The sequence below is a fragment of the Geotrypetes seraphini genome, chromosome 9, assembly GCF_902459505.1.
Source record: "Geotrypetes seraphini chromosome 9, aGeoSer1.1, whole genome shotgun sequence".
NCBI lineage: Eukaryota > Metazoa > Chordata > Amphibia > Gymnophiona > Dermophiidae > Geotrypetes > Geotrypetes seraphini.
The window spans coordinates 145,561,098-145,765,440 of NC_047092.1; the positions used below are offsets into that span (position 1 = coordinate 145,561,098).

The 204,343-nt window shown below is 42.5% G+C and overlaps 2 protein-coding genes across 8 annotated transcripts in view; both read right to left on the reverse strand.

Annotated features, from left to right (window-relative positions):
• Nucleotides 1-5,241: 5,241 nt before the first annotated feature.
• On the reverse strand, nucleotides 5,242-136,800 carry FAM124B (family with sequence similarity 124 member B). Of its 7 annotated transcripts, XR_004540652.1 has the most exons (6): nucleotides 136,525-136,800; nucleotides 42,504-43,222; nucleotides 26,936-28,962; nucleotides 12,112-12,345; nucleotides 5,951-6,509; nucleotides 5,242-5,402 (listed from the first exon to the last, which is right to left on the reverse strand). XR_004540652.1 is itself a non-coding variant. In XM_033958754.1 (5 exons), exons 1-5 carry the CDS (start codon nucleotides 136,785-136,787, stop codon nucleotides 6,459-6,461), a joined length of 3,294 nt encoding a protein of 1,097 aa, XP_033814645.1. In that variant the 5' UTR covers nucleotides 136,788-136,800; the 3' UTR covers nucleotides 5,242-6,458. The 7 variants fall into 7 exon arrangements, 6 of the variants coding, with proteins under 6 accessions (XP_033814645.1, XP_033814646.1, XP_033814650.1 ...); XM_033958754.1 differs by having other exon boundaries at nucleotides 5,242-6,509; XM_033958755.1 differs by lacking the exon at nucleotides 136,525-136,800 and adding an exon at nucleotides 99,281-99,451 and having other exon boundaries at nucleotides 5,242-6,509.
• A 22,206-nt stretch (nucleotides 136,801-159,006) lies between these two features.
• CUL3 (cullin 3) overlaps nucleotides 159,007-204,343 on the reverse strand; it is a 215,332-nt gene continuing 169,995 nt past the window's right edge. Inside the window, exons 15-16 of the mRNA XM_033959756.1 lie at nucleotides 161,158-161,303; nucleotides 159,007-160,828 (exon numbers count right to left, since the gene is read on the reverse strand). Of these exons, the coding sequence (XP_033815647.1) occupies nucleotides 160,697-160,828; nucleotides 161,158-161,303 (278 nt within the window). The 3' untranslated portion in view covers nucleotides 159,007-160,696. The remainder of the gene's footprint in view (nucleotides 160,829-161,157; nucleotides 161,304-204,343) is intronic.

Consider the following 204,343-nt stretch of genomic DNA (forward strand, 5'->3'; position numbering starts at 1 on the left):
TTGTGGACCTCCCCTCCTTTTTCTTTCTAGAAGGGTCTGGTGGTGACCTGCTTCCTGTTCTAGCTTTCACCTCTGATCAGTGTGGCAGCCGATACTGCTCTGTACTCCTTTCTTGCCAGGTGCAGTAGCTGTGTTAGCCAAAGATCCTCTTCACCCTTGCTCAAAAGGTGCAGTGGCCAGGGAAGAACCAAAGTCAAGGAAACTCCCTCTTGGCTTGGCATATACAGCAGCACAGTTTCTCTTCAAGACCCTTTATATTACCACTGAATAGATATTGGAGATAGTCAGAACTACACCTGGATATTCAGTGCCAACATCCAGACAGTGGCAGATGCTAAATATCTTGGCATAACTTTAACACTAAGGTCGGTGCGTAAACACTAACCATGAAGCCGAGTTTCAATTTTGCCCTGTGTGTTTGTGTCCATGCATATTAGTGCTTTGGTCTAGCCATGTCTTCACTCACGAGAGCTTCCAGAGGGAAGAGGGGCAATGAGTACACTGAGGAGCAAAAAGGCATACTGATTTGTCCAAGGTTTTGCAGAGAGAAGTTTTGAATTCCTATCCAAGTCCTTTGCTTGCTCTTTAGCACAATTATTTTTACTTCTAGACCCAAATACTATCGACAGAAAAAAAGTACTTTGGAAAATAGATGGGTGAGGGGAGATAGGATTGAAGTCTACAAAATCCTGAGTGGTGTAGAACAGGAGGTACAAATGAATCGATTTTTTTTTTTACTCCATCAAAAATTACAAACACTATTAAGACAGTCAATGAAGTTTCAGGGAAATATTTTTAAAACCAAAAGGAGGAAATATTTTTTCACTCAGATAATAGTTAAGCTTTGGAACGCATTGCCAGATGATGTGGTAAGAAGGGTTAATGTAGCTGTTTAAAAAAAAAAAAAATGTTTGGTCAAGTTCCTGGAGGAAAAGGCCATAGACAAACATGGGGGAAGCCACTGCTTACCCTGGATTGGTAGCACAAAAAATAAAGTCACCACATACAGTAATATGCTTAGTAAAGTTAATTTTTACTTAGAACTCTGCTCAGAGACATGAAGGCTGATTACTCGGCCTCACCTACCAATCATTGCAGTGTTCAAAAAGAAAGTTTTTTATCTTCAATACTTTTTTTAAATGCGCTAGCTTAACTGCTATGCTAGAAATGATAATGTTTTCATATCTTATGAACTGTACCAAAAGTACTTATCTTTAAACAGTGACTGGTTCCGACGTGCACGTTTCGTTTGCTGCGTCAGGGAACCGACAATAACAGCTGAGTTTTAAAGCTGGTAGTGAAGTCACATTAAATTACAGAACTAGATATCTCAAAAAGGTATATCTTCTTGGTTGTTTGAAACAACCAAGAAGATATACCTTTTTGAGATATCTAGTTCTGTAATTTAATGTGACTTCACTACCAGCTTTAAAACTCAGCTGTTATTGTCGGTTCCCTGACGCAGCAAACGAAACGTGCACGTCGGAACCAGTCACTGTTTAAAGATAAGTACTTTTGGTACAGTTCATAAGATATGAAAACATTATCATTTCTAGCATAGCAGTTAAGCTAGCGCATTTAAAAAAAGTATTGAAGATAAAAAACTTTCTTTTTGAACACTGCAATGATTGGTAGGTGAGGCCGAGTAATCAGCCTTCATGTCTCTGAGCAGAGTTCTAAGTAAAAATTAACTTTACTAAGCATATTACTGTATGTGGTGACTTTATTTTTTGTGCTATCGATTTCTTGAGTCACTCAAGTAACCCTCATTGTGCAAGAGTTACCCCTGCACATTTTTGTTTTGACTTACCCTGGATTGGTAGCATGGAATGTTGCTACTATTTGGGTTTTTTGCCAGGTACTTGTGATCTGTATTGGCCACTGTGAAGATGGACTATTGGCCTGACCCAGTAAGGCTATTCTTATGTTCCTATTTACCTGCATATAGTATATATGTAAACTGATTTGATTGTACCCACAGAATGACAGTATATCAAATCCATGATCCTTTATACTTTGCTAAACCAAAAACTCATATTCAATGTACAACAGTACAACCATACATCTCTCATGTGCTGGCCCACTACTTGTTTATTAGGGATGGGCTGTCAGTTACAATGACATATTCCATGCCACTGCATGTTGTTAAACAACATTGAGCAGAAAAAAAAAAAAAATCACAACGTATTGCATTTTTGTTCACTGATAATAATGTGCCCTCATTGCAAATAGATCAAAAACAAAAACAAACTCCAAAAAACCTGCCAAAGAAACTTAATAAGATACCAGAAAAAGAGAGGCAGTAAAGATCAATCGGTCCTCAAAGAGACTGCTCACTGATCAAACACTTGTGAACACACAAATGGTGAGACTCCGAAGAGTAGTTAATATAATATAATTTAATTTAGTGAAGGAGTGCCCTCAGTGTGATAAAGCAGCGAAGGGAGCAATACTCCTACGCTCACATCACGAGACAAGGACAACCAGTCCCTGCCCCCACACCATCAAGGGGTACTTCCAAGGTGTGTGACATAAATCAATAAGTGCAAAAAATAAAGCACAAAGCAACAAACACAAGTGAGGTCAATCAACAGTCTCTTAGAGAACCTCCCCCAGAAAACTCCCACAAGAATCAAAAACGCCGACTTAGCTGGAGATAGGTGGTGAAACGGTCTCCCAAAAGCAAGAAGATCCGCAGGAAAACAAGGTCAACCAGGCATGGTTTCTGGAACAAAAACTCCCTTCCTCAGGAACCAGAATAACTAAACTCTGAAGACCATCGAGTCGGCTGGGGGAGGGCGGAGAGTGTGTGTTCACAAGTGTTTGATCAGTGAGCAGTCTCTTTGAGGACCGATTGATCTTTACTGCCTCTCTTTTTCTGGTATCTCATTGCAAATAGAGCATGCATGCTTGAACCATTGGAGTATGCAACTTTGCTTCTGAAATTAAAAAAATAAAATAAAATGAAGTGTAACCAAAAGCAAAACAGAATACACAATGTTACACTCAGCATGGGGAATGAAATGAATATTTTGGGGCTGCTCATACCTATTGAGCATCCCAAGCAGGCAAATGGAATAAATGTTTAACTAACTTTTTTTTTTTTTTTTAAATCTCAAACGCTCTTTCCTACCAAACTTTTAGGAAGTCAATCAAAACTTATATCTTTGACAAATTTCTCTGACTCCATTTCTGTCATGATGTACTTCTAAAACGCTTCCAGGAAAAATGTTATTAATCTTACCATGTTAATGTAATTTTGAAAGTTTTTTGTAATATCGCTGTCTGTATACAGTCTCTTCCTCTGTAAACCGCACTGAACTGTTTGTGGTATTGCGGTATATAAAAATAAAGTTATTATTATTATTGCTTATAAGGTTGCTTTTGTAGAATGACACATGCTACAGAATCTGAAAGTTTAAATGCCTTGGTTTAATTGAAATCATTATCACATTCCCGCAGACTTGCACAAAGGCAAGGTTTGGAAGAATGGCATACATGTTGGACTTTGAAGGACAACAGCAGTGATGGACTGTGAGTTTATCCGCACCATTCCTTTGCTGCAGAACCAGAAGGAAAAGTGTTGGCAGAACAGTTTGCATTGCATTTAAGTAATCGCTGGACTGCGTCTGCGGTTTTTGTTTTTAATAATCGTTTTTGAAGGTTGGCGTGACTCTTCGATGGGAGCTTCAGTGCATACTGTCGTACAGATCTGAAATAGAATGTAATGGGAAATCAGTGTAGAGGGCAAATAAAAATGAATGCTAGATATTTATTTGTTCAATCAAATAGTTAAGAGAAGTGAGTGCTTCAAAATACAATGGCCTAAAAGTTTTCAATGGCAAATACAGTGGCACCTCGGAATCCAAATGCCCCAGAACTCGAGCAACTTGGAAACCAAACTTTTTTAAATTAAATTTTGCCCCAGAATCTGAACGCTGCTTTGGAATCCGAACGTACGGGAACTGCAAGCCTTGCTCAGCCCAAAGCTTCCCCTCTGACGCAGTTTCCTGTTTCCTCCTGGGTGGTTTGCGTCAGAGGGAAGCTTTGGGCTGAGTAACGCTTGCAGTTGCCGTTGCCGATCTTGCTGTTTATGCTGGTGGGGGCTCGATTTTGCTGCCTATGCAGGTGGGGAGCCCGATCTTGCTGCCTATGCAGGTGGGGGGCCCGATCTTGCTACCTATGCCGGTGAAGGGCCCGATCTTGCTGTCTCTGCCAGGGGGACCCGATCTTGCTTTGAAAATCTGAGTTTGTGGGTCCAAGGAATGGATTAATCCAGTTTCTATTATTTTCAATGGGGATAACTGTCTTGGAACTCGAACTAGGTTCTGAAATGGATTAAGTTTGGATTCCAAGGTACCACTGTAGTTCTATACTGCCCTTTTTTCAAATCATTATTTACAACCAACAGCACCAAAAGGTTGTGGGAATGTGTGGTGCAGTGGTTAGAGCTACAGCCTTGGCACCCTGAAGTTGTGGGTTCAAATCCCACACTGCTCCTTGTGACCCTGGGCAAGTCACTTAATCCCCATTGCCCCAGGTACATTAGATAGAATGGAAGCCCACCAGGACAGTTTGGGAAAAATGCTGAGTACCTGAATAATTTGTAATCCACATAGAATTGTAGGATATGCAGAATATAAATTATTTTAAAAAAAAAGACAGTATAGTTTTATTTATTTGCTTGCAAGGATTAATAATTCTAAACAAGATATTTGTTTTCTGAATGAGCCTCAATTCATGCTTACTAAGACACTGTTTACTAGACAAGATGAAACATAGAAAAGCTTTGCTTGTTTTCAGTCTAGGAAATGAGAGAGGTTTTTGGATCTGGCTTTACTTATTCCTCTATTGTCTCTTACTCCATTAGAACAGAATGCTTGGTTTGACTCTCATGCAAGGTATCCAACGCTATCAATTCAAACCTTCAGACTGCTGTTCTCATTCTTTAACTTGGACATACAGTAGCAATTCTATATACTGTAGAGTTCCTATATATACTATAGTGTCTAGAGGCGGCCCAATTAGTCTATTCTATTAAAAAAAAGGGCACCAATGAATCTTGGATTCTAGAGATGCACACATAAAATAGTTATAAGTGTGTGCTCCGTCCATGCTCCACCCAGACCCACCCATGCAAATTGTGTGTGCTCCGCCCATGCTCCACCCAGACCCACCTACTGCAAATTGTGCCCTATCAAATATGAGGATTGACAATTAAGTTCATGAACTTGCCTCCGTGCGCTTACGTTGACAGCACTCTACAAACAACTCTGTAAGGTTTCATAACCTTGATATATCAGGATCTCACAGCTGTTTTCCTGTCGACGTGTGCCAGTATCTTGCTGAGTGGCGTTCACTATTGTAGCGTATTTTTGCACACCACTGCGAGAATGTTGGAGCTTGAATTAGAGCAATGAACAAACATAAAATTTCTTGTTAAACTTGGCAAGAGTGGAAGTGAAATCAGGGACATGTTAGTCCAAGTTTATGGGGATAATGCCATGAAGAAAACAGCAGTGCACAAGTGGATTAAACGTTTTTCTGAGGGGAGAGAAAGCGCTACTGATGAAGAAAGGTCAGGGTGGCCAGTAATGAGCGGAACTGATGAAACCATTGCAAAAATTCATCAAATTGTGTGTCAAAATCATCGGCTGACTATGAGAAGCATAGCAGACCAAGTGAACATCGATAAAAACAGGAAAATTTTCCCATGAGAAAGGTGTGTGCAAAAATGGTCTCAAAGGAGCTCACCAATGAACAAAAAAGCAAAGGAGAGCTGAAGTTTGCCAAGACCTTTTGAAGAGGCAAGACAATGTTTTGGGGCGTGTTGATGAAACATGGATGTACAAATACAACTCTGAAACAAAGTGTCAAAGTGTACAATGGAAGTCAGCCAACCAAAAAAGTTTCGACAGTCCAAATCAAGAGTCAAAATGATGTTGCTAACCTTTTTTTTGTATCAGAGGGATTGTTCATTATGAATTTGTACCAACTGGACAAAAGTTAACCAAGTTTACTATCTGGAAGTGCTGAAAAGAATACGTGAAAAAGTTAGACAAAAACGACCTGAATCTTTCGTCAACAACTCATGGTTCTTGCATCATGACAATGCACCAGCTCACACGGCACTGTCTGAGGTGGTTTTTACCCAAAAGATATATCAGGAATAATACTTCCTTTAACCCAGGTGTATTGAGTTACAAACAGAGTCAATTTAAATACACCGGGAAATCAAACACTTATACATCTATAAAGGTTACTAATTAGTGCTCAGAGAACCATTTTTAATAAGAGACCGTTGGGTGAGCAAAATTTGCCCACTACTAAAACGGCTCTTTTCTCAATCACTGCAATAAATGTGCCTTTAAGATGTTCAAAAACAGGTCTTCTTCTCATATGCAAAAACTTGCTTTATAACTTCAAATAAATGATAAACAGACTTAACTTTAGGTGCTTCAGAGAACCCTCTCCATAACAGGCATTTTTTGCTCCTGCACACACCGTATCTAGAACATAAAGTAAATAAATACCAATAAAATGCATAACGATTTACAACAATACTACTCAAGACAAAACTCATGGCACACTCTGACAACAGACCTGTTCCTGTTACACTTCCTCTACTATCAAGTTGCCGACACCCTAAACTCCTCCCCTTTTATACGTCAGTGAATAGTCAGTGATGTACACCTTCTAGAGACCTCCCATACATTCTCGGATGGCTATAAAAGGCCTTCAGCCCCTCCCACTGCATCCCAAGATACATTGGGAGGGTGTATCCCCGTCAATTGCAGCACATGACCCTATAGGCAGGAGGAAGTAAGCTTTCCTCCTACTGTTTGCTCTTCCGAAGGTTTTTTTGGGGGGGAGTTCTGGGGATGTGGGGGAGGGGCAGGAATGTTGGGGGGATATGGGGTGACAGAGATATCAGGGGATGTCGTGGAAGGTATGGGATATCAGGGGGATGTAGGAGATATCACGGGGATGTCGGGATGTCAGGGGGAGGGGTATAGGGCTCTGTGATCCTGCCAGGATGAATCCCCATCAGCTGAGCTGCCAGGAAACTCCTAAACTGACTCAGCTGATGGGGATTCCTTCTGCCGCGATCAGACATGGTAGTTTGTGGGTATGTCTACAAAACTTGCTTTTGTACATTTTTTGTGTAGATGTTTTTATTCTTGAAAATGGGCAAAAAGGTAGACGTCCTTAAAGACTATACTTATACCTTGCTCATTTTCAAAAATAAAAGATAGACGTTTGGCAGCTTTGAAAATGGACATTTTTCCTGCTGGATTTGTGGACTTAGACACATTTTTGACTATGCCCCTCCATGGGCTCCTTAAGAGCTTACTGATCTGCTCAAGCATGTGGAGGTTGCGACCCAGTTCCTGAGACGGTATGAACACGATCTGAGTATTCTGGAAAGAATTGTCACCAGCGACGAGACATGGGTGCATCACTGCGACCCAGCATGCAAAAGACAAAGCATGATGAAGTAAGGAAGTGGTGCTCACCTGGCTTTGGAAGCAGCCAAAAAACTTATTCTCTGCAGGAATGCAGAAGCTAGTTGAATGATACCAAGAAATCCACATGCCAGCCCCTATGGTTGAACTCCAAGATTCAAATTGGCAGTTATAAAATCATCTGAAAGCACTGGACGCAGGCAGGTATACGCACGTTGGATGATGTGATATCGAATGGAAAGATGCTTGAGTTTTCACGGCTGCAACAATCATTTGGTATTTCAAAGTCTCAAACATTTAAATGGTTGCAGTTGAAGCAGGCTATTCATAAGGGGTTCCCTGAATGGCAGTATAGTTTGCCATTCCTGTGCTTCCAGATAGACTTCCTAAGTCATCAGGCTGCCCAGTAGTATAAATTAATATCTGATTTTTTGAATAAAAAATCAAAAACTTGTTTTAGAGACATTTGGAGTATTGAGACAAAGCAGCAAATTTCTGCATCTCAATGGCCACGAATTTGGAATTGGAGGATGAGATGTACAGCATCAGCATCTATGAGACAGACTTGTTTTTTCTTATTGCATAGATATTTTTGAACTCTGGTTAGGTTGCATCGGTTGGATAGTTTGAAATCTAACAGATGCTGGCATTATCATCTTGACATAGGGATGTTAGATCATTTGCTTTATTATTGTCTTTTGATACTCAACTTCTGGAAAACCATTTGGGGGACAAATTATTTTGATATTGGAAGTCCCACTATCAATATCATATGATATAATATTATTTGAAACGACATTGTTCACTAAGAAACCTATAAATGCAAATAAGAACAAATTGCTTCTTATCATGACAGGAGTGGCCATGCAGATGATAATGAAAAATTGTGATAACTTGAATTATAGTTTATGGTGGGAGTCCGTTTGTCAAATTTATAAGTTTGAAAACATTTTTTTCTTTACAGGGGGGTCATCATAGTAAATTTAAGGAAATATGGGACCCATTAACATAATATTGCAAGTTATGATATTGTAATAATAATTCCCTTTGGTTTATGAAAGATTGGTATACATATCCAGGAGGGGAGGGGGGGTGGGGGAGAGGGAGGGCGGGAGGTGGGATTTAATAACTGTATAGTATTTGATTGAATCAAAGTGCAGTTTGATATATTACTTGTTTGTTTAGCTGTTTGCACTATGAGCTCCTTTTATCAAGGTGCGCTACGGGGGTTAGCGCGTCGGACATTTCATCACATGCTAACACCCGTGGCAAGCCAAAATACTAACGCCTCGTCAATGGAGATGTTAGCGGCTAGCGCAGCAGGCAGTTTAACGCACAGTATTCCGCGTGTTAAACCTCCTACCGCACCTTGAAAAAAGGAGCCCTATGTATTTGATTTTAAAATGAATAAAGAATTTATTTTAAAAAAGATACCAAAAAATATGTCGTCTTGCACAGGGGCTATGTGGAAAAGTGATATATTCAATTGCTCACAGTTAGTATGCCTTTTGCCTTTTTGATTTACCCTCATATATCCTTGTTTACTTCAGAACATACCAAGTCAAGGAAATTGTAATATGGTGCAATGATATGTAGAATTGATGGCAATCGTAGTTCATTGTTCAGACTGTGGAGATCATTAATTTTGCCTTGCAGTCTGACCAATGTACCCAGATGCCAAATATAAGGACTGTTGCAGAACGGGACTTAGGGGTGATCATCAGTGAAGACATGAAGACTGCCAATCAAGTGGAGCGGGCTTCATCTAAGGCTAGGCAGATCATAGGATGTATACGTAGGAGTTTCGTCAGCCGTAAGCCTGAAGTCATTATGCCGTTGTATAGATCCATGGTGAGGCCCCATCTGGAATATTGCATGCAATTCTGGAGGCCTCATTACCGCAAGGATGTACTGAGGCTTGAGTCAGTCCAGCGAATGGCCACCCGGATGGTCTCGGGACTCAAGGATCTCCCGTACGAGGAACGGCTGGATAAATTGCGGCTATACTCACTCGAGGAACGCAGAGAGAGGGGAAATATGATTGAGACGTTCAAGTAACTTACGGGCCGTATCGAGGTAGAAGAGGATATCTTCTTTTTCAAAGGTCCGACGGCGACAAGAGGACATCCATGGAAAATCAGGGGGGGGGGGAATTGCACGGTGACACCAGGAAATACTTTTTCACCGAAAGAGTGGTTGATCGCTGGAATAGACTTCCACTTCAGGTGATCGAGGCAAGCAGCATGCCTGATTTTAAGAAGAAATGGGATCGTCACGTGGGATCTCTGCACAGAGTTACATAGGGGAGGGTCATTGGGGTGGGCAGAATGGATGGGCCGCGGCCCTTATCTGCCGTCTTTTTCTATGTTTCTATATGGATATTATGGCACAGTATTTTTCAGAGAAAATGACTACGATTCGCTCTTCCTTTTTTCAGCCCTCATCTGATGCTTCTGATACTTGTTTCTGTTTGGTTAAAGTTGACATTATCCCAGTGGATAGGCTCTGGGGCAGTTTCTCACATGTCTCTGAGTCTACTATTATTCCACTCTTAAATAAGTTTAGCCTATCTTCCTGTTCTCGTGATCCTTTTCCTTCATTTGTTTTCACGAATTCTCCTTCCAAAGCTGTGAGCTGGGCTACATCTTTCGCCAATTATTTTCTGGATCAGGGATTTTTTTTCATTAACTAGGGTCTGATTGTACTATCACTTTTATTAAAATCTCCACCTTTGGACCCACTCTTCCATCTAGCTATCATCTGATTGCAAATATTCTTATTTTGACCAAACATTGGGAGTCTGTAGTTTCTAAACAACTTTCGGGCTACACAGAGAAATTCTCTGTTTTACAACCTTTTTAACATGGCTTCTGTCCTAGACATAGTACACAGACTTTGCTCTTGTCATTAATTTCCAAAGTACATGGTCTGATTAGTAAAGGAAAACTGGCTATTTGCCTGCAGTTCAACATATCTGGATCACAACATTCTATTAGCACTTCTATCTTACATTGGTTTGGGAGGTAAAGTATTGATTTCAGATTTTCTGACACTTAGAAAATGCATGGTAATATCTCTTCTTTCTGGTCCCCTGATTGTGGTGTCCTGCAGGGATCTCCCTTGTCATTGCTGCTCTTTAAAATCTAAATGAGCTCTTTGAAGTCATTATGCTTGGACACTGGTGAATTTCTTTTTTCTTATGCCGATGATATTTTCATTCTTCATGAAGTTCTCCCAAAACAGAAAATAAAATTATTTTTGCTACCTTTTGTTGTCTGGTCATTATTCAAATCACGATCTCAGATCCTGTTCACGGGGACCACACTGCTGTATGTTCATGCCCATCGCCAAGGACTTCATGAGCTTGGACACGGAACTTTGGAATTTTCTGTGCAGCCTCATGCACGAGTTCTCGCCGGTCTACAGCGCCGGGAGGACCAGGCAAACCCGAGCGGCGATGGCAGCCGGGAGGACCAGGCGAACCTGGGAGGACCAGGCAAATCCAAGCAGCGACGGTAGCCGGGAAGACCAGCCAAAACCCATGTGGCAATGGAAGGCGTTTGTGAAGAGCAGCAGCAGCGGTGATGACACTGGCAGCAGTAGATAGCATAACCATACCAGCCCCGGCTCCCGCAGTCGCTGCCCCGTTCCTGCACCTGGGCAAGACCCTGGAGGAAATCTAGAGAGCATCCACCCCCACCCTCACCAGCTTCCCCATCATTCATGTGAAGGACGACTCGTCGGAGCAGTACGTGAGTCGATTGGGTAGAAAAAATGTGTACCGGGAGCCGATTGGGTAAAAAAAATATCTACTAGCGGGCCAGCTTAAGTACAAATTTGTTATTGTCTTGCGGGCCAAATATTATTACACCACGGCCAGAGTTTGACACACCTGCCCTTACAGATCCCATGTGCCTGTCCCATGTTTTCTTAAATTCAGACATTTCTACTGGGAAACTATTCCACGCATTTACCACCCTTTCTGTCAAAAAGTATTTCGTTAGATTACTCCTGAGCCTATCACCTCTTAACTTTGTCCCATGTCCTCTCATTCTCGAGTTTCTTTTCAATTGAAAGAGACTCGCCTCATGCATATTTATACCACATAGATATTTAAACTAAACCCTTAATTTCCTCTAGATCCCAATTCAAGTTTCAAGTTTTATTTAAAATTTGATACAAACGCTTATCAAAAATTTCTACACGGTATACAATATTAAAAGGGGAACATAGAAACATACATATCAAAATCACACGTAGATAGACCAGACTTGACTAACCCATAAACTTGAGGTAAAACAGGGGAGAACTACAAAATGTATAGGACAGGAAACAATTATGGTCTGAACAAAGGGAAGGGCTAAGGAGAAGATGGAAGAATTAAGATAAAAGGATTTTGATGTTAGGTAAGAGAATGCCTGAGGTGGTGTTAGATAGTGAGTGATGGGTGATGAATAAGGCTCTTCCTTCCTACCCCCTTCTTCCAAACTCAGTGGCATCCTCAAACTCAGTTGATGGTGGAATGAAGCACCTAACCTAAGAAATGAACTGAGGTAGTCTATGTGGCAGTGTCCAATACTTTCATGTAGCCACTGGGCTAATTCTTATTTATTTCATTCTCTCAGAAACATATAGATAGATCTACCTTATATGGCTCACTCCATGCTCCTGGTCCAGCTTTATTCACAGCACGCACCCTGAACAAATATTCTGAATTTGTGTTGAGGTCTGTCGCCTTAAAGAAATCTTGCCTGATGCCCGAGAAGAGTCCCGACTGTCCTCGAGGTATAGAGGTATTTTTATCACAGGAAACAATCTCTTGCATCTGCACTTCATAAAATTTCACCACCATCTCTTGGACAATGAGTGCCCAAAAAATCTGAAAAGACAATACAGATATTTAATGGCAACACAAGGAAAGACATTTGTTTTCTCTAAATATGGAAGGATACGATCTTATTTTCATCTCTTAATATTATACATCATAATATTTCAAGCCACATTAGCATTTCAGAAGGAAGATCTAAGGCAATCTTGCCGTATCCAGTGGCTGCTGTTGATTAGACCTTGAGTTAAGCTCAAACTATAGTACTTTGGCTTTAGTTTAATAGTTCATTTGCTTTCTATACTGCCTATTCTTAGGCACAACAAAGTGGTTTACTATTCAATATATGAATATATTAAAAAGAAAAACCAATTGCAGTAGACATGTAAGGAAAGATCCAAATGAATTATAACAGATCAGACTCAAATTAAGGTGTCTTTTTACTAAGTTGCAGTATGCTTTAGTGGATGCTTACTACAGTTAAAATGGCTTACTGTGGGATGTGCTCAGATGTCCTGTGATAAATTCAGGGATTAATTTATAGGTTAAAAAGGAAGTGGAACTGTGAAGCTGGGCGAGGGCACAGGTGGGCCTAGGGTTACCAGAGGTCCGGATTTCCTAAGACATGTCCTCCTTTTGAAAAACTTCCCGACAAAATCACGTCGAGAAGAGGCATCCACGCATGTGCGGATGCAATGCGGTGACATCACTTGTCGCATCTGCGCATGCACAGATGTCGTCTGGGGGCAGGGCTGGGGGTGGAAGTGGATGGTCCGGAGGCATTGCCATGAGTCTGGATTTTCCTGTAGGAACCCTAGGTGGGCCAGGGGTGGCAATAACAGGAAAAGAGGGACTAAATTAAGGAGTAAAGTGGCTGTTCTCTGCTCTGCTCCAGGCCCACTCTACCCACTCCTGCTACATGCAGGTTTCCGGAAAGAGAAGTACTGGAGCAAACATCTCTGCTGCTCTGGAGTCTGTAAAGAAGTGGTGGAGCTGCGTTCCAGACTGTTCCCCCAGAAATTAAGCTCTGATTAAGTTTAGATTTGCACACGCAAACTGCATGCTATTTTTTTTTCCACAGAGAGGGCATGCTTGAGGTAGAGAGAATGGGTGCTTCTGTGCTGATTAGGTATCATAGCCAAATTACCATGTGCTAAATCAGTGGTTCTTAAACCTGTTTCCTGGGGGACCCCCCAGCCAGTCAAGTTTTCAATATATTCCTAATGAATATGCATATAATAGAGGTAACAGTCATGCAAATCTGCCTCATGCATATTCATTAGGAATACCTTCAAAACCCAACTGGCTGGGTGTCCCCATGGATAGGTTTAAGAACCACTGTGCTAAATGATTAGTATGTAAGCCCTCGGGCCATGATTCTGTAAACTGTGTCTAACTCCTAGGCACCGTTTTGTGTGATTGTCAATCAACCACTAGACGCCATTTATAGAATTCACCTAGTGGCACCTCAATATTCTTAGGCACTGCTAGGCATTAAAATCCTTACGCATGCTCCATTTAGGCCAGAGATATCTTGGCCTAAATGAGTGCACCTAAGGTAAGTGCCTACCGGCACCTAACTCAATCCACATCCAAACCTCACCCTGAATCTTCCCCTAACCACACTTACTTGCCGTATAGGTGCTGGTAGGTGCCTTGATGTAGACACCTACCTCGAAATGGTGTACCTGCAAGGTAGAATGCCACAATTAAAATATGTGCTGGGATTTGAGCCCATGACCTCTGGAAGATACGCACAGGGCTTTTACCCATTGAGCCACAGCTGCTTCCTTTCAGTTATGGGAGTTCCTACCATGACAGCTTAGTGATCCTAGCCATGTGAAGGTGAAAAAACCTAAGATCATAGCTTAGCAGATCCCTAAGCTATCATATCAGATGTGAGGAAGAAAAACATTAGTGAAAGCTGCTGTGGCTCAATGGGTAAAAACCCTATTCCCATCTTCCAGGGGTTTAAATCCCAGCACATATTTTAATTGTGACATTCTACCTCACAATGAGGTCAGCATTGTGCAGCTGCACACCTCTATTTGCAATGAAGTAGAAGCCATGCTAAGGTTTGTATCTGGGTTTTTTTCTGTTTTTAAGTTTTTGCAAATGAAGTTGTGTATGCAATCTATATTTTTTTCATGTGCTTTCAAGAATGAGTTGATTGGAGCATTGTTTAGTCAAAAAAAAGGGTAGCTTTTTAGCAAGAAACGTAAAGCTGAGTTTTTCATGTGTTATGCTTCAGTTAAAGGATCTTTTCCTCTAATTAGCAAATAGCATTGCTGTTTGTCCACAAAAATAGAATGGTTTGCATGCAATATATATGTTTTGATGTGCCTGTTTATGTGGTGCCTTATTAAATGTATTTTGAGCTTAATAAAGCAAAAATAAAAACCCAGAAAGCTATTTAGCAGATTATATTAAGGACATCCAAACTGTGCCTAAGTTCTGTCCATAGAACTCAGGTCTATCTGAAGCCCAAACTATGCTCAAAAGTAGACCTGTTTTCCATTCGTCTACAATGTAGGCATGAGATGGACACCCTAGGTCACTCAGTGTTATGCAAATGAATTGAAGGATGCCCAAATTGAAGCCTCGCCCAGAACACACCCACGCCTATTCCTTTAGGCATGAGTTTTCCCAATGGGCGTCCATGAAATTGGGGAGCCCAAGCCCTCTTGCCCCGCGGTACCCCCGACCTCCTCAACACTATCGGGGCAGGAGGGAGCCCAAGCCCTCCTGCCCCGCGATCCCCAAACCCCCCTGGGCCGAATCCGTTGGGGCCAGGAGGGAGCCCAAGCCCTCCTGGCCCGGCGATCTCCCCCCTCCCCCCTACCACACAATCCGGACAGGAGGGAGCCCAAGCCCTCCTGGCCCGTGATCCCCTCTAACCCCCATCCCCCCTATAATACAGGCAGGAGGGATCCCAGGCCCTCCTGCCCTCGACGCAACCCCCCAATGATCGCCACCCTGAACCCCCGATTGGCCCCCACCTGCTGACCCATGACCCCCTGCCGACCCCCACCCCCCTTCCCCGTACCTCAAAAAATGTTGGCCAGCCAGCGCAGGAATGGGGCCGGATTGGCCCAGCGGCTCAAACCCCGCCCACAGGTGGGGCCTGAGGTGCCTGGGCCAACCAGTATAGGCACAGGAGCCTTAGGCCCCTCCTGTGGGCCTGGCCTTAGGCACATGGACCCAACCCGGCCCATGTGCTTAAGGCCCCACCCACAGGAGGAGCCTAAGGCTCCCAGGCCTATTCTGGTTGGGCCTGTGGGTGGGATTTGAGCCACTTGGGCTAATCCAGCCCCATTCCTGTGCTGGCTGGCCTGCCGGATGGGCGGGCTTGGAACCCGTCCGTCCGGACATTTTTTGAGGTACAGGGAAGGGGGGGGGTCAAGGGGTCAGCATGGGGGTCGTGGATCGGCGGGGGGGCCGATTGGAGGTTAGGGGGCGGTTGGGGGGGGTTGTGTCGAGGGCAGGAGGGCCATGCGATCCCTCCTGCCCGTATTATAGTGGGGGGTGGGGGTTAGAGGGGGGTCGCGGGCCAGGAGGGCTTGGGCTCCCTCCTGGCCGGATCGTGTGGTGGGGGAGGGGGGGAGATCACTGGGCAGGAAGGCTTGGGCTCCCTCCTGGCCGGATCATGTGGTGGGGTGAGGGGGGAGATCACCAGGCCAGGAGGGATTAGGCTCCCTCCTGGCCCCAATGGATTCAGACCGGGGGGCTTGGGGATCTTCAGTGATATTTTTCCCTTGGAAAAAGGACTTAAAAGAACAATTTTCATCTCAGATATTATTAAATAATATCCCCCTTCAACATGTAGATAAAACAAAAATATTGGGAGTAACCTTGGACCAAGAACTAAATTATCATAATCAAATTAGTACAGTTGTCAAAAACTGTTTCAATAAACTGCGACTTATTAGATCAATTGCAAAAGTTCTCAAACCAGAAGCACTTAATATTCTCATCCACTCTCTGATTATTTCTAGGCTAGACTATTGTAACTCTTTATACTGTGGAATAACTCATAAAGAAATAAGAAGATTACAAATAATACAAAATACAGCCATTAAAATTATAACAAACTCAAAGAAATATGACCATGTTACTCCGCTTTTACAAGATGCACACTGGTTACCAATTATACATAGAATTACATTTAAAATTGCATTACTAACATTTAAAATCCAACAAGTACACGTGCCATTATTTCTAGATAGACTAATAATCCCTTATTCTTCGTTAAGGACGCTAAGATCAACACAACAAAATTTACTAACTATCCCTTCATTAAAAATAATTGGGACAAGAAGAACAACTATATTTTCAGTACAAGCACCTCAACTGTGGAATAATCTACCTATCTATTTACGTAACGAAACATCACTAGACAAATTTAAACATGGTTTGAAAACCATTCTTTATAGAGATGCATTCAATACATAAATAGATAATGATAATAAACACAATATTTATCCTTTAGGAATCAAACATGCAAAACTTTTTTTTTGTTATTTGTTTTTTTTTCTTTTCTCTCTTTCTCTCTTTCTTTCCTTCATCATTTTTCTCACCTACCCTACCCTTATGTATAAACCTTAATTGTTAAAAAAAAAAATTTATTTTTTTTTTAAATTGTAATTCCATTTTTTCTTTACCCACTTGTTTGTTTGTATTAATAATACATAATGATTAGTTTGTATAATTTTGTCTTATTTGTATTTGTATTTGTCACCCCAGTTTTTTTTTTATTGTACATTTCAATTATGTAATACGCATTGAAATATTTGATATTGCATAAAATCAAAATTTAATAAAACTTGGAAACTTGCCCTGATTGTTGGGGGGTGTGACAAACCCATAGCCAGCTTTGTCCCTGTAATGGATAAAAGCAAAGCACGGTCCCTGGTCAGGAGAGCTGACCAGGTTAAAAGTAAGGATAGGGAATTGGCTGACTACCCCTCAGACAGTGAGGTAGAGCAGGAAAGGTATGAGCCTAAGAATATCCAACAGAGAGTGCCATATCAGAATAAGTTCATCAGAAAGCCTGATAGGACTTTTACTGAGAAATGGAGACCTAGTCATAGAAGAAGATGATGAAACATAGAAACATAGAAGATGACGGCAGAAAAGGGCTACAGCCCATCAAATCTGCCCACTCTGCTTACCCACCCCCGTCTATGCCATAATGACCCAATTTCCTTATCTTGACCCTCGTAGGGATCCCACATGGGTATCCCATTTATTCTTAAAGTCTGGCACGCTGTCTGCCTCGATCACCTGCACTGGAAGCTTGTTCCAATGATCAACCACTCTCTCTGTGAAGAAATACTTTCTGGTGTCGCCATGAAATTTTCTGCCCCTGAGTTTGAGCGGGTGCCCTCTTGTGGCCGAGGGTCCCTTGAGAAAGAAAATATCATCTTCCACTTCGACACGTCCCGTGAGGTACTTAAATGTTTCGATCATGTCTCCCCTCTCCCTACGTTCCTCGAGAGTGTAGAGCTGCAATTTGTTCAGTCTCTCTTCGTACGAGAGACCCTTGAGCCCCGAGATCATCCTGGTGGCCATCCGTTGAACCGATTCAATTCTGCGCACATCTTTACTGTAATGTGGCCTCCAGAATTGCACACAGTACTCCAGATGAGGTCTCACCATGGCCCTGTACAACGGCATTATGACTTCAGGCTTTCGGCTGACGAAACTTCTATTGATACAACCCAATATCTGCCTTGCCTTAGATGAAGCCTTCTCCACTTGATTGGCAGTTTTCATGTCTGCACTGATGATTACTCCTAAATCTCATTCTGCTGAAGTCCTAGTTAAAGTTTCTCCGTTCAAGAAGTACATCCTGCATGGATTTCCGCTTCCGAGGTGCATGACCTTACATTTCTTAGCATTGAAGCCTAGCTGCCAGGTTGAGGACCAACTTTCCAATGTAAGCAGGTCCTGCGCCATATAATTCTGTAAACTGCATTCACTTACTATATTACATAGTTTGGCGTCATCGGCGAATAGTGTTATTTTACCTTGAAGCCCTTGAGTCAGATCCCCTATGAATATGTTAAAAAGGAGTGGACCCAGGACCGAGCCCTGCGGCACTCCACTGGTCACCTCCGATGTTTTAGAGAGGGTACCATTAACCACCACCCTCTGAAGTCTGCCACTCAGCCAATCATTGACCCATGCAGTTAGTGTCTCTCCTAACCCCATCGATTCCATCTTGCTTAGAAGCCTGCGGTGTGGGACACTGTCAAAAGCTTTACTGAAGTCCAGGTACACAACGTCCAAAGACTCTCCCAAGTCCTGCAAGGTATGCACATTATCAGACTAGGAGAAACCAGAGTTATTTCCCTAGGGATTTCCTGCCCAATCCCCTGCTCCTAGGAGAGAGGGGTGGGGCTATGACACACGTAAAAGCAGAGCAATGAATCACAGAGAGGAAAGCAGGAACGGAGGGGAAGCTGAGGAGCCCAGGCAAAGGCACGACCAGCAGTATAGCAAAGCAGCAGATGAGGAGAGAAGTCTCTCTCCTCAACTCTACAATAGCAAGGACATAGAGATGGCAGAGGACTTCCCAAGCCTGACCCCAGCTGCTGCTGAGAAAGCTGAGGCAATTGACACCACAGAGCTGCCTCTGGAAGCTGACTATATTCCAGAGGGAATGGAAGTTGGTCCATAAGGGGAAGTGAAGCAAAGCTGTGCTTGTGTGCTGGCTCTCTGTAACCTGAGCCCAGCTGGCCTTGATTAGAGAGAGAAGGAAAACCTCTCTGTTTCACTTTAGGATTGCCCGGAGGTCAGTGTTTGCTTAAAGAACTGTATTGTTGATAGTGTGAAGCCTCAGTAAAGCTCACAGCTTATCTGATACCCTGCTGTGCTCCAAGGCTGGGAAGCTCAGCTGATGCTAATGAGCCTAGGAGTCTGCTCTGAAAACTAGGCACTTACCCAGCAAGATTAGCTGGGAAGCTTGGAACTTTATTGCTAAAGTTTGGAAGTTATTTTCATGGCATTTCTGTTTATTTGAACCCTGGTGAAGAGGACTATCTTTAAAGCAGAGAAAGTCCAGGGAACTGCAATTGTATGCCATACTTGAACTTTAAGCCATTCTGACAATTCTGACAACTGTATGGTATTTTTACTTTATGCTTAAGTTTTGCATTCCATGAGGGTGGCTGATAGTATTCAGACCCCCTGGTTTAATAAAGCCTAGGAACAAGTTTTTGAACAGACTTAAATTGTGTCGTCTCCTTTTTGGCAAGCATATCTCAGTGTGGCCTGGCAGACTAGGCAGGAGCCTAGGTCTGTTTTACCTGAAAAGCCTTCCTCTTTCCTGGAGAAGCCACGCCGACAGGTCAGGATTCGGCACAGCTAAACCGCCTGCCGGTGAAAGCAGGAGATAGCTGTGTGACAGGAGGAAGGGTGGATCGCGGCAGGAGAGATGAGCTATCTCTCCTGCCGCGTTCATTGCTGTAGGGGGGTAGGCAGGTTGCTGGGGCCACTGAGCTAATCGCAGCAGCCACGATCAGCTCAGCAGCCCCTTTTCGGAACTTATACCTGTTTTGATTTGGTCTAAGTCAAAACGTATAAGTGCTGACTAAGCAACCTGCTTAATGTTTTGGTTATACCTGCTGCACGCCTAGGTCTAGGTTGGCCCACCTCCCGCCCACCGCCCACCCTTCCCCCTCCTCTAAAAATGCCTATTTTCTCTCTGTGCGTTTAGAGGCAGGGGAAAGGCCTAAGCTGGTTTTAGATACGTCTAAAACCAGCTTTGATTATGGATGCTTGGACGATCAGGCTTTTTGATTGTCCAAATAGCTATTTAGGCCACTTTTTAGACGTTTGTTTGTTTTTTATTATGAGCCCCATGCTATATATTACAAAAAACCTAAACTAATGTGAAGGACCATTTTCGATAGGATGTCTAAGTCCAATTTTAAGTAGCCTGGTGGGTGGGTTAATGAGCGTACTCTGGCCCATAAGACACTCCAACCACATTTATGGTGGAAAGTGTGAGGCCAATAAAACCTAGAAAAATCCTATTATACTGCCATATAAGTGCCACATGCAGTCATAAGGGCTATTGGGACAGTTTTAGAGGGATCACCAAAAATAATAAGGGGGTTATGGTGAGATGTATATCCAGCACCCTTTATGCGAAGTTCACAGCAGTACTCTCTAAGGTGCCCCACTGCTCTATTGGGATGTCTATGTGTCCAGTGCATTACAATGCTGGCATGTACCTTTATGTGAAGTTCACAGCAGTTACATAAGAACATAAGAATAGCCTTACTGAGCCAGACCAATGGTCCATCCAGCCCAGGATCCCATCTTCACAGAGGCTAACCCGTCACAAGTACCTGGCAAAAAACCCAAATAGTAGCAGCATTCCATGCCACGTGGCTTCCCCTATGTCTGTCTCAACAGCAGACTATGGATTTTTCCTTCAGGAATTTGTCCAAACAATTTTTTTTTAAACCAGCTACATTAACCACTCTCACCATATCCTCTGGCAATGCATTCCAGAGCTTAACTATTCTTTGAGTGAAAAAATATTTCCTCCTATTGCTTTAAAAGTATTATTCTGTAACTTCATCGAGTGTCCCCCTAGTCTTTGTAAATCTTGATGCAGTGAAAAATAGATCCACTTGTACCTGTTCTACACCACTCAGGATTTTGAAGACTTCAAGCTGTCTCTTTTCCAAGCTGAAGAACCCTAACCTTTTTAGTCTTTCTTCACAGGAGAGGAGTTCCATCCCCTTTATCATCCTGGTCGCTCTTTGAACCTTTTCTAGTGCTGCTATATCTTTTTTGTGATAAGGAGACCAGAACTGAACGCAATACTCAAGATGAAGTCGCAACATTGAGCGATACAGAAGCATTATAACATTCTTAGTCTTGTTTACCATCCCTTTTCTAATCATTCCTAGCATCTTGTTTGCTTTTTTGGCCGCCGCCACACATTGAGCAGAAGGTTTTAGTGTATTGTCCATGATGACTCCCAGATCTTTTTCTTGAGCGCTGACCCCCAAGATGGACCCTAGCATCCGGTAACTATGATTTGGATTATTCTTCCCAATGTGCATCACTTTGCATTTGTCTACATTAAATTTCATCTGCCATTTGGATGCCCAGTCTTCCAATTTCCTACGGTCTTCCTGCAGTTTTTCACAGTCTGCATGCGTTTTAACAACTTTGAGCAGTTTAGTATCATCTGCAAATTTAATCACCTCACTTGTAGTTCCAATTTCTAGATCATTTATAAATAAGTTAAATAGCACCAATCCCAGTACAGATCCGTGCGGCACACCACTAGTCACCCTCTTCCATTGAGAAAAATGCCATTTAAGCCTATTCTTTGTTTTTTGTCTGATAACCAGTTCTTGATCCACAACTGAACTTTGCCTCCTATCCCATGACTCTTTAATTTTCTCAGGAGCATCTCATAACGAACGTTGTCAAAAGCCTTCTGGAAATCTAGATACACTACATCAACCAGCTCGCCTTTATCCACATGTTTATTCACACCTTCAAAGAAGTCAAGAAAATTGGTGAGGCACGACCTCCCTCGGCTGAAAGCATACTGACTCTGTCTCATTAAATCATGTTTGTCTACATGTTCCACAATTTTATTTACCTACACTGAGGTAGTTCCCTTTAAGGTGCCCCACTGCTCTATTGGGATGTCTAGGTGACTAATCTATTACAATGCTGGCATGTGCCTCCCATGTTTGAATGGTCTAGATTTGGACATTTTCAACCTGGTTGTTTCTGTGGCCTCACCCTTTCATACTGGTAGGAAATGGACTATATATTTAGCAGTGTTAGCAGGAATCACTGGGCAGAGTAGATAAGATAACAAGTTTTTCCATTGTGGAGGGCCATTTTCAATATGACGCCTAAGTCTGACATCTAGAAATTTGGTTTCGAAAATAGCGACTTGAATGTTTTTGGCAAGAAAAACGTTCACGTGCCACTTTATGCCATTTTTGGGATGTCTTTCTGCCTTGAAAATGAGCCCAATTGTCTACTAACTTATCATGAAGTAGATACATTTAAATCAATCTGTAAATTCAATCGATTGTTGTAATTTAAACATGCATATGATCAACTCTGGAACCTTTTAAAAAAAATCAACATTACATTGGCCACCCTCCAGGCTTCAAGTACCATACTTTATATTAGTCTCTACCAATGTTTCCTCTAAGGACCGAGTTCATGTGAGCAAAAACTTTTTTTCCGTGAGCATAGGACTAAATAGATGTGAGCAAAAATTTTCTGTTACATTACCCTGATGGTAATATACACACTGTGGGCTCCTTTTACAAAGGTGCGCCAGCGATTTTAGCGCATGCACCAGATTAGGAGGTGGTAGTGGCTAGCGCACATGGCAATTTAGCGCGCGCTATTCCGCGCGTTAAGGCCCTAGCATGGCTTTGTAATAAGAGCCCTGTCTGTAACAAATTAAGAATTACAAATATAAATTTAAAAATTGTCAATAAGGTGATATTTTATTGAAAGGACTTAAAACATTTCTCATTAAGCTCTCAGAGGCCAACACCTCATTTCCCATGTCAAGACATTAGCTGTTCTGACCTGAGAAAGGAGATTTTGGTCTCTGACAGTTGGTCAAAATGTATTACAATTAGTCCAATGAAAATATATCATCTATTTTCCATTTATATTTATTAACCTATAAATATGGGTAACATGCAACTTTATTCTGAATTAAAAATAAAATTATTTTTTCTACCTTTGTTTTCTGGCCATTTACATCTCTGGTTTCTGCTTTCCACCGACTTAAGTCTCTTGCCAGAATTTTTCTCTTCTCCTTTTCCTTTCGGCTTTCTTCAATTTATTTTCTACCTCTGTCCAAATTTAACGCATTCTTACTATCTAGTCGTTCCCTCTTTTGTAAGGTCTACCAGCAGCTTTCCATCTCTTTCCCACACCTTGGCTCTTCTATTTTACTTTCCCTTATTCCCAGTCTTTCACTAACTCTATCCTCTTTCTCTTCCCATCTATACAGTGTTTACCCCCTTTATCTGCCCTTTCTTTCTCTTTCCTTCATTAGCTCCCTCCTTTCTGTCTCTCTCCCCAAATATCTGCTCATTTCTCTCTCCTCTTCCATCCAGCATCTGCCCCCTTCTATACAGCATCTGCCTCCTCTCTCCTACTTTCCTTCCAGCATTTCCACACTCTCTCTTCCCCTCCATCTGATCATCATCCTCTGTCTCTTCCACCATCAAAACAATTTGCCCCCTCTCTCCTTTTTCACTTCCCCCTTCCATCATCTCCCTCCCGACTCTTCTCTTTTCCATTCAGGCTTCTGTCTTCCTTCCATTTCCATCCAGCATCACCCCTCTCTCCCCTTCCATCAATATTTCCCTTTTTTTTCTATCTCTCCCCTTCCATACAAGATCTGCCCCCTTTCTTCCCCTCACCTTCCATCCAGCATCTCCTCTTTCACTTCCCCTATTCCATCATCTCCCTCCTTTCTGTACCCCATCCCCCATCACCCAACTGCACTCTCTCCCCATTCTATCTAGAATCTGTCTTCCCACTTCTATACAAAATCTTCCCCCTCTCTCTCCCCCACCCCTTTCCACCAGTGTCTGCCCACACCCCATTTTCACTAGTATTTACCCTCTCTCTCCCACCCACCGCACATCCACTGGCTTCTGCCTCCTATTTCTCCCACAAACCATTACCCCCACTCTACCAGTATCTGCTCCCACCCCATTGCCACAAATATCTGCTCTCTCTCCCACCCACCCTACATCCACCAGAGTTTGACCCCTCTCTCTCTGCCATCCAATATCCACCAGCATCTGCCCCCTAGCATCCCCACCACTGCTATTGCTTTTCCATAGCAGCAGCAGCAAACTGAAACAGACCAGCTGCGGGACCTTCCTGTACATATCCTTGGCTGTCGGCTCTGCCCTGGAAGAAGAAGTGACATCAAAGAGGGTGGGTTGGCAGCCTTGGGTATGTAGGAGAAGGTCCTGCTGCTGGACTGTTTTAGTTTGCCGCTGCTGCTACTTCATAGGGGCATCAGCAGCAGCAGTAGAAGGAGGTGTTGGTCCCGACCTCATCGTCTGTACAGTGAGGCTGAACAGCTGCACATTCTCCTGCTAAAAGGTATATTGCTGCACACCCACTTAGATTAGAGGGAACATTGGGCTCTATCATTTGTCCCGGCACCAATGTCAAACTCACCGGTCTGTAATTTCCCAGATCACTTCTAGAAGCCTTTATAAAATCGGCGTTACATTGGCCACCCTCTAGTTTTCGAGTACTGTTAGATTTTTTAAAATAATTTACAAATCACTAACAAAAGCTCTGCAAGTTCATTTTTCAATTCTATCAGTACTGGCATAGGCCACAATGGAAGTCCAGAAAAAAAGGGGAGGGGGGGAACAGCCCTATTTCTGTAACCCATAGTTTGGAAATCACTGGTGCAGAAATTTAAGAGAGAGAGTTTTTTTCTAAGCAAATACTATTTCTGGTACATACTAGATCCCTTCTCTTGCAAAGGAAAGGGCATCTGATATTTTGGGACTTTGATTTCAATAATATTTCATAATGAATTTATACAAGTCCCCTAGCTTTGATTTAAGGGTTCTGTTTTTGCACAGTCACTAGTCTGAGTTAAATGAGGTAAATATCATATGGTCTTTATTGGCAGCACAAGCTAAACCTCTTAGCATGTATATTTTCTGCAGAAATCATTGGAAATAGATGGGCCCTGAAGCAAATAACCAGCATTAGTGACGTTAGAAAGTGTTAAATATTAGTAAATGGTTCTCTATATAAGCCTTTGTGTAATACTCTAATGTAGAAATATATAGGTGGGAAAAAAATGTTTTGTTTAGTTTCCTATGCTTGTTTTTGGAGTATTTTATATTTTTTTTTAATTTCTGTTTCAGGTCAATTTTAGTATACCTGTGCAGGCCCATTTCAGAAAGAACATAGAAAGCGAAGAGGGTCCCATCTCTTCTGAAAGTGCGCACACTCTTTCCAAAAGAATTTCACACCAATAATGATATTTTTCTCCCCCTCCCATACATAAATACAAATTCTGATCAAAATGAAAATTCCTATGAACAACATGGGAAACTTAACAAAAATGAGCATTTTTGGACATACTCCTATTGCCCAGTAATAGCCGTCAACATGAGGCCTGTGAGCAACTGAATATTCACAAGGACCTGCCTCCTCCTCCTCTTTTTGGAATGAGATCCCATGCAGAGTACTGGGGTCTGTGAGCACACACTGATACACAGGGCCCTGTGATGAGTGCTGTTACCACTCCCACTGCTGCTACTGCCTCATATTTTGGATAAAGGGGGTGGTGGGTAGGATTGGATGAGACAAGGGAGGGGAATGGAGGTCTGTTATTTTGTTTTCATCATCTTGGGTTACTGATAAAATTGAAAAAATGAACTTGCAGAGAGCTTTTGTTAGTGATTTGTAAATTATTTTTAAAATCCAGCATGGTACTCAAAAACTGGAGGGTGGCCGATGTAACGCAGATTTTAAAAAGGGTTCTAGAGGTGATCTGGGAAATTACTGATCGGTGAGTTTGACATTGGTGCCAGGAAAAATGGTAGAGACCAATGTTCCCTCTAAGCTAAGTGGGTATGTACTTTTTAGCAGGAGACCGTGCGGCTGTGCAGCCCCACTGTGCAGACGATGAGGTTGGGACCAACCCTGCCGCTATTTCTTTCCCTATGAATGGACAGCAAACATGTTTGAGTAGTTTTAAGACAATGTTGAAGAAATACCTCTTCTGTAAGGACTTGATTTATTGTTTTTTTGACGTGAGGCGCTGATAGCCTTTGTGTAATTTTAGGAGGCTTTACATTATCACTATTATGTTTTATTCATGTTCGATTTGTTATACTGTATGTGGTTCTGTTTGTGTATGTACTCTATTGTGACCTGCCTTGGGAAAGGCGGGCTATAAATAAATGAATACAAATACATGCATTTTGGAGGGTTAAAAACAGGATCATATTAGATAAAAGTCTGAGAAGTACGCTGACTCCTATTTCCTCTGGTGGTTAGTTTAAAACCTTCCTGATAGACAATGACATACACCACCGCTGTCTCTATGTCATATGGGTTATTTCCCAATAAACACAATATGAGTGTGGATATGACTTATTGCCACTAGAGTCGAGAATGGCACGGGAACAATTATTCCCCATCCCCGCAGGAATTCAATTTTCCTGTCCCTTCTCCAAGAGTTTTGGTGCTGTCCCTGTCCTTGCCCTATTCCTGTAAGCTCCGCCTTAACTGCACAAGCCTCGAACACTTATGATTTTAAAGGGTTTGAGGCTTGTGCAGATGAGGGCGGAGCTTGCAGGAATGGGACAGGGACAGGAAAAGAACTTGCCGGGACAGGATGGAAAAATGAGTTCCCTCGGAGATGTGTCCCCGTGTCATTCTCTACACCATAGATCTTTACTCCATAGCTCCTTGCCCCTTTTTTCTGCAGGTCAGAAAACATATATTTGTAACTGCATATCTGCTTCTATATCTATCCCTGAATTTAAGATGTTTTGAATTTTATATACTAGTGACTTTATTTAGTAACAAGTATTATTAGATCAATCATAGACTGAAAGAGCCAGTATCATACCTTAACAGATTTACCATCAGTCATATGCTCATATATTATAGGTTTGCCAGGTGCACTCAGTACGCTTGAAGGATTTTCCTTTACAAAACTCCGGCTCGGATTCTGTTCTGAAAAGCAGTTTAAGGAAGCTATGGAGCTTGATTGTTTTCCAATTGTCACCTGACTTGTCATACAATTGCTCCGATGGGATCCATCCTTTTGCCTCTGTGGCCTGAAGCAGAGATCTATTTGGTTTGGCATTGGTAAGCTTCTGTCTTGATTATCTGTGCAGTCAGCATCTATATTTGGAGGACTATAAACAGCAGTAGAGATGGAAATTGGTGTATGGTGAACAGCTGTGTTTGGAGGAGGACTATAAACAATAGTAGTGGAAATTGGTGTATAGTGATCAGCAGTGTTTGAAGGAGGACTATAGGTAGCATTAGAGGTGGAAATTGGTGTACGGTGAACAGCTATGTTTGGAGGAGGACTATAGACAGCACTAGAGGTGGAAATTGGTGTATGGTGATCAGCTGTGTTTGGAAGAGGATTATACACAACAGTAGAGGTGGAAATTGGTGTATGGTAAATAGCTGTGCTTGGAGGAGGACTATAGACAGAACTAGAGGTGGAAATTGGTGTATGGTGATCAGCTGTGTTTGGAGGAGGACTATAGACAGCACTAGAGGTGGAAATTGGTGTATGGTGATCAGCTGTGTTTGGAGGATTATACACAACAGTAGAGGTGGAAATTGGTGTATGGTGAACAGCTGTGTTTGGAGGAGGACTATAGACAGCACTAGAGGTGGCAATTGGTATATGGTGATCAGCTGTGTTTGGAGGAGGACTATAGACAGCCCTAGAGGTGGAAATTGGTGTCTGGTGATCAGATGTGTTTGGAGGAGGACTATAGACAGCACTAGAGGTGGAAATTGGTGTCTGGTGATCAGATGTGTTTGGAGGAGGACTATAGACAGCCCTAGAGGTGGAAATTGGTGTCTGGTGATCAGATGTGTTTGGAGGAGGACTATAGACAGCCCTAGAGGTGGAATTTGGTATGTGATCAGCAGCTGTGTTTGGAGAAGGACGATAGATATCATTTGAGGTGGAACTTGATATGTGATTAGCAGTTGTGTTTGAAGGAGGTCTATGGACAACAGTATAGGTGGAAATTGGTATGTGGTGAGGAGCTGTGTTTGGAGGAGAACTATGGACAGTATTAGTGGTGGAAAATAGTACGGACTTTGGCTTGTCTTGTGCCCAATATATTCGATTTTCGTCTACTGAGATATCACACTGAATGCTTTTGTTTTCAGAAGGATGGACTCCTTTCTTGTTAAATAAGCTTGAGAGAGCAGAAGGGCTAAGTGGAACTCTCGAAGATCTGTGGCATAGTATTGCTGCTTGTTCTACAACAGCTGGAGTTCGGTCCTCCTTACAAATAAAAACTTGATGTGAGGGACGGATATCATCCTTCTGCCTACTGTCTTTGTTTTTATCTACTGGATAAAGATCTTTCCTGAGAAGTTTGCTAGAAGAAATATCCTTTTCCTTGCCGATGAAGGGTAGCATTTCATCGGATGAAACTAAATAGGGATTGGGTTGTTTGATTATTAAATGGAGATTGCTAATTTGTGCTCTAACAGGAGCAAAGTCTAATTGAAAATCCTTGAGGGGATTGATGAGCAGAAAATCAGTAGGCTCCATAATACTGGCCATAGTTTTCTTAATACGATTTTTAATTGGCTTACACATCTGGAGAAATACCGTGGGGTTTGACTGTCGTAAAGCCTCTGTGAGAAAGTAGTCCAACCCTTCCATCTGCTGAACAGAAGCCGATGCTGAGTCAATAAAGTGCTCTATATCAGATTGTTTTTTCAGCTTTTCATTTCTAATACAGTCTATGATTTGGGCCTGCTGTTGTTGGATATCTTGATACAAATTTAGGAATTGTTTAAAGAGCTGTTGCTCCATTTCTGTTGTATTTTCATCCAGTTCAACCTTCAATCCATTGAGTCTCAGAAGGCTCCTCTCAAACCTTTCTTTCGCTGAAACACAGTAAAATATAATTTACTAATGAGAATTTTGTGCTAAAACTTAAAAAAAAAAAATTGCTGGCTTTCTGAGAAACAGAGAGAAAAAGGAGACTTTATAGGCTTTGTTCAAAAAAGGACTTTTTCCCATTCTAAGCATAATGGAAAAAAAAAAAATCTAAATAAGCTACCTCTCCAATAAAATGGCTGCTCAGATAGATAGGGACAAAAACAGATTCCTCCTGTGTACTTATTGAGATCAATGTACTAATGCATAAAATACTGTTTGTACTATGTGGAAAACAGTGGGCACAGATTTTTTTCCCCCAGAAATTTAAATGCATGCAAAACATTACAGATTTCCTAGGGCATCAGGCCGCCAAGTGGTATAAATTAATATCAGAATATTTGAATAAGAAACCAAAAACGAGCCTAAGAGATATTTGGAGCATTGAGGTAAAGCAAGAGATTTCTGCTATTCAATGGCCATGGATTTGGTCTTGGAGGATGAGATGTACGGAATCAGCAACTATAAGACAAACATGGTTTTTTCTGTTATATAGGATTTTTTGGACCCCTGTTCATTTGCAAAAATTAGATAGTTCAAAGTCTAATGGATGCTGGCATTGTCATCTTGAAATTGGGACACTAGATCACCTGTTGTATTATTGCTTCTTAATACTCGGCTTCTGGAAGTCGATATGGGTTACGATTAATAAGATACTGGATACTTCCATTCCAATGTCATATGGTATTGTTCTATTCTGAACTATATTACAAACCAAGTCTCCAATTTCTGCAGCTAAGAATAGATTACTTCTTGTTATGACTGGGATTGCTATGCAGATGATCACAAAAAATTGGAAGAATTGGGATAGACTGAATCATATCTTTTGGTGGGAATCCCTATGCTTATTCTATCGATATGAACGTATAAATTTGGAACTAATTGGTCATCGTAAAAACTTTAATGAGATTTGGGGCCCATTAGTAAATTTTGTAACAACCAATCACTAATACAAGCCTTCCATTTTTAATAGAGTTTTATGCATATCCGAGATGGGCGGGAGGTTGGGGGGAAGTTATTTTTATTACTATTTGTTAGTTAAAAGTGCTGTTTTATTGTACCAATTGTTGTATTTTCTAATGCACTTTATGTATGTTTTAGAATGAATAAAGAATTTAAAATAAATGCATGCGAAACATTGAAATAAGAAATTCTGAAAAAACAACCTTGTATCTCATAAATGACTAATTATCTTTTTACACAAATACTAAATATAAACTTCTCCACCAAAATACTCTAAGTAACCACTATGAACACTCTCTCATAGCAGAGATGGAAAAAACCTCAGATCATGGAGTGCTAGCAACAATGGCTCTACCACACACACATCACAGGCATAAAAAAACCTTCAATGCTCCTTATGAAATATTGTAACACCCTTGTACCCAGTGGCATAGTAAGGGGGTGGGGTGGGGGGAGGAGGAAGACCGCGCTGGGCAACATCTTGGTAGGGGCACCAAACCTCTCCTCCTCTCCACTCCCCCAGCTTCAATCTCTTGCTCGCGTCAACATTAGAGCTCTCCTCTGACATTACTTATGGGTCCTGCAATTAGGAAGTGATGTCAGAGGGATGGCCAACGTTGGTGTGGGCAGCACATTAGAGATGCTGCTCATGCAGAAGTAGCACTTGCATGGTAAATGCCTGAAGCACTACTCTGTAAAGGTGCATGTATGTGCTATAACATATAACTGCAATGGGGTGTGCACGCGGGTGAAGCATAGAAGACGACCTAGATCCTTCTGTTTCTTCTCATTATCACCCAATTGCTAACATACCTATACTGACAAAAATGTTAGAATCAATTGTAGCTAGTTAACTTACTGACTACCTAGATAAATTCTCCCTTCTCCAGCCATTTCAACATGGATTCCGTTACAATTTTAGTACCGAAACCCTATTGATCTCTCTCATTTCTAAAATCCAACAAATTCAATCCCAAAATAAATATTCCATCTTTCTCCAAGTTGATCTGTCTGCAGCATTTGATGTGGTTCATCACGATATCCTTCTTCAGCTGCTTTCAGATATAGGTCTCCACCAAGTAGTCCTGGACTGGTTCTCTAGATTTATTTTCTGCCGTTCCTATTCAGTGAACCTTGAAGGTAATACATCTGCTTCATGGCAACCTTCTTGTGGAGCTCCTCAAGGCTTTCCGCTTTCACCAATATTATTTAACCTCTATATGACCACTCTTAATATTTTTAAGTTGTCTACTTGTGAAACCTTACTCACGTATGCTGATGGCATTTTTATCCTGATAAGAGATAGATCCAGATACTTTGTATCTCAAAACTTTGTATCTCAAAACTTCTAATGTGGGCCCAGTCTGTTCAGATGAAATTGAATGCGTCTAAGACAAAACTGTTGTGGCTCGGCCTAAAATTGGATTGTCTCCCTAGTTCTGTAGTACTGGCTTCTGGATCCTCCCTACAAATTGAGTTTTCTACTAAGATCCTAGGAGTCCTCCTCGACTAATCACTTTCCTTCAAGGATCAAATCAATTCTGTGATTAAGAAATGCTTTTTCAACTTACGCATGTTAAGGAAGGTCAGACACCTTTTTCATCAACACCATTTTTCCATCTTGGTTCAGTCGATTATTTTATCTCACCTTGACTATTGTAATGCCCTTTACCTCACTATTACAAAAACCTCTTTCTAGACTACAATTGGTCCAGAATACAGCTGCTAGATTGATTTTCGGGAAATGCAAGTTTGAGCATGTGATCCCACAGCTTTATAATCTCCACTGGCTCCCAGTATATTTTAGAATCCAGTTTAAATGTGCCTGTGTCACTTTTTAAAATCCTCTGTGGTATTTTTACTCCCCTAGTTCCTTTATCTTGGAACTCTTATAGATTCTCTTTTGCAAGGGGTGATCAACAATTCAAGCTGTCCTGTCCATCTAGTAAAGGCATTAAAAGAATCAAGACTCTTGGTCAATCTCTGTCTTTTAAGTTTACTCAACTTTGGAACGACCTTCCACTTCGCTTAAGAAGTTCTGGTTCCCTTCCCTTTTTTTGTAAGTCTCTGAAAACCATTCTGTTTACTAAACATTTTGGAAACTAATCTTTCTTGATAATTCTCTATATGCCCTTATTGGCCTAACTTAATCATTGTAAACCGAGTCGAGCTTTCCTGAAGTCTCGGTATACAAAACTAAGCATTAGATTAGATTAGGGCTCCCAGTTTTATGCATATCGTAATGAATACTGTCAGTTAAATGTGATATATAGGCCTCCTTCCCAGACAGAAGTGGGTAGGAGGTTTTTTTTATATAATTCTTTATTCATTTTATAACTTACATCAAGTACATCAAAATTGGTATTAATTTTGGGAGTGGACAGAGATTTAATAGAAAACTTTCAAAATGTAGATGTAAAAGTACTACTACTAGGTGATTTTAATATGCCAGATGACTGAGCCCAGGCTTGAAGTTTGGAGATACAAAGATTTACTTTAGATACTAGATCAGTAATATCCGGATCTATCTCTATCAGTATGAAGATATCATCCGCATAAGTGAATAAAGTTTCCCAAGTTGACAGCTTAAAGATGTTCAAGGTGGCCATATAAAGATTGAATAAGATTGGAGAGAGTGGAGAACCCTGAGGAACCCCACAAGGAGACTGCCAAGAGTTGGAAATATTACCTTCAAAGTTTGCTGAATAGGAACGATACAAAAGAAATTTAGAAAAGAAATCCAAAACTACCTGATGGAGGTCTGTGTCTGAAAGTAACTGAAGAAGGGTATCATGATGAACTATATCAAACACTGCAGATAGATCAAACTGAAGTAGAATAGAACATTTATTTTGGAGACGAATTTGTTGAATTTTTGAAAGAAGAGAAATCAGTAGGGTTTCAGTGGTAAAATTAGAACGAAACCCACGTTGGAATGACTGAAGTAAAGAAAATTTCTCTGGATAGTAAGTTGACTGGCTACAATTGATTCTTGTCAATAGATGTATATTAACAATTGGTCGATAATGAGAAGGAATTTTGGGATCTAAGTCTACTTTTTTTAGAAGAGGAATAAGTGTTATTTGTCCCATAGAATGCGAAAAGTAATCATTTTCCAAAGAAAAATTCAGTAAAGCAGTTAGCCACGTTATAGCTTGAGGAGAAATATTAAGAAATAAATAAGATGGAAAAGGGTCCAATGAACATTTACACTTTCTCATCCTTTCACACAGTCTAGAAACTTGAAGTTCAGATACTGGAGTGAAAGAATGCCAATAGCGATCAGCTGGTATTTCCTCTATTGTAAGGGCAACAAACTAAATTGCAAGGAAAGTTAGTATAAGCAAGAGGAAAAGAAGGCCACTTTGTTTCTCATAAGTAGTAGTAGTAGTGACGTACCACGGGGGTGGTTTTTACAGGTTGTAGCCTATAGAGAGTGCTCCAAAGGCCAGCTTCATGATTGGGAACTTCTTCCTTTTCCAGAAGAGGCAGCCATCACAACTTGCTGCTCTGTCAACATCAGACCCTCCTCTCTGCTGGGTCCTGCCTATGAAAGCTGGAAGTAAGCAGGACTGGCAGAGAGGAAGGCCCAATGCCAACACGAGCAAAGATTTGTGGAGGCTGCACTGCCATTGGGGAGTGGGGTAACAAAGAAAGAGGGAGGGAGGTACCCATCGGGGAAGGGGTGAAGGAAAGAAATGCTGGGGTAGGGAGAGAGAGGGAGGGAGAAGGAAAATCAGGGAAGGGAGAAAGAGAGATGCCAGACCATGGGGAGAAGGGAAATAAAGGAAGGAAGTAGGGAGAGGGAGAGATGCCAGGGCATGGGTGGCAGGGAAAGGAAAGAGACAGAGATGCTAGACTAGGGGGAAAGGAGGGAGCGTGTGGGGGAGATGGAAGGAAAAGAAAGTAGTGAGATGCCAGGGAATGGGGGGAGATAAGGAAAGAAGACAGAGATGTAAGACCATGGGGTGGGAAGGAAGGAAGGAAAGGAGAAGAGAGAGATGCCAGAGTATGAGGGAGAGGATGGAAATAGAGAGAAAAAAATAGAGAGAGGGTGAAGCTGAAATGATTCATATATAAAGGAGAGAAGGGGTACAGGATACACAATATATGGAAGAGGCATAGAAAGAGGGAATATACCATATGGAAGGAGGAGATGGCGGACAGTAGATGAATGGCAGAAGATTGACAGTAGATGGAAGAGAGAAAAAGGGTGCACAGTGGATGAAAAGAACAGAGAGAGAGAAGGACAGTGGATGGAAGGGGCAAAGAAAAAGGGCAGGTGCTGCATGGAAGGAAGAGAGTGGACAGATGCTGGATGGAAAGAAGAGAGTGGAGACAATTAAAGCAGAAATGAGAAAAGGTAGAAAAAAGATTTTTTTGTTGGTTTAGAATAAAGTAGTATTGTGACTGTATTGATAAACATTTATAAATAGGAAATGGAAATAAGGTAATCTTTATACTGGACTAATTTTAATTACTTTTTTACTAACTTTCAGAGACCAAAAGCCCCTTCCTCAGTTCAGAGTAGCATACTGTAACAGCAGTATACTGTACTGACTTGAGGAAGAAGGTTTGGCCTCTGAAAGCTAATTGAAAAATGGATTAGTCCAATAAAATGTTATTTTCTTATTTTCTGTTTGTTAATTTGTAAAGTGATGATTGCTATTCCTCAGTTTTTTCAAATTTACATCTGCTATCTTAATATTTTGCACAGTATTTTGCACAATATTAGGAGACGGACTTTAATCTAATGGGAGAGTACCTGAAGAAAGAGCAGTTAGGATGGGAGGACATAAGAGAAGTGGAAAGACAGTGGTCTAAGCTGAAAGGAGCGATAAAAATGGCTACAGACCTTTATGTGAAGAAAATCAATAAAAACAAGAGAAAAAGGAAGCAGATATGGTTCTCCAACCTAGTGGCTGAGAAAATAAAGGCGAAAGAGTTGGCATTCGTAAAATATAAAAAAAAAAAACAAGAAGAGGAGAGCAGAAAGGACTACAGGGTGAAACTGAAAGAAGCCAAGAGAGAGATACGTCTGGCGAAAGCACAGGCAGAAGAACAAATGGCTAAAAATGTAAAAAAGGGAGACAAAATTTTTTTCAGATATATTAGTGAAAGGAGGAAGATGAAAAATGGAATTGCTAGGCTAAAAGATGCTAGGAAACAATATGTGGAGAGTGATGAGGAGAAAGCAAATGTGCTAAACAAATACTTCTATTCTGTGTTCACAGAAGAAAATCCTGGAGAAGGACCAAGATTGTCTGGCAAAGTTACACGAGAAAATGGAGTAGATTCTGCACCGTTCACGGAGGAGGGTGTTTATGAGCAACTTGAAAAACTGAAGGTGGACAAAGCGATGGGACCAGAAGGGATCCATCCCAGGATACTAAGGGAGCTCAGAGAGGTTCTGGCGAGTCCTATTAAAGACTTGTTCAACAAATCTCTGAAGACGGGAGTGATTCCTGGGGATTGGAGGAGAGCGGATGTGGTCCTTATTCATAAAAGTGGTCACAGGGATGAAGCAGGAAACTACAGGCCGGTGAGTCTTACTTCAGTTGTTGGAAAAATAATGGAAATGTTGCTGAAAGAAAGGATAGTGTGCTTCCTTGAATCTAATGGGTTACAGGATCCGAGGCAACATGGCTTTACAAAAGGTAAATCGTGCCAAACGAACCTGATTGAATTTTTTGATTGGGTGACCAGAAAGCTGGATCGAGGACATATGCTAGATGTAATTTACTTAGATTTCAGCAAAGCCTTTGATACAGTTCCTCATAAGAGGCTGTTGAACAAACTTGAAGGGCTGAAGTTAGGACCCAAAGTGGTGAACTGGGTCAGAAACTGGCTGTCGGACAGACGCCAGAGGATGGTGGTTAATGGAAGTCGCTCGAAGGAAGGAAAGATGAGTAGTGGAGTCCCTCAGGGTTCGGTGCTGGGGCCAATCCTGTTGAATATGTTTGTGACATTGCTGAAGGATTAGAAGGAAAAGTGTGCCTTTTTGCAGTTGATACCAAGATTTGTAACAGAGTAGACACCGAAGAGGGAGTGGAAAATATGAAAAAGGATCTGCAAAAGTTAGAGGAATGGTCTAATGCCTGGCAACTAAAATTCAATGCAAAGAAATGCACAGTAATGCATTTGGGGATTAATAATAGGAAGGAACCGTATATGCTGGGAGGAGAGAAGCTGATATACACGGATGGGGAGAGGGACCTTGGGGTGATAGTGTCCGAAGATCTAAAGGCAAAAAAACAGTATGACAAGGCAGTGGCTGCTGCCAGAAGGATGCTGGGCTGTATAAAGAGAGGCATAGTCAGTAGAAGGAAGAAGGTGTTGATGTCCCTGTACCGGTCATTTGTAGGCCCCACTTGGAGTATTATGTTCAGTTTTGGAGACCGTATCTGGCGAATGACGTAAGAAGACTTGAGGTGGTTCAGAGGAGGGCGACGAAAATGATAGGAGGCTTGCGCCAGAAGACGTATGAGGAGAGACTGGAAGCCCTGAATATGTATACCCTAGAGCACAGGTGTCAAAGTCGGTCCTCGAGGGCCGGAATCCAGTCGGGTTTTCAGGATTTCCCCAATGAATATGCATGAGATCTATGTGCATGCACTGCTTTCAATGCATATTCATTGGGGAAATCCTGAAAACCCGACTGGATTACGGCCCTCGAGGAGGGACTTTGACACCCCTGCCCTAGAGGAAAGGAGAGACAGAGGAGATATGATTCAGACGTTCAAATACTTGAAGGGTATTAACATAAAACAAAATCTTTTCCAGAGAAAGGAAAATGGTAAAACCAGAGGACATAATTTGAGGTTGAGCGGTGGTAGATTCAGGGGCAATGTTAGGAAATTCTTCTTTACGGAGAGGGTAGTGGATGCCTGGAATGCGCTCCTGAGAGAGATGGTGGAGAGTAAAACTGTGACTGAGTTCAAAGAAGCGTGGGATGAACACAGAGGATTTAGAATCAGAAAATAGTATTAAATATTGAACTAAGGCCAGTACTGGGCAGACTTGCACGGTCTGTGTCTGTATATGGCCATTTGGTGGAGGATGGGCTGGGGAGGGCTTCAATGACTGGGAGGGTATAGATGGGTTGGAGTAAGTCTTAACAGAGATTTCGGCAGTTGGAACCTAAGCACAGTACTGGGTAAAGCTTTGGATTCTTGCCCAGAAATAGCTAAGAAGAAAAAATTAAAAAAATTAAATTGAATCAGGTTGGGCAGACTGGATGGACCATTTGGGTCTTTATCTGCCGTCATCTATTATGTTACTATGAGATAAGTGTCATTGTTTCTGTTGTGTTGCATTGTATACAGAGTCTGGCTTCTTGGCAGTTCAGTTTACCTTTTGTCTACATATTTCTATCTTTAGTTTGTGATTACTTATTCCATACTGAGTGAAGGTGTATCTGTGTTCTTTGTGTATGAAAAGGACATAGTTTTCTGTTAGCACTGACCAGAATTGATCTTTACTATTCTGGCTTGTTTAGTTTTATAATGGATATATTGACGTTCTAGTGCTCAGTGCAGTGTTTATGATGCTGCCTTTTCCTAGGTGCACCCTTGTTGTGTTACTTGTGGATTATTACTAAAAATAATTTTTTTTATATAGAGGAGTGGATGCTAAAAATAATTGGCCCTGGGTGTCAAATATACTAGGTATGCTACTGAATAGCTGAGAAGGTAAGGAAAAAGAAGTTAGTTTTTTTTTTTTTTTAGTTCAATCATCTTTATTAGTATTTGAAATATACAATCTAAGGGCAAGGATATCATATGTTGGATACAATAGTAGTGATATACATAAAATGGACATCTATGCCCCAGTACATAACAGAAGAAATAGTATTACAAAAATAAAACACATAACTATAACCAGAAAACCTGGCCAGACGTGAGATCAAATCATAGTAAATATATTGAACACAATATAATCAATCTGAAATTTTTATATATCTTAGTATAATGGAGTCTTAGCATTAAATAATATTATAATGTAATCATAATACATCAACAGGACTTTACCACCACAATAGGATCAGCCATAAGTTGCGATAAGAGTCATCCTTACTAACTGGAAAGATTTCTCAAATGTGAACCATGTTGAATGGTGGAATAATGTTTGCTTATATGCTAAATATGAAAGAATAGCAGCTGAGCGGAGAGGTTCCCTGTCTAAATTTGAGGAGATGTGGGCACCATTGCTTCTATATACGGAGAAGTTAGTTTATATAAACTACAAAAGATCGCAGAAAAAAGACAAGGCAAAAATATCTGGAAAAGTTATGAGAGGTTGGTCAAGTAGTCAGAAAGCAAAGATGCAAACAGAAGAAAAAATAGCCAACACTGTAAAACAAGGGGACAGACAAGACTTTTTTTTTTTAAGATATATTTGTGATAGGAGGAAGTGCAAAAGTAGCATTGTGAGACTCAAATGTGAAGAGAAGAAATATGTAGAAGCTGATAAAAAATAAGGCTGAATTGCTCAACAAATATTTCTGTTCTGTGTTCACAGCTGAAGCACCGGGAGCAGGACCACAGAAGACAAACACAAATAGGGATGGAGGTGTGGTAGACCCTGAACGATTTTCAGAGGATTGTGTTTGTGAGGAGCTAACTAAACTACAGGTGTACAAAGCAATGGGGCCAGATGGTATACATCGAAGGGCAGGGCTGCCATCAGAAATTTCTGGGCCCCTTACTGAGCAATCCTATTGGGCCCCCCACGCACCCCTTCCCCCCCGACCCCCCCCCTTCTTCCATGGGCCAAATACACACATACTTTTCTCTGTCGCCGCACTCTTTGACCAAAAGATTTGTAAGCCTGCAACCACGACAAGGTAGACTCTTTCAGCAGGGCCCTAACCTAACCTAAACTAAACTAATCTATACCTATCTATTCTAAACTAACATATGTCTAATACTGAACTAATAACAAACTAACAAACATCTGCATAATAAATAACTAATAAATAATAGTGCTAGTAGCTATAATTCACTTTTGAATGTAAAATCTCAGTTAAGGATTTCTTTTGACCTTTGTAGGCCAGAAGTAGATCACAATTGCACAATATTTTTTGTAACAAGTATTAAATGTGTTTTTATAAATACTGTAAGCTTAATAAATATATCAGAAAAAACTACACATCTGAGTGCATATCTGAACATACACATCTGTATGATCCCATCCTCCTCAGCTTGCCTATAGCTGCATCATGCATGTTAAAAATGTATGATATGTTGATATGTGCACCTTCCTTCCTTCCCATCCATCCTCCTCAGCCTGTCCTTACACATCCACAGCTGCATGTTAATGATGATGTATATGTTATGATGATAAATAAGTGCATATGAGCACATCATTAACATGCAGCTATGGATGAATATAAAAAAGAAACAATATTCTGTACAATTGTCAATTTATAAATCAGCGTCTTCTCCCCACTCTCTCTTCCCCATTTCCCTTCGGCGTCCTCAGCCCACTCTCTCTCTACTTTCTTTCAGCGCACGCACATAAAAACAAGCAAGTAATTTATATCATTTTCATTCTATTCATTCATAGAAATTAAAGTCTAAATAATGCCAGTCACATAACAAAACATGATTTTACAAAAATAATTCCCTGCACATTCAAGCCTGCAAGGATTACTAGATGTCTTTCAGCAGCTCCCCTCCCTCCCTCCCCCTTACCTTTGTGGCCAAGTCAAAATGATCTACCAACAATAAAATTTTTTAAAACACAAAGCACGCTGTACGCAGAGAAAATGTTAATTATCATTTATATTCCGCGGGTTTTCAAAGAGGTCAAGGCAGATGACTTTATGCAATATCACCTCAGTAACAACTATACAAAAATAGACAAATATTCCCCCTCCCTTTTTACTAAAACGCCTAGGTACGCCACTGGGATTGGCACTGGTCTGCGGACCGGCGGTTTAAGAACTGTGGCCTAGGACCCTGGGGGAGCCCGGGCCCCCTGTCAGCTCTGGGCCCCTGAATGCAGGACTGGTAGTACTGCCCTGATGGCGGCCCTGGATGGCCTTGTCCCCACACCTTCACTGGCTGACCTTTTCAATGCTTCTCTAAAGTCTGGAGTGGTACCGGAGGACTGAAGAAGACCGGATGTGGTCCCTCTCCACAAAATTGAAGTAAGGAAGAGGTAGGGAACTACAGGCCTATAGTCTGACTTCTGTGGTAAGTAATAACTTGCTGTGCATCACTTTAAGCACACTATGAATATGGAATTTATAAATGTGCTTATATAAAAATTCCATTTGTTCCAAGGCTGGCTCCTAGAATTGTGGGCTAGCTCCTAGATCCTAAGAAACTTTATCAAGCCCTGTCTTAATTTTGTATGTATGTATTTTGGAACCCACTTAGGTTTAGGCGAGCTACAAGCTTTTAAAAATAAATAAATAAATGAATATACATATGTAGATGTCAATATTCTGCTTAAGAGCTATTCTGTAAATATCCACTTATCTTACAAGGAGGTTGTATATATGGGTGGGGCATAAACAGAGTCCCCATTTACCAAATATTGGGTTACACCAGATATTGGCAACTCCGGTCCTCGATGGCCGGAATCCAATCAGATTTTCAGGATTTCTCCAATGAATATGCATTGAAAGCAGTGCATGCAAATAGATCTCATGCATATTCATTGGAGAAATCCTGAAAACCCGATTGGATTCCGGCCCTCAAGGACCGGAGCTGCCCATGTCTGGGTTACACACATCCCTGCTGTATTTAGACCAGGAGTGTCAAAGTCCTTCCTCGAGGGCCGAAATCCAGTTGGGTTTTCAGGATTTCCCCAAAGAATATGCATGAGATCTATTAGCATGCAATGAAAGCAGTGCATACAACTAGATCTCATGCATATTCCTTGGGGAAATCCTGAAAACCCGACTGGATTGCGGCCCTCGAGGAGGGACTCTGACACCTATGAATTAGGCACCCAGGTAAATGGATAAAGTAAGTGCCGATACCTAGATGTTGGACATGCCAATGCTAGGTTACACTTCTACTCTACAATAGAACCCAGTCACCTAGATTCTTTTATAAAATAGGCTTCTACCATGTGGCATTTAATCAGAGGCACCTACTTCTAGAATTAACCTCCTTAGTTCAGGGCCTAGGTACTTGCCTTTCCTCTTCACAGCAATCACCAGCCTGAACCTGCTCTTCCTCCTGTCACTGTTGCCACAATGAGCCAAGATCTGCTCATCCTCCCCTTACTGCTGCCACTGCCGTCCCATCTCTTGCTACCAAGCTACAGCACCAAGTTCAGGCATCCACTTATTCACTTTGTTGCTGGGTACCCGCCATTAACTCAGGCTTCCCCATCTTGTGTTATAATCATCTCTCTTCATAAGTTTGAGGAGACTGGGCTAGATGAACCAATTGGTTTGACCCAGTGTGGCTGTGCTTGTGTACTCTCCCTGTCCCCCAGCCCCTCCCTGTTGATCATTAAGACAAGCCTTTTCCTGCTCTGCTGATGCACAGGAACCCGTTTTGAAAAGTGGACTAGAAGAAGGTGGAAGGAAATTCTTCAATGGTGGGAGTTAATAAGGGAGGGTAAGTCTGATGAGGGAGAAAACAGGCTTATTTGGAGGGGTGGGGGGCAAGGAAGGAGAGAGATGAGGGTAATTCTGGAGGGAATGAAGGAGCCTGGCAGAGGTAAGCCTGAGAATGTAAAAGAGACGGGATATGGTGGCATGATTGAAGCATGATTGAACTGGGGAGTTGGAAGTGATGAATGACAGAATCTGGCAAGGAGACAGTGCAGGAAATGTGCTTTAATATGAGCTATGTTAGGATTCTTCTGTAAATTATAAGTGGCATCATAAGACTAATAAATACAATACATTACACAATAAATGAACTGGAAGTTGAAATGAACAGAAAGAAACTGTGGTGCAGAAAATGAGCTGTGAGCTAATGAGCTGTGGCTGGTCTGCTCTGTTATGACAGAGCAAGAGTTCAGCTTCTAAAGATAATTTAAAGAAAAAGCAAAACACTTTAATGCACTACACCAGTTTTCTGATATCCCCCCCCCCCCCCCATTTCCTCTTTTTCACAGAGGTCTGATTTTTGACTTAACCATGTTCAATAAAGATTCCTTTCCACAGGCACAGAATAGGGAAAAGTTCTACCAGCAGATGCGGTAGAGAACAACTGCATTAGTGGATTTTTAAGCATGCTTGGAATGGATAGGGGGGAGGGGGAGTCAGGAAGACAATGGCAGAAAAAGGATTGAGAGCTTATAAAAAAAATGCAGTTGGGATGGGGAACTGCTATTGGGTTGCATATGAGAATTTATGTGCTCACCTACCAGAGTGGAAGAACCTCAGTTCTGCAGACTGGATGGCCCAATTTGGTCTTTATCTGCCATCATCTATTACGTTACTAAATTTCCTTAATACCCACTGCAGAACACTAAAAATGAAACCAAATTTATGGGGAGGGAGGAGGGCCTAGACTGATTTCTGAGAACTGCTCTACTTCTTAACGTAACCAACCTCTATGAAAGTTGGCCACCATTGTAAGTATTTCCTTGGATTCACTTTGGAAGGCATCCTGAATGCAGCGGGTGAAATGCGTTTCATGTGTGCTGTTGTAGCAGTCCTCACACAGCAGAATATTGTCTGTTACACAATAGAGGATGACATCCTTCTCTGGATGAAGGTAACATTTCAAATGGTGGCCAGTTTCAATGGCAGCATCGCCTAGCGTATGGGATGTGAAGGCCTTATTGCTATGGATGGTGTCAAGACATTCTTTGCAGTAATTTAAGTTGCAGGTGATGCATTTTTTGATGGAGCTGCGCTTGAATTTCCGGTCACAGAGATGGCAGAACAATTTGCTTTCATGAGGAATTATATCCATGGAATTCAGTTTTGCTGCATCAAACTTTTGTTTTTGCTGAGCGACAATAATCTGCATGAGATAATTCTCTGGGAATTTGATCTCTGTGGGACTGTCGAAGTGGAATTCAGACTTGCAGATTGGGCATTTGACAGAAACATTACCTTTCCGGTCCATTTTCATTTTGCTCTTCATCTTCTGCACGCAGTTTTCACATACCGTATCATCACATGGCAACAAGATAGGGTTCAGAAAAATTTTTTTACATCCAAAGCAAACCAGCTCTGGATACACAGGTCCAAAAAATTCCTCAAAGTCTCTACAGTTTGCAAAGGCCGGTGTTTCCCCATTCTTTCTAAAATTCAAATTCTTTCTGAAAACCAAAGACACACAACATCGTCAGAACACAAACTGTAATAAAGATGCAAATGATTTTCTCACAACTTTAACAGAAATGGACAACCAGAACTGGCAGATCTTATTTAATAAAATGAATTTTATAATGTTCTCAGTTTAAAATGAAAACGGTTTCATTTATTGTTAAATTGTATTTCTTTCTATCTCCATGGGTATAGTCAAATCTTAAACTTTCTCTAAAACTGAAACCAGAGTTTATTGGAATTTTTTTTTTTAAATGTTGAAATGACACTGCTTGCTGATTTTTTTTTTTTTTTTTAGTTTATAACATTTTATTGAAGAAATCCAATAAATATACAATAATAAAATACAATAAAATAATCATTACATATTAAATTTACCGTATTAACATTCCATCACGTCATTCATTTCTTCAAAATAAATTTTCAAATTTCCTATTACAACTATCAATACATTCCCCCTTTTACCTTCCACCCTTCCCTTCCCCCTCCCCCCCATTATTTATATATAACTTTTTATTGAAGAAATATATAATTTAAAAAAATAAAATAATCATTACAATTAAATTTACCATATCAACTTCCAACATATGTCCATCATTCCTTCAAAATAAATTTTTCAAATTACCTATTACATCACTTAATACATTCCCTTAGTTTCCAATCCCCTTACCCTCTTTTTCCCCTTATTTCCCCCTATTGTTTTAATTTTATTACAATATTATAATAAATGATTAAACATAAATACAGTTCAATGAATTTCACACATATTAATATCATCCCTCCTATTTCCCCCTACCCTAGAATAAAAGGTGACATCAAATATCAATAATAAAAATGCATAAACATTTATATTGTTTCAATGTAAAATATTAAGAATCATACTTCTTGCTTTTGAGGATAATTTTTGTAAATAAGGATCCCAAATTTTAAAAAATAAACGAGTTCTTCTAGGAAATTTATGAACCTCCCAAACCTCAAATAAAATTAAACAATTAAATTGCTGATTTTAAAAGAAAAGGGCTCTGTACTTATAGTGGTTGTAATAGGAGCACTATTTCAATTTTGGGCATCCCTAAACCAGCATTTAGATATCCATAGTGCATAGGCATCCAACTATTGATTCTGCAATGCTGGGTTACAGCTGTCCAAACCTGATGAATGTCCATATAGCAAGGGGGCGTATTTTCAAGTTTTATTTTGATTTGATAAAACACTTATTCACATTTACTAAGCGAGTTACAATAGAATAAAAATAAACATACATTTAGACATACTATTTAAAATTTAAAAATAATGGGTTGGACTGACTAACTTACAGACTAGTTGATATACAAAGAATGGAGGGATAAAGTTACAAATCAGTGCTTTAAAGTAGAAAAAAGAACCATAAATGGAAAAAAAAAAACATTAGGGAGGGAGCAGTATAATCCTGGAGGGTAACTACTTTACAATTTGAATATAATTTAAAGATTAAGAGCATCTTTAAAGAGAAAGCTTTTAAAGTTATTTTTAAAATGGCTGAGAGATCGTTTTCCTCTCTTATATATTGAGGCAAAGTGTTCCAGAGTTGCAGGGCCATCACCGAAAACATATCATGGCTTCTGGTTCCGATGACTTTCAAGGAAGGGACTACTATGAGCTTTTGGATTGTAGATCGGAGAGAGCGTGGTGTATTATAAGAAATAAGCATTCTATTAATAAATTGTGGTTCATTGATGGACAGAGTTTTAAATACTAAAAGTAATATTTTAAAGGAGATACGGTGGTTAATTGGGTGTGTTTTGGTGGAACTAAGGACTGGCTGATACATGGACATCCATGTCCTAGCCATTCCCTAATTTGGAAGGGGAGCAAATGTCTACGTACACAAACAGAATGCCCAGGTCACGGAAAGATTCTCAGATTAAGCAACACTTCATTGGAGGGAATCAGGGGGTCACTTCCATAATCCTCACATAGTTTCTGCTTTCACCCAAAATGAAACCAGTTTAAAAAACTAAGGGCTCCTTTTATCAAGCCGCGCTAGTGGGGTTAACGCGCGTGACATTTCATCATGCATTAACCCCCCGCGCTGGCCTAAAAACTAATGCCTGCTCAAGGGAGGCGTTAGCGGCTAGCGCAGCCGGTAGTTTAGCATGCTGTATTACGTGCGTTAAACCGCTAGCGCGGCCTGATAAAAGGAGCCCTAAGCAATGTCTCAGCTCTGGAAATAATAGACATTCATGGTATTAAAAGGCTGATATGAACAATCATATCCTTGCACATGAATGTTTTTGTGGCCATTTTGGAATATGGCTGTTTATGTTGCTGTCCAAATTCTGGTTCTGCTACAACCCTAGTCTGAACATTCTAATTTTTAAAATGGTTCTTGATTCTGGGCAAACTCAGTTGCCATCTGCACCTCACAGACTTGGACGTTCTTATTTGGACTTGGACAAAATGCTATTCTACATGCTTTATAAGATGTATTAATTTTTCCAATATGGAACATTAAACTTACTAGAGCAATGGTTTCCATCTGCAAGCTTATGCAACTCTTTTTAAATTATTGATAAATAAATTTAATATCTCATGCAATAATGTTGCTTTAAATTGAATACAGAAGGAACACCACAAGTAAATTATAAAGTGTAATAAGGAAAAACAGAAACAAAAGCTCACTATTGATAGTATTAAGCAGGATGTACCCATACCCCAATACATGAGACACCCTTTGCCTAGGATACCTGAAGAAAGACACCAATATAGATAAATAAAAGATGTAGCTGAAAGAAATGTTTTAAGATTACAGTAAAATGATTATTGCTTGGTTTAATATTACTGAGATGGATTTGCATGCACTGCCTCCTTGAGATGCAAATCTATCTCATATATATTTCTTGTGGATATGCGGAGAACCTGACCTGCCTGTGGCTCTCGAGAGCTGGAATTGCCTATCCCTGATCTAGATACAACCCCCTAAATTGCTGACAGGAGCAAAATTAATTGTGCATGATTAACTAAGTCATTATAGAGTTGCTAATGATAGGGAAAGTTACTAATGAAGACTGACAAGAAATCATATGACCAATGAACCAAATATGTCAAAATGCAGTCAAATGCAAATCATAGTTACCAGATGCTAGGGTCCAACTTGGGGGTTAGCACCCAAGAAAAAGATCTGGGTGTCATTGTAGACAATACAATGAAGTCTTCCATCCAATGTGCAGTGGCAGCCAAAAAAACCCAAACAAACAAGATGCTAGGAATATATTAAAAAAGGGATGATAGAATGTTATAGTGCCTCTGTATCGCTCCATGGTGCAACCACACCTGGAGTATTGTGTTCAGTTCTGGCCACTTTATCTCAGGAAAGATATAGCGGAACTAGAAAAGATTCAAAGAAGAGCGACCAAGATGATCAAGAGGATGAAACTTCTCTCATATGAGGAAAGACTAAAAAGGTTAGGGCTCCTCAGCTTGGAAAAAAGATGGCTGAGGAGAGATTTGACTGAAGTCTACAAAATCCTGAGTGGTTTAGAACGAGTACGAGTGGATCAATTTTTTACTCCATCAAAAATTACAAAGACTAGGAGACACTCGATGAAGTTACAGGGAAATTTGTTTAAAACCAATAGGAGGAAATATTTTTCATTCAGAGAATAGTTAAGCTCTGGAGCGAGTTTCCAGAGGTTGTGGTAAGAATGGTTAACATAGTTGGTTTTAAGAAAGGTTTGGACAATTTTCTGAAGAAAAAGTCCACAGTCTGTTATTGAGACAGACATGGGGGAAGCCACTATTTACCCTGGATCGGTAGCATGGAATCTTGCTACTGTTTGGGCTTTTGCAAGGTACTAGTAACCTGGATTGGCCACTGAGGCCAGGCTGCTGGGGTTGGTAGCTTAGAATGTTGCCACTTTTTGGAGTTTTGCCTGGATTGGCCACCGTGATGACAGGCTACTGGGCTAGAGGGGCTACTGGTCTGACCCAGTAAGGCTGTTCTCATGTTCTATTTATTTATTTGGTTTTATTCTCTCCAATGAGCTCAGGATGAGTTACAGATGACAGGTTACAATTTCACATACTCCCGAAAGAGATGGTGGAGGAAACTACCATTCTAAGATTTAAGGGAAAATTGGACACACATCTTCTTGCAGGACACATTGAGGGATACGAGTGACTAATGTATGCACCAGGGTATGCCTGGCTGAGCCTCCGCGTGTGCGGATCACCGGACTGGATGGACCCCAGGTCTGATCCGGTGCAGGCATTTCTTATGTTCTTATGTTTATAATACAATGTAAACAGCTTAACTCTACATATATCTATACAGAGGGTCTAGTTCCAAAATTCATTTCTTATTTTTCTAATCATTGGGTCTTAATGAAGTAATTATATTGTAATTGGAAGATGTACTAACTTACGTATGAATAATAATAAATGAAATGATGTCATGATGCTAATAAAAATGTCCTCTCACCTGTGGTTTGGGGAGATTCTTGGGTTAGATTCTGCCAGTTAGTAGACCACTAATATCTCCCATTAAGGCCTTGATGTTTTAAACTTCAATTTGTTTCTGGTTGTTATTCCTTGGCATCCCCCAGAGAAGGAAAGAATGGGCTGAGTAAGTAATCTGTCCATGTAGCTATTCAGAGCAAACAGTTGGTGGCATGACTTAGAACCCACTCTGACATACGTCAACAGATATATATTCAAGTAGGGCCAAGGTTTGTAGTTGTTCAAAGGAACATGATAACGGATGCTGTGGATGGACAGACTGGATGGGCTTTTGACCTTTATCTACAATCATGTTTCTATGATGATAAGGAAAAAGGAACTACTGAAGCTACAGGATATATTAAGAGAAGCCATGGGTTGGGGTGGCTTGACTGATCAGGTCAATATTAGAGTCATGACAGGGGAACTCTCATGCCCATCCCTAGATGGTATCAAATGATTGAGAGTATTAATAGAGTAAAGTTTCCCCTAAATGAAATGTTTTCCATGGAGAAACTGTTACAGTCCAAGTGCCGTGCAAGAGATAGGAGAAATTCTGGCTAGTGCAGGAGACAGCACAAGTCAGAATTGAGAGAGATTTATGTTTAAGTGCTAGTTGGAGGAAGGCAATGTGGTTAGAGAAAAAAAGAGAGCATAAGCCAGAAAAAGTGTATTCAGCTCAGTTTAAAGATCTGGCCAGAGGTTTCAATGCATAGTACCGTATTTTCGCGGATATAACGCGCACCATTGTAAAACGCGCACAGGGGTATAGCGCGCAGAAATCACGATGATATGTACAAAAACTTTTCTATACCGCGCTCAGGCATATAACGCGCATGCTGCCCGACTCTCCTTTCGCCCGCCCTGACTTTCCGTGCGCTGTCCCGACTCTCCGTTCACCCCCCCTGACTTCCGTGCACTGTCCTCCCTTGAAGTCCTGTCCCCCCTTGAAGGTCTGTCCCCATCCTGAAAGCCTGATGCCCCCCCCCGACGTCCGATACATCCCCCCCCCCGGCAGGACCACTCGCACCCTCACCCCGAAGGACCGCCGACTCCCCAACAATATCGGGCCAGGAGGGAGCCCAAACCCTCCTGGCCACGGCGACCCCCTAACCCCACCCCGCACTACATTACGGGCAGGAGGGATCCCAGGCCCTCCTGCCCTCGACGCAAACCCCCTCCCCCCAACGACCGCCCCCCCCCCAAGAACCTCCGCCCGTCCCCCAGCCGACCCGCGACCCCCCTGGCCGACCCCCACGACACCCCCACCCGCCTTCCCCGTACCTTTGTGTAGTTGGGCCAGAAGGGAGCCCAAACCCTCCTGGCCACGGCGACCCCCTAACCCCACCCCGCACTACATTACGGGCAGGAGGGATCCCAGGCCCTCCTGCCCTCGACGCAAACCCCCCTCCCCCCCAGCCGACCCGCGACCCCCCTGGCCGACCCCCACGACCCCCCGACCCCCCTTCCCCGTACCTTTGGAAGTTGGCCGGACAGACAGGAGCCAAACCCGCCTGTCCGGCAGGCAGCCAACGAAGGAATGAGGCCGGATTGGCCCATCCGTCCTAAAGCTCCGCCTACTGGTGGGGCCTAAGGCGCGTGGGCCAATCAGAATAGGCCCTGGAGCCTTAGGTCCCACCTGGGGGCGCGGCCTGAGACACATGGTCGGGTTTGGCCCATGTGCCTCAGGCCGCGCCCCCAGGTGGGACCTAAGGCTCCAGGGCCTATTCTGATTGGCCCACGCGCCTTAGGCCCCACCAGTAGGCGGAGCTTTAGGACGGATGGGCCAATCCGGCCTCATTCCTTCGTTGGCTGCCTGCCGGACAGGCGGGTTTGGCTCCCGTCTGTCCGGCCAACTTCCAAAGGTACGGGGAAGGGGGGTGGGGGGGTCGTGGGGGTCGGCCAGGGGGGTCGCGGGTCGGCTGGGGGGGAGGGGGGTTTGCGTCGAGGGCAGGAGGGCCTGGGATCCCTCCTGCCCGTAATGTAGTGCGGGGTGGGGTTAGGGGGTCGCCGTGGCCAGGAGGGTTTGGGCTCCCTTCTGGCCCAACTACACAAAGGTACGGGGAAGGCGGGTGGGGGTGTCGTGGGGGTCGGCCAGGGGGGTCGCGGGTCGGCTGGGGGACGGGCGGAGGTTCTTGGGGGGGGGCGGTGATTGGAGGGAGGGGGGTTTGCGTCGAGGGCAGGAGGGCCTGGGATCCCTCCTGCCCGTAATGTAGTGCGGGGTGGGGTTAGGGGGTCGCCGTGGCCAGGAGGGTTTGGGCTCCCTCCTGGCCCGATATTGTTGGGGAGTCGGCGGTCCTTCGGGGTGAGGGTGCGAGTGGTCCTGCCGGGGGGGGATGTATCGGACGTCGGGGAGTCGGCCGGGCAAGAGGGCTTGGGCTCCCTCTTGCTCCGATCGTGGATGCGGGTGCGGGTGGGAGCGCGTGCGAGCGGTCGTTCGGGGTGGGGGTGCGAGCGGTCCTGCTGGGGGGGTGAATCGGGCGTCGGGCGGGGTGGGAACTATGTTTAAAAACTTTTGTATACCGCGCTCAGGCATATAACGCGCGAGGGGTATGCGCGGTACGTAAAATCACGTATAACGCGCGCGTTATATCCGCGAAAATACGGTAGTAGTGAAAATCAGAACAGACTTTAAGGGAATCCTGGAGGATTCCCATCTAATGGGTATCTGTGAACAGAGGCTCCAGGATTAAAATCCCCTGATAGTAACAACATCTTTGACTACTCAACTTAAATTGTCAGATCACAAGTCTCCCCTTCCTGCTTGTAGTCATATTAGCAGGCAAAACTACAGGCTGACAAGCCCATTCTCTGAGGCTCAGATGCACTAAAGTCAGCAATCATCGCTAAACTAGTTTTGACTGCTGTAATGATGATTGCATTTGCCGACCCGATGCACAAAACAGCTCACCGCATGTTTTTTCTCTCAATCTCCCATTTTCCGATCCAGCCATGCAAATTAGCTAAAAGCCCATGCAAACTAGCCAAGTGATTGAAGAACTAATATCGCTTGGCTATGCACAAAAAAACCCAGGGGTTTTAGCAATCCAAAAAAAGTGACTGGTCAAGACACACACATATCTGTCTCATTTAAAAAAAAAAAGAAAAAAGTCTCCCCCGCTGATGACAACTCTCCCCCGCTGATGACAACACCCCCAATGCACTGGGAACTGATCCCCCACCCCCACCGCGGCAGTGAAAATGGTAGAAGAGATGCCCACTCCCTCCTGCCAATGGAGGCCCCTGAACCATTCCCTACCCTCCCCCTTCCCCCACCCTCCAATAAAGGCAGGAGGGATGCCCACTCCCTACTGCCACCAGATGCTCCCCCAAATCCCCCCGGTACCTTTTTCAGAAGTTGGAAGTAGGAGGGAAGCACGGTCCCTCCAGCTTCAAGGCTAAGCCCCATCCAAAATGGTGGACCTTCCCTCCTCAGTGCATCATGTGATGCACAAAGAGGGGCCCAAGGCCCTGATTGGCTCAGACGCCTTAGGTATCTGAGCCAATCAGTGCCAATCAGTGATCCAATCAGTATACAGAGAGAGAGGCCTATAGCCCTGATTGGCTCAGATGCTAAAGGGAGAGGCCTTAGACATCTGAGCCAATCAGGACCTTTGGCCCCTCCCCATGCATCACATGGGATGCATAGGGAGGAGTCTAAGCTCTGATTGGCTCAGATACCTTGAGAGGGGCCTTAGGCATCTAATCCAATCAGGGCCTTGGGCCCCTCCCCATGCATCACATGATGCACCGAGGAGGGAAAGCCTGCTTTCAACTTTTTTTTTTTTTTAATTAGGATTTTTATATACAGCCTATCAAGGTTATCTAAGCGGTTTTACAATCAGGTACTCAAGCATTTTCCCTATCTGTCCCGGTGGGCTCACAACTTATCTAACGTACCTGGGGCTATCTAACTTCTGAAAAAGGGCGGGGCTAGGGTAGGATTAGGGGCAGGACTGGGGCATAATGGGGCGGGGATGGGTGGGCTTGGGGGGCGGGTCTAGGGTGTCCAGATTTTACGAATGTATAATCTGACAACCCTAACCTTGACCCCCTCCCAAATAACAACTCCCCTGCCTGAAAGAGCCCTATGACAATCCCCAGCCTCGAAGACCCTCCGTTACCCAAAGAACCCTCCTACCTTCAACCCTATGCCTACCTTAAGAGTATTATAATGCTGCTTTAAGAATATAATGCAGAAATATGCATTCCTTACAAATTGCTTCCTATCCCAGAAAAAAATACCCTTAGGTTTCAATTATTTGAGAGAAGAATATAATTGTTCTATTACACTGTCAGATGACTATTATGATGATAAGTGCTTTTGGAATTGTAAACATAAATAAAAACATTGTTTGCTTCATGTCTTCCTCCAAAAATACAAGCAGAAAAAAGTGAATACAAAAGGATAGTCTTCTTTAGGAACACACAATTCATATTGGAGAATCCCATGAAACGGATTACAGCTCTGCTTGACATAGCCAGTGTTTTGACACATAAACAATATGGTTTGTAAACTGTGCCGAGCTCTATAATTATGGAGAGGATGCGGTATATAAATTTAAGGTTTAGTTTAGTTTAGTCTTCATCAGGATTTGTTATAAATCCTCTCAAATGCGTAGAAGTGTTTTTTTGTATCCTGCTGCTCTGGTGAATCATGCAGTTTGTGGATTACTGCCTACTGTTTGCCAATTTCACACCTTTGAGAGGATTCATAATGACTCCTGATGAAGGCACATTATTTATGTGTCGAAACACTGGCCATGCCGAGCCGAGCCGAGCTATAATCTGTTTCATGTGATTCTCCAATAAAGATTGTGTGCTCCTAAGGGAGGACTATCCTTTCATCCTCACTTTTTCTGCTTGTGCATGTACTGTGTGGGGTATGGCTTTTCTGTTTCCTTTTGGTGCCTCCAGAAATTAACATAAAGCTACAGAGCAATTTTAGGTGCCTCAGTGCTGGATGATGAAAACCCCAATATAGCTTCAAATATGCAAATGGTCTGGATTCTACTTTCATTTATTATATCTTATGTCCATTGAAAAGACGCCTCAGCCCCACCACTCCACCGCTGTAAAAGTTTTTTATACTGCGGGAAGCATAGTGTGGTGCCACTTTGGCTCCCTTGGTTGCCTCCCTTTATATGGCAAGATTTGAGGAAATCTGGGTTTATGCCTCTACATGGTATCCCTATATTTGTTTTTGGGGCAGATTTTTAGACAACATTTTTTTCATTTGGAAAAATACTAGACAAGAATTGGATTTTTCTCTTCAACATCTAAATTCAGTCGACCCCAATATCAAATTTACTATGATATTTCATCAAACTAAAATCGATTTTTTGGACATCTCTGTCCAAGTACAGGAGGGTAGAATTAATACAACTCTTTACAGGAAGCCAGTTACTCGAAACACTACACTTCACTATAGTAGTTTTCATCCGTTTAAATTGAGATATAATTTACCTATAGGGCAGTTTTTACGGATTCGCAGGGTTTGTTCTTCTGTTAAAGAATATAAAGTGCAGGCTAACAAGCTGGCAGATAGATTGCGGGACAGGGGTTACCCGGAAAGATCGATTAAACAGGCATATATAAGGGGCAAGTATGCCCAAAGAGATCTTCTTTTGCAGGAACCTAAAAATTCTCCCCAGAGAGATAGCAACCAATTGACATATATCTTGCCTTTTTCTAAGCAACGACAGCTGTGGTAGGCATGTTAAGGAAACATTGGCACATTGTCCAAATACACAAATCTTTGGAAAGTTTTCCTTTGGTAGCATACTCCTGGGGGATGTCACTAGGACAACGGTGTAATTTCCAAAGATATGGGATAAGACACAAAGTGGTGGGGGGACACCACTGGATTTGTGGCAGATGCCAGTGGTGCCCATCCGCCATTCAAGGTGACAGCTGGCAGGTTCCAGGCAGGGAATTGGTCTTGAGATCTAGAGGTAACACAGACTGCAATTCACAGGGAGTCGTTTATGCGATAGCCTGTCCCTGTGACCTTATCTATATAGGTCGGACTAACCGGAAAGTAAAGACGTGACTCACAGAGCACAAGTCCCGCATATTGAATAAGGTAGCTCAGGCTCCCTTAGTAGAACATTGGTTTAAACATAAACATGCCATAGACGATCTGAGATGGCGTGTTATAAACAGGATTATGGGGACAGACGGTGAGGTTGATCATAGACAGTTAAATGAGAGTGAACAGAGATACATTTTTAAGGTGGACACTATTGAACCCCGCGGGTTGAACAGCGGGATTGAATGGGGATCTATGATGTAATGAATGTAAGGGTTGGACCAATGAGCTGCAGGGGGGCGGATACTTTTGGTTTTGAGAGGGAGGATTTAAATCGGGTGCGAAGGATGCCGGCGCCATCTTTTGCTCACATTAAGATTGGAGTCGGATGACGGCGGCGACCTTGGTAAGCTAGACATTCTTATACGATATTTCAAGTTTGCAAACATGTTCAGGGAGGGGGCTAGGCACAACTGTATGTTTATAGCTTCGTTTCTGTATTTTCTAGGGAGACCCTTGATAAAGCACTGATTTTGTGCGAAACATGTTGGGTCTGACTCCCAGGTTTGGCTGAGATAAGTATTACCATAATTTAAAAGTTTGAAATGAAGACACATGCAAGAATTTTATAAAATTATTTAAGAATTTAAGAATTAAAAATAAACAAAAAACTAAAAATAACAAAATAAGGGTTGAAGTAGACAGCCAATGATGAAGCACCACACTATGCTTCCCGCAGTATAAAAAACTTTTACAGCGGTGGAGTGGTGGGGCTGAGGCGTCTTTTCAATGGACATAAGATATAATAAATGAAAGTAGAATCCAGACCATTTGCATATTTGAAGCTATATTGGGGATTTAAAGGCTGGATTGAAACCATATTATTACAATTGGCCACTTGGTTATTAGGCTTTAGGATGATGAAAACCAGCATCTTGGAACTCAGATACCATTACAGAATACTAGTATAACCTAGGATTGGTGTACCTTACATTTACAAGCCTCCAGTTTGTATCCGGCGAGTAGCCACTAGCCACCTGGTCAATTCCCACCTGGTCAGTTCCCACCCACCAATTAATTGCCTCCTGGATAATTGCCACTGTGAACTATTCCCACTGATGCCAGGTTTATTACCTTTTTTGACCGTCACTGTTTTTCTTGCATCTTTATAACAACCAATTGGAGGAGCCGCATTGGGGCGTTCTCCTCCATCGCTGACTGGAGTTGTGTCAGAAAAGCTGATTGGAGCTGTGTCAGAGAGTCGGTTGCTGATTGGAGCAGGGTCGGTGTTCACATCAGCTTTATAAATTATTGTGGGGATTCAGCAGTGGGGTGGTGGTGAGTGGGAACTGGGAAGGTGCTGCACGTGCATTCAACAGTCCCAAAGGCTTTTACAACAGAATGCTGGGAAATGCCTTCACTATGATTCTGCCAGATAACATCTCCCAGTGTGAAAATATGTCATCTTTGTCCTCAGAGACATGATTTTGTATGGAATAAATTGTGAATATATACATTTTATATGCTGATACAGAAGTGTTTGATTTCTAAAAATATATATATTTTTGGTTTATAGAAGTTTACTTTGTAAACTTTTCCCTGATCCCTCAGATAAGTTTCCCCATACATGTGCAGCTTCCAAGTATTAGGGTTAGGGGGAGACCCCAAGAATGCATAGCCTCTGAGTATTAGGGTTAGGGGAAGACACCGAATATGTGCAGCCTCTGAGTGTTAGGTTAGAGGGAGACCCTGAGTATGCAAAGCTTCCGAATGTTAGGATAAGATCCAAGCTCGGGTATTGAAGAAGCGGTTTCAACAACGAGGATACCCGAAACATGTAATACGACGAGCATATACGCGTGCTAAATATGCACATAGACATCTACTCTTGCAATATAAACAAAATCCTGAAGATGATAACCTGTTGGTATGTGTTCAACAATTCTCCCACCTGGCTTATGACATTAAGAACATTGTTCTTAAACATTGGCACATCATTAGATTGATCATGGGGAATGAATATGGCCCGCCCACTTTTGCGTTTAAAAGAGCAAAAAATTTGGGGGAACTCATTGGTCATCACAAACATAAACAAAATGAACCCTCTGTAATCAATGGTCACTATAGATGTGACCAATGTCAATGGTGCGAGTATGCATTGGTAGGGGAAACTTGGTCTCATCCCTATACTGGCCAGGTTTATACAGCTAAAACGAGAACTAACTGTAAGACTGATCATGTGATTTATATGATCATTTGCCCTTGTCCAAAAATTTATATAGGTCGTACCAGCCGGCCTATGCACATTCGACTTAATGAACATAAGTCACGTGTCAACACTGGAGTCGAGACTGCTCCTTTGGTCCGTCATTGGTCTTTAATGAAACATAAAATCACTGATTTAAAATGGCGTATTATTGATACGGTTCATGTTGGGTGGGAGGGAGGAAATTATGAACACAATTTAAACATTAAGGAATTGCGATGGATGTTTAAGCTTAACACTATGTATCCTCATGGCTTAAATCTAACTAGTGATTGGCTTACAGCGAGCATATGACTTTGTCATTAGACATCTGTGATATACAAGCTAAAGAGTTGTGGGTGTGTCTGTGGTATACAAGTTAAAGAGCTGTGGGTGTGAAGTGTATTGGCCAGTTTTGAGTCACATGACCCAGGGGTTTAGATTATTAGCTCCCATTTTGCCGGTGTGTTCTCACTTCCGGCTCACAAATCATGGATTTAGCATTCAGCTAAGATAGTACACTGCTCTGGTAAGCTTTGTGGCGTTTTTAAATTTTTAACACTGCTGGGTTCTTAAACTTTAAACTTTAAGCTAATACAATGTTTTGCTCTTCACAGTGTTCTCCTTCCCCGACCCTGATGAAATAATGAAACGCGTCGGTGGGGATTGAGCCAGACCCAGTTTACATATATAAAAAAAAGCTAAGTATCAGCTACATTTGCTACTATTATAGTATTAAGCACAAGCACTTTATAACTTAAAAAGAAAACCATAAAATAATATATTGAAAAACCGCATAATATAAAGGTTCCTATGAGGACAGCTACCATACGTTAAAATCGTGTGGCACTCTGAGGAACTTTAAGCGAAGAAAATGGTGGCTAACTTAAGTTAAGTTTTGTTTATAGATACGATATTTTGTGCACTTTTTTGTTTTGATTTTTAAGTCTGATTTGGACATTTCCCGCTAAGCATTCAAACATCCATTTTTGAAAGCTGAACCACTACATGTCGCCAAATTTTTTTTTTTTTTTTAAATCGCCTACTTGGACGTCTAGGCTGGTAGGACATCAGACTCTTAGGGTGCCCTATCTTTATGCCCCATTGTCAATCAAGAAATGGCCAAGTTGAAAATGTTCAAATCCAGACTATTTGGATGTGAGAGTGGCCATTATTATGATGGAATAGCTACAGAGACATGCCAACAGAGCAGTAGGGCACCTTAGAGGGGGTACTGTTGTGAACTTCACATAAAGAGTGCCCGAAGTACATCTCACCATATACCCCTTATAATTAAAGGCGAGTCTTCCAAAACTTCCCCAAAACCTATTAGACCCACCCTGTCTACCACATCAATAGCCCTCATGACTGCAAGTCATCTATATGGCTGTAGGGTTTTGATGGTTTTAGTGGGCTCACACTTTCTACCATGATTTGTTAAGGGTGGCTTATGGACCTGGGTCTTCTTCTCTATGGTTCACTAGCCCATCCACCAGGTTACTTAAGACATCTGTGTGATGCTCTACTAGGTTTTCCCATACCAATTACTGCTGTTTTAGAGACAGGTATATTTTCATTCATTCAGATTTTTGTGGATTGGGAGGGAGTTAGTAAGCATTGGGGAAGTGTGTGTGTCATACCTTAATGTATCCAGTGGTCATCTGATCAGTTTGGGCACCTTTGTGGCACTTAAGACGTTTCTAAAACAGGTCTAGCTCCGAATGTCTGTTCTGTCCAGAATGTTTTGGGAAAGTTTCGATTAAAGCCGCAAGACGTCCAAATTAAGCCCGCCCAAAACACATCCATAACAGACCTCCCAACACACCCCCTGGAACTCTGGAGGCAAAGCAGATGAAATGTCTTGTCAACGTCCAGGAAAATGGTTTTGATTATTATCGCCACTTGTCAAGCAATGTCCAACGTAATAATAACCTTGGTACTCCCAATCTTTGACTACTACAATGCAATCCTGCTGAGCATTCCGAAGTATATGATTAGGCAGATTCAAATGGTACATAAAGCAGCAGCAAGATTTCTGCTGTGAAAATTGAGGCACATGAGTGCCACCCCACTACTGAAAGAGTTAACTGGCTCCTGATTGAAAGCAGGGTGAAATTCAAGATCTTGTTGCAGACACGCAAAATCATTCATCTCTCAGAACCACAATATCTAGCGGCCAGATTACAATACCATGCACCAGCACATGCCCTGCACTCGATGAAACCGTCCACCTGTTGAAAATACCCTCCTTCAGAGACATCAAATACAAAAGCATTAGGACAAAAATGTTCTCAGTGATGGCTCCAAGGTGGTGGAACTCCCAAAGGAATTAAATCTAGAAAAGGACACCAGAAAGTTCAAGAAAAGGATAAAGACAATCCTCTTCACAGACTACTTTAACTAATAAAACAACATAGAGGAGATAGCTGGCTAGTCCCCATTAGGAACACAACATAGAACACAATACAGGTATTATGTGTGCAAATAAGTAGGATTTAGTATGAAAATAGTACATAATACCAGTATTATATGTGTAACTCTGTATTATTAATTACCACTCAATTAAACTTGTGAAACTCACTCTCCACTTAAATAAAAAGCACTGTCGCACAAATTCTTCTTTGCACCTTCACAGGATATTAAGAGATTAACAGGGTTCTCAAGTGCTCACAGCCATGGACCTGAATTATTTTTCAAAACCAATGGCTGATACCGTGAGCTATCATCGGTCCCGTTTATTTTCTCTGTATCTCTGATTCGTGCTTTTAATTATATTTTTTTATTATTTTATTTTGTTTTATTTTGCCCTTCCCTCTTAGGCTATATTATCTCTCTTTTTATTCTCCTTACTTATTAATTACTCATAAAATATATAAATATGACATTAATGTTTTGCCATTCCATCCAATTCAGGATCACTTAGCTTTTTTTCTGTTCTCCTTTATTCAACTTGAAGTTGAATAAAAGGAAGTTGAATAAAGGAGAACAGAAAAAAAGCTAAGTGATCCTGAATTGGATGGAATGGCAAAACATTAATGTCATATTTATATATTTTATGAGTAATTTATAAGTAAGGAGAATAAAAAGAGAGATAATATAGCCTAAGAGGGAAGGGCAAAATAAAACAAAATAAAATAATAAAAAAATATAATTAAAAGCACGAATCAGAGATACAGAGAAAATAAACGGGACCGATGATAGCTCACGGTATCAGCCATTGGTTTTGAAAAATAATTCAGGACCATGGCTGTGAGCACTTGAGAACCCTGTTAATCTCTTAATATCCTGTGAAGGTGCAAAGAAGAATTTGTGCGACAGTGCTTTTTATTTAAGTGGAGAGTAACTCTGTATTATAACACCTTTACAGAAGCTCATGTATTTGTAACAACATTACAGAAGCTCACGTAAACTGCTCTGAATTGATTCCCCAGTCATTAGTAGCGGTATAGAAGCGTTCAATAAACATAAGCACTTGAACATCCTGGCGATTAGGACATCCAAGTACCCTTAGGCAGTTTCGTGGGTTTTTTTTACGTCTTTGTTGTTTATGCTCCCTATAAATGTGTCAGGGACACGCATAACTTACATTATTGTGACGTATTTAAAGTGGGAAATATGCCTTTGTCCTGCCCATGTTCTGTCCATATTTGCATTTAAGCGCTGCCACTTATGCTCACCTTTACAGAATAATGCTTAGGCACTCTGCTGAGACTTTCACAGGTAAGTGTGCACTTATTTGTGTAGGGGGTCAATATTCAAAACAAAAAGACAATCCAATCAAACTGCAGTGAAAAGGTCAAATGACCAAAACAAGGAGAACATAAGAATAGCCTTACTGGGTCAGACCAATGATCCATCAAGCCCAGTAGCCTGTTCTCACGGTAGCCAATCCAGGTCCCTAGTACCTGGCCAAAATCCAAAGAGCATTCCAGCATCTCAAAGAATAGCAAGATTCTGGATCCCCAATGAGAGCAACATTCCAGAGCTGAGATTGTGATGTCTTAATGCCTCATTCCACAGTGCCTCAGAGCCAAAACTCATCAGTGATGTTACAATGGTCAATCCAAGTCACAAGTACCTAGCAAAAACCCAAATAGTAGCAACATTCCATGCCACCGATCCAGGGCAAGCAGTGGCTTCCTCCATGTCTTCCTCAATAACAGACTATATGAACTTAAGAGAAAAACTGCAGAAACTGCAGAAACGATGTACAAGGTATAAAAGTCTTATCTTTATTGGAAAAAAATGCAATGTGGCATTCCAAACAAATGGCTCTCTTGTGTGAGTACACAGGACCCAACATGGTTCGTGTTTCGGAAAACACTCCTTTCTCAGGGGTCTGGGATGTAATGGTACATGAATGCAGGGAACCTTATAAAAACAAGTGTTCCTTATAAAAGCTACCGACGTAGAGCTCCTGTCCAGCTGCAACTCGAAAGACTTGCAGAAAACAAAAAAATTCAACAGGGTTTAACTGGATCCTGCCCAGTTAAACATTACTGAGCTAGCAAGTCCAATGATATTCAGCAATATTTAATCGCATGGTGCCGCAAAATATCACTGCTAACCGGCCATCCCCTGATTGGCTAGGTTAGGGGCAGACTAGGGCTATGCTTAGGGTGGAGCAGCAACTTAGCCAGATAACTGAAGTATTCAGTTTGCTAACCGGCTAAATAAATGTACAAACAGCTGTCGTAACTTTAACCCCCCCCCCCCCTTTTTATCAATCTACGCTAGAGGGTTTTAGTGTGGGCTGGCAAGGTAACTGCTCTGATGTCCATAGGAATTTTATGAGCATTGGAGCATTTATCGCACCAGCCCTTGCTAAAAAAAAAAAACCCAAACTCTAGCGCAGTTTGATAAAAGGGGGTTAACCAGTGCCCGATATTGAATATCTGGAGTTAGGTCAGCCTCTGACTGCGAACTGCTTATAAGCTGTTTACCACCATGGGTTGAATATTATCCCCCTAAGTTCTAGTGTTCTGTACTTTTATGCTTACAATGACCACATAAATGAAGGCGCCTAGTAACAGAATTGCCATTTTAGGGCTTCTTTAAGAAAGCCACGCTAGCAGGTGCCACGTGGCAAACACTCCAATGTCCATTAATTCCCTATGGGCGTTGGAGCGATTATCGCAGCAGCAGCCACTAGCACAGCTTTGTAAAAGTAGGGGGGGGGGTTAATGTCTTAAAAATCCATACCCAGCATCTTTGTTTTCTTTAGTTTTTCTGCTTGATATATATTTTGATTTCTCTTCCTCTTGCACGTCATTCTTTTTGTCATTGCTACTGTCGTAGTCTTTCTCTTTTTCATCCTCTTTTTCTTTCTCTTGTTCTTTCTTTTGTACTTCCTCTTGTACTTCCTCTTGTACTGTCTCTTGTACTTTCTCTTGTGCTTTCTCTTGTTCTTTCTCTTGTTCTTTCTCTTGTCCTTTCTCTTTCCCCTTCACTTTGAATTGCTCTTTCAGCCTTTCTTTTTCTTTTCTGTATTCCTCTTTCAGTTTCTCTATTTCTTTTTCTCTATTGCTGTCTCTCTCTTTCAGTTTCTCACTGCTTTTATCTTTCTCTTTCTCTTTCCCTTTCTCTTTCTCTTTCCCTTTCTCTGTGTCTTTCCTTATCAGTCTTCCACTTTCTTTTTTTGCTGATTTTTTAAAGAAAGACATTTTGAGAGTGTGGCAATGCCTGGCTTTGTAAGTTGTCCTCCTGCATTTGGACTGTAATGATAATTCAACTGAACGCTGGCATATTCAGGAAAATCTGTAGTCCCCACCCCTATATCCTATGTGCCTTAAGATTACTCCATTAAATGATAAAATAGTAGCCTGCTTGCTCTTTAACAATGCAAGCATGACACTTCACCTGCAAGTACTGCAGTACTAAGACGATGTCACAATAGTATTATGATGCTATTGCGTGGCCAGTGTTCATTTATAAGTAAGGTAGGTATATCAATTAATAGGATTGCCTTTGAGCATTTAATTCTATTGTTCAATTAGAATGAGGTGCATATTCAGAAAACCAGACATGCTAGGTTTGCTGCCAAGATTGGATTCAGAAACATTCAGTTAAACCACAAAAATGATAAAGCACCTTAGAATTGGACTTTAGTATTAATGTTATGACTACTCCATTTGCTAGTGGCTAATTTCAGGACATAAACTTTACAAAGTAGTATGTTTAAAAGTCAGTAACGTATAAAAGTTTGTGTATTTATGTATGATAGTTTATGTATTTTCTTCCTAGGAATATCAACTAATTGGTTATAATTCCATGGCTCGTGTTAGAACTATAGGACTCAGCTACGGGAAATGAAGAGGTATCTTTTATATTATTTTCCACTGCTACCCTGGTTGTTATGCAAAATCCCTAATGAAACCGCCATTGTGTAGATGCGTCATTACCTGACTCATTTTCTTAATGACTTCTGTATAGGGATGTGCATTCATTAGCATGCATTTATTTCATTGGTCCTCAGCAGTGACTCTGTTCACATGGTGAACTCCCTGAGACTCACTTGCCTCTTCATCAGCCACTTTATATTCTTTTTAATTCTATCTTATGAGTCATATACGTAAAATACTAAATACTGTAGTTAGTTTTCTAGCCCATTCTCTCCAAGAGCTCAGAACGGGTTACAGTGAGAAATTCACAAAGTTTCGAGGCATATAATGGGGTACATTCACATTGTACTGCCCTAAGACTAAGGTGTACGAATAGGGTATACTCACATTACACAGGCCTAGGGACTAAGGGTACATTCACATTTTACTAGAGATAGAGGTAAGGGATATAGCTGTGTTTTCATAGTATATTGGCGGCACGATGTGTTGTACTTGACATGTACTACTAAATAAATTATTACCAACTATTTTAACTTCTTACTTCTTATGTAAATAAAAAAACTTTAATTCTTTATTATTTTAAATAGTTAAAAAGTATATGTTACCATATATTATTATAAGTGCTCAGTCTTGTATATCCTACATGGAAACCAAAGTAAGTTAACACAGGACCATCATTGCGCTTATATGTCCTATTTTAATATGCTGTTATTATCTCAAAAAAGCAATCCCTCACTTTATCTGTTGTAATTCACTATAACTAGTGGTATAAAGTGGTCAGTCTTTAAATCAAAGAATAGGAAATATAGCACTTATCTTAGTTATAGTCGAAAGTCCAGGTGTTGGTACCACGTTCTAATTTTTTGAAAAAGTTTTCTTCTTGATTGGTGAAATAAAAGTGACTCTGTCATTCAAATTAAAGTGCAATAGTGCCGTGCTGCTCCTCTACCCAGTCCTGAGTTTCGCCCCGTTGGCTTCATCAGGAGGAGTGAACTACTGTGAAAATATGCATAATTAAAATCTATGTAAAACTACCCAATCCTATAAATAACACTTATATTTCTCTTCTTACTCTAACGTTATCTAAATAAAATCAAACATCGTATTATCATTGTCTCTTAATGCAAACTTAAGTCGGCAACCTTCGGGGTTAAAGAGAAACATTTTCGGGACATGACAGAGCACCGATTTTCAATCTCTTTTCAATAACCTGCCTGTAATGTGTCCCCATAATCAAAATTTTTCTTACTCTTTTGTGCCTTAATGGTTGTCAATTCCGTCACACGCCTTCATGTTGGCGTTCTTTCTTCTCGATTATATCTTCTATTAACCGATACAAAATGGCGGGTGCTAGTTACAGACGCAGGTTATATTACTGAACGTGAAATCTCATTGGATAACTTTTCTGTGTCTTAACGTTTGAAATGAAGATTCCTGATTCGTTGATGCGCTTGTGGGAGGGATCTTAATCTAAACCCATTGAATGTCTGTGTTTAAACCTCCTGGTTCTAATGTACCCCATTGATAAATAAAGCGCTGTTCCTTTCGTAAGAGGTGCATACTTATTTCACCCACCTCAAATTTTTGTATATGCAACAGAACTGTGACCTTTAGTTCTTCTTCTGTATGTTTATTGTTGATCCAATGTGCAGTTAAAGGTGCCTGCATTTTCTCCGTACGGATACAGCTTAAGTGTACTGCTACTCGGATTTTAATTTTGCGTTTTGTATGTCCAATATAGTATAATCCACAGGGACATACAATGGAGTATATAACTGCTTGCGTATTGCAGTCTGTTTTACCTCTGATGTAAAAGTTTTTCTTTGTTCTTGGTATTATCAATGACTGAGTTTGATATACATTAATACAGTATTTGCAGCAATCACATGCTCGATGTCCCCCATTTTCCTCATTTATATTTTGTATATTCCTTCTACATTTGTTCTGTTTTATTTCACCTAGATTTTTTCCCCTTGTATAAGCAAACTTCGGATATTCTTGAAGTTGGGGAAATATCGATAAAATCGACCAGTGTCTTTGAATGATCTTTCTTCATGCTCTTGACTATTTTGAGTAAGGTAATACACATACCGTCTTTATTCTGATTTTGATTATGATGTTTACTTATATACCATTCAGAGTGATGATTAGCTGCTCTTTTATAAGCTGTTTTAACTACTGTCTTTGGGTACCCTCTTTGGAGAAATTTGTTACTCATTATTTGTGCTTGATTTTTATATTCTTCTCGAGAAGAACAAATTCTTCTGATTCTCAAAAATTGCCCTGTAGATATACTGTTACGTAATGGTTGTGGGTGATGGCTTGAATAATGTAATATTGTGTTTCTATCAGAAATTTTGCGATATATCGTTGTTTCAAATGCAGTTTTATTTTTAGTTATGTTAATATCCAAAAAAGATATTGTATGGAACTGAATTGAAAAAGTAAACTGTATATTCTTATCAAAAGTATTCATCTCCAACAGGAACATTTGCAAATCTTTATATGTGCCTTCCCAAAAAAATATTACATCGTCTATGAATCTTTTCCATAGACTGATGTGATGAAAAAATCTGGAAGTGTAAATATAATCGTTTTCAAATTTTGACATATACAAGCATGCTATAGTGGGCGCTACTGTGGCCCCCATCGCCACTCCTTTAGTTTGAAGAAATATCTTATCTTCATAAGTGAAATAGTTATTATTAATAACTTGTTTTATCATTGAATTTAATAAGCTTTTTCTCTCTCCCCCGATAAAGTATCATCTAAGGATAGATGGTAATCCACTATATCCAAAGCTTTTTCTTGAGGAATATTAGTATATAGCGATACAACATCTGCTGTTACCATAATAATTTTATCTACTTTTTCATATTTCATTTGATTTAATTGTTGAATAAAATGCATAGAATCCAGTATGTAAGATTGAATTTGGTTTACCTGATGTTTCAAGTGTTTCTAGGGATTTATGTATTTTTGGAATGAAGTATATTTATGGCATTACTGGATGTTGTTGGTATAATTGCTTGTATTCACTATGAGTAATAATATCCTCATATTTTGCTTTTGATAGCATATCTTCTATTTCTCTTTTTAAACTCTCTGTAGGATCATAAAATATTTTACTATAAAAGTCATTTTTGGATGGTTGGTTCATTGCTTCTAAATGATAATCTGTTCGATTAAGAATTACTATCCCTCCTCCCTTGTCTGCTCTTGTTATGATGATATTATTATCTTGAGACTTTGTAATATTTTATTCTGTTTCAAAGAGAAATTGTAATATGTTCGATTTTCATTTTTTTCTTGTATCTCTAGTTCTTTCATAACTACTCGTTCAAAAGCTATCAAAGATGGATCCGGGGAAGTCGGAGGTATCCATGTGGATTTTTATTTATCATATCTAAATTTAATATTGATATCCTCTGATTGTTCTTGAAAATACATTTTTAATCTTAAAGTACGAAAAAATCTTTGTGATTTCACTCTGGTGTCATGCCCATCATATGTTGTGGTGGGGACAAAAGATAGGCCCAATTGTAAAATTTGTTCTTCTTCTTTAGAAATTTGTCTATTAGATAAATTGAATATACCCGTCATTTGCGCACTCCCTTCTTGGTCTAAGCTTGTCTGGGTTCCTGAGTTGACGTTGATTCTATTTGTACAGTTGAAAGAGGTAAAGGTAGTCTTAAAAAAGAATCTGATAATGTATTCCCTGTTGTCATGATTATATTAGATTTAGTTGGGACTAGTTCTTCCGTCGAAGATTCACTAGATGTTAGATGGAAGGCTACCTCTTTTCCTTTCAATCTGTTAGGTCTACTCGTTTTATTCTTATCCATCCAGGGGTAAACATATCCCCTTGTATAATCATGTTCATCCCTTTTATATTTTTTGATATTCCTTTGATCTGTTCGGTAAATATCCATGTTTTGACTGTGTTCTATATATCGTTGATTAAATTCTTCTGTTGTATTTATTTGTTCCATATTTTCTAGTTTCTCTTTTAACTCTTTTTGTTGATCTTCTATTATAGGTTTTAAAGCATCTATAGTTAGCAGCATCTAATCTAAAGAGCATTGAGATATGATAGTGTTCCATCTAGATACATATTCAAAGTTATCTAAAAATCTGGGTGCTCGCCTGATTCTCAATCCTCTAGGCACTCTTTGTATATGACAGTATTCCGTAAGGGCTGCTGAATGTAATTGCGCTCGAATGAGTGCTTTATGTAAAGAATTTATTTCTTCCTAAGTGTGGGGTAATATTGGAGTATTATTATCAAATAATCTTTCTCCCGCCATAAGTGTTTGTATCCTTTCCTCCGACAGTCCTGATTTTGTCTCCCATCCTAAAGATGCTATTACTCCTCATTAGTTGTCAAACCTATTCTTGTAGGAGTTCAAAAAAATATACTAAGTTGGTATTTCAATATACTACTAAATAAATTATTACCAACTATTTTAACTTCTTACTTCTTATGTAAATAGAAAACTTTAATTCTTTATTATTTTAAATAATTAAAAAGTATATGTTACCATATATTATTATAAGTGCTCAGTCTTGTATCTCAAAAAAGCAATCCCTCACTTTATCTGTTGTAATTCACTATAACTAGTGGTATAAAGTGGTCAGTCTTTAAATCAAAGAATAGGAAATATAGCACTTATCTTAGTTATAGTATTCAATCTAGCATATATAAATGCCATCTTGTTGAATTAGAGGGGTGTTTCTTGGCGGGGGGAGTGGGGTTGGAATATTTGGGACAAGAATTAAGTTGACAGTAGTATACTCTCTCCCCTTAGCTGGAGATATGGGGCTAGAGAGACCTTGAGCTGATGGGAGGTACTCTTAGGGAACGGTGCCCCATAGTCGGTAATGTGGTTTAGTGGGCAATTTAAGTGTATATATCTCTATATATATATCTAATATAATAAAACGGTAAGCCGCGCATGCGCACTTCCTATGCGTGCACCGGTTTTCCGTGAGCTGTAGCGACCCATAGGAAGTGCACATGCGCGGCTTATGGTTCTGTTTTTCGGTCTGTATTGGGTTTAGTGCCCCCAATCTCATGGCATAGCAACGGTGGGCTTGGTTGGGCAGAGACTTCCCCATTTTAGGCTCTGAGCAACCCAGCAGTAGTGCACTTTTGCTGTAGCTGGCAGGGATTTCCAAGTCCTGCCAGTTGAAGACCTCCTCCAAAAGTGGCCAGAGATCCCTGCTGCCAAACTTAAAGTCGGCATCAGCATTCTTGAGCTGCTGATATTGGCACCAAGCTCTTGCTTGAGATCTTGATGTCAGCAGCTTGAGAATGTCAAAACAGGTATAAGTGCCGAAAAGGGGCCGCTGAGCTGATCGTGGCTGTTGTAATCAGCTCAGTAGCCCCAGCAACCTGCCGACCCCCTACAGCAATGATCGCGGCAGGAGAGATGGCTCATCTCCCCTGCCGCAATCTACCCTTCCCCCCCCTTGCCCCTGCAGCACCCTGACTCCCCGATTACGTTCGGGGCAAGAGAGAGCCCAAGCCCTCTTGCCCCTGTGGCATCCCGACTACGTTTGGGGCAAGAGGGAGCCCAAGCCCTCTTGCCCCGCAATCCCTAAACCTGCCCCCCCCCCCCCGCCGAGTCCGATGAGGCCAGGAGGGAGCCCAAGCCCTCCTGGCCCTGCGATCTCCAACCCCCCTCCCCCTCATGATCCGGCCAGGAGGGAGCCCAAGCCCTCCTGGCCCAGCGACACCCCCTAACTCCCACCCCCCACTAAAATACGGGCGGGAGGGATCCCAGACCCTCCTGCCCTCGACGCAACCCCCCAATGACCGTCTCCCCCGAACTTTCGATCGCCCCCCCGCCGAACCATGACCCCCCGCCAACCCCACGATCACCTCACCCCCCTCCCCATACCCTAAAATTGTTGGTCGGACGGACGGGTGCCAATCCAGTCCGTCCGACAGGCCAGCCATCTCTGGAATGGCTGGCCTTAGGGCCTGATTGGCCCAGGCAGCTCAAACCCCACCCACAGGTGGGGCTTGAGGTGCCTGGGCCAACCGGAATCGGCCCATTCCGGAGATGGCTGGCCTGTCTGACGGACGGGGTTGGCACCCGTCCGTCCGACCAACAATTTTAAGGTACGGGGAGGAGGATAGGGGGTGGCACGTCAGCTGGGGGGGCGATTGGGGGTTCAGGGGGGCTGGTTGTGGGGGGTTGTATCGAGGGCAGGAGGGCCTGGGATCCCTCCTGCCCGTATTTTAGTGGGGGGTGGAGGTTGAGGGGTGTCGCCAGGCCAGGAGGGCTTGGGCTCCCTCCTTGCCCCATCAGACTCGGCAGGGTGGGTGGGCTTGGGGATCGTGGAGCAAGAGGGCTTGGGGTCCCTCTTGCCCCGAATGTAATCAGGGAGTCGGGGTGCCGCAGGGGCAAAAGGGCTTGGGCTCCCTCTTGCCCTGAACGTAATTGGGGAGTCAGGGTGCCGCGGGCCAGGAAGGCCTGGGCTCCTTCCTTCCCGGATCATTGTAGGGGGGGGGGATTCTGTAACCGGTGTTGTTTTTGACAGACACCTTTTACAGAATCCAGCTTTTAGGTGAAGGACTGGCTCCTCCTTCGCCTAAAAGCTCTTGTTTTGGGCGTTTGGGAGTTAGGCTTTTTTTAGGTTGATGATATGGGGTTAGTGTAGACGTAGTGTTGGTCTGGGCGTTAAAACAGCTGAACGTAGAGGTAGGCCATTATCAAAAAAAACCTATTTTGGATGGTTTTTTTTGATAATGGACATTTTCATTGCTTCTAATTTCAACGTTTAAGACCTTAGGCCAAAAGAAGACTTAGACGTTTTTTTTTATTATGCCCTCCACGTGTGCAAGTGGGAGCCCCACCCATATGTATGCTTACTTTGCATTTACCCACTATGCCACTTACATGTGTCATTACAGAATAGCACATAGATGCCCTATTAACACTTTCACAGTTAAGTGAACATTTACGTACATACCGTATTTCCCTGAAAATAAGACAGGGTCTTATATTAATTTGTGTTCCAAAAAATGCACTAGGGCTTATTTTCGAGGAATTTCTTTTTTTTCTTTTAATGTACAACAATCATCTCTCCTTTTTTCTCCTCCACCCAAATTCTTCTTTTTTTCTTTCTCTCCCCTCTCCCTCGATGTGTAGCATCTTTCCTCGCTTCTTACCTATCCCCTTGAGAAGTAGCTTCCGAGGGCTCCAAAAATAGCAGCAGCACTCTGAACGGACTGCTTCACAGCCTTCCCCACTGGGGCCGAGCCTTCCCTCTGCAGCGTCTTTCTATCCCTCCCTCCCATCCCTCTGTGCAGCAGAACCCTACGGACCCTCCCACCATGAGCCTGAAATACCTCCACTCCACAAGAATCCAAAAGAGCAGCATAGGGAAGGCCCTGGCAGGGAAGGCAGCGAAGCAGCCCATTCAGAGCGCTGCCGCTGTTTTTGGAGGCCTCAGGAGCTGCTGCATAAGGGGATGGTTGAAAGGCAAGGAAAGATGCTGCACTTGGGAGGAGGCTGGGGGGAGAGAGAAAAGAAAGAAGAAGAATTTCAGTGGAGGAGAGGAAGGGAGAGATGATTGGCAAATCGGGCAGCACTAGTGTCAGGGATGGAGTCGGGAGTGTCGGGGTGGCTTCAGGGATCAATCTTAACTAGGGCTTATTTTGGGGGTAGGGCTTATATTAGGAGCATCTTTAAAAATCATGCTAGGGCTTATTTTCGGGGTAGGGCTTATTTTCGAGGAAACAGGGTAGGATCAGATTTTATATATGGTGCCAAAAAATCAGTGCTGACTATAATGGCGAATAGCATGATTTTATATAAGGCACACACCATAGAATTGCGGTTAGCGTCAGTAATGTTTAGGTGTATCCATTTAGGCCAAAGAAATCCAGGTCTAAATAACCACCTCTAAGTTCTGCATGGATCGTGCATATTCTATATCAGTGCGCATAACCTTTAAGAACACCCATGATCCACCCATTCTCCTCCCCTGGCCGCACCTTCTTTTGATATTTGCACACTGGAACTGATGTGTGCATAACTTCGAATTAGTGCCAATCAGCGTCAGTTATGAGGTGTAAATTGCCAATTATTGGCAGCAATTGTTCTTGCTAAATAATTAAGTTGTGATTGCAAATTGATTGAGCACACTGATTGGCATGCATAACTTATGGCACTATGGGTAGATTCACTAACCTGCCCGAATCGGAACAATCTGTTTCTGATTTGGGCAGGTCCGACAAATTTACTAACCTAAAATATGCAGATGGGGGCCATCGGAGGAATGCCCCCATCTGCCTGAACGGATAGCGCATGTGCGATCCGTGCGCATGCCCAGACCCGTCCGAGATGCGACTTTTTAAAAAAACTTTTAAATTTTGCGAACCCGTGGGTTTAACCCGCTTTGGGTTAAAACCACAGGCTTTCACAGGCAGTCGGGGCAGGCATGCTCGGGGCCCGACTCTCCTGCTCCTATGCTGCGGCAGCCTCTTCCCTCCTTCCCTTCAGTGCAAGCCCGCAGGTTTAAAGCTGGCACTGCACTGTGGCGTGCAGCCCTACTTTAAAACCACGGGCTTGCACTGCGGGGAATGGCGGCAGAGAGCAGGAGAGTCAGGGCGAGCAGGCAGGAGAGATCGGGGCAGGCAGGCAGGGGGTTCAGGTTCGGCGCAGGCAGGAAGGGGGTTCGGGGCAGGCAGACAGGCGTGTTCGGGGCTGCAGGAGATGGAACTGACAGGTTAGAAAGCAGGGCGGCACAAGTCAGGCAGTCGCAAAGGGCTTCAGCGACTGGTCCTCAGCAGTCGATTTTTACGAGCCCAGTCGGATCGAAAAAAAAGTTTAGTGAATCGTATCCCTGTCTAGTTTGCATGCAGTTCCCCTCATTTGTATGCACGCACCAGAATCGGATCGCTACACAGGTTAATGAATAAGGCAGGAGGGAAATCTGGTAGCAAAGGGCTCGCAAACCAATCGGTACACGATCAGTTTGCTTAGTGAATCTAGCCCTATATACAGAATTTGGAGGATACTGTTAGTATTTTACAAACTAACATATGCAAGGGGCACCTACATGCAGACACCCAGTTATAGAACTGCCCATAAAGTGCGTAGTGTATATGTGAACAGTATAAGTGGTGGAGAGTAAAACTAGGACTAAAATGAAAGACAGCCTGGCTTAGGAGAAATAACTATAATGACGAAGTTATGATAAGCCAAAGCACTTCTTGGAAAGGAAAATACTACAACCAACAAGAAAAGCACTTTACCTTTTGCAAGGGAACACGTTTATATTAGTCCTTGTCACATCACTTCATGTGGGTGCACTATTCACTTTCTATCCTTTCATTTATATTTTTGAGTGTCATTTTTTTAAAATTGTTATCTCTTCTTTCCCAAAGGACCCTTGACGAAGGCAAAGTTTAGCCGAAACACAGATCATGTTGCGTCTGGAACATATTCCTAAACTAAACCTTAGGTTTGTATACCGCACCATCTCCGCATGCGCAGAGCTCGGTACGGTTTACAGAGGTTAAGAGGAAAGGAATTACAAAGAAGGGATATAGGAGAGGGACTGAGAGGATAGAGAGGGGCAGGGTACTAGAGAACGGGAGGAGATTAGATTTTTGAGAAGAGCCAAGTTTTCAAGCGTTTACGGAAGGATTGGAAGGAGCTAGAATTTCTGAGCGGGGATGAGAGGTTGTTCCAGAGTTCAGTGGTTCTAAAGGGGAGGGATGTTCCAAGTTTTCCTGCGCGGGATATACCTTTTATAGAAGGGAAAGATAGTTTCAGTTTTTGGGAGGATCTAGAAGAGAGCGGGTTTGATGAATTCCAGAAGAGTGGGATAACGGGAGGAAGGACGCCATGTAGAATCTTGAAGGCTAAGCAGGCACATTTATAGAGGACTCTGGAGTATACTGGGAGCCAGTGAAGCTTGGAGAGGAGTGGGGAAACATGATCAAACTTGCCTTTTGCGAAAATAAGCTTGGCAGCAGCGTTCTGAATTAGCTGAAGTCTATGGAGGTTTTTCTTAGTTAGGCTTATATAGATGGAGTTGCAGTAGTCTAGTCTAGAGAGGATGGTGGATTGGACGAGGATGGCGAAATGAGAATGATGAAAGCAAGATCTTACTTTTCTTAACATATGGAGGCTAAAGAAGCATTTTTTTACCAGGGAGTTGAGGTGATCGTTAAAGGAGAGAGAGGAGTCTAAGGTGATGCCTAGGACTTTGCTTGAAAACTCAAGATGAAGAGTGGGGCCGGAAGGTAGAGGGATGGAGGTGGGTAAATGATCTGAAATTGGGCCGAGCCAAAGGAGTTTGGTTTTGGACTCATTCAGTTTCATTTGTACAGATTGGGCCCAGGATTGGAGGTTCGTAATACATGTGGAGATGTTCTCAGCGAGGTTCGAGAGGTTCGCGTCGGTTTTGAGGAGGATGAGGATGTCGTCAGCATAGGAGTAGAGAGTTTCTAGGGGGGATAGATGAAGGAGTTTCAGAGAGGACATGTAGATGTTGAAAAGAATAGGAGAGAGGGGTGAGCCTTGCGGGACTCCACATTTCGGCTTCCAGGCGGGGGATGAGGAACCGTTTGTGTTTACGGTGTAGGAGCGGAAGCGTAGGAATTTCGAGAACCAATCAAGGACTGTGGAGCTTATGCCTATTTCGGAGAGTTGGAAGATAAGGATGTCGTGGTGAACGACATCAAAGGCTGCGGAGAGGTCGAATTGAAGAAGAACAGCGAATTTGTTTCGAGAATGGAGTTGTTGCACCTTAGAGATTAGTGAGACCAAGAGGGATTCGGTGCTGAAGTTGGGTCTGAAGCCGAATTGGTGGGGTAGGAGGATAGAGAAACGTTCTAGGTAGGATGAGAGTTGGGTGGATATGATGGATTCTAATAACTTGGTTAGGAGAGGGATATTTGCTAGAGGACGGTAGTTAGATGGAATGGTGGGATCAAGGTCGGCCTTTTTCAGTAGAGGGGACAATGAAATGTGTCCCATGTCGGGGGAGAAAAGGCCCGATGTTAGGGCAGAGTTTATGAGGTCGGTGAGGGAAGCGATGGCCTGTGTAGGGATATTCTCGAATAGATAGGAGGGGAAAGGATCCAAAATGCACTTGCAAGTTTTTAGTTTGTGGCAGAGTTTGGAGACTTGTGATTCAGAGACAGGCTCGAAGGCGGTCCAGGATCTGTCGGCAGGAATGGGGGTGGATACAGGTGAGGTAGGATTGAGATCAATAGAGGTCAGGGAATTGTAGGAGACTGTGGGAGGGAAGGAGCATCTTAGAGTGGTAACCTTTTCATTAAAGAAATTTGCAAGGGCATCGGCTGATAGGGATGGTGGAAGCGAAGGTGGGTCTTTTTTTGTAGTTAGGGAGCGCCAGATGTTGAACAGCGCACTGATCTGGTTGTTAGATCTAGAGATCTTGTCTCCAAAGAAATTTTTCCTGGCTTTTTTTAGTGTTGAATTGTAAAATTTAATGTTAGCCCTCCAGGTCTGTCTATCAGAGGGGGATTTAGATTTTTTCCATTTGCGCTCCAAAGCGCGACATTTCTGTTTCAATTCTCTGTGAAGAGGTAGGTACCAGGGGGCCTTTCGGGGGTAGGAGATGGTTTTGGTGGTTAATGGAGCAAGGGAGTGGTAGGTGGACTCGGAGAAGGCGGTCCAGTTGTGCCAATGTGATTCGGGGTCTATAGGTCTAGGGTTGGAGGAGAGTTTGTTGAGGAGTTTGGACCAGAATAGGTTGCTCGAGGCTTTTTTTGCGGTAGGTTATGGAATGAGAGGAGTGGGGTGGGGAGTCAAGATGTGACATGAAGACGGGGAGACAGGTAGTCCCTAGGAAATGATCTGACCAGGGGACTTGTTCCCAGCGAGTGTCGTCGGTTGAGGTTTTGAAGGCGGTAAGATCAATGAAGGTGGTGAAGTCTAGGGTATGTCCTTTTTCATGGATTGGGGATGGGGTGGGTGAGGGAAAACCTAGAGAGGTAAGGAAGTTGTTGAATTCAGATGTATCATTGTTATTTGTGTCGTCGAGGTGGAGATTGATATCACCAACGATCAGAAGTCTTTGGAATTTAAGGAAGGCATTTGTTATGGTCTCATAGACGAGATTGGAAGATTTGGTCCAAGGGGTGGGTGGTCGGTATAGTATTAGGATGCCCAATGGGTGGGTGCGGAGTTCGTCAGTGACTGAGGCAAGCAAATATTCTAGAGAAGCATGGGTGCCCGTCTCAAGGAGCTGGACGTCGAAGAAAGATTTGTAGAGGAGTGCCAGACCACCTCCTTTTCGGTTGGGTCTGGGGGAGAAGAGGCCTTGGTAGCCATGGGGGAGGAGTTCATTTTGAGTGAATAGGTCGTCTTTGGCGATCCATGATTCTGTGATGCACAGGAATCCAGGGTCGAGCTCGTCTAGAAGGTCTTTCAAGATTTGGGTCTTATTGCATGCGGATCTGGCATTGCAGTAAAGTGTCGGGACTGGGGTGAGAGAGTCTGGGACAGTGTTGCGAAGATTGGCAGGGGGCAGGGGCTTTAGAGAGTCTTGGTTGGCTTTTCGGTGGTTTTTCTTGGGAGGGGAGTTTCTGGTGCGTATCAGTGTGGGGATTCTGAGTCCGGGGCAGATGGTATTGGTGGGGTCAAGTAGGTTGGGGGAGGGAGGTTTCAGACAGAGGGAAGGGTAGAGAGGTGAGCAGAGTAGGAGGAGAAGGATCCAGAAGGATGGATTCATGGTAGGGTGGTTGGTGTGTGAGAGTCTGCAGTAAGGGGGAGTAGAGTTGGTTGAGGAAGGAGCAGGGGAACTTAAATTAAGCTGACTACGTACGAGCCGAGAGAAGGGAGGTGAGGCTTTTTTTTTTTTTTTTAGGACTAAAGGGGGCTGTATCAGTGAGGACAGTTAGCGGCTAAGCGCATTCCATGTGGTGCCTGGAGCGGAGAGGCTTGGGGCAGTAAATGGGTAACAGGGGGGTTGCACGGTTAAGGTATGTGTGTAGCCCAGGGTGTACTAGGGGAACTGGGGCAACTGAAAAAGTGAGAGACTGGTAAAAAAAACCTTTGGCAGAGAGTACAGTTTGGAGCAGAACTGAGCAAAAAAAGCAAAAAAGGTTGGCATCAAAACATGAGAGAATACAATAGTAAAATATGGTGCAGAAACAGGGGTATAAACAGTGGTAAACTTTGACAATGGGCAGAGACCGGGTTGGGTACGGGGAGCTGAGAGTCTGGGGGCCCTCAGTGGACCTTGATAGGCCAAGGAGGGGGGAGGGTGGTGAGGAGAGGCAGAGAGGAGCCCAAGTTGCAGGGGCTTTGGCAGCTCTTGGGTGGACTGTGGGGGCAGAGTTTCTAGTGAAGAGCAGGTCCGCACACTTCTGCACGAGTGGCGTCGGGTGGAGGAAGGAGGAACAAGATGGCAGAAACTTCCTCCTTCCTCTGCCTAGGAAGTCGCTGGGGGGAGAGGCTTTCGGTGGCCCTCAAGGGCTGAAGAAGAAAAATCCGACTCAAAAGTCGGGCTGCGTCGGCGATCCCCGGTGGCTGGAGAGGCAGGGGCTCTAAGAGAGAGCAAAGTCCTCCTGCTTGCAGTTGCAATCAGTTGCATGTGGTCTACGCATTATCTTGTCCAACACTCGGATTATTGTGCTTTTAACTCTTATGTTTTTATATATTTGGACACTTTATTTTTATACATTTTTAAATAAACATTTCCTGCAACATCCAGAGACGATTGCGCCACCCTGTTTGTTTTGGATTTTCCCATCTGAGTGTGGAACATAGGTCTTTCTTCTTTTTGGTTTTGCATTACAGGCTTTATGCATCAAAATTAACATTTTGAATTTGATACGATAGCCAATGATGCTGAATGAAAAGTGATGCAACATGGTCAAAGTGTTTTGCCTGGTTATGTACCCAAATGGCGATAATTTGGCTAGATTGGAGATAGCAGAGAAAAGATTGTGGAAGTCCTGGGTAGATGGAATTACACTTCTCTCTCTGTATTCGCTGTGATAGGGAATTAACAGAACTGCAAATACAGAAAAACCGCAAACAACTTTTTCATATGTTATTTGCTGTTTTCTATTAAAATCCATCATGAATATGGTGAAACCGCGAATAACATGATGGGAGACCTGGCCTGTTCCTGAAGGAGAGGCAAAACACGGCGAAGAAAGTGCCAGTAATTGGCGATTTTCCCTGTAAACGCTTGGAATCAGCGATTTCTCTATACAAGCTGATGTAATTGGGGGAGAGGAGCTAGCAAGCTAAAAACTGCGACTAATCGAAACTGCGATTGCTGAAACCACGAATACAGAGGGAGAAGTGTACAATAAAAAAGACAAAAGATAATGATGGCATATAAAATGGTCATTTGTGATGCTATATCTAAATAGAAGTGAACTGTGCAGGACTGCCATAAAAAGAAGAATGAGGTCTTTCGTAGATGGGTGATCTGGGGCTCAAAGGAAAGTTATCTGTCAAGAACACCTAGATATTTAAATTGGCGGACTAGTCATATTTGAGTGCCTTGGAGCACATGCGTGGAGGCCCTTCGGCCGCGCCCCTGAACCTATCACTTTGCTGGCGGGGGATCCTGGAGGAGGAGAGGTACAGGGAGAGGAGGAGAGATGCTGGCGAAGAGGAGAGTCATCCTACAGGATGTGCCATAATATCATGGGCTCCATGACAGACATAGGCCGGTGTCCGATGATAAAAAGTAAAAACGCATTACAGGATTGACTGAAAAAAATGTGTAGCGGCAAAGAAAGTTTTGTGAGATAAGGCTGGCTGTTTCTTATATCAAAATCTCTGCATATTTTCTTCTATTCCATTATCCTCAAGCTACTCTATAATATATTGTTGCACTCCATATGGTTCATAACATAAGGAACAGCTTGGTACATATGTGAGTTTATAGCACATTTTTTCTCTATGCTTTTTTGCACATTGCACGATCCTACTCGACACTACTTCACAGTTGTGATGGTGCAATGAAGTATTACACCACTCACTTAATATTAGTGCACTCTACACCTAGTTTTGATTCCTGGATTTTAGGATCACTTATCACGGGAGCATTAACACACCATTCTTGGTCTTAATTTACATGATCATGCCATATATTTTATGCACTTACACCACTTGTTGTACTCCTTTATTCATTTTATTTCACTTGTCACAAGACACATATAGCATGGACACATATAGCATGTCACAATCAAAGCATGGACCGTGTTGGGTCTTGGTTTCTTATATAAGTGACAAAACACAAAAACAAATATTCAAAATTCCACTATCCAAAATTCAAAACATAAGATGGAATTAAAACTCAAGTTAAACATAACTTATTTGGGAAAATGTAAATATCTTAATCAAAAATACAATAAAAATTAAGTCATCTGTAGAAGGGAGGCAGGACCTCAGACTGTATCATTGTGTCTTATGCCAGCCAATGGCCGTTCAGCCAGTACAATTTATGGTTATAGTCATTGGTCCTCCTCCTCCACCTTTACTACATGTGCAACATTCAACAATGTCTTAAATATTGTGCAAAAACAGCAATTTATCTATAAATTGATGGTAAACATAAACATTGAAAAATTCCTGTATATACAAAAAGCCACTTATCTGCATGGCAAGGGCACTGATTCTAATATAAGTGAACCAATTTCTGGAAAATTACGGTTTATTAGCTCAAATAAATTTCCTGTATCGTGTACATCAATCCTGCAGTTTCTTTTTTGGATTTTATTATATGTTAAAGATAAAGCCGCACAATTGAAGATCTACAGGGTAAGGAAGAGGCACTGTGGGTCAAACTGGAAAAAGGGAATAGAAAATATATTTACATTGGTGTGATATACAGGTCTCCTTCACAGATGGAAGTGGACAGAGATTTAATAGAAGACATTCAAAATATAGCTGTAAAAGGTGAAGTACTACTAATAGATTTTAATATGTTAGATGTTGATTGGGGTATCCCCATTGTGGGATCTTCTAGAAGTAGGGAGATCTGGATTCTTTACAAGAGCTGTTCTAGCAATTGGTAATGGAACCAACGTGGGATGGGGCCATACTGGACTTAGTGCTTACAAATGGGGAAAGTATTTATTATGTTATAGTGGGTGATCATTTGGCATCCAGTGATCACCACATGGTGTGGTTTAATATTAAGACAGGTGTAGATGGGGGGGAGGGGGGGGTCAATGTTCCATTTAAGGACCAAGTTCATATGAGAAAAACCTTTTTTCATGAGCAAAGGACTGAGCTGATGTGAGCAAAAATTTCCCGTTGTATAACCTTGATACTATTATACCCATTCTCCCAGATTCTCCAACTGGCGCTGATCGCGGATCTCCCTGCTGGTTCAGCTGATCGTGGCAGGGGAATCCCCAATCAGCTGAGCAGGCAAGAGTCCCCGAAACCATAGCTTCGGAAAGCCCTGCTAGATCAGTTTATCAGGGATTCCACTGCTATGATCAGCTGAACCAGCAGGGAGATCCCCATTTCATCTTTCTCTCCCTCCAATCCCCCAGCACTCCTCCTGCAGCACCCAACACCCCACATATGCCTGACATCCCTCCACACCCCTCTCAACATCCCCACACCTCTCTCCCTGTACCTTAGGGTGAAACATCGACAGGAGGGGCTGCCTCTTTAAAATGGTGGCCCTTCCCCCTCCCAGTGCACTGGGAGGAGCCTAAAGCTCTAAACCAATCAGGGCTGCCTTTCTGCTTTCTTCAATTTATTTTTCTACTTCTATATCCAGATTTAAGTCACTTTTACTATCTTGTCAAATTCCCTCCTTTTTACGGACTATTGGCAGCTTTCCATCTCTTTCCCTCACCCTGGATCTTCTATTTTACTTCCCCTTATTCCTAGTCTTTATCTAATTCTGCCCCCTATATCTGCCCTTTCTTTCCCATTCAATCATTATCTCCCTTGTTTGTCACCCCCCTTCTATACAGCATCTGCTTCCTTTCTCCTCTTTCCATCCAGCATCTCCACACTCTATCCCCCCTTCCATCAGTATCTCTCTCCTCTGTCTATTTCTACTTCCATACAGCCTGCCTCCTGTCTCCCCTTTCACTTTACCCTTCCATCATCTGTCTCTCCCCCTCTTCCATCCAGGCTCCTGTCTTTCTTTTTCTATGCAGCTTATTCTCCCTCCCCTTGCCATCCAGTATCTCCCCGTCCATCAATATTTCCCTACTCTTTGTACCTCTCTCCCTCCATACATGATCACCCTATATATTATATGCACTTACACCTAAACCATTTCTATCAGCTTTTGCCCCCTCTCTCCTCTCACCTCACTTCAACTAGTGTCTACCCCCTCTCTTCCCCACCCTACCAGCATCTGTCCCACTCCTTTTCTACTAGTATTTGCCCTCTCTCCCACCCATCTCACCAGCTTCCCCCCTCTCTCTCTCCCCCCCCCTCTCCCACCAGCACACAATTCTCTCTATGTCACAACTCCAATCCTGGTAATTCCTTCCTGCCTTACCTCTCAGTATGGTCCAGCTTCACTTCTTCCTTCCATCCCCTCCTCTGTGGCTTACCATTAAGCCAGTCTTCGGCTCTGCACCCAGTGGCAGCCCTGCTGGAAAGCTGCCTGTGGCCTGCACTGGGCCTTTCCCTCAGAAAGGAATGGGCCAAGATTAGGTGGAAGATCTGGTGCAGGCAGCTTTTCAGTAGAGCTGCCACTGGCTGCTGGAACAAAGACTAGCTTAGGCCGTGGGGGAGGAATGTGGGGGGTATCGAGCCGTGATGCGGGGCAGAGGAACAGAAGGCAGGAAGAAAGTTGACTGCAATAGGTTTTCTTACCTGGGCTTGGCTATCGCAGTGAATTCTTGAGGGGAGGTCATGGCCGAGGCTCATTACCAGAAAAATGGGGCCTTGGATGAGCTTGATGGTGAGCAGCAAGCATCAACTGGTACGCTGCAGTGAAGCAAGCTGCATTGGCTGTGCAGCCACACAGCTTAGAGGAAACATTGATTTAGATGCTAAAGTTATATAATGAGGGTGGAGTGAGTGATATATTCTGTTTGAGAAATAGTGCAAAATTCACACGTAAAAGTATCCAGACTATCAGCCATAAGGATCAATAAAATAACTGCCCCCATAAGTGATTTCTGCAGCTGTACCTCACATATCAAGCTCCTCTAGAAACCTGTATTAGCAATACTTTCACTATTTTATGATATAAATCGATTCATGCAGTTTGGGTTATGATTTAGATCATCATACCGTAGAGGGTGGAGCTTGGCTCGCTAGAAAATGGATGCGTGATTCCAGTGCTCTCCCTCTCCCAGTACTATAAAGTACTTTTTGATGAGCTTTGAAATTTTTTCTCACCTTTAATTCCTGAGCCTAATACTTTTAAGATCCTATCATGTCATCTGGAAGGCAAACAAGGCTAGAAACAGTGTTTGCTGCTACCGGAACTGCCAAGAGATCAAAACCAGACCCCCTCCCCCACCAACACCGTCCCCCCGAGGTCCCGCTCCCTAAAGATGCAGTGGAGCCAATTGAGCAGGTACTAAAAGACCTAAAATCCATTAAGGATGTGCTACAAGAAATCACAGCTCAATTGGGGGGAGTTAAGGAACAAATATCTAATTTAACTCAGCAGATGACACTGTAATGCCCGTACAGAACTGTAGAGCAAAAAATGTCAGAGGCTGAGGATTCTCTCTTGCAATGTCGGGCTGATCACCAATTAATAGCCGTCTCTCTCAAGATCTGGAGTAGACGAATGTGACGGTGTTATTTGGAACTCCTTTAATACCCATGAGTCCAATTAATGCAAGTAAGAATAGATTACTTCTTATCATGACAGGAGTTGCTATGTAGCTAATTACGAAAAACTGGAAAAATTGGGATACAGTAAATCATAATTTTTGGTGGGAAACCTTGTGCCAATTTTATAGGTTTGAACAAATGAACTTGATACAATTGGGACACTATAATAAATTCAAGGAGATTTGGGGGTCCATTAGCGAAATTTTGCAAGAATTGATCATTAGTATTAGCCTTTGATTTCTGAATAAGTTTCAAACACATCCAGGGTGGGTGGGAGGGAGGGGGTGATATGTACTTATCTTATTATTTGATAGTTATAAGTGCTGTCTATTGTACCAACTGTTTGTTATTCTGTTGCACTTTGTGTTGTTTTTTAAAAAATGAATAAAGAATTGGAATAAAAAATCATCATACCGTAGATAGTATGGTCCCAGAGATCGGAAAGCAATTTCTGAATCTGTAGTAAGTTACTGCTTCCAAAAGAACTGAGGACAACATCATTACAGGGAAGGATTCAGATGTATACAGTGTTCGAGTTATGATTTATTATACGTAGGTTTTGCATAAAGTTGGGCAGATGATTTTGAGTGCAAATTGCAGATCCATGTGCAAGCTAATTAGACGATAACAATTACTGTACAAACTAGCATTTAATTGGCAGTAATTAGGAATTACATGTGGATGTGCCCTACACCTTATTCTATAACAAGTACACCTGAATTTCATAGCACTTAACTCCAAAGGGGGTGTGGCCATGGGTGAAGCATGGGTGAGTCAGAGGTGTTTCAGAATAATGTTCTAAAATACCTGCATTTATACAACTAACTGCTATCAGCTGGGCACGAACATTTATACCAGTCTTTGGCAGGCAGAAATGATCATGCCCAAAGTTAAGTATAAAGGACCAGATTCTATAACAATGACTGAAGTTAGGCACCTAACTTAATTATTTAAAAAGCTTAAATTGGCACTGATAAGCAATCAGCATCTCATAATTAAATTAAATTAGAACTAAAGTGGTATTTAGGCCACGAAAACCCTGACATAAATAGGGAGCACCTAAGGTGCTTACAAGCACCTACATCCACTTTAGACACCACTAGGCGTAATTCTATAAATAGTGCCTAACTTAAGACAGACGTGCACTATGTGCCACATTTATAGAATTGGGGCCAAAATGTGCAATAAGTTACTATTCTCTAGCGCACACCTTTTCAACACTTATCTTTGGGCACCACTTAAGGAATCTAGCCCAAAGAGCAAAATTTTCCTTTTAAATCATCTTTTCTAAAACTCAGCCAATACCTTCACATGCAAGTAATTTCTGTAATGAGAATATTGTATTAAAGCCATATACCTAGTAGTGTCCATCTGTTAAATCAAATATTTTATATATATATTTTTTGCAGATTCTTCAGAAATGCCTCCACCAGCCTGGTTGGTTCAAAGACTGAGTCGGGATGGTACGCGGTGATAATGAAGAGGGGGGCTGCTCTTGAAAAAGCGTAATGCAAAACATTCCCTTCCCGGAATGGATGAGTAATCAAACCAAAAGTTAAAGCTGACAGCAAAACAGCTTAAAAGCTAAGTGGAGTTTATATATAAAAAAAATTGAATGCTTTGTAGCATCTTATTTTATGTAAAAAAAAAAACTGGACAAAAGGAATATCTTATGCACATGAAGCACTTTTATATATACACAAAATTTTATTCAAAAAAAAGCAGATTAAATGATGATATTAATTCCTAAGAAGGATTCACACAGCCGTGTTTTTTAAGCACAACCAAGCTGGTGGAGGCATTTCTGAAGAATCTGCAAAAATATATATATCTATAATAATTAAACCCTAAGCGCGCATGCGCACTCCTATCTGCGTGTTCCTTGATCTGTATGTCCGTGGCAGGTAGGACAGCGCATACGCGCTTCGACTCCCCCCTTCACTCACTGTAAGGCAGTTTGTCGTACACACGCCCAGCGCACCTGAACCCTCGTTGACCCTCCTGTCGTGAGACAACCACAAACCTCCTGGCTCCAGCAGCGTCCACAGCACTCTAAACACGCTGCTTCGCAGCCTTTTGCCCTAATTTCCTCTGCCGTGTCTCTGTCTCTGATGATGTCATCAGGGACGCGGAAGAGACGCTACTGGTGCCGGAGGTTTGTAGGTCATCTCGTGGTGGGAGGGTCGGATGGGAGGGTCAGTGGGGTTGGCTGCACGGCGGTGGTAGTGGCGGGGGAAGGAGATGAAAACATGCTGCTCAGGGGGATGGGAGAGAGGGAGGGAGGCAGGCTGGCTTTGGGGGGGTGGGGGTGGGAAAAAGTCTGGAAGACAGTGAGGGGGACATAGGAAGGGGCACTGAGGGCACTAAGGACATAGGAGGCAATGAGGGCACTAAGGACACAGGACAGAGACACTGGGGGCACTAAGGACACAGGAAGAAGGCACTGGGGGCACTAAGGAAATGGGAAGGAGGCACTGGGGGTACTATGGACACAGGACGGAGGCACTGGAGAGTACTATGGACACAGGACGGAGGCACTGGGGAGTACTATGGACATAGGAAGGGGCACTAAGGACATAGGAAAGGGCACTAAGGACATAGGCATTGAGGGCACTGAGGACATAGGAAGGGGCACTAAGGACATAGGAAGGAGGCACTGAGGGCACTAAGGACATAGGAAGGAGGCACTGAAGGCACTAAGGACATAGGATGGGACACTAAGGACATAGGAAGGAGGCACTGAGGGCACTAAGGACATAGGATGGGACACTATGGACATAGGAAGGGGGCCATGGAGAGACAGGCAGGCATGGTGCAACAAAGAAATACAGGCAGGCAGGCCAGGGAGACAGAAAGAAAGACAGACAGACAGAGGGCCAGGGAGAGACACAGACAGACTGACAGACAGATAGCGTCCAAGGAGAGAGAGACAAAGAAAAAAAACCAAAAACAGACAGACAGACTTGTCTAACACCCGTTAATGTAACGGGCTTAAACACTAGTATATTTATATTTCTTCACATTAGTAGGTCTTTGATTAGGAATTAGTTTTTGTTTGTTTTCATGCACATCCAGGGAAGGGGGGATTATTTCTGTCTTCATTTTGTTCTTTGGGTATTTGTACTTGGGATGGGTGGGTGAATGGGAGGATATCATTAATTGGATAAGGTTTTTGTGATAATCCATGTTTTTGTGTTTTATTGAATAATCTTTGGGTGGGAGAAAATGGTTGGTTATGAATATGTGTAAGCTGAATGTGCTTTTATTGTATTATTATATGTTACATTTTATGTATTGCACTATTGAATTTTTAAAAATCAATAAAGAATTACAAACCCCCCCCCCAAAAAAAAAAAAAAGATGGACACTACTAGGTATATAGTATTGATAATTTAGTGGTGATTTATTTAATGAATACAGCTATAAAGATTGTATTAAAGCAGCATATCAAAATTTTGAAAAACTGATGGACCTTGCATATGTTCAAAATGCAAACTACGGATAACGTTCACATTTTTTTCTTAGATTTGACTTTTTATAGAATTATAAAGTCATGGGTGAAGATAGCCAGCAACATTTCAACTGCTGCAGAATGCAGTTATAACAATAATAATATAAATATTTATATTCCATCCCAACCTTATAAGTTCTAGGCAGATCTCAAAAGATAACAACTAGACATTCCTAGGACAGACATTTACAATATGATAAAAAAAAAAAACTTCATCAATTATGCTGATTAAACACTGTTAATGATCAATTTTTTACTCCATCAAAAATTACAAAGACTATAACTTCAAATGTCCCGTTGGGCTCCTTTTACTAAGCTGCGATAGCGGTTTTAGCGCGCGCTAGACTTGAACGCCAGCATTGAGTTGGCGTTAGTTCTAGCCACATAGCACGCGCTAAAATCTTGCGTGTGCTAAAAACGCTATCGCAGCTTAGTAAAAGGAGCCCTAGGAAACATTTGAAGTTACAGGGAAGTGCTTTTAAAACCAAAGGAGGAAATAGCTTTTTCACTCAGAGAATAGTAAAGCTCTGGAATGCATTACTACTACTACTACTACTTATACGGCTTTCCCGCAGAGGAGAGAATCCTGCATTCACCGTGGGCCTCATCTGGGGCAGCCTCCTTGGAGCGGCTGGGGCACGGGCAGTGTGTCTGGGAGGGAATGCATGGATGGGAGAACATCGCAGGGGAGGAGACATAGGCATCCTGGGACTGTCTGCCAAGTCTCTTCCCTGAAGAAGCCCTTTCTGGAAACGTCAATCGCTCCTCCTAAACTTACTTGCTCCACTTCATCACTGACGCTGAAACCGTGGATTGAAGACAAAGTTTTATTTTATTTTTCTTTCCAGCTTATGATTTATCTTTAATCTTATCTATTGTTTTGCCTTTTGTCTTTGTTTTGCTCTATTTCTATCATTTAAATTTCTCCAGAATTCTACTGTTCAACGGCTCCCCCTTCTGCTTCTATTCCTTTCTCTCCTCTCTTCTACCTTCCAAAGTATTTAGATCAATGCTGTCTTGTTAAAATGTTTATTTTATTTTTATTTTTCCTCTAACTCTACTTTTCACTTCTCTATTACCCTCCAGGTACTTTAGTTAGATTGTGAGCCTTCGGGACAGTAAGGGAATTTTTCAAGTACCTTTCTTATTTCTAATCTTAATGTATATTTTCTGTAAACCGCTTAACAGGGGTGTCAAAGTCCCTCCTCGAGGGCCGTAATCCAGTCGGGTTTTCAGGATTTCCCCAATGAATCTGCATTGAAAGCAGTGCATGCACATAGATCTCATGCATATTCATTGGGGAAATCCTGAAAACCCGACTGGATTCCGGCCCTCGAGGACCGACTTTGACACCTGTGGCTTAGAACCTAACGGATGTAGCGGTATATAAGAAATAAATTACATTACATTATTTCTATAGAGCTACTAGAGAAATGTAGCGCTGTATATCAAAACATAGACAGTCCCTGCTCATAAGAGCTTACAATTTAGGGCTCCTTTTACTAAGGTGCGCTAGGGCTTTAACGTGCGGGATAGCGCGCGCGCTACATTAATGCCAGCATTGACCTTAATGCCAGCATTGAGCTGGCGTTAGTTCTAGAAGCGTAGCGCGCGGTAATTTCCTGCGTGCGCTAAAAACGCTAGCGCACCTTAGTAAAAGGAGCCCTTAGTCAAGAAAGACAAACTGGACAAGAAGGTGCATAGTGCTCAGGTGGGGGAATTACAGAGGCAATGGGAAGACAAATATTGATGCTTAGCAGGTAGGGGAAGTGCAGAGGGAATGAAAGGACAGATATTGGTGCTTAGCAGGTGGGTTGGAGTTTGGAATTGAAAACAGTTTCAGAGAAGTGGGCTTTGAGTCTGGATTTGAACACTGCCAGACATGGAGCTTGACATACCAAGTCAAGCAGTTTGTTCCAGGCATATGGAGCAGCAAAGTAGAAAGGATGGAGTCTAGAGTTGGTTGTAGAGGAGAAGGGTACAGATAAGAGATTTTTAGAGATTTACCCGATGAGTGGTGTGCCAGGGGGGAATGTAGAGAGAGGAGAGATACTGAGGAGTTGCAGAGCAAATACAATTATAGGTCATTAAGAGAAGTTTGAACTGTATTGCGGAAACGGATAAGGGGAAGGGCAATGAAGTGACTTGAGGAAAGGGGTAATGTGGACATAGTGACAAAGGTGGAATATGAGGCATGCAGCAGAGGTTTGAACATATTTACAGGGAGAGAGATGGTTTAGCGGAAGGCCAGTGAGAAGCAGGTTGCAGTAGTCTAGGTGAGAGGTGATGAGGGTATGGATGAGGGTCTTAGCAGTATGCTTAGAAAGGGTCTGGTTTTAGCAATATTGTAGAGAAACAAACATGTTTTGGAAGTCTGTTGGATATGTGAAGAGACGGAGAGAGAGGAGTCAAAGATTGCCCCAAGGTTGCGAGCCGATGAGACAGGGAGGATGAGGGCGTTGTTCACAGAAGAAGAGGAGAGATGGGTTTAGGTGGAAAGATAATGATGTGGATGTAGTAAGAGGATATGGTGAGAGCGGTTAAAGTAGCTGGTTTTAAAAAGGTTTGGACAAGTTCCTGGAGGAACAGTTCATAGCCTGCTACTGAGACAGACATGGGAAAAGCCACTTTTTGCCCTGGATCAGTAGCATGAAATGTTGCCATTAATTAGGCTTTTGCCAGGTACTTGTGACCTGGATTGGCCACCGTGAAGATGGGATACTGGGCTACATGGACAACTGGTATGACCTAGTATGACTATTCTTATGTTCTTAATTAGTGGATAACCCACACAACAGTAAATTGTAGATGACCATAAGAAATGGTAGAAATAAAACAGTATAATGAAAAAAGACAGTTGAAGACCTATGCACTAAACTACAATGCATCTATGGCCAAAGTGCATAAAAACCTCATTTTCCAGTGCTCTACTTAATTTTTTAATACAACAATAAAGATTACATTCTAGCGGCAGTCTCTAATTTTTTTCCTGAAAATGCTAGCCGAGGCAGCATTTAATAACAAAGGAAAGTCAATAAGGGGGAAAGATATACAGTATACAGATAGCCTCAGTTTCAAAGCATTTGAAGTCTTAGTTTTAAAAATAAGTCTGAGGGCAGGTTTACCTTCAATTCATATAAAAAATTCTTCCTCCTCTTCCTTTCCATTACTGAGATGTTTCTGTGATATCCCCGATAGGTACAACTCTGCCTTCTCAGATTTCACAGCTATTAAAGGCTGATGGACACTCTCCTCAGGGGAAAAGTTGATTTTTGCACCAGAAATAGCTGACAAATAATTTTGTGGCCTGAAGTGAGAAGGAAGGTTATACTGTAAATCCCTTGAAAACCTACTGAAAGATGACAGAATGTAACCGGAGTTTACCACTGTAAATCCTGTGTCAACGTTGGTCTCTGCTTCCTGGGACTGAACACTGTATTCTTGGCTAGAGATTCTGGACTGAGATGGTACTTTCGGTTCTGAAAACACTGCTGGGCTGTTGCATTGTGATGAACAATAGGAACCACTTTGGAGTGTGCTGCAAGGGCTTCCGGAAGCCAAGCTTTCACTCAGATCTGAAGTTTCACCAGAAATATCCTGACATCTGTCACCTGGGCGCTGTAATGGCAGCGGCTCTTTCATGTTCTTGCCTGTTGCTTTCTTATTTGGAGCTGTGTTTTGGCATGAGTATGCTAAGTTGTGCAGGTCCTTTTCTTCAGGTTGACAGGAAAGAAAAACTTGCCTGACGATTGAGCTGCCTGGAACCTGTTCACATAAAAATAAGAAAATATGATCACCGTTGCTTTATATATAAACTTTATTAATCCTTTTTCTACTTTCCAGAGGTGAACTTGTAGATTAAACAACCACAGGTTGCTAATATTAGAATTGTGTCATGTTTTAAGCATCAAGTTACCTAAGATTTATAAGGACAATAGAATTATATTCTTCACATGGCATACATTAAAATTTATTAATAATCTAATACCTATTCATCAATTCTTGTGGCTGAACTCCAAGATTCAAATTGGCGAGTCTAAGATCCTGTGGAAATGGGAAAATGCTTGATTTTTCACGACTGCAACAATCATTCGGCATTATAAAATGTCAAACATTTAAATGGTTGCAGTTGAAGCAGGCCATTCAGAAGGGGTTCCCTGACTGGCGAAATTTAAATATTCAGCATAGCTTACCGGGCCTGTGCTTCCAGACAGATTTGCTAGGGCATCAGGCAGCCAAGTGGTATAAATTAATATCTGAATATTTGAACAAGAAGCCCAAAACTAGTCTGAAAGGCATTTGGAGCACTGAGATAAAGCAAGAGATTTCTGCTACTCAATGGCCACGGATTTGGACTTGGAGGATGAGATGTACAGCGTCAGCATCTTTGAGACAAACCTGGTTTTTTCTGTTATATAGGATTTTCTGGACCCCTGTTCGTTTGCAAAAGTTAGATAGTTCAAAGCAGGGCTGTGGAGTCGGAGTCGAGGAGTCGGAGTCGGAGGAAATTTCGGGTACCTGGAGTCGGAGTCAGAAGTACAAAACACTGAGGAGTCGGAGTCGGAACATTTATCTACCGACTCCATTTTTTAACTTGGCATACCAATCACGAGCGATTCTTTCAGCTATAGCACCCACTATATACACAGCACAAATGTTGCGAGCAGCTTCTGCGGCCTTAGAACCTTGATTAAAAGCAAAAAGAAGGTGGTGTCAAAAATGCTCATTTCTCTCAACTTGACATTCCATTTTAATGATCTAAAATTAACCAGTGCTGTGGAGTTGGAGTCGGAGTCGAGGAGTCGGAGTCGGAGGAAATTTCGGGTACCTGGAGTCGGAGTCTGAAGTACAAAAAACTGAGGAGTCGGAGTCGGAACATTTATCTACCGACTCCACAGCCCTGGTTCAAAGTCTAATAGATGCTGGCACTGTCATCTTGATATAGGGACACTGGATCATTTGATATTCTATTGTCTATTGATACTTAGATTTTGGAGATCCATATGGGGTCAAATCAATATGACATTGGAAACTTCACTAACATTGCCATACGACATAGGGCTCCTTTTACAAAGGTGCGTTAGGGCCTTAACGCGCGGAATAGTGCACCTTAGTAAAAGAAGTCCCTTGTGTTGTTTGGAACTTCTTAATACCCAAGAGTCCAATTGAAATAAGATTAGATTACTTCTTATCATGACAGGAGTTGCTATACAGCTAATCACGAAAAACTGGAAAAATTGGGATAGGTTAAATTATAACTTTTGGTGGGAAACCTTATGAACGTATGAAATCGTTACAATTGGGACACCATAATAAATTCAAAAAGGTTTGGGATCCACTAACAAAATTTTGTAAGAATTGATTATTAGTATTACCCTTTGATTTCTGAATGAAGGTTATACACATCCAGGAAGGGGGGTGGGGTGATATGTACTTATCTTGCTATTTGACTGTAATGGGTGCTGTTTATTGTACTAATTATTTGTAAATTTATTGCACTTTGTGTTGGCATATAAAATGAATAAAGAATTGGAAAAAAATACACAAACAACCACAGGTTAGCTGTATTTAAGTGTCATTATTGTGAAACTGAGGCCCTCTTTTACTAAGGTGTACTAACTGATTAGCGCACACTAAATGCTAACACGTGCATGTTAGTCTATGGATGCGTTAGCGTTTAGCGCGCGCTAATTGGTTAGCGCATCATAGTAAAAGAGGAGGTGAGTTGAATTTATTGGCTCCTTAAAAACAAGGATGAAGCGTATAAACAGATAATATACCCCTATTATAATCCGCCTGATATTCAGTGCTGGGAACAGCTCCTGCTGGTTAAGTGCTAATATTCAGACAAAGTTTTAGATGTTGCAGAATCTGTTGTATGTTGAGGTGATTGTCTTTATAGCAGACGTGTGTGATCAGGCTTAAATTAGGGAAGGGGTAAAACGGGACCTTAAGGACCTCACGGATCTAAAACCGCACGTCCTTAAAAATCCGAGGTCCGTGCATTGACAAGTCTGCCTTCGCTTTCCCTGCAGCTCGTCTCAGGCCCCCGGCTCCCTCGCGGACCTCACGGATCTGAACTGCATGTCACATCCTTAAAAATCCGAGGTCCGCGCCACTTTTGAGATCCCTGCCACTTTTAGTCTCTGGCTCTGACAGAGCTCTATGAAAATTTAACTCTGACGGATCCTAATGCTTTTCCCTCTTTATGCTAGGATCTGTCAGAGTTAAATTGTCATAGAGCTCTGTCAGAGCCAGAGACTAAAAGTAGCAGGGATCTCAAAAGTGGCGTGGACCTCGGATTTTTAAGGATGTGACGTGCAGTTCAGATCCATGAGGTCAGCGAGGGAGCCGGGGGCCTGAGCTGAGCTGCAGGGAAAGCGAAGGCGGACTTGTCAATGCACGGACCTCTGATTTTTAAGGACGTGCGGTTTTAGATCCGCGAGGTGCGTAAGGTCCGTGAGGTCCGCGTTTTACCCCTTCCCCTTAAATTATGAGATATTGCCAGATAAGTGATCTTTAAATACAGTTGAATTGTTTCCATAGATGTATATGTGGTTTAGTGTCACGTGCTTGAAATAACTGAGTCTAAGATATGTAATGTCATCCATGATCAAGAAATCCATTTTTATGTGCACATGAAGGCATTGCTTGTCATAAAAGTAGCCAGCAGCCCTTTTCATGAGCTTCAGTCTCTTCACCATCATTTCAAATTAATACATTGAAAGCACTGTGAGAAAAATTTCACTCGACCTTCAATTTCACTTACTGGGGTGATACATGTCACAATTCTGGATGAACCACCCTTGGCATTTCTGAATTCTGATTCAGTATATTCCTTTCCTCCATTATTTCCTTGTCAAGCAATTGTTTTTACCCTTCCTCCCTCTATGCCTTCAAACCAGGGTGGATTAAAAAAAAAATCAATGATTTAAAAAAAATCTTATTTTTTTAAAATAAAATGCTTTTTGAGGAAAAATCTATCTAAAGATAGTTTTCTATTTAAGATACATTATAGTAGGATTTAGTATGAATTATAGTACACGATACTGAACTGCTACAACTCTAAGAGAATGTAGACGACTAGAAAGAAAATGGAGAAAATCTAACTCGGATCATACAAATCCGCCTGGAAAAAAAATCAACAAACAATACAAATCACAATTAAAGGACAAGAGAAAAACAAACTACACCAACCTAATAGGCACTGAAGCCCAAGACACCAAAAAACTATTCCAAATTCTAAAAAACCTAACTGACACCAAACTCTACCTGACCACTAACAATACCCCTCCCCCCTCAGCCACTCTATTAACAGAACACTTCCCCAATTCTCAAAGACCCTAAAGGACCAATAGACCAAACATCCTACTACAGACCCATTGCCTCTATTCCACTCTATGTCAAAATATTAGAAGGACTAGTTGCCAAATTCCTCACCAATTACCTAGAAAACCAAAACATACTCCATCCCACGCAGACTGACTTCAGAACCAACTTCAGCACGGAAACACTACTAGGATCCCTCTTAGACACAGCCAGACAACATCTCAGCACAGGAAAAAAAATGATGCTCATACAACTAGACCTGACCGTTGCATTCGACCTGGTGGATCATAACATCCTACTACAAATCCTAGATACAATAGGTATCACAGATAAAGTATACTCGTGGTTTGAAGGATTCCTAAAATCAAGAACCTATAGAAGAAAATCAGACAAAGAAAAATCTGAACCTTGGTCAAACCCCTGCGGCATTCCCCAAGGATCCCCTCTATCTCCCACACTCTTCAACCTCTATATAGCCTCCCTCAGCACCCACCTGGACAAACAAGGCATAACCTCCTACAGCTATGCAGATGACATCACCATTCTTGTACCTTTCGATCAACCAAAACTCTCCATGACAGACACAATACACCAAACACTAAAATCAGTAGCGACTTGGATGAAAGATCACAAACTAAATTCAAAACTAAATTCATCCTCCTCGAAAACAATAAAATACCAACCATAACCAACATTGAAATCAACGCAATCAACTACCCAATACAACCCACTCTAAAATTACTAGGAATAACAATCGACAGATGCTGCACCATGCAGCCGCAAATCAATAAAACAATACAAAAATCATTCTCAGTCATGAGAAACTTAAGACAAGTTAGGAAATTCTTCGAGAAAACACAATTCCAGCTCATAGTACAGTCCCTAATACTAGACCTACTAGACTACTCTATCTCCCCTGCCCTGCAACAATAACAAAACAACTACAAACAATCCAAAACACAGCACTGAGACTCATCTACTCATTGAAGAAACATGACCACATTACAGAAGCATATCTCAAATCGCATTGGCTTCCAATCCCAGCAAGAATACAATTTAAATTCTACTGTCTGCTATTTAAGACTTTATACAGAGACAGCCTAAACTACCTGAACAACCGCCTCATCCACAACACCTCAACCAGACATAGGAAAACTCACACCCCATTCTCATACCCCCCAATTAAGGAGGTCAAATAGAAAAAACTAAATGATGGCCTCCTAGCCATTCAAGCAGCCAAACTAGACAATCAAATCGCCAATCTACTGACGGCATCCCTAGACTACAAAACTTTTAGAAAATAAATAAAGACCATACTCTTCAAGAAATCCCTGAAAAAGAAATAACACCGCAAGTTTCAAATATCGCCTCTCACTAAAGCCACCTACTCAAAACAACTAGCCATACTCATTTCTTACTATCTTTGAAAATGGCCAGATATCTTTTTGGTAAGATCTTTTTGTAATACATCCTTGATAATTCTTTTGTAATCCGCCATAATACGTAGGATGATTAACTATGATATAAATGTGCACATATACATAGGATAATTGATTATGGTATAAATGTGTCTGTATTGAAAACCATCTAAAAAAAACAAATGCTAACTCTATTGTAACACTTTTACAGAAGCTCATGTATTTTAACACCATTACAGAAGCTCATGTAAACCACTTTGAATTGACTCCCCAGTCATTAGTAGCGGTATAGAAGCTTTCAATAAACATAATCAAAATATTATTCATCATGAAATAAGGATTCGTTTTTAATTATATAGCATGAAGCAGTATATTCATGCAATGTTTAAATCTTTTAGTAAGTCTTGATGGTGGAGTAATGTTCACGATGATTCTGTTGTATTTGCTTGTATAATAACAATAGAAGAAGGGAATGTCGCTTGCAGAAACAATTGATACCTCATTAAATGCACATACAGCAGAATATTTCTAGGAAGTAGCCGCAAAAGTTTTAATAAAATTTGAGCAAAAATTCAAATGCCCTAGTATGCAGTTGAGTCACAGATAATGCTGTAAATGTATCCAAGATAAGAAAAAATTTAGAAGCGCATGAAGAGAATACCAAGCTAATAACATATGGCTGCAGTGCTTATTTGCTGCACCTCCTAGCCAAAGACTTCAGTATCTCAGAAATAAAGACTAATGTCGTTGAAATTGCTAAATACTTCCGTAACAATCATTTTTCAGCAGCAGCTCTGAAAAGAATGGGTGGAATCAAGCTAACGCTCCCACAAGATGTTAGAACTCTGTAATGAACTGTTTTGAGCCGCATACAAAGAACTGGCCTATTATGATGACATCCATTTGTAAATATTAAGATTATACCAGCAAGAATGAATCTGTAGAAAACTATGATTTAAATCAGGTCTTTCTGACTAGTAATTTAAATCAAATCCACCCTGCTTCCAATTATACTGTGCAGCTAAAGAGCTCTCAGTTTGAGCAACCTGAGGTTCACATAGTTTCTAATCTATAAAATAGCAAAATCAACAAACTCTCTGAGGGTTGGGGGAAAAATATGTGTGTGAGAGAAAGGGGCAGATATTATATGAAACAGAGAAAGAAAAGGGCAGATGGGTAGCAGGCATGTACTAGAGTAGAGAGAGAAGGAGACCAAGTGACTGAAGGCCTCTATAGAGGCGTAGGCATCATCTACTGACACTACTTAAATTCAGTTGCCTTAAAGACCTATATATTTACTGGTCTGCATTATTTAATTTTCTTTGTCATCTAATACCTTTTATTAAATTTAGATATTAATATATGTGTTATCTGCATTTACTTTGCTGAATGTTGTCAGACAATTAAGGACTCAGGCCCCACCCTGACCCGGTCCCACTAACTTTAGCCTCCCAAAACAGCTGCCTCCCAAAACTGGCTGCCTATGACTGGGGTGATTATATCTGATGATCTTGTGATGGCCAAATATGCAGGAAAGTGTGTGATGAAGTGATTTTCAATGGAGTGGGAGAAGAAAGCATCCTTAAGTAGCTAGATGGCGAAACGCTGATTGATGTCAGTGCAGTGAATCCTCCCTGAGATAAGTAACTCAGTTTGGTCAATGCTTTAATACCGTTTGCATATAACTGATTAATACACAGATTACTTGCATTGCATAAGGCTATTTAATAAGTTGTAGTTGGAATTCAGGAGGTTTTTTTATGCCAATGACGTATTTCTGACCGAGTATAAACTGCCAATTTCTTTGCCAAACCTTGGTGGGCAGTGGAGGGGCTCCGAGGCTTTTTCCTCCAATTTTAATGACAATTGTTTTTGTTGATGGCCTTCTGCATACGCAACACACTGTAGATCTAAAAACTACAAGAATCGTATCTGAAGCTTGGATATATCTTTGAGGAATTAGAATAAAGACCACTCATTCATCATTTGCTTTTTAGTAAGTGTGTTTATAGTTTGATTTTTTGATTACTATTGTTCTTAAGTTTAATATTCAAATATGTCGAAAGGCCAGAATAATATTTAGGTGCATAGGGAAAGGAACAACCAGCAGGAAAAAGAGGTACAAGTGGTGTCTCATTTGGATTTGGAGACTGTACCTTCAAAAAGTAGAAACAGAATGAGTCAGTCCAGAGTGCGGCTACTAAAATGGTCAGTGATCTTCATCATAAATAATATGGAATCAGACTTAAAGCTCTCATACTTTGAAATAAAGCAGCAGAGGAGAGATATGACAGACACATTTAAATACCTCCATGACAAATAGACAAATCTTGAAAATGAAGGGACAAATTTAGAAATGGCCCAGAAGGATAGGCAAATGTTGGCTGAATATAATTGCAGTTTATATTTGCAACATTATCATTTGCAATAATATTCATAAAATGATTGCACTGAGATTAATTATCATCTCTTAAGTTAAAAAAACAAATTTTTGAAAACTAGTGCCTTCATAACTAAATTTCCCTTGACAAACTAAAGCACACATTAGTGTATTATCAAATTTTCAGAAAATGAAAACATATAAGCCTTAAAAGCAAACATGCACTTCTATTAAACAAACAGAACAAAACACTATTCTGCTTTAAAAGTAGACCTGACACAGCAAATACTCCGACTCATGAATCCCTGCCCCTTCCTCTATCATCACTTATGAGTCATTATTTAATGTGAGCCTACTTGCAGAGAGTGATGGGATTCCTGATAAGAAAACTTGTCTATTTCTGGGTTGCATCTTCTGGATCACACCATTCATTTCTGGGTTTAACTAAATGGCTTTAAGGAATTCCAACTGCAGACAGACCGATGCTGTCATCTTTTCTTTATGGGCAGAATTATAAATATGTGTTTATTCATGCTTTGGGATAAAACCAGTGCTGCCTCAGGGTGCCATAAAGACATCTGACAGCCCAAGAATGCTAAAAGACATATATTATTTGAAATGATTTCTGAGAAAATGTGGGTTTTAGTTCACATAATTGAGAGATGTGGAAAAAAAATTTATGTCCAACCCACATGGGACAGAACCAAATACTGTATGCCCAAGTTGGCACATTTTTACAGCATGAAGAAAATGCAGGATGCGAAATATTTCCAGACACTCAATTATTTATGAGTCTCTAAAGCACCATAGAAAAAAAGCCAGGGTTTTATATAAACAAAGGGTAAACATATGTCTCTTCTTGATGATAAAGAAAATACAATACATAAGAACATAAGCACATAAGCAGTGCCTCCGCCGGGTCAGACCATAGGTCCATCACGCCCAGCAGTCCGCTCCCGCGGCGGCCCAAACAGGTCATGACCTGACTAAATCACCAGAAGGGGCCCCCATGCCACCTTGGTTTCCTGATGAGTCCTATCTTCCCATCGAAGTCCTAGCCCTCCGGTCTTGCACATGCACGACCTGGTTGGGTTTCAGAAACAGAGAGAATAATGGCAGATAAAGCCCATATGGCATACTCTTTTCAGTCTGCTCGTCTACACCAGCTCTACAATCCTTTCCTCTCCATCGCACATTCTCTGTATATGTCCCATGCTTCTTCAAGTCCAATACTGTCCTCATCTCCTGCACCTCCACTGGGAGGCTGTTCTATCCCACCACATTTCTTTTCCCTTCATCCTATGACCCTGTTGTTCCAGAACTTGCTTTCAGCATAAAGTGGCATGTCTCTTATGCATTTATAACATGGAGTAATATTTTTATTATCTTTCTTAGAGAGGAGAGTGTGGCTCACTTGTAGAGCTGCTGCCTCTGCACTCTTAGTGAGATCAAAATCCTAGTGCTGCTCTATGTGACCCTGACTTTAGTAACAGTAAGAGGCGGTCGGAGCACACCACGAGGGATTTACTGCACCCACCAGCGCCCCAGCTGCCCTCTCCTGCCTTTTGACAGGCGAAAAAAAACACGTATTTGCGGTTTTTAAAAATTCGCAGGTGTCCCTGGAATGGAACCCCTGCAAATTTTGGGGGAGTACTGTATCTACTGTACCTGAATGTAAAATCACCTTGACCTACTAGAGAAAAAGGTGTGAAATACAGGGGGTTGGTATTCAAAGCAATTTTACTGTTTCAGTTAAGCAATTAACTGTTTCAGGGCTAAACAGTCATTTTCAGCAGCAGTAAACTGGTGAGTGTTGCTGAAAATGATGAGTTAGTATCTAAGTCAAACCTGACTATTTTGAGGGCATTCCTGCGGCAGAGTCGGTACTTGGCGGTTAAGTGCCAATGTTCTGCACTTAAATGACCAAGATCACCACATAAAGGTCAGTCATATCTTTATGTGGTGCTCCATAGCTGGCTCTGGAAACCAAGAAATTCAATGCCAGAGGCTGGACATTTATTTATTCAATTTTCAAGGGAGCTCAGAATGGTTTACATGAATTTATTCAGACACTCAAGCATTTTTCCCTGCTTGTTCCAACAGGCTCACAATCTATCTAACGTACCTGGGGCAATGGGGGGGATTAAGTGACTTGCCCAGGGTCACAAGGAGCAACATGAGTTTGAACCCACAACCTCAGGATGCTGAGGCTGTAGCTTTAACCACTGTGCCATACTCTCCCCCAGCATGGAATATCTGGGCATAAAGCCGGTGGCGGTCAGCAAAATGCTGAGTGTTGCCTGCTGAATATTGGGCCCCCAGATCTTTATGTCTAACTCCCATATGCTTTAGGACAAAGACCATTTGCCATTTTATTAGCCAACCTCTGCACTGACTCCATCCCACTTATATCTTTGTGCAGGTGCAGTCTCCAGATTTGCACTTGGACTCCAGATGAGATCTCACCAGAGACTTCTGCTGGCCATTCTTCTCCCTATGCACCCAAGCAACCTTCTTGTTTTTGCTATCACCTTTTCTCCTTGTTTGGCCACCTTGGGATCAGATAGGATATCCCCAGATTCTGGTATTCTTTCATACACCAAAGTATATAATCTCCTATACTGTACCACTAACTACCTTGGGTTCTTATAGACCTAATAAATGACCAGGTTTGGGGTTTTTTTTTTGTAGCATTAAACCTTATCTGCCATACTCTGGACTATTTCTCAATTGTTGTTAGGTCCTTCCTTGTGTTATTGTCTACATTTTCCAGGTTGCAGAGTTTGGTATCATCCACAAAGAAGCAAACCTTTTCCTGTCTCTCTGCAATATCACTTAGAAAAAAATACTGGAAAGAACCAGATCAAGCACACTAATGGTAATGCCCGGTTCATAGACAAGTCGGCGAAAGACAAAGGCGCGCGCCGACAACTGAGCACAAGACGGAGGCGCGCGCCGACAACTGAGCACAAGATGGAGGTGCGCGCCGAAGAAAATTACAGTTTTTAGGGGCTCCGACGGGGGGGTTTTGTTGGGGAGCCCCCCCAGTTTACTTAATAGAGATCGCGCCGGCGTTGTGGGGGGTTTGGGGGGTTGTAACCCTCCACATTTTACTGTAAACTTCACTTTTTCCCTAAAAACAGGGAAAAAGTGAAGTTTTTAGTAAAATATGGGGGGTTACAACCCCCCACACCCCCCACAACGCCCCCACAACACGGCGCGATCTCTATTAAGTAAAGTGGGGATTCCCCCCACGCCCCCCCGTCAGAGCCGTAAAAACAGTAATTTTCTGCGGCGCGCACCTCCGCGCTGCGCTCAATTGTCTGCGCGTACCTTTGTCCCGGCGCGCTTTTGACCTGACACCGTAATGCCCCTATCCTCATGGTGAACTCTATTTGTTGCCTCCAACTCAACCAGTTTCCAACCCAGTCACTTGAGGGTACAAACCAAGGGTGCTTAGTTTGCTTATAAAAGTCACCTAGAAAAAACATTTATGTGAATGTGGGGAAGATGATCACCAGAACTGTACCTGAAGCAGAATTTTGTTTCCATCATAGTCTTGAGTTTGCCATCGTGTGTTGCTGATGGGAATACACTGATTAGGTAAAAGAGGCACGAGCTGACCAATTTCTTGCACCCTGAACTGCAGTACAGATGATTCCTTCAGCTCCACAGGTACTCCAGGAGGCAATTGTTTTAAGGAGAACTGCACAGAAACACTTTCCGTTGAATACAGCACAAAAAAGCAGAAGTTACTTTTCTGCACAGTTGCTTCCTTCTGTAAGATCATTTCATACAGTCTGACCGCATCCTCATAGTTGTCAAAATGACAATACAGGGTCACACGCAGGATTTCAGTGCCATAATGAACCTGCCTTATACCCCAAACCGGCATATGGGCATCCAGACTATAAAAGTCCTGACTGGCAAGCATGTAGGAACAAAATCTTCCACTGGAATTTTCAGTGTGGTGGTATTGCCATGGGGGATGCTGGAAAAAATGAACCATCTGGACAATTCGCTCTTCACCCAAGTCTTCATGGAGAAAGAGCAGAACCGACATCCCCGGAAAACCAGACCTCTTTTTGTGATATTTTTCGTAGTACTTAAATGAACGAACCCGTGCAGATACAAGAAAAAGTTGAATACCTGGACAAATCCAATGCACAAGTTGATCAATTGTTCTCTGTAGAAGTGATAAATCTCCAGAACTAGCAAGAAGATGAACAGTCATGTTCAAGGACTCCCCTCTTTCATCCATTGTAAAGTCACCTGAAAAAATATTTTGTTAAAAAAGTCACATTAAAGGATACATTAAAAAATGTTTTTAAAGCTAAAAAAATAATAATAATAATCAAGAAAATTGCATGCATTTGCACAGTTTTATTTCTTAACATCTTGTGTTACATTTAATCCTTTGGCCTCAGTGATATTCCCACTTGCAGGTAAGATGCTAACATGCACCAAATGAAGGCCAGTGCAGTTTAGTGATGAGAATGGAAGTCACAGTTAACGCCACAAGGGCATTTTTCAGAAAATGGAAAGCAGGAATCAGTTTGTCCATTTCATGATCAAGAAGGGGTAAAAAGAATGCACAAGAAGCACAAGGTAATAGTAGAAAAACTAATGTTTCTTTTCTTCAAGAAGATGGTGGGGATCATACCCAAATCAGAAGCCTCCTCTGATCGGGATGTTCTAGAACAGTGTTTCTTAACTGGGTCCTGGAGTATCCCCTTGTCAGTTAGGTTTTCAAGATATTCACAATGAATATGCATGAAAGAAATTTGCATATAATGTACGCAGTGCGTGCAAATTAAGTTTATGCAAATTCAATGTGGATATCCCGAAAACCTGACTGGCAAGGGGGTACGCCAGGACCGAGCTGAGGGTCACTGTTCTAGAACAACTAACGTGTATAACTGTAAGTCTAAAAGATGTAATAGATCAAACTGACAAAGTCAAGAACAACAAATCACAAGGACGAGATGGAATTCACGCTAGAGTTCTGAAAGAGCTCAAACATGAAACTGCTATCTTGTTACTAGTAATCTACAGTATAATCCATCATGCAAAATGGCCACAAAATCTGAGTTTGGAGGGTGGTCAATGTAAAACCAGTTTTAGGAAGGGCTCAAGATAAGCTCTAGGGAGTTATAGATTTGCAAGGCTAGACAAAATGGTTAAAGCTAGATTAAATTACTGACTGTATTTCAGATACAGATTAATAGGAATGAGTCGGCATGGGTTCAGCAAAGGTAAGTCTTACCTTACCAATTTAATAGATTTATTTAAGGCATAAAATAACATGTTGGTTGATATGTGTATTTAGATTTCAAAAGATATTTGACTAAAGTCATTCATGTGAGACTCCTCAAAAAAATTAATGAGTCATGGGATAGCAGAGGAGCCAAATTAACACTATACTGGACCCTATGCAAACATATTTTTTCACCTCTCCAAAAGTAGCAGGGAAAAGTGCATAGCTCAGCTATGGAAATGATAGCATTATAGTTTGTGAGTGAGCATGGGGACTATGCAAGCTCATGCTTTGAATGGAGTGGCTTAATGGTTAGAGCTGGAGAGCTACCAAGTTACCAGTTCCAGGAGGGAAATTCTGAGCCAGTCCTGGATTTCTGCAACTCTATCCTGGTACATTATGGAACCTGATGCGTTGATTTTAGTTGGTGGTTTCAGGATTACATATAAAATACTGAATTGTGATGTAAGTTCAAAAACAGATCTAGCCAGTCTACCTACTGGAAATAGGTAACTTGACAGCTTTGCAGCAGTGGGCTAACAACCAGGAAAGCTAGGCAAGTCATTTTAACTTTCTATGCTATGGCCTCTGGTGCAAATCAGATTTCAAGGGTGGACTGCCTGAAAGAGTGAGATTTAAGGGCAATGTATCCAAGCTATAAATTTACATTGTTTTATGTGTGAAAAAAACTCCACAAATAGAAGAAGCAAAATAAAATATTTAGCTTTTTTTGATGCTTCTGAAAGGATATAGGCAGAATGGAAGCAGTTGTTAGGAATTATTCAAAGGATTTTGCCCAAGTAATTTAATAATTAACAGGATAAATTCCCTGGGCTAAAAACTTCCCTTCAATTAGTTATGTGAACAGGAACATTTGTACCAGTGAACTTCTCCATTCCAGCCCAGATTTTCAAAGAGAAGCTTTATTTATATGAGACTGCCCTCTCCATTTACAAGTACATGCACTGTATCTCTCTTTTCTAGTGCTGTTCTAATGTTCAAGTGCTCATTTTTGTCTCGTCAACTCGAGCGTACATCTTAGTAAGTACTCTGTCAGGATTTTATTTTATTTTAGTTTTAAAATGTGTTAGAATATGGTTAAATTTTGCACATAGCACATAGTTTTTGCACATACTGTTTAAATTTCATACACAGCGTCTAGTCCTTTCGTTTATTTATTTATTTATTGATATTTAAGATTATATAAGACAATTTTAGTCATTAACATTTATTTATTTATGTATTTTAGAACTCTGACCCCTGAAGAAGCCTAATGGTGAAACGGGTCCCCGTAGGGTTTTGAGCACTTCTACAAATTTAAAGATAAGTTATTATTTGAATATTTTGAGCACTTTCATCAAAAAACTGGTACTCGATGATTGATACCTTCACCTGTAATATTGGCATTTGAAATCTTTAATGATTTGCCATTCAGGTGTCTGAGAGTACAGTTAAGATCTATTGTCTTATATTTTTTCATACAAGTCTATATTTTGCATTGGATCAAGTGCTCATTCAGGCAGCACCCCACCTCCTATAAAGTCTAGCGAACTTCACGTAAAATTCTGGTATTTTCTGCCAGTTCTTTTCCTCAATTGACAGCTGACCCTTCACTTTCTCCCATTCTTTAGCCCTACTCCTTTGCAATAATCTTCTCCTCTCCCTCACCCCCACAACACTCACTGGTTCCACTGATTCTCTCCAAAGATCCTGCACAAAGCTCAGATTCTCCTTCAGCAGAGGTTCCCAAGCGGTTACATGGCACCACAAGTCTCTCGCCCTCCTTCCACCGCTGCTGCCATCGTTGTCATCTTCTCTCCCCTAGTCCCTGGACTAGCAGCAACAGCTCATCATGTGCTTTTACTTCCCCCACACATATGTCAGTAGCGTTAGTGTAGCGATTCTGTCAGGCAGCCTCGGGGCCTCTGCCAGGTCGGGCTTGCCTCTGAGGAAAGAGGACGTTGCATCATTGGAGATGGAGCTGGCTTAGCAAAGGCCCCAAGGTTGCCTGATGGAATTGCTACACTGACGCTACCTACAGCTGTGTGGGAAAAGTAAAAGCACATGGTGAGCTGCTGCTGCTGGGGAAGGGAAAAGGCGAGATAGAGGTGCTGCTGGACTTGGAGAGGAAGGGCAAGGTGCTGTTGGACCTGGGTGGGAGACAGAGAGATGAGGTGCTGCTGGACATGGGGGGAGGGGATAGGTACTGCTGGACTGGGAGAATGGAGAGATGCTGCTGGACCTGGAGGAAAAGGGGAGGAGAGAGTGCTGCTGGATCTGGGTGATGGTGAGAAATGAAAGGGAGAGGTGCTCCTGGACATGATTGGGGGGGGATAAGAGAAGGGAGATATGCTGCTGGACATGGAGAGGGAAGGAAGAGGTACTGCTGAACAAGGGGAGGGGGAAGGGAGAGGTGCTGCTGGACCTGAGTGGTGGTGGGAGATGAAAGGGAGAGGTGCTGCTGGACCTAGATGATGTATGGGGGGAGGAGAGAAGAAGAAGTACCGCTAGATTGGGGCAGAAAAGAGAGACGGAAAGGTGCTGCTGGACTCAGAGTGGAAGAAGAAAAGGTGCTTACGAACTGGGGGAGGGCAGTGAGAAAGAGACTGGATTGGGGGAGGATGAGGGTACATTGGACTCAATGAGGAAAAGATGCAGATCGCAGGGGGAGAGAAAGGAATTGAGAGAAAGACAAGCATGTCACATGGTGGGAGGTATAGGCAGAAAAAAATAGAGAAGTGATTCACAGAGATGCTAAACATGGAAGGAGGATAGGGATAGAGGCACACATGAAGAATGCTGGATGGAGGGAATGGGGACACAGAATGGCAATACTGATTACAATGGTACAAAACGACAAGGACATAAAGGGTAGATGCTGGACAGAATAGGTAAGAATACAGAGAAGGAAGGGGGTCATGAAGATATGTCAAATCGACAGAGCACCCTACAAAGATAGAGGGGAAAACCAGAGAAAACCCCAACAGACACTATGACCAAGCAAATGGAAAAATAAAGTACTCAGACAACATTCTGAATTTATTAATTGTAATGTTTCTGTATAGAAATCTTGCAACAGTCCCATTGTTCTGTTTTCTCACTAGGCATTGTACAAGTATTTTAGGACCTGGTGTAATATTTATGGTAAATTTAGCCACAAATAAGGTTGTGCTCTTTGAGTCCTGGGAGTTAGAGCTGCTATGATACTGTAAGGTTCCAACTCATCTTTTTTGCACAAGTTTGTGCATAGTCTTTTGCAGTGGCAGCATTGTGTACTGTCGTTCCAGAGGTGATATCAAAACTTTTTAACATAGTTCGTTATAACATCAAAGAGAGTTTTAGACATTTTGCAGTAACTGTTATGTGTTGAGGTGCAAGAACAGCCTGTTGATCTTGTAACTCCCAATCCAATGAGACATAAAACTATTGCTACAACTTATTATTTTTAAAGCGCTAATAAACAGCGCTGAACATAAAAAAAATCAAGAAGAAATAGTGCAGAAATAATGTACTTGATGTCGAGTCTTTTATTTCAAACAATAGATTGTATGGAGGAGCCAAGATTCGGAAAAGTGCGTGAATACCTTAGCGCGCTGCCTATCAGCCATCCACCGATATGCAGCGTGCTAAGGTATTCATGCTTTTTTCCAAGTCTCCATACGCTCTTGTGGCCCATAAAGGAACTATTTGGAAAGGACCCCTGAGGAAGATGCGTTGATCAATACATGGTCTTCTTTACCCAATGTGTGGTGGACACCTGGAATGCGCTTCCAGAGAGCGTAATAGGGCAGAGTATGGTACTGGGGTTCAAGAAAGGATTGGACAATTTCCTGCTGGAAAAGGGGATAGAGGGGTATAGATAGAGGATTACTGCACAGGTCCTGGACCTGTTGAGCCGCCGCATGAGCGGACTACTGGGCACGATGGACCTCAGGTCTGACCCAGCAGAGGCATTGCTTATGTTCTTGTTCCTTTATCTAAAAGGTGGACCACACTAGAACTATGTTTATTGTTTGAAATAAAAGACTTTACATCAAGTACATCGTTTCTCCAGTATTACTTCTTGGTTTTTTGTTGTTTGATGCACACTGTAGTCCTGTTGAATTCTTTTCTTTGTGCTGAACATCAAAACATAGAAGAGATAGTCCCTGCTCAAAAGAGTTTGCAATCCAGTCATGACAAACAAACTGGACAAGAAGATGCATCTATACACAGTACTCAGGTGAGGGAATTACGGAGAGAATAATATGACAAATATTGGTGCTTAGCAGGTGGGTTGGAGTTTGGAATTCAAAGCAGCTTCAAAAATGTAGGGTTTGAGTCTGGATTTGAATGTTAGAGATGGTGTTCCAGGCATATGGTGCAGCAAAGTAGATAAGATGGAGTCTGGAGTTGGGTGTAGAGAAGGGTACAGATAAGAGAAACTTATCTGATGAGCGGTGTGCCTGGGAAGGGGGGAGGAGTGTGGGGAGAGAGGAGAGATGCTGAGGAGCTGCGGAGTGAATACCCCTGTAGGTCATTAAGAGGAGTCTGAACTGTAAACGGAAACTGATAGGGAGCCAATGAAGTGACTTGAGGAGAGGGGTAATGTGGATATAGTGACAATGGAGGAATATGAGTCTCTCTGAGAGAGAAGGGCAGAGTGTCTGAGGGCAAGTGGAATGTGTGTGTGTGAGAGTTTCATTTTCCCAGACAAAAGATAAAACTGTTTTGGTCACTAATAGTAACTTTTTAAGCAGGCCCTATCTAAGTGTCATTCTTCATTTTCACTCAGTTTGTAAGAATGATATACCACCTTTCAAGAAGAGGCTAGTTTTATGTGAGACTAAAATATAGCAAATCATGCAAAGTATGCCTTAGTCTATACACCAGTTCCAGTGACCTGTATTTGTTATTTATGTTACCTAGTTAATTACTATTTAGCAATAAAATGCCAATTTCAAAATCCCTGCTGCTCGGAGCTCGGGGATACTTGGCTTGAAGGAGTTAGGAAACACTATCTTTACATCTCAGTCCCTTCTTTTTGTGACTAGATGCCTTTCAACTGTCTGGATCCTACCACAGCCTTTGCACTGTAATAGGAGAGCCTTGAAGAGATCTGTGGTGGGCTAAACTCTGAAAAATATCCACACACTTAGTCATCCTTCTGGCTTTGAGAGAGATCATTTACAAATTTTTAGAATCCTGAAAAAAATCCAGACAGTTGGCAATTTTGTCAAGTTTGCAGATGACACAAAGCTATGCCGGACAATCAGGTCACAAAAAGACAGCGAGGAACTTCAGAGAGATTTGAAGCAACTTGAGAGATGGGCAGAAAATTGGCAGATGAGTTTTAATGTGGAAAAATGCAAAGTGATGCACCTGGGCAGAAAAAACAAGGAGCATGAGTATAAACTGTTAGGTATAACATTGGGGAAGAGCGAACAAGAAAAAGACTTAGGGGTACTGATAGACAGGACCCTAAAGCCGTCGGCTCAATGCGCAGCGGCGGCAAAGAAAGCTAACAGGATGTTAGGCATGATAAAGAAAGGAATCACGAGTAGATCAAGGGAGGTCATAATGCCGCTTTATAGAGCAATGGTCAGACCACACTTGGAATACTGTGTCCAACACTGGTCTCCATACCTGAAGAAGGATATAACACTGCTGGAGAAGGTGCAGAGGCGAGCGACGAAGCTAGTAGAAGGTATGGAGAACTTGAGCTACAAGGATCGCCTCAGAAAACTGGGATTATTCACCCTTGAGAAGAGAAGACTGAGAGGGGATCTGATAGAGACTTTTAAATTGCTAAAGGAATCGACAAAATGGAGCAAGCTCACTCACCAGCAGGGGGAAAGGATGGAGAGCAAGAAATAGCCTTATTCACATTGGCGAATGTGACCCAGACTCGGACCAGAGGTCATGGCCTAAAGCTGAGAGGGGACACGGCCAGGACAAATGTCAGAAAGTTCTGCTTCACACAGCGAGTGGTGAACGCCTGGAACTCTCTCCCGAAAGAGATGGTGGAGGAAACTACCATTCTAGGATTTAAGGGAAAATTGGGCGCACATCTTCTTGCAGGACACATTGAGGGATACGAGTGACTAATGTATGCGTCAGGGTACGCCTGGCTGAGCCTCCGCGTGTGCGGATCACCGGACTGGATGGACCGCAGGTCTGATCCGGTGCAGGCATTTCTTATGTTCTAATTCTAGTCTCCTGAATCCTGAGCATATCTGACAGAACCCTCATAATATTTGGCCCAAGGCATGTGCCTAGTTTGCCCACGCCCTAACCGGTTCTGGATAGAAGGCCAAGCCCTTCTTTGGATTAGAAACTGGCTAAAAGATAGAAAACAGAGACCAGGACCAAATGTAAATGGTCAGCAGTAGAATGCCCCAAGGAGCTGTTCTGGGACCTGTGTAGTTTAACATATTCATAAATGATCTGGCGATAGGAGCAATAAGTAATGTGGTCAAATTTATGACTGACAAAAAAAAATTATTCAAAGTGGTTACAATTGGAAGAAGATTTTGAGATGCATATAGAGAAAAATAATTCTAGAAGTATATGCAAAATTCTGGTTCTGAGTTAGGAGTGTTATTATGGATCACAGACTGAAATATTTAGCCCAGTATATACGCAAATAGAATGTTATGGAATATTTAAAAGGATGGCGATCAAACCGGAGATGATCACTGTGCCTCTGTGCAGGTCCCTGTTGCGGTGGCACCTCAAACAGTGGTTCTCAACCAGTATTGTCAGGACACACTGGTGTGTCACCGAAAGCTGGGAGGTCATTAAAAATTTGACACCACGTTTGGGCTTTCCTTAATGTGTGTGTGGTGGGTTGGGGAGAGCTGAGAACCAGGAAGTCAAATACTTAATCTTCATAACTAGCCCACACTTCGGTCATCATTCCCAACTGGAAATGTTGCAGGCCCATGGTGCACTGCTCTCCTTCATCTGTAAGTCTCTTGCATCATTGTCAGCAGCAGTAAAATGATATATAGGGGTTTCTCTTTGTTCAGCTGTGAATTGTAGTGCTCAGTGTGTCCAACATGTGTATAGTAGTAAAGGGGGGCAAACCACCCAGGTGCCGACTTAGGGTATTGGCACTTTTCCTCTTCGACCCTCCCCGTACTTCTAATTCTTTGCTGGAGCAAGCATCTCCAACTTGCTGCTTGGCCAGCTCAGCTCTCTCTCTCTGAAGTTACTTCTGGGTCACAGGCCGTTACTCATGCCAGCAAAGAATTACAGAAATATGGCGGGGGGGGGGGGGGGGGAGAGAAGGCATGCATATGCACAGTGGGAGGGTGTGGGCCCTCCTACCCTCCCTATGCCACTGCATGTGAGCATAATCTTTTAGGTGTGTCACAACAGATGAAAGGTTAAGAACCACTGAACTTGAGTACTGAATGCAGTTCCGGTCACTGCATCTTTAAAACAAAACGATATAGTGGATCTAGGAAAGGTTCCAAGAAATTCAACAAAAATAATAAAGGGAATCGAGCACCTCCCTTATGAAGTGGGACCAAAATAGGTTAAGGCTCTTCAGCATGGAGAAAGGACCACTGAAAGGGAACATGACAGGTGTCATGGTTGTATAGGAAACTTTTCAATCCCACAAGAGCTAGAGGACACTAGAAATTTATGACCCAACAAATGGAAAACAAATCACAGATTTTTTTTCCACACAACACATGGAAGGGCATTTTCGATAAACCGAAATGCAATACAGAGATGTGCATTTCCAATGACTTGCATATTCCAATTAATAAAATTAGAATGAAAATTTTTTTTTCTACCTTTGTTGTCTGAGTAGTAGACTATGGACTTTTTCTCCAGGAACTTGTCCAAACCTTTTTTAAACCTAGCTACGCTAATCACCATTACAACATCCTTTGGAACGCATTCCATTTAAAACATTCAAAATAAAATGCTTTTTTTTCTACCTTTGTGGTCTGGACTTTTTATTTTTCCATCATGCTGGTTTTAGTTACTCTTTTCTCCTGTCCTGTAGTCTGCTAATTCTTCTTCAAGCAGCTCCATTTGTCTTTTCTCCTCTGTCCTCGTATTCCCTCATTACACCTGACTCTGGCATATTTTTGCCTCTTTCTCACCCTTTACTTTTCAGCTACCTATCAAATTTCCATCTTCTTTCATCCATTAGCGCTTCCATTCCCCATCTCACTCCTTCCTCAATGCTCTATTCCCTTTCATCTTTAATTTACTCCCCATTTCCATATTTCTACCCTCTGTAGTCACTATCCTCTCATTCATTTCCTTGCCACTCCTCCTGGCCTCTCCAACAGGGTTTCACCATTCCCAGCATCTTCCTCCCATCACCCTTCTAGCCCAGCATCTGGTCCCTCTTCCCTTCTCTGCCCTCCTAACCTGGCATCTCCTGTCCATTCTCTCTTCCCTCCTGTCCTCTCTCATCCCTCAATCTCAATGTCCAGTATCTATCCTGCTCCTCGATCCAACATCTCTCTCTTTTTCCCTTCTCCACCTGCTGTGTATCTCTCCCTCCCTCACATACACCCCAATACCCAATATCTCTCTTTCTCCCTCCCTTGTTCCCTAGGTACAACATCTCTCTTCCTCCCCCATGCAGCATTCTCCCCCTTTCTCTGCCATTATTGACCCCCCCATGATCCTCCACTCCCCTATGCCCATTTCTCTCTCTCTTGTTCCCATCCCCTTATGTCCATTTCTCTCTCTCTCACCACTCTCATCCGTCCAACAATTTTCCTTCCTCTCCAGCCCTAGTCCATTTCTCCCTCTCCCTCCCTCCTTCCTGCAACAAATTTCCTTTCTTCCGTCCTCCCCAATCCCTCACAACTAACATGCATTGCTCTCTCTTGCTTCAACAGGTTAATAGCAGCAATTAACACACTCTGCCTGCTGCTAACCTGGAAGCTTCTCCTTTGTTACATCCCGCCCGGACAGAAACAGGAAGTTCTGACAGAGAGCGGGACACAGCAGAGAGGCAGCAAAGGAGAGGCTTCCGGGTTAACAACAGGCAGCATGTATGAATTACTGCCACTAACCCATTGACGCAAGAGAGAGGATAGTTGGGAGATGCAGGGACCATGGATGCTCAGCCTGTTCCCCAATGCAGGACACAAATTAAATGCAGGGGTGGCGGCAATGACAGTAGTGGTTCCACCAGGTAGTTGAGGAGGAAAGAAAGAGGGAGACCCGCATGGCACCGCATACCTGTACCATGTATTGAGAATCTCTATTCTATAATAATCAAGCACAAAAGGCACCTAACTTTTCCCAGTAATAGAATGAACAGGACAGTGGCAGAAAATCCATGACTGAATCAACCTGTCTTGACAAAAAAAAAAAAATATGAAGCTAGATGGCATCTCTTAGGACCACTTTTTCAGTTGTAATATTCAATTTACATCTGTGATCAAAACCAAAATAAATTAGCTCCTTCTCTCATAGGCCAAGTTAAGGCTTTGTTTGTTCATTCCTCTTCTGGCATTCTCAGCTTTGAAACCTATTTCCTTCCTATAAAAAAAGATGCTGATCCATTTTCTGATTTGTGGAAGAATAAATTGGAAGTTGATGAGCATTATCAGGAGAAAAAGGAGAGGCCTTAGTAATAGGCAACAAATAATGCAATGCTTTTTTGGAAGTTAAAGTTCCTGTTGGCCTTACGAAATGAATAGTCAGGATTTGTAGCAAATTTAACAGGAAGAACTACTACTTCCTCTTTTTGTTCATCCCATCCTGGGTACATGCTGTAATTCTCTTAGAAGTCCCTTTTGGCTATTTCAGCTTTACAATAACACAAACAGCTGCTTTTCAATGTTTAATGCTTGTCCCACAGAACCTTTGACCACTGGATCTTAGGGTTGAAACCTCATAATTGAAGTGTAGAGAGCAAGTAAAAGCATGGTGTTTCCTTTCAATGAATTGTTAGCTTGCAGGTATAGAGAGATTTGTACTATGCTCTTGCTATATTTATTAGCTTTATGAATTATCTCATGGATTTGTGTTAAATTCTAATAAAAATAACTGAAACCTAAGTATAATTTTTACTTAATACAAAACCACTGAACAGGGACAGCTTAACAGATTGTGGTACCCTGATCCAACTTCCTTCAGCAACCCTGTCCCCTTAAACTCACACCCCACCCCCACCCCTACTGATCCTGCTCATCTTCTGGTATCAGCAGGTGAAAAGAGGCAGCCAATGACCAGCCTCTGGGTTTCCCCTCTATCAGCCCTGCCTCCACTTATGCAATCTCTTGTGGGCAGAACATTCATTGGCTGAAGAATATATCCAGGGGCTGGCCCCAGGCTGCCTCTTTTCATGTTGCTACTCCCAGCAGGTTTGTAGGACAGGCAGGTTAAGGAGAAGAGTGGGCAAGGGAAAGATGCTGGAGCATAGATGGGGGGGGGGGGGGGTGGATAGAGGTAGACTGAAGATGGTGAACCTGCTCGGAAGGGAGGAACAGAAATGCTTAACCATTGAACTAGTGGCTTGGGATTTTGGTGCCCTTTATGGTCAGTACCCTGAGTCAGTGCCTCATCTGGCCCATTGGTTGAGCTGGCCTTGCCACTAAAGGACTTTGGTGGCAATTCTATAAAAAGGTGCCTCATTTTAGGTGTTATAAAGAGATGCAATTAGTGCCAATTCTGTAATGGCTTAAGGGCATCCCTATGCTGTTATGAATATTAATGCAAAGCTACAATGGCACACAAAAAGGTAGGCACACCTACTTGTGACAGGTCAATGGTTGACATAAGTGCAACATGCAATGCGTGCAACTGATTATATTCTACAAGTTGCACAAGTTCAACGGCAGGGATGGTTAAGATGGGCTGGAGTAAACTTTGATGGAGACTCCAGTAGATAGAACCTAAGCACACTACCAGGCAAGACTTTGGGTTTCTGGCCCAGAAATATCTAAGAAAAAGGACCATTTAAAATTAATTTATGGAGCATGTATGGTTGGGCAGATTGGATGGACAATTCAGGTCTTTATCTGCCATCATTTATTATGTTACTTGTTGCTTGGTGACACACCCATGCTCTGGCCATGTATATGCCCCAGACAGTTGTGTGTGAAGCGATTTGGATTAGAGAATGACCCCCGCCAGAGACCCCCCAGGAAAGAGACTTGAGAGTACTGGTCGACAAGTAGATGAAGCCATCCGCGCAATGCACGGCAGCGGCAAAAAGGGCAAACAGAATGCTGGGAATGATTAAGAAGGGGATCATGAACAGATCGGAGAAGGTTATCATGCTGCTGTACTAGGCCATGGTATGCCCTCACCTGGAATACTGCATCCAGCACTGGTCGCCGTACTTGAAGAAGGACATGGTACTACTCGAAAGGGTCCAGTGAAGAGCGACTAAAATGGTTAAGGGGTTGGAGGAGTTGCCGTACAGTGAGAGATTAGAGAAGCTGGGCCTATTTTCCCTTGAAAAGAGGAGACAGAGGGGACATGATCGAAATATTCAAGATAATGAAGGGAATAGACTTAGTAGAGAGAACGAGAGGGCTCTCTCTAAAATTAAAAGGGGATAGATTCCGTACAAACGTAAGGAAGCTCTTCTTCACCCAGAGAGTGGTAGAGAACTGGAACGCTCTTCCGGAGTCTGTTATAGGGGAAAACACCCTCCAGAGATTCAAGACAAGGTTGGACATGGCTGAACCAGAACGAACGCAGGCAGGGTTAGTCTCGGTTAGGGCACTGGTCTTTGACCTGGGGGCCGCTGCGTGAGCGGACTGCTGGGCGCGATGGACCACTGGTCTGACCCAGCAGCACCAAATTCTTATGTTCTTAGGGACAAATTTGTCCCTGTCCCCGCAGGAACTCAATTTTTCCGTTTCATCCCCGCAAGTTTTGTCCCTGTCCCATTCCTGTAAGCTCTGCCTTAACCGAAGAAGCCTCGAACACTTATGATTTTAAAGTGTTTGAAGCTTGTGCAGACGAGGATGGAACTTGCAGGAATGGGGCAGGGACAGCTAAAGAACTTGCCGGGATGGGACGTGAAAATGAGTTCCCGTGGGTATGGGGAAACATGTGTCCCCGTGTCATTCTCTACTTTAGATGCACTGTTTATAGAATAATGCCTAGCACTTATGCATGTAATTGCCAATTTTTAACACCCACTACTCTTTAAACTAAGCACACCACTGGTATCTAAATTTAGATGCCAACCTATTGAACTGCTATCTGCTATTGAACTCCAACCTGTTATCAGGTTGAATAAATAGAAAAATAAATGACTAAGAAAAGCTGTGGAAAACAGCAGAAATCTGTTGCTCTTTGAATTTCATTTATTATAGTTGAAAATCCCTGGAGAAGTGAGGCTGTAAAACTGGTATCTTTAAACAGTAATCATTTCTTAATGCATTTTAGTACAAAATTTTAAAAATACAGTAGACTTAGCGCACATTTTAATGCAGGACGCAGGACTTTCCCCCCATGCTGACCATTTTTAACATGGCCCAATAGTAGGGCTTTTTTTCTTTTTGCAGGTCCTGAGCTAATTCTTCCATTAGCGTACGAAACCTGCAACATATTAATGTGGGAACACTTATTGTCTCCTACTTAACCCTCCCTTTTAATAGACTGCTGTAGAGGTTTCTACTGCGGCCTGGAGCACTAAATGCTCTGATATTCATAGAATTCCTATGAGCATCGGAGCATTTAGTGCCCTAGGCCGTGATAGTAACCTCTACCACGGCTTAGTAAAAGTGTGTGTGTGTGTGTGTGTGGGGGGGGGGGGTTAGTGACTTTCTTCTAGCAGAAAGTATCAAATTGAACAGTGAAAAACGTTTCTCCACATCTCTGGAATTGCAGACGGCACTCGTACAACTGAAGGTCAGGCTATATTGTGAACAACGCCCCCCCCCCCCTCCCTTTCACCAGAGATACCTGTTATGGTCAGCATTTTACAAAACAGGTCTCTAAGCAGAAATGCATAATTCCCTTCTAGTTCATTCTGTTGGGGGAGGTTCCTGTATTGATATAATTTTTCATCATTGTGATTAATAACTTTTCTAATCCCAATCCCAACACAAAAGGATTTAAAAGCAAAATCCCCTCCCCCAGCTGCCACCACCTCAGAGAATAAAGTAGAAAAAAAATTCTAATTCTGTAGCTCTGATTATTAAAACCCTAATCACAACCACTACTCCTACAGATTGACAGAAGAGCCTGCTGTAGACATCTGCCTCCACTATTTCTACCCACCCCTAGCTGTACACAATCAGTTTTCACAATTCTTTTTTGATTCTGATACAAAATAAAAAAAGGTCTATAGTCCAGAGCTTGTGTGTTAGGTATCAGTCTATATCAAGGACTGAGAGGCAAAAATGTTGAAATCACCCCAAACCTAAAATACTTACGCTGAGTTTCTGATTAACTATTTACTTCATCACAAAAAAGGTGACATGGTGTTCTGCCACTGGAAGATTCATACTAACTCATGTGTTTAATGTTATTCTCACTCCATAGAACTTTAATGCTACAGTCATTTCCTGCTATGGTGTGTAAACAAGGCATTATGTGCAATGCAGTCTCCTGCATGCTGCAGCCACTCTTGCTTACCTGTATAAGCTTCACTGCCACTGGTCTTTTCTCCTAAGAACCCCTCTCTTTTCCTCCCATCTAAGCTTGAGTCCTTTGTCTCACTGCTATTTCCTGATTACTTCTGCAACCTTTGCTTTGATAGGTCTGCAAAGGTTATGACCTCTTCCTGCTACATGATGCCAAGCTCTGTCCCTATTGGTCTCTTCTCTTCCCGGATGCTAGGGTCCACCTTGGGGATTAGCGTCCAAGAAAAGGATCTGGGTATCATCGTAGACAATACAATGAATAAATCTAACTATTGAGTACATCTACTATATTTATTCAGACTTCAGAAAATTAGAAGGGCTTCCTGCATGCGCGTTTCAACATAGTTCTGTCATTTTTAAAGTTACAGTTTTGTATTGACGTAGTATTACTACTACTCTATTGCGTTGGTCCATGGTGACATTGTCACTACCAGTTCAAGAGTTTGAACTGGCAACCCCATCGCCATAGGGGTCACGCCCGATAGCTGTGCAATACCAGCCACGGGTGGGCCACTTCGTCCAGGTTCCCAAGCCTCGCATTTGGTTTCTTTGTCAAGGTTCCAAAGCCTTTTGTTGGTATCTTTCTGGTTCCAAAGCCAATGATTAGGGTGTCTTATCCTAGGTTCCCAAGCCTAAATTGGGTATCTTATATGGTTCCCAAGCCGAAGTGAAGTCCACTTTGTTGGCATCGATTAGTTGGCATCCATTTTAAACTGAATTAATAATAATGTGGATCTGAAAAAGAAAACAAGTTGTAATTTGTGATCTGCATGCAACAAAATTATCACCTCAATTTCTAGTTAGGAATAATCATTAATTAAGAACACTATAATTGTACCCAAAGCTTGAGTAAAAATAAACAGGGGAAAACAGTGTGAAAAGTGACATAATTGTAAGTTGAAACGTAGGCCGTTGCCATGGTGACATCTCCCAACTTTGTCCCCCTTTTTCGGGCATTGTTAACCTGCGTTGAAAAATGAAGTTCACTTTTCTAAGGGGTTTGAAATATGCTCTTTCTAATGAGACTGATTTGAAAGAGTTTCTAAAAGGTATTTTTCTGTAAAAGCAGGCTGAAAATACCCTATTTTTGGCCTTTTTACACAAATTAGCAACTTTACACTTAATTTGTAAACTAATGGAAAGAGCTTGGAGGTTGAAACTGTACTTTTGAAAACAACATTGTACTGAGACATTATGCGCCAAATTTCGCATTTATTACTCAATTATTGTGGGAGCTAAGTAATGTCAAACTTTGACTTTTTTTGGAGCACTAATTTTTTCTGCCAAGTTTACTGTAATTCAGTCATTCACTCAGTGCTCGACAAAAATTATTATTGGTAGCACTGAATAGAGCTCCAAAAGTTGTGCAGGGTAGCTAAGTTTCAGTTTTTTTGGAAACATAGCTCGTGAGATATTGTGTCTCAAAGTTGTCAGAATGTCACTGTCGTACTGTATGTCATTGCAGTATGGGGTCAAACAAATGGCTATATCTCCACGAATATTCCACAGGCGAAACTAAAACTTTACCAAAGTTCGTTTGAGACATGGTGGACTCTGCATATGAAGTTTCATCAAAATCCGTGATGGTCATGCAGGGAGCCCTTGATCACTTGACATGGAATAACCCACTGGCAGGACTTAAAATAATCCACACCAAGTACATTTAGCTACCTGCAAGTTGTACTTTGAGACCCAAAGCAAACAGTGCTTCTCTCTATTACTCCTCCCAGGGGAAGAAAACTCCAGAACTTTGTAAGGTTAAAGCTCAATGGGACTAGAACTTCCCTCATATATGTGCAACCCTGGTCTCACTCATACTCTTTTGGGCACCAGCTAGTTCTTCGGGTCATGTACCTGTGACGAGGGAATACAAAACAATGTTCAAGCATTCGAGCTGGGAGTAGGCAAAAGGATATCTTTCCCTGGGTTCCTATCACTCCATGTAGTCTTTCATTTAACATAAGAACAGCTTTACTGGATCAGACCAAAGGTCCATCAAGCCCAGTAGCCTGTTCTCACAGTGGCCAATCCAGGTCACTAGTACCTGGCTAAAACCCAAAAAGTAGCAACATTCCATGCTACCGATCCAGGGCAAGCAGTGGCTTACCCCATGTATTTCTCAAAAACAGACTATGGACTTTTCCTCCAGGAAATTGTCCAAGCTGAGACTGATGAAAAGTTAATAACTTGAACTTTACTTGTAGATTTGACTTGCAATTTCAGACTTACAAACTATTTAGAGTTTCTTTAATCCAATCTTTAGTCACAGTTCCAGTTCAAAGACAGTTCAGAGATTCCCTCATCGTGTTCCCCAATTCTTTCAGGTCTAGTGGTGTGCCACTCTGTGTCCCACCCTTGCTCAGATCGGGACCACTCTATCTTCCTGCCAAGCTGAAACAATCCACTGAGGCTTTATTGTAAGCAGAGTCACTCACTCATTAACCTGCAGAGGGTATCCACACAGTCTGTCTCTGTCCCCTTCTGGGTAACAACTCTTGGGTGTGGATGAAATTCCTCTGCTTTAACTATTGGTGAGCCGCTCCAGGTCTCACCCACTTCCCTCAGCCCGGGACCACTCTTCTTCCCCACCAAGCTGAAATAATCTACTGTTTGCTTTGCTAGCAAACCCACACAGACTCTCACCCCACAGGCTGTCAGCACCTCCAGGAGTCTTTGTCAGTACTAACCAAAAGCTCTGCTCCCCCTTGGCACAAACCTTCTATACACAACTCTCCCTTCCCTCCCATGTCAGGGTCCTCCAACTCCACCCACTACTATTCTCTACACACACTCTCTCACACTCAGCGACTCCCAGAGGCATATCCTGCCTCCTGCTCTGTAGTAGAGGCATTCCTCTGGTGGTGGGGTGGGGGGGGGAAGGGAACAAATGAAAGACAGATTTCTTTTAAACTAGCTAACTAGCTTGGTTTCTGTGTGCAGAAGTATAGACAAAACAGATGTTTCACTGAAAATGGATTCACATCATTTACACCATATGGCATAAACAACCACATTGTACAGAAAACATGAGGGAGCCTGTGTGTGTGTCGGGGAAGGGGGAGGACTGGAAGAAAACATGATCAAAAAACTTAAGAAGGAAAAATTAGGACTTACCTGATAATTTTCTTTCCATTAGTCCTTCACACTATTCCAGACCAGTGGAATAGTCTTGTCCATCGACCAGCAGGTGGAGATAGAACACCATCCAGGGTGTCTACTCTATTGCAGATTTTGGTATCATCCTTAAAGAGGCAAATCTTATCTGACAGCCCTACAGGCTGGTCGAGGTAGGAGGGAGTGAGCTTCACTCCTGCTGATGCTTAGGTCCAATTGTGTGGGTCAGTGATTGATATGAATTACAGGACTGGAGGCACCATGGATTCAATAGGTGTAGGTCCTGTCAGACAAATCTGATCAATTTCTTTAACTGGGTGACCAGAGAATTGGATAGAGAATGTGTGCTAGATGTGGTGCATTTAGATTTTAGCAAAGCCTTTGACAATGTTCCACACAGACGTCTGATAAATAAACTGAGTGCCCTTGGGATGGGTCCCAAAGTGACGGGCAGGGTCAGGAACTGGTTGAATGGAAGGCAACAGAGGGTAGTGATCAATGGAGATCACTGTGAGGGAAGGGATGTTACCAGTGGTGTGCCTCAAGGTTCTGTTCTTGGGCCTGTTCTTTTTAACATTTTTATAAACGATATTGCTAAAGGGTTGTCGGATAAGATTTGCCTCTTTGCAGATGATATCAAAATCTGCAATACAGTAGACACGTTGGATGGTGTGAATAACATGAAGAAAGACCTGGTGAAGCTTGAAGAATGGTCTGAGATTTGGCAGCTAAAATTTAAAGCTAAGAAATGCAAGGTCAGGCATTTGGGCTGCAAAAACCTGAGGGAATGGTACAGTTTAGGGAGTGAAGAACTTTTGTGCACAACAGAAGAGCAGGACTTGGGTGTTATTGTATGTGATGATCTTAAGGAGGCCAAAGAGGTTGAAAAGGTGACGGCAAAAGCTAGAAAAATGCTAGGTTGCATAGGGAGAGGTATGGCCAATAGGAAAAAGGAGGTATTGATGTCTCTGTATAAGACTCTGGTGAGACCTCATTTAGAATATTGTGGACAATTCTGGAGGCCGCACCTTCAAAAAGAAATAAAAGGATGGAGTTGGTCCAGAGGAAGGCTACTAAAATGGTGTGTGGTCTTTATGATAAGGCGTATGGAGACAGACTTAAAGATCTCAATCTGTATACAGTGAAACCTTGGTTTACGAGCATAATTCGTTCCAGAAGCATGCTCGTAAACCAAATTGCTCGTATATCAAAGCAAGTTTCCCCATAGGAAGTAAGGGAAACTGCTTTGATTGGTTCCACCTCCTCCCCCCCCACGAGGCTACCGGCGCTGCTCCATTCTCCCCCCCCCTTGAGGAATCCGACGCTGTTCCATACCCCTCCCCGCGATCCAGCTTCCCCCTCTCCCGAGCAGTCAATGACACCCTTTACCCGACTTGGCACCAGTGCTGGTGCCCGAAGATCCTCCCTCTTCTGGCGCAGCTGGGCGGTGCGTCGGAGATCCTCCTTCTTCTGGTCTGGGCTGGGCTGGACTGGCTTTGAGCATTTGCGCATGCTCAAAGCCTTCTGGTCTCGCTCTCTCCGAGATTGAGAGCGAGACCAGAAGGCTTTGAGCATGCGCAAATGCTCAAAGCCAGTCCAGCCCAGCCCAGACCAGAAGAAGGAGGATCTCCAACGCACCGCCCAGCCCAGGCCGCGCCAGAAGAGGGAGGATCTTCGGCCACCGGCACTAATGCCAAGTCGGGTAAAGGGTGTCATTGACTGCTCGGGGGGGGGGGGGAAGTAGGATCGCGGTGGAGGGGGGACAACGTGAGCGGGGGGGATGCCGGATCGCGGGGGAGGGGCGCTCGTACAGCGAGGCGAGCTCGGTTTACGAGGCACCAAGTTTGCGAATGTTTTGCTCGTCTTGCAAAACACTCGCAAACTGGTGCACTCGTAAACCAAGGTACCACTGTACTTTAGAGGAAAGGCAGGAGAGGGGAGATATGATAGAGACGTTTAAATACCTATATAATATAAATGTGCATGAGTCAAGTCTTTTTCATTTGAAAGGAAACTGCAATGAGAAGGCATAGGATGAAGTTAAGAGATGATAGGCTCCGGAGTAATCTGAGGAAATACTTTTTTACGGAAAGGATGGTAGATGCGTGGAATAGTCTCCCAGAAGATGTGTTGGAAACAGAGACTGTGTCGGAATTCAAGAGGTCTTAGGACAGGTACGTGTGATCTCTCAGAGAGAGAAAAAGATAATGGTTACTGTGGATGGGCCGACTAGATGGGCATTTGGCCTTTATCTACCATCATGTTTCTTGAAACCAGTAGAAGGCTTTGACATCAAGGGAAAAACTGCCGACGCGAGATCGAGGGAAACAATTTTTCCTCCAATGGTCGAGTAAATTCACGACTGAAAAAGAATCGATGCTGCTGCCTGGAAAATCGGCTGAAGGAGGGCTGAAGGCCTGAAAATGAAACAGTAAAAACTTTGAACAAAACTATGAAAAAATAAAGTAATATCAAAGAAACAAAAATTAATGAAGAAAATTGATAAGGGAAGGCACAAAAGAGGGAAAAAAGAATGCAATTGGAGAGACTCCGACAACACATGTCTTCTTAGCTCCACGGAAAACTAAAACTGATGGTCCTGCGAGCCAACATCAGGCAGGAAGGCATTTGTGTATGCGAGGTATGGGCAATCTTGAACCTTCTATGAAGTTAAAGTGACAGTAACAGTACACTTTTGCACTGTCAATATTGGGCTCTGTGGATGATGTCACCCATCTGTAAGAATATGCTGCCTGCTTGACCTGGGATAAAAAACACATACAACATATGTCAACAGTCAGGCATGATTCCCAATAGGCTTTGTAAAGAGCACAGTAAAACATAAAGTAACCTGACATTCATCTGCTATGAATGCTACATGCTCTGTTTTGCTGATCTCAGCATAATTCTCACCTCTTCCCAATGTGTCACAGTTATATATTGTACAGTAATGAAAGTTAAAGCAGTCAAAATATTTTGAGTCTGAAACAGACACCGAATTACATCACACCCCTTCACCATCCAACTTCATGAGATCTGAAATCAACTTTACCAAGGCTCTCTACAGCCTCTCTGTCTGTATCTACAATGGATCATTTTTTTTCCTACAACTGAGAACTAAATAATTTATTTCTAATGAGGAAACTAAAACCTCCAAGAGTACTATCAAGGAAAGAAGACTAAAGTGGCCGTACAAGGATACAACTTTACTCTTAAACCAATTAGCATGCAATACATTTTCCAGGTATTTCAGCTTTCATACCCATCACCAAGCAAAAATAAGCAAATTAAATAAAATTCCTCCTCAAGACTAGATTGCAAGTCAGCCTAAGACACCAATGTACTAAAATACACTGTTTGCACATGCATTTAACTTGCATTAGTTCTAAGTTCATATTGTTTCAACAGTGTTTGCTATCAGTGGCTTTAATGTATATTACAGTAGACTTTCTGTTAAGTGGAACTCAATTAACCAGAACTTTTAAGCAACCAGAACAAAAACAAAATCAAAGAAACACTGTAATACTTTAAATAAAAATGATAATAAAATCAATTCTGGTGAAAATTTAAGTGTAAACTTGGCATGCCACACCTGAGTATGCCCACGCATTGTCTACCACATGTCTGGTAGTTTGTCTGGGACAGTTTATGGTATGGCATAGTGTGAAGTATAGTATTAGTTAGGCCTATTTTTAATAGCAACTCTCAAGCAACCAGAAACTACATTTATCCGGCATCTATCAATCCCCCATTGGTGCTGGTTAACTGAGAGTCTACTGTATTTTGCAATCATGAATTTCAGCCCCAAATCTATATAAAACATGTAATGTGATAAATAATTATGCAGATTAGCTCATTACCTATGAAAGCACAGTAAGTGTTAAAAACAAAACACCATCATTAACATGGGCACATTTTAATAAAAAATTGAACTATACTGGGCAGCATGAGCTGCCAGCATACTTCAGCACATAAAACCATCCTTGTGGAGCTCTATGGCCTCAGTGTCATAGAACTCAATAAATTTGGCCTCTAGCTAATATTTGATTTGTGTTCCTTATGTCAAAAAATCATGTTGTTTTAGCTGTTCTACTTTCACAGTAGAATGCATTAATCCTGTTATCAAAGTTGCAATTCATCTTAGTTTAAGAGTTATGACTTCAATGATGGATAGTGGAGCTGTGGTGTTATGAACACACTGCTACATTCAGCAAATTAACTCTGTTTATGATGCAGCTGCCAGATGCCTGAAAAAAAAATTAAAAAAAATCAATCTTTGGTCTAAAAGGCTTTAGGCCCAATGAATCCCAGGATGCACCGGGAATTTGAAAGTGGGCCTGCCAGCAGGAGGGAGTGGGCTTCCCTTCTGCCGATCTTCCATTTAAAAGGAGGGGAATCCCAGCAGCAGGAGGAAGTGGGTATCCTTGTCAGATTTTTATCAAAAAGGTACGGGGGGGGGGGGGGGGGTTGTGTGTGTGTAGGGGGGGAGGAAGGGGGCAGGGGTTCAGGGTGGGGTGTTGGAGATTCGCAAGGGGTCCCGGTGATAGGAGGGAGTGGGCATCCCTCCAGCCAATCTTCCATTTAAAGGTAGGGGGGCCCTGGAGGTAGAAGGGACTGGTCATACCTTCTGCTGCTCTTTAATTTAAAAGAGGGAGGGGGGGATCCAGGTGGTTGAGACAGAAGGGAGTGAGCTTCCCTCATACCGATATAGATATATATATATATATATATTTTATTTTTTTTTTAAGTTCAAGGGTGTGTGGGGGGGGTGGGCAGCACGATTTGTTTTTTTTTTTAAATGGACACAGATGTCATATATAACACATACACATCTGTGCTCATTTAAAAATAACAAACTACTTTTCCTGCCCTAAACAGTGGAGCGGCAGGAGGCTACTTCAGGGCTTTCCCTGCCGCTCAGATGTTCAGGGCTTCCCCCGCTGGCTCTGCGCATGTGTCAGTCACTTCCTCCGACTGATTGAATGGCAGACCTTTGGAAAACTCATTTGCATGGGAAATTGTTTGAACATCAATCGCCATTTTCAAATCAGACTATTTACCGACTCCACAGTGACCCAAAGAATATTATGGCGATTTTAGAGCATCTGGGCCCCTGTCAGTAAAGTTTGCATGGGAAAAAATGTGTTTCCTTGCTGTGCCTTATCCGGAGTGCTCATTAGAATATTAATGAGCTCCTTGTAATTCATTAGCATAGGATTCTTGGTGGCTGCTACCGACAATCAGTATAGCAGCTATAGAGAACCCTTTTGTGCATTGGCAGGAGAGTTTCCTTGCAAATAAGACTGGTTAAAACCACTTGGCTCACCATTATTCATACTTTCAAAAAGATGTAACAGACTGGTGAAGCAAAACTTCTCTTGGCTAAATCCATGTTGGGTTTTTCCTATTAAACTACATGATCAGTAAGAGTTTCTAACATTTTTTCCCGCACTGACATAAGGCTCACTGATCTTTGGTTTCTTGGATCAACCTGGAACCTTTTTTTAAATTAACATTATATTGGCCATCCTCTAATCTTTAGGTATCACAGACAAATTAATGACCCATTACTAATTATTAACAGAAGAGCTGCAATTTCATTAAAAAAAAAAAATTCTTTCAGCCCTCTGGGATGTATATCATCTGGTCCAGATGATGTAGTGCCGTGTGTGTGTTCACAAAAGAATGTCCAAAATGTTTTAACCTCTTTGTGCAGTGGCCTGTGTTTGTTCACTTCCTAACCGTATGTTAAGGGCTTAATGCCCTTTAGTAAAAGGGCTGCTAATTACGTTGAGGATTTCTGCGAATTTAACAGTAAGAGCCTATCAAATTAACATGGGTGGTAAGCTATAGGAAATGTGAAAACTCACTTGTGGGTTGCCACACGTTTCTCTACTGTCGTGAATTTTATTTAATTTTTGGGGGAGTTTATTTGGGGAGAGTTTTATGCAGTTAGGTGTGAAATATTTTACTTATGCAGATGAAATTACTTTACCTATACCAGTTTATGGGCAAAGGCAAGGAATTGATCTTTTAGTACAGCATTATTTTGACCTAGAGAAAAAAGGTTAGTGCTCTCTAACAAATTACCATATTTTTCGTGCCATAAAATGCACCTCATCATAAGATGCACCCCAGATTTAGAGAAGGAAAACAAAGAAAAAACCCATTATGAACCAAATTGTATACTAATATATACCAGACACCTTTAAATTCCATCCCAGCCCCCCATCACCTTTAAATTCTGTCCCAGCCCCCAGCAATATCTTTAAATTGTGGAGGTCAGTGGACAGGTGCCTACTGATTGTTGGGGCCTGCAACGCAAAAGTACGTTAATGTCTGGGCCACAACCAATGTTCCCTCTAATGATTGATGAGGTGTGTGCAAAAAAAAATATGCATGAGCAACAAGTTACATACTCCACAAATTTATGAGCAGGCGCGGAGGACGCATTTTTAAACAAATGCAGTTTATCCTTGTACTCCTTATGTAATTTTAATCATCTATGGATATGTTTGTATGTTTATTGTTCAAATGGTTTTATTTATTTCCCCAAATTTATTTTTGTTATACGCATTGAAAATATTTGATATTGCATTTAAATCAAAATCTCAATAAACTTGAAACGAGTGCCTGTGAGATTGTGAGAGGGTTAAATACTCAAAGCTTAGAAGAATACCAATTTACTTAAAGTTTTTGCTACACCAGCTTTCTGGTATCTTTACATACAGTGGCATACCTAGCATATGTAACACCCGTGTCCCTCATAAACCTACAGTTCTAGAAAGGTTTAATACAAAACATACATTTAAGGGGGGAAAAAAAACCCTTGCAACACAACAAAGTTTCCTTATGCTTACTAAAAGCTAGTTCATCAGCAAGCATCAAGCTATGGAAAGAAGAAAATCATTAAATCCTCCCCCTTTTACTAAGCCGTAGTAGAGGTTTCTACCGTGGCCCAGAGCATTAAATGCTCCAACGCTGCTCTGACACTCATAGAATTCCTATGAGTGTTAGAGAATTTAGCAATCCGGGCCGCAGTAGAAACCTCTACCGTGGTTTGGTAAAAGAGGGCCTATAATGAAGAAAACACTAAAACAAGTCAAAGGGCAAATTTCTGAAATACTCTGGAAGGATAAAGAATAACAGGTTCCTACAGCAACTCATTTTCTCCCACAATCACTTCTTCATAGCAACTAAATACTTAGACCTTGAGAGTAGCTTTCCATCCTGGCACTGCTAATGATGTACGATTTGCAGGGCAAAAAGCTGGTGAAAGAGATATAGCTTTTAAATTAAAAAAAAAAAAAGTATCCATTTCTCACACTTGTCCAAATGGACAACTTTAGAAAGGACTTGTATTTCTATTTACAATGGGAGTACTTCCAGGTGATGTGAGAGAATAAAAGAGAGAATAGAAAAAAAACCCCATCCAGGCTGGAAAGCACAACATTCAGAGCAGACAAGAGCAGTCCTACAAATTATCTACAGGAAAAAAAAAAAGCATAGGTCTACGTAATGTTATACTCATGTGCTGTCTGCTGCTTAGTGTGGCAGCTGTTTTACTCTAGTTTAAAGGTAACAAAATACAGAAATACACTTCTCCCTCCATATTTGCGGGGGTTAGGGGCAGAGCTGGCCCACAAATAGGGAAAAATTGCGAATAATTTTTGGCCAGCTCTAACCCACCCCCGGACCTTACCTGGTGGTCAAGCGGTGACGCGGTGCAGGAGTGATCTTGCTACCATCCTGCCCCGTGCAGAGCCATGCTGCTGAGTTCCCGAGATCTCATGAGACTACAACAGGAACTCCTTGTTGTAGTCTCGTGAGACCACGGGAACTCACAGCACGGCTCTGCACGGGGCAGGAGTGTAGGAAGACCGCTCTTGCCCCACTCACCGTAAGGTCCATGCTCCGATCGCCCCCTCCGCCTCTGATCGCCCCCCTCTGCCTCCGATCGCCCCTGCCCTGCCGCCACTGATCGTCTCCCTCTGCCTCCGTTTGCACACACCCCCTTCGCTGCCTCTGATCGCCTCCCTCCAAGCCCCGGGGCCGTTTTTTGGGGGGATGCCAATGGGCGATTCTCAGGGAGGGGCCTGGGGGAAAAAACACATGAATAATCGAAACCGCAAACATCAAAACAGCGAATAGGGAGGGGGAAAGTGTAAAAACAAAATAGAAGATAAGATGGTACCTTTTGCACTAGACTAACAATACATTTTTTGACTACCTTTCAAAGACAATACCTTAGGGCTTCTTTTACGAAGCCGTTTAGCGCGGGCTGCTGCGGTAACGGCCCCAAAGCCTATAAAGGTTTAATGGGCTTCGGGGCTGTTGCTGCGCTGCTTTGTAAAAGAGGGGGTTAGTCTTCAGATCAGAAGAACATATTGCCTTTGAAAGCTATTTAAAAAAATGTATTTAGTCCCATAAAAAGGTACCATCTTAACTTTTTTGGTTTTATTTCTCTTTATTATCTTTAAAAATATAAAGACACAATAGGGGTCCTTTTACTAAGATACAGTAAGTGCTAACATGCTTAATGCAGCTTGAAAGGACTTACCGTGGGATATGCTGAGGTGTCCTGTGGTAAAAGCCCAATGTGCACATACAAACCATGCACTAAAAAATTTTCATTTATCTTTCTCAGAGAAGGTATGTCTGAGGGCAGAGAGGGGGCTTGAAAGCACAAATCAAGTAATGCAGATAAGTTTCAAGTTTATTAAAATTTTGATATAAACGCAATTTCAAATATTTTCAATACGTATAACAATAAAAAAAAATTTGGGGGGGGAGGACAAAAGAAAACAATTTAAACAGGTAAACATACAATCGATGAACACAATTAATTAGTGATACATAGGGAAAACGGAGTGAACTACAATTGTTAAAGAAAGTAGATGAACATTTAAGGAAAAACAACATCAGGAGGGTAATTGAAAATGTTTTACAAATAAAGCAAGGTCTAAAAGTGAATGGGAGAATTTGTGAAGTATATATAGATCTGGTTAGATTTAAGTATTTGAACCTGAGATTGTTGATAAAAGAGTTATCCTGTTTATGACTCGAATGCATCTTTGTATAGGTGGCTTTTTAATGTGCTTTTAAATTTTTCTAAAGAAGTTTAGCCACGCAGATAAACTGGTAACTTGTTCCATAGCTGGGGTGCTATGATTGAAAAAGTTGTAGCTCTTCTGGTGCCTATTATTTTCAGAGACGGGATGGTCAGCAAATGCTGATCTGTTGATCTTAGAGATCTGGCTGGGGAGTATGGTATCAAATAACGATGTAAAAATATTGGTGTGTTGGTTTGTTGAATTTTGAAGGTTAATAGTGCAATTTTATAGATTATTCTATGTGAAATTGGTAGCCAGTGTGCTTTTTGTAACAGAGGAGTGACATGATCGTATGAAGAAAGACTGAATAAACTGAGGCTGTACCACTTGAAGAACGAAGAGAGAGGGGTGATATGATTGAAACGTTTAAGTACATCACGGGCCGTATCGAGTCGGAAGAAGATAACTTCTACCTCATGGGACCCTCGACCACCAGGGGGCATCCGCTGAAAATCAGGGGAGGGAAGTTTCATAGCGACTCCAGAAAATACTTCTTCACTGAAAGAGTGGTGGATCATTGGAACAAACTCCCACTGCAGGTGATTGAGGCCAACAGCGTGTCGGATTTTAAGAGAAAATGGGATATTCACATGGGATCCCTAAGGGAGTGAAACCAGGGGGCGGGTATTTGGAATGGGCAGACTTGGTGGGCTATAGCCCTTTCCTGCCGTCTTTTTCTATGTTTCTATGTTTCTATTTTATATAATTTGTAACTTCTTATTTGTTTCTGAGTTATGCCATGGTATAATGTATTGCAGTAATCCAGCCTGGAAATAAACAAGGAATGAATCAGAACATTAAGAGCTTTTGGTTCTAAGACTTTGGCTAAGGATCTAATGAGACACATTAACTACACTAACTGATTAGCTTAGATTAAACACACGAGTCCTTACCATCTACAAAATAGGCGATAGTAAGGGCTTACATGCTAATTTTTGGTAATGGTTGCACTAATGTTGCCATTAATTCAGAAAATGGAATTTTCCAGCTGCGTTAAGAACAGCCTTAGAATGCAGAAAAACCCCGTATACGAATACACTGAGCCACTTTTTACCACAGCTTAGTAAAAGGACCACTATAAAAATCTATGCATACTGTAATAGTTTTAAAGTTACTACTTCTGGAACAGAAGTTGTTGCCAAAGTTTTTTGTTTTTTTTTAAAAACTATATATAAAACAATTTTCCAATTTAGCTGTATTGAATGAGGTCCCCCCCCCTCAGGTCTATTTATATACCTAGGGGTGGCTCAAGGCAATCTGCTGCCTGAGGCGAGGGATGAGCTAGTGCCACCGGTTCATAGACAACGGCGCAAAAGACAAAAGCGCGCGCTGACAATTGAGTGCAGCGCGGAGGCACGCGGCACACAAAATTACAGTTTTTAGGGGCTCCGATGGGGGGTTTTGTTGGGGAATCCCCCCAGTTTACTTAATAGACATCGTGCCGGCGTTATGGGGGGTTTGGGGGGTTGTAACCCTCCACATTTTACTGTAAACTGAACTTTTTCCCTAAAAACAGGGAAAAAGTTCAGTTTTCAGTAAAATGTGGGGGGTTACAACCCCCCACAACGCCCCCACAACGCAGCGCCATGTCTATTAAGCACGCCCCCCGTTGGAGCCCTAAAAACAGTAATTTAGAGCGGCGCGCGCCTCCATGCTGCGCTCAATTGTCTGGGCGCGCCTTTGTCCCGGCGTGCTTTTGACCTGACACCAGTGCCACCCCCCCTCACCCCCAAGAATCAAAAATAGGGCTGCCCCAACTATTAGGTAAGACTGGCCAGCTGCCTATGCAGCTTCTTAGAGAGTAGTAGCTACACTAACACAGTTAATGACAGGAGAGCCTCATACATCACTCCTTTTAGGCCTAGGTCACCCATGTTTAAAGCAAAACAATAGATCCTGCCAGACAAACTCAAAGAACCATGTTTCTCGTCACACATACTTTAGCCAGCTCTTCAGCAAAAACACAAGGAGATAGATGATGCTCAAACAACAACGAGGAAAATGAGAAATAAAGCAAAAGAAAAGCTCAATTTAACACACCAGATCACAAAAATAGAAGTGGGGAAGGGACACAATCAACCAACTGTAAGGATAACCAATTTATTGAAAATACAGCATATATAAAGGATTAAAAGATTCTCTGTTAGGCTTGCTATATATTTTCTGTATATGTTATATATGCTGTATTTTCAACAAATTGGTTATCCTTAGTTGGTTGATTGTGTCCTTCCCCACTTCTATTTTTGTTTATATTACTACACGTGGGATTGTTTTTTCCTTTCTGAGTAATAGCAACAGGCACATTGTGAAATACCAGGGGTCTCCAAAGTCCCTCCTCGAGGGCCAAATCCAGTCAGGTTTTCGGGATTTCCCCAATGAATATGCATTGAAAGCAGTACATGCACACAGATCTCATGCATATTCATTGGGGAAATCCCCAAAACCTGACTGGATTCGCACAAAACCTAACCAAAGCCAAACATATTTGAATTAATAAATTCCAAATAAAACACTTTGCGCTCTTTTACGAAACCATGTTAGCGGTTTAACACACATAATAACGCGCGCTAAACTGCCGGCCGCGCTAGATGCTAACGCCAGCATTGAGCTGGTGTTAGTTCTAGCAGCGTAGCACGGATTTAGCGTGCGCTAAAAAGCTGCGTGCGCTAAAACCGCTAACGCGGCTTCATAAAAGGAGCCCTTTATTCTACCCTAATATTGTGAAAAATATGAAGATAGCAGATGTAAATTTGAAAAAACTGAGAAATACCGATTATCACTTTATAATAAATTATCTGAATAAATTACTCAAGTTTGTCCGCAAAGCCCCTTCCCTTGTTTAAAATCAGACTGAAAACCCACCTTTTTGATATAGCCTTCAATCCATGACTCTACTCCCCACTGCCCTCCAACCCAGCCAGCAGATTAACTGTTCCCCTTAACTGTATTTATGAAATCCTGTTTGTCTGTCTTGTCTGTTTAGATTGTAAGCTCTTTTGAGCAGGGACTGTCTTCTTTGTGATTCTGTACTGCGCTGGGTACATCTAGTAGTGCTATAGAAATAATTAATAGTAGTAGTAGTAGTAGAAACTAACAAATAGAAATAGAAATAAAACAAATAATGGAAAATAAGAAAATGCTATTTTATTGGACTAGCCCATTTTTCAATTAGCTTTCAGAGGCCAAATCCTCCTTCTTCAGGTCCGTACAGTATACTGCTGTTAAGGTATCCTGCCTGACCTGAGGAAGGGGATTTAGTCCAATAAAAAGACTGCATTACAATTCTCCTGTATTTGTGGTTTAAGCATTCGCGGTTTCGATTATTCACGGTTTTTAGCATGCTGGCTCCTCCCCTCAAATTATGACAGCTTGCATAGAGAAATCGTTGATTCCAAGTGTTTACAGAGAAAATCGCTGATTCATAGGACATTCTTCATTGTGTTTTACCTCTCCTTCAGGAACAGGCCAGGTCTCCTATGTTATTCACGGTTTCGCCATATTCACGATGGTTTTTAATAGAAAACAGTGAATAACATATGAAAAAGTTATTTGTGGTTTTTCTGTATTTGCGGTTCGGTTAATCCCCTATCACAGTGAATACGGAGGGAGAAGTGTATTTCAATTTCCTGTTTTATCAATAAAGCTACAATACTACTTTATTCTAAAGCAACAACAACAAAAATCTTTCCACCTTTTGTTGTTTCTGCTTTAATCATCTTCTCTTCTTTTCATATAGCATCTGTCCTCTCTCTGGCCCTTCCATCCACTGTCCGCCCCCTCTCTCTGCCCTCTCTCTTTTTTCCATATGGCATCTTCCCTCTTGCTATGCCCCTTCTATAAATTGTCTACCCTGTGCCCCTTATTTCCTTTGTACATGATTCAGTTCAGCTTCACCTCCTCTCCATTTTTCTCTGTCTCCACCCCTCCCCTATGCTCTAGCATCACTCTTCTCCTTTTCTTCCTTCATTCCCATTTCACCCCACAGTTTGGCATCTCCATCTCCTTTCTTTCTCTATCCTACCCTTATGCCCTGGCATCTCTCTTCTCTCCTTCCCTTCCATTTCTCCCTCCCCCTCTGTGATGTGGCATCTCCTCTCCTTCCTTTCTCTTAGTCTGGCATCTCTGTCTCCTTCCCTTCCCTCCCCCCATGCCATGGCATCTCTTCCTCCTCCTCCATGGTCTGGTATCTCCCTTTCTTTACTTCCTTCCTTCCTTTCTCTGCCTCATTGTCTGGCATCTCTCATTCCTCTTTTCTCCCTTCCCTGGTCTTCCTTCTCCTTCCCTCCCTTTCTCTCTCTCCCTAACTGGGTGCAGCATAGGTGTCAGAACAGGAGAGGCCACAGGGGCCATGGTCTCCCTAAAAACTGGCAGTTGCTGGTTGGTGCCTGCCCTCCCACCTGTTTCCCAATGTTGTACCCTAAATCTTCAGGGTAGCCACGAGGAAGGGGATGCGGGTAGCCGTGAGGAAGAGGGTGGAGTTGGGAGCTAGTGGCAGGCCATGTCTCAGAATTTTGCTGGGTCTAGGGCAGAGTTCCTGGGTCTCCCCCCAACCAAACAGCATTCCATTGCCTGTGGGGTGCAGCATTTATCTCCCCCTCTCCTCTCCTTCCCTCGCGCTCTCTTTGTCACCTCACTTGCCTCCATCGGCAGTGCAGCCTTCACAACTTGTGGCTTTTGCTGACCGGGCCTTCCTCTCTACTAGGCGGGACCCAGCAGAGTAGCGAATTGTGAATGCTGCCACTGCCAAAAAATCACAACACTGGTCCTCAGAGCACCTCTTATGGCAGAAGTTTCAAAGTCCCTCCTCGAGGGACGCAATCCAGTCGGGTTTTCAGGATTTCCCCAATGAATATGCATGAGATCTATTTGCATGCATTGCTTTCATTGTATGCTAATAGATCTCATGCATATTCATTGCGGAAATCCTGAAAACCCGACTGGAATTTCGACACCTCTGTCTTATGGGCAGCACATGGGGCTGACCACACCCCTTCACCCACCTCTTGGTATGCCACTGCCCCTGATTCCAGTATCAGGCACTGTTGAGGAAGTGGCATCTTGCTGCTGGCCAGCCTACCTGCTGGCTGGCTCTCTCTGCCAAGTCCCTTCCTGGCATCTAATCTTTTCACCCTCTTCCCCCCCCCCACCTCTGATTGGCATTTTTTCCATCCCCCCTCCCGTCTCCCTTTAGATTTGTTGGCGGCGGCAGTGATTGAGAGCGGCTCTGCCAACCCCAGCACTTCTCTGCACTGCGGCCCACCCCAGCGGAGACAGGAATCTGTCATAGAGGGCGAGCCGCAGTGGAGAGAAGCGCCAGGGTCAGCGGGGCCGCTCTTTGAATCACTGCTGTCAATGACAAATCTTAAGGTAGATGGGAGGGAAGAAGGTGAAAAGTTTAGATGCTGGGAAGGGGAGCGGCAGAGAGATCCGACTAGCCCAGGGGTGGGGAACTCTGGTCCTTGAGGGCTGTAATCCAGTCGGGTTTTCAGGATTTCCCCAATGAATATGCATTGAAAGCAGTGCATGCAAATAGATCTCATGCATATTCATTGGGGAAATCCTGAAAACCCGACTGGATTACGGCCCTCGAGCACCGGAGTTCCCCCATCCCTGGACTAGCAGGTAGCCTGGTCAACATCAAAAGTGCAGCCTGAGGCCATCCCCTCAATTGGCCTCATTATCGGGCACCCTCTCCCCTCCAACCCCACCGTACATACCTTTACTGCTTCTTTCACTGAGGTGCTGCCACTGTTTAGTCAAGAAGATCCAGTTACCTCTTTGTGAGACTCACATTTTCATTCTCATGATTTGTATAGCTCATACCAAGCACCAGTGGCGTACCTAGGGGGGGGGCGGGGGGGGGGCGGGCCGCCCCGGGTACCAGCCCTAAGGGGGTGTTCCCGGCCTTGCCGTTCAGTCCCCCGCCACCCCCGAAGGACCGCTCGCCCCACTGACCTTCCTGCACCATCTGTGAAGCAGCCCGCAGCAGGATCGCGAAGTCAGCGTCAGCATCCCTGCGCTGCTTCCTGCGCCGCGATCCCGCCCCACCCTGAAGGCCTGATGCCCCGACCCACCCCGAAGGACCGCTCGCCCCCCTGGCCTCCCCGTACCACCTATGAACAGCCGCAGCAGGATCGCGAAGTCAGCGTCAGCATCCCTGCGCTGCTTCCTGCGCCGCGATCCCGCCCCTCCTCTGACGTCAGAGGAGGGGCGGGACTGTGGCGCAGGAAGCAGCGCAGGGATGCTGACGCTGACTTCGCGATCCTGCTGCGGCTGTTCATAGGTGGTGCGGGGAGGCCAGGGGGGCGAGCGGTCCTTCGGGGTGGGTCGGGGCATCAGGCCTTCAGGGTGGGGCGGGCGGGCAGGCAAGCAGGCTTTCAAGGGGGAGGGGGTGACAGGCAGGCAGGCAGGCCTTCAAGGGGGGACAGGCCTTCGGGGGGGGTGCAGGCCTTCAAGGGGGGCAGGCAGGCCTTCAGGGGGGTGCAGGCCTTCGGGGGGGGGTGTAGGCCTTTGGGGGGGTGCAGACCTTCAAGGGGGTGCAGGCCTTCAAGGGGGGAAAGGCAGGCAGGCCTTCAAGGGGGGGACAGGCCTACAAGGGGGGGGACAGGCCTACAAGGGGGGGGACAGGCCTTCAAGGGGGGGTGCAGGCCTTCAAGGGGGGTGCAGGCCTTCAAGGGTGGTGCAGGCCTTCAAGGGGGGGAAAGGCAGGCAGGCCTTCAAGGGGGGGACAGGCCTACAAGGGGAAGGGACAGGCCTTCAAGGGGGGGTGCAGGCCTTCAAGGTGGGACAGGCAGACCTTTAAGGGGGGACAGGCCTTTGGGGGGGGGACCATGATTTAGAAGTACACAGAGGGAAGGGGGTGTTCAAAGAGACATGCATATGCCAAACTTTGGGGGGGGGAAGAAATAATGGGTCTGAAAATAGAGGAGAGGGAGAGAGATGATGGACCATGGGATTTAGGGAGGGAAGGAACAGAAAGGGAGAGAAATTGGACACAAGGGATGGTGTGGAGGAGGGATAGAGATACTGGATAGGAGGGTAATTAGGAAAAGAAACGGAGAGATGGTGGACTCTGGGATGGTGGGGAAGGAGGGAGAGATGCCGGATGAAAGGGTATTTAAGAAAAGGTGGATCTGTGGAGGGAGATGAAAAAAAGGAAAGATACCAGACTTCCTGGGAAGGGAAGGGAAATGGAAAGGGAGGACAGAGTTGGCAGATGGATGGTTAGCATGCAGAAAGAAGGAGACCCTGGCAAGCAAGTTATCAGAAGAAAACCAGAGCCTTGGACCAACAAAATTTGAAATATAACCAGACAACAAAAGGTAGAAAAATTAATTTTATTTTCTGTTTTGTGATTATAACATGTCAGATTTGAAATGTGTATCCTGCCAGAGCTGGTGTTGGACTGCAAACGTGAGCTAGGATTTAACAGAAAGAGGAAAAGTCCTTTTTGTTTCTTTATTTTATTTACACCACAGCGCCAGTGTGGTTAGGAGAAGCCAAAGGGGATGAAAAAGCTATAAAACCCACCAGGAGTTTTGAAAAAAATCACCCAACTGGGCAGGAAAATCGAATTGAAAAACCAATTCAATAGGGCTGAATCGAATCAAAATTTTTTTTTCCTGTATCTGGCAGCATTAGTTTGCGCTACTGTCTTAGACTTTAGGACCTGGGATTGGGGAGAGATGGCATCCTCAGTACTTTATAATGCAAGTGAAACGAGGATTTGGTCAGACTTTTGAAGGGTCTGCAGAAAAAAAATATTGTATAGGCCGGGGACATGAGACAGCAGGAAATGGGAACTTTTCTTCCTTCTATTTTTGTGAATGGAAAGGCTGAGGATGTCAGAGAGGTCAGTTAAAATATGTGCTTTATAAGAAAATATAATAATGTGTTTTATAAAGTTTATAGCATAGCTGGCCTACCCAGTGAGGTGTTCCTAGTGGTGATGGTGGCAGCGTGTCAATGTGTTGAGAGGAAGAGGTGGTCTGGGAAATTCTGCTGAGCAAACTACGGGCCCATTTCCACCCCCCAGTTAGTCCACTCCACTCAACTGATTCACACACTGAGTGGGTCTTTGGGTGTTGTTTTGGGATCTCTTCCAGTGGTTTATCTCCTTCTGGTCCAAGGAAGGAAACTTTGTTATCCTTAGCATTGACCTACAGAATATGTTTGTAACAGCGCTGCTTGTGTGGCATTAGGCTATGTAGTGATCGAAAGAAAAAAAACAGACCTTTGCACATTTTTGCACTATATGGTGGGTGTATGAGGAGATTCACATTTCCTGCACAGCTAAGTCCATGTGAAGTTACCTTGTGCTGTATTTGACATCTAGCAAGGTCTCTGTTTGAAAGGAAAGATCTAAACTTAAAAATGAAGTGGCCAGAAGTTATGGTAAAAGCAGATAGTGTAGCTGGTTTTAAGAAAGATTTGGACAAATTCCTGGAGGAAAAGTCCATAATCTGTTATTAAGACATGGGGGAAGTGTCTGCTTGCCCTGGATCGGTAGCATGGAATGTTGCTACTCTTTGGGTTTTGACCAGGTATTAGTGTCCTGGATTGGCTACCATGAGAATGGGCTACTGGGCATGATGGACCATTGGTCTGACCCAGTTAGGCTATTCTTATGTTATGTTCTCATCTGTAGGGGCCTTTGTTTTCACTTCTTATTTTAATGTATTTTTTTTCTGGGAACTTATCAGTGTTTTTTATAATGGGAACAAAAATGGAAGAGAATTAATGTGTGTGGAATGGGGGGTAACTAATTTCTTCAGCTAAATAATTCAATCCACTTCAAACAGACATAGGAGAACTTGTGCACCATTCACACACCCTCCAACCAAAAACGTCAAAAGAAAAAAACTGTTCGACAACCTCCTAGCCATTCGAGCTGCAACACTCGACCCCCAACTCTACAACCAATTGATATCAACCACAGACTGCAAAACCTTCAAAAAGAAATAAAAACCCTTCTATTCAAAAAACACATAAAACCGAACTAACACAATCAGAACTGTCCCAAGCATCACCTGCAACTACTCCATATGTACTTCTAATGTCATGACAATTTAGACATAATTTATGTTATGTTATGTTTGGAATAATGGTTACATATATGAGGTTCAATAAAAGAAAATTTTCACTGCCTGTTTCTATTCTGACCATTTATTCCATTTCATGGTTATTGCAAAAAAAAAAAAAAAAAAATTTTTTTACATGGGGGGGGGGTGTCAAAAAATGATGGGCCCCGGGTGCCACATACCCTAGGTACGCCACTGCCAAGCACCACACACCTAGACAAGACTCCAGCCATAACAAAGAGGAATTCACTATAGCTCCCTCCAGCAAGTCACTAACATTTCACTGCGAAAGTCTATAGGATCGCTTTTCAGTCTCCTTTAAACGTTAGCAATTCCGGCAAAAAAAAAAAAACAACACAAAACAAAACCAACTTTACCGTGCTTAAGCAAATAAAAGAGCAATAAACATCCTAGAAAAAGTTTTCCTTACACTATGTTATTTTCTGTTAAAACAAGCACTACGAGTGCAAGCATCAGATCAGCCCAGCACGCTCTTGCTGGTCATCATCGGCCCGTGCACCCATCTGTGCCTCCTAGATACCAAGCCCCACACACAAAACAGACAGAGCAACCTGCCCTTTACGTTCGTTTCCTAGACCTTAGCGTGTCAGTCAGACAGAAGACCGAGCACCTACCCGACAGTTTCAGCGCCGGAGTCCCACGTCCTGCTTCTTCGAGGCGGCTGCGTGCCTACTTCTCCATGACGTGCAACAGCGCAGCGCCCCTGCGCTTTCATCCGCCTGGCCCTGTCGCGCGCCGCAGAGCTCCACTGTTTGTGTGCGCGCGCCTGTCCTGCTGCTGCCGCCTTCTCCTTGCCGGCACTGAGACGAGAGCCCACGACTTTACGTGGTGGTGGAGGAAGTCGTCCTCTCCTTAAATGTGTGACGTAGAGCACCATATTCACAGCAGTATCTTCTTCCTATTGACTGAGGCAGTTTGGAAACATAAATACCATTCTGGGTCAAGCCAAAGGTTCATCAAGTCAGGAACCTATTTTCCAGGAGTGACCTGTCCTGGTCACAGCAGGACTAGAAAGAAAAGATTAAATCCTACTTATACTCAGGGTTAAGCTTACGATGGGACTCGTTTTCATATAGAGAAAATGGCATAAAGAGGTAGATGGACTTGTTTTTTTCTTGCCAAACCCTTCCAATTTGCTATTTTCGAAACCTGTTTTAGACGAATTTCAATGCTGTTGCTCAGTAGTTTCTGTAAATCCCAAAGGAACGTGTAAGATTTGTAGTGTGCGCAGGACTAGGACAGGCTTATGAGTCAGACGTTTTTCTGAATGGAACATTGAAGAATATGTCCAGGGTATAGGTTAGATGTTTGAGGCTAGACCTTTTTAAATAAAAAATACAGTGGAACTTTGGTTTATGAGCATAATTCATTACAGAAGCATGCTTGTATATCAAAGCAACTTTCCCCATAGGAGTGAATTGAAACGCAGGCAATTCGTTCCACATTCCAACCCCCCCCCCCCCCCCATCGGCCACTTGCACGCTTCCACCCCACCACAACCCCAAAAGACCCACCCCCGAGGCCACTGGTACGCTTCCACCCCCAGGAACCAGCTTCACCCACCTCAACCCCAAGAACTAGCATTGCCCTCCCCCCCCCATATGCCCACCTATACACTTATTGCGATCAGGCACTGGCACGCAGAACCAACCCACAGGACATGCCAGTGCCAAAAGAGCCTGCTGCAGATCTCTGCTGGGCCTTGAGCATCTGCTCATGTTCAAGGCCTTCTGGCTCCTGCTCTTTCCAAGATTCTAATGACAGCTATGACAGCATCAGATATTATGGCCAGTCCTAGTAGAGCAGTAAGCCGGTTCCTGGAATAGCCTAGTGGGCAGTGTTGTCAAAAAGATGGGAACTCGGGCCCATTGTTCGGCTCCCACATTCATGGGAGCAGATTGCTTGCATTCAGATAAAGATGGTCTGCAGCGAAAAAAATAAAAAGAGGAGATCTGGCTATCTTAGTTAAAAACTCCCTAAACTTAAACATACTAGACAAAACATCCACCCCCATACATGGACCTATGAGCCTGCCAACTATCATGCACCACACTAAACGGATCCATAACCTGCATGCTCTACATAACACCAGGGAACTGGAACACAAGAAGACTTGAATTTTAAGATTTTATATACAAAAACTCACTAATGGCAGTATACAACCTAATCCTAGGAGAACAAAACCTCCACCTCGAAGACCAATCCTATAAACAAGTAGAAAACCTACTATCTTAGCTTGAAGCCTTAACCTACAAGATCTTAGACCCACAAACCACACATGAGAAAGGCCACCAACTTGACATTGCAGACTTCATGACCCAACAAACATTCAACCAGAGATTCATGCCTTAAACTGAAATTGGTCCCGATCCCTCTGGTCATACCACTAAACATATACCTTCAATATCAACTGAGCCAAAGACAAAATCAAACCAAAATCCCAAAGCTTAACCTACGGATCACATAAATATATCGACCCCTCCAAATTGTGGAATAAAACAGATGCAACAATCCAAGAATGTAACCCCCCAAATTTCATCTCACAATGGTGCACACTAAGTACAGCTATCCTAGATGAGCTAGCCCCGGTACAAACAAAAACCAGAATCAGTAGACAATCAGACAAATGGTTCGACAACAAACTACTCCTACTCAAAAGACAATGTAGACAACTAGAAAAAAAATGGAGAAAAATTAACCAAGAACACAAAAACATCATGGAGAAAACTAAACCAACAATACAAGCAAAAACTAAAAGAAAAGAAAAGGACACACTACATCAACCAAATAGGCATAGAAGTTCAAGACACAAAAAAACTATTCCAATTACTAAAAGAACTCACAGACACCAAACCCTACCTGGCCAATAACAACACTCCATCTCCCTTCAACCACCCTTCTAACTGAAGGACAAACTTCACAGGAACCCCAATCCACCTTGATGAGATCACAATGCTCCCCACAAAAAAAGAATCAGCTGCAGCAGACAGAACCTGGTCCTATTTCACCACAATACAATGGTCCGACCTAAACAGACTTTACAAAAAATACAGCCACGCAGCCTGCGACCTCAACCATTACCCTCCATACCTATTAAAAGCCTCCAGCCCACAATTCTGCACTCTCCTCATACAATGGATACAATACCTGCTCACAGATGGCCTTTTCCCACAAGACTTCAGTGAAATCATCATCACTCCAATCATAAAAGACCCAAAAGTAGCAACAGATCTACCATCCAACCACAGACCCATAGCCTCAATATCATTATATGCCAAGATACATTACATTACATTACATTACATTACATTGTGGATTTCTATTCCGCCTATACCTTGCAGTTCAAGGCGGATTACAAAAGATTTGACTGGACATTTCCAGTGATGATCACATTACAGAGGATTATACTGGACATTTTCCAGTGAGGATACAATTTTTTTTTTTTTGGGGGGGGGGGTAGCTGGAAAGAATTCTAGGGGATCTTACGGGTTGGATAGTAAACTGACAGTGCCGAACTGTGTGATATTAGCAAATGGAATACAGTTAGAGTAGGCAAGATTACAATCTTTTTTAGGGGTCTGTTTATTTGAAGGGTGATTAGGTGGGATATTTGGGGTAGAATTATCTGGCGGTAGGTGAATTCAGTGGAGGTAGGTGAATTATCTGGAGGTAGGTGAAATTAGCTGGAGGTGGGTGAAGAGGGTTTAAGATTTTTGGATGAATTTTTTAAAAAGCAGGGTTTTGATTTCTTTACGGAATGTTTTGAAGTCATCCGAGGTTGTCAACAGGTTGGAGATGGAATGGTTGAGTTTTGCTGCTTGTGTTGCCAGAAGGTTGTCAAATATTTTCTTGCGTTGTGTGCCTTTGAGTGGAGGGAAGGCAAAAGGGTTCGGGGTTCTTCTGTGTCTTGTGGAGGAGATCTGGTTTAAGCGGTTGTTTAGGTAGGATGGGGAAGAGCCTTGTACTGCTTTGAATAATAGGCAGTGGAATTTGAATTGAATTTGTGCTTGTATGGGTAGCCAGTGGGAGTCTAAGAAGGCAGTTGTTATGTGATCATATTTTCTAAGTGAGTAGATCAGTCTGAGGGCGGTGTTTTGTATGGTCTGGAGTTGCTTTATCATAATGGCTGGACAAGGAAGATATAGGGAGTTGCAATAGTCCAGCAGACCTAAGACTAGGGATTGTACAACTAGTCTGAATTGTGTTTGGTTGAAGAATTTTCTGATTTTGCGTAAGTTTCTCATGGTTAGGAAAGCTTTCTGGGTAGTCTTGTTGATTTGGGACTGCATTGTGCAACATCTGTCAATGGTAACTCCTAGTAGTTTTAGTTCGGGTTGTATTGGGTATTTGGTATTTTTGATTATCAGTTCTGTGATGGTAGGAGTTTTGGCCTTTTCAAGCAGGAGGAATTTTGTTTTTTCTGAGTTTAGTTTTAGTTTGTGATCCATCATCCATTTTTCTACTGTATCTAGGGTTGTTTCCAGCTTTGCTGTGGTGGTGGGCTCTGATGGGTCGAAGGGGAGGAGTATGGTGATGTCGTCTGCGTAGCTAAAGGATGCGACATTTAGGTTGTCTAAGGTGGCTCCTAGGGAGGAGATAAAGAGGTTGAAGAGAGTAGGTGAGAGGTGATCCTTGTGGAACTCCGCAGGGATTTTCCCATGGCTCTGATTTGATATCATTGTATTTTACCCTATAGGTTCTTGATTTGAGGAACCCTTGAAACCAATTGTAGACTTTGCCTGAGATCCCTATGGCGTCGAGTATCTGTAGTAATAAGGTGTGGTCAACTAGGTCAAATGCTGCAGAGAGTTCAAGTTGCATTAGTATCATCTTTTTTCCTTTACTGATGTATTGCCGGGCTGTATTTAGAAGAGAGACTAGTAGAGTTTCTGTACTAAGATAATGGAAGGCCTTGTAGCTAAACAGCTCACCAACTACTTAGAAAACCACAACTTACTCCACACTACACAGTCTGGTTTCAGAACCAACTATAGCACAGAGACACTACTAGGTTCCCTCCTGGACACAGCTAGACAACACCTCAGCACAGGCAAAAAAATGCTGGTTATATAACTAGATCTCACTGCAGCATTTGACTTGGTAGAGTGTAGACCATGACATTCTACTATAAATACTAGAAACAATAGGAATCACAGGAAAGGTGCACACATGGTTTCAAGGATTCCTACAATCCAGAACCTACAGAGTAAAGACAAAGAAAAATCAGAACCATGGTCCAACCCCTGAAGCGTATCCCAAGGGTCGCCATTATCCCCAACACTCTTCAATCTCTACATTGCATTCCTTGGCATCTGCCTAGACAAATTAGGCTTAACTTCTTATAGCTATGCAGACGACATCACCATTCTCCTTCCTTTTGATCAACCAACATCCTCCATGACAGACACACTACATAGAACACTAGAAACAGTGGTAACTTGGATGAAAGAATACAAACTAAAACTGAACCAGACAAAACAAAATTTATACGTCTCGAAAAAACACAAAACCCCAACCATAACAAACTTAGCAATAAACTCAATCACCTACCCCATTCAACCCTAAGACTTCTGGGAGTGATGATAGACAGATGCTGTACCAACAAAATAATACAGAAATCATTCAAGGTCATGTGAAACTTAAGGCAAATCCGAAAATTCTTTGACAGCTCATGATCCAATCCCTAGTCCTAGGACTTCTGTTCTCGTCATGCGAAATCCGGATCACACCCGGTGCGTGTGGACCGCGGTTCAAAGATTGCTGGATCTGGCAGCGATTGACCCGGTTCCAGAAAAAGACTTGCGCTACGAGAGATACTCAATGTTTCTCATCATTCCAACGAAAGGCTACGAAGAATGCAGGCCTTTTCTGGAACTTGAGTCCTTGTTTACCTTTCTGCATGTACTCCGTTTCCGGATGGGAACAGTGTGTTCAGTTTTGGCGGAGGTAGCACCTGGGGAATTCTTGGCTTTCCTGGATCTCACGGAAGCTTACCTCCTCATCCTGATTTTTTTAGGAGCACAGGAGGTTTCTGCGGGTTCCTGTACTCAGCCAGCAATTTTGATTCGCAGCTCTGCCTTTGGGCTGACAACAGAGCCATGTTCTTCCCCAATGATCATGGTGGTTGTGGCTACCCATCTGCGCTTGCAGGGCATGTTGGACCTTCTGTCCCTAGACTACTGGTTGTTCAGAGACCCTTCAATGGAGGAGGGCCGCCGGGTGGCTCACCAGGAGGTGCAGTTACTGCAGTGTCTCGGGTGCTCAACTTGAAGTAGAGCCATCGAGTACCAACGTAGGGATTGGAATATCTGGGAGTCCAGTTCCATATGAGCACACACATAGTGTTTCTTCCGGACTACAGGACGCTTAAGCTACGGAGTACTATTTGGACTCTGTTTCAGGTTCCGGCGTCAACAGCCTTGCTGTTCCTGCAAGTCCTGGGTCTCATGGTTGCAACCATGGCTGTGTTTCCGTGGACCAGAGCGTGACTTCAAACTCTTCAGCTGTCTCTCCTGGATCAATGGCTCCCGGCAGGCTTCGCTGGGTGTGAAGCTACTTGGGTTGGCAGCAGCCCGCAGCAACATGCCATGATGGCTACTTCATGTGATGTTAGACAGAGGGCTTCCTCTGAGGGTCCTGGCCTGGGTGACCCCAACGACGGACGTGAGCCTTTCCGGTTGGGGGGCAGTTTGCAAAACTCTTCCTGGCACAGGGCCGGTGGACGGCGCTGGAGCGCAGATGTTCCATCCTTCGCCTGGAACTTCGTTCACTCTGGCTGGCCGTCTTAAGGATTCAATTTTCTTCATTAGAAGGTGGTTCGCTGTTCTCCAACACCACAACAGCTGTGTCTTTTGGCAATCATCTGGGAGGGAGCGAACATTGTCCCCTGCTGAGTCTGGTGGCTCGGATGTTCTTTTCCTGGGGGGGGGGGGGAAGCATCAGGTGACCTTGCCGCGGCCCACATGTCCGGCGTAGACTCCGTTCAGGCAGACTTTCTCAGTTGTCTGGTTCTTGACCCAGAAGATGGGCCCTTATCCAGGATGGCGTTCTGGCCATCGTTCAGCGGTGGGGCCGTCCGCCTGGCTCCAGAAGGCGGTCGGATTTTTTAGCTGATACAGACAGGATGGCAGCGAGAGGCTGGTTGCTCTGGCCCGCTTTGCTCTGGCACTTGATAGGGTGCGTTTGGCGCCGAGTGTCTGCTCAAGTGGGCCTGATGCTCCGGGTGGCCCCAGTTGGCCTTGGAGAACATGGTACACACGGTTGTGCAGGGACCGGGGGGCTGTGGCTTCTCTGTCCCCAGAAGTGGCTTATACAGGTCCCCATAGCGCTGCGAGTTTTGGCCTGCTTTGGGGCTTATGGCTTGGCTTTTGAGTGTGCAGCTTTGCCCGCTCAGGACTATTCTTCTGCGGTCATCTCTACGGTCCTTTGAAGTGACTGGAACTCTGCTGTGTCTGGCTTTGTCCAGGCCTGGAGGTGTTTCCAGGTTTGCTGTGTGAGGGCTCAGGTAGATTCCTTGGCCCCTCCACAGGTTAGCAATATCTTTGCTCCGTGTCTAGTTGCGGGACTTTCGTGTTTGAGTCCCGCTGTTCTCAGGTGTTCTTTTGCGTCTCTCCGGATGTTGTCCGTTTCTTGCGGGATTGCGGGGAGGCTGCGGCCTCCTTTCAGGACACCTTGTCCCTTGTGGGATTTATTTTTGGTTTGGCTTTCACTGGCTAGTCTGCCCTACGAACCTCTGGATCAGATCTCTCTGAAAAATCTTTCCATCAGGACCGTGTTTCTTGTAGCAGTCCCGTCCGCAAGTACAGTGTCTGCGTTTCAGGATTTTTAGGGCCAAGTTTCTTTCTCTGCATCTCAGATTCTGTGGTTTCTGCCAGTCAGATATTGTCCTTTCTCCCAAAAGGTTTATTAAGATGAATTTTCTAAGGGTTTAATCTACTCCAAGTAGAAATCTAAGGCTTGTTTGCAATCTAAACTGTGTAAAACATGTTTATCTCTGTGGACATATGGCCTGGTAGAAGGCTGGAAAGACATTGACTAGTTAATGCAGAAATGCACCACCACTTTAGATAATTAAGCTCAGTGCAAACATGGAAAGAAAATAGGTTTAGACTATACACCTCAGAGAAGTTTAAAATAATCCAACTTCATCCTTTTTAGGCCCATTAAAAAAAATTTCTCAGACACTGGGACCAAGCAATAGCAAGAAACATGTGCAGCTTTCTGTTCCCAGCAAATCAATCTGACTTGGCAAAGACTGCATCTAGATAAGATGGGAGAGTCAAATAAAGTTGGGACTAAAGAGAAGAAATGCACAGTACTCTAAACGGAGCAAGGTGTTCAATGCTAGGATTTGGTGCACTTGACATATTAAAAACAAATTGCAATACAGAGTCAGATCAAGTGTCTGTCAACCTCAGGACCCTGTTTTCAACAGTAGCAAAGGATCTGAAAAAGTAGATTCCTGCTTGCTTATTTCTGGGATAAATAGTTTATTTCACAAAAAATACCTCTCGTTCAATTTATAATTAAAAAGATCTCTTATACTAAATCCAAATATGTATTAGTAGTGCTTTTCTTTATTTTTCATAAACCTCAATAGTACATTACATTAGTCTCTTCTATCCTGCCAATACCTTTTAGTTCTAGGCGGTTTACAAGAGTTGGCCTGGGCATTTCCAGGGAGAATACATGGTTAATAGATGTAGTATGCGTCGGGATCTGTGAAGGGTCGATCAGGTTTAGTTAGATCATTTGACAAATTTCTTGAATAGAAAAGTTTTAAGTTCTTTCTTGAATGTTTTGTAGTTGGGCATCATAGCAGAATGAAGAGGTGGCTAATAGTCCATCGTATATTTTTTTGCTTTGTATACCTTTCTTTGATTGGGGAGTGGGTGAAATGTGCATGAGTTCTTCTTGGTCTGGATGTGTTTTTCCTGATTAGGCGGTTGCTCAGATAGCTTGGTCAGTTTCCATTTAGGGCTTTGAATAGGGTACAGTAGAATTTGTATTGTATGCGTGCTTGTACTGGGAGCCAGTGTGAATCTCGGAAAGTGGTGGTGACGTGGTCATATTTTTTCAGCGAGTAAATCAGTCTAAGAGCTGTATTTTGGACTGTTTGTAATTGTTTTAGCATGTTGGTTGGGCATGACAGGTATGGTCAAATATATTTTATTGAGCAATCAAGAAAACAGCAAGATAACACAAAAAGTACAAAACCAGCTCAAAATTTTGAAATATCCCCCAAAAGAACCACCCCCCCCAAACCCCAACCAAACCCCCCCCCATACCCACCCCTGGGTCCTCCTTCCAAACACAAATTAACAAAGAATCAGAATAACAAACTATACAGAAAGAGTCACAAAAGGGTAAGTACAAACAAAAGCTGTGTCTGTGCATGGCCGTTTGGAGGAGGATGGGCAGGGGAGGGCTTCAATGGCTGGGAGGGTGTAGATGGGCTGGAGTAAGTCTTAACAGAGATTTCGGCAGTTGGAACCCAAGCACAGTACCGGGTAAAGCTTTGGATTCTCGCCCAGAAATAGCTAAGAAGAAAAAAATAAATAAATAAAAATAAAAATAATAATTTAAATTGAATCAGATTGGGCAGACTGGATGGACCATTCGGGTCTTTATCTGCCGTCATCTACTATGTTACTATGTTACTATGTATCCGGCTACGAGCCAGAGGGGCCAAAGTAGTCCAGAAAGGTTCCCAAGTGGTCTGGAAAAGACGACCCTGGCGAGAAGACAAATCAGTCACATCCCTTCGCTCCCACATCAAAAGAGCAATCATGTGGCTCCTCCAAAGGGAATAGTCCGGAGCCTCAACTTCAAGCCATTTCAGCAGGATGCATTTCAGAGCAATCAGAATAGACCACTTGAGGAAAGCTGCAACTCCCTTGGAACGTGGAAAGTAGTGAGGAATAGTCCCAAACAAAAGCAAAGGGGAACTGCGAATAGTGACATGCCAAAGATTCTCCACAAAAGCAAATATAGCAGTCCAAAAATGTTGTACCTGAGGACAAGTCCAAAACATGTGGCCTAAGCTGGCTTCCAGAGCCTGACAACGAAGGCAGGCTGCATGGGGACGGAAGTGAGCCAAGTAGGCCCTTTTAGGAGAAATATATAAACGAAAAATCAATTTAAAATGTTGCTCCCAAAAGGTAGTGTATTTACGAAAAGCAGGCAGTCGACAGACAGCCTGAAGGAGGATATCAGAAGGCAAATCAACAGCAAGATCACCGGACCAAGCATCTCACAGCTTAGAGTGGTCAAATAAAGGGCATTCATCCTTCAAATGGCGATGATGAAACGTGAGAGGGACCGTTTGCAGAGAACCAAGGGTAAAGGCCGTAGACAAAGTCTCATGACAGGCGGCCTGCAAAGAGCTAGAAGGCAAGGAAGAGATGTAATGATGGATTTGCATGTAAGCAAAATAGTCAGTAGGGGGGAGATCAAATTCTGTTCGCAACTGAGCAAAAGATTTAGGGGTGCCTTCATCAGTAACCAAATGAAATAGATATTGAATGCCCTTTGTTTCCCACCGAGCAAAACTCGGCCCATCAATCCCAGGTAAGAAAGAACCATTAAAACGAATAGGCAGGAAAGGAGAGACAGAAGAAGAAAGAGTGTGAAATTTACAGACCCAACGCCAAACCTTCCGTAAGGCTTTCATAGAAAGAGACTCCGGTTCAAGAGAAGGGAGAGAATGAAGATAGGCACTAAAATGAGTAGATCGAAAACAGGAAAGTTCTAGAGAGGAGTTAGTAAACGCCGAAGTACCCCTAAAGAGATCATTAATATGCCTCATTCCACAACCAACTGTCAAATATCGGAGATTCAATAAGCCCAAGCCACCTCTGTACCAGGGAGTCGCCGCCCGCCTATAAGGCAAACGAGGTCGCTTACCAGCCCAAAGAAATCTCTGGACCAGTCGCTCCAACCGGCGCTCGTCACGAAGCGTCAAATAAAGAGGAAGGACCTGAAAAACATAAAGCCAACAGGGGACCAGAAGCATGTTATACAGGTGCAAACGACCCAAAAGCGAGAAAGGAAGAGTCTCCCAAAGGTGCAACCTATTCTGTAAAGCCTGAAACAACGGTGTTACATTTAGCCGGTACAAACTGGATAAGTCCAGCGGAATGGTAACCCCCAGGTACCGCAAAGTAGAATCAGCCCAACGAAGAGGGAAAATACTCCTCCACGAAGTTCGTAAATCTGGTGGAAAAGGTAAGGCCAAGGATTTATCTAAGTTAAGAGACAGCCCCAAATAAAAACCAAATTCAGAGATAAGATCCAAAGCAGCCGGGAGAGAAACGTCAGGTCGGGTAAGAATCAAAAACATGTCACCCGCATACGCCAGAGTCTTAAGTTCAAAGTCACCGACAGAGAGACCTCTGACCTCCTCGAACCCCCGAAGCGTACATAACAACGGTTCCAAAGAAAGCAGGAACAGAAGAGGGGAAAGAGGGCAACCTTGGCGGGTACCACGAAGAATAGGAAAAGAGTCAGAACGAGTCCCATTAACAAGCAAGGAGGCCAGGGGATTAGAATAGAGAGAACGCACGGCATCCAGAAAGAACCCTCCGAGCCCCACATACCGTATTTTCTCGCATATAACGCGCGCGTTATACGTGGTTTTTACAAACCGCGCATACCCTTGCGCGTTATACGCGTGAGCGCGTTGTACAAAAATTTTTTTACATAGTTCCCCCCCCCCCCCCCCCGATTCATCACCCGGAAGAAGCGCTCGCACTCCCACCCCGAAGGACCGCTCGCACCCCCACCCGAAGGACCGCTCGCACCCCCACAGCCTCCCCCCTCCCCCATGGAGAAGCTGTCTACCTTGTTTCCGGATGCCAGCCCAGCTGCTTCCTCTGCGGTCCTGCCCCTTCTTAGAGCCCTGTACTGCGCTGCTTCCTCTTCAGGCGGTCCCGCCCTTTCTCTGATGTCAGAGAAAGGGTGGGACCGCCGGAAGAAAAAGCAGCACAGCAGGGCTCAGAGAAGGGGCGGGACCGCCAGCAGAGAAAACAGCTGGGCTCGCTGGCATCTGGAAACAAGGTAGACTGCTTCTCCATGGGGGAGGGGGGTGAGGCTGTGGGGGTGCAAGCGGTTCTTCGGGTAGGGGTGCGAGCGGTCCTTCGGGGTGGGGGTGCGAGCGGTCCTTCAGGGTGGGGGTGCGGGTGCGTGCGAGCGGTCCTGCGGGGGGGGGGGGGTGAATCGGACGTCGGGGGGGGGGGGGGCATCAGGCTTTCAGGGTAGGGACAGGACTTCAAGGAGGAAAGGAGAGTCGGGGCGGGCGAAAACAGAGTCGGGGTCTCCAGAGGAGAGTCGGGGCGGGCGAAACGAGAGTCAGGCAGCATGCGCGGTATACGGGTGTGCGCGGTATATAAAAATTTATAAACATAAATATGTGTTTTTTTGCGCGCTATACCCGTGTGCGCGTTTTACACGGGTGCGCGTTATCTATGTGAAAATACGGTACTCCAAGGTGCGAAATAAGAAGGACCAGTGAATACTATCAAACGCCTTAGAAGCATCCAAGCTAACAAACAAGGACGGAATTTGGTGAGATTGACACTGAGCAAGAGCAAGAAGTACCTTGCGGACATTGTGTACAGACTGGCGGCCCCAAACAAAACCTACCTGGTCCTCGTGTATAAGCCGTGGTAAATGAGGAGCAAGACGATCAGACAACATATGAGCAAAGAGTTTGAGATCCACATTAATTAATGAAATGGGGCGATAAGATTCCGGCAAATCAGCAGCCTTGCCAGGCTTCAAGAGTAAAGTAATGCGGAAAAGAACCACGAACAGTAGCTGCATCAAAGTACGCCAATAAAGGTCCATAAAGAGTAGGAGAAAGGAGCCGGTAAAAGTCACCCGAGAACCCATCCGGGCCCAGAGCCCGGTCAGAGCGGAGCGATTTAATAGCAGACTCCAATTCAGCCGCCCGAAACGGACTATTGAGAGAGGAAATCGCAGCCGCTGGCAAACGAGGCAGTCCAGAAGAGTGAAGATAGTCCGATATCATTTCCAAAGAAGCATCATCCGGAGCTTCATATAACCGACGAAAGAAATCAAATAAGACCCCGGAGATCTCAGAAGTCTGAGACACCACCCCACCGCCCCGGGTTCACAGAGATAAAATCGGCTTCCTGCCGGTTGTAGCATTAACCAAACGAGCCATAAGGCGGCCGGGTTTGTTACTGTAACGAAGGAAACGATGTTGATAAAAGGCTTTGCATTTTTGGGAACGAGAGTGGAGAAGGGAATTCAGGGCCACCTGAGTAGACAGATAACAGTCTCGAGTCTCCGGAGAAGGGCGGAGAGAAAAGGATCGCTTCGCCAAGCGTAAGGCCCGTTCCATCGTCATATGCTGCAAGTACAAGACTGAAAGAAGCATACTGGAAAGGGAAAGAACTTCATAGGCTTAAAAACCTCCCACTTGAGTAGATACCAGTAATCACAGCTGTTGTAAATATCAATATGTGCATAAAGGCACCTATTTTCCCTGAGAAACAACATTTTTTCAAGTATGATTTCCTCTTTAAGTGCGGCAGTTCTTTCGGTCTCTGTTTTAAAACTGATCTGCACTCTTGCTGCTGCAGTCATGATGCTTTAAATTGATGCTGCTCCGAAATCCAGCTACCTTTGCTCCACTAATGAGCGTGAAGTTGTAGCACTGACAGTAAGTTCATGTCTGAATGTGAGGAACTTATTTTTCGTTGTGTTCCCGTGAAAGAATGTATGCAGAATCATAATTGCTTGTGTTTTTCTGAAGGTGGAGAGTCCCTTGCCCTGACACAGCCCACCGGCAAAACGCTTAGCTAGCCACCGTCAGCAGAAGGGGACCATAATAGGGACAGCAGAGTGCAGTGCAGCGGTATTCAGCAGGAACAGAAAACCTCAAAAAACTTGAGCAGAGATAAGTGGTTTCTCTTGCATTAATTTCACAGCATTGATTGTTATGGTTTTTGAGACACTAAGAGTATTGATATATACAACAGCTGTTATTACTGGTATCTGCTCAAGTGGGAGGTTTTTAAGCCTATGAAGTTCTTTCCCTTTCCAGTATGCTTCTTTCAGTCTTGTACTTGCAGCATGCGGGCATCTGAGGCTTTTCCTCCTTTACTATTGAGGTTTATGAAAAAGAGAGAAAAGCACTGTTAATACATATTTGGATTTTGTATGAAATCTTTTGAATGATAAATTGAACAAGAGAGGTATTTTTTGTGGAATTTAATGGTTCTCTCTTCCACCTGCATATAGATTTGGATAAAAGTAGTTTATTTCCCTAATGCTACCCCCACCCAAAAAAGATTTATAGAATTTTCTTCCCAAACCCTTTTTTAGCCCAATTACATTAAGGGTTTACTACATCATCCAGCAATGAATTCCAAAGCTTAATTATAAAGAGTGGAAAAATATTTTCTCAGATTTGTTTTAAATGTGATAACTAGTAACTTCATTTACATGCATCCTAATCTTTGTACTTTTCAAAAGCGTAAACAACTGATTTGCTTATCTGTTCCATTTCATTCGCTATTTTATAGATCTCTTATTAATCCCCTCAGCTGCCTCTTCAAGTTGAAAAATCCAAAACTCTAGCATTCCTTCATAAGTGAATATTTCTACTACCTTTTATCATTTTGGTTGCCCTTCTCTGTACATTTTCTAATTCAGCTACATCTTTGAGACATGATGATGCATACAATACTCAAGATATAGTCAGATTATGTAGCAAAACAAAAACATATATCAGTTTTATTCTCCATTCCTTTCAAAGACAATGACTGTAACATAACAATATGCTTGTATACCGCAGCTACCTCTCAGTCCTGTGCGGTTTACATAGTAAAGATACTGGACAGTCACAGAGAATTATAATCCATTAGTTAATAAAATTTACCAAACAAGTATGTTTTTAACAATTTTCTAAATGCCAGATAGGTGCTGTAATTTTATATAAAATAATCAAGATGTTTATCCCATATACCGGCCTGATAAGATAGAATTCTTCCAAATCGTTTGTAAACACATCCCTTAATAGATGGAACACCAAATATCCATGGACCCCATGTAGGGTGTTTTCTATTAACAAATTCAAAGCGGTCAAGAAAATAACTAGGTAAAGACATAAAAATATACAACCAAACTTAAATATTCTTGTCTCAATTGGCAGCCAGTGCAATTTTTGGTAATATTTTGTCACATGGTCACAAATGAACAGTGGTATTTTGAATAACTTGCAACCTCTTGATGTTTTTCTTACATATTGACAAATAAAGGATGTTACAGTAATCTAAAGTGCTTAGAATAAGTGACTACCAATAGCTTACAGGAGGAAAGATCAAAATATGGCCTAATTATTTGAAGCTTCTATAACAGAAAATAACATTTTCTAACAAGTGCGGAACCTGAGCTCCCTCCATTTATTCCGCAAGCAACTAAAAACCTGGCTCTTCTCTAACATGTAATTTCTTTTTTCCCTTACTTTTCCACTCAACTTATAAACTTATGTAAACCTTTTCCTACCCTTTCTCATTTTTAAGTTCTTGTAAACCGTGCCGAGCTCTACTTCCGTGGAGATGATGCGGTATATAAACTTAAGGTTTAGTTTAGTTTAGATACTCACTAATCCTTCCATAAGTTTAATCAGAAAAGGTATTCCTGCAATGGATCTGTAATTACTAACAGAAAATATTGGATATTTTGGATCCTTAATTATGTGAGTATCAAATGATAAATTCTGACCAAAGTGGATTCTCAAAATTTTAATAACTGGTAGAATGGAATACGTTATCCTGTTCAAATTTATAGAATCCTCCTTGATCTTATTTGAAGAAGCCAGGAAAATTTTTGTTTTGTCCGGATTAAGTTTGTCTGAAATCTTTCTTCCATATTTCTAGCTTCTAAAATAGTGAGTATAAATTGTAAAGTATCCTTTGAGAAAGCTACAATTGGAATTACTATTGCAATGTAGTCTGCATAACTGTAGAGCTTAACTCCAAGTGAGGAAAGTTTAATTCCCAATGGGACTAGAAATAAGTTGAAAAGTGTGGGAGATAATGGGGAACCCTGTGGCACCCCACATAGATTTCTCCATTTAGGAGAAAAAGAATAGTCAGAATGTACCTGGTAAGTACGACTTTCCAGGAAACCCCTAAACTAATTAAGGACATGGCCAGATATTCCAATTGCGTCCAAACATCTCAGTAGGATTTGATGATCTACTAAATCAAATGCACTGCTGAAATCAAACTGCATAATCATGGCCCTCATGCCTACACTGAATTGTTGGTGAAGATAATCAAGAGATGCCAACTCCGTTTCAGTACTATGAAGTGGAAGAAAACCTGATTGGGAAGAGTGTAAAATAGCAAATCGATCAAGATAGTCGTTGAGTTTGATACACATACGCCGATGATATTCTTGTCCTTCTTGAAACAGACCAGAACCTCATCAACCTCCACGATAACATAACATCCCGCATAATGAGACTCCACTCCTGGTCCCTCTCAGTACAGATGAAACTAAATGAATCAAAAACAAAATTACTCTGGCTTGGCACAAAGTTAGAACACCTGCTCTCCCTCTTCGCACTACCCTCAGGCGCTGCCTTACACCTTGAGTTCTCAAGCAAGGTCCTTGGCGTCATTACTGATTCCTCTCTCTCCCTCAACGACCACCTCAACTCCCTTACAAAATCATGCTTTTTCAGCCTTCACATGCTAAGGAAAGCAAGACCCTGCTTCCGCCAAAAACATTTCGCTATCCTTGTCTAAACCATCATCCTCTCCAAACTTGACTACTGTAATGCCATTTACCTATGCTTAACAAAAAAATGCCTCCAAAGACTCCAGCTTATTCAGAATACAGCAGCCAAGCTGATCTTTGCAAAACGTAAATCTGACCACGTCTCCCCACTCCTGGCCAATCTTCACTGGCTCCCAGTGATTTTCAGAATCCAATTCAAATGCTCTTGCCTGGCTTTTAAGATTATTCACGGCATCCTTCCTTCCCTAATCCCACTTTCCTTCAACTCCTCGTGCCCTGACTCCACCAGGACCGCCCATAAATTAAAATTATCCTTCCCCTCCCTACATGGTATTCTCCACGCAGGTAAACTGGGAAAATCACTTCTATTCAAAATCACAGGTCTCTGGAATGACCTTACCATCCCGCTGCGGAACCTGAGCTCCCTCCATTTATTCCACAAGCAACTAAAAACCTGGCTCTTCTCTAACATGTAATTTCTTTTTTCCCTTACTTTTCCACTCAACTTATAAACTTATGTAAACCTTTTCATACCCTTTCTCATTTTTAAGTTCTTGTAAACCGTGCCGAGCTCTACTTCCGTGGAGATAATGCGGTATATAAACTTAAGGTTTAGTTTAGTTTAGATACTCACTAATCCTTCCATAAGTTTAATTAGAAAAGGTATTCCTGCAATGGATCTGTAATTACTAACAGAAAATATTGGATATTTTGGATCCTTAATTATCAGAGTGATTATTATATGACCTAAATTTATAAGAAAATTGCCATGTTGTAATAATGAACTAATCCAGGTTAGCACGTTTATCTTAAGTGTATTGGTGCAATTCTAAATATTGCTGAAGGCAAATGTCTGAGACAACGAGATTTTGTGTATTTGCTGTATAATTTATTGAAATCGTCCCATTTTGGGGTAGTAAATTCATATAAATTTAAATCAGTATAAGAAAAGTTTTCAGCAGGAGAAAATATCTCAAAATGGTCCTTTCTTGAGACAGAACATCTCAGGTTATGTAATTTTGAATGAAAGTGTTGAGCCAGTTCAGTTGAAGTGGGAGGGTGATCTTGTGGGGCTTGTTTCAAGTGGTTTACCTCAAAAAGTGTGTTGACTAATCTAAATACTTCTTTAGTATCTAATTTATTGGTTCCTATTTTTGAAGAATAATAAATACATCTTTTTTCTTTTATAGTTTTTAACTTCTGCCCTCCATGCTTTCTTATCCTCAATTTTTCCTGATTTATACCATTTCTTTCCAATCGTCTTGTTATTTTTTTCAATTCTGATAGTTCAGAATCAAACCAATTTTGGATCCTACAAAATTGTTTTTTTCTAATAGACTGAATCAGACCAATGGAATCGAGGATAGTTGTACTAAGTTTTTCCCAATGTGCATAGAAATCTAAATTTGGATCTGGTAAAGGCTTAGAATCATAATGATTCCAGAATTCAGAAGGTTCAATTAATTTTCTCCTTTCAATGGTCCTATTTGCATGGTGATTTCTAGAACAATACAGTTTCAACCAGTTCAGGTTAAAGTTAAACATCAGATGGTCTGACCAAACTGTTTGGGTCCATTCTTTAGAATTAATATTTAAATTTGAAATAATAGAATCCTTTGAATCAAAGGAAATTAGGTCTAAATAATGTCCCTTTTGTTGGGTTTTAGAAGGTGAAGTGAAGTAATAAGATAATGAGAGTAGGAAATTCTTTTAACTCCTTTACTGATTAATCTCCTTAATTTTCTAAATGGGGATTAATAGAAAGAGTCTTAGGTAGAGGAAGAGATACACTGGCAATTCTTTCTAGAAGGGAGTGCAAAAACTCCTGCTGTTTGGATTGAGTTTTCTGTTGTGTCTACTGTCTAGGACAGTGGTCGGCAAACTAATCAAAAGAGCCAAAGATCAGCAGTACAATGATTAAGATTTCTTTTGAGAGCCAAATTTCTTTTCAAGAACCATGTTTTTAGGAGTCAGTTTAAATTAGCTACTAACATTAAATAAAACCAGATATCATAATAATAATATCATAATAATAATAATTTATTGACAAAAAAATATTTTATACCTTGTCGTTTCTGCTTTAATCATCTTATCTTCACTCACTTCTTTCTAGCCAGCATCTGTCCTCTGTCTTCCATGCATCATCAGCCCCTTCCATGTCTGCCCTCTCTCTCTGCCCCTACCATCCACTGTCCGCCCTCTCTCCGCTCCATATGGCATCTTCCTTCTTTCTATGCTCCTTCCATAAACTGTCTTTCTTGTGCCCCTTCTCTCCTTTGTACATGATTCATTTCAGCTCTGTCACCTCTCCATTCTTCTGTCACCACCCCCTCCCCTATGTTCTGGCATCTCTCTTCTCCTTTCCTTCCTACCCATAGTCTGGCATCTGTCTCCTTCCCTGGTATCTCTCTCCTTTCATCTCTCCCTCCACATCCATGCTCTGACATCACCTCCTTTCTTTTCCCTTGGTCTGGCATACCTTCCTCCTTCCCTCCATGCCCTGGCATCTCAGTAGCCAGAATGTTCCTTTTAAAGGGGCCCCAACACGGCAGCTGTTTTCACAAGCTGCTGGCAGCTGCCCCAAAGTTTTTCATCTGCCGCAACTTCCCATTTCTGACAGGGCAGATCAGCGCAGCGGGAAAGTTTCGGGGCAGCCACTAGCAGTTTGTGAGAACGGCTGCCATGTCGGGGCCCCTCTGAAAAGGAAAATTTAGGTGTTTAATAAAGCAGTTCAAACCACAGGGCCCCCTGGATCTGTGGGGCCCAGGGCAGCTGCCCTGTTTGCTTTTCTGTTAAAAATAAAAATATCCAATTGATGCCTTCTTTGAGCTTTGCTGGATCAGGGACAGAACTACTAATCTTCTGTTGTCTCACAATTTGACATATGCCAGTTAAGCACAGGGGTTCTCAACCCAGTCCTACCTACACAGTCCGGTACCTGTAGAGAGGAGCTAACAATAACTATCGTTTTCAAGTGGGGTTTCTCTTTCCTGCCACTCTCCATCCACCCGACAGAGGAAAATCCCAGTAAGTCTGCGTAGCACAACATGTGAGACAAAGAGCATGCACTATGTTACACTGGTGACAAAACTCGTGCGGTGATTAACCATTAAAAGAAAAGGGGGGCTCAATAGGAGACACTGCCGAAAGGTTATACTTTAAATCTTTGGTATTTGCTGCTGTATCCTAACTCTTTGTTTCGCCAGGAGCCAGACCCGCTGGTGCGCAGCAGCAGCGAGTATTGTGCAGACAAACTGACCTGCTGGTACAACCAAAGAGGGAGGAAGAAAAACTGTTGAATTTCTTGAGGGAAAGATGAGGAGTTCCGGCCAACAGGGGAGCGAAAACTGGACAGTATGGGGGAAGAGGAGCAGTAGGGAAGGCAAGAGATTGCTGTCCCCCCCCTCAAAAAAAAAATTCCTTTACAGAAGGCCCCCGACACAGCAGCTATTCTCACAAGCTGCTGGCAGCTGCCCCAAAGTTTTCCCTCTGCTGCAACTTCCCATTTCGTTATAGGACAGATCGCCGCAGAGGGAAAGCTTCGGGGCAGCCGCTTGCAGTTTGTGAAAATGGCTGCCATGTCGGGGCCCCTCTGAAAAGAAAAATTTAGGTGTTTAATAAAGAAGTTTGGATCGCAGGGCTTTCAGGCCCTAGGCATGTACAGAGTCGCACTCAAGTAGCTAAAGAGCCGCAGTTTGCCGACCACTGGTCTAAGACACCTTTGTTGTTCACGAAGATGTAGAAGGCTGATTATATCTATGCTTAGAGTAAGAAGATGAGCTTGTTGGTATTGGGATACCTTCTGGTTGATTGTGACTGAAGATTTGGTGGTTGATAAAGTTATCATGGAGTCATTATAGGTCTTGATCTTTTGTGAAGCTTCTTCAATACGAACCCCAAATAGATAATCTCCTATGCAGGGGATATTGGAGAGTTGGTTTTGGACATTGGCATCTAAGTCAGAAATCCAAAGCCAAGCCTGCCTCTGCATCACAATGTTGAGATGCAAGAGATGATATCAAAAGGCATCAAACGTTAACCAAACCATTTACTGTCTGGTTTCTAGATCATTGGTCAAAATGTTGGAAGGATTTAAGATGTTCTGACAATATGTATTGTTCAAAAGATCAGAATTTTTAAATGTAATGTAATTTATTTCTTATATACCGCTACATCCGTTAGGTTCTAAGCGGTTTGAAGAAAATATACATTAAGATTATAAATGAGAAGTAAGAAGGTACTTAAAAAATTCCCTTACTGTCCCGAAGGCTCACAATCTAACTAAAGTACCTGGAAATTAATAAAGAAGAGAAAATAAAGATGGTTTAAAAAAGAAAAATTCTATGTGAATTTATAGGATATGAGAGATTTCATAAAGAATGTCATATAGAAACTGTAATTTAGTATCCTATACCTGTGATTTACTATCCTGTACCTACTCGTCTACCAAATTTGTTCAAGGTTCTGCCTTCTCTGCCTGGTGGAGTACTGCATACATTTGTGAATCGTTTGGTTGCTTTAAGGCAGACTATCACCAAGGATTGGTGCTGGTCTGTCAAAAAAAACCTGGACAAGATTGGATTCTATAAAGTGTGTCCAGTTTATATGGAGCCACTATGATAGTGGTGTTTCCCAGATTTTAAATATTGCTTCCTTTATCAAATTATGAAGTGGTACTTTAATACAGTCTTTAGGCCATTTCTTGTAGTCTAGAACTTCCATGAGTTTATTTATTTATTTATTTCAATTTCTATCCCGTCCTCCCAGTAGCTCAGAATGGGTTACAAGTCAACATTCACAATGGAAAACATTTTGGACAGTACAAGACTATACAACAACTTAAGTACATTCTGGACAGTTCAAAGACTATAGAGCAACTTAAGTACAGGAGAGTACAGAAAGGAGGGGGAATACAAGGGGGGTCAAGGGGTAGTTTGCAGTTAGAATTTCAGTTGAAGAGGAGGGTCTTTACTGCTTTCCGGAAGGTCTGATTTGTGGGGGGGGAATTGGTTCCAGAAATGGGGGATGAAGTGGCTGTAGGAGCTTTTGTGGGCTTTTTCTGACAGGAGACACCTTCCTGGGGGGATGCATAGGCGCTTCTCCGTTTCAGAGTGGAGGAGGCAGGTGGGGGTGTACAGGGTTAGCTTGGATCCTATGTATGATGGGGTGGTGGCATAGATTCTTTTATGTGCTATCACCAGGGCCTTGAAAGCACAGTGTTGGTTAATCGGGAGCCAGTGCTCTGCGCAGAGGGCTGGGGAGATATGATCATGATAATTGAGGTTGTGTAGAAGGTGGATTGCTGCATTTTGTACACGCTGGAGACATCTGAGATCTTTTTTGGTCATTCCATTAAATAGGGAGTTACAGTTATCCATCCTGGAGAGAACTGTAGAGGAGTTGGGCTAGGACAGGTTTGGAGATGTAAGGTTCGATTCTTCTCAATTGGCGGAGGTAGTAGAAGGAGGTGGATGCTATTTGAGATATGTGGGTGGACAGGTGGCCTTCTAATGTTACTCCTAGGCTGCGTACCTGATCTGCTGCTGTTAGTGAGGTGGAGTCCCATGATAGAGTTGGGCTTGTGTATTTGGTACTTTTTTTCCTAATGCTTTGCCTCAGACTCCATGTTGATAGGAATGACAAAAATATAAGGAAGAACAAGAAGGCACAAAAAAGGAATCAAATTTTGACATACTAGACTCCAAGACACAGCTTCTCAGCTCCATGGAAAACTAAGAATTGCAGACCTCGTGAGCTGACATCAGGTAGGAAGGCACCAGCACGTGCACAATATAGGCAGTCAAAGTTTTAAAGAGACAGTACACTTTTTGACTGCTTATGCCAGGTTCCATGGATGACATTACCCACATTTGAGAATACTGTATAATGCCTGCTTGTCTTTGGAGAAAAACAATTACCACCAGAATTAATCATTATACCTTTAAGACTCATCAGAAAATACAGAAGGATGGTAAATATATGTTGATACAACTAAAGTTGCAAGTTCTTTGTTTATTTTCCATACAATGTAGAATTTCTATGAGCGTCTGAGCATTTACATTGCTGGCCCACAGTAAAAACCTCTACTGCAGTTTTGTAAAAGCCAGCATTAGATTTTATTCTTATGCCATTTGCCACAAGCTTCCACTGCAATGACACAGATAAAAATAATGTGAAAAGAAAATGAACAAAATAAAACAGTGGTCACTCAATGATATACCAATCAAATATACTTTGGAAAATCTTATAAACAGGCCAGAAGCTCAGAACTGTAAAACTAATTTAAATGAAAACTGAAATTAACTGAAATAGACAAGAAACAAAATGGCTGCACTGTTTATTACGACAATAAATTAAGACACTTTCAACCATGGCAGTAAATTAAAAAAAATATTCAGTCTTAAGGAAAATTATTTTTATGTTACTCAAAAAATAATTATCCTTATTAAAAATCAAATATTCTTCTTTACTATTTATATGGATAGAATCCATGTTATTATATATGCATTCTGAAACGTGCTTCACCAGTTCTTCAAGTCAATCATTTCAATTTGTCAGTAACAAATGCTCATATTTCTCTACCCTCCACTTTATCCGAGATCTACATTAAGTCAGATACTGTACTAAACATCTCACAAATGAAAAAAATCCCACCCACAAAACTGAACTGAGACAGAATAAATTTGCCCAAAAAAATTGCATCAGTTAAGTTCTGTGGAATGATTTTCATTTCAAATACAATGGAGAAGGAAGAAAACTGTTAATCAAGAATTTTTGAGGGGTTTTGCAGCATACTTAAACCTATTTGTCAATGGTAATGTGTTTACAACATAATGCTACATCACATGCAAAATGACAAAGTTGTTCATAAAAACTAAGAATGGCATTAAAAATATTAGAGTAACCATATTTATTGCATTTTTTAGATTGCATTTTAAAACAGTAAATTAATAGTGCACAATGGCTTCACTTTTACCTGCTGAAATATATAACTAAGGTGGGGAAGCTTTATAGCTGCAAAAAAATCCCCCCAAATCTCCCAACAAAAATAAAATAAAAAAATCCCATAAGACATTTATGAACAAGTGTAGACCTCCATGCTTTCCAAGGAGCTACGTTCAGTTCAATAGATTACCATCTCCAGGAGTTAAGATACTTGCATTAGTGGGGGTCTGTGTACACTAAATCCATTTATTTTAAATTTTTTTAGATTAAATGAAATAAAAATGCCCTGTACATTCCACTATAAACAGTGAGTACAACAGCAAAAATTATATTATACATTTTATACACGCTAAAACAGTTTTCTTTTTTTTTTTAAATGAAAAATGGAATAAACCTAATAAATGGAGAATGTAATCTGGAAGAACTCAAAATTTTAACAGGGACAACTCATGGTAATAATGTCCACGCTGAGCCTCTTGAAGGCTTTCAGGTCATATCACTGGAACAGTGAGTGCAGTTGATGAAGTGGAGCATGCTATAACTCTATTCTCGGGCCTCTGTAAGTTTACCAAAACTTCTTAAAACTTCTGAAGCAGAGCAACACATACAGGGGAACTTGTCAATTCTCTTGGCTGGTTTCCTTTTCTAAACTCAACTTATACAATGAAAATGTGCTAAGCAACACTATAGAAACACATTTACGTCAACACTGAAGATCTGGGGAAATGAAATTCCAACAATTTTATTTTTTTTTAAATGAGCTGCATTTCTAAATTTTTGTATTTTATTTGTCTGTTTTTTGTACAATGTTGAAAACAAAATGCGGCACATTCCGTTTTCCCAAGAACCGTAAGGATGATTTCTACAGGAGAACGCTGGAAAAGCCTGAAGCTTGATCATCTGATGTTGAAAACTCCCAAAGGGAGTAAAATGCTTGATCTGTGTGGTCTAGAACACATACTGTAATTTAACAGGAGATGTTGTCTTAATATTTAATTATTTAAAAGAACTTCCCAGTTCATGCGAAGAATATAGTCCACGAGTAAATCAATTTGCCAAAACACATTACGCTACGTAAGTGTATACTTTGCGATCCTCAGGTGTTCGTGCCAAATATTCTCGCTCAATGAGTCCTTCAATACGTTTTTTAATAACAACTGGACTTGGTAAGAATCTGGCCTTCAGTTGCTGAGTTACCTATTATTCAAAAGAAAAAAATATATTCAGTCTCTTAACCAGTTAAACTTTAGCAATAAAGTAAATTATGAAAAATCACAAGTTCAAGTAATGGAAATCAGAACACAGTAACACATACTGACTGGTAAGGGCCAATAGGCTCAACCTCTTTGCCCCTATCCACAGTACTCTAGCTGAGGATACTTCCTGGTTACTTGCAGTAGAGGTTTGACAACCTGTGGCTAGAACTAATATCACAGCTCTATATGTACAATTTTTCTCTAAAATACATTCCAGTTTAACTTGGAAATTAACACTCAATGTATAGTACAAGAAATCTGGTGGATTACCTCTGCTACTAGCACATTATGTTGCATTTTCTTTCTAGATTTCATTATTCGAACTATGGCAGCCTCAATTTCATGTTTTCTGTCGTCATCTACCTTCTGTCGTGTTTCTTTTCTTTCTGGGTCTGATTCTCCTTGTTTGGCAGCGACTGAAAAACAAGTGATTTTTTTTTTTTGCCATACAATCATCATCCGAATGTAAAACAATAACTTTCCATTGGGCTATATCTGGGACAAAGGCCACTATAACTCAAGATGAGGAATGCAAAAGAATAGCAGCAGATATTTTTATTTATTAAAAAATTCTGAATTTATCTGCAATGCCTTTACTTTAGGACTACATTTACTCCATCTGTTTCCTTATACTTACATTATTATTCTTAAAGAATTATTTGGATTTGAATACTAAAAGCCCAACAATATATTGTTCCTAATGTTCAATTCCACTCCTCTTTCTCCTCACAAGAAAAGAAATGTAATAAAAAGTGTAATCAACCACCTCATCTACATTTCTTGGGAAAAATATATACAAATGACATAAAAAAATCAGAAAAATCTAAACCTGTTAAAACTATTATGTCTCCTGCATACTAATGATTCTGCTCATGACTAGTTATCCTGAAATTATCTTGCAGGTGGGAACATTCTTATGCTGTTCTAGTAATGAGGATCAGCACAAGAATGTGCCTGCCATTAACTTTTGAGTATGACTGCAGTGCAGGTGCAGACAGACAGAAGTCAAATTAGCAGCTGAAGCAGCAGGGCTTCTGCTGCTGCACAAACACTGGAAGATTAGGTTTTCATCTTCTGTTAGTTTCAATACGCTAGGTATTCAATCCCTTCTCACAATCCAGGAGTTGCAGAAATTTAAACACTTTTCTGAGCACATGCTCCTCCCACCTCAGAGAGAGAGAGAGAGAGAGAGAGAGAGAAAGTTAAGAGCCCCCTGTAGTTCAGTCTCAAAGCCAAGCAACATACCTGAACAAATCCATGACATGGAAGGGGATACTGGGGAAGCTTCCCAGCAACATAATTTGTGAACTGGTCTGCTCAGCAAAACATGAAAACAAGCAATAAACAGGCACAAAAACAACACAAAAAAACATTGAGGATCAATGGAGAAATAACCTGTTGTGTGCAACACAACATGAGACAACCTTCAGTAATGCACACTCACAGAAGTGTAAAACGTCCGACAGTATCCATCAATGGGCTGGAAGATCCTGAAGCCATGAAGAAGACTAAGTGAGGCAGAAAGCAGGCAATTCAGAACAAGTGAGACGGCAGGCCGTTACGAATCCTCCAGGGACTAACAGATAGAAGATTATTGAAGGGAGAAACAGAACAGCCTGCCTGCAACACCGAGGACCCAAAAGTGGCATCAAAGTGAGCCGCCACATTCACCCAGAAAAAAATGGGTAAAGGCAGGAAGAGAGGACCAAGGAGCCACTCTGTAAATTTCATCTAGAGAAAATGTGCAAGATTCCGCCCATGAAACAGCAACACTTCTAGTTGAGTGGGCCTGAAAGGAAACCAGCGGCAGCTTGCTGGGGGCGACATAAGCCGCGGAAAAGGCCATATTAATCCATCGGGTGATAAAGGTCACAGACACTAGCTGACTACACCGAGGCAGAGCAGTCAGTACTAAGAGGAGATCAGATATCCGAAAATCATTAGTTCTCTCCATAAGTCGAGCAAGACTCTCTTGACGTCCAACTTGCGTATGATCTGATCCTTTTGCACCAAGCCTGTGGAATGAAATGCAGGCAAATAAACCTGTGTGACATGGAAAGCAGAAACTACCATCGGTAGAAAGGAAGATACAATACAGAGAACTTCGGCGTCCGTAATACGGAGAAAGGGTCTCCGCAAGAAAGAGTTTGAAGCTCCGAAATATGCCGTGCTGAGACAAAGATGACTAGAAAGACAGTCTGAGTGTCAGATCCACAAGAGTAGCAGCCCTCAGTGACACGAAAGGGGCTGCCACAAGGCACTGTAGAATGATGGTAAGATTCCATAAAGGGAAAGGAGGAAGCAAGGGAGGCTGCAAACGAAGTGCCCTTCTCAGAAACCTGGTCACATCTGGATGAGCAGGAAGTGAACTAGAATCCCTGCATGCCCTGAAGCACGAAAAGCCTGCTACTAGAACTTTAAGGGATGCCACCACTAAACCCTTATCTAAGCCTGCCTGAAAAAAAGCCAGGACCACTGAAATGGGAGCCCTCTCAGGCAGCACTCGGTCCTTAGCACACCACTGTTGGGAAGCCTTCCAGACTAAGGCAAAAAAGCTATAGTTTTAGGATTTCTTGGACTTCAAGAGCATTGAGAGGACCTTCTTTGAATAACTGCGCCTCAACAAGACTGAGCGCTCAAGAGCCATGCTGGAAGACTAAAGTTCTGTGGGTCTCTATGGACACTAGACCCTGACCAAGAAGGCTGCTAGGAAAAGGGAGGTTGAGCTTCCTGTCCCGCAGAAGACTGATGAGATCTGCAAACCACGGACGACTAGGCCAGTCTGGAGCAACTCAAATCACGTAGCTGGGAAGCGTCGCTATCTGGTGGATGACCCGACCAACCGGAGGCCATGGAAGGAACACAAAAGAGCTCGAGCTGGCCAGGGATGAACCAATGTATCCATCCCTGAGTTTCTACGCTCTGTTCTTCGATTGAAAAATGCCCTTTGAGTTCTCTACTGACACTATCAAGGCCATCTGGGGCCAACGTCAGCGCTGTATGATCAGATGGAAATGCTTTCCGCGCGAGAGACCATTCTCCCGGATCCAGGACTCGTCTACTGAGGAAGTCCGTCAACTCTGGCCACGGGTGCCACCCAAACACACGGAAGACATTAACTCCACCCAGTAAAACATACAAGCCTCCTGGCCAAAGGGAGCACTTCATGTGCCCCCTTGACAAAATATATATGCCACCGCAGTGGCATTGTCTGAAAACACATGCACTGCTTTTCCTTCCAGAGTTGGCTGGAAGCGAGTAACACCAAGCGAATCGCCTGAAGCTCCAATGAATTGATTGACCAACACCACTGATGAGAAGACCACTGCCCCTGAATGGAGCGGTCCCCGCAGTGATCACCCCAACCCAACAGACTGACATCTGTCATAAGAGTTAACCACTCTAAGATCCAAATAAGCTTGCCCTGACGGAGAGCCTCTCCCTGAAGCCACTAGTGCAGATTTCTGCACATTGATTCCATCCAGGGGAGCGGCGTCTGAAAGGGATGAGGTTGCAGAGACCACCGAAAGAGGAGGGACTCCCGTAGAAGGAGGCTGTCATGGACCCCAGCACCTGCAGATAATGCCAGGGTGTGGCAGCTGGAAGGTTCAGATTTGTGATCTCCATAAGAACATAAGAATAGCCTTACTGGGTCAGACCAATGGTCCATCAAGCTCAGTAGCCCATTCTCACGGTGGCCAATCCAGGTCACTAGTACCTGGCCAAAACCCAAGGAGTAGCAATATTCCATACTACCAACCCAGGGCAAGCAGTGGCTTTCCCCTGTCTTTGTCAATAACAGACTATGGACTTTTCCTCCAGGAACTTATCCAAACCTTTCTTAAAACCAGCTACGCTATCCGCTCTTACCACAACTTCTGGTAATGCGTTCCAGAGCTTAACTATTCTCTGAGAGAAAAAATATTTCCTCCTATTGGTTTTAAAAAGTATTTCCTTGTAACTTCGAGTGTCCCCTAGTCTTTGTAATTTTTGACGTAGTGAAAAATCGATCCACTTGTATCCGTTCTACTCCATTCAGGATTTTGTAGACTTCAAATCTTATCTCCCCTCAGCTGACTGTGGCTTGGGAAGAAAAACATGACCTTGCTGGGTGTCAAAGAACAGGCCCCATATACTCCAAGGTTTGAGACAGCATCAACTGGTTCTCTTTGAAGTTGACAAACCAACCCAAACTCTGTAGCAGAGACCACTGTCTCCACCATATGGGCACACTCGAGTCAAGACGGAGCTCAGAACAACCAGACGTCCAAGGATGGACCTGGACACCCTGCCTGTGGAGAAAAATTGCTAGAAGTACCATCACCTTGGCGAAAGTTCAGGGAGCTGTCACCAGCCCAAAGGGAAGAGCCGCAAACTGGAAATACTGTTGTAGAATATGGAAATACTGTTGTAGAATATGGAAACGCAGAAACATGCGATGCTCCAGAAATAGTGGAATATGGAGGAAAGCCTCGTGAGATCCAAAGACTAGAAACTCCCCAGGAGAGACAGAAGCAATGACTGTGTGCAAGATTTCCATTCGGAAATGAGGAATCCGCAGGAAGCGATTTGATTGCTTGAGATCCAGAATGGGTCTCTAGTTCTCTAAGCCGTACTTTGGCACAATGAAGAGTATCTGCTGAAGCCTGATTCGTGTTTTGGATGGGTTCTACTGCTCGGATGTGCAAGAGTCACTGCAGTGAATCTAGAAACAAATCCGGAGGCAGACAAAAGAAATTTATCTTGTGCCCCTCCCGAATGATGTCTAGCCACCATTTATCCGAGGACATGTGAGTCCACTCCTAGTAAAACTGAGCAAGGCGGCCCTCTGGAGAGCTGTTTAGGAGCAGTAGCTGACTGGGATCCGGAAGCCTTAGACATCTGGAATTGGAAGTGCTATCATTGGGACTCTATCCCTGGGAATATCTCTGGGAGGAAGAACCTGAGGATCTCTGCTGAAAATGGCAAGAGGGAGGGCGTGGCTTGGAGACGAAGGAGAATGGTCGGGTGACTGAACTGCTCTGTAAAAAAGGCTCAAATAAATAAAATATAGCTACAGAAAAACATTTGAAATTCATTAAAAAGACGAGGATCAACAGCATAATGGCATCGGGTAAGCTGACAAAAGCTAACTCAGTAGGAGGAAGTAATAAAAGATCAAAAATAGAGCCGATAGCCCCCTCTAAAGTTCCATTGCCAACGGATGAAACAGAAGATATTGACATTGTTAAGGAACTGCGGCAGATAAAGGAAATAGTTTTACAAAATGCAAAGAATATACAGGAAGTTAAAGAAGAGCTGGCAGGGCTTAAATTAAGTTTGAAGATGGTGGATGTTAAAGTGGAGCAATTAGATAAGAGAGTGGAAAAAACAGAAAAAGAAATAGCTCAATGCAAGAGAGACTGTAAAGAAATAGAAATATTAAAGAGGGATCTTGAGGACGTTTCCAATCGCGAAAGAAGAAATAATTTAAGGCTGATTGGGATCCCGGAAGGGGTAGAAAAAAATAATCCTATTGCCTTTCTTGAGCAATTTTTACCAAAAATTCTACCTCTGACAGTTAAATTTCCTCTGGAAATAGAGAGGGCGCACAGGGTCCCGACTAAAAGATATGATAATCAAAAGGGTCCGCGTCCTTTAATTTGTAAGCTGCTCCGTTATCAGCATGTGGAGGAAATTATAAGACTGGCAAAAGAAAATAAGACCTTGAAGTGCCAGGATTCTAAAATATATATAGTGCCAGATTTTGCAAAAGCAACAGCTCAAAAAAGGAAAAAATTGCTTGAATTGAGACCACAGCTTAGAGCGATTGGAGCAAGGTACGGTTTAATGTACCCAGCTATTATGAGGGTCACTTTTGCAAATAAAACTTCAAACTTTGATGATCCTTTGAAATTAAAAGAATTCTTAGAGCAATGTGAACAGCCTATGAATACATAAACTGAGACTAGAATTTAACAGAAGGATTGGAGTAAGAAATACTTTGATTCTGAGATGTTTTTTTTTTTTTTTTTTTTCCTCTCTTCATTTGATTTTTTATTTGTTTTGATTGGTTTCTGATATAGAATATTTTATGGAGAATTGGACTTTGGGAGTTACAGTTAAAAATGGAACAGATTTGAATTACTGATGGAACTGAATGGAAGGATGTGGATGCAAGGATTCTATGATGACATCATTCCACATGCTATGAATCTCAGGGATATTAATGTGAATGAACATTCTGATGTCTCTGATTGAGGTGGATATTAAAAGTTAAATATAAACTAAGAATGACTGGCTCTAATTGTTGAAATTAGACTCCCTACAGAAGTTAGGGCAGTTTTAAGTAACATTTCCAGCCCTTTATCTGATATTGATGTTCCAGGCAATAAACAGCAATTTATAGGATCCTGCTATAGACTCTTTTTGAAGTGCTGGAATATATTGATGTCAGCTTTATAACATTCTTGACACTTTAGAATTGAATATAGTCTAGCTGAGGTCAAAGAGCACTTTATATTAATGGAAACACTCATGATTTCAAAGATTAAGGAAAGGGCGGTAGATGATGGAGATTTCCTTAAATGCATAGGACACTTTACAGGAAAAGAGGTGGTTTAAACAGAAAAAGAATTGTATTGGATGATTACTTGAACTGCGCTAAAAAAGGAAAAGAATTTGGAAATATGAAGGAGACAGAAGCCTGATTGCAGATAAATCCTAAATTTTAAAGAGAATATAAACTTATTATAAAAAAATGCAAGTTGTTTGGAAGAAGAAGTGACTTGAAAGAAGTGAAAGAAAGATCAAGGAAAGTATGAGATGTAAAGGATAAAGCAGTATCTGAACAGGATTTAAGAATAATTTCACTATGAATTGACTGTAAAGCAAAGAACATCAGATTTCTTTTGGATTGACTCTTCAGTGTATGAATGACTCTGTAGAAACATAGATGACAATTTAAATATAATGAAACTGGAAAGTGTGGTTGGATTTATTCAGACTTTTATATGACTATAATATATTAAAGGAACTGAAACTGTTTAGGGATTTTATGAAAAAAAAAAGGGAATGAACGATAAAAATGGATGCATAATAGTGATGAATTAGTTAAAACAAGCAGCTGATATAAAGACATGAAGAATTGAAGAGATGGGGAGAAGCTGAATATGCTTGGAGAGTTTTTCTACACAAAGCGGAAGATTGATGAAATTGTTTATTTATGATATATAATGATATATTTTAATATCACTTTAATGTTTAAGGTTAAGAAGGTGATTTTAGATTAATTAAAGGGGGTATGCAATTAGAAAATTGAATAATTTATTAACATGTAATTGTTTTCACAGGAATACAATAATATTGATTTATTTATTTGTAGTAAATTCAATTTAATATTAAAAGATATTGGTATAAGAAAATGAGTTTCTTGGGCATGTGAGGGAAAGATTCTGAATTTATAGATGTTTTATAATTTAAGGATAAGTGGGGAGGGGAGTGAGGGTGGAAGAAGAAAAGGGAATGGAGGAAAAAGGGTGGAATGAGGGGGAGGGAAAAAAAAAATAAAAAATAAAAAAAAATAAAAAAAAAAGGGGAAGGAGGGGAAGAAATAAAAAAAAAAGAAAAAATAAATGAAAAATAAAAAAAAAACATAAAAAAAAAAATGAAATTTGAACTTAGTAGATTATTTGAAAGATATTATATTATATAATGTAGCTTATTAAGAGTGATAAATGATGTATATGGCAGAGCCTGAAGGGAGCTTTTTGTCACCTGATTATATATGAGCGTTTCCAAGTTTGCATTATTAATTGGGGGGGGAAGGGAGGGAGTAGGGAGGGGAATGGGAGGAAGAGATGTTGGTATAGTATTTATTAAAGATTTTGTGAATTGGGGGAAATATGTTGATAGAGAGATAGGGAGGTGTTGGGGGGAAGGGGACCGAGATAATTTACAGTATGGATATAAGGAAAAAGAGTATAATATGATATTGAAGTGGAGATTCTTAGATATTAAATTTTTATTTGTGTAATGACTTTCAAAATATTTTCTTTAAATGTTAATGGCCTGAATCACCCAGTAAAAAGGAAAAAGGTAATGCCATATATCAAACAACAGAATATAGATATATGTTTTCTGCAGGAGACACATTTGTCTGAGATAGAGTCTATGAAGCTGTCAGATAATTGGATAAAACAATGTTTATTTGCACCAGTGATAAAAAAGAAGGCAGGAGTAGCAATATTGATAAATAAAAAATGTCCAGCAACGTTTATAATGATTAAGGCAGATCCTCTAGGAAGATGGGTACTTGTTGACATGAGCATGGGCAATAATACAATGGCGTTGTTAAATGTATATGCCCCTAATTCGAATCAAAGTGAATTCTTTAAGTCTCTACAACAATTAATTTTACCACTGGCTACTACTAATTTAGTGGTGGCTGGGGACTTCAATGCTGTTATAGATCCAATAATGGATAAAAAACCAAGTAGAATTATGAAATCAATGGGGTTAGATAATTTGATACAATCATGTAATTTAAAAGATATATGGCGTATTCTTCATTTTAATGATCGGGAATTTACATTTTGTTCACATGTTCATCAATCATTTTCAAGAATTGATTATATTTTTGTTTCAGATCAGATAGTACAGAAAGTTGTAAAAGCTGACATAGAACCAATAATAATATCTGATCATGGTGGTGTGTGGATAGAAGTTAATTTAATAGATCAAGATAATTCTAAACCGATATGGAGGTTTGATAATGCATTGCTTGCTGATTCTAAATTTTGCACAGAATTTCAAACTAAAATTAATGAATATTTTTTACTTAATGATTTAGAGGAAATGTCGATTGGAATTTTATGGGATGCTTTCAAAGCAACTATGAGAGGACAAATTATATCATATTCTGCATATAACAAGAAACAGCTAAGAAAGCAATATGTAAATTTGGAAAAAGAAATTAAAAATTTGGAATTAAAATTGGTTAATAAATGGGAACAGGAGACATTTCAAATATTGTTAAAAAAAAAATGTGAATATAATGAAATTTCCTCTGGGTTAGTAAGGAAAGATATTTTTGCTCAACAAGCGGTATATTATGGTAGTGCAAATAAGGCTGGAAGATTATTGGCAAATTATTTAAAAGCAAAGAAAAGGAAGGAAAAAATAAACATAATTAAGGATGAGTTAGGCAATTCACATTCTCAAATTGGAAATATATTAAAACAATTTTTAAAATATTATAAGTCACTGTATTCTTCGGAGTCTTATTTAAATAAAGAGAAAGATGGGTTGGATTTTTTGAGTTTAATTGAAGGTCCTAAGGTTCCTGATCATATAAAAGGAAGTTTAGATAAACCTATATCATTAAAAGAGTTACAAATGGCATTGAAATCCCTTAGAGTTGGGACCGCTCCAGGTGGAGATGGATTTACAGTAGAGTTTTATAAAGAATTTCAAATTTCCCTATTACCATATTTATTAAAATTATATCAGGATCAACTGAATAAAGGTTGTATATCAGGCACTATGGCAGAATCTTTAACTATTGTTTTGCCAAAGCCAAATAAAGATCCAACATTGGTGTCAAATTACAGGCCTATATCTTTAATAAATGTAGATGGTAAATTATTAGCTAAGATTTTAGCATTAAGATTGGCTAAAGCTCTTCCACATATAATAGGAATGAATCAAACTGGATTTGTTGCTCAGAGACACTCTTCTAATAATACTAGACTGGCATTTCAGATGTATTATTTAACAAAACAAATTAATGATCCGGCTTTTTCGGTATCACTAGATGCTGAAAAGGCTTTTGATCGTGTAGAATGGAATTTCATGTATCAAGCTATGGAGTGGTTTGGTATTGGATCCGGATTTATACAAATGATTCAAACACTGTATAGCTCCCCAACTGCTCGCTTATATATAAATAATAATATTTCAGATGCTTTTAAGTTGCAGAGGGGAGTTAGACAAGGTTGTCCATTATCTCCTTTGCTCTTTGATATAGTTCTTGAACCCTTATTATTAGCTATTCGACAGGCAAAGGACATACAGGGTATTCCATGTGCTGGAGTGGAATATAAAGTATCTGCTTATGCAGATGACATCTTGCTTCATTTGAGGAATCCGGAAACAACAATTCCATGTCTACTGAAGGTAATAGATACATTTGGAAAATTCTCAGGATACAAAATAAATTGGACTAAATCAGAGATTTTACCTTTAAATGTGCATTGTACAAAAGGTATATTTGATTCTTTCCCTTTTATATGGAAAGAGGATGGAATAAAGTACTTAGGTATTTGGTTGAATAAAACACTCGAAGAGACAATGAGAATAAATCAAAAAATTTTATTACAAAAAGTAACAGAGATGTGTGAGCAATGGAATCCTTTACATTTGTCCTGGTGGGGAAGAGTTCAAACTGTTAAAATGATGATTTTGCCTGTGGTTTGCTATCAATTGGGAATGATACCAGTGTTTTTTCAGGGGTCTTTCTATAAAAAATTAAATAGTATTCTGGTTAAATTTATTTGGCTAGGTAAAATTGCAAGAGTGGCTTTAGTGTCTTTGCAAAGACCAATTGAGGAGGGTGGGGTAAATTTTCCCAATTTTTATAGGTATCATCAAGCCTATATCATGCGCCAAGGTATGTATTGGGTCCTCCCAGAGCTTTTGGAACAATTACCAGAGTGGTTAAAGATGGAGAGATCACTTATCTTTCCACTTAGGCTTGATCTTTTGCTTGGTATAAAAGTGCCTAGAATACGTAAGGACAATAGAGTATTAATGGATACTTGGAAAACATTAAGGTTTATAGACAAATTAACTACTGATTCTATTTTAAAATCGAAACAACAGACTATTTGGGTAAACTCCAAGATACAAATAGGCGGGTTTAAGGTTGTCTGGAAAGATTGGATTAAAGCAGGTATAAGATCATTAACGGAAATAATTGATAATGGTAAGATGCTTGAATTTTCACAATTGCAACATAAATATGGTCTGAATAAAAAACAAAGTTTTAAGTGGTTGCAATTGAAGCAGGCTATTCAGGTGGGGTTCCCTGAATGGAAATCTTTAAATGATCATTACAGCTTAGAATTCTTATGTTTCCAGGCAGATTTTCTGGGTCATCAGGCCGCAAAGTGGTATAAAATTATATCTAATTATTTGAATAAGAAGCCTAAAAATGGATTAAGAGATATTTGGAGCATTGAGATTAAGCATCAGATTAATGCATCTCAATGGCCACGTATTTGGTCTTGGAGAATTAAAGGTACGATGTCAGCATCTATTAGGCAAACATGGTTCTTTTTGTTGCATAGAGCATTCTGGACCCCTACTAGATTACAAAAATTAGATTGCTCTAAGTCTAATAGATGCTGGCATTGTAAAATTGAAGTTGGAACTTTAGACCATCTTTTATTTTATTGTCCATATATTCAGGCATTTTGGATATCAATCTGGGATCAAGTCAACATATTGATGGAGAGTCATGTGGCATTATCCTATGACACAGTGGTTTTTGGAATGTGTATGAGGGCCAAATGCCAAATATCTGCAGCAAACAATAAATTATTGATGATTCTTACTGGTGTGGGAATTCAGCAAATAACAACTAATTGGAAAGACTGTTCTAGACTGAATTGTAGTTTCTGGTGGAACTCAGTTTGTCATATGTACAAGATGGAAAGATTTCTTGCAGTACAAAGGGGGTATTTTAAAAGGTTTCAAGAGGTGTGGAGGCCATTAATTGATTATTATAATGATTAAGATTTATTCTTTTTCCTTAGAGGATAATTTATAAAAATGGGGTGGGGTGGGGGGGATAGGATAATTTAGTTAGCTAGCGGTATATTTCAACTGATTAATGGATATAAGAAACATGGTATATAGGTATGAATAGAAAAGGAAAGAGGGTAAATTTATTGGAAATATGTTGTTATGAAATATAAGGGGATATATGTACTATGATGAGATATATATTGTTGTGCATTACTTTGTATAATAAAATGAATAAAGAGTTTGAGGAAGAAAGGGTGGGGGGAGGGACAGATTTAATGTAAGATTAATTGTATTATGAAAGAGGGATGTATAAGTATGTATAAGTTTGGACGAAATATTTTGTTGATATGGGAAGGGATGGGAGGTGGATGGGGGATATTAAAACATGTATAATAATATTGTTTAAGAATGTCAAGTGAGTTATGTGAATTAATTGTAATAATATTGTACACTTGTTGAAAGAAATAAAAAGGAATAAAGATTAAAAAAAACAAAAACATTTGATTGAACGCAAAAAAAAAAAAAAAAAAAAAAGAAAATGGCAAGAGGGATGAAAATTACTACCAGCCCCATCCAAAGATCGGTGAGACTTGTTCACAGGGAGAGAGTTAGGGCGGTGATCAGCAACACCAGCCATGAGATCATCCAAACATTTCCTCCAAAAAATGCTGACCCTTAAAAGGAAGTCTGCTTAAAGTGACCTTGGAGGCAGAGTCCCCAGCCCAAGGATGGATCCAAAGAGGCAGGCATGCAGACACTGCATAAGTGGTAAGATCTCAAATGAGATAAAAAAAGGGCATACGCCACATAATCCACACTATCCAGTACTAGCTAGGGAAAGACATCCACTTCCACAGAGGGTACCCTGCACAATCTCATGCGACAGGCATGCGCCGTAAAGGAGGTTGCTGCCGTCTTGAAGCCTGAAGAAGCCACTTCAAAAAGTTTTGTCAGTTAAAAAAAAAAAATGGAATATCCACTCTGCGAACCTGGGAGTCCTCAAACACTACTCCTCCATCACTCGAGAGATCCGTGTGCCGGATATCCTACGCCATGATGGAATCTACCTTAGATTGCTCTAAACTGCTGAAAAGCAGGAGCCAGCGGATAAAGTTTAGACATAGCTGGAGAGAGCCAGAAAGCGCAGCCTGGGCATCCTATTGTTCTATAACCAGACCAAGAAGCTGTGGATGGGATGGGATGGGATGAGAACGGTCCATGACCAGACACTGTAACATGGAAAGAGTAGATTCCAATTTTTTGCTCTTTCAGAACCTCTGCAACCAAATTTTGGACAAGTGTATCAGCCGGATCCAAAATAAAAGCAGTGGCAAGAGACAAAAGTGGCATAATATCTGTATGGCATAATGCAATCGAACTCTGCCATAGCCAGATGAGAGGGCTCCTAAAAAGGGATCTCTGCCACTGGTGCAACTGGTTCAGAAGAAACCGATGCACTCGCTGGCTGTGTCCAATGAGCTGGGTCCGAAGAATAAACTTTCCAGAGAAGCCAAAAAAAGGTCTGGTGAAAATTTACACCTTGTCCACTGTAGAGCCCTGCTGAGGTGCTCACTCCGCACCATAAGAGGCCCCAGACTCGTAATGCCAGTGTCTGGTGTCAGACTCCAAAACAGACTCTGGGCGGGATTTTTTCTTGAAATCACAGACTCAGCCCTTGAGGAACTGAAACCTGAAGCTCCCTTCCTCTTCCCAGCGTGCTGCAGCAAGTGGCACACAGTCACTGATCCGGCGCCAATTCGGCACAATCAATGTATACATTCAATAGATTAGGGGCTGGGGAGTCCATCCCAAACTATTTTAAACCAAATTGAGGTGATTTAAGGCAGAAATAAAAAACTTTGGAAAAAAGATCAATAATCTAAAATGGCCACCGCCGGCAAATTTGCGCCAAAAACGGCAAAAATAAACAAAATAGCAATTTGGAGTGGTGGGAGACCTGAACCCTACCCTCAGAAACTCTCAAAAATGAGTTTTGGAGAGTCTCACAGACCACCCTCAAAGTTCCCATAGGAAATAATGGAGGTGTACTCACAGTCATTGAAGTGCCTTGCCTGTCAGCTCTTTTCACTGCAGCTGGAGGAAAAGGATTTTCTGCCTCAGAATAGCTCCAAATTTACCAGACTTGAAGATCTTCAGACTGCCAGTTAGACGGACACCGACTGAACCTCCACGCCCACAGATCCTCTCCATGTGACCAGAGGCGGGAAATGCAGCCTGCACCCTGAAACCCAGGAGTTTTTCTCAGGACGCATATAGCCTGCGCTTAAACCCCTGACAAGGTCAGCAGGCAATTGAACTTCCTGGGAAAAGGACCCTGAGTTCAGGAAGGGTGACACATAGCATGCTGGCTCCATAGATCCATCAAAGTTTCTCAGTGAAACAGCAGTCTGGCTCCGCAGGACTGCATCCTTTTCTCCGACAGAGGACCACCGTAAAGAGGCCTCAAGGCAGTCAAGCCACCAAAAAGCCAACTTTTAAGTGAAAAAATAAGAAAAGGATGCGGAGCAAATCCAAAAGACTTCTGCATGGATTGTTTGCAGAAACTAAAAACTACAGGAGGCTCTAACTCTCTCTCTGAGGTGGGAGGAGCATATGCTCAGAAAAGTGTTTGGATTTCTGCAACTCCTAGATTGCAGGAAGGGATTGAACACCTAGTGTACTGAATCTGGAAGGGACGTAATAGAATGAAGTTTAGAAGGACATATGCTGCAGTGAAAAAGAGAGAAGACTGGAGAGGCAAAATACCTACTTGGGACAAAGCACGTTAGATGGGAAGATAAAAGCAGGAAACAATGTGAGGAGGAAGTTGGGGAGGGACTAGGAAATTTAATGAGAATGGGGAACTGGGTGAACAGCTGAATAGAAATTCAAGCAAGGAAAGGAAAAGGACTTGAACTAGAGTGGGTGATGACAATTGAGGGGAAAATCAGACATGGGAAATGGAAGTTTAGATAAGGACTCAGTGGAAGCATGTGGGGACCGGGAGATTTTGGGGGTAAAGCAGGAGTGGAAAATGGGACTGGAAGAAGATGGGGATGGGAGAGCAGGGACTGGAGGTGGGGCTTTGGAGCACTGACTGGTCAACATAAACATGGAGACTGAAATGTGTTTCAGTCTCTGCTTCTCCAGTTTAGTTTCATGCATTTCTAATATGTGGTACTTTTTCTGTTAAGAGATCTAGAACAGTCCTGTTTTCCAACAGACGTACTGATATTCTCATCCCAGCTTATTTTTCATATGTTGCAGTTTGAATCTTGAGAGTTTGCTGTAATACAAGTTTGCTGTACAAATTCTGAGCATCTTTTTGCAGCTTGCTTACTTCATGAAGTGCCTGATATTGTGATACCATAATATGAATGTATTATTGGAAAGGGAATTATAAAATAGGAACTATCCTACTTTTGCTGAACACCAGCTAATAAAGGGAGTTTCTCTGTGTGCAGGGTGTGTTTCAGAACTGAAGGTGTAGGATACTAAGATACTGATCCCATCTTGCACAAAACTCAAATTTCACTCTCATATTGCTGACAGGGGACGAAAAATATTTAGAAAGTCAAAACTTTTAGGAGCCAGAAAAATATAATTATCCCAGGACAAGCAGGCAGCATATTCTCACATGTGACGCCATCCATGAAGCCCCTGTATGGACACTTTAAAAGTGCATCACACTTAAGATTTCAGAAAGTTTGCGATAACCCGCACCATGCGCAAGTGCCTTCCCGCCCGACGTAGGTGCACGGCTCCTCAGTTCTGTTTTTTTCCGCCGAGCATTGAAGTCGCGTTTCCTAATGGTCTTCGTTTTTGTCACTAGCCTTCCCACTTTCGCGTTCTTTTTCTACCTTTTTCTTTCTTCTTTTCTTTGAAGGAATATTTAAAAACTAAGTGGTATTTTTTTTTTCTTTTTTAGCCATCCACAGTTTTTTTTCCTGGTGGGGCCTTTAGCCACATCTCAACCATCGAGTTCAATTTGGCTGAGGTGGTGTTCCCGATGTCACGCCTGCTGATGGGTTTTAAAAAGTGCGCTCGGTGTTCTTGCACTATTTCTTTAATGGATTCTTGGAACGCACTGATGGAACATAGACAGCACCAGAAGATCTGGTAGTGTTAGGATCAGACTGGGCCAGTACTGGAGAGGTTAGTGTCGGGAGAAGTAGCTGAAACTGGTCCCCAAGTTCCTCACAAAGAGCGGCTGCTCTTTAAACAGTTGGAGATGGACCCGATGATGTCAGGGGTCCGTCTCTGTCCATGCCTGCCAGCTAGGTTGGGGAGAAAACGAACCGCTGCTGCAGGAGACTTGGGGGCAGCCAAAAAGTCTCCTCCGATGTCCCTCCAGGTCAGTAACAAGCTCCCAAGATAGCCATGGCAGCAGCTGCTCTTTAAACAGTTGAAGACATCACGTATGTTTATTGTTTTACTGTGTATGTTTAGTCATGTTACGTGTTTTAGGCTATTTTTGACTTGTTTTAAGTTGTTCAAAATATGTATTTTTACCCTAACTCTGTAATTGATGATGTACATCGCCTAGAACCTGGTATAGGCGATTAATCAAATCTTTTAATAAACTTGGAAACTTGGAAGACGGACCCGATGATGTCAGGGGTCCGTCTCTGTCAATGCCTGCCAGCTAGGTCGGGGAGAAAACGAACCGCTGCTGCAGGAGACTTGGGGGCATCCAAAAAGTCTCCTCCGATGTCCCTCCAGGTCAGTAACAAGCTCCCCCTGAAAGTTTTGTAGTCTGGTGTCGTGGTCAGTAGATTGGATAGTTGGCGGTCTAGTTTCGCTGCCTGCGTGGCCAGTAGGACATCGTACATTTTTTTGTGTTTGACGCCTCTGATTGGGGGGTGCCTGAATGGTGTTTGGGTTCTCCTTTGCCTGGTTGTGGTAGTTTGGATAAGGCGGTTGTTCATATAAGCTGGGCTGTCTCCATTCATGGCTTTAAATAGTAGCCAGTAAAATTTGAATAGTATTCTTGCTTGTACTGGGAGCCAGTGAGAGTTGAGGTATACGGTGGTGATATGGTTGTATTTCTTCAGCGAATAGATCAGTCTCAGGGCTGTGTTTTGTACTGTTTTAGTAGTTTTATCATGACTGCGGAGCAGGGGAGATAGAGGATGTTGCAGTAATCTAGAAGTCCTAGGACTAGGGATTGGACCATGAGCTGGAATTGTTTTCTGTTGAAGAATTTTTGAATTTGCCTTAAGTTTTGCATGACCGCGAATGATTTCTGTATTGTTTTGTTGATTTGTGGTTGCATGGTACAGCCTCTGTCTATCAACACTTCCAGAAGTCTTAGGGTGGGTTGAATGGGGTATGCGATTGAGTTTATTACTAAGTTTGTTATGGTTGGGGTTTTGTTTTTTTTTGAGAAGTATAAATTTTGTTTTGTCTGGGTTCAGTTTTAGTTTGTGTTCTTTCATCCATGTTGCCACTGTTTCTAGTGTTCTATGTAGTGTGTCTGTCATGGAGGGTGTTGGTTGATCAAAAGGAAGGAGGATGGTGATGTTGTCTGCATAGCTATAAGAAGTTAAGCCTAATTTGTCTAGGCATGTGCCGAGGGATGCAATGTAGAGATTGAAGAGTGTTGGGGATAAAGTGTTTTTACTCTGTAAGTCCTGGATTGTAGGAATCCTTGAAACCATGTGTGCACCTTTCCTGTGATTCCTATTGTTTCTAGTATTTGTAGTAGAATGTCATGGTCTCCAGGTCAAATGCTGCAGTGAGATCTAGTTGTATAACCAGCATTATTATTATGGGGCGGGGTACTCAGTTGGTATTTGTTAGGCTTAGGGGGTTCTTGGCTTGAACCTGCAGGACAGAATGGCCAACGTCCCTTGCTTAGGGGATAAACTTTTTGGTAACTCTACAGATATTGAAACCCAATAAACTCATGGCTCATGAGTTAAACCTAAGTCTAAATCCTCGTCATCGAGATCTTTCAGACCTGCTTCCTCTTCTTATCAGAGACATTTTTCAGCAAAAGTCTCTGTTCCAATAAGGGCTCAGCAGAAAAAACAAAAGCAGCAACGTCCTCCCAAGGCCCAACCTGCTGCTCCTGCGAAGTCAACTCAGTCTTTTTGACCTGTTGCTTGAGAGCATAGTTACAATCCCTTTTCTTCAGCCTCTCCCTCAGCCAATCGGGGATCACCTTCAGCTTTATTTCCATTGTTAGGAGCTCATCACCTCCGATCTCTGGGTTCTACAAATCATTCGGGCGGGTTACTCTCTACATTTCATTACCATCCCTCCGGATCATCCTCCAAGAGAGTCTGCTTTCAACCCTTGCCAATCCTCTCTTCTTCAGGAGGTTCATTTCCTTCTCCTCAATGCCATCAAAGAAGTTCCTGTAGATCAACAAAACCAAGGGTTTTACTCATGCTATTTTCTAGTAGCGAAGGAGACAGGAGTCTCTGACCGATTTTAGATTTCAGAGCCCTCAACAAACTTTTGGTCAAAGAGAAGTTTTGTATGCTATCTCTAGCCACTATATATCCTCTCTTGGCTCACAACGATTGGCTATTCTCTCTGGATCTCAAGGAAGCCTACATTCATATCCCAATTCACCCAGCTTCCAGGAAATATCTCATATTTCAAGTTGCACATCACTACTACCAATACAAGGTCCTACCATTCAGCCTTCCATCATCTTCTCCCAGAGTCTTCACCATTTGCTTGGTTGTTGCTGCAGTGGCCTTGAGGTCTCAGGGTCTTCAAGTCTTTCCCTATCTGGACGACTAACTCATAAAAGTCCCTTCATTTCAAGATGGCATTCTTGCGACAAATCGCACCATCTGGTTTCTTCAGAACTTGGGTTTCGAGATCAACTTTCCCAAGTCACAGCTTCGTCCGTCTCAAAGACTTCAGTTTATTGGGGCTCTTCTTGATACCACTCAGTTGACAGCGTTCCTTCCACAGGATCATCAGAACACTTTACTTCAGCTCTGTCCAGCTCCAGTCCATTTCGGCCAGAATGATGGTTCTTCTGGGCCACATGGCTTCTATGTGATTTCTCTGGCGAGGCTCCATCTCAGAATGCCTCAATGGTCTCTGGCCCCACAGTTGCCTCAGGTGACCGATCCCCTCTTGCAACACATTTCTGTAACCTCATCTCTTCAACGGACGCTTCAGTGGTGGATGATTTCATTCAATCTCGCCAGAGGTCATCTTTTAATATGCCTCCTCACCATAAAGTATTAACCACGGATATGTCAACTTATGCCTGGGGGGGCACACCTGGATGGTCTTCAGACTCAAGGTCATTGGTCCACCAGAGAGCAGAAGTTCCATATCAATCTTCTGGAACTCAGAGCAATTTACTATGCTCTCAAAGCTTTCCAGTATCTCATAGATAATCAAGTCCTCTTGCTTCGCACGGACAATCAAGTAGCAATTTACTATATCAACAAGAAAGGAGGCACAGGATCTCTCCTTCTTTGCCAGGAAGCTCAAAAGATTTGGCTTTGGGCAACTGCTTGGAACGTCTACCTGAGAGCAGTCTACATTCAGGGGGAACAGAATTACTTAGCAGACAAGCTCAGCAGAATTCTTCAGCCTCACAAATGGACGCGCAACACTGCAGTTCTCCATCCCATCTTTGCTTAGTGGGGCACTCCTCATGTGGTCTTGTTTGCATCTCCTCACAAGTTGCCCCAGTTCTGTTCTAGACTTTACTCACCGTCTGAAGGCGGATGCGCTTCTGCTGGATTGGACATGCAAGTTTCTCTACGCGTTTCCGCCTACTCCTTTCATTCTAAAGACTCTTATCAAAGTCAAGCAGGAGTCAGCCACCATAATTCTCATAGCTCCTTAGTGGCCCAAGCAGCCTTGGTTCTTCTTCTACTTCAGCTCAGTGCCAGGGAGCCAATGCCTTTGCTGATATTTCCATCTCTTCTTACGCAGAGTCAAGGTGCACTTCTACACCCCAGCCTTCAGTCGTTACACCTCACAGCTTGGTATCTCTCAGGCTAAATCCAACTGATCTTCACTATTCTCATCCTGTTTGACTTATTCTAGAAGCCTCCAGGAAACCTGCCACTCAGAAATGCTATCAGCAGAAGTGGACTCGGTTTTCCTCCTGGTGTCTTTTTCATCATTATGATCCAACATCCATTTCAGTTTCACTAGTCTTGGATTACCTCCTTCATTTGTTGCACTCAGGACTCAAGTCTACATCTATTAGAGTCCATCTCAGCGCTATTACAGCTTTTCACCAACCAGTTGAAGGTAAACCTCTTAACTGTTCATCCTCTGGTTTCCAGATTTATGAAAGGTCTTTTCAATGTTAAACCACCTCTCAAGCCACCTCCAGTGGTCTGGGACCTCAATGTAATTTTTACTAGGTTGATGAAGCCTCCATTTGAACTAATGTCTATGGCTCATCTCAAGTACTTTACACGGAAAGTTATTTTACTCATTTCACTTACTTATGCATTAGTGGCAGATCCACCATTCAGTGTTCCAACATGACAAAGTGGTACTTCGCACACATCCAAAGTTTCTGCCAAAAGTCGTCACTCACTCAGGAGAAACAGCTCTTCATACTCTGGATTTCAAGTGAGCTTTGGCCTATAATCTCAGCAGGACAAAGGCTCATAGAACATCTCCTCAATGTTTTGTCTCCTTTGATCCTAACAAGTTGGGGCATCCTGTTTCGAAGAGAACAATTTCCAAATGGTTGGCTTCTTGTATATTGTTCTGTTATGCTCAGGCTGGGCTGCAACTGGAGAGTCGTGTCACAGTCCATAGAGTTAGAACTATGGCAACTTCTGTAGCTTTCCTCCGATCTACTATCTACGATCTGCTATTTGGTTCATACATTCACCTCACATTACTGTCTGGAATCTTTTTCCAAACGGAATGGGCATTTCGGCCAGTCAGTATTACAAAAAGCATAGTTACTTACCGTAACAGGTGTTATCTAGGGACAGCAGGCAGATATTCTCAACATATGGGTGACGTCAACCATGGAGTCCTGATGTGGACAGCCTGACAAGCAGATTTGTTTGAAGAACTTTTAGAAAGTTTGTTACTGCTGCACCGCACATGCACGAGTGCCTTCCCGCCCCAATGTAGGACGCGCATCTCCTCAGTTCATAGAGCTAGCCAAGAAGCCAACCTGGGGAGGTGGGTGGGTTGTGAAAATATCTGCCAGCTGTCCCTGGATAACACCTGTTACGGTAAGTAACTGTGCTTTATCCCAGGACAAGCAGGCAGCATATCCTCAACATATGGGTGACCTCCAAGCTAAACAAAATGGGATGGTGGGAGTGTTGGCAATTCAGGAGAATAAATTTTGTAAAACTGTCTGGCCAAAGTGGTCATCCCGTCTGGAAAAAGAATCCAGACAATAATAAGAGGTGAATGTATGAACCGAAGACCAAGTGGCAGCTTTGCAGATTTCCTCAATAGGAGTAGATCTAAGGAAAGCTACAGATGCCACCATGGCTCTAACTTTATGGGTTGTAACTCGACCCTCTAGATGCAGTCTAGCCTGAGCATAGCAGAATGAGATGAAAGCAGCCAACCAGTTGGAGATGGTTCGCTTAGACACTGGATGTCCCAACCTGTTTGAATCGAAGGAGACAAAAAGTTGAGGAGAAGAGCTATGTGGCTTAGTCCTTTGTAAGTAGAAAGCCAAAGCATGCTTGCAGTCTAGAGTATGAAGAGCTGTTTCTCCTGGGTGAGAATAAGGCTTTGGAAAAAACAATGGATTGATTGAGATGAAATTCTGAAATAACTTTTGGTAAGAATTTAGGATGAGTACGGAGGACCACCTTGTCATGATGGAATACTGTGAAAAGAGGATCTGCTACTAAAGCTTGTAGCTCACTGACTCTGCGAGCAAATGTGAGAGCAATGAGAAAAAACCACTTTCCAAATGAGATATTTCAGATGAGCCATAGACATTGGTTCAAAGGGAGGCTCATTCAATCTAGCAAGAACCACATTAAGATCCCAAATCACTGGAGGCGGTTTTGAGAGGTGGTTTGACATTGAAAAGTCCTTTCATAAATCGGGAAACCACAGGATGAGCAGAGTGGTTTCCCCTCTAGGGGCTGATGGAATCAGCAATTGCACGGAGATGGACTCTAATGGATGTTGATTTGAAGCCTGATTGAGATAAATGAAACAGGTAATCCAGAACTGAAGACAAGAAGGTAGACTGAGGCTCCTTTTGATGAAGAACGCACCAAGTAGAAAACCTAGTCCATTTTTGGTTGTAACATTGTCTAGTGGTAGGTTTTCTGGAAGCTTCTAAAATGTCTGCTACAGATTGAGAAAAATGTAGGTTGGCAGTTACGTTGAAAGGTACCAAGCTGTCAGGTGCAAAGACTGCAGGTTGGGATGAAGCAGAGAACCCTGACTCTGTGTAAGCAGAGACGGAAAAACTGGTAGAAATAGTGGCTCCCTGCTGCTGAGTTGAAGTAGAAGGGAGAACCATGGTTGACTGGGTCACTGAGGAGCTATCAGAATCATGGTGGCATGTTCGTGTTTGAGTTTGACGAATGTCTTGAGAATTAGAGGGAATGGAGGAAACGTATACAGAAATTTGTTCGTCCATTCCAGAAGAAAGGCATCTGCCTCCAGGCGGTGAGGAGAGTGTATCCTGGAGCAAAAACTGAGGCAGCTTGTTGTTGTGGGGAGATGCAGAGATCTATTTGAGGAGTTGCTCATAGGCTCCCTGTGCTAAAAACCGCTATTGCGGTTTAGTAAAAGGGGGCCATAGTGCAAAAATATAGACAGCAGATATAAATTCTCAAAACGGACACATTTTGATCACTAAATTGAAAATAAAATCATTTTTCCCTACCTTTGTTGTTTAGTAATTTCATCAGTTTCTGGTTGCACTTTATTCTTCTGACTGTGCATCCAATATTTCTTCCCTTCTTTCAGTCTCCTGTATGCTTTCCTCTCCTCCAGATCTCATTTCCTCCCCCAACTTTTTCTTTCTTTCTCTCTCCATGCCCCCTTTCTTTCTGTATGTCTGTCTTTATCTCTCCATGCCCCCTTTCTGTCTGTCTCTGTCTCCCTGCCCCCCTTTCTTTCTTTTTTCCATGCCTTCCCCCAAGCCACTGCCATTGGGGAACAGACCGCCACCGGGGAATAGGCTGCCGCCATCGGGGAACAGACCACCGCCGAGTCCTGAGCTCCTCCCTGCTTCCCTTCCCCATAAAGAGGATGCTGAAGCGCCAGGTCGACCACCTTTGCCCACCTGAAGTTATAACGTCAGAGAGGAAGTTCCGGGCCAGCCAGACAGCGATTGGCTGGCCCAGAACTTCCTCTCCGATGTCAGAATTGACAATCCGGGTGGCAAAGTTTGGTCGGCCCGGTGCTTCAGCGTCCTCTTTACGGAGAAGGGAAGCAGGTTGGGTACCCCTGCTCTAGACGAGCCGCACTGGTCTAGACGAATGTCTCAACAGATGGTGTGGAGATGAATTATGCCTCGAAGAACGGGGCATTGATCAAGTCGAATCCAGCCTCGATGAGGAATGTTGAGGTGTCCTCGCCCTGTGCCTCGAAGAAGGCAATGCCTTATGTTGTGAGGTAGGACTGGAAGTTGAAGATCGAAGTCAAGACACTTGCAAGGACTCGGCTCCTTGTATACAATGTTCAGATTGACCTCGAGGCACTCTCCAGGACTCCTTGTAATACTGCTGAGTGCTCAGGCTGGACTGCAGGAAGCAGGGACGTGGCAGGAGCTGACACAATCGAGGTCGAGATCGCAATCAGGATCGAGGATTTGGCTGGAGGAAAATATTTTCAATTTGAACACAACGTTGTTTAAGGGCCCCGATTTTGAAGTTAGCACAGCGGGCGCATGACTCCGGACAATGGTCAGGTCCTAAACACTGAATACACCACTTATATGGGTCAGTGATAGAGATTACGCGTTGACAACCGGCTACACTTCTTGAACCCCGTGACCGGACGGGACATGGAATGAAAAACAGCCATGGCCAAATCGAAGCCCACAGGATGAGGCCGCGGTGTAGGCCCCGCCATGACACGACCAAAAAAACAATAAATTCAGGTTTTTTTGACACGTGTACACATTAAAAGCATTAAAAAGCATTAAAAAAAAAAATATGAGCTGCGGTGTAGGGAAGGCACGTGTTAAGAACTAACTACTCATGCAGAGCCTTGAAATGAGGGCTTCTCAGCTCTGCGGAAAACTTAGAACCGAGGACACGCTGAGGAGACGCGCGCCCTAACGTCGGGCAGGAAGGCACTCGCGCATGCACAGTGCAGCAGTTGCAAACTTTCTAAAAGTTCTTCAAGCAAGTCTACTTGTCAAGCTGTCCACATCGGGGCTCCGTGGTTGACGTCACCCATATGTTGAGAATATGCTGCCTGCTTGTCCTGGGATAATTTATTTTCCTAAAAGGCCAACACTCCCACCATCTCATTCTGGTTAGCTTGGAGGTCACCCACGTCAGAATAGGCTGCCTGCTTGTCCTGGGATAAAGCACAGTTACTTACCGTAACAGGTGTTATCCAGGGACAGCAGGCAGATATTCTTATAACCTATCCACCTCCCCTGGTTGGCTTCTTAGGTGGCTTACTAAACTGAGGAGCCGCGTACCTAAGTCGGGCGGGAAGGCACTCACGCATGAGTGGTGCGGGCTATCGCAAACTTTCTGAAAACTTAGCAACTGGCGATGCACTTTTAAAGTGTCCGTACCGGGGTTCCATGGATGACGTCACCCACATGTGAGAATATCTGACTGCTGTTCCTGGATAACACCTGTTAACGGTAAGTAGCTGTGCTTTCTTGAATTTATTAGGTTTGTTTTAAAAAAAATGTTAATTGAACCTTTCATGAGTTGCATTGGTTTATTAAATATTTGAAAATCTGTACAGTAACAATGTTTTTATGATGTTTTGTGCTCCTTATATTACTATTTTAATGTGTATTTTTAGACAGTTATTTATTTTGTCACATTGAAAATGACGACAGATAAGGAGAGGACAGACAAGATGGGTTTTTAGAATTTCATTCATGGTGCAGAGCTATAGACCCCAGATGACCCCTTTACTTCTTTGCATCTATGTATCCTCCTGTGCTGCTTATATCCAACTTTCTTTAACACAGCAGCTGTCTCCACCACCCTTTCTAGGAAGAAACACTGTTTGATAGTTCTCTTGAGCCCACCTCCTTGGATGCACATATGACCTCTTGTTCCAGAAAGTTCTTTTCTCTGAAAAGGGTTGTTTGTTGTCATTAATTGTACCTATAAAGTATTTAAATATTTTTGCCATATATGTTCATTCCATGAGACTTTTGGTGGTCACCTTTCTCTAGACCAGTGGTTCCCAACCCTGTCCTGGAGGACCACCAGGCCAGACAGGTTTTCTGGATAGCCCTAATAAATATGCATGAGAGAGATCTGCATATAATGGAGGTGCCAGGCATGCAAATCTGCTCCATGCATACTCATTAGGAATTATCCTGAGAAACCTGACTGGCCTGGTGGTCCTCCAGGACAGGGTTGGGAACCACTGCTCTAGACCACCTCTAGCCTGGGATAGGCACGTGGGATCTCTCGAAGAGAGGAAAGAGATAATGGTTATTGTGGATGGGCAGACTAGATGGACCATTTGGCCTTTAACTGCTATCATGTTTCTAAATATGGCCACTGGAATTGGATGCAATATTCTGAGTACAGTCTAAGACATTATCTTCTTCTGATATTATTCCCTAAATTAAAATTTCCAGTAATCAAATACATATTCACAAACCTGTTTGTATTTTGACTCTATGCAGTTTAGATGTAAACTGGTCATTGACATGTAAATACATGACCATTTTTCTATTTCTTTTGACTTGGGCTCTTTTAGTGAGAACTCGCTGTGTTGGCTTGCCACATGCCAAGGATTGTAAGGGCCCCGAACAAGCTCTCTTTCAGGGATGTCGGTCTCTTGCTGAATTTCCTGAAAATCAATGACATTTATACAAATTATTTATTACAATGCCAGAAAATAATGGATTAGAGAACTGCCACATATCACAAATAAATTAACCAGAAATTAAATAAAATCAATACATTTTCATTCAAATTTATAATGAAACCTCTCTCGCATTTATTGTCATATCATACCAACAAAGCTAACACTTTGGAATTATTAATGAAAGATTAAATTCTTACCTTTGCTAATCTTTCTTGTAAATCCACACTCTTCCTGGACTAGGGAGTTATCTTCCCATACTCGCCAGAACTTGTAGGAAGTCTCATTATACAGTCTTGAGCCTCTCCCCTCTTACTTCAGGACATGTCCCCCCAAGAATCCATTCTGTAACAAAGTGGCCAGAAACATCTGTAGAGGACAAAGGCAAAGTAAAGGGTACAGGGACACTCCCTGACAAATAAGTCTTAATCTGTTCGTAACAAGAAATTTAGAACGAACAGCAACAATTGAAACAGGTCATTAAACATTAGAAACCTGAATGACAAAAAAAAATAAGGAGACAGCCTGCACTGTCAGAAGGAGGCGCTTCCCACAAAAAATAAAAACAAAAAAAAAAACAACTAAGTGCTAAACCCATTTTGATGGCACTCTTATAAAGGCAGGTCAGAAAACAGAAATCCAGCTTACCAGTACTTATAAAGACAGAATCGGCAAATCAGGAAATCACATGGTGGATTCCAGGAAGACAGATGGATTTACAAGAAAGAAGATTAGCAAAGGTAAGAACCTAATCTCTCGTTCTTGTACAATCCCACTCTAGTCCTGGACTAGTGGGATGTAACATAGTAGTCCCAGAAAGTCAGGGTGGGACTGATGAGCCTGCTGCCAAGACAGAGGAACCAAAATCAGCATCCTGCTTGGCCACCACAGATCCTGTAAAACTTGGAGAAAGTATGCAAGGAGGATCAGGTAGCGGCCCTGCATAATCTCCTCCAAAGAATGCTTGTTTAGAGGCTCATAGGGCAGTCGAACCAGAAACTGGAGAACCAGGTTGAGATTCTAAGTAGGACAGGGGATCCACAGTGGGGGGTGAAGCCTCAGAGTGCCCCGCAGAAAATGGGCATCTGGATGAACGACCAGGGAACACCTCAGGGGTTTAAGGCCCAGACAAGAGAGACTAGAAAATTTTGGCTTGGAGAGAAGCAACAGGATCTCAGTAAACAGAACATACCACACACATGACCTGGTGGAGGGGCACAGTCAGCCCCAATCCCGGACACAACTCCACGGAGCCTGCACTCAAACCCACTAGCAGATTAAACATGGGGTGAACCAGCTCCCACGGGAACAATCCCCGAGCCCTGATGCGAAAGTGCAAGCTGTGCAGAGGATGCAGTGCCAGGCAGCCAAACCCCTGGAAAACAGTCTTTCCTCAAAGTCTGAGATCTCCCGCAACCAGAGCTGTCCCCACAGCGAACCTCTGCAGCACAAGGGTGGAATTCACGAACAAAAAGACTGAATTTAAAGGAAATAAATACGAGCAGAGAAGACACATTCCTACAATCTGGCTATTAGGGAAGAAACTGGATTCCTGGGGGACAGTCCTGAGGTAAGATGGGAGGGGCTCAAGGCTTTGTATAATGAGGCTTCCTACAAGCTCTGGCGAGTATGGGAAAAATAACCCACTAGTCCAGGAATAGAGTGGGGATTGTACATGAATTTAAGTTTTCATCAGAGACCAAAATAATTTTTACTAGTATCAATAAGTCCTGGGTTGGCCACTGTTGGAAACAGGATACTGGGCTTGATGGATCTTTGGTCTGTCCCAGTATAGGAATTCTTAAATAAAACAAGAGAATTCTCTGTGGTTATTCCTACATTATCGAACAGCCTTCCAATGGATTTACTTATGGAGTTCAGTTACTTGAACTTCTATTTAACCCCCCCCCCCAAAAAAAAAAAAAATCCAAAAACAACAAAAAAGCCAACCCATGGCTCTTTCCTGTTGATTGGTATCATTTTGTTTTTACTGATCCTTTTTCTTACTGGGGCAGAACAACTTTGCCTTCATCTGACTGGATGATTTTGAAAATGAGATTTTGATGTCATTTTGGGTAGAGATGGGAGATAACAAGGGAACTTTTCTTTCGTCAATGATTAATCCTCTGGTTTTAATTCACTTATTTACATCAACCACAACACTAATTTAATCTAAATTCAAGTTCAACATATCAAACTTAGCTATTTAATAATTTTTGAGAAATAAAATGAAAAAGATTAGAAACATAGAAAGATGATGGCAGAAAAGGGCTATAGCCCATCAAGTCTGCCCACTCCACTGTCCCACCCCATTAAGTCAGAGTGCTGCTCGACCCACGTAGAGATCCCACGTGGATGTCCCATTTATTCTTAAAGTCGAGCACACTAGTGGCCTTGATCACCTGCACCGGTAGTTTGTTCCAGTGATCCACCAAACTACCGGTGCAGGTGATCAAGGCCACTAGTGTGCTCGACTTTAAGAATAAATGGGACATCCACGTGAGATCTCTACGTGGGTCGAGCAGCACTCTGACTTAATGGGGGTGGGACAGTGGAGTGGGCAGACTTGATGGGCTATAGCCCTTTTCTGCCGTCATCTTTCTATGTTTCTAATCTTTTTTATGTACTTTTATGTACTTACCTTTTTAGTTCAAATCTATTTTATTAAGCAACAGTAAATACAACGGCAATAACAACCATGGGATACATTTTCATCAAACACCCCGTGGAGGACTGACTCTTATGTCCTCCCCGGACCCCACCATACCCCCACCCCCCAACAAAGAAGCCCCTACCCCCACCCCACCCCTCCCCATCCCCCCACAGATACAGATAAACTCGTAAGCAGGGAACAGCATAGACACCGCGAAGCACAGGTTCAGAGGTGGAGTCTATTCAAGAGACCCGACTACGACTCTCAGGAGTCAAAATGTTCAAATATGGAGTCCAAGTGTGAACAAAATCTCTGCTCCGGCGTCGAGAAGGACGAGCCAAACGGGCCTCCCATCCCATAAGTTCATGAAGGCGATTCCCTCCAGTACCAGAATGAAGGTGGTTCAGATGACAGCCAGCAACACAAGATACATTTCTTCCCAAAATAAAACATTTACTAAGAAATAATTTTCATAAGAATTGTACATATACAAGAATGAGAAATGGGCAAACAGCATAGACTGCACGGATACTGGCACAGGGGTCTGCAACAAGCCCTGTAAAAAGGAGACCATTTCCGTCCAGAAGGTCTGAATCCCCTCACAACTCCAAATACCATGAAAATAAGAATTTACCTCCACCGTACAGCGGATGCATAACTGAGTATCAACTCTGGGAAGCATAGGCCCTCAGGACAGTTCGAAAGTGACATTCACGTAACTCAGCACTATGTACCAAACCCGCAGTTCGGTTCAGGGTTTTTAACAAGAAATTGTCCCCCAATTCCCTACCCAAGTCCCGCTGCCATGCCTCGCAAAATACCAGGGAAAACCCTAGGCGGGCAAAGGGCCAGAATCCGGCCATGCAAAGCAGATATAGAGACCCTAGTATCAGGATCTGCAGCCAAAAAAGTACAGAGCTGGGTCCCAAAATCCCCCTGCAAGGAAGTCCCCTGAAGGGAAGCCACATAGTGACTAAGTTGACAATAGGCAAATGGAAGGCCTATCTCAGGGACCCCCCTCCCCGCCAACTCAGCATAAGGTAAGAGAGACCCATCATCCCGCAGAACATGCCGCAACTGTTCCACCCCCCCGCGCCCTCCAACGACCGAACACGGAGGGTCAAACCCCCGGAGGGAAAGCTAAATTCCCCCCAACGGTAGAAATACACTAGAATGAGCGTCCTGATTCCACAACCGAAGGATTTGAATGCCACACTGTCCACAAGGACCGAAACAAAATACTACGCTTACAGGGTCGCGGTAGTTTAGAGAACGGGGCATGGAGGAGATACAAGAGATGAAGAGGATAGAAATGATCCCGCTCCAGAGAGAGATCCGTATAAAAAGAGGTACCTAACACCCATAAGCTCTTTTCCAGTAGATAGGTGAGACATTCTAGACCAGACATGGGCAACTCAGGTCCTCAAGGGCTGGATTCCAATCGGGTATTCAGGATTTCCCCAATGAATATGCATGAGATCTATTTGCATGCACTGCTTTCAATGCATATTCATTGGGGAAATCTGGAAAACCCAATTGGATTCCGGTCCTCGAGGATCAGAGTTGCCCATCCCTGTTCTAGACAGATGGGTAGCATCTTTATGGCCACATGCCATCTGCAGAAGGAATCCATTCAGAAATTTTTCTTTGTACGACACTTTGAACTTCGCTGTACTTCACTGGGCTCCTTAGCTCTACCTACACTTAGTACCCAAGCACTAAGAGCCACCAAATCAACGTGAAGTAGACACCCATGGCAATCAAGTTTAGCAACAACTGTTCTGCTCAAGAACTAACATTAGAGACATCAACTGCAAACAGCCAACACAGGTCTCAAAGGAGCTCAGAAACTACCCCCGCATAAAAAGTAACATATATACAGTATTCTTCCCAGCCCGACAGGCATCCAAGAAACAACTTGGGAGAAGCATAAACAGATTCAGACAGTAGACAGAACGCAGGAAGTACAGGGATGGGAGTTTAGAATGTCTCACCTATCTACTGGAAAAGAGCTTACCAGGGTAAGTTGCATAATCTCTATTTCCAGTGCAATACGTGAGACATTATAGACAGAGGGATGTACAAAAGCAGTCCCCAAAAAGCTAGAGTGGGCTTGCTGCGGCTGCCCATAAAAACCGAGGGACCCAGAGGCAGAGTCCTGTCTCGTCGCTACAATCCATTCTGTAAAACTTGGCAAACGTGTGTATAGAGGACAGCTATAGCTTCGGCCCATGAAGAAACCATACTTCAGGTAGAATGATCTCTTATAGAAACAGGAGATCATTTCCCAGAAAGAATATAGGCTGAAGAAAATGGCCCTACGAATCCATCTGGAAATCGTGGCCTTAGAAGCGGGAGTACCCCACTTAACAGAATGAGTCAACACAAACAGATGGTCAGAGAAATTAAATTTGTTAGTGACCTCCAGGTAGCGAAGAAGCACTCTGCGTACATCCAGTTTCTTCAAAAGGCGATCTTGTGTCCTGGAACCAGTAGGCTGAAAAGCAGGAAATGTACTTCCTGATTAACATGGAAAGCCAAAACCACGTTCAGCAGGAAGAAAGGAACTGTAATGCAGGGAAATCCCAGTCTCCAAGATGCGGAGGAATGGTTCTCTGTAAGAAAGATCCTGGAGTTCCGAGACCCGCTACACTGAGGTAACAGCGACCAGAAACACGGTCTTGAGCATCCCGAAGGGGCTCAAAAGAAGCCTTGGCAAGACTAGACAGCAACAGGTTGAGATCCCAGGAAGGGAACGACTGCTTGAATGGTGATCAGATGCGACGAGCCCTCCTTCAAAAATCTAGCAATATCAGGATGGGACGCTAAAGAGGAATTGATGATCCCAGGCTCTAACTTAAGAGAGCCCGGCTACCTAGACTCAAAGACCTTTATCAAGTCCAGGTTGCAGAAAGGCAAGAATCCCTGAGAACGGAGCCGAATAAGGGTCCACCTAGTCCCTGAGCACACCCATGTTGGAAAGCTTCCATGCTTTAGCGTAAGCAGAAACTGTGGATGACTTCTTAGACTTCAGAAAAGTGTCAACAACCACAGCAGAATAACTTAAGACTGCGCACTTAAGACCCATGTCTAAGAGCAAAGCGACTTGGATCCTCCATGGAGACCGGACCCTGCATAAGCAGGTCTGGATGGGCACTCAGCTGAACTCCAACATGTGAGGGCAAAGATGCACGAAGGGGAATCACAACCATTCCTCAAAGAGACACTAAACTCACACAAGCCCGAAAGGTGGAAAGTCTCCGAGAACCAAAGAGGGTAGAGATCACCTTATTCAAATAACCTTTCTTACTTAGGTGTTCCCTTTCAAAAGCCATGCCATAAGACAAAAGGGACCCGGATCGAACACTGGCATAGGACCCCGAGTCAGAAGGTCTGGCGATATTGACAGCGGAAGAGGATCTATCATGAGAAGACGAACCAGATGTGAGTACCATGGGCATCTGGGCCAGTCTGGAGCCACAAGGATCACCGGCCTGCGTACCGAGCAATGCGAAGAACACTGTCCACCAGTGGCCACGGAGGAAAATCATACAGCAGGCCGTCTGTCGACCAAGATTGCACCAGAACATCCAGACCCTTGGCCTGGTAATCCCTATGCCGACTGAAGAACCTTGGTGCTTTGGCATTGGCACTAGAGAGTTGCGCGGGGACAGAAATCCCACCCGTCCCCGCCAAAGTCCCACCCGTCCCCGTGAGGACTACCACCCGTCCCCGCGAGGAATCCCTCCGTCCCCACCCGTCCCCGCGAGGAATCCCCTCCGTCCCCGCCCGTCCCCGCGAGGAATCCCCTACGTCCCCGCCTGTCCCTATAAACTACAGAAATAGTTATTTCATTTAATTATGCTACTGAATTAAAGGCTCTGGTAGAAACCCATTTAAAAATAAGCAAAAAGACTTTATTAATTTGGAAATATTAATTGGGAAGAATACATACTTTGTAAACGGTTTTCTACCAGAGCCTCTAATGTTTATAAATTTTTATCAACACAACTAATATACTACTTTATCCTTAAGCAAAAAAAAAAAAAAAAGAATTTTTTTCCTACCTTTATTGCCTGGTTTCTGCTTTCTTCATGTTCTCATTCAATTCCTTCCATCCACTGCCTCTCTTCTCTCTGTGTCTTCCATTTGCTCTGTTACTGTGCCTCTCCCTTTCTCCCCCCTCCCAAATTGGTCTGGCACCCATCTTTTTCCCTCCGCTCCCCCCATAGTCTAGCACCTCTGTCTTCTTCCCTGCCAGCGTCTTCTTCCCATTCCCTCTTCCCCATTTCCTTTCAGTGTCCTTCTCCCCCAACATCTTCCCCATGTCCTGTCAGGCAGCATTCTTCTCTCCCCTCTGCCTTCCCCATGTCCTTTCAGCGTCCTTCTCCCCCCTCTGTCTTCCCCATGTCCTTTCAGCGGCCTTCTCCCCCCTCTGTCTTCCCCATGTCCTTTCAGCGGCCTTCTCCACCCCTGTTTTCCCCATGTCCTTTCAGTGGCATTCTCCACCCCTTTGTCTTCCCCAGTGCTTTCAGGGTCCTTCCCCCCCCTTCCTCCCGTTTACCCCATGTCCTTTCAGCGTTCTTTTCCACCCCTTTGTCTTCCCCAGTGCTTTCAGCGGCCTTCTCCCCCCTTAAGCGTCTTTTCTTCTCCACTCCACCTTTCCTCCCTCCCTGCCTCCACCTTTGTGGCGCTTTTGCACCCGACCGACAACAGAACAGGTCCGGTCGGACAAATCTCCCTGTCCTGTAGCCACGAATCTAAATTACCTTCTTACAGCAGCTGGAGTAGTGAAGCTGCTGTAAGAGGTAATTTAGATTCGCGGCTACAGGGCAGGGAGATTTGTCGGCCGGCCTGTTGTCGGTCGATCGGGGGACCTGACCGGCTGTGCACATTCTCCGGGGCGGACCGCCCCCTCCCCCCTCTTTCGTATGCCATTGCCTTCTCTCTACCTGCCCTGCCGCACACAGCCGACCGGAAGTCTTCCTGATGTCAGCGCTGACGTCGGAGGAAGGGAGGGCTTTGCTTAAGCCCTCCCTCCGACGTCAGCGCTGACATCGGGAAGATTTCCGTTCGGCTGTGTGCTGCGACAGGGCAGGTAAGGAGAAGGAGACTACCCTCGCGGCTCGAGTGCACTGCGATCCAACCCCGCAACCCTCGGAGGCGTCCCCACAGGATCCCCGCGACCCTAGGGGGCGTCCCCACGGGATCCCTGTGACCCAAAGGGATTCCCGTCATCCCCGTTCCCGTGCAGCTCTCTAATTGGCACTCATGGCCATGAGGTCCATGACTGGCCGGCCCCAGGCCTAAACAATCAACTCAAAGGCTTCCAGGCCGAGTCACCACTCTCTGGGATCCAGTACATGACGACTGAGGAAATCCACCTAGAATTTGTCCACTCCCTCTATGTGGGAAGCGGAAATGTTCAGAAGATGAGTCTCTGCCCACTCCACGAGAAGAGACATCTCCTGAAGTACTAGATGACTCTTGGTTCCCCCCCCCCCCCCGACGACTGACGTAAGCCAAGCTGTAGCATTGTCCGAGAGAAGCCAAACCCAGTTGCCCTTCAGCAATGCCTAGAAAGCAAGTAATGCCAACCGAACGGCTGTGGTCTCCAGAAAATTGATTGACCAGGACGCTTCCTCCGGTGACCATATGTCCTGAGTCGAGCGACCGAGACATTGAGCTCCCCAACCTAAGAGACTGGTGTCTGTAAAAAGCATTGTCCACTGGGGCTGATCCAAACTCACCCCCTGAACTGGATTAGAAGACTGTAGCCATCAGCACAGGCTGCGAAAAACTATCCCTCGAAGAGGGACCGGAGAGTCCAGATCGTGAAACTACAGAGACCACCGCTGAAAGAGAGCATACTGAAGGGGATGCATGTGAGTCCGAGCCCAACTTACCACTTCCAGGGAGGCCACCCTTGACCTCAAGACCTGCAGAAAATCCTGCACCTGAGGGCAATGACAATCCATCAGGAAGTGAAATCTGCGACCACAATTTCAGCACCCAGGCCTCGGGAAGAAAGACTCTCCCAAAGCTGGTGTCGAAGAGAACTCTGAGATACTCCAAACACAGACGGAATCAACCGGCTTTTGGACAAGTTGACCACCCAGCCCAGTGACTGCAGGAACTCCACAACCCGAGTCGTGACCCAGGAGCTCTCCTGAAAGGACTTTGCTCCAACCAGTTGTCCAGATAGGGATGAACCAGAATGCCCTTCTTGTGCAAGGCTGTCGCCGCCGCCGCCACCACCACCACCATAATCTTGGTGGAAGTCAGTGGACTTGTGGCCAGACCAAAAGGAAGATCACAAAACTGATATTGCTTTCCTAAAATTGCAAAGCGAAGGAATCGCTGATGGGAGGCCCGAATCAGAACATACAGGTAGGCCTCCATAAGATTGAGAGAAATCAGAAATTTCCCAGACTGAACGGCCAGAATGACGGATTTCAGAGTCTCCATGGTAAAAGACGGAACCCAAAGCACCCTATGGACACCTTTCAGATCCAAGTGGGCCTAAAAGACTCCTCTTTCTTGAGCACCACGAAGTAAATGGAGTACCTGCCTGTACGAAACTCCTGAGGGGGCATTGGGACTACTGCTTTGAGGTCCAATAATCTTTGCAGCATCTGAAGAAAAGTCTACTTCTTCCAAGCTGCCTGAAAAGGAGAAGAGAGGAAACATAAGAACATAAGATCTGGCAAGGGCCGGGAGAACACGAGAGCATAGTCATCCTGAATCACCTCTAAGACCCACTGATCCATTGTGATCTTGGCCCAACCTGGTAAAACTTCTGCAACCGGGCTCCCACCAGAACCGGGGGAAGGACCCGCAACGAGTCACTGGGCCGGAGGAGCCCCTAGTGGAATCACAAACACCCCCTGTGGGCTCCCTGAAAAAACTGCATGTGCTGAAAGAAATGTCCTCTGGAAGGAAAAGAGGCTGCACTCTGGCCAGGGTGGTACTGACGAAAAACATGCAAACACCCATGGGCGACACTACCCTGCGATACCCGACAAGGATGGTCCTCAGGAAGCCGAAGCACCTTAGAGTCACTCAAGGCCTGAACAAGCTTATCCAACTTATCCCCAAAAAGAAAGAGCCCTGAAAAGGAAATTTACTGAGCTTAGCCTTAGAGGCCACATCCGCCGACCAACCCCAAAGTTATATGGTATGGTGAGTGGCCACTCTGAGAGCCTGGTAGATGCCCGCAACAGATCAGAAAGATAAGTAGCATCGAGCTAAATCTTAACCACCTCCTGATCCACTAAGGACCAGACATCAGACTCCCAGTCAAGAACTCGCTCAGACCACTGGAAACAAGCCCGGGTTACCAGACTGCCACAAATCGCCGCCTGGACAGCCAAGGTAGCCACGTCAAAACTCTGCATAAGAAGAGACTCCATCTTATGATCCTGAGAGTCTCTCAAGGCCGAACCGCCTTCAACTGGCACCGTTATGTCCACATGTGATAGCTGAGACCACCGCATCAACCACAAAGAGACTTAAAGGTATCCCTATTACCATCAGGAATGGAATAGAGCCTGGACATGGATCGCGCCAAGCGAAAAGGTGCATCTGGAGTCTTTCATTGAGCATGCACCACAACCCGAATATCCTGATGCATAGGAAAAGAATGGGTGGCTGACTGGATCCTCTGAAGTAAGGGATCCTTCACTTCCTCCTCAAACTGAAAAACCAAAGATACCTGAAGAATAAGCTCCTGCAGCTCTTTCTGGTGAAAAATGTGCATGACCGATGCATCCTTGCCAACCGACGTCTCCAAAAAAACAACTGTTCACCTCATCCGCTCCTCTGAGAAGATCTTGTGGATCAACCAAAAGGTCCAAGTCCTCATCAGACAAAAACAAAAAAAAAATTTTCATCTCAAGAAACCTGCAGTTACTTGGACGAAGACTGGGCAGGAGCAGACGCCAAAGAGAGCTGAAAGGGGCAGATGTGGAAAGCAAAGGACCCCAGCCGCCTGTAAGTAAGCCTTGTACATGGCTAAAACAAAATCAGGGGTAACCCCCTCTCCTCCTTGGCGACAAAGAAGCATTCACTGCAGAAGCAGGAGAAACATTTAAAACCTTTTCCTGGCTCGCTAAGACAGGAGGGAGGTCACCCGAGGTCACATGTTACCCCCCTGTTGATCAAATCCCATTGGCTTCTGGTAAGCCATCGCATCACTTTTAAACTACTGCTTTTAGTTTTTAAAGCCGTAAATTTTAACGAACCACAATTTATCAACAGGTGGCTAATCCCCTACAGCACTACACGGTCACTCCGCTCAACTTCTTATAATCTTCTCTCCATTCCCTCAATGAAAGTTATAGGACTCAGACGGCACGACATGTTTTCAGTCATGGCCCCCCATTCATGGAATCACTTACCTCAATTCATTAGAGAATTAAAAGATCTAACCTTATTTAAAAAAACTCTAAAAACATTTCTTTTTAAAGATGCTTACGATTCCTAACATGTTAATTATCGATTTTTATTTAAGTAACTAAAATTACCCTCCTTTTTTGTTCTTCCCTTTTATGTTTTTCTTTCTCTCCTATCCAAACATTGTAACTTTTCCCCTACTTATCCTCACAATTCTAGTACGTTTTAACCTATAACAAAAAATTATTATATATGTATGTATTTTGTATGTTAAGTTTTAACCCATAGCAAAAGTTAGTTTATATGTTAACACCAATTTTTTATTTGTATATTTTATGATGTTGTACATCGCCTAGCAATTTAAATAGGCTATTCATTAAGAACAAATAAACTTGAAACTTGAAACAGGCAACATGGCGGAGCTTCCTGCCAAAACTGAGGAAAAGCCCGCTGAAAAAATCTCCTGAGGCCTGTAGCGGCAGAGGTCTGAACAGCTGCTGTAGTGGTTAGGGAGACCCCAACACTACTGGCGGTGGAGAAACCTTATTTCCCTGACCGTCGGTGGTCCTGTGAGGGCGGTAGGGGAAGCACGGGCTTCCCCCACTGCCTGCAGCCGATGCGGAACATGTGTGAAGGGGAATCCTGCTCGCTGGCACCCGAAGCCGACAAGGATTCCTCTTTGCGGCGGCCAGAGCACTTTGTGCACACGCCAGTCGCGTCAACTGCTCAGCAGGCATACGATAAGCACTTTTTCTGCTCATTGAGAACTGCTGCAAAGGAAAATAAAACCGCCGGTTAATAATTAAAGCCAATCAAAGCTAATTTAAAGCTTCCTTTCAGATCAGCACTGCCTCAGGTTTTTTTTTTTCCAATACAATTTTGTTAAAAATGAGCAGACCCCACTAGCTCTCAAAACTTTATGCCTTGCCTTAACAGTGGCAAGGCTTATAGCTGAGGCACTTCTATGCTAAAAAATTTGGGGGAGGTAGGGGAAATGGGGGGGGGGAAGGCTTCAACCAGTCGAATGTGGCATCCTCGAGGTCGGACAGACCTCTGAAATGGTTCCCCAAGCTTAATACAGCACCTACAACAGCGACAAGGCAGCCACTAAGCAAATTCACAAGGCCCTACACTAAACCACGGAAAGACTGCACAGGCTTACCACCTCCACTTGCTGGAGACCGAGAACAGACCAACTGTAAATGAGACTGCACAGCCCACTTATACTACAGCCAAAAGTCAATGTCTCAGTCTTCACCTGCAGGCAGAGGAACGTAAACCCACCCATTTCTGTGCCGGTCTGGAGGGATGCTAAAAACTACTTATTGCCCATGCAAGCTTTAAAAAAGTTATTACAAGGGTTTCTAAGTTGAAGCCTCTGAACTAGGCCTTAGAAAACATTAAGTGAATTGACAGAATTGTTCCAGCCATTTCTGCAAGTAAAGGACTATCATGATCTGCCAGTAGAAGGTACATAAGCTGCACTTTTCATATACATGTTCTGGCTCTGCACACTAGCAGACAATATTGAGACTATAAAATCAGGCCGATCTGTTTCTAAGGTCTGGAACAATCATAAACTACCAGCAATGTCACAGAGGAAAAGACCCCAGCTAAAATGTGCAGCATAGAGGATCTTGCTTTTGGCCATGGTGAGAGGCTTTCATTCAGAGAAGGGAGGAGAGAGAGATATCTTTATTGGGAATAAATATAAAACTACAGTATTTCAAGATCATCATCTAAGTTACATTTAGAATAAAACTAGTACCTCAAACGTGTACTTTTCTCTGTTGTTAAAGAGCATTAATATGGTCATCTGGAAAGTGGAGACTTGTAGAATGTGCTTCCGTGTATTCGTGCCAGTTACTTGGGCACCTCCAACACCAACTTCTGAGCCATCCTCCTATAGTTGTCAACAAACACATATTCTTAGAACTGTAAATAAAAATACTATAGTGGTCATGCTAATTCGCTTGGATGCAAATTTATCACCTGCAACTTGTTTGCTGCCCTTTATTTCTTAAATAGTGAACTTGTGGTTGGTTTGGGGGCTATACCAATCATATAAATGATAAAGAAACTACCATCAGCAGCAGCTCATTAAACTTTTCACATATTATTTTCAAAAGATACAGAAATTTTGTTTATAGGCATATCAAAAAGGTAAAGTTGAACACAACTACCACAAGAATAAAGCACTATTATACCAAATGTTCTCGCCTTATGATTTTCATACAGTAATACAGGGAACAGTACTATCCAGACTGGACTACTGTAATATACTATATCTCGGAAAAGCTTTAAAAAAAATATATTGGGCATTACAGGTGGTCAAAAAAGCAGCAGTACACTTTCTGATGGGCGTACCTAGGACCACATATATTACCCCTTTATTGCGACAATTACAATGGTTGCCCATGATGTTTAGGGCACAATTATAAAGTGTTGACAATTGTACTTCAAATGCTTACCATCCCATTTCTAATGTATTTTAAAAAGACTGTAGCCATTTACCATCCTGGTCGATCATTAAAATCAGAAAATATTTCACTCTTGAAAAGTAATGTTCAACTAAAATATGCAGAAACCAGAGCAGCTGCTTTTTGTTATCCAGGGGTTAAACTATTGAATTCCCTTTTGGGTCAGTTAAGGATGTGTATTGATAAGGTCGGGTTTAAAAATTGATAAAATTTGACTTTTTGTAACAGCATTTTTATGAAGTTTAAGATGACATAGAGGCAGAAAACAATGTCGATATAGTTCTTACTGTCTTATTTTATTATTATTTTTTTTTAAATGTATTTAACAATTTATATACCACATAAAGTTATGCGGTTTATAAATTGGTAAAAAAACAAAAGGAACTGACCCCAAAATATCCACAAAGAAGAAAATCCAGAGAAAACCAAAAAAACTCTGTGGAGTGACGATGTTCCCAAATGGACTTTATTTGAAAGTATCAAAGTTCCAAAGGTTCACTAAAATCATCCACATAAAATAATTCCATCCACATAAAAGTAAATCATCCACATAAGAGCCTTAAAGGACCTAGTCCGCTAGGGATACAGGACCCAACATGGTCTGCGTTTCTACAAAAAGTCTTCTTCAGGGGTCCCTGGGGGTCCTATAAAGGTGAGTACGTGGGAAACAATTGTATGGTGAACCGGAAGTGAGACACTGTGAGCAAATGCAAGTAGTGTCTCACTTCCGGTTCACCACTCATATGTGGATGATTTATGTGGATGATTTTAGTGTACCTTTGGAATTTTGATACTTTCAAATAAAGTCCATTTGGGAACATCGTCACTCCACAGAGTTTTGTTAGTTTATAAATTGGTTACATACATATTATCCTGGTCGCCCTTTAGTTGCTAAACATGTGATACAAACAAAAGACAAACATAAATTTCCCATCCCCCCCATGTTTTGATGAAACTGCTTAGGTATAGATGGCATATAAATGTTTAAAATGAAAAAAATATATATTTTTATACATCTAAGTAATTCTGCTTTACAACATTCTCTGAAGATAACTGAATAAGCAAGCAATATATGTGGGCAAAATTACCCGACATCATCCACATATCATATCATTTAGCAAGCTAAATTACAAAAAGTAATGGCTATATGTCAATGCAATACCATTAGACTGAGCAGGGAAATATATATATCCTGAGGTATCCCCAAATGTTTTTATAATGGGATGCCTTGCTTATGTGGAAGCTGAATATGAAAACTTTTACCTATTTTTTTTACTTTTTAAGAAAGCTGTAAAATATTTTTTAAAAAAGGTTGTGACTCAAATGCAAAAATAAATTTATTCTCTCTTCAAGACACTAAGACTTATCAAATTTAAAAACAAAACTGTTTTAACCACTATACCTTTTTAACAGGTCCATAGAAAGTGGCATTAAGGTCTGCAGAACCCATGTGATGTTGGAGAGTCAGCTGTCGGCCACTGTGTTTGGCTAAATAAAACCTGAAATATATTAAAAAGGTATTTAAAAACAATTGATCTCATTAGGTTACCCCAGTACATTTCTGCCAGATAGAGACGCATAAAATAAATGGAAGAGTAACAAGAAGAGATTGGCTAACAATACTTAAAATACTCAGGGTTTTTTTTTTACCTTCTAAATATTTCAAAAGCATGCCGGGGTGCAGGAGGGATGTTGCATTTTGGTGTGGCTGACTGAGTAGGCCAATAACCTGTTGTGAGAACACGCACTGTAAGATCAACACCACCTAATGATACCTAAGCAAAACAGAGGAGGAAAAAATAAGAGTAAAGCATACTCTATGCTGAAGCTGTCGATACTGTGAAGCTCTCTCTCTTTTTTTCGGTGGGGAGGGGACAAAACTGAGATGAGGAATTGTTGTGTGTGGAAAGGACCACATATGTTAAGAACTCTACAATAAAATAGCTCAGAGAGATCTTTACTCTTGCTGATAATTGATGACATCACTCATTGGTGTGCCTGAATTAATCCTACTTGTTGACGGTAAACTAAGTATTTTTACACATCTGCATTTTTTTCAGGAAACCATATGTGAAAACCAAATCAGTTTTACAGTAAAATATTCTTTTGTTACAAAACCTGGTGTGCTTGAGGTACAATGACACAGAAATGAAGTACAGAAATGTATATAAATTTCCCCTTACAAACACAACTTAAAAGGCTCTAGAGCACTAAGAAGTGTTAAATGGCTCTAAGAAGGAAGTATTTAACTCAATCTCCATCTTCCAATATAAGAGAAAAGCAGGGTCCAGGTGTATGCAGTGCTTTAGAGCAGTGTTTTCCAAGTTGGTCCTAGAGTACCCCTTGCAGTCAGGTTTTCAACATATCCACAGTGAATATGCATGAACTTTATTTGCATAAACTGCCTCCATTATATGCTCATTTCTTTCATGCATATTCATTGTTAATATCCTGAAAACCCAAGTGGCAAGGAGGTAACCTCCAGGACCGACTTGGGAAACATTGCTTTATAGAGTAGAAAAGTAGCTTAGTGGTTAAAGCATCAGATTTGATACCCAGGGGACTCCAGTTCAAATCCCACTGCTGCTCTTTGTGATCTTGGGCAAGTTACTTAACCCTCCATTGTCTGAGGTGTAAAATTAGATTGTAAACCTTCCTGTGACAGAGAAATACATAAGTGTACCTGAATATAACCACCATGAGTTATTACTGAAAAAAGTGTGAGCAAAATCCAAATAAAAAAATAAATACCACTATAAAAATGTTTCATGGCAACACAGTAAACTGGTATTATTGAGAAATTTGTTAAGTATACATGGCAGCTAAAAAATTCAGAAAGCAATGTTACTTACCGTAACAGTTGTTATCCAGGGACAGCAGGCAGCTATTCTCACTAGTGGGTGATGTCATCCGACAGAGCCCCGATACGGACATCTTGCAAGCATGTCTTGCTTGAAGAAACTCAGAAGTTTCGAGATGCCCGCACCGCGCATGCGCCAGTGCCTTCCCGCCCGATGGTCCGGGCGTGTCTCCTCAGTTCAGGTGACTAGCAGAGAAGCCAACCCAGGGGAGGTGGGTGGGACGTGAGAATAGCTGCCTGCTGTCCCTGGATAACAACTGTTACGGTAAGTAACATTGCTTTATCCCAGGACAAGCAGGCAGGTATTCTCACTAGTGGGTGACCTCCAAGCTAACCTCAATGGGATGGAGGGAGAGTTGGCAACTTAGGAGAACAAATTTTGTAACACAGTTTGGCCAAACTGCCCATCCCGTCTGGAGAAAGTATCAAGACAATAATGAGAGGTGAACGTATGAACCGAGGACCAAGTGGCAGCCCTACAAATCTCCTCAATCGGTGTCGATCTGAGGAAGGCTACAGAGGCTGCCATTGCTCTGACCCTATGTGCTGTGACCTTACAGGGAAGGGGTAATCCAGCCTGGGCATAGCAGAAAGAGATACAAGCCGCCATCCAGTTGGAGATGGTGCGCTTCGATACAGGTCGTCCCAACTGGTTTGGATCAAAGGAGACGAAAAGTTGAGGAGCAGTTCTGTGCGGTTTGGTGCGATCCAAGTAGAAAGCCAAAGCACGTTTACAGTCCAGAGTGTGAAGAGCTGATTCTCCAGGATGAGAATGAGGCTTTGGAAAGAACACTGGAAGCACAATGGATTGGTTGAGGTGAAATTCAGAGACCACTTTAGGCAGGAATTTCGGGTGAGTGCGGAGGACCACCTTGTCATGATGGAATACTGTGAAAGGTGGGTCCGCCACCAAGGCCTGAAGCTCACTGACCCTGCGAGCAGATGTGAGGGCCACCAGAAAAACCACTTTCCAAGTGAGAAACTTTAGTGGAGCCTTGCTCAGAGGCTCAAAAGGAGGTTTCATAAGCTGAGAAAGGACAACATTTAGATCCCAAACCACTGGAGGCGGTTTGAGAGGAGGATTGACATGAAAAAGTCCTTTCATAAATCTGGAAACCACAGGATGAGAAGAGAGAGGTTTCCCTTGTAGAGGCTGATGGAAAGCCGCAATAGCACTCAGGTGGACTCGTATAGATGTCGACTTGAGACCAGACTGAGACAGATGTAAAAGATAGTCCAAAACAGAGGATAGGGAGGCTCGCTGAGGCTCCTTAGAATTGGAAATACACCATGAAGAAAATCTAGTCCATTTTTGGG

Excerpts from the sequence above, each read along its gene's own strand:
- FAM124B (XM_033958754.1), bottom strand. The coding sequence starts at position 136,787 with ATGGTGCTCTACGTCACACATTTAAGGAGAGGACGACTTCCTCCACCA. Across the intron at positions 28,963-42,503 it reads GGTGGCCAACTTTCATAGAG|CGAAAGAAAGGTTTGAGAGG; the intron begins GTTGGTTACGTT and ends ACTGTGTTTCAG. Across the intron at positions 6,510-12,111 it reads CATGGAGTGAGCCATATAAG|ATACGGTGTGTGCAGGAGCA; the intron begins GTAGATCTATCT and ends TTTATGTTCTAG.